This window comes from Xenopus laevis, chromosome 7L (genome assembly GCF_017654675.1).
Source record: "Xenopus laevis strain J_2021 chromosome 7L, Xenopus_laevis_v10.1, whole genome shotgun sequence".
Taxonomy (NCBI): domain Eukaryota; kingdom Metazoa; phylum Chordata; class Amphibia; order Anura; family Pipidae; genus Xenopus; species Xenopus laevis.
In genome coordinates this window covers 124,431,158-124,719,515 of record NC_054383.1, presented here as the reverse complement: position 1 = coordinate 124,719,515, position 288,358 = coordinate 124,431,158, and the positions used below count along the sequence as shown (strand labels likewise).

The 288,358-nt window shown below is 40.0% G+C and overlaps 6 protein-coding genes across 8 annotated transcripts; 1 reads left to right on the top strand and 5 right to left on the bottom strand.

Annotated features, from left to right (window-relative positions):
* Positions 1-50,944: 50,944 nt before the first annotated feature.
* On the bottom strand, positions 50,945-64,845 carry rps19.L (ribosomal protein S19 L homeolog). The gene is made up of 6 exons (XM_018226440.2): positions 64,734-64,845; positions 62,058-62,128; positions 61,701-61,801; positions 59,707-59,890; positions 57,660-57,714; positions 50,945-51,007 (listed from the first exon to the last, which is right to left on the bottom strand). The coding sequence occupies exons 2-6, from the start codon at positions 62,126-62,128 to the stop codon at positions 50,981-50,983; spliced, it is 438 nt and encodes a 145-aa protein (XP_018081929.1). The 5' UTR covers positions 64,734-64,845; the 3' UTR covers positions 50,945-50,980.
* A 5,014-nt stretch (positions 64,846-69,859) lies between these two features.
* LOC108695923 (guanylate-binding protein 1) lies at positions 69,860-80,801 on the bottom strand. The gene is made up of 7 exons (XM_041569082.1): positions 80,343-80,801; positions 78,652-78,949; positions 77,742-78,025; positions 77,429-77,641; positions 74,793-74,946; positions 71,526-71,719; positions 69,860-70,036 (listed from the first exon to the last, which is right to left on the bottom strand). The coding sequence occupies exons 1-7, from the start codon at positions 80,799-80,801 to the stop codon at positions 69,860-69,862; spliced, it is 1,779 nt and encodes a 592-aa protein (XP_041425016.1).
* A 29,709-nt stretch (positions 80,802-110,510) lies between these two features.
* On the bottom strand, positions 110,511-224,926 carry LOC108695919 (guanylate-binding protein 1-like). The gene is made up of 13 exons (XM_041569663.1): positions 224,756-224,926; positions 212,237-212,484; positions 196,969-197,159; positions 195,353-195,480; positions 194,813-194,922; positions 193,207-193,412; positions 191,560-191,805; positions 191,189-191,472; positions 190,737-190,949; positions 189,562-189,664; positions 187,612-187,805; positions 185,727-185,880; positions 110,511-110,985 (listed from the first exon to the last, which is right to left on the bottom strand). Exons 1-13 carry the CDS (start codon positions 224,909-224,911, stop codon positions 110,960-110,962), a joined length of 2,259 nt encoding a protein of 752 aa, XP_041425597.1. The 5' UTR covers positions 224,912-224,926; the 3' UTR covers positions 110,511-110,959.
* Positions 150,958-175,991, bottom strand: LOC108695921 (guanylate-binding protein 1-like). Its single transcript, XM_041569664.1, has 13 exons — positions 175,910-175,991; positions 173,706-173,896; positions 172,614-172,741; positions 169,700-169,809; positions 168,260-168,459; positions 166,586-166,831; positions 166,208-166,491; positions 165,725-165,937; positions 164,580-164,682; positions 163,678-163,871; positions 161,430-161,583; positions 158,617-158,673; positions 150,958-151,376 (listed from the first exon to the last, which is right to left on the bottom strand). The coding sequence occupies exons 2-13, from the start codon at positions 173,893-173,895 to the stop codon at positions 151,345-151,347; spliced, it is 1,911 nt and encodes a 636-aa protein (XP_041425598.1). The 5' UTR covers position 173,896; positions 175,910-175,991; the 3' UTR covers positions 150,958-151,344.
* On the bottom strand, positions 212,423-243,249 carry LOC108695918 (guanylate-binding protein 1-like). 3 transcript variants are annotated; one of them, XM_041569665.1, is made up of 12 exons: positions 243,143-243,249; positions 240,118-240,308; positions 239,052-239,179; positions 237,240-237,349; positions 235,698-235,903; positions 233,735-233,980; positions 233,357-233,640; positions 232,874-233,086; positions 231,565-231,667; positions 230,690-230,883; positions 228,877-229,030; positions 212,423-212,484 (listed from the first exon to the last, which is right to left on the bottom strand). In XM_041569665.1, the coding sequence occupies exons 2-12, from the start codon at positions 240,305-240,307 to the stop codon at positions 212,444-212,446; spliced, it is 1,869 nt and encodes a 622-aa protein (XP_041425599.1). In that variant the 5' UTR covers position 240,308; positions 243,143-243,249; the 3' UTR covers positions 212,423-212,443. The 3 variants fall into 3 exon arrangements, with proteins under 3 accessions (XP_041425599.1, XP_041425600.1, XP_041425601.1); XM_041569666.1 differs by lacking the exon at positions 212,423-212,484 and adding an exon at positions 218,804-219,215; XM_041569667.1 differs by lacking the exons at positions 212,423-212,484; positions 228,877-229,030 and adding an exon at positions 218,804-219,215.
* Positions 243,250-244,754: 1,505 nt separating this feature from the next.
* gbp1.L (guanylate binding protein 1, interferon-inducible L homeolog) lies at positions 244,755-264,797 on the top strand (the record flags this gene model as incomplete). Its single annotated transcript, NM_001097040.1, is given in 12 exon segments — positions 244,755-244,798; positions 245,374-245,583; positions 248,122-248,249; positions 251,024-251,133; positions 254,442-254,638; positions 254,935-255,177; positions 256,209-256,492; positions 257,858-258,070; positions 258,290-258,392; positions 258,642-258,835; positions 262,199-263,710; positions 264,249-264,797. Coding segments are annotated over 10 exon segments (1,785 nt in total).
* Positions 264,798-288,358: the final 23,561 nt, after the last annotated feature.

Genomic DNA, 288,358 nt, shown 5'->3' with positions numbered 1-288,358 from the left:
ACGTTGAGTCAACGTATGGCAAAAAATGACTATTTTCAGCATTTATATGGCATATTTTTTCTGGCCTCTGTGCTTCAGTGGCTGCGGCCAAAAAAACTGGGCAAACAATGCCTACAAGGTCAACGTCGTTGACCTTGTAGGCATTGTTTGCCCAGTTTTTTTGGCCGCAGCCACTGAAGCACAGAGGCCAGAAAAAATATGCCATATAAATGCTGAAAATAGTCATTTTTTTGGTCGCAGCCACTGAAGCACAGTTGCCAGAAAAATTATGCCATATAAATGCTGAAAATATAAATTTTTTTGGTTGCAGCCACTGAAGCACAGAGGCCAGAAAAATTATGCCATATAAATGCAGAAAATATGCATTTTTTTGGTTGCAGCCACTGAAGCACAGAGGCCAGAAAAATTATGCCATATAAATGCAGAAAATATGCATTTTTTTGGATGCAGCCACTGAAGCACAGTTGCCAGAAAAAATATGCCATATAAATGCTGAAAATAGTCATTTTTTGCCATACGTTGACCTTGTAGACATTGTTTGCCCAGTTTTTTTGGTTGCAGCCACTGAAGCACAGAGGCCAGAAAAAATTAAACCAGTAGGGTTTGCACCCTAGTTTGTAACGGTGGCGGAGGGAGGAGGAGGACGCTAAAGGACAGCTGTGTGTGGAGTCATGAGGCTTGAAGAGAAGGACAGCTGCATAGAAGTCAGAACAAGTCTTCCGGCGTGCAGTAACCCTCCGAGATCCACCCCTCATTCATTTTAATAAAGGTCAGGTAATCGACACTTTTGTGACCTAGGCGAGTTCTCTTCTCAGTTACAATCCCTCCTGCTGCACTGAAGGTCCTTTCTGAGAGCACACTTGAGGCTGGGCAAGACAAGAGGTTCATGGCAAATTGTGACAGCTCTGGCCACAGATCAAGCCTGCGCACCCAGTAGTCCAGGGGTTCATCGCTCCTCAGAGTGTCGATATCTGCAGTTAATGCCAGGTAGTCCGCTACCTGCCGGTCGAGGCGTTCTTTGAGGGTGGATCCAGAAGGGTTGTGGCGCTGCCTTGGACAGAAAAACATTTGCATGTCTGACGTTACAGACTGGCCAAAGGGCTTTGTCCTTGCAGGTGTGCTCGTGGCAGGATTACTGGCACCTCTGCCCCTGGAATGTTGATGAGTTCCTGAAGTGACATCACCCTTAAAAGCATTGTACAACATGTTTTGCAGGCTGGTTTGTAAATGCCGCATCTTTTCGGACTTGTGGTATGTTGGTAACATTTCTGACACTTTATGCTTGTACCGAGGGTCTAGTAGCGTTGCGACCCAGTACAGGTCCTTCTCCTTAAGCCTCTTGATACGGGGGTCCTTCAACAGGCATGACAGCATGAAAGACCCCATTCTCACAAGGTTGGATGCAGAGCTATCCATCTCCGCTTCCTCATTATCAAGGACTGCATCATCCACGGTCTCCTCCCCCCAGCCACGTACAAGACCAGGGGTCCCCAAAAGGTCACCACTAGCCCCCTGGGAAGCCTGCTCCTGTTGGTCCTCCTCCTCCTCCTCCACAAAGCCACCTTCCTCCTCTGACTCCACTTCTGGCACCTCTCCCTGCGTTGCAGCAGGTGCCTGGGTTCGTTCTGGTGATTCCGACCAGAAATCGTGCGCTTCCAGCTCCTCGTCACGCTGGTCTACAGCCTCATCTGTCACTCGTCGCACGGCACGCTCCAGGAAGAAAGCGAAGGGTATTAGGTCGCTGATGGTGCCTTCGGTGCGACTGACCATATTTGTCACCTCTTCAAAAGGTCGCATGAGCCTGCAGGCATCGCGCATAAGCACCCAGTAACGGGGGAAAAAAATCCCCAGCTGTGCAGATCCAGTCCTACCACCCAGTTCAAAAAGGTACTCGTTGACGGCCCTTTGTTGTTGCAGCAGACGTTCCAACATAAGGAGCGTTGAATTCCAGCGAGTCTGGCTGTCAGAAATCAAACGCCTGACTGGCATGTTGTAGCGCTGCTGAATGTCAGCAAGGCGTGCCATGGCTGTGTAGGAACGTCTGAAATGGGCCGACACCTTTCTGGACTGGGTGAGAACGTCCTGGAATCCTGGGTACTTGGAGACAAAACGTTGGACTATTAAATTTAACACATGTGCCATGCAGGGCACATGTGTTAAATTGCCTAGTCTCAACGCTGCCAACAGATTGCTTCCATTGTCACACACCACTTTTCCGATCTGCAGTTGGTGTGGGGTCAGCCACCGATCGGCCTGTGACTGCAGAGATGACAGGAGTACAGATCCGGTATGGTTTTTGCTTTCCAGGCACGTCATCCCCAAGACAGCGTGACAACGGCGTACCTGGCACGTCGAATAGCCTAGGGGGAGCTGGGGGTGCACAGGTGTGGAGGAGGAGAAGGAGGACCCAGCAGCAGAGTAAGAAGAAGAAGAAGACGAGGTAGAGAGCGATGGAGGAGTAGAGGTGGTGGCAGAACCGCGTGCAATCCGTGGCGGTGACACCAACTCCACTGTTGTTGTTGAGCTACCCATTCCCTGCTTCCCAGCCATTACCAAGTTCACCCAGTGGGCAGTGTAGGTGACATACCTGCCCTGACCATGCTTGGAGGACCATGCGTCAGTAGTCATATGGACCTTTGGCCCAACACTAAGTGACAGAGATGCGGTAACTTGGCTCTGCACATGTTGGTACAGGTGTGGTATTCCCTTTTTAGAAAACAAATTGCGGCTGGGTACCTTCCACTGCGGTGTCCCAATTGCTACAAATTTGCGGAAGGCCTCAGAGTCCACCAGCTGGTATGGTAAAAGCTGGCGGGCTAAGAGTGCAGACAAGCCAGCTGTCAGACGCCGGGCAAGGGGGTGACAGTCAGACATTGGCTTCTTACGCTCAAACATGGCCTTCACAGAAACTTGGCTGGTGGCAGATGACTGGGAATGGGAACAGGTGGTCAAGGTGGAAGGCGGAGTGGAGGGTGGTTCAGACGGGTCAAGGAGAGCAGAGGTAGAGCAGTAAGATGCTGGACCAGAAGGAGTGTGGCTTTTAGTTTGCCTGTTGCCTTTGAGGTGTTGCTCCCAAAGTGCTTTGTGCTTGCCGCTCATGTGCCTTCGCATAGAAGTTGTACCTATGTGGCTGTTGGGCTTACCAAGGCTCAGTTTCTGACTGCACTCATTGCAAATTACAATGCTTTTGTCAGAGGCACACACATTAAAAAAATCCCACACTGCTGACTTTTTGGAAGTGTGCGATCTGGCGGTAACAGTAGAAGTTGGCGGAGTTGGCGGTATTGGCGGCAATGGCGGGTGCGTTGGCCGGCTGAACACAGGTGCCGATACATGTTGTTGCCCTGCTGATCCCTGCGGGCTGTCCTCCCTGCTTCTTCTAAGTCTTATTCTCCTACTGCCTCTCTGACTCTCCGTCTCTCCATCTGAACTACCCTCCTCTTGCTCTCTTCTACTAGGCACCCACAAAACATCAATCTCCTCATCATCATTCTCCTCAGATGCATCAATTTCTTCTGACACATCACAGAAGGAAGCAGCAGCGGGGACCTCCTCCTCATCACTCATTATGTCCATCTCTATCGTGTTCTCTGCCAGAATTAAATCTGGTGTAAGGTCCTCATCTCCTTCATCTTCTTCTGGCAATAATGGTTGCGCATTACTCAGTTCAAGAAACTCATTGGAAAATAACTCCTCTGACCCCAGTGAAGAAGGGGCACCGGTGGTGGAGGAAGTGTTACGTGGGGTGGCCATAGCAGTGGAGGATGAGGAGGATGTTGTGGTAAAGTTAGAAACGGTAGAGGATGGGGTGTGCTGTGTAAGCCAGTCAACTACCTCTTCAGCATTTTGGGAGTTCAGGGTCATTGGCTTTTTAAAACTGGGCAATTTGCTAGGGCCACAGGATTGCATAGCAGCACGGCCCCTAGCACGGCCTCTGCGTGGCGGCCTGCCTTTGCCTGGCATTATTTTTAAAAAAACAACAACAACAACAAAAACTCAGTTGGTTTTTCTGGAAACGATAATACACACAGCTAGATGGCGGGTTGAAGAAAACACTGTGCAAATAATGCCTACAAAGTCAACGTATACACTACTACAGCGGTGGATACGGATTACGTAAAATATATGAATGCTGCTTGAAAAAAAGTAACTCAAGTGGTTTTTCTAGAGACGATAATATTATCAATATTTAGACAAAATGTGAACAAGGTCACACAGCTCGATGGCGGGTTGAAGAAAACAGTGTGCAAATAATGCCTACAAGGTCAACGTATACACTACTACAGCGGTGGATACGGATTACGTAAAATATATGAATGCTGCTTGAAAAAAAGTAACTCAAGTGGTTTTTCTAGAGACGATAATATTATCAATATTTAGACAAAATGTGAACAAGCTCACACAGCTCGATGGCGGGTTGAAGAAAACACTCTGCAAATAATGCCTACAAGGCCAACGTATACACTACTACAGCGGTGGATACGGATTACGTAAAATATATGAATGCTGCTTGAAAAAAGTGACTCCGGTGTTTTTTCTGGAGACGGTAATATTATGGATATTTAGACAGAATGGGAACAAGGTCACACAGCTCGATGGCGGGTTGAAGAAAACAGTGTGCAAATAATGCCTACAAGGTCAACGTATACACTACTACAGCGGTGGATACGGATTACGTAAAATATATGAATGCTGCTTGAAAAAAAGTAACTCAAGTGGTTTTTCTAGAGACGATAATATTATCAATATTTAGACAAAATGTGAACAAGCTCACACAGCTCGATGGCGGGTTGAAGAAAACACTGTGCAAATAATGCCTACAAGGCCAACGTATACACTACTACAGCGGTGGATACGGATTACGTAAAATATATGAATGCTGCTTGAAAAAAGTGACTCCGGTGTTTTTTCTGGAGACGGTAATATTATGGATATTTAGACAGAATGGGAACAAGGTCACACAGCTCGATGGCGGGTTGAAGAAAACAGTGTGCAAATAATGCCTACAAGGCCAACGTATACACTACTACAGCGGTGGATACGGATTACGTAAAATATATGAATGCTGCTTGAAAAAAGTGACTCCGGTGTTTTTTCTGGAGACGGTAATATTATGGATATTTAGACAGAATGGGAACAAGGTCACACAGCTCGATGGCGGGTTGAAGAAAACAGTGTGCAAATAATGCCTACAAGGTCAACGTATACACTACTACAGCGGTGGATACGGATTACGTAAAATATATGAATGCTGCTTGAAAAAAAGTAACTCAAGTGGTTTTTCTAGAGACGATAATATTATCAATATTTAGACAAAATGTGAACAAGCTCACACAGCTCGATGGCGGGTTGAAGAAAACACTGTGCAAATAATGCCTACAAGGCCAACGTATACACTACTACAGCGGTGGATACGGATTACGTAAAATATATGAATGCTGCTTGAAAAAAGTGACTCCGGTGTTTTTTCTGGAGACGGTAATATTATGGATATTTAGACAGAATGGGAACAAGGTCACACAGCTCGATGGCGGGTTGAAGAAAACAGTGTGCAAATAATGCCTACAAGGCCAACGTATACACTACTACAGCGGTGGATACGGATTACGTAAAATATATGAATGCTGCTTGAAAAAAGTGACTCCGGTGTTTTTTCTGGAGACGGTAATATTATGGATATTTAGACAGAATGGGAACAAGGTCACACAGCTCGATGGCGGGTTGAAGAAAACAGTGTGCAAATAATGCCTACAAGGCCAACGTATACACTACTACAGCGGTGGATACGGATTACGTAAAATATATGAATGCTGCTTGAAAAAAGTGACTCCGGTGTTTTTTCTGGAGACGGTAATATTATGGATATTTAGACAGAATGTGAACAAGGTCACACAGCTAGATGGCGGGTTGAAGAAAACACTGTGCAAATAATGCCTACAAGGTCAACGTATACACTACTACAGCGGTGGATACGGATTACGTAAAATATATTATGGCTGCTTGAAAAAAGTCACTCCGGTGTTTTTTCTGGAGACGGTAATATTATGGATATTTAGACAGAATGTGAACAAGGTCACACAGCTAGATGGCGGGTTGAAGAAAACACTGTGCAAATAATGCCTACAAGGTCAACGTATACACTACTACAGCGGTGGATACGGATTACGTAAAATATATTATGGCTGCTTGAAAAAAGTCACTCCGGTGTTTTTTCTGGAGACGGTAATATTATGGATATTTAGACAGAATGTGAACAAGGTCACACAGCTAGGTGGCGGGTTGAAGAAAACACTGTGCAAATAATGCCTACAAGGTCAACGTATACACTACTACAGCGGTGGATACGGATTACGTAAAATATATTATGGCTGCTTGAAAAAAGTCACTCCGGTGTTTTTTCTGGAGACGGTAATATTATGGATATTTAGACAGAATGTGAACAAGGTCACACAGCTAGATGGCGGGTTGAAGAAAACACTGTGCAAATAATGCCTACAGGGCAAATAATGCCTAAAAGGTCAACTTATACACTACTACAGCGGTAGTAAAATAAAAAAAGTAAAATAAAAAAAAAATGAATATTAAAAAAAAAAAATTAAAGTTGGTGCTGCTGAACTACTAGGAGCAGCAGATTAGCACACCAGTCCCACTCCCCAACACTGCTAGACTAATAGCACTGGGCTCTTATAGTAGTAGTAGTAGTAGTAGTAGTAAAACAACAAAAAAATAAATAAAAGCAGTCCTTACAAGGACTACTGTTATTGCAGCAGTCAGCAGATGAGATCAGAAGCAGGACAGCTGCCCACTGCAGCTACATACAGAGCACTGCAGTAGAAGGTAGATTACTAGCCAGCAAAGCTACCTAAGCTTAAATGTCCCTCAAACCCCTGCAGACTTCTGTCCCTCCAATAACAGAGCAGTATCAAAACGATTACTAGCCAGCAAACTTTCAACTGTCCCTGAAATCACTAACAGGCAGCAGCTCTCTCCCTACACTATCTCTTCAGCACACACAGGCAGAGTGAAAAAACGCTGCAGGGCTTCGGTTTTTATAGGGAAGGGGAGTGGTCCAGGGGAGAGCTTCCTGATTGGCTGCCATGTACCTGCTGGTCTGGGGTGAGAGGGCAAAAAAAAGCGCCAACAATGGCGAACCCAAAATGGCGAACGTCGCGCGACGTTCGCGAACTTCCGGCGAGCGCGAACACCCGATGTTCGCGCGAACAAGTTCGCCGGCGAACAGTTCGCGACATCTCTACTTAGGACAAACCAAACTTGAAAGCCACAACAGAGCCAGAAGAACAAATATATTCTGGCTGGAAAATGTTTGGTCTGATCATGAGCAGAATTGCATATTTGGCCTGGGGAGTATTCAGATCATAGAATGTTCCCCAAAAACCACTATTTCTTCCAGGGCCTCATACAGGTGTAACATGGGTGGGATACTGAACAGTAGTGATTGGCGAATTTATTCAGCAGGCATTGATTCGCAGCGAATTTCCAGATTTCGCAGACTGCGAATGTTTTCACGAAACTGCCGCAAAAATTTGCAGTGGAAAAATGTGCTTCGACAAAAAAAATGGTCACTACTCAAAATTGTCACGGGTCAAAATAATTTTGACTTCAATGCATTTTGCAAATTTTTCGATGTTTTGTGAATTTTCCTCCGTTTAGCAAATATTTTTGGAGTTTCGCAATTTTTTCCGTGAACTGAAATGGGACAAATTCGCCCATCACGAACAGTACTAAATATAGGCTTCCAGGGCTGCTTAAAGGGTGGTTCACCTTTTCATTAACTTTAAGTATGTTATAGAATTTATCCGCCATCGGCGTAACGTGGAAATTCGAGATGAATTCGCACCTGGCGAATTTATTTGCCCATCACTTCCAGTTTCACTTACCCTGTCTTAAAAAACAAATGCTCTGTAAAGGTGGCCATGCACGTAGAGATCCGTTTTTTTGGCGATTTCGACAAACAAGCGGATCTCTCCCTGATATGCCCACATTGAGGTGGGTGAAATCGGGCTGATCCGATCATGGGCCCTAGGGCCCAACAATCGGATCACAATGCAGCCAATGCAGCGACCGGATTGCAGGACTGCATCAAAGAACAGATGCGGACGTGATCCGATGGGATTTTTAAACCTGCCCTGCCCAATCGACACCTGCCCGACTTTCAGCCAGATATCGATCGGGGAAGCCTGTTGGAGGGCCCCACACACGCACCAATAAGCTGCCGTCACAGTCTGTTGGCAGATTTTATTGGCCCGTGTATGGCCACCTTAAGGCTACAAATGCATTATTGTTGCTACTTTTATTACTCATCTTTCTATTCAGGCCTCTTCTATTCATATCCAAGTCTTTTATTCAAATCAATGCATTGGTTGCTAGGGTAATTTGGGCCCTAGCAACCAAAAAGCTAGGGCCCAAAGAGCTGCTGAATAAAAAGCCAAATAACTCAAAAAACACAAATAAGAAAAAGTGAAAAACAATTGCATATTGTTTCAGAGTATCACTCTCTACATCATACTAAAAGTTATTTTAATGGTGAAAAACCCCTATAAACGATGCTTCCCCACTTCATTACCCCCCGTATGGCTCCCCAGCAACCAAGGCACCATGTCTACATATAGATTTCCTTAGGAGGACAGCAGATTTTAACTTATCTTATTTTATTTTGATTTTTGATTTTTCTTGATTAATATTAAGGATCAATCTTTTGTGTTTTGATGAGCAAAATGTCCTGCTGTTACTCTTCTTGTTTATTAAAAATGCCAATAAACATAACTGAAAAAGAAAAAGGAGGACAGCAGAGTGCAGTATTTAAGGAAAAAGGATAGGGATTGTGGGGTGCAAGTTGCTGTAGGAAAGGGTTAATGGGGTGAATAAGAATGGATGGGAAAGGAAAGGTACAATGAGATAGGAGACAACACAGGGATTGGAAAAAGGGCTTCATTTACCACCATAGGATTTATATGACCCAGTGCCTGAATAATCACCACTACAACCTGTGCCTTGTTGAACAGAACTAAACATAGATCAGTTTGGCCCTCCTGACAATTTTGTTTACATCCCCTAATCTGTTTATATATGGAACCCCCAAACGTCTGCCTCTATGGAGGTCCTCCTGTTTCTATGAGCTCCGTATCTTCTGCTAATGCTGCTGTTAGTGCTCTAGGTCATTAATAAACATATTAAATAAAAAGCTGCCTCAAGACAGAACCCACCGCTTATACTTTTAGCCCAATTACCGATTGAGTAATTTATATTCCTTACCCTGAACACGCTGCTTCCTCTAATGGCTCTGCACAATCCCCTCGACCAACAGATTTCAATTTATGTGGTGCAACACTGTGTTGGGCCACTCTGATTATTCCTTGTAGGACATGTTACACGGGGCCCTTTTTCTCAGATGGGCCCTTGCTGTTAACACAGAGTGGCTCTTGGATTTACTCAATGTATCTTTTAAAGGGGTGGTTCACCTTTAAGGTAAATTTTACTATGTCTTGCTCTTTCCAGCTTTCAAATGGGGGTCACTTACCCAATCTAAAAAACAATGCTCTGTAAGGCTACACATGTATTGTTATTGCTACTTTTTATTTCTATTCCAGCCTCTCCTATTCATATTGCAGTCTCTTATTCAAATAAATGCATGGTTGCTAGGGGAATTTGGACATTAGCAACCCGATTGCGGATATTGCAAACTGGAGAGCTGCTGAAGTAAAAACCAACAAATGAAAACCAATTGCAAATTGTCTCAGAATATCACTCTCTACATCGTACTAAAAGTTAATTTAAAGGTGAGCAACCCATCGAAAAAGCCTGATTTACCTGGAATACAAAAATGGGTGCAGAATTACATCCACTGAAGTGCCACCCACTAAAGGTGGCCATACCCATAGAGATCAGCTTGTTTTGCGAAATGGGTGGGCGATATTAGGCTGATCTGATCGTCAGCCCTAGGGCCCAACGATCGGATCATAATGCAGCCAATATGGGCAGTCGGATCGCGGGTTTGTGATCCGATGGGATTTTTAGCTCTGTCCGATCTGCCCGACTTTTGGCCAGATATTGATTGGGGTAGCCCGTCTGAGGGCCCCATACACGGGACAATAAGATGCCGACTCGGTCTGTCAGCAGCTTTTATCGGGCCGTGTATGGCCACCTTAAGTACTAGAACTGTGCACCAATTTGCTTGTTGGATCTGCTTTATGCATGTGGTTCCAGGCACAGCACACTCCTGCACAAGGGAGCCAAGTAGTGATGAGCGAATTTTTTCACCAGCCATGGATTTGCTGTGAAATTTCGCATTTCGCCAGTCCGCCCATTGACTTTAATGCACTTGGAGCTGAAAAATTGTCAAGCGCGTAAAAAATTGTCGTCCGTAAAAAAAAAATTTAACGCCCATTGACTTCAATGCGTTTCACAAATTTGCTCGAGCGACTCGATCCACGTTCCTACCACATTCCTTGAATAGGCCATAAGAACTGCCTGTGGTGCTTTTATACATTACTGATGTGCTCCAAGAGACTCTCCTCTCCCACACTTGAGGTTGGGAAACTCACCATTCTTCTCTCCTCAGTGTAGGCTGCCTACTAAATAACCCTATTGTATCTCTCACTCCTAAGGTCTAGCCTACCTGTAGCTTTTCATGCGTCGCCGGACTTCCACTTGGTCTCTCTTTTAGCCCAATTTTTCCTTACTCGGCCCTCCAGCTCCTAAATCCACTAACCCTAAAGTACTACTCCCCTATAGTAGTTAATATGTTGAACCATATTAAAGTAAAACTATACCCCCAAAATTAATACTTAAGCAACAGAGTTTATATCAGACAAAGTGGCATATTAAAGAATCTTACCAAACTGGAATATATATTTAAAAGGAAAGTAAAGTCTAAAATAGAATAAGGCTAGAAATGCTGTATTTTGTATACGAAACATAAACATGAACTTACTGCACCACAATCCTAATCAAACAAATGATTTATGCTTTTGAAGTTGGCCACAGGGGGCCACCATCTTGTAACTTTGTTATACATCTTTGCAAGACCAAGACTGTGCACATGCTCAGTGTGGCCTGGGCTGCTTAGGGATCGTCATAAATTATCAAAACAGCACAAGTCAAATAATATCTGCCAGAAGCCGATACAGCAAGACTGATTAATAATCAGAATATACAGACTGCACTGGGTGCTGTGTTGTCATGTAATCTAATGTGGATTTTATAGTTTTTGTATTGTTTAACACAAACTTTCAAACACAAACAGGGAACAAACAAAGCTGCTTGAGTTCTGCATGGCTGGGAAGTAAGGCGGGGGCTCCCCCTGCTGTTCATAAGTATGATTGTTTCCCTGCAGAGCAGTTAGGGACCGTCTGACAATTCCTATCCACAGCAGTAAATGAAGGGTTAATCTCACTGCATACAGTCAGGTTTCTTATAAAAATGATACACATTTTTTAATTAAACTATATTGGTTTATTTTTCATTAAAGAAAGTAAAAATGGGATTTTTTTTTTTTAATGTTTTTACATGCCCTTTAAGTAAATATTGTCCTTTTACATCTCTTGCCTTGAACCGCAATTTCATGATGGTCTGTGTGCTGCCTCAGAGATCACCTGACCAGAAATACTACAACTCTGTAACTGTAACAGGAAGAAGTGTGGAAGCAAAAGACACAACTCTGTCTGTTAATTGGCTCATGTGACCTAACAAGTATGGTTTGTTGATATGTTTGTGTGCACCATGAATTGTATGATCCCAAGGGGTGGCCCTTATTTTTTAAAATGGCAATTTTCTATTTATGATTACCCAATGGCACATACTACTAAAAAAGTATATTATTATGAAAATGGTTTATTTACATGAAGCACATGAGATGTTGTTCGGGGGGGTATAGTTTTCCTTTAACTTTCTGTATTTGTGTCATACAGCCATGCTAACTATGATATGTTTCCAAATTTGTTTCAAACCTACATGTCTCCAGAAGCCGGACTAAATGTGTCCTCTTGTTTTAATATCTACACCTGCATATCTGAAGCCAAAGGTAACTGCAATAGGTAGAAGTGTGCACCCAGATTGCCCCTTTTTCTGTAGCTATACATAATTGGGAGAAGTGGTCCATTCAGAATAGCTGCAGGACCCTAGTGACACATAGGGGCAGATTTATCAAGGGTCGAATTTCGAGGGTTAAAAAACCCTCAAATTCGACCCTTGAAGTAAAATCCTTTGAATTCGAATATCGAATACAAAGGATTTTAGTGCAAAAGGTACGATCGCTGATCGAATAAAAAATCATTCGATCGAACGATAAAATCGTTCGAATCGAACAATTCGAACGATTTTAAGCAATCAATCAAATGATTTCTATTCGATCATAAAAAGTGCCCAAAACCTATCTACAATGTCCCCATAGGCTAACATTCAATTCGGTAGCTTTTATTTGGCAAAGTATTGAGTCGAATGGTCGAACGATTTTTACTTTGAATCGTTCGAATCTTTCAATTCGATCGAATTTGACCAATTCGATGGTCGAAGTACCCAAAAGATTACTTCGAAATTCGAATATTTTTGGATTCGAATTATTCACTCGAGCTTAGTAAATCTGCCCCTAAGGCACGGCCATGTACTGAGTTTGCCTGATTGTAGGCAGAAAAGCATTATACCATTCTTAAAGGGGATCTAAACCAGAAAAATGAATTAATATAAACTTTTCCATTTGCATTAATGTTCTATATGTTATGGTTTCCAAGATTCCCATAGGGAGGAAGCACACCAAACATATGATTTTGCCTTTTAGGACATTTATTCAGCAGTGTTGGCACAAGCTTTCGTGGTCAACCCCTTCCTCAGGAAGGGGTTGACCCCGAAAGCTTGTGCCAACACTGCTGAATAAATGTCCTAAAAGGCAAAATCATATGTTTGGTGTGCTTCCTCCCTATGGGAATCGTTGTATGAAAACCAGGATTGGAAGTAGCTGGAGGAGTTGAATGCACCCTAAAGAAAAAAGGAAAAGTAAGTGGTGTGCCGAAGAATATGTATGCTGGTATATGGTTTCCAAGATAACAGCATTTTTAGACTGCTAATACGAGGCTTTTACACCGACACCCTGGACCTGGCTAAACAGCAGTCTGTCTAGAAGTATAAAACTGTCTAAAACTGTGAAAAAATTAGAAAACTGAAAATGAATGTGAATTGTAAAAGTGCTCAGAGGAACTGCAAGCTTTAAAAAAGGTGTTTGAAGGGTCTCAAAAAACTTAGTAAGGTTGTAGCAGGTGATAAATTAGTTAGTGAAATAGAAACCAGAGGTCCAATATGCAGTAATTAGCCCCAGTTTTATAACAGTAAAAAAAAAGATTTATAAGGAGCCTGATGCGTTTCATGCCTGATGGGGCACTTTTTCATCGAGCCTGTGGGTAAAGGTGGCACAAACCGATAATATCATATGAAACTAATTTTCATATGATATTCAGTGCGTGTGATGGGAGCCAACCGATATCGGCAGAAGACTTGGATATCGGTCGTCTCATTGATCGGGCTGGCCGGAAAATTTTGATCAGGCGCCTTTGAAGGCACCGAACATCGGCCATTGTTAGTGCTGAATCATCAGATACAGGTAGAATTCTATTGTTTCTTACCTGTATATCTGACGATTCAGCTCTACACGTGTGTATTGAAACTAACAATCTTTCTTGGAAAGATCTTTTCCAGGAACGATCGTAATTGTAACGTCTATGGCCACCTTTTGTTCTCCATCAGGCACAAAACGCATCAGGTTCTTTTTCTATATCCTAATCAACCTTTTTTTAAACCCATAATTATTTGTTTGGAACACTTTTTTTGAAGGTCACATATAAATAAATTCATTTTGGAATTTTAATCCCCTTTAAACAGGCCTATGTAATGCTTACATCGCAGGTAGCGTTAAGGAAGGGGCACAAAGAGCTGGAAATGGAAACCTATTCACTAGATTAGCAGAAGGTCAGAGTAGAATTCTCTCCCATAGAGATGAATACAGTAGACAGTTTTAAACCAGTCTGAAAATACAAAGTTACTGTTTTTTGTAGCGCTGCTGGTCCAGGGACAAGTAATATAGTTACTTCGGAGTCTTTTCTATTTTTTGGCGACTCTTTTTGACACATAAGTATCAGTAATAGGAAATAGAGAGGAGATACACCGGTGGCCTGAGCCTGCTCTCTAACAACTGCCATGTTGGGAAGCTTATGTTTTAGTCCATTTTACAGGTAAATAAAACTATATCTTACTTTATTCCAAGGGACCTCATCTATAAGTTTTATTAGTTGGATCCAAGAATAACAGTCATATCAGTAAGTGCACCTTCAGTGCTTTATAGTTACCCAAGGCAAGAGGAGCCGGCACATTTCTCTATTAAATCTTACCTTCCCCAGAGGGAAGATGTTTCCTCATGTCCTACAGGCAGCTTTGTGATAAATGCAAGGTATACTTACAGGGGAAAAAACCAAATAAGCTTCTTTTAAGAGATCCATTCGACAAAAGGGCATCAGAAACAACTGTGGATATTGTTTATTTGGCCATATAAAATGCAAACTCTCTAGAAAGGCCATTTCAATGTACGTTTTATTTTTATGGCTATTGCAATTTATTTCCCCCCTGTTAATTTGCAGCACGCCAAGTTCCACTCCTTCCAAAATGCAGTTTTTCCTCAAATGTTTATCTCTGAGGCAAAACATGTTGCTCTCCTTCAGCGCTGTAGTCATTAATTATTGATAGGGTTACTAAGCCTTGCTCCTTACACTGACCATACCCTGCACCTTAGCCCTAATAGCACCAATGTTTTGAAGGGGGGATGCTACTTGCGTACTGTGGACTGCAGAATAGCAGGTATAGTAGGGAGAGATGGTGTCTATAGTAACAGTGGATAATAGTCTCTGGGAAGGGAGTGTGACTGTGGGATAACAGGTATAGTAGGGAGAGATGGTGCCTATAGTAACAGTGGGATAATAGTCTCTGGGAAGGGAGTGTGACTGTGAGATAGCAGGTATAGTAGGGAGAGATGGTGCCTATAGTAACAGTGGATAATAGTCTCTGGGAAGGGAGTGTGACTGTGGGATAGCAGGTATAGTAGGGAGAGATGGTGTCTATAGTAACAGTGGATAATAGTCACTGGGAAGGGAGTGTGACTGTGGGATAGCAGGTATAGTAGGGAGAGATGGTGCCTATAGTAACAGTGGATAATAGTCTCTGGGAAGGGAGTGTGACTGTGGGATAGCAGGTATAGTAGGGAGAGATGGTGCCTATAGTAACAGTGGGATAATAGTCTCTGGGAAGGGAGTGTGACTGTGGGATAGCAGGTATAGTAGGAGAGATGGTGCCTATAGTAACAGTGGATAATAGTCTCTGGGAAGGGAGTGAGACTGTGGGATAGCAGGTATAGTAGGGAGAGATGGTGCATATAGTAACAGTGGATAATAATCTCTGGGAAGGGAGTGTGACTGTGGGATAGCAGGTATAGTAGGGAGAGATGGTGCCTATAGTAACAGTGCATAATAGTCTCTGGGAAGGGAGTGTGACTGTGGGATAGCAGGTATAGTAGGGAGAGATGGTGTCTATAGTAACAGTGGATAATAGTCTCTGGGAAGGGAGTGTGACTGTGGGATAGCAGGTATAGTAGGAGAGATGGTGCCTATAGTAACAGTGGATAATAGTCTCTGGGAAGGGAGTGAGACTGTGGGATAGGAGGTATAGTAGGGAGAGATGGTGCATATAGTAACAGTGGATAATAATCTCTGGGAAGGGAGTGTGACTGTGGGATAGCAGGTATAGTAGGGAGAGATGGTGCCTATAGTAACAGTGGGATAATAGTCTCTGGGAAGGGAGTGTGACTGTGGGATAGCAGGTATAGTAGGGAGAGATGATGCCTATAGTAACAGTGGATAATAGTCTCTGGGAAGGGAGTGTGACTGTGGGATAGCAGGTATAGTAGGGAGAGATGGTGTCTATAGTAACAGTGGATAATAGTCTCTGGGAAGGGAGTGTGACTGTGGGATAGCAGGTATAGTAGGAAGAGATGGTGTATATAGTAACAGTGGATAATAGTCTCTGGGAAGGGAGTGTGACTGTGGGATAGCAGGTATAGTAGGAGAGATGGTGCCTATATAGTAACAGTGGGATAATAGTCTCTGGGAAGGGAGTGTGACTGTGGGATAGCAGGTATAGTAGGAAGAGATGGTGTCTATAGTAACAGTGGATAATAGTCTCTGGGAAGGGAGTGTGACTGTGGGATAGCAAGGTATAGTAGGGAGAGATGATGCCTATAGTAACAGTGGATAATAGTCTCTGGGAAGGGAGTGTGACTGTGGGATAGCAGGTATAGTAGGGAGAGATGGTGTCTATAGTAACAGTGGATAATAGTCTCTGGAAGGGAGTGTGACTGTGGGATAGCAGGTATAGTAGGGAGAGATGGTGTATATAGTAACAGTGGATAATAGTCTCTGGGAAGGGAGTGTGACTGTGGGATAGCAGGTATAGTAGGGAGAGATGGTGCCTATATAGTAACAGTGGATAATAGTCTCTGGGAAGGGAGTGTGACTGTGGGATAGCAGGTAATAGTAGGAGAGATGGTGCCTATAGTAACAGTGGATAATAGTCTCTGGGAAGGGAGTGTGACTGTGGGATAGCAGGTATAGTAGGGAGAGATGGTGCCTATAGTAACAGTGGATAATAGTCTCTGGGAAGGGAGTGTGACTGTGGGATAGCAGGTATAGTAGGGAGAGATGGTGCCTATAGTAACAGTGGGATAATAGTCTCTGGGAAGGGAGTGTGACTGTGGGATAGACAGGCTATAGTAGGGAGAGATGGTGCCTATAGTAACAGTGGATAATAGTCTCTGGGAAGGGAGTGTGACTGTGGGATAGCAGGTAATCAGTAGGGAGAGATGGTGCCTATAGTAACAGTGGGATAATAGTCTCTGGGAAGGGAGTGTGACTGTGGGATAGCAGGTATAGTAGGGAGAGATGGTGCCTATAGTAACAGTGGGATAATAGTCTCTGGGAAGGGAGTGTGACTGTGGGATAGCAGGTATAGTAGGGAGAGATGGTGTCCTATAGTAACAGTGGATAATAGTCTCTGGGAAGGGAGTGTGACTGTGGGATAGCAGGTATAGTAGGGAGAGATGGTGCCTATAGTAACAGTGGGATAATAGTCTCTGGGAAGGGAGTGTGACTGTGGGATAACAGGTATAGTAGGGAGAGATGGTGCCTATAGTAACAGTGGATAATAGTCTCTGGGAAGGGAGTGTGACTGTGGGATAGCAGGTATAGTAGGGAGAGATGGTGCCTATAGTAACAGTGGGATAATAGTCTCTGGGAAGGGAGTGTGACTGTGGGATAGCAGGTATAGTAGGGAGAGATGGTGCCTATAGTAACAGTGGGATAATAGTCTCTGGGAAGGGAGTGTGACTGTGGGATAGCAGGTATAGTAGGGAGAGATGGTGAATATCGTAGCATTGGGCGTCAGGGCCCACCGTGATTTCTCCCAGTATGCTATTGGGCCAGTTGCTGATATTATGTAATGCAACATGAATGTTCTGCACTGGAACCCTTGATACCCCGAAGAAAGTTCAACTCCCACAAACCTCTGATCGCCGGATGCAACTTTGTTATGACAGTTTTACTCCTGTAATTCTGCAAGAAGCTGAGATTGTATCATCTGAAGCAATTACACTGGAGGCAGCTTTGGGAATGAATAATGCAATAAGTATTGTGGCATATTTAATTTAAAAATACACCGATAAGGTCAGTTTGTAAAAAAAAAAACAAATTGCACTCTATAAGCCGTAAAACAATAACAGCTTCAGCTCAGTGTAATGGATTGGCATAACTATTAGTTTAGTTAACTAAGGAAATACAAGATAAAAGTCCAATACTGAGAATAAAAGTTTTTTTTCTGATCCAGCATCAGCGGTGCCATAGGTTAATTAATTTGGACAATTGTGAGTTTGCCTCTGCGGCGGAGGGGGAAAAGGAATAAAAAGGAGAGGTTTCTTCCTGTGACCTGTTACTAATGTGAGCGTTGGTCTCCTCCAGCCATGCTACGGCAGCCAAGTTTTACATTTACATGTCAAACAGATGATACATTGTCCACATATCCCTCCGCGCTGCCAAAAAATTATAGAGTGATCCATTTCTCCTCCTTTCCTTGTATGGCGAGAGGCAGAGGGCCATGTTGGGTCATTACATGATCTTAGTGGAGTTGGCACATGGACTATGTGAGGATCAGGCACTTTCTAGGGGCACTTAGGGGCAAATTCACTAAGATTTGTAGTTGCGCCAGCGTCCGCTTCGCCGCACTTCGCCAGACGTATTTTCGCCAGCGCTATGCAAATTCACTAAAATCCGAAGTTGCGCTCAGGGGAAGCGTAAGGTTGCGAAGTTGCGGTAGCGTTATTTCGCCAAGCAAAGCGAAGTTACGCAATCGATGCTTAATTTGCATACGGCGCCAAATTGAAGTTACAATGGAGGAATACGTAGCAGCACTACACAAGCCTGGGAAACCTTCAAAACATCAAATAAAATTTTTATTTTGCCCTACACATGTGCCCACTGTATAGTTAAGTTTGCCATGAGTTAGGAAATGTAGGGGGGAAGGAGGGGAGCCCCAAAAATTTTTTTGATCTTTTTCAGCCCATCACCCATAAAAAAAGAAAAAACGGCAGCGTTTTTTGGGACTTAGAAATTTTTTTTACTTTGTTTGAAGCAATCCCTATCTACTCTATTGCACTTCGCCTGGTCTGAGGTGGCGAAGGAAAAGTCTGGCGTAAAAGGTAGCGTTCAGAAAAATGCGCGCGTTAGTGAATTTGCGTAGTTACGTCCGTTGCACAAATTCGCCAGGTGTAAGGCTGCGAAGTAACACTAGCGAATTTACGCCAGCGTCCGTTGGTGAATTGGCGAATTAACGAAAATGCTATACGCTGGCGAATAAGCGCTTCGTCCTTTAGTGAATTGGCCCCTAAGTATTTACTGCTCCTATTATGTACTTGTATATACTATACACTGTGGGGGTTATTTACTAAAATCCAAATTTTTCTGATTAATAAATAAAAAAAATCCGACCAAACTAGAATCCACAAAAAAATCGGATCGTCAAAAAAACTTGTCGCATGGAAACCTCCACTTTTTCTGATTGTCGCTTGGATTCAACACCCGAAAAGCTAAAATTTTTCATGAAATAGCTGGTAAAGCCCAAGATGTTCAGATTATCGTGCGAAACAATAATAATCAATAATATCTTCAAATTGCAAGTAGGACCTCTGCCATTGACTTCTACATGACCTCGACAGGTTGAAATGGAGTATTTTCAGATCGGACTTATTGCAGCCTTGGGGTATAATAAATCTCGAAAAAACCCTCCAATTTTTAGAGTTTTAGCATTTTCTAAATAACTCCCTTAATATAAGACACTTTCTACACCGATTCCAGGGCCATTTTTATGTATAATACCCCAGAACTCATGGAAGGATAAATACAGTAGCAATTTAAAGGAACAATAACAACAAAAAGTGTTTTAAAGTAATGAAAATATCATGGACTGTTGCCCTGCACTGGTAAAACTGATGTGTTTGCTTCAGAAACACTACTATAGTTCATATAAACAAGCTGCTGTGTAGCAATGGTGGAAATTGTAAAAAGTCTATATGGCACAGGTTAAATAGTGGATAACAGATAACACCATTATGTTCTACAGAGCTTATCTGCTGTGTAACCTGAGCCTTTTCTCCATTGAATGGCTGCCCCCATGGCTACACAGCAGCTTATTTATATAAACAATAGTAGTGTTTCTGAAGCAAACACACCAGTTTTATCAGTGCAGGGCAACACTACATTATATTTGTATTACTTTAAACTCTTTCATTTTTTGATATTACTGTTCCTTTAATGTATACTACCTGGCGGGATATGTTGCAGAATAAATGTATTTCATTTTCATGTAAGATACCCCAAAACACTTAACAGAATAAATACAGAACCAGTTTAATATATAATACATATCAGAACCCATAGTAGGATAAGTACAGGGCAAATTCTGTATATAATGCTCCAGACGGCTGAAATTGCAAACTGGAGAGCTGCTGAATAAAAAGCTAAATAACTCAAAAACCTTAAATAATAAAAAATGAAAACCAATTGCAAATTGTCTCCGAATATCACTCTCTATATCACACTACGGGGCAGATTTCTCAAGGGTCGAATTTCGAAGCGTAAAATACTTCGAAATTCGACCATCGAATTAAAATACTTCGAATTCGAATATCGAAGTCGAAATATTTTTTACTGAATTTGGGCACCGAACAATCAAAGTAAAATCATTCGATCGTACAATTAAATCGTTCGAATCAAAAGTTTCATCGATTTTACCGTACGATCAAACGATTTTACTTTGATGTGTGAAGACTTAGAAAATGGTTGTAGAAGGTCCCCATAGGCTAACATAGCACTTCAGCAGGTTTAATTTGTCGAAGTATTGAAGTCGAAGTTTTTTTTAAAAAGACAGTACTTCGATTATCGAATGGTCGAATATTCGAACGATTTTTACTTCGAATTGAAGTGAATTCGAAGTCGTAGTATCCTATTAGATGGTCGAAGTATCCAAAAAATTACTCCGGATTTCGAATTTTTTTACTTCGAAAATTCCCTAGAATTCACTTCGACCCTTGATAAATCTGCCCCTAAAAGGTTATTTAAAGGTGAACAATCCCTTTAACTTACCGTCCAGCCTGCAAAACCGGAAGTAACGTCACTATGGTCTGGATATGACGTCAATCTGGAGGGTAGAACAACTGGGTAAGGGATAAAACTAGAAGAATCATTAGGGGAGGGCGGCATCGATCACGCTTTAGCCATGTGCCTAGGCAGGTCACCCTCAGACTGCCCACACGGCCTAGAAATCAGGGACTTTCTGTTATATAGTGAATAAAGTACCCCCTCTTGTCTCTTGTAAAATATAAGGATATTATAAGTTACAGAGGAGTTTCATGACCATATAAAAACACAAGGCCGAAGGCCGAGTGTTTTTATACGGGTCATGGAACTCCGAGGTAACTTCTAATATCCTCATATTTTGCAACTGGGGGTACTTTATTTATTATAATACACATGTTTTAGGGAGTCATGTGACAGAAATGACATCAGAACTCACCGTTTATAACTGATGACATCAGAACTCACCGTTTATAAGGATATAGTTTACAAGATATTCATGGCTTTTGTATATTATACTGTTATATTTATAACCATGGGATTCCATTTACATTATATCTCATTGGCCTACATGTAGTCATTCCTGGGACCTGTAATATATAAAGATTATTAGATCTCAATTAAAAATCCCATGATTTGTATAAAAATGTCTTTATCTGGTCATGGTCCTCTTCGGTGACTTCTAATATCCTTATAGTTTACAACAGGGGGTACACAATTCCCTACACAACAAACACACACATATTTATAGATATTATTCTGTATGTATCTCTTTTCTTGTAAATGGAGAAACAACTGGAGCATAAGAAGATGATATAGATCTCCAGTGAAGAGAGAAGAAAGAAACATTAGATCAATACATGTATTGCTTGCTGCACACTATATACCATGTATATATATATATATCTTAGAGGCAATACAATGTAATTAAGGGGTCACTGTCTGTTGGCCATGTGGTTAGAAAACTAAGGGTGGGAGTGAAATTTTCCCCTCCGGGGGATGAAAAAGCAGATGAAAAGGAAATGTTCATTCATTTTTAAAATCGTGGAGGAAATTTGAAAGATTCTGTAAAATCAGGACAGATAAGACTGAACAAAAGAGGAAATCCTTTCACTGGGCTGAATATCTTTCTAAAAAAAAAAAAAGAACAATAAATACCACCTTACATTGCTTTGCCAAAGGAATTAAGACTGATTTGCATTGTACAGATAAAGGACAGGTTATCCACAATGCTCGGGACCTGGGTTTTCCGGATAAGGGATCTTTCTGTTAGGGATGCACCGAATCCACTATTTTTGGATTCGGCCAAACCCCTGAATCCTTCCCGAACGATTCGTCCGAATACCGAACCGAATCCAAATCCTAATTTGCATATGCAAATTAGGGGTGGGGAGGGGAAAACATTTTATACTTCCTTGTTTTGTGCCAAAAAGTCACGTGATTTCCCTCCCGCTCCTAATTTGCATATGCAAATTAGGATTCGGTTCAGCCGGGCGGAAGGATTCCGCTGAATCCGAATCCTGCTGAATCCTGAACTGAATCCTGGATTTGGTGCATCCATACTTTCTGTACTTTGGATGTCTTTACCTTAAAGGAGAACCAAACCCTTGCTAATAAACCCCCCTCCCCCCTACCCTACATAGACCCCCTCCCTTCTCCCTCCCCATCCTAGGTGGTACCTTTGGTAAATGCCCCTAACTCTTTACTTGCCCCTTGGTGCAGATTCAGGGCATCAGAGTTCACAGGCGCCATCTTCTTCTCTTCGGTAAGGTTTTAGATGGCGAATGGTCGAAGTCAAATCTTTAAAGAGACACTACATGATAAATTTCAAAATTCGAATCGAATTTGGACTAATCCCTAGTACACAAAACTGAGCGTGAAATTTGAATTTTTTTCATTCAAATTTTCACTTCGACCTTTGATAAATCTGCTCCTAAGTGATCATAATTATGAACAAAGTAGTATTGTTGTGAAGTACATCCGCAAGGTTGTAAGCAAAAGCATACAAATAGCAACAAAATGATTATTATGGAGTAGTGGTACAGTACATCTGTACTATGTGCTCTTCCTTGTACCCCCAGCAACCCAGTTCTGATGGCTTCAACCTATGAAGTCTGTACAAATTCTTAGCTGCGCATAAAACGTAACATTTAATATAGCTTTGACTAAAAGAAGATGAACACACACCTGAACACCACAAAACAACTTGACAAACTCATTGCGTGTCAATCACATTGCGCAGTGCTGGACAATGTCCATAAAAACATACAAAAAGCACAAAAGGTGGAACGTGGACCCGTTAGTGGGTAATGTTAAAGTATATAGTTTTCCGCTTAATGCACAAGTCAGCTAGATTCTCTAACAAGTGTACGCAACCCCCTCCCTTCCATTGTTCTCATAACAGCCAATTCCTGCCTGTTTACGATGGGAACAGTGGGAGTTGGTCTCGCCAACATCCAACTATGCTGCCCTACGTGTTTCGCTGTGCCAACGGCCTTATCAGGGGCATAAGTGTATATAAGCAGGGTAGGACTGGGGGGCCGGGGACCACCAGGGCTACTGCCCCAGGGCCCCCTCCTGCCCCCCTTGCCGCGCTGGCGATGTGCGTCATGCCAGTGTGCATGTGCGCTGCGTTAGTACGCATGCGTGCGGCACTGCGGTTTGCCGCATGCACACAAACAGTGCGCACAAATTTTCGACCTCCGACAAAGGGGGGTCACAGTATTAAGAAGATGTGGGTGTGGACCTGGGCCAGCCGGGCCCACAAGAGTCAGGGGCCCACCGGGTTTTTTCCCGGTGCCCCGCCGACCCAGTCCGACCCTGTATATAAGTATATATAACCTGCCTAACTGCCAGTTGATCCAGAGGAAGGCATAAATCCATTTGAAGCCTCTCCAATTTGCCTCAGAGGGGGAAAAAAATCCTTCCTGACTTCAAGATGGCCTAGTCCCTGGATCAACTTACTATGAGTTATCTCCCATAACCCTGTATTCCCTCACTTGCTAAACACCATCCAACCCCTTCTTAAAGCTATCTAATGTATCAGCCTGTACCACTGATTCAGGGAGACAATTCCACATCTTCACAGCTCTCACTGTAAAAAAAAAACCCATTCTGAATATTTAGGCGGAACCTCCTTTCTTCTAATCGGAATGGGTGAAAATAAAGGCAATACGTTTGCCCTGGGGCAGTAACACATAGCAACCAATCAGCAGGTAGAATTTACTGGGTACCTGTTTAAATGCAAACATCTTATAGGTTGCTATGTGTTACTGCTCCTGGGTAAATTTATTGCCTTTTCTTACATATGGGGGATGGTGTTTTAATAAGCGCAATTCTTTCATTCCAGGCATTGTGCATAGCAGTTGGAAATGTGCCCCTCATTTACTCCAGAATAAAAGAATCAAGGACTTTAAAGGAGATGCTGTTCAGAGCTCTACTGCAGAACTGTTTGTAGCTCCCAATGGGACATGGATTAAACAATATCCTGACACATACAGGAGAGGCCAGTCTCAATAATCCCTCTATCTTTAATTAAAGATGACCCACTGCCTGACCTGTTAAAGCCCCAAGAGCCCTAGATTTAAATACTCCTGCTTCTACTATACTTACTATACTATACGCAGGTGCCCCCCACTTTCCCCTATTGTTCCTCCACTGTTTCAGTGTATATATCAGGGACGTCCAACCCCAACTTATAGACCTGCAACTACAGACGAAGGCTTTCAAGTTGATAATGGGAGCAGGAGGGTTGCCGCTGCACGTTTGCAAGATGAATTATGTTATCCCTACACATTGAGATGATGGCTCCGGCCTCTCTGCATTGTCAGCCCCCCTCCCTGCAGCCAATGCATGCTTCTTTATTCATCTAATAATCAGTTCTATCGGTCTTTCCAGCTACTGGATGTGCACTGTCAATAACAGTTGGGTTAAAGAAAGGACGTATTGATCCTGATTCTTCCCTGACATCTGACAGTTCATTGTAAGTCATTTTAAATTGGTTTATAGAGGGAAAATTCAATGGAATCCACTTTATATGTATTTATGGGAAACAGCCTCCTTGTATTGCAATGGTGTAATGCTGGGATTCCTACCCAAAGACGTATTCTCATCCTATGTCTTCCAGTAAGGAAGGGAAGGCTACATGGGGCCAACTTCCCCTAGGTGAAGCCTCTACTTAGTGGGTAATACTAATGCACGCCGCATTGATGCACGCCGCTTTACAAGTCTATGGGCATCATTTCCACGGCAAAACAAGACGAAAAAATTCACCCATCCCTAGTCACAATGTTTGCCCCAGGCCTAGTAACCCATAGCAACTAAATAGACAATTGCTTACAAAAAGATAGCCAGTTAATGCCCCCGGCCACTTGGCTGCTCTACATACCTCCCACTGGTTCCTATTTTCATAAGGGTCAGGGCACACAGGCAGATTTGGGGCGATTAGTCGCCCGGCGACAAATCTCCTCTTCTTCGGGGTGACTAATCTCCCCAAACTGCCTCCCCTGCTTCCTGCTGGCGGATGGCACTCAGAGCGATTCGTTTTCCGAAGTCGCCAGAAGTTGCCTCAAGAGGAAACTTTGGGCAACTTCGGGAAACAAATAGCTCCGAGTGCCATCCTGCTGGCTATTTACATTCAAGCCGACCGGAAGGCAGGGGAGGCAGTTCGGGAAGATTAGTCACCCCGAAGAAGAGAAAATTGGCCGGGAGACCAATCTCCCCGAATATGCCTATGTGCCCTGACCCTACAACAATCCAAAACCACGAACCCTCAAGAGATAAGCTACACTGGAAAGTGGGCAAAGATTCAGGTGGATTGGAGGCACCTCAGGCCATTACTACTATAGCAGAGGGCAAGCCAACTTTTTTTTTTTTATAACTCAGATGTTGGCCATGTTGCTAGGGGTTACAGGTCCTACTTGCACCTACTTTTATTCCCGGCACATGCTTTACTGTTATTCACACCAACGAAAAATTGGGAATTTGGAGGGGATGATAGGGAAGGCCCACAACATGCTCACATGATGCCCATAATGATGCATACGGGTTCTTGTGTAAATATGGCCATCATTTGAGCATATCATGGACATCCCCATCATTTCCTTTATTTGCCCACTGTTCAATGTGCTACCCAGTATACAATGGCATGCTGTGGGCACAAGAGTTTACTGGGGACATTAACACAGACCAGACAATCTATGGAACATGTCAATGTAGCTAAAGGTTACAAGTCCAACTTACGCCTACTTTTATGCCCTGTCCATGCTCTATTTAAATTTATAACACTTAAAAAGTGGGAAATTGGAGGGGATGATAGGGTAAGCCCACAACATGCTCACATGATGACCATAATGATGCAAAATGTTCTTGTGTCAATATGGGCATCATGTGAGCATGTCATGGGCACTCCCTATCATTCCTATATTTGATAGAGTGTAACTGCTATAGACAATCTTGTTACAATGAAACACAAATAACATTTTACAGGCAGAAAACCTCTCATGTACAATGTGGGTGGGCAGCCTGATCACCCTGCCGGAGCCATTTGATTTAACAACACATGCACAATTCCATTAGATACATTGATTATGTAGTGCGTCCTTACAGTCTCGTAATCAGATTGGCGACTATCATTACAATAAAACTTAATGCAGAATTGTGAATTAAGGACTGGCAATAGTGAGGCAGAAATTGTATCTATGAAATAACAGTTACCAATATCAAAGGCTTAAAGTATTCAGAACATTTTCAGAAATATTACAGTACTCAGTTCAATAACATACTTAACACAGTATGACATACGCATATATATATATATATATATATATATATATATATATATATATATATATATATATATATATATATATATATATATATATATATATATATATATATATATATGGGAAGATTTGCCCAGTTCAGCAATGTAGAAACTTTGGCCCTAGGGCCAAACAATCAAATTATATGAAGGAAATAGGCGCCAGCGGGTGATAGGACCACATCAACTATCCAATGCGGTCCTGATCGCAGCAAAAATCAAATCTGCCCGGGGAGACCCGTCGGACACCCCCACACACAGGCAGATAAGCTGCCTAATTGGTCTAAAGGACCGATATCGGCAACTTTAATCTGCCTGTGTATGGCCACATTTACACACTTTTTATGAAAATACACTGTATACACATGCTACCCCCATAGTGCCTTAAAGGAGAACTAAAGCGTAACTAAAGAAGTAGTCTAGAAATGCTATGTTTTGTGCTTCTGTTCCAACCCAAGGCAACCACAGCCATTTAGCAGTAAAGATCTGTGTCTCCAAAGATGCCCCAGTAGCTCCCCATCTTGTTTTCTGCTGATTCACTGCACATGCTTTGTGCTGCTGTCACTTACTGAGCTTAGGGACCCACTCACAATATACAGTACACATAGAATAGAAATGTCACAATATAAGGCTGATTAGTAATTAATACAGATAATTACTACATGGCAGCACAGAAACCAGTGCAATTAGCATCAGAATTTAATAATCAGCAAACCTGTAGCATCATCTTATATTACAGACCAACCTCATTTTCTGCTGGATAATTAGTGACGAGCCCTAAGCTTAGCTTCTCAACAGCCAATCAGAGCCCACTGAGCATGTGAGTGTCACAGACTCTTTCCAAGATGGTGACCCCCTGTGACAAGTTTGAAGTCCTGGATCATTTGCTGCTATTGACAAGCTGAAACTTTAGGCTGGTGCAATAAGTGAAATATGTAATATATGGCATTTTTAACTATGTTGATTTTTATGGTTTAGTTCTCCTTTGGACAAAAAAAAAGTCTGCTCACGTAAACGGTTTTAAATAATAAAGGCCAATTGCTTAGAATTGGCCAGTCTATAACATACTAAGAGTTAACTTAAAGGTGAAGCAGCCCTATAAGGAATTACAGGCAGAGTCATGTACACTATACACCCAGAACTGCTGGATACAGTATAATAATTCAGAGCCATATATCCAAATTTGCCAGTGTTAATAGGGTCAGAGGGACAAAGAATTCTTCTGAAATCAGTAGGTATTCCCATGCTTCATTCTTCATAGCACTGCCTTAAACCAAAATTGAAAGGCCAAACCCATTGTTAGAAACTTGATTTAGGAAAAACAGACATCATATTTAAATAACCTCCTAATAACTATATTGTAATCTTTATTATTATATTTACTTCCCAAATTATCTCTCGTTTGTCTCTCGTTACCGCAATCGATATGTTTTATACAAACTTTTTCCTTTCGAGTGCTTTTCATTATGAAATGGAACATGTTTTTACATTCAGGGCCCTGCCTGTCACGAATCGGTAACAACGCTTACGTTCTCCCCTTAATTAAATGAGAGCAATTGAGGGAAGAGCTGCTAAAGTGGAGCCTGGTCTAAATAACAAAACATATCAGCGAAAGGCTCGACAAAGACTGGAAATGTGCGGCGCCGAGAGAGAGAAAGGGAGGTTGTGGCTTGAGGTTTTATGGATTTCAAGGGATATGATAGGGTTCAGGAGGGGACGTCTGCAGAAGAGCCGCTAGATCAAGAGCAGACAGTCTGAATCTGAAGCAGAAAATAGCCTGGTGCATAGGGAACTGATTCTATGTTCCCAGGGAATCTATTTGCAAGATGGTGATGAGTATGAACCCACAGTTCAATATGGTTTCTCTCCATAGAGACCTTTTGTGGTTTGTTCTCTGCAGTCGTTTCCTCATATAGTATTTTGGTTATCTGACTGCTTACAACTACAAGTGCAGTATGCTAACTTACAGTATGACGCAGAGAGTGATATTCTGAGACAATTTGCAATTGGTTTTCATTTTTTATTATTTGTGGTTTTTGAGTTATTTAGCTTTTTATTCAGCAGCTCTCCAGTTTGCAAATTCCCCTCGCAACCATGCACTGATTTGAATAAGAGACTGGAATATGAATAGGAGAGGACCTGAATAGAAAGATGAGTAATAAAAAGTAGCAATAACAATACATTTGTAGCCTTATGGAGCATTTGTTTTTGGATGGGGTCACTGACCCCCATTTGAAACCTGGAAAGAGTCAGAAGAAGAAAGCAAATAATACAAAAAATGAGTAAAATATATTTCAGGCCTTTCCTCAAGCCTGATGGGTACAAACTGGTGATCAAGGTTTAAAGACTACAATGAAAGGGGTGGTTCACCTTTAAACTTACTTTGAGTATATTATAGACTGGCTAATTCTAAGCAACATATTTTTTTTATATAGTTGAATTATTTTCCTTCTTCTTCTTCTGACTCTTTCAGAGTTGCCACCTGTCTGGTTTTCACCCAGACACCCCGGTTTTTGGAAAGCTGCCTGGGTGATTAGGAAATTAGGATTCCAAATTAGGAAATCCGGACAGGACATTTACGTGAATGACATGACAATCAGCCAACCGCTGAAGGCCACGTCATCAGTCCCGCCCATTAAGTCAACCGCCTCCGACATCACTGGCCTGCCCTCTGCCTGTGTTCTCCGAGAAAAAAAGGTGGCAACCCTAGACTCTTTCCAACTTTCAAGTGGGGGTCACTGACCCCATCTAAAAAATAAAATGCTCTGTAAGGCTACTATTGTTATTGCTACTTTTTATTACTCGTCTTTCTGTTCAGGCGTCTCCTATTCATATTCCAGTTGCTGAATAAAAAGCTAAATAACTCAAAAACCAAAAGGTGAAGAACCCCTTTAAGGAAGAGAAAAAGATTCAGATAATAGAATAAAGATAGAAAATGCGGCACAACTGGGCCTTTATCGTGTGTGGGGGGGGTATTTACCCAGATGTTGACTGGAGCTTTGAAACCTAAAAGAACCCCTGAGAGGTGCGGAGATGATATAATCTAATTAAATATCACTTATTAAAACTGAATGGACTAAGGAACGACAGGAAAGCTCATGTTTCTGTGCTACAAACCATCCGATGGGATCCGACCTTTCCGGCCACTCACATGATATGAACTAAGGGATGATTTCATTGTATGCATTGGGAAGCAATTTTGCAATAGAGGAATGTATTATTTTATTTTGAAAAAAATAAATCAAAGATGAGGAGGAACAAAAAATGAATAAAATGACGTTCAAGGCTTAAAGGGGCAGTTCACCCTCCAAACATGTTAGTTGCTTTCAGATAGTACCCCAAATATAACGTAATTTTTTTTTTTTAAAGGTTAAAGTTTGTGTTTCTCCAATAACCAAGGGTAATGCCACACAGGCCTTCTGTTGCCTTGGAAAAATCGGCGCGAGTCAGCACTATTCAGACGCTCATTGAGTTTAACGCTGGCGTCAAAATTGACGATAGTGACTTTTTCACCAATTTCGCAGCAAATTTTTCAGCGAAGAGAAACTGGGAGACATTCGCCCATCACTAGAGCTGAGTTCAACTGGTTTATACACAGTGATTCCCGGCATATATAAGGCAAAGGAACTTTCAGGCTGGGTTCCCACAGCGGCCTGCTTCAATCACCACAGTACAGTTGCATACCTCCTAACTGTCCCGTTTTCCGTGGGCCAGTCACGATTTTGACAGCTCAACCCACAGTCCCAGATTCTTACTGAAATATCCCGACTTTCTCTTTGATCTCCTGCACTGAATAACCAGAAAAGGATACAAAGTTTCTAACTTAATTGACTTTTGGTAGAGAGTCCAGGATAGATACTTAAAAACTTTTGTAACAATCTAAGATAAGCAGGTCTCTTGGGAGAACTTAGACTCACAGTTTAAAGGGCAATTCATTAGCAAACCTGTAATAACATATAAAAAAAAAACACAAAAAGGTGTTCAAACTTTCATAACCTGCAAAATTATGTAAAATGGACATGGTAATTAGGGGGTGTGGCCACAAAATGGTCAAAATGTTTTTCGCAAACTGGAGACCTGCTGAATAAAAAGCTAAATAATGCAAAAAACGTAAATAATAAAAAATGAAACCAATTGCAAATTGTCTCAGAATATTACTCTCTACATCAGGGGTGTCCAAACTGCAGCCCAGGATGACTATGAATGTGGCCCAGTTTGAAACGTTTGGTTCCCGAGGAAACGTATGTCGCAAAGAATATAGGAGGAGGGGGGGGACTCTGCCCATTGCCCAGTTAGTAATAATAATATAATAATACATCTATTTAATATCCAGGTGTCCCATATTCGAGTGTAAAGCTCCATCTGGTTATCCAACTGGCATTGTAGTTCTTTTCTGTGTATTTCCTTTACTTTTACAAATCAAACGCGTTTGTGTATTTCATGTGTGGCCCCAGACATTGTGGCCCGGCAAGCCAAAAGTTTGGACACCCCTGCTCTACATCATACTTCAAAGGTGAACAACAGACACCCGCCTACGTATACAATTTATTTTTGCCAGCTCCTTTGGGAAAATGGGACCTATATCTAACAACCCCGTCACCCAGGCACATTGTTCCTGATTTACAGCAAGATGTGAATGTGGCTCCGGCCATGATGCATTGCTTGCAAAGAGTGGGAGCAGTGGCGTAACCAGAGTTACAAAAAAATCTTAAGAGGGGCCCTGCATACTCCGATCCCCATTCTCCCACCCACTTCCTGCCTCCACCCACTTCCCACCCATTCCCCGCCCAGACTCCACCCATGCCGACGCGCTCTACTTTCCCGTTGCAGGTAATAGATGGGCTGGGGAAGGGAGGGGGTTCTTGTTGGCTATGGAGGAAGCTTCCTATAGTCTATAGTTACACCACTGAGTGGGAAACACAATATTTTGCCTACTAAATTGCAATGATTTTTGCACTTTGCTTACTTTTCAGTAAATAAGTCAATATGTCCTAAAATATCATGTTAGTCCAATACTTGTACTGTTTCATCTTGCTTTCAGTACCCACAGATGCTAAGGGGGGTCCCTCTGCTTCTTTTAGAAGGACATTCAAGCAGGTGCCTGATTCCTGGAAACCCCACTAACCCATATCTCTGCCTCATTAGTCCTCCAGTGCTTGACCCTTGTCTCGGTTTGGATTTCATTGTTTGATGCCTTCCCTTGTTTTGTGGATTACCAATCTCTTCGTTGGTGTTGCCGCAGAAAGCCTGGGGCCCAAAAGAGTTTTGGTGAACATCTGTCCCCTACGGTGCCTCACCGTACCAGCTGCATTGCAGTGTATGTCTATATAAAGTCACTGACAAGACGACGGAGCAAACATTGACTCCACATCTGTCAAATAATCCTAGATTTGGGCTCTTTGAGTGCGGTTCATGCATCAGTTTTACCAGCCTGTCTACAAAACACAGCAGAAAATATGCTGCACTAAATTGAAAGGCGGGCGGAAAACCCAAGTTCAAGGTAATTCTACAGGTTAGCGGCACCCCGGCAGACAAATGGGTTCAGATATCCAAGTGGTTCATGTACTTTTCCAAGTATTAAATTGCAGCAGAGAGAGCGTCCTAATAAAGCGAAGACAATACGACTCTTCTGTTTTGTAACACAGCTCAATAAAAAAGGTCTGCGAGTTCCATAAAATGCTTTTAAAAGCAGGAGCCGGAGCTTGAGAATAACCTCGGCACTGCCATGCTTCAACATAAATGTGCTCTGCTTTGTTTGTTTCATTGCACCCCAGAACTGCGTCTAACATCCCTGCACTTCCAGATGAATAGGCAGAGCCTGGATAATAAGCACAGATGTCTATATTTATCAGAATGGCTGATTCAGACCAGCGTGTCCCTTCCCCAAGATGTTTCTCCATAGATACAGCTAAAAGCACACAAAACACTGTTAATTAAGGCACACAAGCTAACGGCACAGCTGCACAGTCCCTGGTGCAGAGCATAAGCAGAGCCGGGTGTGATACATGCACTGCTGTATATAGTTGTGATTGTGAATCAATACCCCAATATGCATTTAAACAAGAAGATCTAATCTATGGCAGATTTTAATATGGTGTAGACAGCAATATTCTGAGACACTTTGTCACTAAAGGACTTAATAATAGCCAAAAATTGAAAGTTTTGACCTTTTTCTTTTGGTTACCGGGGTCAGTGACCCGCCCAGAACCAAACAGATTTTTTTAAGCTATACAAAAAATAAGTAATAAAGACTAGGGATGCACCGAATCCACTTTTTTGGATTCGGCCGAACCCCTGAATCCTTCGCAAAAGATTCTGCTGAATAATGAACCGAATCTTAATTTGCATGTGCAAATTAGGGGTGGGAAGGGGAAAACATTTTTTACTTCCTTGTTTTGTAACAAAAAGTCACATGATCTCCCTCCCTGCCCCTAATGTGCAAATTAGGATTTGGATTCGGTTCGATTTTGGATTTGGCCGAATCCTGCTGAAAAAGGCAGAATCCTGGCCAAACCCGAATCCTAGATTCGGTGCATCCCTTATAAAGACCAATTCCAAATAAATAGTTGCTTTGAATTGGTCCCTTATTGCTCATTCAAAAATCATGTGCGTTTTGGTTTAGGCTGTGCTCTGCGCTTATCATGGTCGGACCGGGAAAACAAATGGGCCCTATTGGCCCAGACCTGTTCCTTACTTAAAGCACCACATACCTACCTCCCTCTCTGGTTTTGGACACTGCCCAGAGCTCCCTCCTTGGCCCCGTTCGCTCCCGTGTGACCTATATTCCTATATTCTTGCGGTTTTCTCCAAATAATAACATTGGCATCAAGCATCATTTTTACCGGCCAGGTGGCAACCCTACTTCTGGCCCACTTTGCCAGGGGGCTAATCACTGTACTTCTGTATGATGCAAAAGTTAGGGGACAGGTATGGGGTGGGAGGAATGACACCTCACCCCACTTGCCCCTCATGAATACTAAGTTGCCAAACACAGGCAGGGCTGTATCCATGGTACACACACAGATCTTTGCTCTTTATTTCATGAGAAAAGTGGAGTTATGGAAAAAGCATGCCAGTCTGCGCCCATTTTTCGCACTGTGCACCCTGCAGGGCTCTTTGTAAATAGGGTTGCCAAGGCCGGGGGCTGGTATTACTAATTTACTGGCAATGTAGCTGCCGGTAAATTTGTAATACCCTTAACAAAAGCCTTTGACCCTCCGCTTGAAACGTACCTTTTCTCCGCCTTCTGGCCATAGTGTGACACAGCTCAACCCCCTTTTGCATCAAGGCCCGCCCCTTTTGTTCCCGCCCCCACAACCAGCCGGCAAAAATTTTCTGAAAAGATGTCAACCCTATCTGTAAATGACATGGTAACAACAGTATATCTAAAGTAGAACTTTAAAGAGATACTGTCACGGAAAACAGGTTTTTTTTTTTTTGCACCAGAGCAAACAGATATTTTTATGTTTAATTTTGAAATTTGGCATGGGGCTAGACATATTGTCAGTTTCCCAGCTGCCCCCAGTCATGTGATAAACTTTAGTCACTCTTTACTGCTACACTGCAAGTTGGAGTGATATCTCCCACCTCACTTGCCGCCCCAGCAGCTCATCAGCAGCCTATCAACAGAATAATGGGCAGATAACCAGATAGAAGCTGCCGGACACCTCTGCTGAAGGATTTGCTAATATTGCTAAAGGTGCTCCCTAGTGGTAGACATGAGAATAGCTCCAAAGCGGAAAAGCCCCTGCTTTTTTCCTGTTTGGATGCTATTCTCATGTCTGCCACTAGGTGTGGGGGGGGAACACAACCCAACTTGTGGTGTAATACAATGGGAAGGGGAGAAACAATTGGTGTCTCATAGCTCCAATCTGAAGTGCTGACTCCTTCTCAAAGCTCAGAATCAGGCCCAATGCACCAGGCACTGAACTGGCTGCCTCCACACCAATATTACAGCTAAAAAAAAATCATTATTTGTTGGTTCCCGAAGTCCTGAATGGGGAAGTGCCGAAAAGCTGAAGTCTCGAATGCAGAAGTGCCGAAAAGCCAAATAGCCAAAGTTCTGAAGCGGCGAAAAGACCCGAAGTCACGAAAACGTACGAAATTGAAGTCCTGAAGTGACGAAAAGACCCGAAGTCACGAAAGGAGGCGAAATTGAAGTCCTGAAGCCACGAGTTCAATTCTACTGAACACCAGTTTGTGTTTTTTTTTTTTTAATCCTCTGGCCACCAATATATTATTTTAATACTCTATAGGCCCCTGCCACCAATGTTTTTTAAAAAATATTCTTTGGGGCCCCAATTTTTTTTTAACTTGTAAGGGGGGCCCTGGCGCCAATGTTTTTTTTAAAAAATATTCTTTGGGGCCCCAATTTTTTTTAACTTGTAAGAGGGGCCCTGGCACCAATGTTTTTTTTTTTTATCTTAAGGGGGGCCTTGGTCATCAATTATTTTTATTTAACTTGTAGGGGTGCCCTAACAATCAATAGCTTTTCATAATTTGTGTGTGTGGGGGGGGGTTACCTTTTTTAGCTCTGATGTCTGTGTGGTCTTTTAACTGTTGTGTGGAGTGAGCGGGATCTGGGGTGGGGCTTGGTGGATGAAAATTTGGTTGTATGAGGCCCCGTGATTTCTAATGGTGGCCCTGACACTGACCTTTCCCTTTATACAATCCTGCGTTACTATCACAGGTATAATCTCTGTATCTTGCTTTACTACACACACATGATCTTACAGGCACCCGGGGTGGTCACACATGTTTGCACCCACGTCAGTAAATCAGGGATACACCATAGAAGAGAAGGCAGTCTAGAGATTACTCCGAGTTGCCCTCAGAGCCAATTAGGTTGAAAAGGAGAAAATTCTGCAGCCTCTTGGGTATGAAGGGTCTGATTTCATGAGAAGAATTGTCAGAACTCTGTGTGTGTAATTTGACTTTGCAATGTCACCCCTCAGCAACTGGGACAAACTTAATGGGCCGTCAATGTCTCCTTTCCTTGTCACCCGGCTGTGTTCTCTGTATGGGCCATTGGGCCCCCGTGTTTGGGCGCTCTCAGGCAGAGAGGGAGGAGAAGCAGCGGCAGGGAGAGACACATTCATTCTCCTGCTGTCAATGTGACAGAAATGAAGAGACTTGACAAACAGGTAAGACTGGAGGCAGCCAGGAGTTGTATGGAGGGGGGAACGTAGGGGAGAGTTCCCATGAGAGAATGTCACAGTCTCAGAACAAACCCTGGGCAGTCACTTTCATCCATAGGGACAATGGTTAGACTGGTGACAGCAACATTCTGCATGATGAGCTGGATAAAGGGCAAGTACTGCATATTGCTTAGTTCCAGTAATTTACTCTTGCTACTGTTGCTGACCTTTATATTTTATATTTCTTTATTTCACTTTCTTATACAAATTTATAAAATAAAAATTCAACAGTTCTGCCCTGAGCTGAACTCAATCGGCTTTATGTTATGCCATATTAAGCACAGACAGTTATATCATTGATGTTTATCTAAAAAGAGTTGGGGAGCAACACAAGCATGAAAAATATCGATAAAATAAGGGCTGTGATTGGCTATTTGGTAGCCCCTATGTGGACTGGTAGCCTACAGGAGTCTCTGTTTGGTTGTAAACCTTCTTTTTATACAACCAAAACTTGCCTCTAAATCAGGAATTCAAAAATAAGCACCTGATTTGAGGCCACTGGGTGCAACATCCAAGGGTTTGGTGAGTAACATGTTACTCATGAGCTACTGTTACTCACTGTAATCTGTATGCATTCAATCTAGAGGGGGCCGGAGTCATTTGGGCTCATTTATCATCACTGGGCAAATTTACACATGGGCAGTTACCTATAGCAACCATTCAATGATTAGCTTAGTAAAACAATGTATGCAGCAATTAGATGGTTTCCATGGGTTACTGCCCATGGACAAATGTGCCCAGTGTTGATAAATTACCCCCAAAATGTGTATGATGGATAAAGTCAGCTAAGGGTAATAACCCGCTTGATCAATGAGCCTGGGTTCATGAGTTGACTGGCAGCTGGGTCAGGGGTAGGCCCATTCCTGCATACTGGGAACATGAAGTCTAAAAAGCAGTTTAGTTACTAGCCAGTTCTATCACACATAGAAGAATGGGCCAGTTGATTGACATGCCCCAAATCAGGAGATAAAGGGGGAAAATGAATTTACACAATCGTTATTGACCCCTAATACCTGTGCCATGTATTCCTAAACAAGGGGCAACTTTTTATTTCATCGAACTCCCTCCTTCTGCTTGTCAATTACCTGTTGACATCAGTAGCTAAGGGCTGAACAGGCCATGAAGTAGCTACCGGTATATTATGGAATTAGAAGGAGACTGTAATCACGTACCTACTCAAGACCCTCTCACATCACTTTTGGTGACACATTTGAACTAAAACACTTTTTCATTGTCCAATCCTTGCCCAAGCTGGCTCTGTGCACTACAGTTCCAACCTAAGCTTTTGTTCCTGTTTGATGATCTCTCCCATTCCTGCTGCCTACCTCCTATCCTGCATTAACCACGACACTGCCTGACCCTCTTCTGTACCACGCTTTGGATCAAACTCTGCCGTGTGCAGGTTCCCATTTGGTCTGCACCAGAAAGCTCTGAGCCCCACAAGAGCGGTGGTGAAGACCGGTCTCAGAAGTGATTTCCTGCTCACAAAAGAGCACTACCTCCCAAGGTTGGGGTTTATCAACCCCAATTATTTGCTCACCAGACACCGAGCCCCCTTGACAATGGTTCCTGCCAAACAGTATAATTAATGCCAATGAAAAGGAGAAGGAAAGGCTTTGTACACTTGGAGGTGACAAACGTTAGGCATCCCCAAGTGATTGTATTGACTTACCTGAAACCCAGGGCCGGTGCTCCTATCAGCAGAAAACTGCACTGACCCGGGGTTATACCAGTGAGCACCACGGAGCGATCCTCTTCCGGCTTCTTCTTTCTTCAAATTTCCCAGGACAGACGCATTTGTAGTAGAATGAAATAGACAAATTTTTAGTTAAAGTTCGGCTTTTCGTTCTACTGCACATGCTCAGCCGCGCAAAGTGGATCGCTCCGTGGTGCTCACTGGTATAACCCCGGGCCGGTGCAGTTTTCTGCTGATAGGAGCACCAGCCCTAGGTAAGTAAATACAATCACTTGGGTTGCCTAACATTTGGCACCCCCAAGTGCACGAAGCCTTTCCTTCTGCTTTAAACAAACAGTCACACCTATTATCTGCCCTGTCTATTCCCCAACTGTGTCATGGTCTGGCCTTAACCCCATAGAATCTCCCACAAGCCCTGTCCATTCACCACCTGAAAATTGCTCCTTTGTATTTTTTTGGTTGCTCTTACCCCATGGGGACCAGTCGCATAACTATAGTAGGGACGGACTTCATGGGGTCCGAGGCAACAAGCGCTGTGGAGGCAGGTCCTGTCTGACCCACGATACAAGCAAAGTCCCATGTGACCCATTATTTTCTACAGGGGTCCAAATAATTTTTTAGTTATGGGGGCCATCATTGGAGTACCCACGTTGCCCCCAATCGTACCATTTCCTGTGGCAAGTGCCCAATCATGCGCCTCCTTCCACTCACTACTTGTTCACTAGCCAGCTTAACACAACTCTCAATCAATAGAACATTACAGAATCAACCCACAGCTTCCCATGAAACAAGTGAAAGAGATTATAAAGAGATTTTTATACTAACATCATACCTACCAACTGTCCTGTTTTCATTGGGACAGTCCCGCTTTCGACAGCTCAACCCGCAGTCCCGAGTTTGTACTGGAAAGTCCCGATTTTCTCTGCACTGAACAGCTAAAAAAAGATACAATGTTTCTAACTTAATTGGCTTTTGGCAGAGAGCCCAGAACAGCCACGAGGTACAGATAAGATACTTTGTAACAGTTTTGAGATAAGCAAATAAGTAATTGTAACAATATAAAACAACAGGTCCCTTGGGAGAAGTTAGAGTCACCTTCATTAGCAAAACTGTAAAAACTGGAAAAAAAAACACAGAAATATGTTCAAACTTTCATACCCTGACAAATTTTATAAAATGAACATGGTAATTAGGGGGTGTGGCCACAAAAATGTGCATGGTCATAACATTTTTCAAATATTTTGTCCCTCTTTTTCTTTCCAAAATGTTGGGAGGCAGGGCCACCATCAGGGGGAGAGTTGTAGGGGGCCTGAGGGTAAGGGGGGCCCGGCCACGCCACACTTACTTGATTAGCCGGCCCCCCATTTTGCTGATTTTGGGAGGGCCCTGGCCACAATTTTCTCATAATGTGGGGGAGGGGGCCCTAGCCACCAATTTTTTTTTCTCGTGTGGGGTCCTAGCCACCAATATTTTTTTAATGGGGGGGCACTAGCCACAAATGTTTTTTTATGGGGGGCCCTGACCACCAATATCTTTTTATTTTTTATTAACATATTTTTTTTGTTTTTTTTTTACTTTGTAGTGGGGGGCGAACCTGTGGGATGGGGGGGGCGGATCTGTAGGTGGGGCTTGTGGTGGGTGCAGCCCAGGGGGCCCAGGAAATTTTGTTGTATGGGGCCCTGCGATTTCTGAAGGCGGTACTAATTCCATCTTAAGGTGGATCACATAAGATGTTTCACCTTCTTCTTCTTTTTCTTTGGAGTCTCAGCTGCTGTGCTGGTTGAAGGTTCTTCCTCTTCTACTTCTACCTCTACATTTGGTGATGTCGCCAAACGAGCTTATCTCTCCCCAATATACCCACCTTGAGGTGGGCAATATCGGGCTGATCCGATCGTGGGCCCTAGGGCCCAACGATCGGATCCTAACGAATGGTAACGGGCGGTTGGATCGCGGGACCGCATCAACGAACAGATGATGTCGGCAGCTTTTATCGCCCCGTGTATGGCCACCTTTACTCAACTGATGGTGCTGCTCTGCTCATAATCTGATTTTAGCCACCAATTCTCACTATTTGGAATGGGACACAGCAAGCCCTGTAGTAGGAGAATATAAATACACGAGACTTGGGTATCTATTGAACTAGAATATGGAATCTTATTGTCCAGACAGTGATAGACTATGTCCTTGCTGGGTGGCACTATTTGAAATATCTTTACCATAAGAGGCTCATGCCAACTCTACTCAAAATCTTATATTAACCACAATTCCAGGGTTAGTGGTTTCCTTTCATTATGTAGGTCCAATATTTTGATCACTGCAGCTTATTTTTTACTGTTAAACCTCATGGAAAAGTTATTAGTCAGTTCAATCGCATGGAACTCATCCCCTTCTTCCTCGTCCCTTCTGTAACCCCAATCGTTTTTGAAAATATAAAGAATATATAGATATCACACGGATCCTTAACACAATTGGTGAAATGAAAGTGGTAACTGTGAGTTAGAAATGTTACTTTACATCATAGGTGATACCTTTAGGAACTAATAATGGGATGGGATTGGGTCGTTCCTGGGAAATCACAATATCTCTGTTTGGTTCTTCAGCAAATGAACAAATTGGATAACATTAGCTTTCTTCAGTTAATTTACAAAATTCATATTTTTCAATGATATTTTTTTCTGTAAAAGAAACAAATATCAGCTGGTGGGGTAGGATTCTGTACACAGTATAAACTCATCAACCAATCCTATAAGCCGGTGGTAACGGAGCAACGTTTGCTAGTCTCAATTAAAACTAAGAATTTGCAAATTGATGCAATTTATGTACAACGATAAAGAAAAAATCATGTATTATGAGGGATTATGTACCCCCTACTGTAAATAAGGATATTAGAAGTCACTGAGGGGTTCTGTGACCATATAAAGGCACAAGGCTGCAGGCTGAGTTATACAGGGAACTCTGAGTATCACTCATGTATTATAAGGGATAATGTACCCCCTACTGTAAATGATAAGGATATTAGAAGTCACTGAGTGGTTGTTCTGTGACCATATAAAGGCACAAGGCTGCAGGCTGAGTTATACAGGGAACTCTGAGTATCACTCATGTATTATAAGGGATAATGTACCCCCTACTGTAAATGATAAGGATATTAGAAGTCACTGAGGGGTTCTGTGACTATATAAAGGCACAAGGCTGCAGGCTGAGTTATACAGGGAACTCTGAGTATCACTCATGTATTATAAGGGATAATGTACCCCCTACTGTAAATGATAAGGATATTAGAAGTCACTGAGCGGTTGTTCTGGGACCATATAAAGGCACAAGGCTGCAGGCTGAGTTATACAGGGAACTCTGAGTATCACTCATGTATTATAAGGGATAATGTACCCCTACTGTAAATGATAAGGATATTAGAAGTCACTGAGGGGTTCTGTGACTATATAAAGGCACAAGGCTGCAGGCTGAGTTATACAGGGAACTCTGAGTATCACTCATGTATTATAAGGGATAATGTACCCCCTACTGTAAATGATAAGGATATTAGAAGTCACTGAGGGGTTCTGTGACTATATAAAGGCACAAGGCTGCAGGCTGAGTTATACAGGGAACTCTGAGTATCACTCATGTATTATAAGGGATAATGTACCCCCTACTGTAAATGATAAGGATATTAGAAGTCACTGAGGGGTTCTGTGACCATATAAAGGCACAAGGCTGCAGGCTGAGTTATACAGGGAACTCTGAGTATCACTCATGTATTATAAGGGATAATGTACCCCCTACTGTAAATGATAAGGATATTAGAAGTCACTGAGGGGTTGTTCTGTGACTATATAAAGGTACAAGGCTGCAGGCTGAGTTATACAGGTCATGGAAGTCAGAGGTAAATATGAAGTCATGGTTTCAAATGAATTTCACACCGAGTCTTTTCTTATTGCCATCCGCATATCAATAGAATTGCCCTCCTCATTTTTTATGTCCCCATACTTCTAGCTATATTTAGGTGTGAAATTCTGACCTTTGCTTCATTGTTTTGACAGTTAGGACAAGCTGTGAAGACAATGGAAACAGCCAGACGGATACAGCTGTTAATAATAATAATAATAATAATAATAAAAACTGCTAAATCATTTAACGTTTTTAGATCATGTATATAGGAAACTTACTTAGAATGATTCTTTAATTCTGCAAAAAAATTTTTTTTTTCTCCTTTATCTGAGTTCCCATTTCATATCCTTATATTTGAAGGCCGGGGGTAAATTATTCCTGGCATTATTCCCAGGTAAAAGTGATCACACCATTTGATTTGCAGTTGTTCGAGCAGGGCCCTGAAAGAGTTACTATAAGGAGAGAACAGTATTTCATGCCAATACACTGTATATACCCCCCCAGTCTCTGGGGTTATTGCTTTACCTGTCTAAAACACATTAACAGGTGTCACATCTGCTATGAGAGTGTTAGAAGCAGCTGAAATTTACATAAGGTGAGAGACATCAACTGGCAGGTTTTGTTTCTTCACTAAACCACGAGTCTCCTGTCTCCCTGAGCATCGGAGAAATGAAAAGCTCTCGGATAGGAACCAACAGTGACTTCATAGGCTTTTAATAGCAAGCACCCGCAGCACCCATTCACACTGAAATGCCCCTAAAAGCATGCTCAAACCTTGGTGCTGGCCTTCCTAAGGGGCTCCAGAGTAGTGTTTGGTGGGCTCTGTCTAATGGCCAGTAAGGATAATATTTGGGTAATGCCAATAATTAGTGATGATCTTATCTGTTCTGTTTCGCTTCAACGAAAAATTTCAGAAACTGCAAAAAAAAATTGTTAAACGCATTGAAGTCAACGGGCGTCAAGCATTTCTTATGAGTGGCAATTTTTTTTTGCTCGACCAAGTCAATGGGCGGTTTTGTCCTATGGCGACTTTTTTTTTTTTACTTATAGTTTATTAATAAATTTTTCCTTTTTTTCCAGATAAAAAAAAAAAGAATACAAACAAGAAAAACACATTAAAAGAAGGAAAATACAACGAAATACAAATACAGATACAAAACATCACAAAAACAACAACAAAACTAATTTGATGTCCATTGGAGGGCTACACATATATATTCATATCCGGCCTTATTCTCTTTTTCATTAACCTTAACCACTCCTCTCCCTCATCTATATATTCTGAAAATTGGCCATATTCTATCTCCATTTTTAGCAATATTTCTTTATAAGGAGCCTCTCTCTTTTAAAGCTTCTAAGTATATATGGGCCCTATATATTTCACCCCTCATTTAAAGCCCACATATTCTTCAAGTCATATTGGCAGCCCGTTTCAGTCGTCCTATCCCCAGTTTGTGACTCTTATGTGGAAGATGAAAACAGAAAAAAAAAAAAATAAAAAAAAAATAAAAAAAAAAAGTGTATGTCTCTAATTAAATAAATATCAATTGTTCTTGCATATGTGTGTATAATTGATAAGAAGTGAATTAATTACAAAAAAGAGTGAAAGAAATACGTGGTAGTAAAGTGCATAGTGTGCAGTGTATCTGGCTACTTTACCTAGTGGGTATGGCGACTTTTTTGTCCAAATGCATTAAAGTCAATAGGTGTTTTCCTTTTGTCGACTTTTTTGTCTCAGCGACAATATTGTCTCAGTGATTTTTTTTACTGCGGGGAATATTCCCGCAGTTTGCGAAAAAATTTGCAGATGGCGAAATGTGGAATTTTGCCACAAATCCATGGCTGGCGAATAAAATTCGCTCATCACTACCAATCATTTCTTGGATGCCAAGCTTGATGGCTAATTAGGCTTGAATCTTCAATGTATACATTTTCTGCCCTAAATATTCTTGGAACTAAGGTTGAATAAGTGGCTCACCAATGTTTTACATATCTGTAACCTTGTGCTGAGTCAAGAGGGGTCAGGAGCAAATGTTGGACCTTCTGGGGTGGGAATAGCGAATCCGGAACTGGAATAGTCCAAGAATTTCTGCCCTAGAAGTGCTCATTTAGGTTGCTCCCCCATCATGTGTGTTTGCCCCTAAACTAGATCCCAGAGTCATGGATGAATTAAATGTTTACCAAACATGGGCTGTTGCTTTGTTGTTTTTTTAAACTTAGTTAAGGCTTCAACTATAAAAATGGCTTAGATATTTCAGCAACTTTGGGCGACTTCAGAAAACTATAGATTTTGTTACTGCCCCACCTTCTATGGACGTTACATTTTCAGAAAGCCCTTGGTACCTATGTAGCAGACAAGAAGAGGCAAACTGATCCAAGCATGGCTCTAACTGACATTTTGGAGTCAGGCCTTGGTACTTCTCCCTCTGCATAAATGCCTTTGTAGATTTCCAAGTGTGTTTAGGGTCATTGTCTTGTTGGAATATCCAACCCCTGCGTAACTTCAACTTTGTGACTGATGCTTGAACATTATCCTGAAGAATTTGTTGATATTGGGTTGAATTCATCCGACCATCGACTTTAACAAGGGCCCCAGTCCCTGAACTAGCCACACAGCCCCACAGCATGATGGAACCTCCACCAAATGTGACAGTAGGTAGCAGGTGTTTTTCTTGGAATGCGGTGTTCTTCTTCCGCCATGCAAAGCGCTTTTTGTAATGACCAAATAACTCCATTTTTGTCTCATCAGTCCAAAGCACTTTGTTCCAAAATGACTGTGGCTTGTCTACATGAGCTTTTGCATACAACAAGCGACTCTGTTTGTGGCGTGAGTGCAGAAATTCTTCTTTCTCATCCCCCTGCGATACAGATGTTCTTTGTGCAAATTGCGCTGAATTGTAGAACGATGTACAGATACACCATCTGCAGCAAGATGTTCTTGCAGGTCTTTGGAGGTGATCTTTGGGTTGTCTGTAACCATTCTCACAATCTTCCACATATGCTTCTCCTGTATTTTTCTTGGCTGCCAGACCTGAGTTTTACAGCAACTGTGCCTGTGGCCTTCCATTTCCTGATTCCATTCCTTACAGTTGAAACTGACAGTTTAAACCTCTGAGAGCTTTTTGTAGCCTTCCCCTAAACCATGATACTGAACAATCTTTATTTTCAGATCTTTTGATAGTGGCTTTGAGAATCCCATGCTGTCACTCTTCAGAGGAGTCAAAAACAGAAGCACAACTTGCAATTGGCCACCTTAAATGCCTCTTCTCATGATTGGACACCCCTTCCTATGAAGTTCAAGGCTTATGAGTGAATCCAACCAATTTGGTGTTGCCAGTAATCAGTATTGAGCAGTTACATGGCAGTCAAAATAGTAAAATTACAAGGGTGCTCAAATTTTTGCACAGCCAGATTTTCACATTTGATTTAATTTCATACAACTGAATACTGCTTCACTAAAAATCTTTGTTCAGCAAACACCCCAGTACTCAGATGCTCCTGGGAAATGAAAGACATACCACTGTTGTCTTTTTTGTTGAAAGTGGAGTAAATTATTATGAATGCTGAGAGGGGTTCCCAATCTTTTTCATATGACTGTATATAAATTATATATATATATATATATATTTATTTATTTATTTTCTCTCCAGGTCCCATGCATTCCAGTTATAATCAAACATTGCATTCATTTATTTAGCAACAATGTTCAGTTTAAGGCCTGGAGATAAAGGCTGTAGGTTCTATTGTCTGTATCTCTAATGTATGTCTCCCCCATAGCATTCAGATGAGCCTCTGCCCGACCCCAGCAGAAAGCAAACAATATCCAGGCAGCTATAATACATACCATTCAGCATCTCCCCAGCCATTCATTACATTCCCGGGCATCACATCAATGCATTTTTCCCGACTATTCAGGGCCACAGAGCCGGAGATACTTAGAGGCAAACGCTGTCAGATCAGATCAGTTCCTATTAAGGGTAAATCTGACAGCGTGTGGATTGCTGCATCTGCAGGTTAAAGAAAATCTATTGGTTATAGTTCAACAAAAGGTAATGTATATTTATCTCTTATGGAGCAGGTGAACCTTTGGGTACTGCAAGTGCTGATAAGATTTAAATGGAATAGTTGCACATTTGGAGCCACAGACAATTACAGTAGCAGATCTTCTGAGTATATCTGTCTTTATCTGCGCTTGCTGGATTGACTTATTATTAATACTGGCTGTAGCTGCTTTTTCAGTCTATAAGGCTAAGGATACAGCAGATGTTTTCATCTCCTATGGATTCAGAATAGCCCTGCTCTTAAATTCCAGCGGATGACGCAGTTGTGCATACGTAACACCAAGAGAACATCTGTAGTTATAAAGCCACACTGAAGTCTCCTTACATAAGCCATCATTTAAAACTTGGACATTAGCACCCTCTAGTGGCCCAGGCTGCGATAGAGAAATGCACAGAAAAAAATAAAACTTCCAGTAGAAAAATATATTTTTTTCTGCATTGCAGCTAAAAGAGGCTTAAATACACACATTCAGGGACATAGGGTATATATTCAAGAGAACACACCGATAAGGTTTATAAAAATGTTTGTATATAGTGTTTTGGGGTGACAGAGTATGTAAATATAACCAGCACCCTTCTTCGTTACATTTATCTGCATTAATAGAGACAAATTTCCTGTATTAAAACCTGCGTTAGTGTTTTTATTCAGCATCATGACAATCCCTTGCAAAAATGCAATAGATTTTCTTGCACTATATATGTTTGGGCACCATTAACAGCAGCTGTGATTCTTAAAGGAATGTTCAGAGTAAAAATAAAAACTGGATAAACAGATAGTCTGTGCAAAATAAAAAATGTATCTAATATAGTTAGTTAGCCAAACATGTATAAAGGCTGGAGTGACTGGATGTCTAACATAATAGCCAGAACACTACTTCCTGCTTTTCAGTGATTGGTTACCAGACAGTAACCAATCAGTGACTTCAGAGGTAGGGCACATGGGTCATAGCTGTTGCTTTTGAATCTGAGCTGAATGCCGAGGATCAATTGCAAACTCACTGAACAGTTATGTCCCATTTGAGCCCCCTTAATAGTCACTAACTCAGAGTTAAAGAGCTGAGAAGCAGGAAGCAGTGTTCTGGCTATTATGTTACACATCTAGTCAGTCCAGCCTTTATACATTACATTTTTGGCTAATTAGAAACATTTATTTTGCACATACAATCTATTTACCTAGTTTTTATTTGTACACTGAACTGTTCCTTTAAAGAGCCGCTCCACCTTTAAGTTACTTTTTAGCAAGCTAAAGAACTCTTAGCCACAGAATTCTTTTAGAAAATAGACTTGTTTTCCCTCTTTCAGCTTAGAAAAAAAAAAAAGCGAGTTCATGACCCCAAGGAGCAAAACAAAAAACAAACAATTGCCCTTTGAGGCTGCAATTTTATTGTTCATTACTTTGCATTACTTATGTGTATTCAGACCCACTCCTACTCAACATTCCAGTTTTTGTTTTATTCAAACCACTGCCTGGTTGCTAGGGTAATTTTGACCCTAGCAACCCGATGTTAAAAGTCCAAACTGGAGAGCTGCTGAATAAAGACAAATTCAAAAAACCACAAATAAAAAATGAAGACTAATCGCAAATTGTTTCAGAACATCTACTATAGCATAAAAGTTAATACAAAGAGGAAAAAGCCTTTTTAAAATAATAACACAAGAGTAATATCAGCAGCCATGGGTCCAATCTTTACTCGAGGTGGCACATGAATAGTACAAGCTGATGTATGACAAATACACAACATCCATGTTTTCACAGTTTTAATGGCAGATTCAAGTCATTGCTATTCCTCCTATGTCTGCTCATTACCTTTAAATAAGACACAAATGAGAGGAGAGCCAATCGGATGAGCAGCCGCACAGAATCACCCAGTAAGAAGACTTTCATCAGCCAACACTGTATATCAGTCATGATATTCGAGTGCAGACCACATTGTTATTCGGGTTTTCCTTTCTTCCCGACACAGAGCAGGAGCCTCGTCGTGGTCAAAGGGGTTGTTCACCTTCCAAACACTTTTTCCGTTGATTTGTTTTCATCTTGTTCTCCAGAAATAGACTTTTTTTTCAATTGAACAACCCCTTAGGATAGGATAAATGAAAAAAACCCCTAATTTTGTAGGCAATTATGAGTAATATATAGGGGCAGATTTACTAAGCTCGAGTGAAGAATTCGAATGTAAAAAAAATGTCTAATTTCAAAGTATTTTTTTGGGTACTCCGTCCATTGAATTGGTCAAATTCGATCGAATCTAATGATTCGAAGTAAAAATCGTTCGACTATTCGACTGTCTCTTTAAAAAATACTTTGACTTCATACTTCGCCACTTTAAACCTACCGAGGTGTAATGTTAGCCTATGGGGACCTTCCCCAGCACTTTTCGAACCTTTTTTTTGATCGAATAAAAATCCTTAGATCGATCGCTTAAAATCGCTCGATTCGAAGGATTTTATCGTTCGATTGAAAGATTTGTATTTGATCGAAGCATTTGCGCTAAATCCTTCGAATTCGATATTCGAATGATTTAACTTCGAGGGTCGAATTTGAGGGTTTATTAACCCTCGAAACTCGACAATTGATAAATCTGCCCCATAGTGTTGCTTTTACATGGTGCTAAAAATTAATATTATCTTTAAAAATAGCCCCTTTATTGGAGCTTCCTATAGATGTTCTCTGTTTTAATTGAGAAGTGAGAGTGTCCTAACGGTCCCTACCAGAAGCACAGTAGGAGGGGGACAGCCAATCACAGCCCTGCAATCACACAAGCACAGACACGTTTCAGTTCCCCATCAGGTCCTGCTAGCTGCTGATTGGTTCCTGTCCTACAGTGCAGTGAGCTGAGAGCCGGCTCCCCTGCACAGCCTGGGAATTCAGGGAGCAGGAAGTGGAAGAGAAGGGAGGGATTATTAGGGTTTTTGCAGAAATATCCAATAAATCAGCCTGAAACACTACTTGAAGCACAATTCTTTTATATCTAAATGAGTATAACGTATTGGCACGTTCTTATTTTTTACACGTCTCCTTTAAAGGATTTAGCCTTTGCTATTCAATACAAAACAAATTAAGACGCAAACTAGATACATTTTAAAGCCCAGACTAAATGTCAGTTAGGGTGACATTGAGACAAAATTTGCTATCCTATATATTGATGGGACTATGGCATAAAGGGGTGGTTCATCTTTAAATTTAACTTTTAGTATATTACAGAATAGGAAATTCTAAGCATTTTTTCAATTGGTTTTCATTACTTCTTATTATATGCCGTCTAACTTTCGAGGCTTTCAGATGGGGATCACTGACCCCATCTGAAAAACAAATACTCTAAGCCTACACAATTAGTATTACTAGGGATGCACCGAATGCAGGATTCTGTTCAGGATTTGGCCTTTTTCAGCAGGATTCGGCCGAATCCTTCTGCATGGCCGAACTGAATCATAATTTGCACATGCAAATTAGGGACGGGGAAGGAAATTGGTGACTGTCACAAAGCATGGAAGTAAAAAATGTTTTCCCCTTCCCATCCCTAATTTGCATATGCAAATTACGATCCTGGTTTGGTATTCGGCCGAATCTTTTGCAAAGGATTCGGGGGTTCGACCTAATCTAAAATAGTGGATTTGGTCCATCCCTAATTGTTACTTTCTATTACTCATCTTTCTATTTGGCCCTCCCCTATTCATATTCCAGTGTCTTATTCAAATCAACGTATGGTTACTAGGGCAATTTGGACCCTAGCAATCAGATTTCTGAAATTGCAAATTTGAGAGCTGCTGAATAAAAGGGTAAAGAACTCAAAAACCACAAATAATAAAAAAAAATTAAAACCAATTGCAAATGGCCTCAGAATGTCACTCTCTGCATTTTACTCAAAGTTAGTTTAAAGGTGTACATCCCCTTTAATGACATACACAAATCTTTTCATGCACCGAATCCAGGATTTGGTTCGGGATTCGGCCTTTTCCAGCTGGATTCGCCGCAACCAAATCCATTAGGGGCAGGGGAGGAAATCACATAACTGTCACAAAACAAGGAAGTAGAAAATGTTTTCCCCTTCAAACCCCTAATTTGCATATGCAAATTAGGATTCGGACAAATCTTTTGTGAAAGATTCGGGGGGTTCGGCCGAATCCAAAATAGTGGATTCGGTGCATGCCTCATTTTCCTATACACAACACCAGGCTTGCAACAAAAAAATTTGGGTTTACATTAAATACAATCCCACATAAGTCTCAGCGTGGTTTATAAGCATAGAGTACATATGTAACCAAGAACTTCATATACTGTCCCATTACTCCAGATCCCCTTAAACAAGTGGGAGAGTCTAAGGCAAAAGGAAGGTACACAAACATATACCTACAAACGTCTTTAAAGAGGTGGTTCGCAACTAGTTGTTTTCAGATAGATCACCAGAAATAACTGTTTTTCCAATTACTTTCTATTTTCTATGTGTCACTGTTTTTCTAATATTGAAGTGTAAAGTGTCACCTTCTAAAGCAACTCTGGGAGGGGGGTCGCTGACCCTGTAAATTGTTCTAAATTGATACATTTAGTTGATACATTTCTTATCTCTGTCCCTGCTGAGCAGAATCTCTGGGTTTCATTACAGGCAGCTGTTAGAATTGATACAATAGTTGTTAATACTCCAGAGATGCTGCTGAGAAATGTATAAACTAATGGAACAAAATTGTAACAGTTCAGAGTCTGCACCTGAATTACTGAGCTGCCAGACTCAAACACCAGAGACACAAACATTCAACTTTCTTAGATTTTGGAAAAACAGCAAAAAAAATAAATGATGGAAAGTAATTGAAAAAAAGTCTTTATTTCTGGGGAACAAACTGAAAACAACTAAACTGAAAAAAGTGTTTGGAAGGTGAACATCCCCTTTAACTGCCATGAATTTCTCTTACAGGGCAAGAGGCAAAGAACTACATTGTAGGTATTAAGGCTAAGGCCACACTAGGCGATAGCGCGGCGATTTGACTCGCGGCGACTTTTCGCCGCGACTTTTAAGCCGCAATCGCTGTGGAAACTTTTGCGCTGGCGTCTATGGGGAATCGCGAAAAATCGCCAGCGTAAAAACACACGCGGCGATCTTTTTTCTATTGTCGCTCGAAATCGCCTAGCGAGGCAATTTCGAGCGACAGTAGAGAAAAGATCGCCGTGGCGATCTTTTTTCTATTGTCGCTCGAAATCGCCTAGCGAGGCAATTTCGAGCGACAGTAGAGAAAAGATCGCCGCGTGTGTTTTTACGCTGGCGATTTTTCGCGATTCCCCATAGACGTCAGCGCAAAAGTTTCCACAGCGATTGCGGCTTAAAAGTCGCGGCGAAAAGTCGCCGCGAGTCAAATTGCCGCGCTATCGCCTAGTGTGGCCTTAGCCTTAGAGCCTATTTTAGTCACAGCACAGATCCAGTATTAATAATAAATCTGTACAAGTGTGTTTATACAAACATCCCCCCTTAGCTGTGACAGAGCTACATTAACCAATCACGGGCTTCAGTTTGATAAAAAAACTGCATCACATTTATATTTAGGCACAATGAGAACAAAGGAAGTGTTTTTATAAACAGGTTTATTGACAATCAGAATTCTCAGTGTTTCTTGCTTGCTGCTGCAACCTGGAGGGGAGAAGAACATACAAAAGGTTAATTATGCACAGCAAAAGGAAGTTATAAATGCAAACGCATGCAATTACTACAACAGCGAGGCCAATTCCACTGCTGGAAGTTAGTCATTGGTTATGGAACCAAATAACTGCAATTGCCAATATCCACATAAAAAAACTCATAAAGTGGCAACATCCACAGTGTTTTAAAAGAACAGTTCAGTGTAAAAATAAAAACTGGGTAAATAGACAGGCTGTGCAAAATAAAAATGTTTCTAATATAGTTAGTTAGCCAAAAAATGTAATGTATAAAGGCTGGAGTGACTGGATGTGTAACATAATAGCCAGAACACTACTTCCTGCTTTTCAGCTCTCTTGGTTCCACTGATTGGTTACCAGACAGTAACCAATCAGTGAATTGAGGGGGGGCACATGGGTCATATCTGTTGCTTTTGAATCTGAGCTGAATGCTGAGGATCAATTACAAACTCACTGAACAGTTATGTCCCATGTGGCCCCCCTTCAAGTCGCTGACTAACTGAGACTTAGAGAGCTGAAAAGCAGGAAGTAGTGTTCTGGCTATTATGTTACACATCCAGTCACTCCAGCCTTTATAAATTACATTGTTGAAAAACGACTATATTCATAGGCGGATTTTCATTAAGGTTTGGGGAGGCTAAGCCTCCTCAAACCTATTTGCCTAAAAATTGTAAAGAAAAATTCAAACTCAACTTGAAAAAAGGCCACGCAGGCCTGAAACGTTCGTTTGAGATCCAAGCCAGAAATCCAATTAAGGCTTTTTAAGATTACACACAATTTGGATGGTGCTGTCATATCGTCTTGTATCGTTTATCCGGTTGGAGTGGACAACCTTGCATGTGCACCTGTCTGACAAGTTTGTGGTTTGGGTGAGTGCTGACCGATTGTTCCAAGAAAAAAATAAAAATCCTCTAAATGACCAATGTGTCTATTTGAGCTTGTGTGGGGGAGGGGCAAGGAGTACTGCTGACTAGTGTCTTTACCTGGTGACTCCAGTAATGTCATCATGAGCTTTTGCACTGAACATCACAGGAGATTTCAGATGGGAAAGTTTAAGAGCTGATCTGTGTGTGCCCCAGGATGAGCATTTGTGCTGGGGATCAGTGCCTAGAGACAAAGCATCTACTAATCCTCCACCTGCCTGTCTGGTATGTGGGGATTGTTTAATACTTACATTTCACAAAAAAATAATACCATCAATGGTAGTTCCATTGATCTATTCAGGTAGGTGTGAAATTAAAACAAAGTGTGAAGGTGTGATGCAGTCACATTCTCACTTTCACACCTGTTAGTTTCCACTAACACCTATATGAATAGTTCAATGGAACCATTCTGATTGGATATTTGTGACTACCGTTTCCTTAAGGGTTTGTTCACCTTCCAAACACTTATTTTCAGATTGTTCACCATAAACAAAGTCTTTTTTTTTTTTTCAATTCCTTTCCATCTTTTACTTTTTACTGTTTTCCCAAAATTGAATATCAAAGTTTAATGTTTGTGTCTCTGGGGTTTCAGTCTGGCAGCTCAATGATCCAGGAGCATCTGAACTGTTACAATTTGCTACAATTAGTTGATACAATTAGTTAAAACATTTCTTAGCAGTATACGAGGAATATTAGCAACTATTGTATCAATTCAATTAACTTTCCTCTGGATCAGCTAATAGATCAGTTAGGCTACTTTCACTTTCACACAAATGTTGTGTTGATGGCTGAATGTAAGTTTTTTCTCAACCTCATCTACTGTTAAATTGTGTGACTTTGAAACTGTAGTAAAGAGGCAGCTACTGTTTTTTGCAAGGGGACCAAAATATATCTACATTATACTTTATATGTATAAGATCTCCAATAAATGACAGCTAAATAGTGATAGGCGAATTTATTCGCCAGACATGGATTTGCAGTTGATTTCCACGTTTTGCCGCAACATAATTGTCAAGTGCATAAAAAAAAGTTTGCCGAAGCAAAACTGGACATCACTACAGTTAACATATCCCTTGTGTTTTAAGTGAAAGACCAATAAATATGCTTTAATGTTTCACAAATTTTTCTGATTTGCAAATTTTTTCACAGTTTCGTGAATTTTTTTGCAGTTTTCGCAAATTGTTTTTCCGTTTGGCATTTTTTTTGCTGAAACAGTACAGAACCACCCATCACTACAGTTAACATATACCTTGTGTTTTATTTGAAAGTAGACCAATAAACATGCTTTAATGTTAAACAAGCCAATCATTAGCCCTGATTTCCAATAATGTGGATGAACTGAATGTTTTCTATCATTTTGATAATAAAAGAGGGCTATGCATATTATTTTCAAAGTAGTCTGGGCTTTGTCCATGTCAAGTATGGTTGCCATCTGGCCGGTATTTTACCAGCCTGGCCGGTAAAAATGATGGCTGATCCCAATGTTATTAATAGGGAAAAAAAGATAAATAAAGAGGAAGGTCTGTATTTTTTTCCAAAAAGGTGGCAACCCTAATGTCAAGTGAAAAATGACTTTGTACTTAACCATGTGGGCCCATCCGTTAGTATTGCTTCAGTCAGCCCATGTATGGGACAGATTTCATATTGTGGTGCATTTTTAGACACAAATCCTCTCTGTGTTCAGACAGGTGAGTTACAACATTTGCCAGTGCTTATAATATGGGGCTGAATCAGCTGTTTCTCCTCCAGTGGAAAATCACAGGTGAAGAAACTGCTGATGTAACATTAGACTTAGCCTTCCCAAACAAAAAACACTCTCTGCCTATAACTATATTAAAAACATTTTTATTTTGCACAGCCTATTTACCCAGTTTTTATTTTTACACAGAACTGTTCCTTTAAGTCTGTAGAAAATCCACTGGTGTTTAAAGGACAAGGAAAGGCAAAAAAATAAAATCCAATTTCTTTAATGAAAAAAAAAACAACCCATCTCCAATATACTTTAATTAAAAAATGTGTACAGTTTTTATAAGAAACCTGACTGTTTGCAGTGAAATTCTCCCTTCATTTACTGCTGTGGATAGGAATTGTCAGATGGTCCCTAACTGCTGAGCAGGGAAACAATCATACTTATGAACAGCAGGGGGAGCCCCTGCCTTACTTACCAGCCATGCAGAACTCAAGCAGCTTTGTTTATGACAATCCCTAAGCAGCCCAGACCACACTGAGCATGTGCACAGTCTTGGTCTTGCAAAGATGTTTAAAATAGTTACAAGATGATCGCCCCTTGTGGCCAACGTTGAAAGCATAAATCATTTGTTTGATTAGGCTTGTGGTGCAGTAAGTTCATGTTTATATTTAGTATACAAAATACAGCATTTCTAGCCTTATTCTATTTAAGACTTTCCTTGTCCTTTAAGATTTAGTCAACATAATTCATTGGTGTTTAGATTTAGTCAAACACTGAACCAAACCCAGACCTTCGTTTGAATATGGAAATTCAACTCTGTATTTGCTCACAGCCTTCAATTGTCTGTTGATAACTCACACAAGCTTTTTACAAGATGTTCAAGTTATTTAAAAATGTCATCACATTTCAGAGAACTAAAAAGGCTCAACAGGAGACTGAGATTGGCAGGAAATTTAAAGCAAATTTGTAGTTGTCTTTTTTTTGAGAACACGGCACCTGGCAACAAACTCCCATCAGAAGTGACTGGTTCCATGGACTGTCATTACACAGCACCATAAGAAAACCACAGAACTTTCCCATGAATAAATAAATGTAACAGTCCTTCAAATAAACCTCTGCTTAAAATCCAATATAATGGGCAACCGTGACTCAACATGGTTTAAAAACAGAGCAAATGTGCTGCATAAGGCGGGAGGATTATATTGTTTGTATTGAATGAGGAGTTGCCCCTGTAACATGTCTGATAAAGCTGAAACTTCAATCTCAATACAGGTATGGGACTGGTTATCCAGAATGTTTGGGAACTGGGGGTTTCCAGATAAGGGATCTTTCAGTAATTTGGATCTTCATACCTTAAGTCTACGAGAAAATCATATAAACATTAAATAAACCCAATAGGCTGGTTTTGCTTCCAATAAGGATTAATTATATCTTAGTTGGGATCAAGTACAAGATACAGGTATGGGATCTGTTATCCAGAATGCTCAAGACCTGGGGTTTTCTGGATAACAGATCTTTCTGTAATTTAAGATTTTCATACCTTAAAGGGATACTGTCTTGGGAAAAATTTTTTTTCCAAAATGAATCAGTTAATAGTGCTGCTCCAGCAGAAATCTGCACTGAAATCCATTTCTCAAAAGAGCAAACAGATTTTTTTTTATATTCAATTTTGAAATCTGACATGGGGCTAGACATTGTCAATTTCCTAGCTGCCCCAAGTCATGTGACTTGTGCCTGCACTTTAGGAGAGAAATGCTTTCTGGTAGGCTGCTGTTTTTCCTTCTCAATGTAACTGAATGTGTCTCAGTGGGACATGGGTTTTTACTATTGAGTGTTGTTCTCAAATCTACCAGGCAGCTGTTATCTTGTGTTAGGGAGCTGCTATCTGGTTACCTTCCCATTGTTCTTTTGTTTGGCTGCTTGGGGGGGGACAAGGGAGGGGGTGATATCACTCCAACTTGCAGTACAGCAGTAAAGAGTGATTGTGGTTTATCAGAGCACAAGTCACATGACTTGGGGCAGCTGGGAAATTGACAAAATGTCTAGCCCCATGTCAGATTTCAAAATTGAATATAAAAAAATCTGTTTGCTCTTTTGAGAAATGGATTTCAGTTCAGAATTAACTGATTCATTTTGAAAAAAATGTTTTTCCCATGACAGTATCCCTTTAAGTCTACTAGAAAATCATGTAAACATTAAATAAAACCAATAGGCTAGTTTTGCTTCCATTAAGGATTAATTATTTCTTAGTTGGGATAAATACATTTGGATTACTTGGATATAATGGTGTCCAAGGGAGACTGCCTTTCCGTAATTCAGAGCCCTCTGGATAACAGGTTTTGGATAATGGATTCCATAACTGTACTGCTTTATAGGGATGCACTGAATTCACTATTTCGGATTTGGCTGAACCCCTGAACCTTAATTTGCATTTGCAAATTAGGGATGGGAAGGGGAAAACAGTTTTAACTTCCTTGTTTTGTGACAAAGTCACGCGATTTCCCTCCCCGCCCATAGTTTGGATTCTGATTCAGTTTGGCCAGAAAGATTCAACCGAATCCTGCTGAAAAAGGCCGAATCCTGAATTCGGTGCATTCCTACTGCTTTATTATTAGAGAAAATGGAAATCATTTTTGAAAATTTGGATATAATGGAGTCTATGGGAGACGGCCTTTCCGTAATTTGGAGCTTTTTGGATAACAGGTTTCGGATAATGCATCCCATAACTGTACTGCTTTATTATATGAGAAAATGGAAATCATTTTTTAAAAATTTGGCTAAAATGGAGTCTATGGCAGAGGGGCATTCTATAATTTGGAATTTTCTGGATAACAGGTTTCCAGATAATGGATCTGAAATATGTAACACTACAATGCATACACTTTTAGAGTAAGTACATTGGTCTGGTCTCAAACCTAGCTTATAACTGTATATATCTCCAAGATGCTTTAAGGAGTATTCTGTATGGAGTCCGTTTAGCTTCAGCTCGCTACTGTACTCTATATAGGCTACACACGTAGGACACTTGAAAAGGAATGCACTGAACTACCAGGAGAGACATACAGATGTGATACAGGTTATTAACTTTTTTTTGTTTAATTATGTGTATATTATTTTGGTTAACTCTATCGCTAACTATACCAATACCAATGGTCCCCAACCAGTAGCTCGCTCAGAGTGGCCTCAAAGCAGGTGCTTATTTTTAAATACCAGGCTTAGAGTAATGTTTTAGTTGCATAAAAACCAGGTGCCAAAAAAGCCTTCTATGGGTTTGCAGTCCATATAGAAGCTACCAAACGGCAAATCAAAGTCCTTATTTGACATCCCATGGACTTTTTCATGCCCGTGTTGCTCCCCAACTCTTTTTACATTTAAACTTGGACCACGAATAAAAACGGTTGGGGAACCCTGATCTAGACCATTATATACCAATATAATGATTGCATTGTTTAAATGTAATAAAAATTTATGATGCACCAAATCCAGGACTCGGCCAGGATTCTGCCTTTTTCAGCAGGATTCAATTTGCATATGCAGATTAGGGGTGGGGAGGGAAATCGCATGACTGTCACAAAACAAGGAAGTAAAAAATATATTTCCCTTCTCATCCCTAATTTGCATATGCAAATTAGGATTTGGATTCTGTTTGGTATTCGGCAGAATCTTTCGCAAAGGATTCAGCCGAATCCAAAATATCCCTAATAAAAATTGTCAGATAAAAAAAAAAAAAAGGAATGCAATGTGACAGTATTTAACACTGCTGTTTTGTAGTATTATAACCCTCAGTTCAGTTATACTGTGCACTATTTGCGCATGTGTGTGGACCTTATTGCTTCCAGCAGCATTTCAATGTGTAGCATGTAACTGCCCCAAGCCCAAGACTGACAGGGAAATTAGACCACAAGCCCCACTGGCAAAGGATCACATGTTAATGTCTGAATCACTAAAGAGATTTGATATGTCCGCTATATAAAATATGAACAAATATGTAAGAATACACAACAAGTCCATACCTGTCCAGCAATTCTGTCCAAGTCTCTCTGTCCCTGGGGAGTGAGTTTGCGACCACTGCAATATGAATAAGAAACTTATTACATTCTGTACCCAATACAGATTCACATTCATTATTATACTGATTCTAACAACTCTCTGCATATTTTATTAGTGCATCATTACGGGCAGATTTATCAAGGGTCGAATTGAAAATTTGAATTTTTTTGTTTTTAAAGGTCAAAACTGTCAAATTCAACTCATTTTTTTTTTTTTATAAAAAATTTGAATTTATCTTACACTGCCTCTTAAAGAACTTGAATTTTACTATGCCAGCTAAAACCTGCCGAATTGCTGTTTAAAGGAGAACTAAACCCTAAAAATGAATATGGGTAAAAATACCATATTTAATATAGAGAACTTATTGCACGAGGCTAAAGTTTCAGCTTGTCAATAGCAGCAATGATCCAGGACTTCAAACTTGTCACAGGGAGTCACCATCTTGGAAAGTGTCTGTGACACTCACATGCTCAGTGGGCTCTGATTGGCTGTTGAGAATCTAAGCTTAGGGCTCGTCGCTAATTATCCAGCAGAAAATGAGCTTCCCCTGTAATATAAGCTGATGCTACAGGTTTGCTGATTATTAAATTCTGATGCTAATTGCACTGGTTTCTGTGCTGCCATGTAGTAATTATCTGTTTTAATTACTAATCAGCCTTATATTGTGACATTTCTATTCTATGTGTACTGTATATTGTGAGTGGGTCCCTAAGCTCAGTAAGTGACAGCAGCACAGAGCATGTGCAGTGAATCAGCAGAAAAGATGATGGGGAGCTACTGGGGCATCTTTGGAGACACAGATCTTTAATGCTAAAGGGCTGTGGTTGCCTAGGGCGGGTACAGAAACCCAAAACATAATGTACAACATTTCTAGCTACTTCTTTAATTAAGCTTTAGTTCTCCTTTAAGTCAATGGGAGAGGTCCAGGGATCAATTTGGAGTGATTTGCAGCCTTCCTGACATTTGAGAAAAACTTGAATAAAATTGATCCAAGTTTGAAAAATTAGATTTTTTTAATAAGTTGCGATTTTTTTTAACTTAAATATATTCACAATTCAATTGGGAGGTTATTTAAGAAAATATATGAATGTCTTATTATTTGATCGAATGGTTCCGACCCGAAAATATGAATCGTATTCCATTTGTACGAATTGAATATTACTCCCGAAAAAAAAAACAAAATAAGACTTGAATTTCAAGAAGGCTATTAACATCCAAATGGCTCAACGGTCATTGACTTATACATTAACTCGGCAGGTTTTTGATGGCGAATATTAAAATTAGGACTGTCGAAGTGCGATTCTCACATTCAAATTTACATTCGAGTAGGGGGATTCAAATTTGAATGTGTGAATTTTGAAACTGGAAAATTAGAAATTACTATTTCGACCCTTGATAAATCTTCCCCTTATTATGATGTAGAGAGTGATATTTTGAGACAGTTTGCAATTGTTTTTCATTTATTATTATTATTTGCGGTTTTTGAGTTATTTAGCTTTTTATTCAACAGCTCTCCAGTTTGCAATTTCAGCAATCTGGCTGCTAAGGTCCACGTTATCATGGCAACCATGCATTGATTTAAATAAGAGACTGGAATATCAATAGCAGAGGCTCTGCATAGAAAGTTGAGTAATAAAAGTAATGTGAAAAAAATGTGTTGCCTTACAGAGCATTTGTTTCTTTAGATGGGGTCAGCGACCCCCATTTCAAAGCTGGAAAGAGTCAGAAGATGGTATATAATAAAACTATATATATATATATATATATATATATATATATATATATATATATATATATATATATATATAAAATTAAGACCAATTGAAAAGTTGCTTAGAATTAGCCTTTCTATAACTTAAAGGTGAAGAACCCCTTTAAAGGATACAATAGTTGCTGCACAGAGTGTGAAGAGGGAGATGTCCATAGATGTTATATTTCTTATCTCTACACTAAAAGAAAACAGACAACAGCCAACAGAAATTTTTGCATCACTTTGTTTTTCCTGCTCACCCACTGGGGTCTTTCTCCACCATTTTAAGGTTCTCCAGAGCCTGTAGCACCCTCCTGGCCACACTCTTTGAGCCTCGGCTGAAGTGACTGGGCATAACTCCATTCCGCTGTCTCCCTCCATAGATCTTTGTCATGGACCCAACACCAGCGCCACCACGGAGGTACAGATGACGGACAGTAGAAGCTGCAAACAATCATTTTGTTACTCGAGTGTAACTCTACATGTGCATCACTTATTCACAAGTTACAGTAACATTAAGAACACAAGTTCATGCTCATTTCTACTTTGGTCCAGCTTAAAACTACAATAAAGGTCACAGTTACAAAACTTTATAATTAAACAACAGTTCATTGTAAAAATAAAAACTGGGTAAATAGATAGGCTGTGCAAAATAAAAAATGTTTCTAATATAGTTAGTTAGCCAAACATGTAATGTATAAAGGCTGGAGTTACTGGATGTGTAACATAATAGCCAGAACACTACTTCCTGCTTTTCAGCTCTCTTGGTTTCCACTGATTGGTTACAAGTTAGTAACCAATCAGTGACTGAAGGGGGGCCCACATGGGACATAACTGTTCAGTGAGTTTGCAATTGATCCTCAGCATTCAGCTCAGATTCAAAAGCAACAGTTATGACCCATGTGCCCCCCCCCAGTCACTGATTTGTTACTGCCTGGTAACCAATCAGTGGAAACCAAGAAAGCTGAAAAGCAGCAAGTAATGTTCTGGCTATTACGTTAGACATCCAGTCACTCCAGCCTGTTACAACATACATTTTTGCCTAACTATATTAGAAACATTTTAATTTGCACAGCCTATTAACAGTTTTTATTTTTACACTGAACTGCTCATTTAAGCATATTTACACAAGGGGAATCCTTCACGTTTACTAGATTAAGACTGCAAGTAGAGGCCAGTATAGACAGAGGGGGATATTTTTCCCCAGAAAAAAAGATCAAAGAACCAGAGACAACTGCCCCTTTTAGAATATTGAAGCAGTGAAAGTGGTTCTAATAGAGAGATTTTGCCAAGAAGCAGACGGGTGCAGTTTAGCGGATGAAAAAGCCAAAGAGGCAATGTCAAACACATGCCATGGATCTAAAGCCCCCAGCAATGGCATACAGACGGGCCAGACAAGTAATAGGCCAAAAAATCTTTGCTACTGGTCTCTGTACATTTCCCAACAGGCTCATTGCCTCCTCTGTGAACCAGGCATAGCTTTTGCTTACCTTGGGCTTAATCCATGGGAAAACAACCAAAATAAAACAAGTCTGTCAGGGACACTGCAATTTAGAAACCAATTTAATTTGAGGTTGAAGTAATAAAAGTGCAAATAATTTAAATCAATTGTAAAGCCAAAACATTAAAAGTCTAAGGAGAACTGAGCACTAAAAATTAATAGGACAAAATACCATATATTATATACTGAACTTAATGCACCAGCCTAAAGTTTCAGCTTGTCAATAGCAGCAATGATCCAGGACTTCAGACTTGTCACAGGGGGTCACCATCTTGGAAAGTGTCTGTGACACTCACATGTTCAGTGGGCTCTGAGCAGCTGTTGAGAAGCTAAGCTTAGGGCTCGTCACTAATTATCCAGCAGAAAATGAGCTTCCCCTGTAATATAAGCTGATGCTACAGGTTTGCTGATTATTAAATTCTGATGCTAATTGCACTGGTTTCTGTGCTGCCACGTAGTAATTATCTGTATTAATTACTAATCAGCCTTATATTGTGACATTTCTATTCTATTAGTACTGTATATTGTGAGTGGGTCCCTAAGCTCAGTAAGTGACAGCAGCACAGAGCATGTGCAGTGAATCAGCAGAAAAGAAGATGGGGAGCTACTGGGGCATCTTTGGAGACACAGATCTTTACAGTTTAATGGGCTGGTACAGAAGCACAAAACAATGTACAACATCTAGCTACGTCTTTAGTTAAGCTTTAGTTCTCCTTTAAACAAAAGACCCTTCCTTGTGACAAGGTCTCTTACCGGCGCGGGTGTAGAACCAGTTTTCATCATATGGTGCCAGTTCTTTGTGTTTTGCCAACTTGACAGTATCGACCCATTCCGGAACCTTTAGCTTTCCAGACCTGCAAACCAATGTGTATATCTTTAATGCAAATGTTATAGACAATGATTAAATATTAAATGTGCGGGGAGATCCATTTAATGTATATTTCCTTTCTTCTCATGCATACTCAATTGTAATTCTGATAGACTGAATCAGCCTCTCCTGTATAAGCCGGACTGACGGTGTCAAACGAGTTCCGCAGTAGCTGAAGCGCAACAGATAAAGAAAACTAGTGCCTGTCCCGGCCCAATAGTCCAGCGCTTTGGTGAACTTACTTTTTTAGGAAGGCAGCCAGGGCCCTGACAAACTCTTGCTGGTTAACGTCTTTTACTGTGACACCAGGCATCTGTAAACAAGAGAAATTCTGTATGATTACAGAATCATGTATGCTGGATATCTAGCATACAATAAACGTTAATGTGTATAATATTGAATACAAGACCCCCTTACCATCTAGCCAATCATTTACAATTAAATCTTCATAATCTGGAGGGCCAAAGACACCATCAGACTGCTTTGATCTTCAGTGACCCCTCCCACTGACAAACTGATTAGCCAATAACCAGCCATCACGGTGCTCTTTGCTTTCCCCTTATGTTAATTCCCCAAATTCCTTTCCCTGTGGCCTTTTGTGCTCCCCCAGCAGCTTGTTTAAATTTAAATTCTAAATATAAATTTGTAGACAAGGTTTTCTCATTGGCTGATCCAATACAGTCATATAAAGGAGATTTCACAGAGCAGGTAATCCAAGATCTGTCAAGTTAACCTGCTCCCGGCATGGCTCTCCTATGTAACGGTTTAATAATGGAGTTATAGGAGTGTTCCATAACCCCAACAGTAGCCCAATCCTAGTGGCCAGAGTTATGGGTTGTTACTAACAACAGGCAGCCCACAGTCACTGCACAGTAAACTTTCCCATACAACGATGCCAAGGAGGGGGATAGGGATTCTGTGCTAATAGTGTGGCACATCGATTTGGGCTCTGGAAGCTCAGTAAATAAGGGGTATAGTTAAAAGCCTAGAATCTAAAGTAATTCAATCATGCAGAGTATCCACTTTCATACTTGTATGCTGTTTATTGCTGGGTGGGATGTACAGCATCTTTATGACCCTGATGATCATGGTCAATGTGTGCCGACTATATATATTGGAATGTTTGTTGCATATAAATCCTTGATAAAGAATGTTTAAAGGGCAAGTAAAGGCTTTTTTTCAAAGTCACATTATATTCAAAAGAGGTCGCTTCTGTGTACCTAATCACTAAGTAGGACTGCTTATTTCTCCCGTAGTGTCTTCTCTAAGTTAACTCGTTCTCCTCTTCGACGCAGCCTCCACTTTATTTTAGATGACGAAACTAAATGCGCCAACACCTTTCTTCCCTCTGGACACAAGTATGATTAAAAAGCTTTCGGAACTGAGAGACGGTGAGCGCAGCAGAGGAGAAATGTATAGGTAGCACTGGCAGGACACAGCAAAATCGCTGAAGGAGGCAGGAGAAATAAACCGTGTTCTTCCTTAGCTTCACGCGTTGCCATGGATACCACAGAAAACAGTTTTTATTGATGCGCACTTCAAGAGGGCAGAACTTTTCAGGGGTAAGCGTTCATTATTAGAACTAGAAGGCGTGTTTCCCAAAGATTCAAAATGTGCATGTGCCAGCTAGTACTGTACTGCGCATGACCAAAAGTCTTGGTCTTGCTGCAGTATAGATGGGGAGTTAAATGTTATATCTACCGCTCTCCTGCCTCTTCACTTTCCTGCACTGGTGGTGCTGGCTCTCCATCGACCCGGCAAGGTCCCTTAGCAACAGTAGAAGACTCACGGATCCGCACACACTCTATCTGCAGTCTGGGACGTGCCCCTCTTTTTATGGATTAAATAAATCCATAAAAAGAGGGGCACGTCCCCGACTGCAGATACAGAGTGTGTGCAGATCCGTGAGCCTTCTACTGTTGCAGTATAGATGCACCATGGGACTTTTTGTTAATGTAGGTTGCGGTTTTGCCTAGATTGCAGCAATTAAACTGCAAATGAGCCAATTACAGAGGCGGAAGAGCAAGCCTTTTAATCGAACTTAACTCTTTTAAAGCCTTTCCTTGTCCTTTTATTGCAGTATCACTTGCCTTTTTGTGCTTAGATTATAGAGCACAAGATCGTTCTGTGTGCATTTGTATAGTTAAAACCCAGTCATACACTTTGTAAGCAAGAAAAAGCAGTCAGATTGGGCGCAACCAACCGCTTCTCACAGATCTTTAATCTCCAAGTAAGAAATGATCAAGTAAGTGATGAGTGTATGTGGGAAGCTCATTTAGAGGAAGACAACCTGCAGCACACAATCAGATTGGGGGAGTCACCGGGGCTCATCTATAAACACTGCGCAAATTTGCCCATGGGCAGTAACCCATAGCAACCAATCAGCAATTAGCTTTGTTCAGTCAGCTGCAGGTTGAACACTGATATCAAGCATCTGATTGGTTGCTATGGGTTACTGCCCATAGGTAAATCTGCCCAGTGTTTATAGATGAGCCCCACTGTCACTAAGGAAAGGCTGCTCCCCTGTCTCAAGAAAGTGGTTAAATAAATCATGTCCCATAAAGGGATCAGTTAGTTTGTGTACAACTCCCAGCAGCATCCAGGGGAAATGCTGGGAGTTGCAGAGCAATAAGGCTGTATGTGCCTCACATAATTACTACAGTCACTCCCTACAGAAAGTACAGGCCCTTGTCCTTCCCTAGACCCTGACCTCCTTCCCTACAGGTTTCCCAGTAAGGAGCCGGCAGCATCACAGCGCTCTACACTCAGTGACAACGAGTCTCCCAGTACTGCTTCACATCCGGTGTGCGCCTTCAATAAGACACGTCCCAGCGCCCTATGGCTCATAAGAACGACCCCACTAATTCAGCGCCAACCTCAGAAACCCACAGTCCTTTCCGTAGCCAAGACGGCCATACCTTTGCGCTAGTTCGCAGTCAAGAGGAAAAGGAGAAAAAGGGTTTCCCGCACGGTGAAAAAGGGGCAGCGGGCTTGCGTCACTCCGCACGGACGACGAGCATACTGATTGGTCAAGGGACAGCTTCCGTTTCGGATTTACTTCCTCCTTGCGTTCCGAGCCTCGTTTTGATAGCGGTCTGTATGAATGCGATTTCGAACGTTCTTGACTTTAGGGCTCATTTATTGTTGTTTTTGTTTGTGGGATTATAACTTGACAATAACGTCTGACAGCCCTCCAAAGAAGGTTAATGAAAAATAACGTCTGCCATTCCTTCCTCACAGCTTGAACTGTTTAAAGGGAAACTGTCATTGGAAAAAATGTTTTATTAACAAAACACATTGGGCCTATGATTAAGGGAATGCTTCCCAAAACGCGTGAGGCAAAGATGTTAAACCTATAGTTGAAATAGGTATTTTTATATTTAATCTTTAATTCTGACATGGGGCTAGCTAGACATATTGACAGTGTCCCAGCTGCACCCATTCATATGACTTGATAAACTTAAGTCACTCTTTACTGCTGTACTGCAAGTTGGAGTGATATCACCCTAGGGATGCTATCTGCTCGGTTCTGACCCAAACAGTTCGCTTTTTCCAAGGCCTGTTTGGGTCTCAAGCAGGCCTGGACTGGGAGTCAAAATAGGCCCTGCCATTCCAAGTACACAGAGGCCCAAACAGCCCCCTACCAGCCCACTAGGGTTGCCACCTGTCCGGTTTTGACCCGGACAGCCTGGTATTTTGAGGGGCTGCCCAGGTCTATACTTCCTGGCCGGTTTTCCAAATAAGGAAAACCGGGCGGAATTCCCTTGATTGACACAGCGATCGGCCAATCGATGATCGTGCGTCATAGCCCCACCCACTGACATCATGGGTCCGCCCACTGACGTCACGGACCCCCCCCCCGCGCCCGGTCTCAGCCAGACATAAAGGTGGCAACCCTACAGCCCACTATATTGTAACTTTCTATGGAACCATACAGCAGTCCCTCTGGCATTTGCCTGAACCCACAGATTGCCAGTCCGGGCCTGGTCTCAAGTTTCTGTTCAGTTTTCAGCCTTGTGAAAACTGAACGATAATCTGGTCAATAAATGAATTATAATGTGAGGTTAATTTATTATTACAGAAACCAAAGAAAAGCAAATCAATCACAAATAAGAAATTGGTTTTCTAAATTAGCATTTCTGTATTTCAGAGCATTCTGGATAACTGATTTCTGTATAATAGATCCCATACCTGTAATTCAAGGATTGGGCGTACTCATCAGGCATAATTTAGATAAGAGATAGGTTTGCCACCAGTGTGGTTTCCAACTGGACGTCTAAACTTTCGGTCCAGTTTATGTCAATACTGCTCCACCCCCAACACTCAATAGTAAAATCTAGGTCCCACTGCGACGCATTCAGTTACATTGAGTAGGAGAAAAAACAGCCTGCCAGAAAGCAGTTCCATCCTAAAGTGCTGGCTCTTTTTGAAAGCACATGACAAGGCAAAATGACCTTTGATGCACCTACACACCAATATTACAACTAAAAAAATACACTTGTTGGTTCAGGAATTAAAATTGATATGGTAGAGTGAATTATTTGCAGTGTAAACAGTGTAATTTCGGAATACAAATTACACCATGAAAATCATGACAGAATCCCTTTAAGCAACTCCCTATTGCTACTTTTACAGATTGCCTTGTTCCCAAAGTATTTCAGTGCCATTGCTTACCCACATACTACAGTACACACACAATTAGCTACTCACAAAGCAATGCACCCGAAGTGCACCTGAAGAAACAAAGTGCAAGTTTAATGGGGCAGTGGTTGGGTTGTGTAGGGCTGGTGTGCAATTAGAAGCAAAATAGCAAGTGTTAAACTTCCTCTAACAGTTAAATCTTACAAACTGTCTAAAGAAAGTGCATTACTGTAATACTGAAAGCAATATATCACTTTGTGCACAGTCTCCTGTTAGTTCAGCAAGAAGGACTAGTAACTGATTTTTTACCGTATTCCAAGTCATTGAATGGAGAGAATGAGTTTGAGGGAAATTGTAACTTTCAGGTTTGCAATTCTTTATAGAGTTTACAGCGATCAAGATCATGCATTATTGGCAGAAATTAAAATTCAAGTGTGTTTGTTAGTGAGCTAATATAACGTAATATAAACATATATGTTGCTGTTTGTTCCAGCAGTGTATATGTATATGATAGTATATTTATTTCAGGGAATAATTTTCTTGGCCTTTCCACAAATGCTCACTAGATGGCAGATGGATGCCGTGCTCCACTAATCTGTGCAATGGGAAATAGATGCTGGAAAATTGTTGTGGCGGAATGATTTTCATACAATTGCATATTTTAAAGGAGAACTAAAGTTTAAAGGAAAACTATACCCCCAAAATGAATACTTGGGCAACAGATAGTTGATATCAAATTAAGAGACCTATTAAAGAATCTTATGAAACTGGTATATATATTTAAGTAAATATTGCCATTTTACATCTCTTGCCTTGAACCACCTTTTCGTGATGGTCTGTGTGCTGCCTCAGAGATCACCTGACCAGAAATACTACAGCTCTTACTGTAACAGGAAGAAGTGTGGAAGCAAAAGACACAACTCTGTCTGTTAATTGGCTCATGTGACCTAACATGTATGGTTTGTTTGTGTGCACCGTGAGTCATACGATCGCAGGGGGCAGCCCTTATTTTTTTAAATGGCAGTTTTCTATTTATGATTACCCAATGGAACATACTACTAAAAAAGGATATTATTATGAAAATGGTTTAGTTACATGAAGCAGGGTTTTACATATGAGCTGTTTTATGCAATATCTTTTATAGAGACCTACATTGTTTGAGGGGGTATAGTTTTCCTTTAACTAAACAAGTAGTCTAGAAATAGCATGAGTTTAATGAGTAGGGTTTGGCATGAACATACATTTTGCCTTTTGTTTTAATTACAAAATAATATGATTTCTTTTATATGTATAAAGAAGCAGGGTAAAAATTATACATTTAAGCATTTCTAACATGGTGGTTCTTGCAATGTAGATAATTTCATTACTAGGGCACATACATTCCCTGCCTAAAGGACTATTGCTTATTTCTAAGCCAAAACAGTTACACCAAGGGGAGGTGGGTTGTTTACACAGAGCTCAGTATCTCTTGTTAAACAAAGACAGCTTATTACAGGAAAGATAGTAAGTGTGAAACAAGAACAATGCTTCATTACTGCTTTATAATAAAAAAAACCCCCAGAAAATATGCATTTTTTTAAATGAAAAGTATTGGCAAAATGTATTTTCAGCAAAAGTTCTATTTATTTGCTTGTGTTAAGAAACTTAATTATAACTGTATGCTGCCTCTGGCAGCAGTTATGGTGGGATTCAATAAAAAAATGTTGAATTGTGAGTAGAAATGTTGTATTTTTGTATTACTTTAGTAATTATGTGCTCAAGGAATAGAAAGGCGGCACTCTGGTTAAATAAGAAAGGTGGTTTATTCCAACAGGTCACTGACTAACATCACCTGACGCGTTTCGGGAGTAACTCCCTTAAGCACTATGATTAAGGGAGTTACTCCCGAAACGCGTCAGGTGATGTTGGTCAGTGACCTGTTGGAATAAACCACCTTTCTTATTTAACCAGAGTGCCGCCTTTCTATTCCTTGAGCAAATTATCATTTCAGTGGGGACGCTAATGGCAGAGCACCCAGATCACAATTAAAGAAATGGAACACGCAGGGGGTGAGTTTGGAGCGGCCTAAATCTTTTTTGTTTAGTAATTATGCCTTGACAGGGGGTGGCATGGGAGGTGCCTCTGTGCCTCAGCCTGCCCTTCTGAATAAAGCTCACTGGTGGAGCACAGGTCTGGAGTGCAAAGACCTGCACTTATGGTGCAAAGTGTGGGGCAGGGTGCAATCATGCAAATGTACATGGTATTTTTTGCCTGTTTTCCTGCACTTTGCACCCTGAGGCCCTGCCATTTGTCCATTTAAAACACATGCACATATGGTATCTCAAAAAGCAGAATTCTCAGATAAGGATAAGGTTACCAGAGATCCTATATTCATCAACAAACATGTGGCACTTGGTACATTTAATTTAAATGCAATCAGTTTGTAAATGATACAGCTCAGCAATTTGCATTTCTTAGAAGTATCTCTAATTTTATATATGATCCAGTGACTTTAAAGGAGAAGGAAAGGTTAAAACTAAGTAAGCTTCATCAGAAAGGTCCATCTAAATATACCAGTAAACCCCCAAAGTAATGTTGCTCTGAGTCCCCTGTCAAAAGAAACACTGCATTTCTTTCCTTCTATTGTGTACACATGGGCTTCTGTATCAGACTTCCTGCCTTCAGCTTAAACCTCATTGCCCTGGGCAAGAGCATGCTCAGTTTGCTCCTCTCCCCCCACCCCTCCCTTCTCTACTGTAATCTGAGCCCAGAGCAGGGAGAGACTCAGGCAGGAAGTGATGTCACACCATGTTAATACTGCAGCTCCTATTCTAAACAAACAGAGAGTTTCTAGAGCTTTTTACTCAGGTATGGTAAAATATTCTACAGAATAAATATAGCATTCTAGCTTGCACTATTGCAGCTAATCTATTGGCAATAAAATACCTCCATAGCTTTCCTTCTCCTTTAAACAGAGGCAGGTGACAATACAGATGCAATCCATGCACCAGCATCCATACTTTGAATAATTCTGAACTGTATGATATTAATTACAACACAGTGGGGGGAAACTTTGGCTAGATTCATTGATGAGAGATTGGGGAGATTGATGAATATCTATCATCTATCTATCTATCTATCTATCTATCTATCTATCTATCTATCTATCTATCTATCATCTATCTATCTATCTATCTATCTATCTATCTATCTATCTATCATCATCATCATCATCTGTCTTCCTCTGTCTGTCTATCTGTTTATCCATCCATCCATCTATCTAGCACTCTATCTGTCTGTGTCTATAAAACACACAAGGAGTGAGAGCTTTACTCTTCCTGTTTGCGTTCTTTTTTTAGTTTTCATTTATTATTTTCATTTTACGGATTAAATTTTATTTAAACAGAGTATTTGCGGAGTATCTTCAGTTATGCAAAGAAAACCTACCTAACAAAGTGATGGGCAGAAAAATAACATCAAGAATGTCGCCAATCAGAGACCCGCTGAAAGCAGCAGCATTTTGCTGCTTCAGATCTGTGATTTGATCTTTCAGCGTTTCATATTCTGCTTTAAATCCCTTTCTCAGCATCTCCTCTTGTTCCTAAGGTAACATAAAAAAAAATGATTATATAATTGTCTTCTGACTTGGTCCTGCAGAATGACTTTCTTCATCATTATTCTTATTACTGATAATAGTACAACGTGCATTTGTAAAGGTAGTATGAAGCCACCATTAGTAATGGATTTGGAGGTGCCAGGGCCGGATCTATACACAGGGCACCCCCAGAACAGGACCACTCGCCACCCCATTTCCCCATCCTGCCACCCCCTTCATATACGCTCCCACACATGCACAAGTCTTATCTCATTGTGTCTGGAGCACGAGATTAGTTCACAGAAGATTTAAAGAGTCTTTCCACAAATTTGGGCCTGGAAGGTGCAATAACAACATGGATGATTGTACCAGTATACTCCATTATTTAACTGAGTATTGATAACCCTGACAACTACCTATCTGTCCCAAGATACAGTAAACATGGAAAGAGCAACCTTTAATCTTGCATAAATAAAACTACTAAAGGAAATCAGAAGGGGTGGTGGGAGCAATGCAAGTATATTGTATGTAAAATGAAAGTATAGTGTAAGTGCTAGCTATCTGACCAAAAACGTCTGCAAGCACATATAAAGAAAATGTAAAAAAAGCATAGATTATTGCACATTCACTGGCCATAGGTTTTACCAGTAATTCATTATTTGCAACAGTGAGTTATCTGCTCTGTATCAAACACAATGAAGTTCCATTTCCATTAACACTGCCATCTAGTGGCAGATTTTTAGACAGGCTCTCAATATTTAATACTCAGTTTCAGATGACACTGCCACTCGGTGGTACCACTCAGCACATTGTACCCTATTAAAGGGATCCTGTAATCGGAAAACATGTTTTTTTTTCAAAACACATCAGTTAATAGTGCTACTCCAGTAGAATTCTGCACTGAAATCCATTTCTAAAAAGAGCAAACAGATGTTTTTATATTCAATTTTGAAATTTGATATAGGGCTAGACATTTTGTCAATTTCCCAGCTGCCCCTGGTCATGTGACTTGTACCTGCACATTAGTAGAGAAATGCTTTCTGGCAGGCTGCTGTTTTTCCTTCTCAATGTAACTGAATGTGTCTCAGTGGGACATGGGTTTTTACTATTGAGTGCTGTTCTTAGATCTACCAGGCAGCTGTTATCTTGTGTTAGGGAGCTGCTATCTGGTTACCTTCCCATTGTTCTTTTGTTTGGCTGCTGGGGGGGAAAAGGGAGGGGGTGATATCAGTCCAACTTGCAGTACAGCAGTAAAGAGTGATTGAAGTTTATCAGAGCACAAGTCACATGACTTGGGGCAGCTGGGAAATTGACAATCTTAGTAATGTCCAACCTGCTACTATACTGCTTTTGTTGCACTCCTTATACCTGTACACTTTTTTTTTGACAGCCTTAATTTTCACCCCATCATGGTTGAACGTGTACTGTTGTTAATAGCTGATACTGGACTTTAGCATGTTCTGCTTGCCCCTGATTTGCTGCTTGGATAATGTACCTTCAGCTTCTCCTTTATCATCCATTCATTTTGTGCCATGATCTTTTTCTTCTCCTTTTTCATTTTTTTCTCCAGGCTTTTCTTCTGTTCTTCCAGTCTTTGCTTCTGATTTTCCATGTCTTTCTCTAAACGTCTGTTGTTTTCCCCCACTATTTCTTTTGCCCTCTCAGCTGCTTCTTTCTGGGCTCTATGTTCTGAATGAAAGTTATTATGTTAAGTAATTCCAGGAAAGGATGTAGAGTTTACAGTTAGAGTACGGAGTGTGAGTCTCGGCAGGCATTGGCTATATTAGACTTTTATACAGGGGGATAAGCTTTTTTGTTCTGTAGGCTTAAGGTGGAGTTATAACAATACGAAGGTTGAAAGGAATTCATTGAACCTAGGATTAATGTTGAATAGAAAAGGGGATACTGTATGCTGCAGAACCTTAACTTCCCAACAAAATAAGCTGCACTAGGGAGTATATTTATTAAAAAGAGAAAAGGAGCTTGCTACAGTTTGCTAGAGGCACAGTTCTCTATTCACTTGTTTGGGATTTTCGGGGGATGTTTTTTATTTTTTTTCAGGGCATGATTTTTGGTGAAGTTGAGTGTTCACCCTTGAAAAAAGAGGCACCTAGAAAGCCCTGTAGCAAGCTTGATTTTACCAAAGGCTCTACGTCTGACTACAAGGGTCAACTTAGTTGGTTACAATGAGCTCTGTTCTAGTTTATCCTCCTATCCATCCCCTGAGGGTGCAGCTGTGGGTGGGGGTGGTATTTAGAGCAGGTGGGGGGCCCTTCACTGGGGGGGCCCGAGGTGGCAGCCCCAGGGGCCCCAGATACCCCAGTCGGACAAAACCTTTAAGTTAAATTAGGGGGAAAATTCCACTTTAACTGGAATCGAGCTTGTCTTTCTTTCAAACCAGTTGATCTGCTGTTCACCACTAATTTCACGGCACCTACAGGATTTACCGTACTTTCACCATGCCTGCTGATATCCAAGGGACAACTGAGCAATCTTATCAGTCTTGTAGATATAAGCAGACATCCGATGCTGCGTGTACAAACAGCTAGCTAAATATACATATATAAAGGTCCTACAAGTAGCAGGTATTGCGGTCTTGTAGAACCTGTAATCACATATTTTGAAGGTTTAACTTGTAAAACAACAGGTCAAGAGCAATTTGATCAGCATAAACAAATAGACAGAAGAGAAGCAAAAATACATAGCGGAGAACGACACTTATTATTCTTGTGCTTTAAGACATAGTGAATTAAGTTAGCTACCAGAAAACAAATATGTTTATTTGTTAACCAATACATCTAACACAAGTATGGGACCTGTTATCCAGAATGCTCGGGACCTGGGGTTTTCCGAATAACAGATCTTTCCATAATTTGGATCTTCATACCTTAAGTCTACTAGAGAATCATGTAAACATTAAATAAACCCAATAGGCTGGTTTTGCTTCCAATAAGGATTAATTATATCTTGGGATCAAGTACAATGCTCTGTTTTATTATTACAGAGAAAAAAGGAACTACTTTTTACAAATTTGGATTATTTGGATAAAATGGAGTCTATGAGAGATGGCCTTTCCATAACTTGGAGCTTTCTGGATAAGTGGTTTCCAGATAACTGATCCCATACCTATATTTGCTATATTATAGTTTCAGATTCCTTACAGAAGCAAGAATAGGTTCCTTGGTAGACTTGAACGCAAATTAGGGACTAATAACTTAGATAATGCTACATTTAAAAGGGGCAGATTTATCAAAATGTGAGTTTAGAGCTTAATAAATAAAAACTCACCCATTTTCTGTTCATTGCTATGGGATTTTCAGAACCCTATTTATCAAATGCTAAATTTCACCCATTAAATAATACAATTCTAAAAATCCGATGGATCGTGTGAGTTGATATTTATTTGGCTCTAACCTCACATTTTGATAAATCTGCCCCTTAGAGGGGATGTAAAGTCAAAAAATAAAATCCCATTTTTACTTTCTTTAATGAAAAATAAATCTGTCTCTAATATATTTTAATTAAAAAATGTCTACCATTTTTATAATGAACCTGACTATATGCAGTGAAATTCCCCCTTTGATTTACTTACTCTGACTGCCGCAGATAAGAAACTTAAGACTGTCCCTAACAGCTCTGCACGAAAACAATCATACTTTCAAACGGCAGGGAGAGGCCCCCACATTACTTCCCAGAACTCAAGCAGCTTTGTTTGTTTCCCTATAAAGCAGCCGGAGACTGCTTAGAGATTTGTATCCACAGACCCAGTGCAGTCTGTATATTCTGATTATTAATCAGTCTGTATCGGCTTCTATGGCAGATATTATTTGACTTGTGCTGTTTTGATAATTTATGACGATCCCTAAGCTTAAAGGGATACTGTCATGGGAAACATCATCAGTTAACAGTACTGCTCCAGCAGAATTTTGCACTGAAACCAATTTTTCAAAAGATCAAACAGATTTTTTTACTGTATATTCATTTTTGAAATATGACATCGGGCTAGACATATTGTCAGTTTCCCAGTTGCCCCTGGTCATGTGACTTGATAAACTTCAGTCATTCTTTACTGCTGTACTGCAATTTGGAGTGATATCACACTCCTCCCTTCCCCTCCCCAGCAACCTTACAAAAGAACAATGGGAAGATAACCAGATAGCAGCTCCCTAACACAAGATAAAAAAAAAAGATCTAAAAACAACACTCAATAGTAAAAGCCAAGTCCCACTGAGACTGATTCAGTTATGACAGCCTGCCAGAAAGTAGTTCCATCCTAATGTGCAGGCACAAGTTACATGCCTGGGGTAGCTGGGAAACTGACCATATGTCTAGCCCCTTTTCAGATTTCAAAAATTAATATAAAAAAATCTGTTTGCTCTTTTGAGAATTGGATTTCAGTGCAGAATTCTCCTGGAGCAGCACTATTAACTGATGCGTTTTCCCTTACAAGATCCCTTTAACTTCCCAACTGAAGCCCAGACCACATTGAGCATGTGCGTAGTCTTGGTCTTACAAAGATGTTTAACAAAGTTACAAGATGATAGCCCCCTGCGGCCAACTTTGAAAGCATGAATCATTTGTTTAATTAGGTTTCTGGTGCAGTAAGTTCATGTTTAGTATACAAAATACAGCATTTCTATCATTATTCTATTTTAGACTTTACTTCCCCTTTAATATAGATAGATGGATATAATGTTTTAGCAAGTATGGATGGATAAATAAATAGAAGAATGAGGTGCACAGCTAAACTCCTCCAGCTCACCTGCTATTTCCTTTTCCTTATCTGTAAGGGACTGATCTGCCTGTAAAATTGCCGCTTCTACCTTTTCCTGTTCAGTGAGAAATTCCTGTAGTATTTCTAGAGCCTGTTGTATATAAATAAGGAAAAGAGCAGAAAAAGAAAAGATTACAAAGAAAATAAAAGCAACAAGATTTCAACTGCAGTCACATGTGTTACCAGTATCTGTTTGGAAATGCTACTAACTTTACGCCAGAGACTAGCAAAGATTTTCTCAAGTATCTAGTAGAGATAAGTCTAAAGCAACTGGACTTGCTGAGTAACCTTTAAAATGTTTCCTAGTGGTTGGCGAATTTCTTTCACACATGGGGGCAAATTCACTAAGAATCGTAATTGCGCCAGGCATAACTTTGCCGCACTTCGCCACACTTCGCCAGGCGTAGTTTCGCCAGCGCTCCGCAAATTCACTAAAATCCGAAGTTGCGCACAGGGGTAGCGTAAGGTTGCGAAGTTGTGCTAGCGTTGATTCGCTAAGCGAAGCGAAGTTACGCTAACGATGGTTGATTTGCATACGGCGCCAAATTCAAATTTCAATGGAGGAATACTTACAATCACTACAAATGCCTGGGAAACCTTCAAAACATCAAATAAAAATTTCTTTTTGCCCTACACATGTGCCCACTGTATAGTTAAGTTGCCATGAGTTAGGAAATGTAGGGGGGAAGGAGGGGAGCCCAAAAAATTTTTTTGATCTTTTTCAGCCTATCACCCATAATATAGAAAAAACGCCAGTGTGTTTTGGGACTTAGAAAAAATGTGACCTTTTTTTGAAGCAATCCCTATCTACTCTATTGCGCTTCGCCTGGTCTGAGGTGGCGAAGGAAGTCTAGTGTAAAAGGTAGCGTTCAGTACACTGCGCGCGTTAGTGAGTTTGCATAGTTATGTCCGTAGCGAAAATTCGCCAGGCGTAAGGGTGCGAAGTAACACTAGCGAATTTACGCCAGCGTTCGTTAGTGAATTTGTAAAGTAACGAAAATGCCCAACGCTAGCGAATTGACGCAAGCGTTAGGCGCTTCGGCGCTTAGTGAATTTGGGTCATAGAGACTCCAATCTGTTTAGCACTGAAAAATGTTTAGAAAAAAGTCCATTAACTGCAATGCGACATGTGAATTTTCGCCTTTTTGCAAATTTTTTGGCAAAGCAAAATGGGACAGATTCACTGATCTCCACCTTTCACTGCTCGTTGGAAAGGCTACTTCAGTTCCACTAAGCAGTGGGGCATTCCCAACTGAAGGTCTTAGCAAGTTCCTGGGTGCTCTGTGTTTTGCTACAATAGTTGATTTTCTGACCTTTTTCCTGACCCTCCTCCTGATTCCAACTGTTATTAACCCCGAACTTTGCCTTTTATTTGACTAAGGGACTGTTTAACACTTTGAAAACATTCTTTAATTTTGGCCTGTCCTACATTATTAAACGCCCTCCTTAATGTTTGGTGTGGCCCTGGTAATTATACTTTCTACAGCTAGCACCCAACAAAATTTTCATGCCTAGCAGTACATTTTTGGTACAGAAGGTTGGATTCTCTAGTACAGACAATTCTGTGCTTATTTTAAGTCGGTTTGAACTGCCAGTTCTATAAACCATATCTATCTTGGTTTCATACTTTCCTCTTCCAGTGAGAAGTAAACAGTGTTAGAGCCGTGCCAAAGCAAAGGATGTGGGGAGCCAGAAAACTTGCGGATAACACATTATCTTCAATAATAGTGTAGGTAATTTATACAGACTTTAGTGCTGGAGAATATGATACGAATGATCTTATTTGACACCCCCCCTGTAGAAACAGTCAGCCCTGATGATGTTGATGTCCATGATTTGGTCTGCACTTAAAAACATGACCTGTCCTAGGACATCGTTTACACAAGGTCCAGTTTTTCCACTATAAACTTATCCTATCAAACCTTGATTCTGTTGCCCAGGCCAAGTAAGACTACTAAATATAATTTATTGTAACCAAGGCTGTCTACCTCGATGCTGACAATAAGGCAATCAAAAGGCTCGAATATGAAGGCTCATCTGACATGTCCATCATGAGGAAAGAACTAAAATGTAGGTTCTACATCCTATATTTTATATGGAGTACTAATATTCTGGGCAGTGACTATGCAAGGATTCATGTTCTATTCCATTAAATATACTTTATGAGATTAATGAGTGCTTCACACTTTGGCTATGTCAGCTTCTAAGGCACTTAATATAATGCAAATTTCAGCCAGCAAAGAAATGTCTGATACCTCTCCATCATCCATATGAAAGCAAACAATCTCACTATACATGGCAAGTATTTTATTTCTGTACTTGCTATAAAAAAAACACATTTTTGCTGTTTTTATGAGTTTCATTCTTGCTCCTATATTCTAGCCCAATGATTCCAGACCATAACCTCTTGTTGTTTATTATTAGAGAATTATAATAAAATCGGAGGGCTAAGGAAGGTGATAAAGTCAAAGTAGGCTTAGGTAGATAAAATTAAACAACTATGGCCGTATAATGGCATTAGACATTAAAAAGTTACCTCCCATGTTTGTTTTTTAATTTTGATCATCTTCTGTTATGGTACAGTATATAGGGAGTGTATGTTATTAAATGTTAGGACATTGTACCTTTACACCTCTGCCTTTGCTTCTCTTATATTCATCCACCAGTGAATTCTTCTTTGCAAGGAACTGTTTATATCCACCTGGTTTGGAGAATTTTCCCTCTGATATATCTCTCTCCAGATTCCCACTCAGTTTCTGCAGGATGGCTTTGCACTTCTTGGTGGATTCCTCTTCATTGTATAGACAATATTTGGTATTTTTCTCTGTCAGTTCATGCTGTAAATATATTACAAATCATGAACCTTTTCCTTGCATATTACAATTATTATTATCATCATTTCTGTTTTATGTCGATTAAGTAATTACAGAAACTCACAATGAGCTGTGTCTGGTATTCCAGGTTCTCATCCTTGAAGGACAGGCCCATAAAAACCTTTGTTGCTTCTATTTCACATTCCTGGTGAATATTGAGAAACTCTTCCTGTGTCTCTGTAGGGAATTTGCCAATGTTCTTGCTCATCTCTTCCTCATACTTGGCCAGAGCTTCCTCCACGGCTCTAGAATTCTCAATCTGTGCCAGGGCAATTACTGAGTTCTCCATACAGGGGATAGAACCGCTCCGTATAGCCTCTGTATATGACACGGCCAGATTGCCCAGCACTGGTATGAAATAGAAAAGAGAATTGTTGGTTACTTGACCACAAATGCAATGTTCAAGTTGTCTTCCTTTTTAAATTGTATTTTTCAAAATATCTTCCTGCTAAGGAAGATAGCAGGTAAATATAAGGACAGGAATATAAGGATAACAATAAAACTGAACCCTCATAGTTGCCCTAAATTTTGTTGGGCAGCGTCAGTGACCCCACAACCAAATGGCAGTTTCAGTTGCAGGCTGGAAATAAGTAGAATGACAAACGCTTACATCACAAAATAAAGACCAATTAAATACTATGACCGGATTTTAGTTAGGGATCACCATATGGGGTTTACCTTGATGTTGTACGGTGGCTTACCAATTTTATGATCAGAACTTTGTAACTAAAACTTTTTGTAAATACATGCACTTGCCTAGATACTAGATCACTTGAGACAGGGGACCAGGAAATGTGTACTGATCAATCCCCCTTCTTTTTTGTATGTTTGTAGTTAATTTGGCCATATCAGTAGCACTTCCACTGTATTTATATATTTTTACTTAGCCTTGGAGTCCTCCCACAACCCTCCTTTGTTGCAATTAAAAAGTTGCTTAAAAATTATCACAAGGAAAAAGAGAACATTAAACTCACATCTCCCTGTCACTGTGTATCCGCCCACTAGAGTTTTAGCATTACAATTCTCATAGATGTAAGAACAAAACTCTGCCATTTTCTTTTTAAATTCAGGATCTAATTGTGATTCCTGGAGTTCTTCCAGTCTCTGGAGAGAATCCGATGTAGATACTGGCCGGTCAAACACAAAACATTTGTGGGAATGAAAGTAATGACGGATGCACTGACGAGGCAGGTTGTAGTCTTGCACCTTTCTGCCAACTCCTGAAAAACAACATTTTGGAAGTGTATTTGGGTTAATGAATGAATTCTTTGTTGACAGGTAAGTTTAATGCTATGTCTTGTCCTCCTGCAGCACTACAACAAGCTGTTGTCACATATCTAAATTTAAGGAATATGTTTTATTACCCATATGCATTGTTTTCCCCACAATGCCCTTTAATTGCAGCCTCGAGGGGATATTTTGACGGAGCCAATTGCAATAAAGCAGATGCAATTGCTCTTTCACATTTTGACAAACACAGTGATACTGTTTGGAGTTAGAACTGCATCATTTCATCCACCGCAAAGCACAGAAAGGTCCTGGATGAAAGTGAATTAACAATGAACTCTTGGGGCAAATTCACTAAAGGGTGAATTCCGCTAACGTTAATTCGTCACCGAGAGCATTTCATATAAAAATTTCGCTATTGTTCATTTCTGCCTAGAGAAACTTTGTTAGTACTCTTACACTTAGGTCAATTTGAATAGGGCGGGTACATATAGGTCGTATACACGTCTTGATTAGAGATGGTGCAAATGCTTGAAGTGGCCACTTATTATTACTCATGGCCAAGAAAGCAAAATAAAGACAAAAGAGATCCTCTAATGCCCTAGACATGATTCCACCCTAAAACAAAGGTGGCATGCCCAGGGGTGCTTCGCCAATGAGACGAGTTGAGGCTGTTGCCCCACTAGGTACCAGGGGCGTCAAAAATGCTGCTCCTGGTACTTTAAGAGCGAATTTCCAGGGGAGGGGGGTGCAGCTGCAACTGCCCCTGGGCATGCCCCTCAAATTGGAATAGTTAGAACTTTTGAAGGCAATACCGCTTTAAAATATGAAAAAACGCCAGTGTTTTTTTAGAACTTTTATGACTTTCTGGCATACAGGATATGATGTCACTGACATAAGATTGAGGAGGATGTAGCTTCATCGTTCACCAGGTATAAGTTTGCTGAAGAAACTCTGGGGAAAGAGGTAACATTCTGTAAAATTTGCACTTTAGTGAATTTGCGGATTTGTTCATCTGTGTGAAAATTCACCTGGCGATCGGGAGTGAAACTACACTAGCGACGTTCACTAACCGATTGTCCTCTATGCCTTTTAGTAAATTGGCGATGTGCCTGTGGATGGGATTTCTGGTGAATTTTCACTAGCGATGGCCACTTCGTCCTTTAGTAAATCTGCCCCTTGGTCTTGAAACTGTACTCTAGCATTTGCATCCAGGGCCTTTGTAAATAACCCCCAATGTCCAGGGATCAGGTGCAGGGCCAGATTTTTTGGTGCAGTGCCCTGAGGCCAACATTATCCCCCACCCCGGCCCCTTGAATGTGCGCACCTTTGATTTTACGTTGGACATACACACAGGAGATCTCCTAAACCTCAGTTCCCTGTATAAACCTACGTGTGGCTGGGCAGCATGCCGTACCTAAATCTGTGCTGCCCTAGCCCTGGGCCTTTGTGGCCTTGTCACAAATTTAGGGCTGTCCATATGGCCATTTAAAGTCCCTCTTGTAGGAGGCAATAAATTCATGCATTTACCTTTCCTTAGTTCCAGTGCATCTAGTAAATATTGATCCTCGGTAATTGGCAGGCCATTCTTCTCTAACTTGAGTGTGAAGTCCCTCACGCACCAAATGAATGATGGGAAGAACCTTTTAAATTCTCCAGATTCATCCACTTCCTCTTCCTTTGCTTGTCCTTCAGGTGATTTCACTTTGATGCGCTCTGTTAGTTCTGTCACATAACTGTGTGATGTTAAAGGATGTAACAAGTTATGTAAACTTGGGGCCTGGGGGGTTGGGGTGGGGGCCCAGGGAGGTTGCGGCTGGGGCGATGAACCCCGGGGGGATGGCTCAGTCCAATGCTGGGCTTTGCTGATTTCATGAACAAGCATAATGTATCCCATTTTTGGCCACCCCCCTGGTGCCAAGGTGGTACATCACATAATTCTTACCGATGCAGGTCCTGAGTCCCCTTTGCTAAGTGAAAGGTACTGGGAAACTTCCCTCTGGCAGTGCCTCCACCTAATGGGGTCTGGGAATACACCTGCGGATAGTCCCATTAGGAAAACATTCACACACACTTTGTTATATAAAAATATAAACTTTATACAAAGAAGTGTCATTTTACAGGGGAAGTGAACTGTAACCTTATACACATAAATGCATTCAAAGCATGACCCACTACCCTAGGAACCTGTAGCAGTCCAGTCCTGGTAATTCCCTGCTAGGAAAAGTCCCGCAACTCCATTTTGGCAGCCCAAGAGTCTCCATCCCTTGTCCCCAAAAGAGTATCGGTCCTAAGTAGCGCTACCTGCCCAAATACCTTTCTCGATGGCAAGTATTTGCTCCCACGTGGCAGGCACACAAACAGCCTGTTTCTCCAAAACAGGAGATCGCTGGATCCTCATCCTTTCCTACCCCTTCCCTCAGGTAACACTCACCCCAAAGGAGTCACACAGACGGGTAGTCTCACACAGAGCTGACAGGCATCCACAGCGATGATCTCTTTATAGGCTCCAGACTCTCCCAGTCGAGCACATAACAAGGCTTGAATCCTTCGGGTATTTGCTCCCAACACTATAGCGTGCACTGGGTTCATTTGATGGGGTTGAACTTGAAGGACTTTTTTCAACCCAACTTAACTATGTATAAATATCACAGACACATCAGAGCACAATTATCATGCTGTGCAGAATATTTAAATACTTTCATAAACAAATTTTGAAAGTTTTTTTTGCATTGAAAAGTATAATCATATATGTGTTTCCTTTCTCTCAGCAGTTATGGGATGCTTTAAGGCTGGGTTTCTATTTATAAAAAAACATTCAGACCTCAGGGGTCAGAACCAAGAGGGATTGGGATAAGAAGGTCAATGGGGAAAAGGAAACATTGCAACATTCGGTGGCATGACTTGACTTCCATTGGCCCCACAGACACCTTGCTTATATCCCCACGTTTACATCTTCTTCAGCCCCAGGCGGGGAGATCAAAAGTCTTTACTAGGTTACATCTCACCATAGTCCTTCCCACAGCTGGGGTCTTCTCATTGCAGTTTTAAATATGTAATTCTATGAATTACAACAATGAATTAGAACAATGTAACTAAATGCTTAATGCTAAATATTCACCTATATTCACCTATGTGGGAGACACCATAGTGATACATCAGATATGCCATCACACTGGAGGATGCCCTCTCTGCCTCCACCTTTGTTTTGACTCATGGTCAGCCAACCTGTTACTTTCCTTGCAGGGGAAGATATAGTGCCTACACCCAGTGCCTTAGAATTTCTAATCCAGTGCCTACACCCAGTGCCTTGGAATTTCTAATCCAGTTCCTACACCTAGTGCCTTGGAACTTCTAATCCAGTGCCTACACCCAGTGCCTTGGAATTTCTAATCAAGTGCCTACACCCAGTGCCTTGGAATTTCTAATCCAGTTCCTACACCTAGTGCCTTGGAACTTCTAATCCAGTGCCTACACCCAGTGCCTTGGAATTTCTAATCCAGTGCCTACACCCAGTGCCTTGGAATTTCTAATCCAGTTCCTACACCTAGTGCCTTGGAATTTCTAATCCAGTGCCTACACCCAGTGCCTTGGAATTTCTAATCCAGCGCCTACACCTAGTGCCTTGGAACTTCTAATCCAGTGCCTACACCCAGTGCTTTGGAATTTCTAATCCAGTGCCTACACCCAGTGCCTTGGAATTTCTAATCCAGTTCCTACACCTAGTGCCTTGGAATTTCTAATCCAGTGCCTACACCCAGTGCCTTGGAATTTCTAATCCAGTGCCTACACCCAGTGCCTTGGAATTTCTAATCCAGTGCCTACACCCAGTGCCTTGGAATTTTTAATCCAGTTCCAACACCCAGTGCCTTGGAATTTTTAATCCAGCGCCTACACCCAGTGCCTTGGAACTTGAATCCAGTGCCGACACCCAGTGACTTGGAACTTCTAATGGCATACTTTGCTTTCCAGTGGGAAAAGGGCCAGGTGGTTCAAGTAATTTCTGTTTAGACATTTGCAAGTACCCTATAGGTATGCTCCCTTCAAAGTTCTTTGTAAAAGCAGAGCAATGTTTTCTTCATGTAGCAAAACCAATAATTTACTCAGTCATTCTTTGGGCCTGCTTTAAAGGTAAACTAGGGGAAGGACTCAAACTCATTCATATGTCCTGCATTCTACAGAGTACTGGGTTTCTCAACATGAAGGGAAAATTATGAAAAGCACCATAAAGTAGAGCGACTACCAACTGATCAGTCTCACAGTCTTTTAATTTTGATTTGGATATTTAGGTCATGCCTTGGATATTGCAGGGTATGTTTGAGAAATGTAAAGAAGGCTTCAGTGCTCATTAGTAAGATAAATTGAGAGCATTTCTTCTAGAATGCCTGGAAAGGATACTGTAGATGATCCATGGCTTGTTGGTCAATTGTCCCCATGCTGTTGTACACCAGAGTGCTGCTGAGTAAGATGGCCAGGGAGAAGATCCATGCATCATTCTTGCTGTCTCCCTGAGAGAAGAAATGAGAAGATAAACATGTCTATAAATATCTGGCTGTACATGCCTAGTTTTGTTCAGAGAAATAGAATGATTTTGGCCTGACTTTCTTGGCAGATCATAATATGATGACCATAGAAGAGGTACGCATTCTTAAGTGTGTATGCCTTTATCTTAGTTTATGGTATTGATATACTTACAGTGATATTATAATTTTCTGTTTTAAAATACAGTATTGGGGGAATTTGTTTTTACATGCAGGGACTATTAGAATCAAATTGGGAGCAGGATCAGTAAACATTATTGGTATGCATGCCGGAGACCTCTAGTGACCAAACAGAGGTAAAACCATAAACTCAATAATTTCTCCAAGGCATGCTAGTAAGTAAAAAAATATACTTTATTTACATCAGTAGTTAAAAAACATGAAAAATATCCCCTCTAACGCCTGACGCGTTTCATGCTTACCCAGCACTTATGCCTATGACTAAGTGCTGGGTAAGCATGAAACGCGTCAGGCGTTAGAGGGGATATTTTTCATGTTTTTTAACTATTGATGTAAATAAAGTATATTTTTTTACTTACTAGCATGAAATTATTGAGTTTACATGCAGGGGCCTTCACCAATGGGGCAAGTTAAAAAACTCACTTCTCACGGCAGCACTCCTTGAGTTACCTGGGGCAGCACAGGGGTAACGTTAAGAGCTAAATTTCTGTTTTTTAAACCAGAAAGTTCGCTGTTCTAGTGCAAAATAGTACAATTACACTCACTGGCATCGTGCAGGTTCGGCCTGGGGGGGTGAAGACACTTCAAGCCCCCCCCTGCGCTGGAACACCCCTCCGGCAACTGGGGGCAACAAGGGAGTTCAGGGAGAACCACTAATAGCGGGTCTAGGTCAGTGGGGCCCATCGGGTATTTTCCCGGTGTCCCACTGGCCCAGTCCGACCCTGGCATCGTGGACCCCTTTCTAGTGCAAAAGAGTGCAGGGACGGCAGAGTGGTGGGAATCGCCCCTATTTAAATGCCATTTTAAAGCAACATCTTGTAGGTTTTCAAAAGTATGGTACTATGGTACAGTATGAAATACAACTTTAAAAATATATTTTTGCTCACCTTCTCCACATCCCCCAGTCCCTCTGTGTCCAACAGAACTAGGGTGTGCCCTTGTTTCATAGGGTGAGGCACACACCACATCCAGATCCCTTTAGTCTTTGACTGGACCGTTGCTCCCAGTGCAAACCCCGATGCTATAAGACAATATAGATTAATGGGTAATTTAAGCAAGAGACTGTAAGTGGTTGTCAATCCAAAAATACGTTTTTGGATAATGAAAGAAAAATTAATTATCACTGCCATCTCCTGTATCTTCTTGTGTTCTCTTCAGGTGTCGAAGACACCACAATAACCAAAAATAACAGAAACAGAGGGAGTATGGTGGCTGGGTGCCTAATAGATTGGAGACAAAAAGAGTTTTTTTCTTAAAGGGATACTGTCATGGGGAAAAAAAATTTTTCAAAATGAATCAGTTAATAGTGCTACTCCAGCAGAATTCTGCACTAAAATCCATTTCTCAAAAGAGCAAACAGATTTTTTTTATATTGAATTTTGACATCTGACATGGGGCTAGACATATTGTCAATTTCACAGCTGCCCCAAGTCATGTGACTTGTGCTCTGATAAACTTCAATCACTCTTTACTGCTGTACTGCAAGTTAGAGTGATACCACCCCCTCTCTTTTTTCCCCCAGTAGCCAAACAAAAGAACAATGGGAAAGTAACCAAATAGCAGCTCCCTAACACAAGATAACAGCTGCCTGGTAGATCTAAGAACAACACACAATAGTAAAAACCCATGTCCCACTGAGACACATTCAGTTACATTGAGAAGGAAAAACAGCAGCCTGCCAGAAAGCATTTCTCTCCTAAAGTGCAGGCACAAGTCACATGACTTGGGGCAGCTGGGGAATTGACAATATGTCAAGCCCCATGTCAGATTTCGAAATTGAATATAAAAAAATCTGTTTGCTCTTTTGAGAAATGGATTTCAGTGCAGAATTCTGCTGGAGCAGCACTATTAACTGATATGTTTTGAAAAAAACATGTTTTCCGATGACAGGATCCCTTTAATATCAGTTATACTGTAGGTACATTCATTGTCAGTTGAGAATTTACTCACCATTCTTGCCTCCTGCCAGTTTGTTCATAAGATAGGATTTCCCAGTTCGATATTTCCCAACAATCGCCACAACCACCACAGGCTGAGTGATTTTCAACAAGATTTGTAAGGCCTCCTGGTTAACTGTTAGTTCTTTGCCTTCCTTGTTTTCTATCAGATACATGGGTTCTTCCATTGGGAATGTTGCCATCCTTCATTCAAAGAGTTGAGCATAAAAATGAAAGGGGAAAAATCATTTTCTTCAGTGGAACTTGTAGCACATATTCATGACTTGACGTCAGGGAAGCCTGTAAAACAAAGCTATTTTATTTTCAACATATCACGCTCTCCAGAATTGAAAGTACTCACGTGATTTCTTTCTCCTCTGGGTACAGGAACCTCACAAGGAGTTTTCATTGCCGGTCATGTTTAGTGCCATAGTAAAGTTTTATTGAAGCACCAAGTATTTTGTTTGCATTTTTGACCCATAGCTGAGACGTTATCAGTCATAGCTAATGTTTTTTGTGCTGAATTTTGTCAATAAAAAAAGGCAGAGCACGTAAGCTTATCTGGGCAATAGCACTGCAGAAAAAAGTATAGAACAGGGACGATTTAGTATAGTTGGGAATTCTAAATTCTTTGACTTTGCTTCAAACTTTACATGATTGAAAATGAAGCCATGACAGATATTATAAGACTGCTGTACATTTGCTTAGGAACATTAGGCCCATTGCAGAACAATAATGAAACCCACTTGTCAGCCCTTGTGGGTTGGGTCTTCATTAGAGTCTTCCTGTATGTTCTATGTGGGCAGAACCACCAGGAGATTAAAATTGAGATTAGCAGAACATATAAAGAACATCACAAAGGGAAAAAAAAACACACAGTGTCTCAGAGCATTTTCTCCAGTGCCATAATAGTGATCCAAGTGGATTAAAAGTAATTGGAATTTCTAATTTCTAAGACAAAGAACTGGAGGGGAGGTAATAATGTTCAGATAATATCTCAGGAAGAAACCCGTTGGCTTATTACATTGAAAACATTACAGCCTTGTGGTCTAAATACAGATCTGGACATTCATCATTTGATTTAGTATTTACCATTATAAATGTATAAATGTATAACTTTTAGCGCTGATCCTAATTATGTTTTAAGTATGGATATTTATGAATTGATATATACTGGATTTTAACTAATTTATATACAATGGGATAAACTGACTAACATCATCTGCATTAACAGACAATTTAGAATTAATTAATTTATTGTACTTGAGCACTATGAACTTCATGTGGGTTGCCCATTGAAAGTGATGATTTAACTATGTTAATTACAAAAGGAGTAAACCCAATGAGGCAGACTACCACCTCTGATGAAGTAAATGAGTCACGAAACGCGTTAGGCCGAGGATTCTAAATTTTATGTAAGTTTGTACTATTATATTGTAATAAATCAAAACCTATCATCTGAGTTCCCCTTTGTTGCTCGAACGATTTTCCCAGCCCACGGCGTCGGTTCGACATTATCCACTCCCAGGGAGTATCCATAGAGAACTGGGAGATCGCAGAAGTGAAAGAAAAGAAGCAGGAACAGTGGAACACGAGGAAGCAGACGGGATCGCAGACAGGACTCCATCATGACCAAACATCAGCACATTTAGACAGGACTACCAGGAACACCAAAACCAGGACAAACAACATCACATGACCATACACGGGGATCCTGTAAGCATTAACTAAGTAGGAATCTGATGCTTAGGGGCAGATTTATCAAGGGTCAAATTTCGAAGTGATAAATACTTCGAAATCCGACCCTCGAATTGAAATACTTCGAATATCGAAGTCAAGTATTTTTCACCGAATTTGGCCATCGAACGATCAAAGTAAAATCGATTTCTCGAACGATTTTAGCGTACGATCGAACAATTTTACTTCGATGTGTGAAGACTTAAAAAAATGGTCTAGAAGGTCCCCATAGGCTAACATCGCACTTCGGCAGGTTTCATTTGGCAAAGTATTGAAGTCTAAGTTTTTGTAAAGAGACAGTACTTCGATTATCGAATGGTCGAATATTCGAACGATTTTTATCGAATCAAAGTCGAAGTAAATTCGAAGTCGTAGTATCCTATTCGATGGTCGAAGTATCCAAAAAATTACTTTGAATTTCGAATTTTTTTACTTTGAAAATTCCCTCGAATTCACTTCGACCCTTGATAAAGCTGCCCCTAAGTGTATGGTAGCGCACATTGGTTCTCCATCTTTTGTTTTTCTGAGGCTGAGTGCAGGCTGGAGAGAAGGATCGCTAACAGCTTGGGAGTTCAGCGTTACATTCTCAGAAACTTTACGGGACTGCAAAGGCACAAGAAAAAAGCCGGTTTGGGGGAGTGAGTAAGATCGATGTTGGGAATAGAATTTGTTACAGGAAACGCATACATATTTTAAATAATTTACTTCCTGTCTGTTAGTTGTTGTTTAAAGGAATCTCCACCCAAAAACACATAATGTACATAATGAAATAAAATCTAATTATAAGTAACTTTTGTACATACATTAAAAATCACACTAGAGTGTACAGTTATAACTGTACCTATGGACAATATTATATACGCTGTGTCCATTTACTTTGTGGTGATCTCGCCAATGATCCAATTAAAAGAAGCAGCCTTTCCACAGCATTCCTCGTCTCTTCAGTCAGTTTAGGCTCTGCTTTCAATAAGAGGTTATTTATTCAGTAGAATATTAACCTCCTTCACATCTTGCGTTTGGTTTTGAAATACCTTAGGTTCCAAAATGATGGTGTAGCGTGTGACACTAGATGCATCTCAGACAGAGCAGTTGCCCTACAGCAATTTATAGGAATTCCTTTATGGTCTGAAGAGCTGCCCATCCTTTCAAGGACACAGGCACCCCACGGCACAGCTGGGAACAAGGAAATGCAATTCAATTATTGCAATTTCAATAACATTTTAGTCTAATCTCCAGCAAAAATTTTAATACAAACTGTGTGACATTTTATAAATACCATAGGGACTTCCTACAATTAAATTGCATTGAATTAAAAAATTGCTTCATCAACGGTTGACAAATTATACATAACCCTAAATAACCATTGTTATGAAAAGATACTATCAATCTATAACGATCTTTGCAATTCAGAGTTGTTGTCTGAGAGAGAAAGGGCCAGTGTTTGTCAATACTATATAGGAGAATTGACAGATTTAGAATGTACAACCATTAATCATCATGGTGGGGACTGAGGGTTTGGCCTTGAGCATGCTAGATTTGTAAGGGTGCATGGGAATTAGCAAAGGACAGTGCAGGCCTAGTAAAGGGTACACCCAAGGCAAGTTTCCAATCTGTATATGACCAATAAAGGAGAATAAATCCCACGGCAGTCGGCACACAGGGTCAAAGCACACAAGGTAGCTTGCATGCATTGACCCTGGGTGCCTTGGGATTTTTTCCTGCTATACTGCTTGTGAGACGGCCGATCCTCTACCTTTGTGCACCAGGTATCATTTGTTATCTACCAGAGGGTGTGCGGGAGCCAATACTGTGACCAATAAAGGGACATCAAGCCTATATGGAGATCCTCCAGGGCCTTGAATTAGAGGAAGGCAGGCAGAAGAGGTACATACCTAAGCACCTGAGCACTGGGGTAAGTTGCACTTTCTTTATTCCAGCATGAGCAGGCCCGGGTTAGTGGAAAGGCCACAAGGCCCGGGCCTAGGACAGCAGGATTTCAGAACGCGACATGCTGCCCAACATTGGTTAAAAAACACTGAGGATGCAAAGGAGATACAATAATTTTTTAAATTTCCCATGCACCAATTCTCATTGCTCTGGTCCCGATTATGAACATTTTAGGGTTGCCACCTGCCTGGTTTTGACCCGGACAGCCCAGGATTGGGCAGGATTTTCTATAATTGATGCGACGACCGGCCGATCGCTGCATCATAGCCCCGCCCCTTATGTCACAGCCCCACCCCCTGCTCGGATTCCACGGGGCATAAATGTGGCAATCCTAGACTATTTGCATGAATAAAGGGGAGGGGACAGGGGTGACGAATGGCAGTGGGCCTAGGGGTGCCCGCTATGTAAATCTGAGCATGAGGAGAAGACCGCAATGACAGGAGGCACAGCAGAGGCCTGTCTTAACCATCTGCCATAGGATCTGCACTCAGTGCTGTATTCATAGGGAAAGACCATGGGGCAGATTTACTGAAGGACAGCAAAAATTCGGCACAAATCCCATCCACAGGGATATTGACAATTTACTTACAGACCTAGAGGACAATTCGCTAACGAAAGAGACAGTCTCTAGTGTAGTTTCACCCCCTAGCCCCAGGCGAATTTTCACTCAGGGGAACGATGGTTAATCTGCAAATTCAATCTGCAAATTCACTTAAGTGCAAATAGAACATTATCTCTGCGGGTATATATTTTTTTTTTTTATAACTTAAAATTTTTATTGGATAAAGGTGCATACATATCATAGTTATACAAACAATATGCATTGAAAATGAACACTGTATAACAGTTTAGTATATTTCAAGGAGATAAATTACATTCAGAAACAAAAGGAGAAGTTATCCATTTTTCTTTTAGAGCAGAGAATCATACATTAAGTAGTGGAAGGTGTAGAATATAGGCAATTCCTACATATCCTCAAGTTAACCAACAATCCACTGAAGATTGCATGACCAGTTGTGTAATGATGGGAAGAAGCATGGGAAGAAGCCAAAGAACAATCAAATCTGGGTGTGTCTATATAAGCAGGACAAAGTCTACTGTTTAGGTTTAGGCCCTTTTTTCAGAATGCCCGACAGTGTACACATCCCATTTTGACCACACTTTCTCCCATTTATATCTGTTACCCCTAATGTTGGCCGTCATATATTCCATCTCTCTCATATCCTTCACCCTATAGATAACATCCTCTATTTTTGGTGGGGAGGCCGATCTCCAAAGGGCTGTAATAGCCAATCTGGTAGCAGTTAGAATAAAATTTGTAAGTCTTTGTTCTGCAAAAGTGATATCTGGGAATGGCCTGCCCACCAAAGTAGTATAGATGTCAAGATGGACGTTTTTAGAAAGAACATTCGTTAGTAGCGTTCCTCTAAGACCACAACCTCTCCAACACAACGGGGAAGTGCCTGGAAAAATACGGCTAAGTTTAGCTGGAGTGTCGTACCAAAAGAACAATGATTTATAGATGCTTTCTTTCTGTCTGACACATGTTGCACTTCTGTTTGCATTTTCCCAAATTTCGGACCAAACTTCCATAGGGAGAGGATCGGAAGTGATTTCCTCCCATTTTAACATATAAGGATGCTTGGGGAAAGGGCTGGCTGAAATAGTCATAATATTATTGTATAAAGTAGAGATCAAGGCTTTCCTAGGTAGACCTTTTAAGCATATCCTCTCAAATTGAGTTAGGGAGGGGGATGATGTGCCTCGGGGAAGGCCTTGACCGATGAAATAAAGTATTTGTACCAATTCATACATCCTATTTGGTGGGATAGAGAACTTAATCTTAAGTTCCTCAAGAGTTCGTTGCTTGAGAGTTAGGGGATTTAAAAAATCATAAGTTCTGGATAGATCTTGTGCACCCCAGTAGTTTCTAAAGTGGCATCGAAAGACCAGGAGGGAAGGCAGCATTTCCTAAGAAAGGAGTGACCAGTGAGTGGGGATTGGCTAGACGATATTTTGCCTTGCATAACTTCCATATCCTCAGAGTAAATGACATTGGAGAGAGGAGTGGACCAAGTTTTCTATCCTTTGGGACCCAGAGAAGAGAGCCAGGATGTATTGGAGAAATCCATAGCGTCTCTATATAAGCCCATTTACTCGTGTGATTATATGTGGTCCACCCAGGTATATGTCTTAAGTGAGATGCCTCATAGTAGGCCCTCAAGGATGGGACCGAGAGACCCCCTTGTGATTTACTAGTGGTCATAAGAGTGCCAGCTAATCTATGTCTGCGTTTGCCCCATATAAACTTAAAGATAGACGTCTGAAGATCTCTAAGAACTAAACGGGGAACCGCTACCGGGAGGGTCTCAAACAGGTACAAGAGCTTGGGAAGAATCGACATCTTGATCACTGTTATGCGACCCAACCATGATATAGTATAAGAATTCCACTTAAGGAGGATGCCTTGATCGTTTGTATCAATGGGGGAAAGTTGACCTGATACAATTGACTATATGTTTTAGTTAGGTGAACGCCTAAACATTTTAAGGAGTGAATTTTCCATTTGTACGGGAACGAAGCTTCTAAAGCCTCTTTGATCGGTCTGGGTATATTCAATGGGAGCGCTTCTGTTTTATCTATGTTTAATTTATATCCTGAAAGTTGGCCGTATTGTACCAGAAGTTTATGTAGGTTTGGCAAGGAGATAACTGGGTTTGTCAGGGTAAGGAGGATGTCATCTGCGAATAGGGAGATAACAAATTCCTGTTGTTGGATGACAGGCCCAGTTATATCTGTATGGTTTCTAATGGCCGAGGCTAGAGGTTCAATGCTCAAGGCATATAACAATGGCGACAAGGGGCACCCCTGCCTAGTCCCATTGCGGATAGGTATCTGTTTATGAGAGGCTTCCGGTAATTTAAGTGAGGCCGCAGGAAACGAATATAAACACTGAAGAGCTTTAAGAAAGGGGCCCCCCATGCCCATGTGCTCTAGTAGGTCAAACATAAAATCCCAATTGAGGCGATCAAAAGCCTTTTCGGCATCTAGGCTAAGCAATAATGTTGGTGTTTTGGTTTTGTTCACAACATCAATTAAATCAATTGCTCTACGAGTATTATCACCTGCTTGCCTACCATATATAAAACCAACTTGATCTGTATTTATGAGTCTGGGCATGAGGGGTCCCAACCTGTTAGCCAAGAGTTTAGTAAAGATCTTAAGGTCTGAATTCAAAAGGGCTATAGGTCTGTAGCTACCACAGAGGCCAGGATCCTTACCCTCCTTGTGTAGTAGGGTGATGTAAGAAGACAGCATGGATTGGGGGATGGGTTGGTCTGACATAAAAGAGTTAAAAAGCTTAGTCAGGTGTGGGATCAATAGTTCGCAAAATTTTTTATAATAGGCATATGAGTAGCCATCTGGGCCAGGCGCCTTTGAAGAAGGAAGAGACTTAATTGTGCTCTTGACTTCCTCCTCAGTGATTGGTTTGTTAAGAGTTTCAAGCTCTATTGGCGTGAGAACTGAGTGTATATATCTCTGCGGGTATATTATTGCACCCCAAAAAAAAAAAGGCACAAAAGTAATTCTGTTATAACACTGAGACATCACAAGCCATTAAGTTGCATTGAAATAGGTCTAATTAAAACTATAACTGATTTTGTGTTCCAAATAAAGCACTATAGGGATTTGTAAAACGTTTATCTCATTTAAGAGCTGCCGTGAATAAGGACTCATTTATAATGATAAAAACATTTACATTTGTGTAAATGAACCATAATTAACTTGTTCTTGCCCAGATTTGTATTCTACTTTCTCTTTCGTTCCTTTTTGTAGAGTTATATACATCATAAAAAAAATTCAGAAGTAAATTGCACAATTTGCAAGAGAATTCCAGTTAGAACCCAACTTTTACAAGATACAGTAAATTCAGAAAAGGGATTAAACTTTAGCCTTTCCTTATAGGATAAGTAAACCTTTTGCAATTTACATTAATTATTTATATTTGTTTCATTTCCAGAGCTATTTACATTCTTATTATTTGCCAATATAATGAATTTTGTTGCCATGTGCTGGTCAGCTCCTGTAACTGTACAGTCAAAGACAAATAGAAATAACTTCAGAAGGAAAACAGACAAGTGTTCTGATGTTGCTCTAATCAGGAAAGAGATCAGAAGGCTCACATGCCCTTTCCCATCTCCTTCCTGAGCAGAGCAATGTCAGAACCACTTCAATGTTTATCTTCTGAAAGTATATCTCTGATTCAACCTTCCTTTCTATATTTTTGCTATGACAATCTGTTTTGTTCAACGTCATTTTAGCTTTGTACCCCAACTAAAAATGAAAACCCTGCCCCTCCTAGAACACCAGTTCCATTCTTTCTCATTTCACTGCCCAGGGTAGTGCCACACAAAGTAGATTGTATGTTCTGCAGTACTTCTGCTCAGGGGAGAGGAGGGGCTCGTCTTTATTCTGCAGTCTTTACCCCACCACTAAGCAATGATCAGAGGTGGGGAAAAAGTGACCCCTAGGGAATTATTATCTGGGGGCCACAGGCAACAGAAGACACTGGGGGTGTATTAATTAACATTGGAGACAAACATCACCGGTGATATTGCCTATAGCAATTAATCAGCAATTCGATTCAAACAGTCACCTACAAGTTAGAAAACAAAATCAGAGATCTGACTGTTGATGTTTGTCTCCAACATTAATAAATACGTCTCTTAAAGACCAAATATCTGCTGTTGTCTTCACTTTTCGGCCATCCAAGCACCAATCCCCCCCAGAGATATAATTAAAAATGGAGGCCCTCCTGCCTTTCCTGATGGTCTGCCCATACCCAGGTTAGTGACACTCACACTTAATCATCTAATCATATTTTATTTGTGCTTGTTATACTTGCCATTAATATGCACTATAGTACCAGTGTTGGACTGGCCCACCGGGATACCAGGAAAACTACCGGTGGGCCTCTTGTTTCTAACCATTTAGCCTATATCATGGTCATTCCCTATTTCTTTAAGGGAACAAAGAGGCTTAATAATGGAATACTAGAGTATAGTATGTAGAGAAAAGAGACGAGGAGAATAAAGAGGTTGCGTGAGGAGAGGGTGTATAATAGTTTGGAAAGTGGGCCTTCAGCCTAAGGTCCTCTGGTGGGCCCCTGGAATCCCAGTCCGGCACTGTATAGAACTTTTCATTAATATATATAATAAAGTGGGGTCTTATAGTAATGTAGCAAACAAGAGTTACAAAATAAAATTGCAACCAGAGGGCTCTGCTTAATGGTTAAGGTTACATTTACACTAAGATACACATACTGTACATACCTTTGTGGGGTACACACTCACAACACACACATTCACAGCACACACACAGGCACATACGTTTTTTTTCATATTGTGTGATTTTGCCAACTTTTTTTCATTTTCTGTTCCATTGTCATTGTTTTTTTCTCTCTGTAAAACTTTTATAGCAGGGCGAAACTATTGAACCTGGAACTTTTCAGAAAAGTCAAGGCTAGGTAAGGTAGGTACAAATACTGGTAACAGGCAAAGTCCAACAAATGGTTTAAGTAGAGAGCATTTTCAAGTCCAGGCACATGGCAGCGCCAGGAATTCAGTAGATAAGTTCTGGAAATAGGCAATAGTTAAATAACAGCAATGTAACAGTATAAGAACATACTATCAGGTAAAGACCTGCACACGTCTGTTTTTTGAAACACGCATCCAACCTGTACCTGCTTACCCGCCTTCTAAACCCCATGGATTTTTACCCCACTCCCCACAGTGATTGCAGCACCGACTGGAAATGACATCACATTAACTGGAAATGACATCATGCCAATCGTTGTTTTTGCATTAGGAATCTTGGAATGGTCTCCTGTAGCCCACCCCACTGCAATGGATGAGACACCTGCTGGCCACCCACACGGTGGGCACATGAATTTTAATCTGGCCAGGACCCAATCACATTGTGGACACTCCGCGGTTATCTGACCTGCAGGACTCTACTACCAGGGTACATGGACCTACACTCAGGCAAAGACATTGGTGATATTGGTTGGATTTAAATAAAAAAATCTTGGTGCCAAATGGGGTGTCCTTGCAGCCCCAACATCCCACTGTGCCCGAGAGTGGGTGTGATGTGCAAATAGGCCGACTTCCACACAAGATTGCCTTTTCGGATTTGGGTTGAGCTCATCCTTCTGCTATCCCTGCAGCGACCTTACTCTGCCTGCGTCAGCCTCTATTTATAGGCTAGCACCATTAAACATGAATTAGTGAAAATCTGTCTGGTGACTGACTGTAGGGCATTTCTTTACTGCATACGAAAATTTGGCAAAAACTGGTTGCTTAACAGAAAAAGCTTGAGAAGTAGCAAAATATAGTGATACAATCTTAATTTGCAAATTAAACTGGACTCTGAGTATGTAAACTGGTGTTGTCTCATGCTGGCTTGCTACAAGCTTTATAATCACCATCTATAGCATTCCTGCTGTGTTATAATCCTCTTTCAAGATGCTTGCACAGAAATTTAGTTTCTGGCCCATAATATAATGACACTAGGGAATGGTGATCCAGCTGGTTTTCCTCTAACCTGAACAGAGAGATTCTGTAAAGCCTCCACTATAGTTTTAAGATTGCTAAGCACAATATTTATAATTTAAGGGATACTTCTGCGGGAAAACATATTTTTTTTCAAAACGCACCAGTTAATAGTGCTGCTCCAGCAGAACTCTCCACTGAAATCAGGCCGGATTTGTGGCAAGGCCACAAAGGCCCGGGCCTAGGGCGGCAAAATTTTAGTGGCGGCATGCTGCCCAGCCGTATCCTAAGGAGCACTGGGTGCTCTGGTAATGAGATCGTGCTGGCGCGCGCATGAGGGGTTTTGTGTGTAACCGCCGGCGCTAGGACCATGCGGCCTCAGGGCACCTCTTCCTCAAATCATGCCCTGACTGAAATCAGTTTTTAAAAGAGCAAACTGATTTTTTTTATATTTAATTTTGAAATTAAATATATATGGGGCTAGACATATTGTCAGTTTCCCAAGGACTCCCAGTCATGTGCTCTGATAAACCTCAGTAACTCTTTACTGCTGTACTGCAAGTTGGAGTGATATCTCCCCCTTCCCTTCCCAGCAGCCTATCAAATGAAAAATGGGCAGCTAACCAGATGGCAGTTACCTGACACCTTTGTTGAAGGATTTGTCTGCATTGTTAAAATTGCTCCCTAATGGTAGACATGAGAATAGCACCAAAGCAGGAAAACCCTTGCTTTTTTCCTCCTTGGTTGCTATTCTCATGTCTACCACAAGGTGGAGCTAGGGAGCACAACCCATGTCGTGGTATAATACAATGGGAAGGGGAGAAACAATAGCTGTCTCAAAGCAGTTCTGAAGCTCAGAATCAGGCACAATGCACTGAGATGGCTGCCTAAACACCAATATTACAGCTAAAACATAAGATTTGTTGGTTCAAGAATACAATTTTGAATAGTAGAGTGAATTATTTGCAGTTTAAACACTGTAATGTAGAAATAAAAAGAAAAGCATAAAAATCATCCCCTTTCATTTGTTATTTTATAATCTAAAACGTTTTTTTTTATTCCATCCCTTAGTTCTCTCACTGCAGGACATTCTTTTAAAGGGTGAACTTAAAACTACTCTGACAATAACTCATAAATCATGTTAGGAAGGAGTCAGTGGAGTAACTAAATATTTGACCCACAGCAAATTAACCTTAGGGCCCCCCCCCCCACAATTTCTATCTGATCATTTTTGCCAGTATATATTGAATAGGCTCCTCTACACTCCTGGGCCCCTGTGCAACATGCAGGGCATGTTTTATTTAGTTATCCCCTCCTTATAACCCTCTTCTGGTGACCTGTGGTCAACTGCACCACCTTCTCTCTTGCAAACGTCTCTTTCACTTTCATTTGGAACATGTGAATGCAATAAAATAATCTGAATGTACAGGTACAAACTGGCTTCCAACGCTTCATACTGAAAGAAAGAAGGCAAGGAAGACTGTGACTATCACTAGGTAACTTGATTTCTCTATTTTATTTACTTTTCGAGTATTAAGGCAAAACCATCAAACAATCAATGACTGTCAATATTATAATATGTGTATCTCAAAGTCAAAGTCAATGTAAACTGTATTGTCATCTCAGCAGTATATGAATACACAGCGTTCATCTTAATGTAGCAATGGGAAATGTTAGTATAGAGAGTAACAAGAGGGGGGAAAACAGTAAGTACAATCACATTTTTTCCCAAATGTTCCTTTATTTATTCTTTTTGTAATTCAACTGGTGGATGGAAAAGTTTATACAACTTCGAACGTAAATAAGTCTAACTGAGAGGAACAGCTTGTTATACTTACACAGACATGTTTTTTACTCATTTGAATGCTGAAGTCTAGAATGTACATTTAAAAGCAAGTTCTTCATAGCTGAAAATGTAACTATTGTATATTGTTAAAGAGTTTATTTTGTTAAAAAGTTTTTCCACCCAAATGAATAATGCATAATGGAAGGAAAATAGTTATAGTTTGGGGTAAAATGGGTCTGGGTGTTTTATACATGAGTGTATGTAATAAAATTTCACAATGGCAAACCGTTTTTTGCAACAAAATATTTAACGGAACTCCAGAGCAGGTGTTAAAGGTTCCCAATGTGCAATTATGATTCACAATGCAATAAAAGCCTAATGAAGAATATTACATTGCTGCATACAAATTTTTTATTTGCAAAGTTTTGTGCTTTGCGAATTATGTTACATTTCCCCCTAGGTCTACTAAAAATAATTTAAATATTAAGGGGCAGATTTATCAAATATCGAGGTGAATTTTCTAATGAAAAAAATGATAATTCCAAGCTATTTTTTGTACTTGACTAGGGAATAGTCCAAATTCGATTTGAATTGGAAAAAAAAATGTAAAATTCGAAAATCGAAATGTTTCATGTATTGTCTCTTTAAAAATTCGACTTCGACCATTCGCCATCTAAAACCTGCCGACTTGCTGTTTTAGCCTATGGGGGGGACCTCCTAGAACCTATTTGGAGTCAATTGGTGGACTTTGAAAAATCAAATTTAATCGAATGCAGTATTTCTCTGATTCGTACGATTTGAATTTGGCCGAATATGGACCTATTCGATCGAAAGCGGACCTATTCGACCAAAAAACTTTGACTTAATTTTGGTTGGTCTTTTTGCATTCGAATTTCGACGTTTTTTCAATTCGAAATTTGATCCTTGATAAATATGCCCCTAAATAATAATAATAATAATAATTCAATAGGATTGTTTTGCCTCAAATAAGGATTAATTATATATTAAGTACGAGGTATTGTTTTATTATTACAGAGGACAAGAGAATCATTTTTTTGAAATTTGAATTATTTGATTACAATGTAGTCTATGGGAGGTAAGTAGCTGAGATACGGAGATCTGATCACGAGGTAACTCAGGAAATATGTGGGGTAAGGTTATAGGTGGGGTGACCTAGGCTGACACAGTCCTGACTTTAAATATAAACTGTGTGGCAATAACATACAAATCCTTCCGGAAACATGGGCCCAGGCAAAAGATAAATCTGGATTTATCTGCAAATTGATGTCAGGATTCAGTACAGATACAAATAAACCCTTATGACAGCACAGTAAACAAAACTGGATGAAAACTGTTAAAGCATTGGGTCTTAACCTAATGTTTATTAAAGGGGTTGTTCACCTTTAAATCAACTTTTAGTATCATGTAGAGAGGGATATTCTAGACAATTTGCATTTGTTTTAAATTTTTTAATTGTTTTTGAGTTATTTAGTATTACTATTTATTTGCGGGTAGATTTATCAAGGGTCGAATTTCGAGGGTTAAAAAACCCTCAAATTCGACCCTCAAAGTAAAATCCTTCGAATTCGAATACCGAATTCGAAGGATTTTAGCGCAAAAGGTTTGAATAAAAATCGTTCGATAGAACGATAAAATCGGTCGATTTTAAGCGATCGATCAAATGATTTTTATTGGATCATAAAAAGTGCCCAAAACCTCTCTACAATGTCCCCATAGGCTAATATTCAATTCGGTAGCTTTTATTTGGCAAAGTATTGAGTTGAAGGATTTTTTAAAAAATAAGTACTTTGAATCGTTCGAATCATTTGATTCTATCGAATTTGACCAATTCGATGGTCGAAGTACCAAAAAAATTACTTCGAAATTCGAATATTTTTGGATTCGAACTATTCACTCGAGCTTAGTAAATCTGCCCCTTAGTATTAGTATTATTTATTCAGCAGCTCTCCGCTTTGCAATTTCAGCAATTTGGTTGCTAGGGTCTAAATGACCTTAGCAACCCTGCATTGATTTGAATAAGAGATTGGTATATGAATATGAATTTGGAGAAGTCTAAATAGAAAGATGAATCTTAAAATGTAGCAATAACAATACATTTGTAGTCTCACATTGGTTTTTTGATGGGGTCAGTGACCCCCATTTAAAAGCAAGACAAAGTCATAATAATAATAATTGTTCAAAAACATAGTAACATAGTAAGTAGGGTTGAAAAAAGACACATGTCCATCGAGTTCAACCTTTTTTTTATTTTTTTATTATTATTAACTACCTATCTGCCAGTTGATCCAGAGGAAGGCAAAAACCATCTGAAGCCTCTCCAATTTGCCTTAGAGGGGGAAAAATTCCTTCCATAAACCATAAAAAAGAAAATATTAAGACCAATTGAAAAGTTAGAAGAACGTTCTATAACATACTAAAAGTTAAGTTTAAGGTCAAACACCCCTTTAAAATTAGTTTTTATGTATGAGCAATATTCCACTATGACGAGTTCTGAACCATACCATGAGTAACGCTGATGGGTTTTTTAGGAGCAGATCAGAACCCTTCACAGGGGATCATAGTGCAAGTGTGAAAACTTGGGTATAAATGATTTTAGATGCATGGGTTTCTGAAATTATTGTAAATAAAATGCAGTTGAAGGAAAGTTAAAGGTTTTCCTGGATGGAATATCAAGTTGCCCATTTAGCAAAAATTAGCTGTAGAAATTATAATTTAATCCTACTCAAAGTCAGATCTGCTACTGACTCCCTAAGGAATAAAATGTTTGCTGACTGTGCATAAACAAGGCATGATTCCATCATGTGGCTTTGCTTTATTGACTGTAATATTTTATTAGGCAAATGTTGTCCTCATTGCTGGGTCTGTTTTTAAAAAAGTCATATTATGTATCGCTAACCATGATATAGTCAGTAGAGTTTGTGCATGACCCTGACATGTATCTATGCCGGCTTATGAGAATATGTAAATTGCAAATCAGGTATCTAGCCCATAGGAATATTTTCAGCACATATTTTTCTGTGTAAAATGCATTAAAGTCAATGCGCATTTTATGCAGTGGTTTTTTTTTCCTCATAAATTACAATGGAGTCAGCAGGCTTTTTTTTCATGGCCACCTTTTTCTCTCAAACTACATTAGAGTCAGTTTTTCCATGGTCACTGTTTGAGCAAAATACATTGAATTCAATGGACACTGCAAAAGTTTTGCTGCAGTTTTCATGAAAAAAACGGAACCAATGGTGGAATTTCACCACATATTCAGGCCTGGTGAAAAATGTTCCTCATCGCTATTGATCAATATTTTCACAGAATGCATTCACTTTGAAATCCACTGATTTAGAATTTTGGAAAACGAGCAGATTTGTGCCACTGATAATGCTTGGCCAAATTATGTTAATATGATCATTGGGCACCCAAGCAGTCCTCATCTTACAGGATTTTCAGACCTGCAATTTTTAGTCAGATATTGGTTGGACAGGCCTCCCTCAAGGGAACCATACATGGGCCAATGCTGGAGGAGTTAAGTTGGAAAAGCTTATCGGATAAATTAAGGATGATTGTACAATCATGGGACATTAGCCCTAATAATTGCCAAAGGTACTCAAAAAAGTATTTTTGGGGGGAATTCTTGGGGGCGAACCCAAGAGATGGCTGCATTTTACTGAGGCTCCCACTAAATGATTTTTATTGTTTTTCCAAGTTAAACAAGCAGAAACTTTGACAAAAGATGAAGGCAGAACAGTGAAGCTCATTCAGTTATAAAACAGTAGATGGAGCCATCTTGATTGTTCACAAGATTAATACACATGAGTTACACCAATCATACAACCAAACTACTAAACTACCTATCCTTAAAGTAACACTCAGTGAATATTACTAAATTCTAAAATAGTACACATGTAATAAATGAATAAAAGTAAGGAATACAAAGACTAATAAATTCAAAATTGAGGAGAGCACTAGTGATGGGCGAATTTTTCGCCGTTTCGCGAATTTCGCGAAATTCTGACGATTGTATCCTTATTGCTTCTTGCCAACAAAGTTGGTTTAGAAGAGATAGGATGTCAGTCATTGAAGGAGTGGACTCGGACACCAAATTTAAGAACAATCGTTTTTTTTGTAGCAGCTGTAAACAGCAAAATTAGGTTTGACAATAAATCCTTCTGGGAATTAGGCTGCCTCTTCAGACCTGGTCTTAGAGAGTCCAGATGTAATAGTGCAGATTTTGGGCATAGTTTAATTTTAAGCTTTAGTTTTAGAGACAAAAACTTTTCCAAGGATTACCATACTTGTACACTTTTGGACAGTTCCATAAGTAGTGAAACAATTTTCGGACACCAAATACTTGTTATATTTACTAATAGAATATGAGAGTTGGGAAGGAGTAATTGTAGTATGTAAGTAGCCAGACCATTTTCCAGCCATTTTCTTGAGAGGATGATTTTTCAGATTTCCTGCAGACCAAAGTTTTTGGGAAATAATGTTGATTAAATCGGAATTCTCAAGAAAATCTAGTATTGACCTAGTAAGCCAGTGTTTCTGAAGAGCAAAATATTCTTTATTTTTGACTCCAACCCATCCACTTTTGATAAACATGTAATTAGAGTGGTCTCCTGGCTTCAGGTTGTTCTATCTTCTAAACTCGGCCATTTTAGTAGTTTGCCATTGTCAGGATCTACCACATCTTTCATCAGTAAACATAAATTATTTCTCCTAAGAGAGAGGGGGGAAGGATAGCCCATTTTGGTATTTCTCCACAGGAATTGTAGAGACATAAAGGGAGTCTGCATGTGGTTAAGATCGTGGCTTGAGAACTGGAATTTCCAGGTGAACACCGAGTCTCTGAATAAGGGATTCGTTTTGAAAATAGTGGGCACCTCTTTCCACTTTTTGTGAACAACCTACAAAATGTTTAGATTATTATCATGAAAAATTTCAAGTTCCGTATTAGTAAATCTATTACCACCATATCCACTCAATAGGATATCTAGCGATTGAAGCTAGGTTAAAAGCCCTAAAATCAGGAACCTTCAACCCCCCCCCCCCCCGCAATTCACCAGGACACTGTAACTTTGAGAGAGCGATTTTAGGTTTCTTATTCTCCCAAATAAGGTTGTTCAAAGATGAATCCAGATTTTTTATATCAGAATGTTTTACTAGACGTGGCAAATTTATCAGTGGGTAAATTAGTTTAGGGAAAATTTGCATTTTAAAAAAAGCTATCTTCCCTTTTAAATTCAAGGGTGCATTTTCCATTTATTACAAAGAGAGAGAACCTTATTAATAGCAGGAGTGAAATTCAAAGCATTCAGCTTTCCCAAATCTGATGGAATTTTGAGCCCTAGGTAAATTAGATGATTCTTGGGGTTCTTAAGATTATATTTTTGTAGAAGGGATCCTGAAATAGTTACATTAATATTCATAATTTCTGATTTAGTGGCATTTATTTTGTATCCCGAAAAAGACCCAAACTCTTGGAGTAAATTGAAAATTTCCTCCAGTGAGTTATTGGCATTTTGAATAATCAATAACAAGTCATCTGCGAAAGCAAGTGATTTCATGTAAACTTTGCTAATTTTGATACCATGGAAAGATTTCATGTAATTTAGCACTCTAATCAAAGGTTCAAGAGAGATGTTAAAAAGTAAAGGGGATAAGGGGCAACCTTGTCTTGTTCCTTTGTGAATTTTAAAGGAAGGGGATTTCACACCAGCTATTAGAACCTGGGATTCAAGGGATGTGTATAGGTATCTGATGAAGTTGGAAAAGGGGCCCATCATCCAAAAAAGCTCTAGGCAATTTAAGAGATGGTCCCAAATCATATTATCAAATGCCTTTTCCGCATCGAGACTGATTATAGTGCATGGGAGTTTGTGATTTTTGGCAAAAGAAAATTACAGAGAGTACTGCTCTAATATTTTATATATCAGACCTCTTTCTTAGGAAACCATTCTGGGATTCAGAAATTACCCATGGAAGGATTAAAGAAAGTCTGTCTGCTAAAATCTTGGATAACAGTTTGATGTCTTGGTTTAGTAGCGATATAGGCCTATAAGATGTGGGCAACGAAAGGTCTTTTCCCTCTTTAGGATGATTATTATGTTGGACAATGTGCTGGTTGGGAGCTTTGTACCAGATAACAAAATATCATTGAAGAGATCTGTCAAAAAGGGGGAGATTTTAGTGTTTAATAATTTGTAAAAGACTGGAGGGGACTTTTTCTTTAGGTTTTTAATAGCAACTGAGACCTCTTCAATTAGTATAGGTTTATTTAAATTGGATAGTTGTTGGTGAGAAATCAGTCAATGTACTCATCTACTCTTTTCCTGCTGTGGGTTCTGGTCTTGGGGGGTATTTATACATGCAATTGCCCCTTGCCATCCTGCTGTGAGTTCTGGGGGGTATTTATACATGGAATTGCACTGTGCCTTCCTACTATGAATTATGGGTTTGTTTATGCATGGAATTGTCCCTTTGCCATCCTGCATTTGATTCTGGGGGTGTATTATACATGGAATTGCCTCTGTGCCATTCTACTATAAATTCTGTGGGTATTTATACATAGAATTGCTACTGTGTTCATCCTTCATAGTTTCTGCAGTGACTATACTGGCACAGCTAGGGTTAAAATGCTAATTATCCATTTTTATTTAGTATACGGTCAGATCTGCGTTTAATATTCAGATTATTCATTTAATAGTGGCATGACTGAATTATGTTTTGTTAAAACATTTGGGGGCAAATTCACTAAGATTCGTAGTTGCACCAGGCGTAACTTTGCCGCAATTCGCCACACTTCGCCAGGCGTAGTTCCGCCAGCGCTCCGCAAATTCACTAAAATCCGAAGTTGCGCTCAGGGGTAGCGTAAGGTTGCGAAGTTGCGCTAGCGTTGATTCGCTAAGCGAATCGAAGTTACGCTAGCGATGGTTAATTTGCATACGGCGCCAAATTCAAATTTCAATGGAGGAGTACGTACAATCGCTACAAATGCCTGGGAAACCTTCAAAACATCAAATAAATTTTTTTTTTGCCCTACACATGTGCCCACTGTATAGTTAAGTTGCCATGAGTTGGGAAATGTAGGGGGGAAGGAGGGGAGCCCCAAAAAATGTTTCGATCTTTTTCGGCCTATCACCCATAATATAGAAAAAACGCCAGCGTTTTTTGGGACTTAGAAAAAATTTGAACTTTTTTTGAAGCAATCCCTATCTACTCTATTGCGCTTCACCTGGTCTGAGGTGGCGAAGGAAGTCTGGCGTAAAAGGTAGCATTCAGAACAATGCGCGCGTTAGTGAATTTGCGTAGTTACGTCCGTTGTGCAAATTCGCCAGGCGTAAGGGTGCGAAGTTACACTAGCGAAGTTACGCCAGCGTCTGTTAGTGAATTTGCGAAGTAACGAAAATGGCCAATGCTAGCCAATTGACGCTAGCGTTAGGCGATTCGGCGCATAGTGAATTTGCCCCCTAGAGAGATGATTATAAGTCTGCCCTACTATAGTTAAACCTCATTCACTGGGTTTCCTGGTCCCCGACTTCTCTCAAGATGACTTGCTTCTCTGGGCCTTGCTGTACCCAGGCTCCCCATTCCCCGTGTTTGGGGTGCTGTTATACTAGTCTAACTTGTGTGCAAGGTGGGTGAGAGACTGAGTTAGTGACCCCTGATAGCCACACCTAAAGTCACGTGCGGCAGATTCTCCTAAAGAAATAACTTCCAGGTAGTGATGAGCAAATTTATTTGCCAGACATGGATTCATGAAATTCCGAATTTTGCCATGTGTGAATTTTTTCGCAAAACTTTGGCAAAAATTCACTATGGGAAAATTTGCGGAGACTAGTGCCCATAAGAAAAAAAGCTCATTGACTTTAATGTATCAGGACAAAAAAAGTGTCCATAAGGAAAAATGTTTATTGACTTTAACGCATTGAGACAAAAAAAAAAGTTGCATAAGAAAAAACGTCCATTGACATTAATGCATTCGGAGCAAGAAAATATTGTTGCGCTTAAAAACGACCACTGACTTCAATGCGTTTCACAAAAATTTTGAGGTTTCGCAATTTTTTGCAGTTTTGTGAGTTTTTGGCAACAGATTTGCTCATCACTACTTCTAGGAAAGTGAAACCTCTGAATCTGGGATATAAATAACTACAGCCTTCCCAAAACAGGTTTCAATGAAAATCTAAAAGTCCAAGCACAGGGAGATATGTTATTTTCATTGAAAAACAAGTGAGTACAGGATACAAATACGTACAGCTGCTATGCTTGGCTCCAAGCAAAGAAATACGTGTTTCCATAAAGCACAAAATACATCTTATGTGAATGCAAAATTATATTTGTGCTTGCAGAATGAATTTCTAGTTTAAAGGAAAACTATACCCCCCAAACAATGTAGGTCTCTATAAAGGTCTCTTGTCTAGTACTATGTGCTATTGGGTAATCATAAATAGAAAATTGCAATTTTAAAAAAATAAGGGCCGCCCCCTGGGATCCTACGATTCACTGTGCTCACATACAAACCATACTTGTTAGGTCACATGAGCCAATTAACAGACAGAGTTGTGTCTTTTGCTTCAACACTTCTTCCTGTTACAGTTAGAGCTGCAGTATTTCTGGTCAGGTGATCTCTGAGGCAGCACACAGACCATCGCTAAATGGGGGTTCAAGGCAAGAGATGTAAACGGTCAAGATTTACTTAATTATAGACCAGTTTGGTAAGATTCTTTAATATGATGTAAAATATCTGTTGCTTAAGTGTTAATTTTATGGGTATAGTTTTCCTTTAACAAAAAACATAGAGTCCATGCCATGATCTCAATATGAAATTTGTTAGCACAAAATTTTGTAGTCAGAAAATGTGTCAACTGCACAAAATTAATTCTGCCAGCACAAAAATATTACAAAAGTTAATTTTATCACACATTTAGTAGTAGCAAACTTATTGAGGGAAATTCTTATTTTGTAATCATAAAAATAATCCTGTGCACAAAATATAGTTGCAGTTATATAATCAATTTGAATCTTGTACACAGCATATTTGTTGTGTATTTTACATTTTCAAATATCTTTAGCCAACATCATTTTTTTGCATATATGATTTATGATCAAAAATCGTTTTTAAAAAAACAAGCTGCAAAATGGGAAAGCTCCAGTGTTTTCTGAAACGGAGACATTTATTGAATAAAAAAAATGCATAATGTAACCAGAAAACTAACTCGGCAAGTAAAGCTGAAAGGTTCTATAGAAGACTATAGGAATTGTCTCTACAACTTTATTTACCCAAAAGATTTTAAGCCCCAGTGAAAATGAACGGAACAATATGATTCTTGTTTGTGTGCAAGTTTTTTTTTCCATAAAAGAATATGATCACAGATACTCTATTGTGTTTTTTTCATTAATGAGATCCTGTCATTGGAAAATGTTTTTTTCAAAAGCACAGTTAATATTGAATTTTGAAATCTGACATGGGGCTAGACATTTTGTCAATTTCCCAGCTGCCCCTGGTCATGTGACTTGTGCCTGCACTTTAGGAGAGAAATGCTTTCTGTCAGGCTGCTGTTTTTCCTTCTCAATGTAACTGAAGGAGTCTCAGTGGGACATGGGTTTTTACTATTGTTCTTAGATCTACCAGGCAGCTGCTATCTTGTGTTGGGGAGCTGCTTTCTGGTTACCTTCCCATTGTTCTTTTGTTTGGCCAGTGGCGTAACTATTGGGGGAGCAGAGGGTGCAATTGGGCCAGGGCCGCACCCCCTCAGGGCCCCCTGGCAACTCACGCGCCACTGGATTGCGGTCAAAAAAATCTTACGGGGGGGCGGGGGGGGCCCGGCCAGGGCCCGCCCCCCTCTAGTTATGTTACTGTGTTTGGCTGCTGGGAGGGGGAAGAGAGGGGGTGATATCACTCCAACTTGCAGTACAGCAGTAAAGAGTGATTGAAGTTTATCAGAGCACAAGTCATATGACTGGGGGCAGCTGGCAAACTGACAATATGTCTAGTCCCATGTCAGATTTCAAAACGGAGTATAAAAAAATCTGTTTGCTCTTTTGAAAAATGGATTTCAGTGCAGAATTCTCCTGGAGCAGCACTATTAACTGATTCATTTTGAATTTTTTTTTTTTCCCATGACAGTATCCCTTTAAATATGCTACGCCTCAAGAACACAAAAAAGCAATTGTGGGAAAAAAAGTCATGTGTGTGTTTTGATGGGGGTTTCCCCCTGCACTCGTATTTTTTTCCCCATGTCCTGAAAGATTAGCAAATTGGCCTCCCTGACTTCAACATTTATACCACAAAATGATTATTGTGTTAACTGCATTCATTTTGTACAGCATATACAAAACTAATCTTGTGACTATAGAATTCATTTTGTGGTGAACAATTAATTTTGTAGCTGCAAAATGCTTTGTGTTCACAAAGTGCCATTTCCACGAATAAAATACAGTTTTGGATTTGGAAATATGTTTTGTGGACACAAAATAAATGTTGTAGACAAAAATATAATGCCTTAATTTTAAATTTAAAAAAAGGGCCACTGGACATGCATGTTTGTAAGAAGGTGATGGTTAATTGAGTAAGGTATATAAAGGGAAAACACATTCATGGGTGTTTGATGGATGCAGCTGGAAGTAGATAGTGGTAGGGCTACAAGTGTAAGTACCAGGTACTTCAGATAGTGAGTTGAACACTGGAATGGGTAGCCAAGACCCCGACCAGGAGATATCGGCTTAGGAGCCAAGGCTTTGCCAGTGAGGGCAGCAGTGTTAGGGGGACACGGGCATCCTGAAGGAGGGGCGAAGAAATTCCTATCTGGAGTAGGCCAGGGGGGCATAGGACGTATGTTGGACTGGTAGGACCAGAAGGTGGAAGGAAAATCCTCCCCGGAGTAGGGCAGGGGGACGTAGCGTACACGTCGGGCTGCTAGGACCGGGAGGTGAGTGACCCTGGAAAGGGATGTTCCTGTGTCTCCTGTGACTCTGTGTGAGGGATTCACTATTGAAGAAGTAACTGCTCTGCAAGAAAGGGAGTGATTGACATTGTGAATGTGTTTGGATTGTACAAAAGTTGAATGGATGTTGCTGAAGTGTTCCAATAAATATTCTACGTTTTTATAACCATCAGTGTGGATTCCCATCCATGGATTAAAGAGTGGTTTCCATGGTGACAGCAGAGCATTAACCCTTAACCCCCCTTACATGTTGATTCAATATTAATATATATATATAGGGAAATGTTTTTTGGACAGAATTTTTAATAATGGGAGCTTGTCTCCATGCAACAGAAAACCAGGCACCAACGTGTTGTTCAAGAGTTTTATCAGAAGCCAGTGAATATGCCAATGTTGGTTAAGAATACATTTCCATGAGTTGATTGATTACAGGAACTAGTTACAAACTGTATTGTTTAGGAAGTAAAGATTGTTCACATTCAATTAATTGGCTCTCTTTCAGCTCCAATAGATTATTGTAACCTCTTTTTCTCAGTTGGTTACTTAATTCCTTCGTTTGTAACTACTTCGATTTTAAAAGTCTCTTGATTTGAGCCCTTCCTTAATATTCTGGTGAATTTCCCAATATGGATATTAGTTGTGATTTGTTTCCTAAACAGGCATGTTTGTAATCTGTTGTTTTATTTATAGTAAATATCTAGGAATTCCAGAGTATTAAGATTTGAAGTAAGAGTCAACCTGATATCAAGTTATTATTATTGAAAGTTGTCGGGAAGTCGTTTAGTTTCATTAGCGTGCCATCCCAAATCTGTAGCAGATCGTCAATATATCATATCACAATATGTTTGGTCCAGATCTCACTACTGTCAGAAAAGAACTCTCAACACCCCATAAAAATGTTGTTGTATGTGGGCATAAAGTAGGCGCAGAGACCTGTATCTTTCCCCACGAATAGATCACCGACTGTGTTAGTAAGTAGTGGTGGTGAGGGGCGGGAGATATGTAGGGACCCCCTTTAGCTCCTACCCGACCCCTATTTCGTATCAATTACAGAGAGGAGGCTGCAACAGGCTCTGTCCTTTCTGCCTGTCCTATGATCAGATAATAAATATATAGACTATAAATCCAATATACTGTAGGCTAGTTCATTTTCTTTTAGTTCTGTGTTTTTAGTTCACATGAAAAATCTCAATTATGTTCTACTATTCTGCCATTTCCTATGGCTCTACATTCTGCCAAATTATTATTAGCTGCTAGTGCCTATAGTTAGATATATATAGTGAATAAAGTACCCCCTCTGGGAAAATATAAGGATATTATAAGTTACCGAGGAGTTTCATGACCATATAAAAACATGAGGCCGAAGGCCGAGTGTTTTTATACAGGTCGTGGAACTCCGAGGTAACTTCTAATATCCTCATATTTTGCAACTGGGGGTACTTTATTTATTATAATACACAAGTTTTGGTGAGTCATGTGACATCAAAACTCACTGTTTATAACTGATGACATCAGAACTCACCGTTTAACTGATGACATCAGAACTCACCGTTTATAACTGATGACATCAGAACTCACCGTTTATAAGGATATAATTTACAAGATATTCATGGCTTTTGTGTATTATATTACGGTTACCAGTATTCTTGAAAATTCAGTGACACGTCTTGAAACCCCAGCTACACTGATTGCAATTTAATTTACCGCAACATGTATTTATTAGACTTGCCCCTGAATATTTGCATTATTTGGGAATATACAGGAGACTGACCCAAAATCAGGAACCTTCCACCCTATCCAGCACCATTGGCATTTCTGCATATACAGCCTTGGAATGTCAGTTAGATGTTTCTTTAAATTAGGCGACAAAATGACACATAAAATAAGTAAACTGATGAACCAGATATGTCCATTGCAACATATTGCAATTTTGCAATGTTACTTTTTTTAAAAAAAAAAAAATGACAATATATGAGCACAGCACAAAATATATTTAAATGCAAGACAATAACAAACAAATTGGCAACATTACGTACACAATGGGGAAAAGCATAAAGCCACAATTATAGAGCTCACACTGCAGCTGCTGTAAGCCTTTGCCTTTATCACTCAGAATGTTTCCAGTATACTGTATGGGCCGTATGTTTGAGATGATGTGCTGGAATTCTGGAGAAAATGTTCATTTTGGAAAATATGGCAGGTGGTGTCAACATTCATATAGTAAACACTGTGTGTTCTGTGGAAGCTAGGGAGAGCAGCAGCAGCAGAGACACAATGTGCATAGTCTGTCTGTTATATCCACATAGAACACAATTTCAGCCCTAATGAGCATCACGAGCAGAAGCAGTTTTTTGCGCTTAGCGAATGGTCCTCTCTCAATTCCATCTCTTCTCATCTGTGATGGACTGTTCAACGCCTTCATTATGGTTTTTTTACTCTTGCATTAACTAAGAATACACAGGGGAAATGGGTAAATATATAAATATCAAACAAACGAATTAGTCAACTTTATTTCCTCGGTAGTTACACAGACAGCTGAGCTTGTTTTCTGTATACAGGTATAGTTTACAGAATGGCAGTCTCCCATTGACTCAATTTTATCCAAATAATCCAAGTTTTTTAAAAAAATTGTTAATTTTTCTCTGCAATAATAAAACTGAACCTTGTACTTGATCCCAACCAAGATATAATAAATCATTTTGGAAGCAACACCAGCCTATTGGTTATTTAATATTTACATGATTTTCTAGTAGACTTAAGGTATGAAGATCCAAATTACAGAAAGATCCATTATCTAGAACCCCCAGGTCCTGAGCATTCTGTATAACAGGTCCCATACCTGTACTGACTTCAGCATCTTAGTGCCACAACCTTCTTGCTTGTCTCTCCTTTCTCACCATCCTGATTACTATCTATCCTGCTATTATTGAGCTCAGCCCTTCTCTGAGTGTCCTTATGCTCCTCTACCTTTTCCTAGTTAAAGAGACTTAAACTTAAGCTTTATCTAGAAAGATATACACAAAGGAATGCAGGACTTTGAAGGACACTTACAATTGCTAAAACATATTGTACACATGCACATTGTTGTCAACTCTTTAGGGTAGAACTACATGGATGACTTCTATGCGTTTTCGGCGGATCCGATTCGCTGCTCTACAACATAGGTGTCAAATCGGATGCGACCAGAAAATAAGGTAAGAAATAATATGTTGGATCTTGTCGGGGCGTTCATTGTCTGCATCAGACAGTCATGCAGTGTCAGATGCGACACCATCCGACATTGCTATTGTTTACCTTATTCTTCGTCGCATCCGATTTGACGCCTGCGTTTTGGCGCAGCACGTCGGATCCGGCGAAGCTGCGTAGAAGTCGTCCATGTAGTTCTACACTTAGGGGCCAATTCATTAACTTCGAGTGAAGGATTCAAAGTAAAAAAACTTCGAATTTCGAAATGTTTTTTGGGCTACTTTGACCATCGAATGGGCTACTTCGACCTTCGAATACGACTTCGAATTGAAGGATTCGAACTAAAAATCGTTCGACTTTTCGACCATTCGATAGTCGAAGTACTGTCTCTTTAAGAAAAAACTTCGACCCCCTAGTTCGCCACCTAAAAGCTACCGAAGGTCCCCATAGGCTTGGCTATCTTTTTTCGGTCGAAGGATAATCCTTCGATCGTTGGATCAAAATCCTTCGAATCGTTCGTTTTGAAGGATTTAATCGAACGATTATTCCTTCGATCGTTCGATCGCAGTTTTTGCGCAAAATCCTTCGACTTCGATATTCGAAGTCAAAGGATTTTCATTCCCAGTCGAATATCGAGGGTTAATTAACCCTCGATATTCGACCCTTGATGCATCTGCCCCTTAGTCTTCCACATTTTTTTATTGATTAGCAGTCTATTTTAATTCTATGGATTCATTTAGCATGAAACAGTGAATTATTGTGATGCAAACTTGCATAGAACAACCTACGTGCATATGCGAAGGGCCGAGCAATTGCTTCGAGAATTTCCCCAAACAGAGACCTATTGGCAGCCTCATCATTTTGTTTCTTCAGATCTTTGATTTGATCTTTCAGCATTTCAGATTCTTGATGGAATCCTTTCTTCAGCACCTCTTCTTGCTCCTAATCTCACATAAGGAGTAAACAAAGATTGCTTAGTGACATCATCTTGTTATTTCCTTACAAAATACAAGTTAATGCACAGGCACACACTGTCAAATGTATTAAAACTGAAAAAGGCATAATCAGGGTTTTAGCTGCCCCAGCTATTTGTGGCCTGAAAGGTTCCAAATATCTCTTATAAGCAGTTGTTAAAGGGCATGTAAAGTCTAAAATAGAATAAGGCTAGAAATGCTGTATTTTGTATACTAAATATAAACATGAACTTACTGCACCACAAGCCTAATCAAACAAATAATTTATGCTTTCAAAGTTGGCTACAGGGGGTCACCATCTTGTAACTTTGTTATACATGCTCTGTGTGGTCTGGGCTGCTTAGGGATCGTCATAAACAAAGCTGCTTGAGTTCTGCATGGCTGGGAAGTAAGTCAGGGGCTCCCCCTGCTGTTCATAAGTAGGATTGTTTCCCTGCAGAGCAGTTAGGGACCCTCTGACAATTCCTATCCACAGCAGTAAATGAAGGGAGAATTTCACTGCATACAGTCAGGTTTCTACATTTTTTAAATTAAAGTATATTGGAGATAGGTTTCTTTTTCATTAAAATAAGTAAAAATGGGATTTTATTTTTTTGCCTTTACATGCCCTTTAAAGGGGTGGTTCACCTTTAAGTTAACCTTTAATATGTTATAGAATGGCCAATTCAAAGCAATTGGCCTTCATTGTTTATTTTTTATTGTTTTTAAATCATTTGCTTTCTTTTTCCGACTTTCAAATGGAGGTCACTGACCCCATATAAAAACAAATGCTCTATAAGTCTACAAATGTATTGTTATTGCTACTTTTTATTACTCATCTGTCTATTCAGACCCTCTCTTTCATATTCCAGTCTCTTATTCAAATCAATGCATGGTTACTCTGGGAACTTGGACATTAAAAACCTGATTGCTGCAATAGCAAACTGGAGAGCCGCTGAATAAAAAGCTAAATAACTCAAAAACCACAAATAATAAAAAATGAAAACCAATTACAAATTGTCTCAGAATATCACTCTCTACAAAATACTAAAATAGTTAATTTAAAGGTGAACAATCCCTTTAATATTGGATCTCCGTAAATAATACTGTAGTGCAGGTTTGACATCTAAGAGAAGAACCCACAACATATCTGTTAATCTAATATACAGGCTAATAGGCAGTGATGTTATTAAAGGGGAAGGAAACCTAGTCAGCGCAAACCCCTCACCCCCCCTCCCGTTTGTTGCCCACCCTCCCTCCTCCCCCCTGGCCTACCCATCCTGCTGGGCAAATGCCCCTAACTTGTTACTTACCCTTCTGCGCAGGTCCAGTCCAGGGAGTTCACAGACGACATCTTCTTCCACGCGATCTTCTTCCTGCTGTGAATGCCGCTTTGGCGCATGCGCAGGAGGATCATTTCGCCAGTACGATCTACTGCGCATGCGCGTGACTTTTGGCGCATGCGCAGTAGATCATACTGGCTAAATGATCCTACTAAGAAGATGTCGTCTGTGAACTCCCTGGACTGGACCTGCGCAGAAGGGTAAGTAACAAGTTAGGGGCATTTGCCCAGCGGGACGGGTAGGCCAGGGGGGAGGAGGGAGGGTGGGCAACAAACGGGAGGTGGGGTGGGTGGTTTGCGCCGACTAGGTTTCCTTCCCCTTTAATGATGTTATTTTAGGATGGCCTAGTTCCACCCAATCTGCTGCTTGGATCTTGTACCTTTAGCTTCTCTTTTATCATCCATTCATTTTGCTCTATGATCTTCTTTCTCTCCTCTATCATCTTCTCCTCCATCAATCTCTTATGATCTTCCAGGCTTTTCTTCTGATTCTCCATGTCTACCTCTAAACGTCTGTTATGTTCCTCCAATATTTGCTTTTCCCTCTCAGCAGCTTCAGTCCGGACTCGCTGGTCTGAATAAGATAATTGATAATTGTAAGAAAAGGTTGTAGTATTTGTCTTGGATTTAGAGTGAGCAGTTTGGGGGCATTTTCTTTCTATAGTGTCAGTCTAGACTGGTATTGGCTGTGTTAGACTTTTATACAGGGAAAGTGCCTTAATACACAGGAGGCATGATATGGCACTTTGGCAATAGGAAGTTTGAAAGGAGTTCATTGCACTTAGGAGAAGGACTTAGTTTAAAGCAGAACAGAAGAAAATATTACTTGACAGCAGAACCTAGATTTATCTGAGTTACTGGATATTTTGGAGCATCATAAAAAGGATTAACAAAGTCTGACTGTTAGCATCAGCTATTGTCATATATTCTCCTGTTTAATCTACACTCTACAGCTCAGTTAGCCACACTGAGTCCTGTTCATGCTCCATATCCATCCCTAGTATTCATGGTAAACCAATATTGCACCTGCTCTCTGCTTCTACAGCATACGTCTCATATATATATATATATATGGTAAATCGGCACTCACCATTCCTGCAATTAGTGGCCGGGTGCTAACCAAATTCATCGATAGCAGTCCAATGAAAGCACTCACGGCATTGACCCTTCAGATATATATCAAAATATTTTTATTAGTGCATGGTGCATCATGCACTAATAAAAATGTTTTCATATATATCTGAAGGGTCAAGGCCATGAGAGCTTTCATTGGACTAATATATATATATATATATATATATATATATATATATATATATATATATATATATATAAATCCAGTGAGGGTGAGTGCCGGTGAATCATATGACTATATATATATATATATATATATATATATATATATATATATATGGTTTTTTTTTTGATTGATCATAAATTTGGGGGGGCTATACCCAATCAATGTCAAAATTGAATGCTATGCTACAATATTTTACACAAAGTTTATTTTATCCGGTAGGTTCTATGCCTATACTGCTTAGGGCTAAACATTAAGGGGCAGATTTATCAAGGGTCGAATTAAAAATTCAAATTCGAAATTCGAATTTTCTAATTTTTTTTATGGTCAAAACTGTCAAATTCGACTAGGGAGTTATTAAAATTCGATTTGAGTTTTTTAAAAAAAATTCTAATTTTATTTTGGAGATTTATGATATTCTGAGCCTTTAAGAACTCGAATTTGACTATTCACCAACTAAAACCTGCTGAATTGCTGTTTAAGTCAATGGGAGAGGCCCAGGGATCAATTTGGAGCGGTTTGCAGCCTTCCTGGCATTCAACTTTCATTTTGGGTTGATTACATTCCTCAGAGATAATAAAATTCGATTTTGTTAACAAATTTCGATTTTAGGGGCGTTTTTAAAAACTCACATGAATTCAAAATTCGACCTTTGATAAAAGTAAGAACAATCATGCATGTAACACATTACTCAAATATATCCTATAATAAAAATCCTCTTGAACTTAAAGGGCACCTGTCACCCAGATATAAAAATGTGTATTACAAAACCCCTTTTCAAATTAAACATGAAATCCAAATTATTTTTTTAATCAAAACATCAGTTGTATACGCATTTAAAAATCTCAGCTGTCAATCAAATATTGCCTGCCCCTCCTCTATGCCTTAGGCATAGAGGCCATTACTTTCTATTTTCATTCAGCACTTACTAGATGTCACTGCTCTCCCCACATTTACCCCTCTGTATTTACCATTTAATTGTGTAGCCAGTGCATGGGAATGGACATCAGGTTCCCCATTCTGGTGCACAAACAAGATTCTGAGATGATACAAGACTTGTCTTAATAACAGTGTCCACAAAATGGCTCCTGCCTGCTTGTTATAATTATGAATTCCCAGACTGAAGGAAACAAGATTCAAATAATTTATATTGTGTAATTAAAAGTCAGTTTTGCTTGACTAATGTGATAGGATTTGGAATAATGTTTTCCAGTGATGGGTCCCCTTTAAATATAAAACACAGTTTTTTATTAAAACATCTATAGAAATACATATCAGCTGTCAATCATATATTACTTGCCCCTCCTCTGTGCCTCAGATGGGACAGGGAATTATTTTTACTTTCTGTTATGCACTTGCTAAATGTCACTGCACTAAATGTCACATTTTCTCACCATCTTTAATTATGTAGCCAGTGCTCAAGTACCAGGTCCCCCATTCTGTACATATAACAGATTTTGGTATGATAATAAACTTGCCTTAATTAATAATACTGTTCACACAATGGCAGATGCCTGCTTGCTGTGACTGTAAATTCCTATACTGAAGGACACAATATTTAAATCATTTATATAGTGTAAGTAAAGTTTTTTTTGCTTGACAACCACAACAGAAAATAATTTGGATTTGTTTTCTCGAGGTGACAGGTCTCCTTTAAAAACATGGAAATTTGCATCCAGAATTTTCATTGGATAAATGGACGACACAGATACACATCTAAACCCCTCCAGCTCACCTTCTATTTCCTTTTCTTTAATCGTAAGGGACTGATCTGCCTGCAAAATTGCTGCTTCTACTGTTTCTTTTTCAGTGAGAAATTCCTGTAGTATCTCTAGAGCCTGTTATATATGTAAAAAAGGAAAATAAAGATATGGATTATGTGGTTACAAATAAAACAAAAGCAATAGAATGGCGTTAAAGTCAATGGGCATCCGAATAGTGTTGACACAGGCGACTTTTCAGACGCGCCTCCAAAAAATGTTGAAATTTCGCGAATTTATTCGCCGGCAGCGAAATGCAGAAATTCACCGTGAATTCGTGCCAGAAGGATTTATTTGCCCATCACTACTGATTAATCATTGCTTCTACCCTAAATGAACCAAATAAAGCTGGCAGCTGCAAGGCTTACTTTAAGACCCCAGCTGCAGTTCAGCACAACTGTTTGATCTACTTTCTTTAACCAAAACAGGCAAGTGTTATTGTGTTATATATAGTGTAACACTATTCACACAAACGTGAGGAAGTAAGGGGGTTATTTATTAAAATCCGAATTTTAAAATCTCAAAAATTTTAGATTTTCACTGGAAAACTCAAATATTTAGATGGGGAAAAAACCTAAAACCAAATCCAAAAATCCTCCATCTCAGACCTGTATAAGTCAATGGGAGAGGCACCTATCTCAAATTGAAGTGTTTCGTGGTCTGAGCTTGGGTTTAGCCAGAAAATCCTACTTTTTTAAGGTTTTCAGCCAAAAATTCTAAAAATGTGTGCAATTCGGGGAATATTCGAGCGATTTGGGTCTTTGCTCCATTTTATTGAGTTTTTTTATTAATAAATAAGCTACCATTGAGCATGGGAGTTTGGTTGTGTTTTTTATTAATAAAATATGAAATAAATTAGGATTTTCGTAAATAAACCCCTAAATGTCTGTTCTTTCAAAACCGCAATACCCTTGAATTGTCCTGATAAATGTGCTTAGTACAGGGGAATATCTATGTTGCCATAATTGGTTTCCCTCCGTCTGTTTAAATGACTTGGTCCTATATGAAAACCTATCAAAGTTACCCATCTGTGATGCCATGACATGATCCATTGGCATCTAGACCATGCACAGCTAATTAGTGAGTGCATTATAATCCAATTATCATATTCCAAAATGAAGGCAAAGCAGAACACTAAGACCCTGTACCTTAACTCCTTTGCCTTTGCTGCTCTTGTATTTGTCCACCAGTGAATTCTTCTCTGCCAGAAACTGTTTATATCCACCAGGTTTGGAGAATTTCCCATCTGATATATCGCTCTCCAGACTCTCACTCAGTTTCCGTAGAATGGCTTTGCACTTTTTGGCAGATTCCTCTTCATTGTATAGAGAATATTTGGACTTTTTCACTGCCAGATCATGCTGTAAATATATTGCAAAAAAGCCTTAAATGGTCAGAACCAAGGCTTGACAATTTTATCAGTCATGTATTATCTGTTTCCGGTCTCTCATTTTCCTCCAGTACTTCTACTTTTAATTTACTATTTTAAATATATCTACTATACCATTTACTATAAAATATATCATTTAATTTATATATAAGTTTTATAGATAATTTATTTATAAATTATAAATGTATCTAATAGATTAGAGAAACTCACAATGAGTTGTGTCAGATATTCCCCGTTCTCATCCTTGAAGGAAAGGCCCATAAAGACCTTTGTTGCTTCTTTTTCACATTCCTGGTGAATATTGAGAAACTCTTCCTGTGTCTCTGTAGGGAATTTGCCAATGTTCTTGCTCATCTCTTCCTGATACTTGGCCAGAGCTTTCTGCACGGCTCTAGAATTCTCAATCTGTGCCAGGGCAATTACTGCGTTCTCCATACAGGGGATAGAACCGCTCCGTATTGCCTCTGTATATGACACGGCCAGATTGCCCAGCACTGGTATGGAACAGAAAAGAGAATTGTGTTAGAGCACTTGACCACAGTTGGTGACCACAGATGAAGACTTTTTAACGTTAAACTCACATCTCCCTGTGACTGTGTATCCGCCCACTAGAGTTTTAGCATTACAATTCTCATAGATGTGACGGCAAAACTTTGTGGTTTTCTTTACAAATTCAGGCTCTAATTGGGATTCCTGGAGTTCTTCCAGTCTCTGGAGAGCATTTGATGTTGATACTGGCCGGTCAAACACAAAACATTTGTGGGAATGAAAGTAATGACGGATGCACTGACGAGGCAGGTTGTAGTCTTGAACCTTTCTGCCTAAACCTAAAAAAAAAATGGAAATGAATTTGGATGAATTAATGTTTTAAAATTTGGATGACCTACACATACAATGCTACAAATTGAGGGCTGCACCACAGAAACTGCAGATGTTCCATTCTGTGCCTTCCTCTTCTCTCTTTCATGTTCCTTTTCATGTTATTCTATCCACTGATCTCATTGTGTTTCTGTAATCTCTCTGATTGCCATTGTCTTTTGCCCTCTCTTTCATTTCCTTATTAGCTCTACTTTCTCTATTAGTCTTTTCTAACCCATATTACTTTAACCCCCATTTTGGTTAAATATGTCCCTGTCTTGACTTTTTTTCCCCTTTATTTAGAATCCCTGTTGTTTCTTATACATATTTAAAAACATTTTCAATTGACTTTAAATTCCTCTTTCTGCGTTTGTGTTTTGGCCCCTCTCAAGGATCAAAATCAAAATAGTTTGGGTAACAAAATCACCCAGTCTGTCATTTTCCTTAAAGAGATACTCACATCAAAAAAATACAATTACTTACAAAAGCAGAACGATCAGCGAAAAATGATAAACATGACGTATAGGCAACTTTTAATGTAGATTAATATTTTGAAAAGAGCAATTTTAGGGGCAGATTTTTCAAGGGTTGAAATTTCAAAGTAATGGGAGTTTTTTTTTTTTGAACTCCCATAAATTCAAAATTTGAATAAAAAAAAAAAGACCAACCGAAATTTATTAAAAAAAAAAGTCGAAGTTTTTTTTTCTTTGGGTGAATAGTCCATATTCAATTGAATTCGAATCTAACAAACAACGCATTTGCTCGAATTCGAATCAAAGTTTTTTTTTCCAAAGTCCACCAATTGACTCCAAATAGGTTCCAGGAGGTTCCCCATAGGCTAAAACCGCAATTCGGCAGGTTTTAGATGGTGAATGGTCGAAGTTGAATTTTTAAAGAGACAGTATGTGATAAATTTCCATATTCTAATTTTCTTCAAATTCATATTGAATTTGGACTAGTCCCTAGTACAAAAAAATTAATTTGTGAATTTTCACTTCGACCTTTGATAAATCTGCCCCTTAGTGTCAGTATGACTTTAAGGCTTTCCTATAAAGTTCCTCTCTGTGAGAGGGGGACAAACTTCAATAAATGCAACTCCATTCACAGTTATTGGAAATCACCATGAAGTACTGGGTCCTTATAAGCTCACAAGCTAAACAAGAATTTACTTACCTTTCTTTAATTCCAGCGCATCTAGTAAATATTGATCCTCAGTGATTGGCAGGTCATTCTTCTCTAACTTGAGTGTGAAGTCCCTCACGCACCAAATGAATGATGGGAAGAACCTTTTAAATTCTCCAGATTCATCCACTTCCTCTTCCTTTGCTTGTCCTTCAGATGATTTCACTTTTATGCGCTCGGTTAGTTCTGTCACGTAACTGTGTAATGTTATGGGATGTAACATAAATATCACAGACACATCACACAACTATCATTTCAACTGGAGCAAGATAAATGTATTTAAAAATAAAATCATAAATGAATAAAGAAAGCTCAGTAAAGTGACACAAACAGGCCCACAGCCAAGGGTACTTGACACCCTAGATCCCCTCAGGACTTAAAAGGATTAGACTGTCTCTGCTAATTCACATATGTATCAAAAAGTTACATTAAATACATTAAAAGGCGCAATCACATTGGTGGAAGACATCACTGCCTAATTGAATAAACCATTATCTTGACTTATCTTCAGTGTCGGACTTGCCCGGCCCGAGATACCGGGAAAAAACCCGGTGGGCCCCGACCCTCGTGGGCCCCCGCCGGGCCAGAACCCTTATAGATATTTCCAATCGTCAAAAATAAATTTTTTTTCGGGCGATGCGCGCCGAGTGGCTGGTGCGCATGCGCGCCGAGCGGCGCTGTTGCTGGCCCGACGCGTTTTAGTAGGGGGGCGGGGGGTCGAAGGGGGGCCCCTGGACAGCAGTCCCGGTGGGCCCCGGGCCCCCCAGTCCGACCCTGCTTATCTTATTCCAAGATATTAAAGGATTCATGTACTGTTAACGTGGATTAATTTTGTTACAACATCGCCACCTGCTGGTCATTTTCTGATCAGTCTGACCACCAAGTAGTCAAGGAAGTTGTCAGGAGAAAGAAAAAGACTGCTCTGATGATCTTCTGCTTAGGAAAGATTTTGAAAGGTTTCTAATTGTTTTTCCTAAGCAAAAGAACATCAGAGCAGCCTCTTTCTTTCTCCTGACAACTTCCTTGACTACTTGGTTGTCAGACTGGTCGGAAAATGACCGGCAGGTGGCGCTGTTGTAACAAAATGTATCCATGTTAAAGGGATACTGTCATGGGAAAAACATTTTTTTGCAAAACGCATCAGTTAATAGTGCTGGTCCAGCAGAATCCTGCACTGAAATCCATTTCTCAAAAGAGCAAACTGATTTTTTTATATTCAATTTTGAAATCTGACATGGGGCTAGACATATTGTCCATTTCCCAGCTGCCCCAAGTCATGTGACTTGTGCTCTGATAAACTTCAATCACTCTTTACTGCTGTACTGGAGTGATATCACCCCCCCCAGCAGCCAAACAAAAGAACAACGGGAAGGTAACCAGATAACCGCTCCCTAACACAAGATAACAGCTGCCTGGTAGATCTAAGAACAACACTCAATAGTAAAAACCCATGTCCCACTGAGACACATTCAGTTACATTGAGAAGGAAAAACAGCAGCCTGCCAGAAAGCATTTCTCTCCTAAAGTGCAGGCACAAGTCACATGACATGGGGCAGCTGGGAAATTGACAATATGCCTAGCCCCATGTCAGATTTTAAAATTGAATATAAAAAAATCTGTTTGCTCTTTTGAGAAATGGATTTCAGTGCAGAATTCTGCTGGAGTAGTACTATTAACTGATGTGTTTTGAAAAAAACATGTTTTCCATGACAGTATCCCTTTAACAGTACATGTATTTTAGTATTTAGGCCATGCCCTGTATATGGTAGTGAATGTTTTAGAAATCTGAAGTCCTACAGTCTCCATTATAAAAGAAAAATGCAGAGTATCTCTCCAATAATTCATGAAAAGGATACTGAAGATTATCCATGGCTTGTTGGTCAATTGTCCCCATGCTGTTGTACACCAGAGAGCTGCTGAGTAAGATAGCCAGGGAGAAGATCCATGCATCATTCTTGCTGTCTCCCTTAAAGAAGAAAAGAGGAAATAAATATGTCTAGAAACATGAAACGCTGACCATAAATACCTGATTTTGTCTAAATTTGACCTAAGTTCCTGGCTGTCTTGGCTGGTGTGGAACCTCAGAGAAGTGGTTTGCTGTTGACAAGTCATTGCTTGTAATTATGTCAGCTGTCTTGGGTGGACAGGCCACCCTGGAATAAACAAATACCAACCCAGTGTGGAATTCTGGCCCCGTAGCAAACCAGGAAACAAATCCAGTAGCAGGGCTTCAGAAAAACAATCTGTACTAGCCAAATGCATGTACAAAGTGATTAGGTTATTAAGTATTTTGGGGTGTGCATGCCTATTTTAATTTGGTGGCTAGGGATGTCGCGGACTGTTCGCGCGAACATCGACTGTTCGCGCTCGCCGAATGTTCGCGAACGTCGCGCGACGTTCGCCATTTTGGGTTCGCCTTACCTGGCGCTTTTTTTTGACCTCTCACCCCAGACCAGCAGATACATGGCAGCCAATCAGGAAGCTCTCCCTCCTGGACCACCCCCACACCCCCTGGACCACTCCCCTTCCATATATAAACTGAAGCCCTGCAGCGTTTTTTCATTCTGCCTGTGTGTGCTTGGAAGAGCTAGTGTAGGGAGAGAGCTGTTAGTGATTTCACTGATTTGAGGGACAGTTGATAGTAAGTTTGCTGGCTAGTAATCTACTTGATACTGCTCTGTATTGGAGGGACAGAAGTCTGCAAGGATTTGAGGGACATTTTAGGTTAGGTAGCTTTGCTGGCTAGTAATCTACCTTCTACTGCAGTGCTCTGTATGAAGCTGCCTGCTGTGGGCACTGATCTCTTCTGATCTCATCTGCTGACTGCTGTAATAACCCAATAGTCCTTGTAAGGACTGCTTTTATTTTCTTTTTTGTTTTTTTACTTTGCTAGTTGCTACTATAAGAGCCCAGTGCTATTAGTCTAGCAGTGTTGGGGAGTGGGACTGGTGTGCTACTGTGCTGCTCCTAGTAGTTCAGCAGCAATTATAATATACATATAATTTTTATTTTATTTTACTTATCTTACTGTTCTTTAACGTGTACAGTGCTGTTTGCTGTTCTTCATAGTAGTGCACCAATAGTAGTGCACTTGCAGGCATTATTTGCCCAGTGTGTTCTTCAAACAACGGCCATCTAGCTGTGTGAGCTTTTTCACATTCTGTCTAAATATCAATAATAATACCGTCTCCAGAAACACCACCTGAGTGACGTTTTTCAAGCAGCAATAATATATTCCGTATCCACTGCTGTAGTAGTGTATACGTTGACCTTGTAGGCATTGTTTGCCCAGTGTGTTCTTCGTTTTCAAACAACGGCCATCTAGCTGTGTGAGCTTTTTCACATTCTGTCTAAATATCAATAATAATACCGTCTCCAGAAACACCACCTGAGTGACGTTTTTCAAGCAGCAATAATATATTCCGTATCCACTGCTGTAGTAGTGTATACGTTGACCTTGTAGGCATTTTTTGCCCAGTGTGTTCTTCATTTTCAAACAACGGCCATATAGCTGTGTGAGCTTTTTCACATTCTGTCTAAATATCAATAATAATAATATCGTCTCCAGAAACACCGCCTGAGTGACGTTTTTCAAGCAGCAATAATATATTCCGTATCCACTGCTGTAGTAGTGTATACGTTGACCTTGTAGGCATTGTTTGCCCAGTGTGTTCTTCATTTTCAAACAACGGCCATCTAGCTGTGTGAGCTTGTTCACATTCTGTCTAAATATCAATAATAATACCGTCTCCAGAAACACCGCCTGAGTGACGTTTTTCAAGCAGCAATAATATATTCCGTATCCACTGCTGTAGTAGTGTATACGTTGACCTTGTAGGCATTGTTTGCCCAGTGTGTTCTTCATTTTCAAACAACGGCCATCTAGCTGTGTGAGCTTGTTCACATTCTGTCTAAATATCAATAATAATACCGTCTCCAGAAACACCGCCTGAGTGACGTTTTTCAAGCAGCAATAATATATTCCGTATCCACTGCTGTAGTCGTGTATACGTTGACCTTGTAGGCATTGTTTGCCCAGTGTGTTCTTCATTTTCAAACAACGGCCATCTAGCTGTGTGAGCTTTTTCACATTCTGTCTAAATATCAATAATAATACCGTCTCCAGAAACACCGCCTGAGTGACGTTTTTCAAGCAGCAATAATATATTCCGTATCCACTGCTGTAGTAGTGTATACGTTGACCTTGTAGGCATTGTTTGCCCAGTGTGTTCTTCATTTTCAAACAACGGCCATCAAGCTGTGTGAGCTTTTTCACATTCTGTCTAAATATCAATAATAATACCGTCTCCAGAAACACCGCCTGAGTGACGTTTTTCAAGCAGCAATAATATATTCCGTATCCACTGCTGTAGTAGTGTATACGTTGACCTTGTAGGCATTGTTTGCCCAGTGTGTTCTTCATTTTCAAACAACGGCCATCTAGCTGTGTGAGCTTGTTCACATTCTGTCTAAATATCAATAATAATACCGTCTCCAGAAACACCGCCTGAGTGACGTTTTTCAAGCAGCAATAATATATTCCGTATCCACTGCTGTAGTCGTGTATACGTTGACCTTGTAGGCATTGTTTGCCCAGTGTGTTCTTCATTTTCAAACAACGGCCATCTAGCTGTGTGAGCTTTTTCACATTCTGTCTAAATATCAATAATAATACCGTCTCCAGAAACACCGCCTGAGTGACGTTTTTCAAGCAGCAATAATATATTCCGTATCCACTGCTGTAGTAGTGTATACGTTGACCTTGTAGGCATTGTTTGCCCAGTGTGTTCTTCATTTTCAAACAACGGCCATCAAGCTGTGTGAGCTTTTTCACATTCTGTCTAAATATCAATAATAATACCGTCTCCAGAAACACCGCCTGAGTGACGTTTTTCAAGCAGCAATAATATATTCCGTATCCACTGCTGTAGTAGTGTATACGTTGACCTTGTAGGCATTGTTTGCCCAGTGTGTTCTTCATTTTCAAACAACGGCCATCTAGCTGTGTGAGCTTGTTCACATTCTGTCTAAATATCAATAATAATACCGTCTCCAGAAACACCGCCTGAGTGACGTTTTTCAAGCAGCAATAATATATTCCGTATCCACTGCTGTAGTAGTGTATACGTTGACCTTGTAGGCATTGTTTGCCCAGTGTGTTCTTCATTTTCAAACAACGGCCATCTAGCTGTGTGAGCTTTTTCACAATCTGTCTAAATATCAATAATAATACCGTCTCCAGAAACACCACCTGAGTTGTTGTTGTTGTTTTAAAAATAATGCCAGGCAAAGGCAGGCCGCCACGCAGAGGCACTAGGGGCCGTGCTGCTATGCTATCCTGTGGCCCTAGGAAATTGCCCAGTTTTAAAAAGGCAATGACCCTGAACTCCCAAAATGCTGAAGAGGTAGTTGACTGGCTTACACAGCACACCCCATCCTCTACCGTTTCTAACTTTACCACAACATCCTCATCCTCCACTGCTATGGCCACCCCACGTAACACTTCCTCCACCACCGGCGCCCCTTCTTCACTGGAGTCAGAGGAGTTATTTTCACATGAGTTTCTTGAACTGAGTGATGCGCAACCATTATTGGCAGAAGAAGATGAAGGAGATGAGGACGTTACACCAGATTTAATTCTGGCAGAGAACACAACAGAGATGGACATAATGAGTGATGAGGAGGTCCCCGCTGCTGCTTCCTTCTGTGAGCTGTCAGAAGAAATTGATGCATCTGAGGAGAATGATGATGAGGAGATTGATGTTTTGTGGGTGCCCAGTAGAATAGAGCAAGAGGAGGATAGTTCAGATGGAGAGACGGAGAGTCAGAGAGGCAGGAGGAGAATAAGACTTGGAAGAAGCAGGGAGGACAGCTCGCAGGGAACAGTAGGGCAACAACATGTATCGGCACCTGTGGTCAGCCGGCCAACGCACCCGCCATTGCCGCCAACTTCTACTGTTACCGCCAGATTGCCAGCTTCAAAAAGGTCAGCAGTGTGGGATTTTTTTAATGTGTGTGCCTCTGACAAAAGCGTTGTAATTTGCAATGAGTGCAGTCAGAAACGGAGTCTTGGGAAGCCCAACAGCCACATAGGTACAACTTCTATGCGAAGGCACATGAACGGCAAGCACAAAGCACTTTGGGAGCAACACCTCAAAGGCAACAGGCAAACTAAAAGCCACCCTCCTTCTGGTCCAGCATCTTACTGCTCTACCTCTGCTGTCCTTGACCCGTCTGAACCACCCTCCACTCCGCCTTCCACCTTGACCACCAGTTCCCATTCCCAGTCATCTGCCTCCAGCCAAGTTTCTGTGAGGGCCATGTTTGAGCGTAAGAAGCCAATGTCTGCGAGTCACCCCCTTGCCCGGCGTCTGACAGCTGGCTTGTCTGCACTCTTAGCCCGCCAGCTTTTACCATACCAGCTGGTGGACTCTGAGGCCTTCCGCAAATTTGTAGCAATTGGGACACCGCAGTGGAAGGTACCCAGCCGCAATTTTTTTTCAAAAAAGGGAATACCACACCTGTACCACCATGTGCAGAGCCAAGTCACCGCATCTCTGTCACTTAGTGTTGGGCCAAAGGTCCATATGACTACTGACGCATGGTCCTCCAAGCATGGTCAGGGCAGGTATGTCACCTACACTGCCCACTGGGTGAACTTGGTAATGGCTGGGAAGCAGGGAATGTGTGGCTCAACAACGACAGTGGAGTTGGTGTCACCGCCACGGATTGCACGCGGTTCTGCCACCACCTCTACTCCTCCTTCGCTCTCTACCTCGTCTTCTTCCTCTTCTTCCTCCTCTGCTGATGGGTCCTCCTCCTCCACACCTGTGCACCCCCAGCTCCCCCTAGGCTATTCGACGTGCCAGGTACGCCGTTGTCATGCTGTCTTGGGGATGATGTGCCTGGAAAGCAGAAACCATACCGGATCTGTACTCCTGTCATCTCTGCAGTCACAGGCCGATCAGTGGCTGACCCCACACCAACTGAAGATCGGAAAAGTGGTGTGTGACAATGGAAGCAATCTGTTGGCAGCACTGAGACTGGGCAATTTAACACATGTGCCCTGCATGGCACATGTTCTGAATTTAATAGTCCAACGTTTTGTCTCAAAGTACCCAGGATTCCAGGACGTTCTCAGGCAGTCCAGGAAGGTGTCGGCCCATTTCAGACGTTCCTATACAGCCATGGCACGCCTTGCTGACATTCAGCAGCGGTACAACATGCCAGTCAGGCGTTTGATTTGCGACAGCCAGACTCGCTGGAATTCAACGCTCCTCATGTTGGAACGTCTGCTGCAACAACAAAGAGCCGTCAACGAATACCTGTTTGAACTGGGTGGTAGGACTGGATCTGCAGAGCTGGGGATTTTTTTCCCCGTTACTGGGTGCTTATGCGCGATGCCTGCAGGCTCATGCGCCCTTTTGAAGAGGTTACAAACATGGTCAGTTGCACCGAAGGCACCATCAGCGACCTAATACCCTTTGCTTTCTTCCTGGAGCGTGCCGTGCGACGAGTGACAGATGAGGCTGTAGACCAGCGTGACGAGGAGCAGGAAGCGCACGATTTCTGGTCGGAATCACCAGAACGAACCCAGGCACCTGCTGCAACGCAGGGAGAGGTGTCAGAAGTGGAGTCAGAGGAGGAAGGTGGCTTTGTGGAGGAGGAGGACCAACAGGAGCAGGCTTCACAGGGGGCTAGTGGTGACCTTTTGGGGACCCCTGGTCTTGTACGTGGCTGGGGGGAGGAGACCGTGGATGATGCAGTCCTTGATAACGAGGAAGCGGAGATGGATACCTCTGCATCCAACCTTGTGAGAATGGGGTCTTTCATGCTGTCATGCCTGTTGAAGGACCCCCGTATCAAGAGGCTTAAGGAGAAGGACCTGTACTGGGTCGCGACTCTACTAGACCCTCGGTACAAGCATAAAGTGGCAGAAATGTTACCAACATACCACAAGTCTGAAAGGATGCTGCATTTACAAACCATCCTGCAAAACATGTTGTACAATGCTTTTAAGGGTGATGTCACTTCAGGAACTCATCAACATTCCAGGGGCAGAGGTGCCAGTAATCCTGCCACGAGCGCACCTGCAAGGACAAAGCACTTTGGCCAGTCTGTAACGTCAGACATGCAAATGTTTTTTTGTCCAAGGCAGCGCCAGAACCCTTCTGGATCCACCCTCAAAGAACGCCTCGACCGGCAGGTAGCGGACTACCTGGCATTAACTGCAGATATCGACACTCTGAGGAGCGATGAACCCCTGGACTACTGGGTGCGCAGGCTTGATCTGTGGCCAGAGCTGTCACAATTTGCCATGAACCTCTTGTCTTGCCCCGCCTCAAGTGTCCTCTCAGAAAGGACCTTCAGTGCAGCAGGAGGGATTGTAACTGAGAAGAGAACTCGCCTAGGTCACAAAAGTGTGGATTACCTGACCTTTATTAAAATGAATGAGGGGTGGATCTCGGAGGGTTACTGCACGCCGGAAGACTTGTTCTGAGTTTCTGACTCCCCATGCAGCTGTCCTTCTCTGCACGCCTCATGACTCCACACACAGCTGTCCTTTAGCGTCCTCCTCCCTCCACCACCGTTACAAACTAGGGTGCAAATCCAGGTAAATCCTGAGTTTTTCTGGCCTCTGTGCTTCAGTGGCTGCGACAAAAATAAATGAATATTTTCAGCATTTATATGGCATATTTTTTCTGGCCTCTGTGCTTCAGTGGCTGTGACAAAAAAAATGAATATTTTCAGCATTTATATGGCATATTGTTTCTGGCCTCTGTGCTTCAGTGGCTGCGACAAAAATAAATGACTATTTTCAGCATTTATATGGCATATTTTTTCTGGCCTCTGTGCTTCAGTAGCTGTGACAAAAAAAATGAATATTTTCAGCATTTATATGGCATATTTTTCCTGGCCTCTGTGCTGCAGTGGCTGCGACAAAAATAAATGAATATTTTCAGCATTTATATGGCATATTGTTTCTGGCCTCTGTGCTTCAGTGGCTGCGACAAAAATAAATGACTATTTTCAGCATTTATATGGCATATTTTTTCTGGCCTCTGTGCTTCAGTGGCTGTGACAAAAAAAAAATGAATATTTTCAGCATTTATATGGCATATTTTTTCTGGCCTCTGTGCTGCAGTGGGTGCGACAAAAAAAATGAATATTTTCAGCATTTATATGGCATATTTTTCCTGGCCTCTGTGCTGCAGTGGCTGCGACAAAAAAAAATTTATATTTTCAGCATTTATATGGCATATTTTTCCTGGCCTCTGTGCTGCAGTGGCTGCGACAAAAAAAAATTAATATTGTTTGCATTTATATGGCATATTTTTTCTGGCCTCTGTGCTGCAGTGGCTGCGACAAAAAAAAATTAATATTTTCAGCATTTATATGGCATATTGTTTCTGGCCTTCTGGTTCAGTGGCTGCGACAACATTTTTTTTATATTTTCAGCATTTATATGGCATATTGTTTCTGGCCTTCTGGTTCAGTGGCTGCGACAAAAAAAACATAATTTTTCAGGAAAGTACACATGCCTAATTTTTCAGGGTTCTGCAACAGTGGCAAAATCGCATCTTTTATGGTCACCGCAGGTGATCAATAAAGTAGACCAAAACTGGGCCCACACTGCAGAATCAGTGTTTTTTGGTTCACTTCACTGTACATTGAATTACCTCTGCCTGACCGTGCACGTGCGCACAAGCACGGTGACTGCTAAACACACCACTACAGAAATATTGCCACCAACAGGACGAACATCCTGGAGGTGACAAGCTCAACTAGTAATTAACAACTATTATTTGCTCACTTGACGGTATCATTCATTAAAGCTCTTTGCGTTTTTTTGCGTTGCAGTAAGCGCCGCTTTTCGTCTTTGCGTGTGAACAGGCTGTAACCTTTACACGACTTGATTGGCATGTAGACGCCGGACGTTTTAAAGCATTTTATTACACAGGTTTAGAAATGTAGTGTGATTTCTGCCCTTTAGCACAAAACGCAGCGCTGTGTCAACAATGTATTTTTCCCGATACATTTTTGCCCTTGATCCCCCTCTGGCATGCCACTGTCCAGGTCGTTGCACCCTTTAAACAACTTTAAAATCATTTTTCTGGCCAGAAATGTCTTTTCTAGCTTTTATAAAATTCGCCTTCCCATTGAAGTCTATGGGGTTTGCGACGTTCGCGAACCGTTCGCATTTTTGACGCAAGTTCGCGAATATGTTCGCAAACTTTTTTTCCGACGTTCGCTACATCCCTATTGGTGGCATATTTACAGCATTAATATATATTCCCTATTGTATCATATTTAAGATGGATGGTGAATATGCCTTAACATTTTATCTTAGGCAACATCTCTAAAAGTAAATACTATGCTGCAGTAGAAAACACCTTAAACAGCTTGAAAAATGTTCACTCACCTTCTCCACATCCCCCAGTCCCTCTGTGTCCAACAGAACTAGGGTGTGCCCTTGTTTCATAGGGTGAGGCACACACCACATCCAAATTCCTTTAGTCTTTGACTGAATGGTTGATCCAAGTGCAAACCCTGAAGCAACAATATAAAATAATAGTTTGATTTTATTTATTTATTTTTATTTATTTAAACTGGCAGAGCACCCACAGCAGCACAGAAATCTCCTGCCTTACTGGTTAAAGGGGATGTAAACCCCAACGTAACGCTGTCCCACAAAACCCCCTAGTTTTCTATAGAAGTTGACAGAAACTGTAATTATTGAGGCAAGAAATTTCACCAATGAGAATTCTACTGATCAAAAACTTCATTATAAATGAAAACGAAGTGACCAATAAGAATTCTGATTCCCAGCACCATGTCAGACATCTTGCTGTTATCTTATCATATATTTTATTCTTGATGGTATGACACTGGAATCAAACACGGGGATAAAGGACAGACTTGTTCAGTGCTGGGAAACTGAGAAGGAAAGGTTAAAACTAAGTAAGCCTTATCAGAAAGGTCCATCTAAATATACCAGTAAACCCCCCAAGTAATGTTGCTCTGAGTCCCCTGTCAAAAGAAATACTGCATTTCTTTCCTTCTATTGTGTACTCATGAGCTTCTGTATCAGACTTCCTGTTTTCAGCATAAACCTCATTGCCCTGGGCAAGAGCATGCTCAGTTTGTTCCTCTCCCCCCACCCCTCCCTTCTCTACTGTAATCTGAGCCCAGAGCAGGGAGAGACTCAGGCAGGAAGTGATGTCACACCACATTAATACTGCAGCTCCTATCCTAAACAAGCAGAGAGTTTCTAGAGCTTTTTACTCAGGTATGGTAAAACATTCTACAGAATAAATATAGCATTCTAGCTTGCACAATTGCAGCTAATCTATTGGCAATAAAATGCCTCCGTAGCTTTCCTTCTCCTTTAAAGCTTCCAATTACAAGAACAAAGAATAGGGAGTCAGATTTATACAGATGAGCTGGGATTCTCATTGGAGGATTTGTTGAATTTTAAAGAATCCGCTGGCTGTGGAGATTTGGGGGAAGTTTTTGGAAAATTTTTATTGTGCAATATTGCTTTAAGAATTCAACCCTGATGTTGTTGGACTACAGCTCCCAGCATGCCTTAACCTTCATTATATGTTACATTATTCTGGTATTTGTAGTCCAGCAACAACTGCACAAAGTTACCTAGTCGGCAGCTTATAGGGCATATGGGGGCATCCGAAGGGCTCCCCAATTGATATCTGTCCGAAAGTCTGCCAGATCTCGATCGAGGAGGTTCAAAAATCCCGTTGGATCGTGGCCACATCTGTGCGTGTATGCGGCCCCGGGATCCAACCGCCGTTTCGGATGCATTGCAATGCAATCATTGGGCCCTAGAGCCCACGATCTGATTAGCCCGATATTGCCCAACTCAATGTGGGCATATCGGGGAGAGATCCGCTTGTTTGGCGTACTTGAGGCAAGGCTAAGGGACAGGATCGCAAATAATCACCAGGGGCGATCCTGCCTATTTTGCCGCCCCCCACGGCACTCACCTTTTCAGCGCTGGAGGGGGTCGACATCGCTAATGCACAGAAGAGCCCAATTTCTGGGTTGAAAAACTGAAGTTCGGCTCTTGAAGTTACCAGGAGCGGCATTTTTCTCAACTCGCCTCATTAACTGAGCACCCCTGATAACCACTAAGTATATGTTTCTGTTCAGCATTTATACTTTATTGTTTCATAGAAGTACTATATGCTTATAAATGCTGGTTGTACTGTTACCTGTCTGGTGTTTATTATCTGCCCATAAACCTTGTGCTCTGGGACTCAACAACATTCATTGCCTGAGTGTCCACTCACCATTCTTGCCTCCTGCCAGTTTGTTCATAAGATAGGATTTCCCAGTCCGATATTTCCCAACAATCGCCACAACCACCACAGGCTGAGTGATGTTCAATAAGATCTGTAAGGCCTCCTGGTTAACTATTATTTCTTCATTTTCCTTGTTTCCTATCAGGCACATGGGTTCTTCCATCAGGAATGTTGCCATCCTGCATTTAAACAGATAGACATTAGATGGTCATAGTCATGATTTGGGTCAGAAAGTCCTACAAAGCAAAACCATTTCTGTTTGAATGTGCAGCAATTGTATTTTGGACAATCTGTTTTCTACTGTTAGTTGGAAACTGAAAAAGCTTCCAGGCTGATCAAGTTTTCCGCTGTTTGGTGCCATAATTAATATTTATATAAACACCAGGTACTTGGCTTGCACAGTTGACTTGCAGCTAACATTTTATTTATTAGGCATCGTTAACACTATATCAAACTGAATTTTATTACTCAAAGTACTCAAATAATGTAATTTAGTACATTCAAAGAGAAATGGGAAACAGTGGTAGTTGTCTATAGAACAGTAAAAGGCTTTAGGGTCAGGACACACGGGCAGATTTGAGGAGATTGGTAGCCTGGCGACAAATCTCCTCTTCTTCGGGCAACTAATCTCCTTTTCTTCGGGGCGACTAATCTCCCTGAACTGCCTCCCCTGCTGGTGGGATGGCACTCGGAGTGATTCATTTTCCAAAGTCACCCGCAGTTGCCTCACGAGGAAACTTCAGGCGACTTCGGAAAACGAAAAGCTCCGAGTGCCATCCCGCCGGCAGGGAGCCAGTTTGGGGGGTAATAAGCCGTCCCGAAGAAGAGGAGATTTGTCGACCGGGCGACTAATCTCCCCGAATCTGCCGGTGTGCCCTGAACCTTAAAGGAGAATGAAACCCTAAGTAATAACCAGGCCCCTCTTGAGAGCCCTCCTTCTCCCCTCCCAAACCACACCACTCAGGACCCATTAAACGTGCTCATTTCTTCTACTTTGTTCTGTGACAAGTGCAACAGGGTTGGCTGGCAGGATCCTCATTAGTTTTAACTGCACACTCTCTTATTAGAAGATGGAACTACGTGTAAGTGGTCCTAAGTTGTGTGGTTTGGGAGGGCTCTGGAGGTGGGGCAACTTATTAGAGGATTTTCTTCTCCTTTAAATAATAGAGAACACATTAGAGTCTATCTTAATAAACACAAAAGAACAGGACTATCCGGCACTCAGAAGGATCCACGAGGCCAAAAATATTAGTTAAAAACGTTATTTTCTTTAGTCAAAATCTCCATCTGCCTTACGCGTTTTGTATCCTCCGGGTACTTAATTATGATAGCCATGATTAAGTACCTCAGAGGGTACGAAACACACATGGCCGATGTAGATGGATATACATTTTAAATTTTGACTAATAATTACATTTTTAACTATTATTTTTGGCCCTGTTGAGTGCCAGATAGCCCTGTTCTTTTGTGTTTATCCTGGTTTGCCGCTCCCTAAAGCTGGGGTTCTGGGGTTGGAGCACCTGGACCACATCTACTTTTCGGTGAGATATTTACATTTCATTCTGGAGCACCACGTTCCTCCTATTATTGTTACCTAGTATCTTAATGACAGATACTGGCAGGTTGGGAGCAGCGCGACACAGGGAGGCACTTGGGTGGGGCTAGAGGCCTCTCCCTGTCAATCAATGACACACCCAGTTCTCATTTCAGTCTGGACACCTCTTAAAGAAGATTTGCAGTTCTGATCTCATCATGTTTTACATTTTTTTTTTTTTTTTTTTTTTTTAGCTCTTCACAATTTAAAGAAAGGAATATATTATACTAGACGTATTTGTGTGCTGCCCCAGCAGTTAAAAGTTTGTGATGTTTAAAATATGTATATGTTTTATTGCCTATGCCAGGGGTACCCAGCCATTTTTTACCCACGAGCCACACTGAAATGTAAAAAGAGTTGGGGAGCAACACAAGCATGCAAATTAGGGGTGGGGAGGGAAATCACATGACTGTCACAAAACAAGGAATTAAAAAATGTTTCCCCTTCCAACCCCTAATTTGCATATGCAAATTAGGATTCGGTTCGGTATTTGGGCCGAATCTTTTGCGAAGGATTCCTGGGTTTCAGCCGAATCCATAATAGTGGATTCAGTGCATCCCTAGTGAAAACTCATGGACAAGATTCAATTTGAAATGCAATTCCATTCCTCTCTCAATGGGCCACATTCAATTCAGTGAGAAAAAGTTACCTTGTGGTTTATCACGTAAAACTCACGTAAAAGACGAGATTTAATTTGAGGAGAAAAAAAAAAAATTCAGTTCCATTTTTCCCCCATTAAATAGAGTTTTCAAGTTTTTCTGAATTGAATTGCATCTCAAATTGACTTTTCATGTCATAAACCTTTTTGTCACTGAATTGAATCTGGCCCTATTTGTCTATAGGAAAAAAGTCTTTGGAACTGATTTTGGAGACGTTTTTTCACCTCGAATTGAATCTCATCCATGATTTTTTTACGTGATAAACAGTGAGATAACTTTTTCTCACTGGATTGAATCTGGTCCAATAAGCCTTATTTTAACCACACCCCTTACATAACTCCTCCCTGTCCATTATGCCTGCCCTAAAACATACAACTTATTGTGCTCTATATGTGTGCCTTAATGAGGCATGTGTGTGTGCACTTTGTTCTGCTGTCTGTTCACTTTTGTGTGTGTGCCTATATTTTCCACCCAGTTGTGTCCGAGTGATGTATTAACCCCACCCCTGATCCCATAGCCCCTCCCCTAACTTAATCAACCTTCCCTTTGCTTTGGTTTAAGCACCAGTAAAGGTGGCAGCCATAGTGTGACTTGTTGTGCTGTGTAGCAGAGCAAGCAATAGGGTTGCCACCTTTTTTAAAATTCTTTACCGGCTGGTGGGGGGGGCGGGGACACAAAGGGGCGGGTCGTGACGTCAAAATGGGCGGACCGTGACGTCAAAAGGGGCGGGGCCGCACCACGGACGCTAAAAGAACCAAAAGAAAAGCTAAGTTCAAGGGGATTGGGGGCAGGCCGAGTGCTCTTTTTAATTGTATTACAAATTTACCGGCTAGGCCGGTAAAATAGCGGCCGGGTGGCAACCCTAGCAAGCAGAGAAGTGAAGCGAAACCCTACCTATAAAAACAGAAGACGGAGATTAAAGCGGACTTGTCACCTACACGTGAAAAAGTATAATGAAATTCCTTTGCAAATTAACCATGGGACCTAAATTATTGTTTTAATTAAACTGTGAGGCCTGAGGCAGAGGTGCGACAGTCAATTACTTTCACTTTCCATTGAGCAATTCTTAGATGTCACTGCTCTCCTTACATTCCCCCTCCCTCACTCAATAATTGTGTAGGGCACTGGGCATGGGCATTAGGTCCCCCATTCGGGCACATACACAAGATTTTGGGTTGCTACGCAACTGAAGGAAACAAAATTCAAATCATAAATGTAGTGTAAATAAAGTTTATGTTGCTCAACTAACATGATAGAAAAGAATCTGGAATTATTTCTTAGGGTGACAGGTCCCCTTTAAGATAAGTGTTCTATAAGGAAACAGGAAAGTATTTATGACAAATGGGAATGAGGAAGAGAACATTTGCTGAAACAAAATTCAAAGGAAAAAACTATTCACAAGTTATTTACTGTACAACATATTTAGAATTGTTATTTCTACAGCAAATTCCAGGTTTCAAGCTTTAACTTTCACTTACAAAGAACCTCCACTGCATACCTTACAACTGTCCCTTTTTCGGAGGGACAGTCCCTCTTTTGACAGCTCAACCCGCAGTCCCTCATTTGTACTGGAAAGTCCCTCTTTTCTCTGCACTGAACAGCCAGAAAAGGAAACAAAGTTTCTAACTTAATTGGCTTTTAGCAGAGAGCCCAGAACAGTAGTGATGGACGAATTTATTCGCCAGGCGCGAATTCACGGCGAATTTGCGCGATTCGCATCCAGCGAATAAATTCGAAAAATGGACGCCGGCGTCGAAAAACGGGCGCCGGCGTCAAAAACGAGACGCCGGCGCCGTTTCGCGAATTTCGCGAATTTTTCGGCGAAGCGAAACGGCGCAAATTCGCCCATCACTACAGAACAGCTAACAGGTGCAAATAAGATACTTTGTAACAATTTTGAGACACAAAAACACAGTTTAGATAAGGAGAAATATTTTCAAACTTTTATAATCTGCCAAATTTTGTCAAACAAACATGGTAATTAGGGGGTGTGGCCACAGCAAGGGGTGTGGTCAAAAAATTACTGCGCTACGTGCGGGAAAAAAATTTTGTCCCTCTTTTTACTTCCAAAATGTTGGGAGGTATGCCACTGAAATGTCAGCTGCACTGTGACTTCTGAACAAACAGCAGAGACTTCTATTCGGCTCATGAACAATTGTAATAAATTGTAGGGATGCACCGAATCCACTATTTTAGATCCGGCCGAATCCTCAAATCCATCTTGGAAGATTCGGCCGAATACCGAACCGAATCCTAATTTGCATATGCAAAGTGGAAAAATTGGTTTGCTTCCTTGTTTTGCAACAAAAAGTCTTGTGAAATCCCGCCCTCCCCACAATTTGCATATGCAAATTTGGATTCGCTTCGGCCAGGCACAAGGATTCGGCCGAATCTGAATCCTGCTCAAAAAGGCTGAATCTTGCCCGAATCCCGAACCGAATCCTGGATTCGGTGCATCCCTACTAAATTGTAATAGAGAGGCTGCTGCCATTTGGGGGAAATGTGCCGATTCATTCATAGCAGTATTAGAGACTTTAAACAAGGCTTAAAGGACAACTAAACCCTAAAAATGAATATGGCTAAAAATGCCATATTTTGTATAATGAACTTATTGCACCAGCCTAAAGTGTCAGCTTGTCAATAGCAGCAATGATCCAGGACTTCAAACTTGTCACAGGGGACCGCCATCTTGGAAAATGGGCTCTGAGCAGCTGTTGAGAAGCTAAGCTAAGGGGTTTCCGCTAATTATCGTTGCCTTGGGCTGGTACAACAACCCAAAACATAATGTAGAACATTTCTAGCTACTTCTTTAGTTATGTTTTAGTTCTCCTTTAAAGGGCGTGTTCTGTAAGGAAACAGGAAAGTATGTATGACTAATAGGACTGGGGAAGAGAACATCTGCCCATAATGTATATATACATATCGGAAACAAAATCCTCTGGAGAGGAAAAACTTAAATCCACAAGTTATATACTGTACAACCTCTTAGACATTTACAATTGTTATTCCTACAGCAAATTCCAGGTTTCAAGCTTAAACGTTCACTTACAAAGAACCTCTGAAATGTCTGCTGCACTGTGACTTCTGAACAAACAGCAGAGACTTCTATTCGGCTCATGATCAATTGTAATACATTGTAATAGAGAGGCTGCTGCTATCTTGGTGCAATGTGCTGATTCATTCATAGCAGTATAAGAGACTTTAAACAAGGCTTAACACAGGCATGAGTTGCTGCAATCGGTGATACAACTGATTTGTAAATATATAAAATAAAAATATAATGTTTATCTATGTTAACATAAAAATCTCTAATATATATATAAACATGGTAATTAGGGGGTGTGGCCACAGCAAGGGGTGTGGTCAAAAAATTACTGCGCTACGTGCGGGAAAAAAATTTTGTCCCTCTTTTTACTTCCAAAATGTTGGGAGGTATGCCACTGAAATGTCAGCTGCACTGTGACTTCTGAACAAACAGCAGAGACTTCTATTCGGCTCATGAACAATTGTAATAAATTGTAGGGATGCACCGAATCCACTATTTTAGATCCGGCCGAATCCTCAAATCCATCTTGGAAGATTCGGCCGAATACCGAACCGAATCCTAATTTGCATATGCAAAGTGGAAAAATTGGTTTGCTTCCTTGTTTTGCAACAAAAAGTCTTGTGAAATCCCGCCCTCCCCACAATTTGCATATGCAAATTTGGATTCGCTTCGGCCAGGCACAAGGATTCGGCCGAATCTGAATCCTGCTCAAAAAGGCTGAATCTTGCCCGAATCCCGAACCGAATCCTGGATTCGGTGCATCCCTACTAAATTGTAATAGAGAGGCTGCTGCCATTTGGGGGAAATGTGCCGATTCATTCATAGCAGTATTAGAGACTTTAAACAAGGCTTAAAGGACAACTAAACCCTAAAAATGAATATGGCTAAAAATGCCATATTTTGTATAATGAACTTATTGCACCAGCCTAAAGTGTCAGCTTGTCAATAGCAGCAATGATCCAGGACTTCAAACTTGTCACAGGGGACCGCCATCTTGGAAAATGGGCTCTGAGCAGCTGTTGAGAAGCTAAGCTAAGGGGTTTCCGCTAATTATCGTTGCCTTGGGCTGGTACAACAACCCAAAACATAATGTAGAACATTTCTAGCTACTTCTTTAGTTATGTTTTAGTTCTCCTTTAAAGGGCGTGTTCTGTAAGGAAACAGGAAAGTATGTATGACTAATAGGACTGGGGAAGAGAACATCTGCCCATAATGTATATATACATATCGGAAACAAAATCCTCTGGAGAGGAAAAACTTAAATCCACAAGTTATATACTGTACAACCTCTTAGACATTTACAATTGTTATTCCTACAGCAAATTCCAGGTTTCAAGCTTAAACGTTCACTTACAAAGAACCTCTGAAATGTCTGCTGCACTGTGACTTCTGAACAAACAGCAGAGACTTCTATTCGGCTCATGATCAATTGTAATACATTGTAATAGAGAGGCTGCTGCTATCTTGGTGCAATGTGCTGATTCATTCATAGCAGTATAAGAGACTTTAAACAAGGCTTAACACAGGCATGAGTTGCTGCAATCGGTGATACAACTGATTTGTAAATATATAAAATAAAAATATAATGTTTATCTATGTTAACATAAAAATCTCTAATATATATATATATATATATATATATATATATATATATATATATATATATATATATATATATATATATATATATAAAATAAAGGATAATATTAATAAAGGTCAGCAAGTATTTACGGTTACTGACCGTTATCCTGTTATGTAGTGATCATAAAATGTAATTCTGACAAAAAAAAATCTATTTACCTTGCTGAAGTCTTATGCGAGTCGTCTGTGCTTGGTGTATGTGTCTCGTTTTCTTCCCTTTTTATAGCTTTACAGTCTAGTTTCACTTCCAAGCACTGAAAGTGAAAGAAATTTCTTCCTGCTGCATAGGAATTTTTCTCTATTAACTCTTTCTGGTTATAGTATACTTCCAAACCGGTTTCAGCAGGACAGTCCCGCTTTGACAGCTCAACCTGTGTTTGTTCTGAAAAGTCCCCACTTTCTCTGCACTAAACAGCCAGAAAAAGAAACAAGGTTTTTAACTTAAATTTGCTTTTGGCAGAGAGCCCAGAACAGCCACCAGGTGCAAATAAGATACTTTGTAACAATTTTGAGATAAGAAAATAAGTAACTGTAACAATTTAGATAAGGTGATCCCTTGGGAAAAGTTAGTCTCACAGCTTAAAGGGCAATTCACCTTCATTAGCAAAACTGCATACCTCCCAACATTTTGGAAGTAAAAAGAGGGACAAAAAATATTTTTTCCGCACGTAGCGCAGCAATTTTTTTGACCACACCCCTTTCTGTGGCCACTAATTACCATGTTTGTTTTACAAAATTTGGCAGGTTATGAAAGTTTGAAAATATTTCTCCTTATCTAAACTGTGTTTTTGTGTCTCAAAATTGTTACAAAGCATCTTATTTGCACCTGTTAGCTGTTCTGGGCTCTCTGCTAAAAGCCAATTAAGTGAGAAACTTTGTTTCTTTTTCTGGCTGTTCAGTGCAGAGAAAAGAGGGACTTTCCAGTAAAATGAGGGACTGCAGGTTGAGCTGTCAAAAGAGGGACTGTCCCTCCGAAAAAGGGACAGTTGGGAGGTATGAAACTGTAATAACTGGAAAAAAAACACAAATATGTTCAAACTTTTATAACCTAACACATTTTGTAAAGTGAACATGGTAATTAGGGGGTGTGGCCACAAAAATCGGCGTGGTCAATAAAAATGTGCCGCGCTTCGTGCAGCAAATGTTTTTGTCCCTCTTTTTATTTCCAAAATGTTGGGAGGTATGTATAGCAGTAAAGATATGTAATGTAAGCTGTCATAAGGAGATGATATGAGATGACACATACATATAAAGGGGGTGCTACATCCAAAACATTATTTATTTGTTACGCATGATACATATATTTCTAAGCAGCTGTGCAACATACATAAATAAAAATTATATATAATGTAGTGTAATTGAAGGCAAAAGCTTTGTTTGTTTATCCCTTTCTGTTCTCTGGTTCTGAAAAGTCCACAATCTCTGCAAACCAGCAACATGGAGGAGATCAGCACATGATGTAACAAACTGATGTCATTTGACTAAAACAAACAATCCATAAAGCAAAAAAACAAAGTGCTTCATTTAAGAATATGGCTCGTGTTCTGTCCTTTTTTATAGCCTTACAGTCTAGTTCCAAGTTCTGCTGCCAAGAAATTTCTCTGTTAACTCTTTCTGGTTATAGCAGTAAAGATATGCTACCCAAAAGAGAAAATGTAAGCTGTCATAAGGAGATTACATGACATGACGCATGCAAATACAATTGGCCTCAGAGGGGGAAAAATTCCTTCCTGATTACAAAATGCCAATTGGATTAGTCCCTGGATCAACTTGTACTATGAGCTATTTCCCATAACCCTGTATTCCCTCACTTGCTAAACACCATCCAACCCCTTCTTAAAGCTACATGGAGGAGACCAGCACATATAACAAACTGATATTATTTGACAAAAACAAATGATCCATACAGCAAAAAACAGGATCCAGTTTGTCTCGTGATGTAGTCCATACAAGATATACAGAAACATAATGAATTTATTCATATTTAGGGGCAGATTTATCAAAGGGGCCAAAGGAATTTTCGAAATAAAAAAAATTAGAAATTCAAAGTAATTTTTTTAGATACTTCGACCATCGAATAGGATACTACGACTTTAAATATACTTCGATTCGAAGTAAAATAGTTTGAATATTCGATAATCGAAGTACTGTCTCTTTAAAAAAACTTCGACTTCAATAGTTCGCCAAATTAAACCTGCCGAAGTGCTATGTTAGCCTATGGGGACCTTCTACAAACTTTTTCCAAGTCTTTACACATCAAATTAAAATCCTTTGATCGATCGATGAAATCCTTCGAACCGTTCGATTCAAAGGATTTAATCGCTCGATCGAACAATTTTAATTTGATCGATCGATTGCCAAATTTGTTGAAAAAACTTATTTAAATTTGATGGTCGAATTTCGAAGTATTTTCAACTTCGAAATTCGACCCTTGATAAATCTGCCCCTACGTGTCGACAACATCCAGGTAGCCCTATGTGAAAGAACAGTGTCAGGAGGTGTAACTGTCCCTGTCCTTGTCACCTGCCTTTAGGCACCCTACGTGATTCCCCCGCCCACCCCTTTTGGATCAAGCGATGCCGGTGTCCAAGGGGCAGGGCACATATTTAAGGGGCGTGCCCCTGTTTCAAAAAGTAGAGTGGTATAGTAGGGAAGCTGCATTCAGGGTTGGACTGGGCCAGAGAGTGACACTGGGAAAAGGTCCAGTTGGCCCCTGGCCATCAGGGCCCCCCCTGAATCAGACCTACTCCCTCCAAGAATCCATTGCTTCTGTCCCCTACCTCCCATTCTGGCCTAGGTATCAGGCGTGAATATGAGACAAAAAAAGAAACACACAGGAGGGGAGTTTTGGCTGGGGCGGAGGGCCAGAGGGGGCTTTGCAGTTGGGGTAGGGGGCCTGGCTGTATTGGAGGTTCCATTATTCAGAAAATACTTTATGATTCAGACATTTAAGGGCACTGAGGTGGGTTATGAAAAAACACTGGGGCTACTTTAATTAACGTTAACTGTTTTCTTTGTGGTCTACTTGACAAAAAACTAAAACAACATCCTTGGAGCCCCCACCAGACAGCCATCGACTGCTGTCAACAAACCAATTGATATCAACATTATCCTATTAATGGATTTCAATTTCCGTAACTTTCCTGAACAAGCTTTTGTAACGAAGAGAAACTTTAGCAACTTGTTCACAGGATAATATCATTGCAACCCAAGCTACTCTCCCTGTTGTTGGACTTTCGGATCTTCTGTTTTTCTAACGAGGCCTAGATCTTCAGCTCCCTCCATGTAGTTCTGCTTAACAACGGTACGTATTATTTATTCTGGATGCAGAATATTAAGATTATCTCACAATGCTAGTATCATTGGTGATTCTCCCTGTATTTGGATTTTCAGATCTTCACAAAGTTGTACTTTGGAAGGAGGCCTAGACCTTCAGCTCTCTCCAACCCATCAAGCTAATAAACAGCTGTAGGTTATTTTTATCCAGCATTCAGATGTTTCACTTTCATGTCTTATTCCTGGTATCCTGGAAATGGTTTGTTTAGGAGAATCAACTTGTTTGCTACTCTTTGACAGTGTAAGAGCTAAAAGTTAGAAAATGAGACCATACTCCTTGGCATGACCATATCGAATCCTTGCCCAGAAACATTCTTATTTTCCAATCATCAATCCAAGCAAGTCACACAAATCAGGACCATTGGTTGATACGTGTTAATAATTCGATTTTTTGGTAAATGATGAAGACCAAATTAGAACACTTAAGGAGTTTAACCCTTGATACCCAGTTACAGAGAGCTTTATAAAATCTTTGGCCTTTGTATAAATACAGCTGTTCTCATATAGAATCCTTGCTTTCTGCCTCCTCCCACTGGTAACTAATTGATTCTCCTAAACCAAATCAGGATTCCAGGAAATAGTAATGAAAGTGAAACCTCTGAATCTGGGATATAAATATCTACAGCTGCTAAGCAAAGCTACACGTAAATGAGTTGGAGTGGCCTGAGATTCTAGGCCTCCTTCTAAAAACAATTCTAATGATATTATTGTTGTGAAACCTCTGAATACAGGATACAAATACCTACAGCTGCTATGTATGACTCCAAGGAAAAATAATGTAAGCTACAGAAGTCTTTTTTTTTTAACAGAAACATACAGTCATTACAAAATGACATTTGTCAAAATGTTGTAGTTATATGTGTGTTAACAGCACAATACTGAACCAAAAGACAGGCACAAAAATAATGTAAAATTCAGCATATACATTTTGCCGGAACAAAGCTGATTTTGTACCCCCAAACTTAGTAGTACAAAATGAGTGCAATAATTTTGTGCTAATCCTGTGAACCCAAATATACTTGCAGTTACTCAATCTGTTTGTATTTTAAACACTGCAAATTTGTCGTGTGTATAAAATGTTAATTTTGTGCTGAGGATTTTATATTAGCACTATAGGTCTCATTTATGATCACTAGACACAATGCTGGATGGAACACAAAATAGCATGCCAGTGCTTGTATATGCTTTGCTTCTAACGTACATGGAGCGCTTTGTCAGTTCCACCTGCTTTGAGGCATATTGCACACTGTGCAAGCTTTAGAGGGGTTATTTACTAAACTCCAAATTCAGGAATCAGAAAAAGTTTGTGTTTTTTTTAAATAAAATTGGACTTTTAAAAAAAAAATCACAAATTTTTCAGAATTTATTAAACCCAGAGGATGGAAAAGTCTGAATCAGAAAATCCGGTATCTCAGACCTGTTGAGGTTGCACATAAGTCAATGGGAGAAGTCCCAATGATTTTTGATGTGCGCTGGGCAAAAATCTGAGTTTTCGGGTGAAAAAGCCAAAAAAATCGTGAAAATCTGATGAAAAACGCGAAAAAAAAATCATGATTATCGGATTTTTTCCCGAAAAGGAAAATGTAATAAATAAGCGTTAAAAACCCGACTGCACAATTACGTTCCTCCATTAGGGCCTATTTGCAGCTAAGTCCTCCCCATTTCAATTTTTAAATTTTTTTTCCCAGATACCACACTCCAAACTTTGATGTAGAGTGGGTCTGCACCTTGTGAAACCTTATGACGCTGTGATATTTCATTGTATTTAGTCAATCATATCCACAATCTTTAGTGATGGGCGAATTTGCGCATTTTCGCAGAAAAATTCGCGAAACGACACCGGCGCCCGTTTTTTTGATGCCGGTGCCCGTTTTTGGCGCCGGCACCCGTTTTTGACGAATTTTTGCCGCGAATTTTCACGGGGGTTTCGTGAATTTATTCGCTGGCGGCGAATCGCCCGCGAAAATTCGGCGCGAATAAATTCGCCCATCACTAACAATCTTGCATACTTTAGTTTCGCAACTGTATAATTTTTTCTTTTTCCTATGTGTTTTTTTCTGTTTTCATATGTTTCCTATTATGTCTTACTTATTATGTGTAAAAATCATAAAACAACTTAAATAAAGAGTTATAAAAAAAAAAAACCCGAGTGGATTTGATCAGAGTTTGTAGCAGAAAATATTGAGATAAATTCGGACTTTGATAACCCCCTTGGACTATACAGGCACAAGTGGAGCTAGGAATTGTTATAAGCATTGATGTAGTGGTGTTCCCGAGCTCCTTTTTTAGATTAAATATATATCCACTATTATGAGGTAAATTACATGCAAAAAGCAATATTTATACTGCATATGCGGGTCTCTTCTTGTCGAAGATGTCACAGCTCAAAAATGAATTCTTGGAAACAAACTAAGTTTATCCAGACAAAGAGTTTTTTTTTTTAGTTTGCAAAAACTATTTTGTGCCGACAAAATTTACTTTGTAACCACATTATCTTTGTATTCATAAAATAGATTTCTGTTGACATTATGGGGCATTTTGCGTTTTTTCTTGAATCAGCAAAATTAGTCTTTTCGAAGATTTCAAATAGTCCAAATATATAAATTTTTTAAAAAATCTGTGGAAATTCTTGGAAAATAAAAGCTGGCTAGTTTCTATAGAAGGAGATGGAAATGACAACTTTATGGGGCAGATTTATTAAGGGTCGAATAGTAAATTTGATTTTTTGAAAAAAAATGTTGGTGTCAAAATGCACACATTCGAATTTGAATCTCACAATTTGAACGTAAATTCACATGTGAGATTTATTACTCCTCGACCATGGAAACCGTTATAATTTGAATATTCACCATCTAAAATTTGCCGAGTTCATTTGCAAGTCAATGGCAGAGTTCTGTTGAACCATTTGAATATGTTAATTGCCTTCCTGACATTCAATTTTTTTTAAATTTTTGGGTCAAGACTATTTAATTGAATATTAGACGTTTGAATTTTTTCTTAAATAACCTCCCAATTCGAATTGTGAGTATAATCAAAATTTATTCGAGTAAAAAAAAAAAATTCACATAAATTCAAAATTGGACCTTTGATAAATCTGCCCATTTATATTTATTGCAACATTCAAGTCCCATTAAAATAATAATGGAACATTGTGATTCTAAAATCTGTGCAAGTTCTTTCCATGAATATATTCTGTTATGGGTTTTCCTTAACTAAGGCAAGTCAAATGGAAAGAAAATGCAGGAAAAAAGTTGTGCTTTTCTTCCCCTTTAACTCGAAAATGAGTAAATCAGCTCTCTCTTCAACACTATTTTGTGTGCACAGTATTTTTGTTTTTAATAACAAAATGGATTTTGAGGCTACAGAGTGATTATTGTAATAACATAATTCATTTTGTGTGTATAAAAGTAATATTGTTACCATAAAAAAATTCATTTTGTGGGGAACTACTAATGGCTGCAAAATGCCATTTTCAGGGATAAAATATATTTTTTAAGATATTATTTGTGGCCATAAAAGTATTGCTCTCAACAAAAATATGATGCTCAAATTTTACGTTTACAAAATGTATTTAGTGTTGCAAAACACACTGACACATCATATTGCGGACCACTGGCACATCTAAGGGGCAGATTTATCAAGGGTCGAATTTCGAATAAAAAAACCGTCGAAATTCCAAACAAAATTAAAAAAAAAAAAAAAAAAGTTATTTTTTCAGGTGAATACGCCGTTTTCGTTCAAATTGTACGAATCGAAGTAACATCGTATTGGATGAAATTAGAATCAAAGGATTTTCCAAAAAAACTTAGATTTTTCAAAGTCCACCAACTGACTCCAGATTCTAGGAGGTAAAACAGCAATTCGGCAGGTTTTAGATGGCGAATTTTTAAAGAGACAGTACTTGATAAATTTTGATATTGAAACTTTCTATTTTTTTTTTTTTAAATTCTAATCGAATTTGGACTATTCCCTAGATGAAGTTCATAAAAAATAATTTGTCCTTCTCCTGCTTATGGATGTAGCGAACTGCCGATTTGGTGTTCGCGAACACCGGCAAAAAATGCGAACGTTCGCTTACAGTTCGCGAACTTCGAACACCCGCTAAAATCGTTCGATTCGAACGATCGAAGGATTTTAATCATTCGATCGAAGGATTTTCATTCAAATCGAACGATCGAAGCCATTCGATCGAATGCTTTTCATTCGATCGAATGCTTACAATCGTTCGAACGAATGGAAATCGTTCGATTTTTAGCGGTCGAAGGAATTCGAATGGTCGAACGACTTGTATTCGAATCGAACGCGAACTCAAAATGCGAACGTTCCCAAACGTTCGCGAACATTCGGCGGACGCGAACGGTCGAAGTTCGCGCGAACTAGTTCGCAGCAGAACAGTTCGCTACATCCCTACTCCTGCTGAACAGGTAGGTGCTGTTGGGGAACCTGGTAAAGGGAGTGCCTTAAAAGAACCAACCATTTAAAGAAAGTAAAAAAAGGGGGAACCCATAAGACAGGCAAAGACAGGTGACAGTTTGTGTTGCAAGGTTGGATGTGCAAAATGAATGAATAGGGTTCAATTTATTCGCCAGGCGCGAATTCGCGGCGAATTTGCGCGATTCGCCGCCAGCAACTAAATTCGCGAAAATTTGCCCGAAAAAGACGCCGGTGCCGTTTTTTTTGCCGCAAATTCGCCCATCACTAGCTAAATGATCTATGTGCTATTGTTCAATAAATACAGTTCTATGTTCAACCGTTAAAGAACTACTGGCGCCCATCATTGTGCTATTTGATCTGGTTACAGTTAAACTACACCCCTGCCTCCACCGCGTTGCGAGGGCTTGCCCCTGAGAAAGAAAGCTCATCTGTGGTCTCAGCCCACAAAGGAAAGTAGCTAGAACTGCCCTTGCACAAAGCAGTTTATTATAGCGCTATACTAGTATCATTGTCCATTGGCGATTCTCCCTGTACATCTTCACAAAGTTGTACTTTGGAAGGAGGCCTAGACCGTCAGCTCTCTCCAACCCATCAAGCTAATAAACAGCTGTAGGTTATTTTTATCCAGCATTCAGATGTTTCACTTTCATGTCTTATTCCTGGTATCCTGGAAATGGTTTGTTTAGGAGAATCAATTTGTTTAATCTCTTTAATTTAAAGAGCAGAACATTTATACTGTAAAAATACATTCAACAAAATGTGACAACCATACAAAGAGAACAATAATTCTTTCAATAAAACTTAAAAATAAATCATTTAGAGCTGTTCATAGGCAGGGGTCGCTTGAAGGTTACTCTCTGATCTAAGTGTATTTTGTGAATGTTTTTGCTACTCTTTGACAGTGTAAGAGCTAAAAGTTAGAAAATGAGACCATACTCCTTGGCATGCTTAGTTATGCCCAGAAACATTCTTATTTTCCATCCTCAATCCAAGCAAGTCACACAAATCAGGACCATTGGTTGATACGTGTTAATAATTCGATTTTTTGGTAAATGATGAAGACCAAATTAGAGCACTTAAGGAGTTTAACCCTTGATACCCAGTTACAGAGAGCATTATAAAATCTTTGGCCTTTGTATAAATACAGCTGTTCTCATATCGAATCCTTGCTTTCTGCCTCCTCCCACTGGTAACTAATTGATTCTCCTAAACCAAATCAGAATTCCAGGAAATAGTAATGAAAGTGAAACCTCTGAATCTGGGATATAAATATCTACAGTTGCTAAGCAAAGCTACACGTAGATGAGTTGGAGTGGCCTGAGATTCTAGGCCTCCTTCTAAAAACAAGTCTAATGATATTATCGTTGTGAAACCTCTGAATACAGGATACAAATACCTACAGCTGCTATGTATGACTCCAAGGAAAAATAATGTAAGCTACAGAAGTCTTTTTTTTTTTTAACAGAAACATACAGTCATTACAAAATGACATTTGTCAAAATGTTGTAGTTATATGTGTGTTAACAACACAATACTGAACCAAAAGTCAGGCACAAAAATAATGTAAAATTCAGCATATACATTTTGCCGGAACAAAGCTGATTTTGTACCCCCAAACTTAGTAGTACAAAATGAGTGCAATAATTTTGTGCTAATCCTGTGAACCCAAATATACTTGCAGTTACACAATCCGTTTGTATTTTAAACACTGCAAATTTGTTGTGTGTATAAAATGTTAATTTTGTGCGGAGGATTTTATATTAGCACTAAAGGTCTCATTTATGATCACTAGACACAATGCTGGATGGAACACAAAATAGCATGCCAGTGCTTGCAGGGCCGCTTCTGCCATGAGGCGAGGTGAAACCCTTGCCTCAGGCGGCAGCGAGCGGCCAGTTACAAGGGGCGGCAAAAAGCCGCCTCTTGTAACTTTAAAAGCCGAACTTCCAGGTTTTAACCTGGAAATTCGGCTCCGCTAGTGCAAAGAGCGCTATTGCGCTCAATGCACTAGCGATACTGCCCCCTGAAACCCGCCCCGACGATAATTTTTAAGCGCGGAGCGGGAGAGGAAGGGGGCGGCATCTGGGCTGCTGCCTCAGACGGCAGCAGCCCCAGAATCGGCGCTGAGTGCTTGTATATGCTTTCTTTCTAACGGACATGGAGCTCTTTGTCAGTTCCACCTGCTTCTAGGCATATTGCACACTGTGCAAGCTTTAGGGGGGTTATTTACTAAACTCCAAATTCAGAAATCACAAAAAGTTTGTGTTTTTTAAATAAAATTGGACTTTTAAAAATAAATCACAAATTTTTCAGAATTTATTAAACCCAGAGGATGGAAAAGCTTTAGGGGGGTTATTTAATAAACTCCAAATTCAGAAATCACAAAAAGTTTGTGTGTGTTTTTTTTAAATAAAATTGGACTTTTAAAAAAAAATCACAAATTTTTCAGAATTTATTATACCCCGAGGATGGAAAAGTCTGAATCAGAAAATCCGGCATCTCAGACCTGTTGAGGTTGTACATAAGTCAATGGGAGAAGTCCCAATGATTTTTGATGTGCGCTGGGCAAAAATCTGAGTTTTCGGGTGAAGAAGCAAAAAAAATCGTGAAGATCTGATGAAAAACGCAAAAAAATCACGATTATCGGATTTTTTCCCGAAAAGGAAAATGTAATAAGCGTTAAAAACCCGAGTTCCTCCATTAGGGCCTATTTGCAGCTAAGTCCTCCCCATTTCAATTTTTCTGCGATACTTTAGGTCTACACCTCCTAAATCAATATCACTCTTTTACTGGTTCACCCAGATACCACACTCCAAACTTTGATGTAGAGTGGGTCTGCACCTTGTGAAACCTTATGACGCTGTGATATTTCATTGTATTTAGTCAATCATATCCACAATCTTTAGTGATGGGCTAATTTGCGCAGTTTCGCGTCGCCGAAAAATTAGCGAATTTCGTGCGAAATTCGCGAAACGGCGAAAAAATTTGCGAAACGTCGCCAGCGCATTTTTGGAATGATTTTCCAAAAAAACTTAGAGTCCACCAACTGACTCCAGATTCTAGGAGGTAAAACAGCAATTAGGCAGGTTTTAGATGGCGAATGGTCAAAGTCGAATTTTTAAAGAGACAGTACATGATAAATTTTGATATTGAAATTTTCTATATTTTTTTTTTTTTTTTTTTTTAAATTCTAATCGAATTTGGACTATTCCCTAGACGAAGTACATAAAAATATAAATATTTGTCCTTCTCCTGCTGAACAGGTAGTTGCTGTTGGGGAACCTGGTAAAGGGAGTGCCTTAAAAGAACCAACCATTTAAAGAAAGTCAAAAAAGGGGGGAACCCATAAGACAGGCAAAGACAGGTGACAGTTTGTGTTGCAAGGTTGGATGTGCAAAATGAATGAATAGGGTTCAAATTACTTTGTACTGTATGATATTTAATAACAAAGCCGAGGGGTAGACACTTGTGGGAGATTTACATTTGTAATTCATGCAGAGAAAGGATTAAAATAGTCTAAAGAGTACGCCAAGCTCTGAATCACCTGCATCACTTGCATTTCCGGTGCACACAGAGACCACTGAGCTCCAAAGTGATACTTTCCAGCAGAGGGGTTTTTCCCACACTGGGGTCTTTCTCTAAGTTTTGCGAAGCAGCTATAGGGACAGGGTTCATAATCTTTGTTACGCACAAAACAATCATCACTTGAGCGGTGACAATTCAACAACAACAAAAAATACAGAAGCAGAAGCTCTTCAAATAGGGGAACTTGTATCTCCTATTTCATCTCGTCTGATCTGATTGTTCAGCATCTTTTATTGCAGCCTCTTCCTCTACCTAAGAATACACAGGGAAGGCAGGTCAATTTAAAACATTCACAATGACTAATTATTGACATTTATCAAATCTGATTGTATTGCCTCTGATTAGCAAACTCTATTTCTTTACTTTAATAGTTACACAGAGAGCTGAGGTTGTTTCCTGAATGTTAACATCTTACTTGGATTTTGCCTATTTCGGACTATACCATCTTGGTGCCTACACCTGACTCTCTTGCTCTCCTGCCTGTAGTCAGCCTCAACCTTATTACTATCTTGTCTATTATTTTTACTCATTAACTACAGGCTTTTTCTGTTCTGAACGCCTCCTTTCGCAAAACGGAGAAAAATTTGCAAAGTCGACAATTTTGATGCCGGTGACGCGTGCCTATTTTGTCCAACTGCATTAAAGTCAATGGGCGCATGTAAATTGCCGCTGGCTTTAAAATAGGCGTCAGCGTTTTTTTTGCTGCTGAGAATTTTCAAGGGTGACTGTTTGCAGCAGTTTTGCAAATTAATTCATCAGTGGCAAAACACGGAAATTCACAGCGAATTCGCACCTGCCGAATAAATTCACCCCATCACTACCTGTGAACTCCATTGCAGTGGAAACATGGACTGCACTAAAAAAAAAAAAAAAGAGAAAAGTAAAGCCCACAAAGGCAAAGCCCACAAGAAAGTTATGAGACTGAGTGTGAAACCAGAAGACACTCCCCCTGGAGTGAGAGCATTATCTCCAAAGAGATGAGGATAGTAATGAGTATCACTTTCTAACTTCCACTTCAACCGTTTGCCCACCACAAGAGCACTATTGGAACTAGCTTGAGAAGTAGGGCACCTGCAAATGATGGCTTAGTAGAAGAAACATACCATCACTTACTTTCTGAATGCATAAGATCTGTATGAGATACTGTAGAAACATACAGTATGCATCACCTAGTGTAGATCAAGGTCTTTATAGACTGAAATGTAGCACTTAAGAATTCTGTACTTGTTATTGGTCCACAAACCCACTCCCTATGCAATAAATCATGTGGCGTAAACCACTAGCTGAGAAAGAGGATGCTAGTCTAGACGAGAATATCACATGGCAATACTAGAGAAAACACAAGGAGAAACCCCTGTTGCACAGTGAATAACCTACTTTGGAATCAGAATGGCTGGGCCTGCCTGGTATAACATGGTATATAAAACTGGATAAACTGGACAAAGAAACTACAATATCCCAGCTGGCTTTACCTCCAATGATTCCTCAGACTTATACTGAATTGGAAATGGTACCCTGCACTCAAATCCTACCGGGAAAGCAGTTGGATGCACAACATACCCAATCAATGAAAGGGTTTGCAGAGATTGACTCACAAAGGCTGCCTACTGCCACTGTGATCATACATTACCTGCCCCATGAGATACCCAGGAGTCTCTAGCAGCCTAGGCCAAATTTCCTATAAGTGCTGGAACAGTTATATGATCATCCTAGCCACATCTACTTTGGATAGAACTAAAGTATTTGCATGCCATCTGGAATGGGCATCCTAACAGAAATACATAGCATTTGCCCAAATACCATCCTCTTGAAACAAGTCTTCCTACCCTGTAGATTGGGCCTAAAAGCAAATATTTAATTAGTATGAGAAAATATGAGTTTACCAAATAGGAAATGGAAAGACGGACACTGAGAAGTCTAATCCATGTAAGTATGCTAGAGACAAACTCTTATTTGCTTATAGAGTAGTGGAAAACTATTTCATTATCCTAGTGCTCCAGGCAAAAACATTTACAGATTCACTGGGACTAATCATTAACAAGCATCCAAGTAAAGGAATTAATCTAGGCATGGGGGAAAAGTTATCCACCTGCTGTTCTGAAAGGGAACCACCCCTACTACCTATACCATAATGTTGTAGCCTATAGGCCAGGCATGTCCAAACTCCGGCCCGTGGGCAAATTGCGGCCCATTTTCAATTTTAGACTGGCGCACAGCCTTAAACAAGGATTTGGCCATTCAAGGGCTGACCCGGATAAAAATTGGCATGCAACTGGCCAGTCTGAGTCAGGATTTGGGTGATGAGCAGTGCTGTCTATCTTCTTGCAGCGCTGGCTGTGTGCAGTGATGTAATCGTATGTTAGTGTGTGCGCGGATGATGTCATGGCGTCACTGGATTAGTCGCTAGTTCTTGCCGGAGGCTGCAATTCCACCCATGTGCAGTCTAATTTTTCTTGCGAATGCACATCAGCATGGTCACCGACTCATCCCCCCCAGGTAAAATGTTTATAGAATATGCTTCAACATATCAATTAGAAAATATAATCAAATTAATTGGAGGGCTTCCTTCTGAATGGACCGTCAGACCTGGTCTCACCGAGTATCATTCTAAGGTCAGAAAAATAGAATATAGAAATGAAAGGAATAAGAAAAGGAAATATAGCCTAAATGAGAAAACAATAAATGTTTTAAACCATTAAATAGAATAAAAAAAAAAAACAGGAGGAAAAACAAAAGGGAAAAAAGAAAAAAAAATGGGAATAAAAGAGGAGGGACAAGGAAATTATTTATAGTGTGGCAAGTTCACTTCATTTGACAACTTATATGTGCAATCGACGTGCTTTTTTTTTTTTTTTTTACAAAAAAGTGCTACAGTGCACTCAGAATACAGGTATGGGACCTGCTATAAAGGATGCTCTGTAACAGGGGGTTTCCAGATAAGGGATCTTTCTGTAAATTGGATTTTCATACCTAATGGTTCAAAGAATGTCAGGCTGAATGGTCGGCCCCCACACATTTTCACCTCACCAAATCTGGCCCTCGTTGCAAAAAGTTTGGACACCTCTGCCATAAGCAGTCCTGCCATGACCAGGGCCCTACCCAAAGGCCAATATTGACACCTTGGTCCAAAAAGAATATTCTCCATAGGACAATTTTCTGTAAAGCACACTGAGGGTCATTTATTAAAACTGGGCAAATTTGCCTATGGGCAGTAACCCATGGCAACCAATCAAATTGCTGCATTCATTGTTCTTCTTATAGTTGGTTTTAAAAAGCTAATCACTGATTGGTTGCTATAGGTAACTGCCCATGGGCAAATTTGCCCAGTGTTGATAAATGAGCCCAACTGTGCTAAATGTAACCAATACATTTCCAAACACCAGCTAGCAAGGCAGGTCTATGACAGTCTGAAAGAAACTCCAACGCATCCAGATTACATACTGTAGACCCTAAAATCTTGCAGCATGCTCCTGACTAACACCATTGACAACCATAAGGGTTACCACCGCAGACATAACCCATTATTGTTGTAATGAGAAAACTGATCATTAACCTGTTTTTTTTTTTTTTGCATGGATAGTCAGTCTCTAAATGGATCTGTTACTGCAGCAGCAATGATGGTGTGTGCTTCCTTCACAGACCACTATGTACTACGCTATGTCAGAGTAAAAAAAATAAAAACCTTTCTCAAATCTTTCCTAAGCAGAAGAACATCAGAGCAGCCTCTTTCTTTCTCCTGACAACTTTCTTGACTACTTGGTGGTCAGAAACTGACCAGCAGGTGGCACTGTTGTAACAAAATTCATTCAAGTCGACAGTACATGTATCCCTTAATATCTTGGAATAAAAATATAAAAAAATTAATGAATGTACATTGCAAAAGTTCTTACACTAGCACTCTCAATTTTATATTCACTTATTTTTAAGGTATACTTATCCTTTAAGCAAGTCTAGGCTGCAGTATTAAAGAGATACTGACACAAGAAATTAAACATTTTTTTTTACATCTATCATAATATTGCCTTTGAAAGCTACTTATAACTTTGCCATAAAGTATTTGCACAATGCTTTTACATTACCTGTCTGATGTCCCATGTTCCTGTATGAGGGGGCTGCCATATTTGTGCAGCAGAGGTCTGTTAGCATTAGAAACTCTAACTGACAGCTGAGATGGGACAGTCAGGTTTAGGAACTTCAACTAACAATTCCTTACAAAAACCAACCGCTCAGCATCATGACCTATAGGTAACTTTTAATGTACATTCATATTTAAAAAAAAAAGTTTTTAGTGTCATTATCACTTTAAGCAGGTGTATGCTACACAAACAGCATGTTCTCACAAGTAATCCATGATTTTAATTTGATTTGAATGTTGCAGAACATCAACAGCATCAAACATGACACAAGAGCACTGGGATATTTGTTACACATGATTAACATCCAACTTGGAAGCTGTATAAGCAAATATAACCTGACCAGAATAACCATAAACCCTGTTCAGCTATTGCTTTAAGCCTCCAACTCACGGAGCTGCCAGCACCAAGACTAGAGAACTATATGACCTATACACTCATATTTGGTAATTACATTAGCCAGCCCCAGAACCACTGAAATGCTTTAAATGGGTTGTTCACCTTCCAAACACTTTTTTCAGTTCAATTGTTTTTAGAATGTTCCCCAGAAATAAAGACTTTTTTCAGTTAATTTCCATTTTTATTTTTTTTACTGTTTTTTTATTTTATTTTTTTTAAAACTAAGTTTAACGTTTAATGTTCCTCCTGCCTCTGATGTTGGGAATCTGACAGCTCAGTAATTCAAGTGCAGAATCTGAACTGTTACATTTAGTTGATCCATTTCCCAGCAGCATCTCTGGAGTATTAGCAACTTAGAACAGTTTTCCCTCCCCTCCCAAAGCTGGTTTAGGGCTCTTACACACGGGCGGTTTTTCCTGCGCTCCCCTGCGTTGCGCTTACTTCCGTTCAGCCGCAGGGGAGCGCAGGAGTAGACACACTCAATTATTGTGAAGGGAGCTGTACTCATACAGACGCATTTAAGCGCCAAACGCAGGTAGGACGCAGCATGTTGCATTTCACCTGCATTCGGCGCATACATGCGTCTGTGTGTAAGAGCCCTACAAAAAGTTAAAAATTAAACTTCAAATTAGAAAACCGGTCATACATAGAAAATAATTGGAAAAAGTCTTTATTTCCGGTGCACTATCTGAAAGCAACATACACATTCAGTTTGGTTGTTATATTATGCAAACCTATTAATCCAGCCTCTGCTCTGAGATCCCTCTGCTAAAGAGTCCAGAACACCATCTCTCCAACTGCAACTCCCTACTAACCACTATCCCAATACACACACTGGCTGAACAGTTTTAGTGACACCTGTTAAGACTACTTTTTCCTGGCTTGTAAACTAGCTGATTAAAAGAAGTAGATGTCATATTTAAACTAACAAACCTGTACAGTAACTAACAGGATAGAATAGGAACACAGAAAATCATACCTGATGCTTCTGAGCTTCACTGTGAGTTACTAAGGGAGGGAGTGGGAGGGTAACTATCTACTCATTACCTGCACTTGAACACTGAGCTCCATTACCTGATTTCCTACAGCTGCTTTCTGCACCAACTGCCATAGAATACACAGACAAGCATTGCATTTGCACTACATAGCCAAACTGAATAACCCAGTCTTAACGTTAAGAAACTCTAGAAGTCAGGCTGGCACTCTACGTTCTGTGGATAAAAATACCTAAGTACCAGAGAACGTATAGTCTAAAATCTGCAGAAATTCCAGGTTAGGGAAGTCTCTACTTGTTCCTGCGCCCCTAAGCAACAAGGAGGAATAAGTGGCCCCTGGGTTGTGATCACACAGGGGCCCCAAGACAGCAGTAGGGACGTGGAATCTACATCTTCTGTTGGGTCACAGACTGCTTCCACCTCTTCTTGGGATCCCCTTCAGATGGATTTTTCTCTACCCAAGGTCAGTGTTACACACAAACACAAACTTATTACACGCTTACATTCATACACATACATTATTGGGGATCAGGGACACACACATTCACAGCAGTCCCACACACTTGCACACGCGCATAACATGTAACTTGCCAAGTGTACTGTTGCAGAATTTATTGGCTTTGGAATCTAAAGTATGTCATATTCTACTGTACTGTTTGAAATCTGGTAATTTACTGCTGGGAGATTTACATCTGTATAAGTCAAATCTTTATAAAACCATACATATCTGGTATACGTTAGAGACATTTAAGAGGTTTTCCAAATCAGCTGAAAATTGTGCATAAAAGAAAATATTTTTCTGGCAAAAATCCCTATGGCAAATTACATTTTTTCAATTTTCCTAGGTAAACTAAAAATCCCCACCCCCAGGAAATTCCCCTAAAATGAAGAGAGCACAAAACTTTAAAAAAAAAATGTCTGGCACATGAAATGGAAATTCTGCTGGTACTTAACCGTTTAATATAACTTCTAACCACTAGCAGCATAAAGTCATGTTTTGTTTCTTTGAAATTGTAAATTACCTCTTGGGAAAGACTTGTGAGGGAGGCAGGCCCGGATATGCGGCGAGGCCGAATAGGCCCGGGCCTAGGGCGGCATCAATTAAGGGGCAGCATGCTGTCCAAGTGATTTCCTTGCCGGAGCACTAGCGCCGAATGTCTAGTGCTCCAGAATCAAGGTGACAGGAGCCGCATGCGCTATCTTCAAGCTTGACACGATGTGCATGCGCACAATCTTCTGCCCCCTTAGGGCAAATCCAGCCCTGGAGGGAGGCAGCTGGTCCTGAAACCTAAATTCCTCCCTTTAAAGAAAAAACTGATACCTTAGTATAGGGGAAAAGAGAGAAGGAAGCCATAAGGGCAGAGCAGGGCCAAGCCGGCTAACAGGCACATGCATAGTGCCACGCATGGACGCTGGTGCGCATGCGCGAATAGGAGAGGAAGTGCATGTGCCAATAGGATAGGAAGCGCAAACCGATGCGCAGAGAGAAGACCAGAGATGAGACCAGACCAGGGGTAGGTGCAGAGAAGGTACGTGCCTGGCACCCCTCCAGCTTTGCGCCCTAGGCACCTGCCTACTCTGCCTACCCCTAGTTCCCCTGCATAAGGCTCAGGCCACTACTAAACATAATCCTGGACTCCAATAGGAGTGAGTCCTCATTACCCCAATGGGATGGGTCAGCTAAAAACCTCTGATATTAACAGATACCTAGCTAACTGCCACCTCCCTCTCCTATCCACAAACATCATAAGGGGTGTAGGGCCATATAAACCACTGCTGCCAGATGCTTTTTCAGACAAACCCGTGAGTATGACGTGGAGTGTCCAGGGAAACCTATTATCCTTCGTAATTAGGGACAGAGCATGTTAAAATGTAAGGGAACCCTGTACATCCATGTACTATTTTTTTTTTTTTTTTTGCACCTAAATAATCACTCACAGTTGTATAATAGCACCCACGACCCACCTGCATAACAGTTTGAAGGGCAGAATTCCTCAGTTTCTGATGTTTTAGTGCTTTGTCCTTTCATAAAATAGACACACGATTAGAGTAAAAAATACGAAAAATAGGCAATATGTACTAATATGGCGTAGTACTAATTTTAATGTTTTAAGCCCTATCATATATAAATAACTTAAGTCTTGTCATACTTGATGATTGAGTCCAAAAGAAATTAATTGTCCATGATGAGCAAAAATCATATGGATCATGAACATAAATTAGTTAAATCCATGAGATGTTGGTGTTTTTACAAGGAGTCTGTACAATGAGTCAGGCCAGAAATAAAAATAGCCAGAAGAAACAGGTACCTATAGGCACCATCTCTCCCTACTATACCTGTTATCCCACAGTCACACTCCCTTCCCAGAGACTATTATCCACTGTTACTATAGGCACCATCTCTCCCTTCTATACCTGTTATTCCACAGTCACACTCCCTTCCCAGAGACTATTATCCACTGTTACTATAGGCACCATCTCTCCCTACTATACCTGCTATCCCACAGTCACACTCCCTTCCCAGAGACTATTATCCACCGTTACTATAGGCACCATCTCTCCCTACTATACCTGTTATCCCACAGTCACACTCCCTTCCCAGAGACTATTATCCACCGTTACTATAGGCACCATCTCTCCCTACTATACCTGTTATTCCACAGTCACACTCCCTCCCAAGAGACTATTATCCCACTGTTACTATAGGCACCATCTCTCCCTACTATACCTGCTATCCCACAGTCACACTCCCTTCCCAGAGACTATTATCCACTGTTACTATAGGCACCATCTCTCCCTACTATACCTGCTATCCCACAGTCACACTCCCTTCCCAGAGACTATTATCCACTGTTACTATAGGCACCATCTCTCCCTACTATACCTGCTATCCAGTCACACTCCCTTCCCAGAGACTATTATCCATTGTTACTATAGGTACCATCTCTCCCTACTATACCTGCTATCCCACAGTCACACTCCCTTCCCAGAGACTATTATCCACTGTTACTATAGGCACCATCTCTCCCTACTATACCTGTTATTCCACAGTCACACTCCCTTCCCAGAGACTATTATCCATTGTTACTATAGGTACCATCTCTCCCTACTATCCCACAGTCACACTCCCTTCCCAGAGACTATTATCCCACTGTTACTATAGGCACCATCTCTCCCTACTATATCTGCTATCCCACAGTCACACTCCCTTCCCAGAGACTATTATCCCACTGTTACTATAGGCACCATCTCTCTTGCTCTGAAACGGCAGCATGCAAAAAATAATGTAATGGGTTGAATACATGTGTCAGTCAAAAGAGATTTAATTTTCTTATAGCCAAAAGGCTACACATTTATTGTTTCTGCTACTTTTTATTCCTCATCTTTCTATTCAGGCCTCTCCTATTCATATTCCAGTCTCTTATTCAAATCAATGCATGGTTGCTAGGGGAATTTGGACCATAGCAATTAGATCGCTGAAATTGCAAACTGGAAAGCTGCTAAATTAAAAGCTAAATAACTCAAAAACCACAAATAAAATAAAATGAAAACCAATGCAAATAGTCTCAGAATATCCCGCTCTAGATCATACTAAAAGCTAACTCATAGGTGAACAATCCCTTTAGGGAGGGCCCAGTTGTAAATTTCTGTACCAGGGCCCTTAGGGGTCTAGTAACGCCACTGCTAGGGTGTCAGGATTTTAGGGGGTGGCATGCTGTCCAACTACACCCAAATTGGTTCAAAAACACTGGGGATGCACAGGAGATACACTAGTATTAAATTTCCCGTTGCTCCGGTCCCTATGATGAAAATTTGAACAAATAAAATGGAGGGGACCGTGGGCCTAGTGGTGCTCCCTATGTAAATCCAGGCCTGACTGCAAGGAGTTAATCTTATATTAATGAATCTATCTATCATCAATTATGTATCAATCTATCAATCAATCGTGTATCTATCTATCATGTATATATCCAGTGCTGGGCCAAGTTAACTCAGCGCACCCAGGCAACTGGCCGACGAGCATTAGGTGGAAGACTCAGAGAGCTCAAACTGCCCTTAAAACTACTGCCATTTGCAATCCTGCAAGGCCTGAACTATTGGATCACAGGCAGAAGAGGTACGTGCCCAGCACCCCACAATATTGCACCCTGGGCACGTGCCTCTTCTACCTACCTCTAGTTCTATCTATCTATTATCTATCTACCTCTGTCTGTCTATTTACTGTATCTATCTAGTCTATATCATCTATCATCTATCTATCTATCTATCTATCTATCTATCTATCTATCTATCTATCTATCTATCATCTATCTATCTATCTATCCTAATTATCTAATATCTATCTATCTATCTATCTATCTATCTATCTATCTATCTATCTATCTATCTATCTATCTATCTATCTATCTATCTATCTATCTATCTAATTATCTATCTAATTATCTATCTAATTATCTATCTATCTATCTATCTATCTATCTATCTATCTATCTATCTATCTATCTATCTATCTATCTATCTATCTATCTATCTATCTATCTATCTATCTATCTATCTATCTATCTATCTATCTATCTATCTATCTACATCTACTGTATCTATCATCTATCCATCCATCCATCCATCCATCTATCCATCTAATCTATCTGTCCATCATCATCTAACTTTTTAAAACATATCAAATATACACATTAGTCAACACTATTCTTCCTATATAACTAGTTTGATTGATTAGCAGTCTATTAGAAAATGATTGCGATATGCAAAGGAAAACGTACCTGCCAATGCGATGGGCAGTAGAACAGCGGCAAGAATGTCCCCAACCAGAGACCTACCACCAGCCGCAGTATTTTGTTTCTTCAGATCTTTGATTTGCTCTTTCAGCATTTCGGATTCTTCATGAAATCTTTTACTCATCATGTCTTCTTGTTCCTAAGCTCACGAAAGAAAAGGTGAAAAACAAAATTTTTAGTGAAACATCCTTAGAAATAATTTAGCTGCAAAACTGATATCTTTTCAGGGTCAGCCAAAGCCAGCAATACAGAAAATCTAACCAATCCTTAAAACATTGCTTTTAGTAACAATTACACTTCTAAATAAACCATGTAAAATTTTAATTAATAGTGAAAATATGCTTAAATTGAGACATGTGGAGAACTTGAATTGCCCTTTAAAAGAGGAAATTTAAAGGTCTTATTTATCAATAATTCGAATTTGTGTAATTTAAGAGGTTTTTTTCAACCTCAAACACACAGTTTTAAAAAGCTTCAATGTTTCCTAAATTATTAAAAAATCAGAATATAAAAAGCAGGAACGTATGAAAACACAGAACGAATACAAATATGACACCATAACCTCAAAATCTTCATTGTCATAAGAATTTTTTTGGATTACATCTAAAATCTCGAAGTAAAGAAAGATTTTACAGCTCCCATGATGTGTGGGCCGGCCCGATACGGGACCCTCTCACCCCGCCCTTTTTGTGACATCATCGGCGGGGCAGGATCTTAAACACATATTTTTTTTAAAATATCAGTATTAGTGATGGGCGAATTTATTCGGCAGGCGCGAAAAATTCGCCGGCGTCAAAATTTTTTTTTCCGAAAAAACGGACGCTGGCGCCAAAAACGGACGCCGGCGCCAAAAACGGGTGTTTCACGAATTTTTTGCCGTTTCGCGAAATTCGCGCAAATTCGCCCATCACTAATCAGTATTGTGCAGTCTGCTCCACCCTTGCTTTTCTTGTACTGCACCTCACAGCCTTCATCTAACTAATTGTGGAACTCCAGCTGTTAGACTACATATACAGGTATAGGATCCGTTATCCAAAAACCCATTATTCAGAAAGCTCAGAATTACAGAAAGGCCATTTCACATACACTTAATTTTATCCAAATTTTTCTCTGTTATAATAAAACAGTAGCTTGTACTTGATCCAAACTACAATATAATTAATCCTTATTGGATTTATTTAATGTTTATATTCTGGATAACAGGTCCTATACCTTTCCCAGCATTCCACACAATTATTATTGAACTAGATGTTGTTAAAGATTAGTTGTTCTTATTGGCTCTTTCAAAGTGATACTGTGGTGCAGGTTTCAATTTTATGGGAGAGACACGTGGAGGCCCATTTATTGAAGGCCGAATTTTAATTTAGTTTTTTGGAAACCATGATTGAGTTCTATTTCTCTAAAAACCACAAATGCCATGAAAGTTTTTAAAATATCCAAATATAAAAAGTGCCAATGGAAAAGAAAATGCTGAACAATCTGAAATACGAATGACTCTAAAACCTTTTAAAAATCTGAGTTTTTCGGACAATGAGTGTCACAGACACTTTCCAAAATGGTTACCCCCTGTGACAAGTTTGGAAAAAAATCCAAAAACCTCCTAAAAGTCTGGCTAAAAAAATGTCCGATAGGATCAGCGCAGCTCCCATTGACTTATATGGGACCTTGACTGCTTTTACTTGGAGAAGTTTCGTATTAGATCTTTTTGTGGTTTTTACACTTAATAAATCTCAAACGTTTAGAGTTTCAGAGAAGTTGAAAAACACAAACTTTTTAGAAAAAAAATAAGGTTCATAATAAAAAAGGATATCCAAATTTTAGTAAATTGCCCCACCAGTATACTTGCCAAAATGATGTACATCCTTGAAAAACAGTGGTCATAAATAGTGATGGACAAATTTCTCCCGTTTCGCTTAGCCGGAAAATTTGCAAAACGGTGGAAAGTTCATGACATATTTGTGAAACTCGGAAATTGACGCCCGCATCAATTTTGGACGCTCGTCTGAAAAGTCACTCGTGTCAATTTTGATGCTGGCGTTAAAATCAATGGGTGTCCAAATAGTGTTGACGCGTGGCGATTTTGACGCGATCGACTTTTCAGACGTGTGTCCAAAATTTTTTTCGCGAGTTTCGCAAATTTATTCACGCAGACGAATTTATTCGCCCATCATTAGTCATAAAATGGAAAATAGACACTTTTGGTGAAACTAAATCTGCTGCTTGGCTCATGTACCTTTAGCTTCTCCTTTATCATCCATTCGTTTTGCTCTATGATCTTTTTCTTCTCCTCTTCCATCTTCTCCTCTAGCATTTTCTGATGATCTTCCAGGCATTTCTTCTGATTCTCCATTTCTTCCTCTAAACGTCTGTTCTTTTCCTCCACTATTTGTTTTTCCCTCTCAGCTGCTTCTGTCTGGGCTCTCTGTTCTGAATGTAAGATAATTGCATTGACCAGTTTTAGCAAAGTATGGAAGATGTTAGCTCTAGAATGTCAGTCTAGGCAGGCATTGAGTATATTTGACTTAAATAAGAAGAAGTCAATAGACTGGGTCATGAAGTAGATGAATTTACCAGTCTCTCCCTTTCATAAGCTTTGACAAAGAATAGCCCTAACCGCAACATATGGATCTTAAAAAACTAAAATTGTGAATCACATGTAAAATTGTTATTCTTTCCTCATATGATGAACAGATAGCTGCTCTGCATATATATATGCTTCTAAAAATGAAATTTTATGGAGCTTCCGAGTGGCAGGCTAAAGGCCCCCATACACGGGCTGATAAAAGCTGCCAACAGACCAAGTCTGCAGCTTATTGGCTCGTGTGTGGGGCCATCCGATGGGTCTCCCTGATCGATATCTGGCCAAAAGTCGGCCAGATCTCGATTGGGCAGGTTAAAAAATCCTGTTCACGGCCGCATCTGTGCGTGTGTGCGTGTATGCGGTCCTGCGATCCGACCGCACATATCGGATCCATTATGATCCGACCATTGGGCCCTAGGGCCCACGATCGGATCAGCCAGATATCGCCCACCTCAATGTGGACATATCGGGGAGAGATCGGATCTCTACGTCTATGGTCACCTTTATACAATGCCTAAAAAATCTTTTTTAAGATCAAAACCCCTTCAGCTCACCTTCTATTTCCTTTTCCTTATCTGTAAGGGACTGGTCTGCCTGTAAAATCGCCGCTTCTACATTTTCCTTTTCAGTGAGAAATTCCTGTAGTATTTCTAGAGCCTGTGTTATATAATAAAGTAAAAAGAGGAGAATAAGGATTATGCGATTACATAGAAAGCAAAAGAAATCTGATGTTGAATTCAGTCTCATTTGTTTCCATTAATCATTTTGTTGGGGTCATACCCTTGTGGAGTACTTCTTCCTACGGACATGGTTCCAAAGACCCACAAATATTCACACTGATAATACTGCGGAAGTGTTGCTTCTACACTGAATGAATGAAATGCAGCTGCAGGGCTTAATATCAGATCCCAGATGCAGGTCAGCATAAGTGCTCAGTGCATTGTGTTTTCTCTTTAAGCGAAACAGTCACGCTATTGTGTTATATATAGTGTAACAAACAAGGGAAAGTTGTGCTAGTGGTGAGCACAACTTTCCCTTGTTTGTTATAGTTATACAGGAGCAGTGACCAGCTCCATGTTGTAGCTCCCACCCTTCCCAGCTATAGTCAGGTGATCCCACTGGTGTCTAATAAAAGGGCAACCAAGTTTGGGAGTTTTACTTTGAAAGCAGCAAGTAAGTTGCAGGTAAAACTTGGTCCCTTTGTAAAATGTATAATGAAGCAATAGAATTCTTAATGAATCAGATGAAAATTGAGCATAGGACTGGCCAGATATGGGATGGCTGTGACGTAGTTGGCCAGCTTAAATATATTCTCTGTCTTAAATATATTGATAATGGGTTGAGTGCAGAGGACCTGTTATATATAGTGTGACACTTTCAACAATAATGCCACAGCAGCTTTGGATTGTTCTCATAGATGTGTTTAAGTACAGGGGAATATCTTTTTTTGGTATCTGTCTGTACAAGATATAAGTAAGCCTAGGAAGTTTCCATGGATGGTCCTATTTTGCTGACATATGTTCAGAGTCCAATTAAGGTTTGGCTGGCACCTAATTAATGTCATAACATGATCCCTTGTCTACTTGGCTGACCTTTTGGCCTCTCATTCGTGGATATTTCATAATATTTCAAGTACATAAGGAAACCATGAACATGAAGTCAGTGGAGCTTAGGGTGTACATATAATAGAATACTCTACTTTAAGCCCCTTGTCATTGGTTTTATTGTATTCCTCAACCAGCGAGTTCTTCTCTGCAAGGAACTGTTTATATCCACCAGGTTTGGAGAATTTCCCCTCTGATATATCTCTCTCCAGACTCTCACTCAGTTTCTGTAGAATGGCTTTGCACTTTTTGGCAGATTCCTCTTCGTTGTATAGAGAATATTTGGACTTTTTCTCTGCCAGTTCATGCTGTAATATATAAAAACAAGCCTTTGGTCTTTGGCAAAACATTAAAACAGCTAAATATTTTTCATTTTGTATTTTCCTCCTGTATTCTTGCATTTGATTTGCTATTTGGTGATGGATACAGGAGCAAATATAACTATATAATATTGTAATGTTGCAAAGACGGCTCTCAAAGGCTCCCAATGTGCTGTTTATTATAGGAGACAATATTGAGTGCTCCTTTGCACACCTTTACTACCTGCATATGTGGGTTAATAGATTGGAGAAACTCACAATGAGCTGTTTCTGATATTCCAGGTTCTCATCCTTGAAGGAAAGGCCCATAAAGACCTTTGTTGCTTCTTTTTCACATTCCTGGTGACTATTGAGAAACTCTTCCTGTGTCTCTGTAGGGAATTTGCCAATGTTCTTGCTCATCTCTTCCTCATACTTGGCCAGAGCTTTCTGCACGGCTCTAGAATTCTCAATCTGTGCCAGGGCAATTACTGCGTTCTCCATACAGGGGATAGAACCACTCCGTATTGCCTCTGTATATGACACGGCCAGATTGCCCAGCACTGGTATAGAAAAAACAAAAAGGAGAATAATGTTCGGTTACTTGATCACAGTTGGTGACCACAGATGGAGACATTTTTTTAAAGTTAAACTCACATCTCCCTGTCACTGTGTATCCGCCCACAAGAACCTTAGCATTACATTTCTCATAAATGTAAGAACAAAACGTTGTGGTTTTCTTTACAAATTCAGGCTCTAATTCTGATTCCTGGAGTTCTTCCAGTCTTTGGAGAGAATCCGATGTTGAAGCTGGCCGGTCAAACACAAAACATTTGTGGGAATGAAAGTAATGTTGGATGCACCGTCGCGGGAGGTTGTAGTCTTGCACCCTTTTGCTAACACCTAAAAAAAACAACATTTTGGAGATGTATTCACTTAACATTTGGATGATCTAATTCTATGAATGAAAGAACCACAGAGACTGCATATATTTTGTTTTTGCTCCTCATCTCTTCTGATCTTCTCTTTTATAGGTTCATCTTCTTCCTACTCTATCCACTCCTATTTTATTTCAGTATTGTGTGTCTGTGGTGCCATTCTCATCCATACACCCTTAACTATTTAATTCCCCTTTGTCTTCCTATGTCCTCTCAATTCTTTCTCTATGTTCTCCCATTCTTTTTTAAACCCTTCCTTTCATTTTAATTTCTCCTTTTAACATTTGTGTTTAGCCCCATCTCACAGAGCGTGAAAACAAAATCACCCAATTTGCAATCTCTCTTAGGGCTCTCCTATACCCTCTCCATGATATGGGGAACAAATGACTGCTAGAAGTCAAACTTCATTCAGAGTTCAATAAGTGTTGGATCCTGTCCAACAAGGCACCTCAGAAATGGAGCATCATGCATTTTTTTGAGCAGTATGAGCTCATAATCTAGCAATAAAAATAAGTAAATTTAAAGGGGACCCGTCACCTAAACAAATCATTACAAATCCTATTTTATCACATTTGTCAAGCAAAATAAACTTTAATTACACTATTTAAATTATTTGAATCTTGTTTCCCTTGGTCTGGGAATTCATAATTATAGCAAGCAGGCAGGAGCCATTTTGTGAAAACTGTTATTAGTTAGTATCATCTCAAAATCTTGTTTTTGCACCAGAATAGGGGATCTGATGTCCATCCCCATGCCCTGGTTACACAATAAAATGGTAAAGAGAGAGGGGGAATGTGGGAAGTGCAGTGACATCTAGGAAGTGCTGAATGGAAAGTGAAAGTAATTGCCTGCCCCGCCTCTATGCCCAAGGCATAGAGGAGGGGCAGGCAATATTTGATTGACAGCTGTGATTTTTAAATGAGTTTGCAACAACTGTGAATGCTTTAATAAAAAAAAAGAATTTGGATTTCACATTTAATTTGAAAAGGACTTTTATTATACAGCTTTATATATCTGAGTGACAGGTCCGTTTTAAATTCTCACTGTTTTGGCAGGTTAAGGCTGAACAGCAGATATTTTGGTGCTGGCTGGCTAGATTTTCCTCTTCATACTGACAAATTTCGTGTTATTGCTAAAGATGCACTGAATCCATTATTTTTGGATTTGAATCATCTACAAACGATTTGGTTGAATACCAAACTGAATGCAAACCCCATCTGGAATAAAATCCTCTAATATGTTTCAGCCCTGGAGGCTACTAACACATTAAGAAAAGGGGGTTGGATACCACATACCCTGATACTCTCTAACTTTGTGTCTTTAATACTGATAGACAGGGGTTGGATGGAGCTTTATACGCCTCTTGCAAGAAGCTACACATTAATTGACTTGCCATTCTTTAATTCCAGTGCATCTAGTAAATATTGATCCTCGGTGATTGGCACATCTTTCTTCTCTAACTTTAGCGTAAAGTCCCTCACGCACCAAATGAATGATGGGAAGAACCTTTTAAATTCTCCAGATTCATCCTCTTCCGTTGCTTGTCCTTCAGGTGATTTCACTTTTATGCGCTCGGTTAGTTCTGTCACGTAACTGCGTAATGTTATGGGATGGAACATAAATATCACAGACACATCAAAGCACATGTTTTCAACTGGAGCAAGAGAAATATTTGTTTAAAATTAAAATGCATAAAAAAATCCTGACTGAAGATCCAGTGCATGAACTCAGTGTTCTGAATTTACTTTTCAGAGGAAAAAAAAGGGTGGTTTGTATCAGATGATTTATTAAACTAATCTCTGACATTTGCAAGTGCTCTGAATGAGCCCAGAATTCATGTTTCATCTTGTGATTCCAATCAATATTTGCTTGGCTCCATTTAAAGGGATCCTGTCATGGGAAAACATGTTTTTTTCAAAATGAATCGGTTAATAGTGCTACTCCAGTAGAATTCTGTACTGAAATCCATTTCTCAAAAGAGCAAACAGATTTTTTATATTCAATTTTGAAATCTGACATGGGGCTAGACATTTTGTCAATTTCCCAGCTGCCCCTGGTCATGTGACTTGTGCCTGCACTTTAGGAGAGAAATGCTTTCTGGCAGGCTGCTGTTTTTCCTTCTCAATGTAACTGAATGTGTCTCAGTGGGACATGGGTTTTTACTATTGAGTGTTGTTCTTAGATCTACCAGGCAGCTGTTATCTTGTGTTAGGGAGCTGTTATCTGATTACCTTCCCATTGTTCTTTTGTTAGCCTGCTGGGGGGAAAGGAGGGGGTGATATCACTCCAACTTGCAGTACCGCAGTAAAGAGTGATTGGCATTTATCAGAGCACATGACTTGGGGCAGCTGGGAAATTGACAATATGTCTAGCCCCATGTCAGATTTCAAAATTGAATATAAAAAAATCTTTTTACTCTTTTGAGCAATGGATTTCAGCGCAAAATTCTGCTGGAGCAGCACTATTAACTGATTCATTTTGAAAAAATGTTTTTTCCCATGACAGTATCCCTTTAAAGTTTCTCTATTAAACCAGAGTGACTTGCCAGAGAAACGCCTTCTCCATGTAGGGAAGTTGATAATTTGCTCAGTAATTCTTTATCTTTGAATGCTGAAGAGACAATGAAGTGCTCATTATGAGGGGATAAGGCGCAATAGCCATAAAACAAGAATTATAGCATATATTCATTGTGTCAGTTTTGGTGTTTCTATTTGGGTATTTAGCTCATGCCCACTATATGGCAGTGAATGTTCTGGAAAACTGAAGAAGGCCTATATTTTCCATTATAAAGAAAAATGCACAATATCACTTCAATAATTCATGGAAAGGATACTGTAGATTATCCATGGCTTGTTGATCAATTGTCCCCAAGCTGTTGTACACCAGAGAGCTGCTGAGTAAGATGGCCAGGGAGAAGATCCATGCATCATTCTTGCTGTCTCCCTGAAAGAATAGAAAACCCAACCTGGTTAGGGTGAGACGGGCCCTAAAGAACTCCCTGAAAGAATGAAATCAACATGTCTATAGATCTGAAACATTGATATGACATGTCCAATTTTGACCTCAGTTCCAGAATGTCTTGGTCAGTAAGGCCTCTCAGGGATCTTGCAATACTGTCAGATCATAGCCAATCTGGCCAAAATTAAGATATTAACTGCCTAAGCTCCTTCTCATTAAATGGTCATGATACAATGAAGGCAGGAAGTGAAAGGTGCTGCAGTAATAGTCATAACTACTTGTTTGGAATTGTGGTCTACATAAACTGTACAGTGTTATTTGTACATACCCATAGATGTCCAAATAACACAATTGGCTATCTAGACAGTCTTCAGGTCAACCAGATGGATAAATCTGAGGTTGAGTTTATGGCCATTTACATTGGTCAAGACTATGACTTTACAGCAAAGGGTCCAAACTCTTGCAAAATAACTAAATGTGTATTTTAGAACTAGGCTGTAGCTTGCATGCAGTATTATCAACAATAGTTATACTTTTGTAACTCATGCAATAATATCTCACAATGTGATGGTCTATTATGTAGTAAAACAGGTTGACTCCAAAGAGTATCAAGAATCCAAAGTGCCCTCAACCAATTCCAAGATGGAACTATTTTGTACTTTTTACAGCATTTATTTTATTATTTGATAAGAGCTAATGAGACTTGTCATTATGCTACATTCAAGATCTTTGGCGTGTCCTTGCATCTTCTAATCTAAATGTTTCAGCCTTGGGCCCAGACAGGTCACCCTGAAATAAACATACCATGTGAACCCTATACCTCTGATAACTAACTTTTCCATTGTTTTGTGACCTCCTAGCAAACCAGGAATTGAAGATAACTGAAATGAAACCTTCCTTCCAATCCAGTGGAAGGACTTCAAAAACACAATCTATAATCCCATAGACAGTGTAGCGAGATCACGTGCACACTCAGGTCCTTCTATTGATTACCGCTGGTGCACAAGGCCTAAAGGAGAGGGCACTCCCAACAGCCCAATGTAAAGAAAGAACAAGCTGGCACATGAAGCAAATTAAAGGAAAATGAATACTTAAGCAACAGTTTATATCAAATTGAATGACATATTAAAGAATCTTACCAAACTGGAATATATATTTACATAAATATTGCCCTTTTATATCTCTTGCCTTGAACCACCATTTTGTGACTCTATCTGTGCTGCCTCAGAGATCACCTGACCAGAAATACTACAACACTAACTGTAACAGGAAGAAGTGAGGAAGCAAAAGGCAGAACTCTGTCTGTTAATTGGCTCATGTGACCTTACATGTGGTTTGTATGTGTGCACAGTGAATCTTACGATCTCAGGGGGCGGCCCTTATTTTTTAAAATGGCAATTTTCTATTTATGATTACCCAATGGCACCTACTACTAGAAAAGTATATTATTATGATAATGGTTCATTTACATGAAGCAGGGTTTTACACATGAGCTGTTTTACTCAGTATCTTTTAATAGAGACCTACATTGTTTGGGGGGTATAGTTTTCCTTTAAACTGGGGTCCTACCCCTGGTGTGTTTATTGCGTCACACAACGTTTCGGAGGGCGTTCCCCCTTCGTTCCCCCTTCGTCACCTGACGAAGGGGGAACGCCCTCCGAAATGTTGTGTGACGCAATAAACACACCAGGGGTAGGACCCCAGTTTAATTTCATTCAATTCAATTAAATTCATGTGCCAGCCTGTTCTTTCTTTACATATCTCCCATAGACTCCATTTTATCCAAATAATCCACATTTTTTAAAATAATTTCCCTTTTGGAAGCAAAACCAGCCTATTGGTGTTATTTCATGTTTACATGAATTTCTAGTAGACTTAAAGGGGAACTAAAATAGAATCATGCTAGATATGCTGTATTTTGTATATTAAACAGAAACACGAACTTACTGCACCAGAAGCCTAATTAAACAAACAATTTATGCTTTCAAAGTTGGCCACAGGGGATCACCATCTTTTAGTTTTTGTATTGTTTAATACAAACTTTCTGCAACTCTGCAGAACCAGTGGCTGCAGCAAAAAATCCTCCAAATAGAATCCCAGTTTATCTGTTTAAATCTGGCTCCATGATTTTTGTCCTTGCAGCTGGGATGTAAAGGCAAAAATAAAATCCCATTTTTTTTTCAGTAACTGAAAAATAAATCTATCTCCAATATACTTCAATTAAAAAATATGTAAATTTTTTATAAGAAACCCGACTGTATGCAGTGAAATTCGCCCTTCATTTACTTGCCCTGACTGCTGCAGATATAAATCTCTACATGGTCACTGGTCGTTCTACAGGGAAACAAACAAAGCTGCTTGAGTTGTGGGAAGTCCCCCCTGCCATTTCAAGGTATGATCCTTTCCCTGCAGAGCAGTTAGGGACGTCTGTAGTTTCCTATCTGCAGCAGTCACAGCAAGTAAATGAAGGGATAATTTCACTTAATACGATCAGGCCGGTACACATTTTTTAATTAAAGTATATTGGTGATTTCTTTTTCATTAAAGAAAGTAAAAATGGGATTTTATTTTTTTGCCTTTACATCCCCTTTAAGGTATAAAGATCTAAATTATGGAAAGATCATTTATCCGGAAAACCCCAGGTCCCGAGCATTCTGGATAACAGGTACATAAATATTTTATAACGTGCATGCCTCATTAAATTATGCGGTGGCATTGGCAACATCTCTTTGCTAAAGTAAATACTATGGTGCAGTTGGGAACACAGCTTGAAACATATGTTCACTCACCTTCTCCACATCCCCCAACCCCTCTGTGTCCAATAAAACTAGGGCATGTCCTTGTTTGGTAGGGTGAGGAACACACCACATCCAAATCCCTTTAGTCTTTGACTGGATAGTCGATCCGAGTTCAAAGCCTGAAGCAGTAAGAAAATCTAAAATAATTATTTCAGAAGCATCAACATTTATATATGTAAACAGCCAGACCACCCACAGCAGCACTGCAAGCCAGTGTTGGCTCCTGACCTACTGGTTAAAGGGGAACTTAGGCTTCCAAACCAAAATTTGATAAAGAGGCCCACATAGCACAGAAACACCTAATATATCCACTACAGTTACCTTTTTCTTCAAAAAGTATGAATAAATTCCATTTTCTATGCTGAAATCCAGCTGTGTAACAGTTCTTCTCTTTCTGCATCATTTGAAATCCTGGCAGGGAAGGAGGGACTAAACACTGATGTTACAAATTGTAACAACTTCTCCACAGCTTACAGACAGCATGCAGGAACTACATAACCCACAATGCATTGCACTGTGATGTTCCATTCCTCATTGAAATCACATGTGCAGGGAATGGTGGGGTTTGGAGGATGCAGGCTGAGGACAGATGGCTGTTGATACAAAGTAACAGTAGTCAGCCAGCTCAGCAAAGTAGTCAGACAGATCAGCAGGAGAGCAGGGGGCTAGGCTTAGGAAACTGTCAGAAATCATTAGAAATCATGAAAAGTCTGCATATTTTTTAAATGATGTATATTGCAAAATTTCTTGAATTTATGTTTTCTTTTCAAAAAGCTTAAGTTTGTTCCCCTTTAAGGAAAGAAAATACCATCCCAGCGGGGCCGGAATGGTACAAGGTCCCAGGAGAAGTTTTCTAAGAGTGGTCAGGGGAAGTGGGTTTGATTCACATAGTGACTGTCATTCTAATGCGAGACTGATACCTGAGGCAAGGCGCTAAGTGACTAGGCCACAAATTACCACTTAAGTTTAGCGCCTGTCTATGCTGTTGTGTATTTTGTAATCCTGTTGTACTGTTACCTGCCTGGGTGCTTATTATCTGAGCTCTGGGACTCCACAACATTCATTGCCCGAGTGTCCACTCACCATTCTTGCCTCCTGCCAGTTTGTTCATAAGATAGGATTTCCCAGTTCGATATTTCCCAACAATCGCCACAACCACCACAGGCTGAGTGATTCCCAATAAGATCTGTAAGGCCTCCTGGTTAACTGTTAGTCCTTTACTTTCCTGGTTTTCTATCAGGCACATGGGTTCTTCCATTGGGAATGTTGCCATCCTGCATTTAAATGGATGAGCATTAAAACACACACTGATGACTTGGGTCAGAAGGTAATAGAAAACATATGTTCAAAATGTCAATACTTGTGAATGTGCGGTTTACTTGCAATTGTATTTTGGACTTTCCCATTTTCTAGTGTTAGTTCCCCCGGAAGAGATTACAGCAGGATCCAGTTTGCCACTGTTTGGTGCCATAATTAATATTTCTTTAAACGCCAAGTACTTTGCAGCCATTATTGACATGCAGTTAAGATATTATTATTATCAGTCATAATTAACATTTTATTAAACAGAATTGTATCACTAAATCGCACAGCAGAGGCCAATTAACCTGCACATAAAAGAATAAAACATCACAATAATATGAATATGAATATAATACCCTCTATGAACTTCTGTTGCTGCACATGGGACATTGATAGATTTTTACAGTTTTAAATACTTCTGCTTATTGAATGGAGCTAACAAAAAATTCTTCTACATTTTTTGCTGGGAAAGTTGAGTGGGGTAAAGAAAGAAAAGAGAACGAAAAAAAAAAAAACAATTTAGCACATCCAACGAGAGAGAAATTTCAATTGTTTAGACCAGTATAAAATTTGAAAGCAGAATGAAACTCTAAGTAATAACTGCCATCCCCATCCCAAACCACAACGTTCAGGATCCCTAAACGTGGCCTACTCCGTGTCGCACTGGCCCACAGGGATACCAGGAAAACTCCCGGAGGGCCCAGGTCTCAGTGGTCCCTCAAGCTACTAAACATTTGGCCTATTTCATGGCTATTCCCTATTTCTAGGAGAGCAAAGAGGCTAAATAGGCAGAATAATAGATTATAGTATGTAAAGAAAAAAGACTAGGAGAATGGAGGTTGAGTGAGGCCCCTGGTTTAAGGTTTTTGGGTGGGCCCCTGGTGTCCCAGTCCGACACTGGGGCAAATTCACTAAGGTTCGTAGTTGCGCCAGGCGCAACTTCGCCCGCACTTCGCCAGGCGTTGTAGTTTCGCCAGCGCTCCGCAAATTCACTAAAATCCGAAGTTGCGCACAGGGGTAGCGTAAGGTTGCGAAGTTGCGCTAGCGTTGATTCGCTAAGTGAAGCGAAGTTACGTTAGCGAAGGTTAATTTGCATACGGCGCCAAATTCAAATTTCAATGGAGGAATACGTATCAGCACTACAAATGGCTAGAAAACCTTCAAAACATCAAATAAAAATTTTATTTTGCCCTACACATGTGCCCACTGTATAGGTAAGTTATTATAATATTATATATTATATACAACCTTGACAGGTCTGAGATGCTGGATTTTCTGAATCTGACTTTTTCCATAAATAAATTTGTCGAAAACATTTTGACGCCGGCGACGATTTCGATGCTGGCAGCGAATTTTCGCTAGGTGTCAAAATCGCAAATTTCGCGGCAAAGTGAAATGGGACTAATTTGCCCATTACTAATTAAGAATTCTATTGCTTCAATACACATTTTACACAGGGACTAAGTTTTACCTGCAACTTACTTGCTGCGATCAAGGTTAAAACCATGTTTGGGAGTTTTAACCTTGAAAGCAGCAAGTAAGTTGCAGGTAAAACTTAGTCCCTGTATAAAATGTATAATGAAACAATAGAATTCTTAATGAATCAGATGAAAATTGAGCGTAGGACTGGCCAGATATGGGATGACTTTGACGTAGTTGGCCAGCTTAAATATATTGCAATATATGGACAAACAATCCCTGTTTTGTTTAAAGGGTAAGACATTTTTTAATAGCTAAATGCACAAAATGTCTCAATGTCTTAAATATATAAAAATGGGCTGAGTGCAGAGGACTCTTGTATTTGTCTATAGTTTTAATAATGACCGCAGCACTGACTGCACTTGTGTTGTATTCGTCAAAACGGATTGGGTGCTCCCTGCTTCCTTCCCCTTGTAACTAATGATATATTTAACTTTTAGTTTCCATCTTCCCTAATAATCTGGTGGGGGACCTCCCAACTGAGACAAATACAATTACAATTGTACCTTCCAAAAATGACAGGCAGACGTTCAGTCTTTGAGTGTTCCCTGTTTCTTCAGTCTAATTCACCGCAGGGAAATGTCTGTATTTAGGAGGAAGTTCTTTATTCAGTAAAAGATTAACCTCCTCCTCCTCCTGATTTCGAAATCTGTTTTTGGCTCATAGTTGAGACATAAAGAACAGGGAAATAAATTTTTATATTCTGATGAAGGGCATGGCATTTTTTATACATTGTATATTCCCAAAAATTGTAGCTGGAAGAGCCCTACAGTTATTTGGATAAACCCCTTATTGCACTGAAGTCATTTTTTGCCTGAAATAGCCCCTCCATGAAACCAATTGTGAACAAAAGATCCTGGCCCCTGGCAGTTCAAGTAATTCTAAAAGGGTATTTGACTTTTAGTATATTGTAGGCATTGTTATTCCGAGATTTCAGTACAGGTATGGGACCTGTTATCCAGAATGCTCTGGACCTGGGATCTTCCAGAAAAAGGATCTTTCTGTAATTCTAGTCTACTAGAAAATTATGTAAACATTTAATAAAACCAATAGGCTTGTTTTGCCTCCAATAATGATTAAAGGAGAACTAAACCCTAAAAAAAAATATGGCTATAATTGCTGAATGTATTGCACGAGGCTAAAGTTTCAGCTTGTCAATAGCAGCAATGATCCAGGACTTCAAACTTGTCACAGGGGGTCACCATCTTGGAAAGTGTCTGTGACACTCACATGCTCAGTGGGCTCTGATTGGCTGTTGAGAAGCTAAGCTTAGGGCTCGTCACTAATTATCCAGCAGAAAATGAGCTTCCCCTGTAATATAAGCTGATGCTACAGGTTTGCTGATTATTAAATTCTGATGCTAATTGCACTGGTTTCTGTGCTGCCATGTAGTAATTATCTGTATTAATTACTAATCAGCCTTATATTGTGACATTTCTATTCTATGTGTACTGTATATTGTGAGTGGGCCCCTAAGCTCAGTAAGTGACAGCAGCACAGAGCATGTGCAGTGAATCAGCAGAAAAGAAGATGGGGAGCTACTGGGGCATCTTTGGAGACACCGATCTTCCCTGATAAAAGGCTGTGGGTGACTTGGGCTGGTATAGAAGCCTAAAACATAAGGTACAGCATTTCTAGTCTACTTCTCTAGTTAGGCTTTAGTTCTCCTTTAATTATATCTCAGTTGGGATCAAGTACAAGCTACTGTTTTATCATTACAGAGAAAAAGGAAATCATTTTTAAACATTTGGATGATTTGATTATAATAGAGTCTATGAGAGACGGCCTTTCCGTAATTCTGAGCTTTCTGGATAATGGGTTTCAGGATAACAGATCCCATACCAATATATGCTTGCCTGCCAAACTTTTTTTGGGACGGGAGCAGGCTGACAAAGACTGTACATTTTGCAATCTGCACGAATATGAGAATAACAATGTAAAAGTGAAACAAGAAAAATAAAATAGAAGCTGTTGCTTCGGAGTCAGGTTGCTAGCGTCCGTGACCCATTTAGTTGGTTATGTTACATATAGGCTTCTTAATTATTATTCCTAGGTGTTATTATTTAACTTTCCTTTTTTTATAGGCAGGACGGTTTCAAGATTAAAGAAGCATGTATGAGCACAAGAACCTTTCAGAATAATGCTGAATCATTTGTCCAAACCAGCCCTTTGTCTATAAATCAGTCTTCTGTCTGGTTCAGTCGGGCTGTTTACCCTTTAATACATTCCTCTGTTTAGCTCTCGCTCTCTCTCTCTCTCTCTGGCTTTGCCAGTCTCTTTCTAAATTCAGTTTCACTTTCGTTTGAAACCTACGAATGCAATAACATTATCAGGAGGTTACAGACCAACACCCGAGACATACAGAGAGAGGAAAAGAACTGAGACAGATCCTGTAGAATCAAGGATACAAAGTAGGTAACTCTCCTCTATCTCTTTCTTTATTCATTTGGGGAGGGAGAATGTTTAAGCGAGACAAAACAATGTTGACTAAGAGGAGGATTCTTATTCTTCTGTTTTATTGAGTAATAAAAAGATACAGAGAAGTGTTTTTCAGCTACTGTAGAAATCCACACTATTTAATATCCAGCCTATTTAATGACGGCTGTTATCAGTGAAGAATTAGGTTAGTTCACACAAGGAGATTCAGGGAGATTTTGTCGCCTGCCTCCGTGAGACAACTTCGGGCGACTATGGAAAACGCATCGCCGCATGTGCATTAGCGCAGGCAACTTTTCATTATAGCCTATGGGAAAACACGCTGAGGCAGTTCGGAAGACGAGGCGATTAGTCGCCAGGCGACAAAATCTACCCGAATCTCCTCGTGTGAACTAACCCTAAGGGTAGAATCAGTTCTTCGTTTTTGTATGGCATTTCTACACAATATATTTTATAGCTCCAAGTTACTTTTTATAAATGTTCCACTTTTGGAATAAAAGACGCATTATATATATATATGTGATGTTTTTTGACCGTTCCTTTTTACATGTTTAAGGTTGCTCAGATATAAACATGAGCGCCAAAATCCATATGAAGGATCCGATCATAGGCGGATTTTCAATAAGGCTAGGGGAGGCTAAGCCTCCCCAAACCTGCCTGGCACCTAACTAAAACGAACTCTCTCCGTTTCTGACTGCTGGTTTACACCTTTAACATTGTGGAAACCGGTTCTCTGAGCTGCACACTGATTGGATCTTATTCCTCATGGTTTCCCCAATCAGAATGCACCTCTCTTGACTGACAGTAGAACTAGCCAATCAGGTCACAGATAAAGGAGGGGGTGGGGGTGAGATTCGGATCGTCGGAAGGCACTGAAGAAAGGACTAGAAGGAACCTCACCAGAGGTGTAACTAATTGCTGCAGATTTCAACTTACTGCTCCCACAGGTACAGTATTATACTGGAAAAGCTCTAACGGCTTAAACACTATCTGGAATAAAATAGTTTCTTTTGTCAAAGTTTTTTCTCTCAACTGGCACCTATAATATCCCTATCTCCCTTGCTCCAATCTTGAATGAACTCTTTCCCCATGAAAAGCAAATTGTGCTTTTTATGCTTTTGCACTTGTTTTTTTTCTCTTACTTTGTTTATTTTAGTCAAAGGGGTGTTCACCTTGACATTAACTGTTAGTATGTTATACAATGGCCAATTCTAAGCAATTTTTCAATTGGCCTTTATTATTTATTTTTATAGGTTTTGAAATATTTGCCTTCTTCTTCTTCTGACTCTTTCCAGCTTTTTAATGGTCACACCATCTAAAAACAAATACTCTGTAAGGCTACAAATGTGTTGTTATTGCTACTTTTTATTACTCATCTTTCTATTCAGGCCTCTCTTATTCATATTCCAGTGTCTTATTCAAATAAGTGCATGGTTGCTAGGGAATTTGGACCCTAGCAACCAGATTGTTCAAACTGCAAACTGGAGAGCTGCTGAATAAAAAGCTAAATAACTCAAAAACAACAGATAATAAAAAATGAAAACAAATTGCAAATTGGTTTAAGAATATTACTCTCTGCATCATAATAAAAGTTAACTCAAAGGTGAACAAAACCTTTTAAGTCTGTAAGTTAGTCAGATATTCTGAGACAATTTTTAATTGTCTTTAATTTTTTTTATTATTTGTGGAGCTTTTTATTCGGCAGCTCTCCAATGTGCAATGTCAGCAATCTGGTTGCTAGGGTCCAGATCACCCTAGCAACCATGCATAGATTTGAATAAGGAACTGGAAAGGGGTCTGAACAGAAAGATGAGCAATAAAAAAAAGCAATAACAATAGAATTGTGGCCTTACAGAGCATTTGTTTTTTAGAAGAGGTCATCCCCTTTTGAAAGAAAGAAAGATTCAAAAGGAGAAGGTAAATAATTAAAAACTATAAAAAAAGAAAAAATGAAGGCCAATTGAAAAGTTGCTTAGAATTAGCCCTGCTATACACATAAAGTGTACTTAAAAGTGAAGCACCCCTTTAAGGTGGCTTGGAAACAAACCAATGTTGTATTTCAGTGGCAATGTTACAGTGTGGGGGCATAAATATATCTGAATCTCTGCCACCAGTACCCACTGCATATCACTGCATATATGTGCTTGTTTTGTAAATATAGACTAAATCTCACATCTAAGCTTAACACTGTTTAACACTTCACAAATATATCACCCCTTTGTTAAAATTAAAGGGACATCTGTGAACACAAATGGATTGAGAATCCATTTAATATGAGTTGTGGAACCCACAGAACCGCTTGAGGTAGTTGGGGTGGGGGTTTATTTTCATTCCAGTGGTGCATCCACTAAGCCTCACAGTAGCTTTAGGTCAGTCTATGAATGGCCCATCTTTAGCCTCCCCAAACAAAAAATTCACCCTCCGCCTATGCTGACAAAATACACAAAGCATTCCCCAACTCTCCCGACACTTGTTGGAGGTGTCGACGGGAAGCAGGGACTTTCATTCATATTTGGTGGGCCTGCCCCATAGCTCTGGAATACTGGCAGAGAGTTAATAGTCTTCTAAGGGACATTACCGGTGACCTAACTATCATCAGCCCAGCGCTGGCCTTACTAGGCTATGATACAGTGGTAAGAGCCGCCACGACACAGAAGGATATCACAAGGCTTCTTCTAGTCAGCAGAAGTTTATTGGCGAGACATTGGAAAAAATCTAGTCTCCCGCAGCGTGCACACATCCAAGCTGAACTCAACAGAGTGGATCTGTACGAACGGACCTTTTTCTCCTGAACCTACTTAAGCGAATAATAACTCTCATTGCTTAGTAGTTGTGACATGTCTGTGCAGTCTCCAGTACCTTTCCCCCCCCCCCTCTATTTCTCCTTTCTTCCTAATAATTGTAAACTGCAAAAATTGTTAATAAAAAAAAAAAAAAAAACACGCTGCAAAATGTGAAAGCTCCAGTGTTTTCTGAAACTGAGACATTTATTGAATAAAAAAAATGCATAATGTAACCAGAAAACTAACTCGGCAAGTAAAGCTGAAAGGTTCTATAGAAGACTATAGGAATTGTCTCTACAACTTTATTAACCCAAAAGATTTTAGGCCCCAGTGAAAATGAACGGAACAATGTGATTCTTGTTTGTGTGCAAGTTTTTTTTTTCCATAGAAAAATATGATCACAGATATTCTATTGTGTTTTTTTCATTAAAGGGATCCTGTCATCTGAAAATATGTTTTTTTTTTCAAAAGCACAGTTAATAGTGCTACTCCAGCAGACTTCTGCACTGAAATCCATTTCTCAAAAGAACAGATTTTTTTATATTCAATTTTGAAATCTGACATGGGGCTAGACATTTTGTCAATTTCCCAGCTGCCCCTGGTCATCATCATCATTTCATCATTTATTTATATAGCGCTGTCAAGATACGCAGTGCTTTCATGTGACTTGTGCCTGCACTTTAGGAGAGAAATGCTTTCTGGCAGGCTGCTGTTTTTCCTTCTCAATGTAACTGAATGTGTCTCAGTGAGACATGGGTTTTTACTATTGAGTGTTGTTCTTAGATCTACCAGGCAGCTGCTCTCTTGTGTTAGGGAGCTGTTATCTGGTTACCTTCCAATTGTTCTTTTGTTTGGCCAGTGGCGTAACTATTGGGGGAGCAGAGGGTGCAATTGGGCCAGGGCCCGCACCCCCTCAGGGCCCCCTTGCAACTCACGCGCCACTGGATTGCGGTCAAAAATATCTTACGGAGGGGGGCGGGTGGGCCCGGCGCCAGGGCCCGCCCCCCTCTAGTTACGTTACTGTGTTTGGCTGCTGGGAGGGGGAAGAGAGGGGGGGTGATATCACTCCAATTTGCAGTACAGCAGTAAAGAATGATTGAAGTTTATCAGAGCACAAGTCAAGGGGAAACTGACAATATGTCTAGTCCCATGTCAGATTTCAACACTGAGTATAAAAAAATCTGTTTGCTCTTTTGAAAAATGGATTTCAGTGCAGAATTCTCCTGGAGCAGCACTATTTACTTATTCATTTTGAATTTTTTTTTTCCCATGACAGTATCCCTTTAAATATGCTACACCTCAAGAACACAAAAAAGCAATTGTGGGAAAAAAAGTCGTGTATGTGTTTTGATGGGGGTTTCCCCCTGCACTCGTATTTTTTTCCCCATGTCCTGAAAAATTAGCAAATTGGCCTTCCTGACTTCAACATTTATACCACAAAATAATTTTTGTGTTAACTGCATTCATTTTGTACAGCATATACAAAACTAATATTGTGACTATAGAATTCATTTTGTGGTGAACAATTCATTTTGTAGCTGCAAAATGTTTTGTGTTCACAAAGTGCCATTTCCAGGAATAAAATACAGTTTTGGATTTGGAAATATGTTTTGTGGACACAAAAAAAATGTTGTCGACAAAAATATAATGCCTTCATTTTAAATTTAAAAAGGGCCACTGGACATGTATGTTTGTAAGAAGGTGATGGTTAATTGAGTAAGATATATAAAGGGAAAACACATTCATGGGTGGTTGATGGAATTCCAGAGTATTAAGATTTGAAGTAAGAGTCAACCTGATATCAAGTTATTATTATTGAAAGTAGTCGGGAAGTCGTTTAGTTTCATTAGCGTGCCATCCCAAATCTGTAGCAGATCGTCAATATATCATATCACAATATGTTTGGTCCAGATCTCACTACTGTCAGAAAAGAACTCTCAACACCCCATAAAAATGTTGTTGTATGTTGGCATAAAGTAGGCGCAGAGATCTGCATCTTTCCCCACGAATAGATCACCGACTGTGTTGGTAAGTAGTGGTGGTGAGGGGCGGGAGATATGTAGGGACCCCCTTTAGTTCCTACCCGACCCCTATTTTGTATCAATTACAGAGAGGAGGCTGCAACAGGCTCTGTCCTTTCTGCCTGTCCTATGATCAGATAATAAAGATATAGACTATAAATCCAATATACTTTAGGTTAGTTAATTTTCTTTTAGTTCTGTGTTTGCATGCTCTGTTCTCTGAAATTCAACACATGAAAAATCTCTACTAATTTCTACTATTCTACCATTTCCTATGGCTCTACATTCTGACCAATTATCAGAGTTCTAAAAAATTCAGGGACACGTCTTGAAACCCCAGCTAGATGGGCTGCACTGATTGCAATTTTATTTATCGTAACATGTATTTATTAGACTTGCCCCGGAATATTTGCATTATTTGGGAATATACAGGAGACTGACCCAAAATCAGGAACCTTCCACCCTATCCAGCACCATTGGCATTTCTGCATATACAGCCTTGGAATGTCAGTTAGATGTTTCTTTAAATTAGGCGACAAAATGACACATAAAATAAGTAAACTGATGAACCAGATATGTCCAATTGCAACATATTGCAATTTTGCAATATTACTTTTTTTAAAGGAAAAAAAAATGACAATATATGAGCACAGCACAAAATATATTTAAATGCAAGACAATAAACAAATTGGCAACATTACGTACACAATGGGGAAATGCATAAAGCCACAATTATAGAGCTCACACTGCAGCTGCTGTAAGCCTTTGCCTTTATCACTCAGAATGTTTCCAGTATATTGTATGGGCCGTATGTTTGAGATGCTGTGCTGGAATTCTAGAGAAAATGTTCATTCTGGAGAATATGGCAGATGGTGTCAATATTCATATAGTAAACACTGTGTGTTCTGTGGAAGCTAGGGAAAGCAGTAACAGAGACACAATGTGCATAGTCTGTCTGTTATATCCACATAGAACACCATTTCAGCCCTAATGAGCATCACGAGCAGAAGCAGTTTTTTGCGCTTAGCAAATGGTCATCTCTCAATTCCATCTCTTCTCATCTGTGATGGACTGTTCAACGCCTTCATTATGGTTTTTTTCTTGCAGTAACTAAGAATACACAGGGGAAACGGGTAAATACATAAATATCAAACAAACGAATTAGTCAACTTTATTTCCTCAGTAGTTACACAGACAGCTGAGCTTGTTTTCTGTATACAGGTATAGATCCGTTATCCAGAAAGCCCAGAATTACAGAATGGCAGTCTCCCATTGACTCCATTTTATCCAAATAATCTAAATTTTTAAATATTGTTAATTTTTCTCTGTAATAATAAAACTGTAACTTGTACTTGATCCCAACTAAGATATAATTAATCATTTTGGAAGCAACACCAGCCTATTGGTTATTTAATATTTACATGATTTTCTAGTAGACTTAAGGTATGAAGATCCAAATTACAGAAAGATCCATTATCCAGAACCCCCAGGTCCTGAGCATTCTGGATAACAGGTCCCATACCTGTACTGACTTCTGCATCTTAACGCCACAACCTTCTTGCTTGTCTCTCCTTTCTCACCATCCTGATTATTGAGCTCAGCCCTTCTCTGAGTGTCCTTATGCTCCTCTACCTTTTCCTGGTTAAAGAGACTTGAACTTAAGCTTTATGAGGAAACTGATACTGTGTGCCACTGTTTAGGTTTATTGACTGAAGAGTAGAAGATAAGTTATAGGTGAAGGATATGGAGAGTGAGTTACATAGTGGGCAATCTGGTCAGCGTTTGGTTGGGATTAATTAAATATGTTGGCTCTCTTGAACAGCTGCCTAACCACAAGTGAATCCATATAATTCCATAATGGAAAAGGACCTTGGAGTCCTTGTAGATGATAAACTTGTCTGTAGCAAGCAATGCCAGTCAGCAGCATCAAGGGCAAATAAGGTCTTGAGCTGTATTAAAAGGGACATAGAGTCACGGGAGGAGGGGGTCATTGTTCCACTGTATAGAGCACTGGTAAGGCCCCATCTAGAATATGCCGTACAGTTTTGGTCTCCATCACTCAAACAGGACATTATTGTATTAGAGAGGGTACAGAGAAGGGCAACTAAGCTGGTAAAAGGTATGGAAAATCTTAGCTATGAGGAAAGACTGGCCAAATTGGGGATGTTCACACTGGAGAAGAGACGCTTAAGGGGAGATATGATAACTATGTATAAATATATAAGGGGATCATATAATAATCTCTCTAATGCTTTATTTACCAGTAGGTCTTTCCATCTGACACAAGGTCACCCATTCCGATTAGAAGAAAAGAGGTTCCGCCTAAATATTCTGAAGGGTTTTGTTACAGTGAGAGCTGTGAAGATGTGGAATTGTCTCCCTGAATCAGTGGTACAGGCTGATACATTAGATAGATTTAAGAAGGGGTTGGATGGTGTTTAACAAGTGAGGGAATACAGGGTTATGGGAGATAGCTCATAGTACAAGTTGGTCCGTTGTACACATTTTAAAAATGGGGGCAAGTGTTACACCTGTATTCTAGAATAGCTTATGCCACAAGGGAGTGTATGAGGAAATGAGGGAGATATACACAAAGGAATGCAGGACTTTGACGGACACTTACAATTGCTAAAACATATTGGACACATGCACATTGTTGTCAACTCTTTAGGGTAGAACTACATGGATGACTTCTATGCATTTTTGGCAGATCCGATGCGCTGCTCTAAAACACAGGCGTCAAATCGGATGCGACCAGAAAATAAGGTAAGAAATACAAATGTTGGATCTTGTCGGAGCGTTCATTGTCTGCATCAGACAGTCATGCAGTGTCAGATTAACGCTGCAACACCACCCGACATTGCTATTGTTCACCTTATTCTTCGTCGCATCCGATTTGACGCCTGCGTTTTGGCGCAGCACGTCGGATCCGCCGAAGCTGCATAGAAGTCGTCCATGTAGTTCTACACTTAGTCTTCCTCATCCACATTCTTTTATTGATTAGCAGTCTATTTTAATTGTATGGATTCATTTAGCATGAAACAGGGAATTATTGTGATGCAAACTTGCATAGAACAACCTACGTGCATATCCAAAGGGCCGAAACAATGCATCGAGAATTTTCCCAAAAAAAGACCTATTGGCAGCCTCATCATTTTGTTTCTTCAGATCTTTGATTTGATCTTTCAGCATTTCAGATTCTTGACGGAATCCTTTCTTCAGCATCTCTTCTTGCTCCTAATCTCACATAAGGAATAATCAGTAAACAAAGATTGCTTAGTGACATCATCTAGTTATTTCCTTACAAAATACAAGTTAATGCATAGGCACACACTGTCAAATGTATTAAAACTGGAAAAGGCATAATCAGGGTTTTAGCTGCCCCAGCTATTTGTGGCCTGAAAGGTTCCAAAATCTCTTATAAACAGTTGTAAAGTCTAAAATAGAATAAGGCTAGAAATGCTGTATTTTGTATACTAAATATAAACATGAACTTACTGCACCACAAGCCTAATCAAACAAATGATTTCTGCTTTCAAAGTTGGCTACAGGGGATCACCATCTTGTAACTTTGTTATACATCTTTGCAAGACCAAGACTAAGTGCACATGCTCAGTGTGGTCTGGGCTGCTTAGGGATCGTCATAAACAAAGCTGCATGGCTGGAAAGTAAGTCAGGGGCTCCCCCTGCTGTTCATAAGTATGATTGCTTCCCTGCAGAGCAGTTAGGGACCATCTGACGATTCCTATCCACAGCAGTAAATGAAGGGAGAATTTCACTGCATACAGTCAGGTTTCTACATTTTTTAAATTAAAGTATATTGGAGATAGGTTTCTTTTTCATTAAAGAAAGTAAAAATGGGATTTTATTTCTTTACATGCCCTTTAAAGGGGTGGTTCACCTTTAAGTTAACCTTTAATATGTTATAGAATGGCCAATTCTAATCAATTGGCCTTCATTGTTTATTTTTTATCGTTTTTAAATTATTTGCTTTCTTTTTCCGACTTTCAAATGGGGGTCACTGACCCCATATAAAAACAAATGCTCTATAAGCATGTATTGTATTGTAAATGTATTGTTATTGCTATTTTTTATTAATAATTAATCTGCATGTTTACACACTCAAAACCAAAACAGAAACAATTTAACGAGAGGGTGGGGATCCCCTTGACAAAGGCCTTGGTGCCGAAACGTTGGGGCCATTCTCATTTTTCTGGTAGGTGTATCCGCTCACTTGCTGATTTCTTGCTTGCTACATATAACTAATGGGTGGTTGATATTCTATGCTACTTTTTTAACATTGTATAAATTATGCCATGTGTTGTATGGCGTTGTCCATGTAAAATGTTTTTCTTTGAACAAAAGTAAAAATTATTTTTTCAAACCACCCTCTCGTTAAATTGTTTCTGTTTTGGTTTTGAGTGTGCAAACATGCAGATTAATTATTGATATTGGTTACCTTTAGTAGGGGTAACATTTTTTTCTGCACCTCTCGCTAACCTTTGAAAGTTTTGGTGTGCCCTCCATTCATTATTAATTGCTATTTTTTATTACTCATCTGTCTATTCAGACTCTTTCCTCTTCATATTCCAGTCTCTTATTCAAATCAAAGCATGGTTACTCTGGGAATTTGGACCTTAAAACCTGATTGCTGAAATAGCAAACTGAAGAGCTGCTGAATAAAAAGCTAAATAACTCAAAAACCACAAATAATAAAAAATGAAAACCAATTGCAAATTGTCTCAGAATATCACTCTCTACATCATACTAAAATAGCTAATTTAAAGGTGAACAATCCCTTTAATATTGCATCTCCGTAAGTAATTCTGTAGTGCAGGTTTGACATCTAAGAGAAGAACCCACAACATATCTGTTAATCTAATATACAGGCTAATAGGCAGTGATGTTATTAATGATGTTATTTTAGGATGGCCTAGTTCCACCCAATCTGCTGCTTGGATCATGTACCTTTAGCTTCTCTTCTATCATCCATTCATTTTGCTCTATGATCTTCTCTCTCTCCTCTACCATCTTCTCCTCCATCAATCTCTTATGCTCTTCCAGGCTTTTCTTCTGATTCTCCATGTCTACCTCTAAACATCTGTTATGTTCCTCCAATATTTGCTTTTCCCTCTCAGCAGCTTCAGTCCGGACTCGCTGGTCTGAATAAGATAATTGATAATTGTAAGAAAAGGTTGTAGTATTTGTCTTGGATTTAGGGGGCATTTTCTTTCTATAGTGTCAGTCTAGACCGGTATTGGCTGTGTTAGACTTTTATACAGGGAAAATGCCTTAATACACAGGAGGCATGATATGGCACTTTGGCAATAGGAAGTTTGAAAGGAGTTCATTGCACTTAGGAGAAGGACTTTGTTTAAAGCAGAACAGAAGAAAATATTACTTGACAGCAGAACCTAGATTTATCTGAGTTACTGGATATTTTGGAGCATCATAAAAAGGATTAACAAAGTCTGACTGTTAGCATCAGCTATTGTCATTCTCCTATTTAATCTACACTCTACAGCTCAGTTAGCCACACTGAGTCCTGTTCATGCTCCATATCCATCCCTAGTATTCATGGTAAACCAATATTGCACCTGCTCTCTGCTTCTACAGCATACGTCTCATATATATATATATATATATATATATATATATATATATATATATATTTTAAAATTTTATTTTGGAGATTTATGATATTCTGAGACTTTAAGAACTCCAATTCGACTATTCGCCATCTAAAACCTGCTGAATTGCTGTTTAAGTCAATGGGAGAGGTCCAGGGATCAATTTGGTGCGGTTTGCAGCCTTCCTCACATTCAAGTTTCATTTTGGGTCGATTACATTCCTCAGAGTTAATAAAATTCGATTTTGTTAACAAATTTCGATTGGTCGAATTTATGGGAGTTTAGGGGCGTTTTTAAAAACTCACATGAATTCAAAATTCGACCTTTGATAAAAGTAAGAACAATCATGCATGTAACACATTACTCAAATATATCCTATAATAAAAGTCCTCTTGAACTTAAAGGGGACCTGTCACCCAGATATAAAAATGTGTATTACAAAACCCCTTTTCAAATTAAACATGAAATCCAAATTATTTTTTAATCAAAACATCAGTTGTATACTCATTTAGAGGCCATTACTTTCTATTTTCATTCAGCACTTACTAGATGTCACTGCTCTCCCCACATTCACCCCCTCTGTATTTACCATTTAATTGTGTAACCAGGACATGGGGATGGACATCAGGTCCCCCATTCTGGTGCACAAACAAGATTCTGAGATGATACAAGGCTTGTCTTAATAACAGTGTCCACAAAATTGCTCCTGACTGCTTGACTAATGTGATAAAATAGGATTTGGAATAATGTTTTCCAGTGATGGGTCCCCTTTAAATATAAAACAGTTTTTTTTTTATTAAAACATCTATACCTGTTATAAATACATATCAGCTGTTAAAAAATCTCAGCTGTCAATCATGTATTACTTGCCCCTCCTCTGTGCCTTAGATGGGACAGAAAATAATTTTTACTTTCTATTATGCACTTGCTAAATGTCACGGCACTCCTCACATTTTCTCTCCCTCCTCACCATCTTTAATTATGTAGCCAGTGCACAAGTATCAGGTCCCCCATTTTGGTATGATAATAAACTTGCCTTAATTAATAATAATGTTCACACAATGGCAGATGCCTGCTTGCTGTGACTATAAATTCCTATACTGAAGGACACAATATTTAAATCATTTATATAGTGAAAGTTATTTTTACTTGACAACCACAACAGAAAATAATTTGGATTTTTTTTGTCAAGGTGACAGGTCTCCTTTAAAAACATGGAAATTTGCATCCAGAATTTTCATTGGATAAATGGACGACACAGATACACATCTAAACCCCTCCAGCTCACCTTCTATTTCCTTTTCTTTAATCGTAAGGGACTGATCAGCCTGTAAAATTGCTGCTTCTACGGTTTCTTTTTCAGTGAGAAATTCCTGTAGTATCTCTAGAGCCTGTTATATATATAAAAAAGGAAAATAAAGATATGGATTATGTGGTTACAAATAAAACAAAAGCAATAGAATGGCGTTAAAGTCAATGGGCGTCCGAATAGTGTTGACACAGGCGACTTTTCAGACGCGCCTCCAAAAAATGTTGAATTTTCGCGAATTTATTCGCCGGCAGCGAAATGCAGAAATTCACCGTGAATTCGTGCCAGAAGAATTTATTTGCCCATCACTACTGATTAATCATTGCGTCTACCCTAAATGAACCAGATAAAGCTGGCAGCTGCAAGGCTTACTTTAAGACCCCAGCTACAGTTCAGCACAACTGTTTGATCTACTTTCTTTAACCAAAACAGGCAAGTGTTATTGTGTTATATATAGTGTAACACTATTCACACAAACGTGAGGAAGTAAGCGGGTTATTTATTAAAATCCGAATGTTAAAATCTCAAAAAATTCGAGATTTTCATCGGAAAACTCAAATATTTAGATGGGAAAAAAACCTAAAACCAAATCCAAAAATCCTCCATCTCAGACCTGTATAAGTCAATGGGAGAGGCACCTATCTCAAATTGAAGCGTTTCGTGGTCTGAGCTTGGGTTTAGCCAGAAAATCCTACTTTTTTAAGGTTTTCAGCCAAAAATTCTAAAAATGTGTGCAATTCGGGGAATATTCGAGCGATTTGGGTCTTTGCTCCATTTTATTGAGTTTTTTTTATTAATAAATAAGCTACCATTGAGCTTGGGAGTTTGGTTGTGTTTTTTATTAATAAAATATGAAATAAATTAGGATTTTCGTAAATAAACCCCTAAAGGTCTGTTCTTTCAAAACCGCAATACCCTTGAATTGTCCTGATAAATGTGCTTAGTACAGGGGAATATCTATGTTGCCATAATTGGTTTCCCTCCGTCTGTTTAAATGACTTGGTCCTATATGAAAACCTATCAAAGTTACCCATCTGTGATGCCATGACATGATCCATTGGCATCTAGACCAGGCACAGCTAATTAGTGAGTGCATTATAATCCAATTATCATATTCCAAAATGAAGGCAAAGCAGAACACTAAGACCCTGTACCTTAACTCCTTTGCCTTTGCTGCTCTTGTATTCGTCCACCAGCGAGTTCTTCTCTGCCAGAAACTGTTTATATCCACCAGGTTTGGAGAATTTCCCATCTGATATATCGCTCTCCAGACTCCCACTCAGATTCTGTAGAATGGCTTTGCACTTTTTGGCAGATTCCTCTTCATTGTATAGAGAATATTTGGACTTTTTCGCTGCCAGATCATGCTGTAAATATATTGCAAAAAAGCCTTAAATGGTCAGAACCAAGGCTTGACAATTTTATCAGTCATGTATTATCTGTTTCCGGTCTCTCATTTTCATCCAGTACTTCTACTTTTAATTTACTATTTTAAATATATCTACTATACCATTTACTATAAAATATATCATTTAATTTATATATAAGTTTTATAGATAATTTATTTATAAATTATAAATGTATCTAATAGATTAGAGAAACTCACAATGAGTTGTGTCAGATATTCCCCGTTCTCATCCTTGAAGGAAAGGCCCATAAAGACCTTTGTTGCTTCTTTTTCACATTCCTGGTGAATATTGAGAAACTCTTCCTGTGTCTCTGTAGGGAATTTGCCAATGTTCTTGCTCATCTCTTCCTCATACTGGGCCAGAGCTTTCTGCACGGCTCTAGAATTCTCAATCTGTGCCAGGGCAATTACTGCGTTCTCCATACAGGGGATAGAACCGCTCCTTTTTGCCTCTGTATATGACACGGCCAGATTGCCCAGCACTGGTATGGAACAGAAAAGAGAATTGTGTTAGAGCACTTGACCACAGTTGGTGACCACAGATGAAGACTTTTTAATGTTAAACTCACGTCTCCCTGTGACTGTGTATCCGCCCACTAGAGTTTTAGCATTACAATTCTCATAGATGTGACGGCAAAACTTTGTGGTTTTCTTTACAAATTCAGGCTCTAATTGTGATTCCTGGAGTTTTTCCAGTCTCTGGAGAGCATTTGATGTAGATACTGGCCGGTCAAACACAAAACATTTGTGGGAATGAAAGTAATGACGGATGCACTGACGAGGCAGGTTGTAGTCTTGAACCTTTCTGCCTAAACCTAAAAAAAAAATGGAAATGAATTTGGATGAATTAATGTTTTAAAATTTGGATGACCTACACATACAATGCCAGGAATTGAGGGCTGCACCACAGAAACTGCAGATGTTCCATTCTGTGCCTTCCTCTTCTCTCTTTCATGTTCCTTTTCATGTTATTCTATCCACTGATCTTAATGTGTTTCTGTAATCTCTGTGATTGCCATTGTCTTTTGCCCTCTCTTTCATTTCCTTATTAGCTCTCCTTTCTCTATTAGTCTCTTCTAACCCATATTATTTTAACCCCCATTTTGGTTAAATATGTCCCTGTCTTGCCTTTTTTTTCTCTATTTAGAATCCCTTTTGTTTCTTATACATATTTAAAAACATTTTCAATTGGCTTTAAATTCCTCTTTCTGAGTTTGTGTTTTGGCCCCTCTCAAGGATCAAAATCAAAATTGTTTGGGTAACAAAATCACCCAGTCTGTCATTTCCCTTAAAGAGATACTGACATCAGAAAATAACCTTTTCATAACATTGTCTTTGAATGCTATTTATAATTTTGCCATAAAAGTACTTGCCTGATGCTTTTACATTACTTTTCTTACTACTGTTCCTCTAGGAGGGGGCTGCCATATTTGTGCAGCACGAGTCCGTTAGCATTAGAAACTCTAACCGACTGGGTTAAGAAGGGACAGTCAGGTTGGCAAAACAGTCAGGTTTAGGAACTTCAACTAACAATTACTTACAAAAGCAGAACGATCAGCGAAAAATGATAAACATGACGTATTGGCAACTTTTAATGTAGATTAATATTTTGAAAAGAGCAATTTTAGGGGCAGATTTATCAAGGGTCGAATTTCAAAGTAATGGGAGTTTTTTTTTTGAACTCCCATAAATTCAAAATTTGAATAAAAAAAAAAGACCAACCTAAATTTATTAAAAAAGTCAGTTTTTTTCTTTGGGTGAATAGTCCGTATTCAATTGAATTCGAATCTAACAAACAACCCATTTGATCGAATTCGAATCAAAGTTTTTTTTCAAAGTCCACCAATTGACTCCAAATAGGTTCCAGGAGGTTCCCCATAGGCTAAAACCGCAATTCGGCAGGTTTTAGATGGTGAATGGTCGAAGTTTAATTTTTAAAGGGACAGTATGTGATAAATTTCCATATTCTAATTTTCTTCAAATTCATATCGAATTTGGACTAGTCCCTAGTACAAAAAATTAATTTGTGAAATTTCACTTCGACCTTTGATAAATCTGCCCCTTAGTGTCAGTATCACTTTAAGGCTTTCCTATAAAGTTCCTCTCTGTGAGAGGGGGACAAACTTCAATAAATGCAACTCCATTCACAGTTATTGGAAATCACCATGAAGTATTGGGTCCTTATAAGCTCACAAGCTAAACAAGAATTTACTTACCTTTCTTTAATTCCAGCGCATCTAGTAAATATTGATCCTCAGTGATTGGCAGGTCATTCTTCTCTAACTTGAGTGTGAAGTCCCTCACGCACCAAATGAATGATGGGAAGAACCTTTTAAATTCTCCAGATTCATCCACTTCCTCTTCCTTTGCTTGTGCTTCAGGTGATTTCACTTTTATGCGCTCGGTTAGTTCGGTCACGTAACTGTGTAATGTTATGGGATGTAACATAAATATCACAGACACATCACACAACTATCATTTCAACTGGAGCAAGATAAATGTATTTAAAAATAAAATCATAAATGAATAAAGAAAGCTCAGTAAAGTGACACAAACAGGCCCACAGCCAAGGGTACTTGACACCCTAGATCCCCTCAGCACTTAAAAGGATTAGACTGTCCCTGCTAATTCACATATGTATCAAAAAGTTACATTAAATACATTTAAAGGCGCAATCACATTGGTGGAAGACCTCACTGCCTAATTGAATAAACCATTATCTTGACTTATTTTATTTTTTTAATTCCAAGATATTAAAGGATACATGTACTGTTAACATTTATTAATTTTGTTACAACAGCGCCACCTGCTGGTCATTTTCTGATCAGTCTGACCACCAAGTAGTCAAGGAAGTTGTCAGGAGAAAGAAAGAGGCTTCTCTGATGTTCTTCTGCTTAGGAAAGATTTTGAAAGGTTTCTAATTGTTTTTCCTAAGCAAAAGAACATCAGAGCAGCCTCTTTCTTTCTCCTGACAATTTCCTTGACTACTTGGTGGTCAGACTGGTCGGAAAATGACCAGCAGGTGGCGCTGTTGTAACAAAATGTATCAATGTTAAAGGGATACTGTCATGGGAAAAAAATTTTTTTGCAAAACGCATCAGTTAATAGTGCTGCTCTAGCAGAATCCTGCACTGAAATAAATTTCTCAAAAGAGCAAACTGATTTTTTTATATTCAATTTTGAAATCTGACATGGGGCTAGACATATTGTCCATTTCCCAGCTGCCCCAAGTCATGTGACTTGTGCTCTGATAAACTTCAATCACTCTTTACTGCTGTACTGCAAGTTGGAGTGATATCACCCCCCCCAGCAGCCGAACAAAAGAACAACGGGAAGGTAACCAGATAACTGCTCCCTAACACAAGATAACAGCTGCCTGGTAGATCTAAGAACAACACTCAATAGTAAAAACCCATGTCCCACTGAGACACATTCAGTTACATTGAGAAGGAAAAACAGCAGCCTGCCAGAAAGCATTTCTCTCCTAAAGTGCAGGCACTAGTCACATGACCAGGGGCAGCAGGGAAATTGACAAAATGTCTAGCCCCATGTCAGATTTCAAAATTGAATATAAAAAAATCTGTTTGCTCTTTTGAGAAATGGATTTCAATGCAGAATTCTGCTGGAGTAGCACTATTATCTGATGCGTTTTGAAAAAAAAACATGTTTTCCATGACAGTATCCCTTTAACAGTACATGTATTTTAGTATTTAGGCCATGCCCTGTATATGGTAGTGAATGTTTAAGAAATCTGAAGGCCTACAGTCTCCATTATAAAAGAAAAATGCAGAGTATCTCTCCAATAATTCATGAAAAGGATACTGTAGATGATCCATGGCTTGTTGGTCAATTGTCCCCAAGCTGTTGTACACCAGAGAGCTGCTGAGTAAGATGGCCAGGGAGAAGATCCATGCATCATTCTTGCTGTCTCCCTTAAAGAAGAAAAGAGGAAATAAATATGTCTAGAAACATGAAACGCTGACCATAAATACCCGATTTTGTCTAAATTTAACCTTAGTTCCTGGCTGTCTTGGCTGGTGTGGAACCTCAGAGAAGTGGTTTGCTGTTGACAAGTCATAGCTTGTAATTGTGTCAGCTGTCTTGGGTGGACAGGCCACCCTGGAATAAACAAATACCAACCCAGTGTGGAATTCTGGCCCCATAGCAAACCAGGAAACAAATCCAGTAGCAGGGCTTCAGAAAAACAATCTGTACTAGCCAAATGCATGTACAAAGTGATTAGGTTATTAAGTATTTTATCATATTTAAGGTGAATATGGCTTTACATTTTATCTTAGGCAATATCTCTTAAAGTAAATACTATGCTGCAGTAGAAAACAAGCTTGAAAAATGTTCACTCACCTTCTCCACATCCCCCAGTCCCTCTGTGTCCAACAGAACTAGGGTGTGCCCTTGTTTCATAGGGTGAGGCACACACCACATCCAAATTCCTTTAGTCTTTGACTGAATGGTTGATCCAAGTGCAAACCCTGAAGCAATAATATAAAATAATAGTTTATTGATTTTATTTATTTATTTTTATTTATTTAAACTGGCAGAGCACCCACAGCAGCACAGAAATCTCCTGCCTTACTGGTTAAAGGGGATGTAAACCCAAACGTAACGCTGTCCCACAAAACCACCTCGTTTTCTATAGAAGTTGACAGAAACTGTAATTATTGAGGCAAGAAATTTCACCAATGAGAATTCTACTGATCAAAAACTTCATTATAAATGAAAACGAAGTGACCAATAAGAATTCTGATTCCCAGCACCATGTCAGACATTTTGCCGTTATCTTATCATATATTTTTTTTCTTGATGATATGACACTGGAATCAAACATGGGGATAAAGGACAGACTTGTTCAGTGCTGGGAAACTGGGCTTAAAGCTTCCAACTCCAATTACAGGAACAAATAACAGGGAGTCAGATTTATACAGATCAGCTGGGATTCTCATTGGAGAATTTGTTGCATTTTAAAGAAGCCGCTGGCTGTGGAGATTTGGGGGAAGTTTTTGGAAAAATTTTTTTGTGCAATATTGCTTTAAGAATTCAACCCTGATGTTGTTGGACTACAGCTCCCAGCATGCCTTAACCTTCATTATATGTAACATTATTCTGGTATTTGTAGTCCAGCAACAACTGCACAAAGTTTGGTTGAGCAGTGCAGCAGGTTTTACTACCCCTTTAAAGGAGAAACAAATCCTTAATAAAAAAAACCCTACCCCCTACCCTACATAGACCCCTCCCCCCCAGCCTAGCTGCCACCCCCAGGCAAATGCCCCTAAAGGCTCCCATACACGGGCCGATAAAAGCTGCCGACATACCTAGTTGGCAGTTTATAGGTCGTACGGGGACATCCGAAGGGCTCCCCAATTTATATCTGGCCAAAAGTCGGCCAGATCTCGATCGGGCAGGTTAAAAAATCCCGTCGGATCATGGCCACATCTGTGCGTGTATGCTGTCCCGCGATCCAACCGCCCGTTTCAGATGCATTGCAACGCAATCATTGGGCCCTAGAGCCCACGATCTGATTAGCCCGACATCGCCCAACTCAATGTGGGCATATCGGGGCTTGTTTGGCGTACTTGAGGCAAGGCTAAGGGACTGGACCGCAAATAATCACCAGGGGCGATCCTGCCTATTTTGCCGCCCCCCACGGCACTCACCTTTTCAGCGCTGGAGGGGGTCGACGTCGCTAGTGTAGGGAAGAGCCGAATTTCTGGGTTGAAAAACGGAAGTTCGGTTCTTGAAGTTACCAGGAGCGGCATTTTTCTCAATTCGCCTCATTAACGGAGCACCCCTGATAACCACTAAGTATATGTTTCTGTTCAGCTTTTATACTTCATTGTTTCATAGAAGTACTATATGCTTATAAATGCTGGTTGTACTGTTACCTGTCTGGTGTTTATTATCTGTCCATAAACCTTGTGCTCTGGGACTCAACAACATTCATTGCCCGAGTGTCCACTCACCATTCTTGCCTCCTGCCAGTTTGTTCATAAGATAGGATTTCCCAGTTCGATATTTCCCAACAATCGCCACAACCACCACAGGCTGAGCGATGTCCAATAAGATCTGTAAGGCCTCCTGGTTAACTATTATTTCTTCATTTTCCTTGTTTCCTATCAGGCACATGGGTTCATCCATCAGGAATGTTGCCATCCTGCATTTAAACAGATGGACATTAGATGGTCATAGTCATGATTTGGGTCAGAAAGTCCTACAAAGCAAAACCATTTCTGTTTGAAACTTTTGAATGTGCAGCAACTGCATTTTGGACAATCTGTTTTCTACTGTTAGTTGGAAACTGGAAAAGCTTCCAGGCTGATCAAGTTTTCCGCTGTTTGGTGCCATAATTAATATTTATATTAACACCAGGTACTTGGCTTGCACAATTGACTTGCAGCTATCATTTTATTTATTAGGCATAGTTAACACTATATCAAACAGAATTTTAGATTTACAATTTCCAGCCTAATAGCAAATGATAGATGGGGGGAATGTAATAAAAGTCGGTAATGGAAAAGCAATTTGCAAATTATGGCTATGCGCGAACAAATTTTACTTTGCACAAATCTAATATTGCTTTTGCCAACCCGGAAACTGTTTAGCAGCCACTTCCGACAGTGGAAGAAAGTTTGCGAATTTTTATAGTTTGCGCCAATGCGTAGTGAATGTAATAATACATCTTACTGAATTTTGCTCCAAAACACTGGCGTAACTATAGACCCCTCTGAAAAAAGGGGCCCAGGGAAAAGGGGCCATCAAGCACTTCTTAAAAGTGCGCAGTTAAAATTCGTAACGCAATAACAGTTTACGGCGGAATATTACATTGCCCAATGTGAATTCTTATTGCTATTGGTGTGAACTGTTTTTTCTCTTTGAGACTTTTAGTACATTTCCTCCATTATTCTCTGAACTTCTTTTGCTGTACATGGGACAGGTAGATGTTTATATTTTTAAATAAATACCTCGGTTTATGGTATAAATAAAATTTGCCACATTTCACACTGGGAAAGTTGAGGTGAGTAGGGTAAAGAAAGAAAAATAATGTAATTTAGTACATTCAAAGAGAAATGGGAAACAGTGGTAGTTGTCGCCTGGCGACAAATCTCCTCTTATTCGGACAACTAATCTCCTTTTCTTCTGGGCGACTAATCTCCCCGAACTGCCTCCCTGCTGGTGGGATGGCACTCTGAGTGATTCATTTTCCAAAGTCGCCCGAAGTTGCCTCATGAGGAAACTTCAGGCGACTTCGGAAAACAAAAACGCTCCCAGTGCCATCCCGCCGGCAGGGAGCCAGTTTGGGGGGGATTAGCCGTCCCGAAGAAGAGGAGATTTGTCGCCGGGCGACTAATCTCCCCGAATCTGCCTGTGTGCCCTGACCCTAAACTGTGAGTCTAATTTGTCCCAAGGGACCTTTTTATCTAAATTGTTACAATTACTTTGCTTATTATTATTTGCTTATCTCAAAATTGTTACAAAGTATCTTATTTGCACCTGGTGGCTGTTCTGGGCTCTCTGCCAAAAGCCAATTAAGTTAGAAACGTTGTTTCTTTTTCTGGCTGTTCAGTGCAGAGAAAGTCGGGACTTTCCAGTACAAACGCAGGACTGCGGGTTGAGCTGTCAAAAGCAGCAGGACAGTTGAGAGGTGTGCAGCACTTGTACATCCACTCCTATATTTGTCCATCCAGCTCAAATAAAGCAGCTTTGTGGATTCCAAGTGAATGGTGAGTAGTGATGGGTGAATTTATTCGCCAGGCGTGAATTCACAGCGAATTCCCGCGATTCGCTGCCGTCGAATAAATTCGCAAAGCCGCCGCGAATTTGCGCCAGCGTCAAAAAAACTAATGCCGGCGTAAAAAACAAGATGCAGCCGAGACGCCTTTTTCAGCAGGATTCAGCTGAATCATTCTGCCAGGCTGAACCGAATTGCATCCTAATTTGCATATGCAAATTAGGGGTGGGGAGGGAAATCACGTGACTGTCACAAAACAAGGGATTAAAAAATGTTTTCCCCTTCCCATCCCTAATTTGCATATGCAAATAAGGATTCGGTTCGGTATTTGGGCCGAATCTTTTTGAAGGATTCCTGGGTTTCAGCCGAATCCATAATAGTGGATTCGGGGCATCCCTAGTGAAAACTCATGGGCAAGCTTCAATTTGAAATGCAATTCCATTCCTCTCTCAATGGGCCACATTCAATTCAGTGAGAAAAAGTTACCTTGTGGTTTATCACGTAAAACTCATGGACGAGATTTAATTTGAGGAGGAAAAAATAAATAAATAAATAACTTTTCTCCAAATTCAGTTCCATTTTTCCCCCATTCACTTCAATAGAGTTTTTACGTTTTTCTGAATTGAATTGCATCTCAAATTGACTTTTCATGTCATAAACCTTTTTCTCTTCACTGGATGGAATCTGGCCCTATTTGTCTATAGGAAAAAGTCTATGGAACTGATTTTGGAGAAGTTTTTTCGCCTCAAATTGAATCTCATCCATGATTTTTTACGTGATAAACAATGAGAACTTTTTCTCACTGGATTGAATCTGGTCCAATAAGCCTTTTTTTAACCACACCCCTTACATAACTCCTCCCTGTCCATTATGCTTGCCCTAAAACATATGACTTGTTGTGCTCTATATGTGTGCCTTAATGAGCTGTGTCCAATATACTTTAATTAAAAAATGTGTACCGTTTTTATAAGAAACCTGACTATATGCAGTGAAATTCTCCCTTCATTTAATGCTGTGGATAGGAATTGTCAGACGGTCCCTAACTGATCAGCAGGGAAACAATCATACTTATGAACAGCAGGGGGAGCCCCTGCCTTACTTCCCAGCCATGCAGAACTCAAGCAGCTTTGTTTATGACGATCCCTAAGCAGCCCAGACCACACTGAGCATGTGCACAGTCTTAGTCTTGCAAAGATGTTTAATAAAGTTACAAGATGGTGACCCCCTGTAGCCAACTTTAAAAGTATAAATTATTTGTTTGATTAGGCTTGTGGTGCAGTAAGTTCATGTTTATATGGCTAAAATATAGACTACAAAGAGTGGTGCTAAATGGAACATTTTCTAATTGGACCAGTGTTGTTAGTGGAGTACCGCAGGGCTCTGTACTAGGTCCCTTGCTTTTCAACTTGTTTATTAATGACCTGGAGGTGGGCATTGAAAGTACTGTTTCTATTTTTGCAGATGATACTAAATAGTGCAGAACTATAGGTTCCATGCAGGATGCTGCCACTTTGCAAAGTGATTTGTCTAAGTTGGGAAACTGGGCAGCAAACTGGAAAATGAGGTTCAATGTTGATAAATGCAAGTTATATACTAAATGGCAGTGTGTTGGGAGTTTCCTTAAATGAGAAGGATCTAGGGGTCTTTGTAGATAACACGTTGTTTAATTCTGGGCAGTGTCATTCTGTGGCTACTAAAGCAAATAAAGTTCTGTTTTGCATAAAAAGGGCATTAACTCAAGAGATGAAAACATAATTCTGCCTCTTTATAGGTCCCTGGTAAGGCCTCATCTGGAGTATGGGGCAGTTTTGGACTCCAGTCCTTAACCCTTTGCCTGCCAAGCACGTACGGCGTACGTGCTGGCAGGCAAATGCTCAGGCTGCCAAGAACGTACATTGTACGTTCTTTGGCAGCTGAGCGCTCTCTCTGCTTCGGCGGCTTTGGCCGCCTCCGCAGAGAGTGGGGAGAGAAGACAGCCCCCTAGGCAACGAGGCTGGGGGGCTGTCAAGTCGGATCTGCGACTCGATTGTCGCAGATCCGACTTCAAAGTAGCAGACGCATCGCATGGAGCGTCTGCTACTACACTCACCTTCTTCCTGCCTGCAGAGCCGCCCACGCACTTCCTGCTGCGCAGCAACTCTGCAGACACGCTGCCAGGACTCCTCCAAAGAAGACAGCGATTCTCCTGCTCCAAAAACGGTAAGTGCACGTTTTTTTACACACTTACCTGCACCTACACATACTTACAGTACATTTATGCATTTTAGTAAAGATTGGAATTTTTTTAAATTTTTTTTTTTAATTTTAGCACACTTGGTCCCTTTTGTACAGTTATTTACACTTATTTACACTTATTTACATGTATTTGCACACTCAGATAACTTTTATTAGTGCACAAATATGTATACACAAACAGGTGTTTTTTTTTTTTTTTACGAATTCATTATACTGTTATCTTTTGTTTTTTTTGCCTAAAAACGTGTTATTTTGGCAGCGTGACTATTGGATAATCGATTTCGGCCACTAATTACGCTGTCAGAACAATTATTTTGTTATTACATTGATTTACGCTATTTTTGTGGTTTTATTGCAATTTTATCCCTGCATTATTGTTCCCTATGTATCTTTAGTATCGTTTTGCTGTTTGGTGCTTTGGTATAGAAAGATAGATTTTACTTAGTTTGATCCGCCAAAATATGTGCTTTCCAAAAATATATGGGTTTCTGGGGGTCTTTTTACAGTTTGGGGGTCTTACGGCACATAACGTACAGTTAGGGTTCTCTTTTCTGCAGCTTAGTTGGCTAGCGTGAAAATTCATAGGCACGTTTTTCATTTGGGGTCCATACACAACACATACTTTGGTAAATCTATACATATTGGGCATCAAACTATTTATTAGACCTCTGACGTCCATATTTAGAGAGATTTTTCTTTGTACGTAAAACATTGTGTCCGATAAATGCGGCAAACTGCAACATTTTTAGGCGATTTTCAGAAATGTTGTAAAAACCTATATGTTTAGAAAAGCTTTGCAGTTTGGTAGTTTCGTGTAGAAAGAAGTCGTTATCTTTGTTGGAATCGGCAGAATGTGTACTTTCCAAAAATGTATGGTTTTGGGGGGTCATTGCTGTTAGGAGGGTCTTGAGGCAAATAATATGAAGTCAAGGGTCTATGTTCACAGAAGGCGAATCGGCAGCGGAGAAAACTCATATTCACTATTTTTATTTGGGGTCCGCACATGCCAGCTGCCTTGGTATATCTATGCATATTGGGCATCAAACTGTTCAGTAGACCCTTGGCATCAATATTTATGGTGTTTTACAATTGTATGTAAGAAATTGGGTGAGATAAATGCGGCCAATTGCAATATTTTTAGGCGATTTTCAGAAATGTAAAAACAGTTGCTTTTATCGCCAAATTTAGGAAAGGCTTGCGACTTGGTACTTTGGAGTACAAAGACATGCATACCCAATTTGGATTCGCAGGAATGTGTACTTTCCAAAAATATATGGTTTTATGGGGTGAACGCACTTTTTTCTACCTTTGCCCCCCCCAAAACAATGTAAATGTGTTGATTTTGCAGTACCTGAAATGACAGACCATATGGGGGTCTTTGTTTTGGGGCCCCTATACGCCACGTGCTTGGGTACACCTATACATATTGGGCATCAAACTGTTCAGAGGACCCCAGGCTTTCATATTTGGGGTGATTTATCTTGATACCTAAAAGTATGCGGGTAATACAATGCTGCAGGGTCGAAATTTTGAAGTCATTTTTGGAAATGTCCCCAAAATCACCAAATTTAGGAATGGTTTGCGGCTTGGTACTTTGGAGTACAAAGACATGCATACCCAATTTAGATCCGTGGGAATGTGTACTTTCCGAAAATATATGGTTTTCTGGGGTGAACTTACTTTTTTCTACATTTGCCCCCCTCAAAACAATGTAAATGTGTTGATTTTGCAGTACCTGAAATGACAGACCATATGGGGGTCTTCGTTTTGGGGCCCCTATACGCCACGTGCTTGGGTACACCTATACATATTGGGCATCAAACTGTTCAGAGGACCCCAGGCTTTCATATTTGGGGTGATTTGTCTTGATACCTAAAAGTATGTGGGTAATACGATGCTGCAGGGTCGAAATTTTGAAGTCATTTTTGGAAATGTCCCCAAAATCACCAAATTTAGGAATGGTTTGCGGCTTGGTACTTTGGAGTACAAAGACATGCATACCCAATTTAGATCCGTGGGAATGTGTACTTTCCGAAAATATATGGTTTTCTGGGGTGAACTTACTTTTTTCTACATTTGCCCCCCTCAAAACAATGTAAATGTGTTGATTTTGCAGTACCTGAAATGACAGACCATATGGGGGTCTTCGTTTTGGGGCCCCTATACGCCACGTGCTTGGGTACACCTATACATATTGGGCATCAAACTGTTCAGAGGACCCCAGGCTTTCATATTTGGGGTGATTTGTCTTGATACCTAAAAGTATGTGGGTAATACGATGCTGCAGGGTCGAAATTTTGAAGTCATTTTTGGAAATGTCCCCAAAATCACCAAATTTAGGAATGGTTTGCGGCTTGGTACTTTGTAGTAGAAAGACATGCATACCCAATTTAGATTCGTGGGAATGTGTACTTTCCGAAAATATATGGTTTTCTGGGGTGAACTTACTTTTTGCTACCTTTGCCCCCTCCAAAACGATGTAAATGTGTTGATTTTGCAGTACCTGAAATGACAGAACATACAAGGGGGGGTCTTCCTTTTAGGGCCCCTATATGCCACGTGCTTGGGTACACCTATACATATTGGGCATCAAACTGTTCAGAGGACCCTAGGCTTTCATATTTGGGATGATTTCTCTTGATACCTAAAAGTATGTGGGTAATACGATGCTGCAGAGTAGATATTTTGAGGTGATTTTTGGAAATGTCACCTAAATCACCAAATTTAGGAATGATTTGCGGCTTGGTACTTTGGCGTAGAAAGACATGCATACCCAATTTGGATTCGTTGGAATGTGTACTTTCCGAAAATATATGGTTTTCTGGGGTGAACTTACTGTTTTCTACTTTTGCCCCCCCCAAATCGATGTAAATGTGTTGATTTTGCAGTACCTGAAATGACAGACTATATGGGGGTCTTCCTTTTGGGGCCCCTGTATGCCACGTGCTTGGGTACACCTATACATATCGGGCATCAAACTGTTCAGAGGACCCTAGGCTTTCATATTTGGGGTGATTTGTCTTGATACCTAAAAGTATGTGGGTAATACGATGCTGCAGGGTAGATATTTTGAGGTGATTTTTGGAAATGTCACCTAAAGCACCAAATTTAGGAATGGTTTGCGGCTTGGTACTTTGGCGTAGAAAGACATGCATACCCAATTTGGATTCGTTGGAATGTGTACTTTCCGAAAATATATGGTTTTCTGGGGTGAACTTACTGTTTTCTACTTTTGCCCCCCCCCCCAAATCGATGTAAATGTGTTGATTTTGCAGTACCTGAAATGACAGACTATATGGGGGTCTTCATTTTAGGGCCCCTATATGCCACATGCTTGGGTACACCTATACATATTGGGCATCAAACTGTTCAGAGGACCCTAGGCTTTCATATTTGGGGTGATTTGTCTTGATACCTAAAAGTATGTGTGTAATACGATGCTGCAGGTTAGATATTTTGAGGTGATTTTTGGAAATGTCACCTAAATCACCAAATTTAGGAATGATTTGCGGCTTGGTACTTTGGCGTAGAAAGACATGCATACCCAATTTGGATTCGTTGGAATGTGTACTTTCCGAAAATATATGGTTTTCTGGGGTGAACTTACTGTTTTCTACTTTTGCCCCCCCCAAATCGATGTAAATGTGTTGATTTTGCAGTACCTGAAATGACAGACTATATGGGGGTCTTCCTTTTGGGGCCCCTGTATGCCACGTGCTTGGGTACACCTATACATATCGGGCATCAAACTGTTCAGAGGACCCTAGGCTTTCATATTTGGGGTGATTTGTCTTGATACCTAAAAGTATGTGGGTAATACGATGCTGCAGGGTAGATATTTTGAGGTGATTTTTGGAAATGTCACCTAAAGCACCAAATTTAGACATGGTTTGCGGCTTGGTACTTTGGCGTAGAAAGACATGCATACCCAATTTGGATTCGTTGGAATGTGTACTTTCCGAAAATATATGGTTTTCTGGGGTGAACTTACTGTTTTCTACTTTTGCCCCCCCCCTAACGATGTAAATGTGTTGATTTTGCAGTACCTGAAATGACAGACTATATGGGGGTCTTCCTTTTGGGGCCCCTGTATGCCACGTGCTTGGGTACACCTATACATATTGGGCATCAAACTGTTCAGAGGACCCTAGGCTTTCATATTTGGGGTGATTTCTCTTGATACCTAAAAGTATGTGGGTAATACGATGCTGCAGGGTAGATATTTTGAGGTGATTTTTGGAAATGTCACCAAAATCACCAAATTTAGGAATGATTTGCGGCTTGGTACTTTGGCGTAGAAAGACATGCATACCCAATTTGAATTCGTGGGAATGTGTACTTTCCGAAAATATATGGTTTTCTGGGGTGAACTTACTGTTTTCTACTTTTGCCCCCCCAAAACAATGTAAATGTGTTGATTTTGCAGTACCTGAAATGTCAGACTATATGGGGGTCTTCCTTTTAGGGCCCCTATATGCCACATGCTTGGGTACACCTATACATATTGGGCATCAAACTGTTCAGAGGACCCTAGGCTTTCATATTTGGGGTGATTTGTCTTGATACCTAAAAGTATGTGGGTAATACGATGCTGCAGAGTAGATATTTTGAGGTGATTTTTGGAAATGTCACCTAAATCACCAAATTTAGGAATGATTTGCGGCTTGGTACTTTGGAGTACAAAGACATGCATACCCAATTTAGATTCAGGGGAATGTGTACTTTCCGAAAATATATGGTTTTCTGGGGTGAACGTACTGTTTTCTACCTTTGCCGCCCCCCAAAACGATGTAAATGTGTTGATTTTGCAGTATCTGAAATTACAGAACAAACGGGGGGTCTTCCTTTTGGGGCCTCCTATGCCACGTGCTTGGGTACATCTATTCATATTGGGCATCAAACTGTTCAGTGGACCCAGGATTTTATATTTGGGGTGTTTTACATTGATACCTAATGATGTGTTGGAGATATGTTGCTGTAGAATGGAAGCTTTGAGGTCATTTTTCAAAAAATTCACCAATTTCTATAAAACACTATAACTTTAGGAAACAATTGCAACTTGGTGGTTTGGAGTACAAAGATATTTCTACCCATTTTTGATTCACCAGAATCTGTTCTTTCTAGTAATGGGTAGTTTTCTTGGGTAAACCTACTGTTAGTGGAATGTTTGGCCTTGAAATCAAAAGTATGCCGTTTGGGGAGTGTTGCTTTGGAAATTTGGTTGTGTACTGCTTGTAGATTTTGAGCTATACAAGTGAGAAATCTCCATAAAACTATATATATTTGGTATTGTCGCGTTCAGGAGACATAGACCTTTCTAAATCAGCTGTGTTCTCGTACGTAAAATGAATGATGTTTCTGATATATGTGATTGTTCTTCGTGCAACATGATTTTTTTCATTTTATTTGACACTTAGAATCCAATATTTTTTTAGAGAAGTAGAATTACACCAAAATTCTTGCATATTGTGAAAGTTCAGGTTGTCCTGAAAAAAACAATATATTGTTTTCCTGGGTTAACTAAAAGACCACCCCAGGAAAGGCCCTTAAAGTGAAAGAGTGCAAAATATCTAAAAACTGCTTGGCAGTAGATGTTCGCATCTAGGACAAAACGGCTGGCAGGGAAAGGGTTAAGAGGGATATAAATGAGCTGGAGAGAGTGCAGAGACTAAGTGCAACTAAACTGGTTAGAGGGAGGGAAGACTTAAATTATGAGGGGAGACTGTCAAGGTTGGGGTTGTTTTCTCTGGAAAAAAGGTGCTTGTGAGGGGACATGATTACACTTTACAAGTACATTAGAGGACATTATAGACAAATAGCAGGGGACCTTTTTACCCATAAAGTGGATCACCGTACCAGAGGCCTCCCCTTTAGACTAGAAGAAAAGAACTTTCATTTGAAGCAACGTAGGTGGTTCTTCACAGTCAGGACAGTGAGGTTGGGGAATGCACTGCCGGGTGATGTTGTGATGCTGATTCAGTTAATGACTATAAGAGGGACTTGGATGATTTCTTGGACAGACATAATATCAAAGGCTTTTGTGATACTAAGCTCTATAGTTAGTATAGATATGGGTATATAGAATTTATGTGAAAATAGGGAGGGGTGTGTGTATGGATGCTGGGTTTTCATTTGGAGGGGTTGAACTTGATGGACTTTGTCTTTTTCAACTCAATTTAACTATGTAACTATGTAACTATGTAACTATATTTAGTATACAAAATACAGCATTTCTAGCCTTATTCTATTTCAGACTTTACATGCCCTTTAATCAACCTTCCCTTTGCTTTGGTTTAAGCACCACTAAAGGTGGCAGCCATAGTGTGCCTTGTTGTGTCGTGTAGCAGAGCAAGCAGAGAAGTGAAGCCAAACCCCACCTATAAAAACACGTGAAAAGCTGTGTAATGAAATTCCTTTGCAAATTAACCATGGGACCTAAATTATTGTTTTAATTAAACTGTGAGGCCTGAGGCAGAGGTGCGACAGACAATTACTTTCACTTTCCATTGAGCAATTCTTAGATGTCACTGCTCTCCTTACATTCCCCCTCCCTCACTCAATAATTGTGTAGGGCACTGGGCATGGGCATTAGGTCCCCCATTCTGGTTCATACACAAGATTTTGGGTTGTTACGCAACTTAATAACAGTGTCCACAAAATGGCTCCTGCCTTCTTGCTGTGATTGTGTAATTCCGAGACTGAAGGAAACAAAATTCAAATCATAAATGTAGTGTAAATAAAGTTTATGTTGCTCAACTAACATGATAGAAAAGAATCGAATTATTTCTTAGGGTGACAGGTCCCCTTTAAGGTAAGTGTTCTATAAGGAAACAGGTATGTATTTATGACAAATGGGAATGAGGAAGAGAACATTTGCTGAAAGAAAATTCAAAGGAAAAAACAAATACAAGTTATTTACTGTACAACATATTTAGAATTGTTATTTCTACAGCAAATTCCAGGTTTCAAGCTTTAACTTTCACTTACAAAGAACCTCCACTGCATACCTCCCAACTGTCCCTTTTTCGGAGGGACAGTCCCTCTTTTGACAGCTCAACCCGCAGTCCCTCATTTGTACTGGAAAGTCCCTCTTTTCTCTGCACTGAACAGCCGGAAAAAGAAACAAAGTTTCTCACTCAATTGGCTTTTAGCAGAGAGCCCAGAACAGCTAACAGGTGCAAATAAGATACTTTGTAACAATTTTGAAACACAAAATACAGTTTAGATAAGGAGAAATATTTTCAAACTTTCATAACCTGCCAAATTTTGTAAAACAAACATGGTAATTAGGGGGTGTGGCCACAGCAAGGGGTGTGGTCAAAAAATTACTGCGCTACGTGCGGAAAAAATTTTTTGTCCCTCTTTTTGCTTCCAAAATGTTGGGAGGTATGCCACTGAAATGTCAGCTGCACTGTGACTTCTGAACAAACAGCAGAGACTTCTATTCGGCTCATGAACAATTGTAATAAATTGTAGGGATGCACCGAATCCACTATTTTAGATTCGGCCGAATCCCCGAATCCATCTTGGAAGATCCGGCGGAATACCGAACCGAATCCTAATTTGCATATGCAAAGTGGAAAAAAAAATTGGTTTGCTTCCTTGTTTTGCAACAAAAAGTCACGTGAAATCCCGCCCTCCCCACAATTTGCATATGCAAATTTGGATTCGCTTCGGCCAGTCACAAGGATTCGGCCGAATCCGAATCCTGCTCAAAAAGGCTGAATCTTGCCCGAATCCCGAACCGAATCCTGGATTTGGTGCATCCCTACTAAATTGTAATAGAGAGGCTGCTGCCATTTGGGGGAAATGTGCCGATTCATTCATAGCAGTATTAGAGACTTTAAACAAGGCTTAAAGGACAACTAAAGCCTAAAAATGAATATGGCTAAAAATGCCATATTTTGTATAATGAACTTATTGCACCAGCCTAAAGTGTCAGCTTGTCAATAGCAGCAATGAACCAGGACTTCAAACTTGTCACAGGGGGTCACCATCTTGGAAAATGGGCTCTGAGCAGCTGTTGAGAAGCTAAGCTAAGGGGTTTCCGCTAATTATCGTTGCCTTGGGTTGTACAACAACCCAAAACATAATGTAGAACATTTCTAGCTACTTCTTTAGTTATGTTTTAGTTCTCCTTTAAAGGGTGTGTTCTGTAAGGAAACAGGAAATTATGTATGACTAATAGGACTGGGGAAGAGAACATCTGCCCATAATGTATACACATATCGGAAACAAAATCCTCTGGAGAGGAAAAACAAATCCACAAGTTATATACTGTACAACCTCTTAGACATTTACAATTGTTATTCCTACAGCAAATTCCAGGTTTCAAGCTTAAACGTTCACTTACAAAGAACCTCCACTGAAATGTCTGCTGCACTGTGACTTCTGAACAAACAGCAGAGACTTCTATTTGGCTCATGATCAATTGTAATACATTGTAATAGAGAGGCTGCTGCTATCTTGGTGCAATGCAGTGGCGTAACTAGACCTCTAAGGGCCCTGGTACGTAAATTTACAACTGGGCCCCCCTACGCGACACTGACTCCCCCCGTGCATTGGACTGGAACACAGTATCCCATAGACTCCATTATAATCAAATAATTCAACTTTTTAAAAATGATTTCCTTCTTCTGTGTAATAATAAAACAAAGCAAAACCAGCCTATTGGGTTTATTTAATGATTCATGATTTTCTAGTAGACTTAAGGAAATGAAGATCCAAATTACGGAAAGATCCATTATCTGGAAACCCCCAGGTCCTGTGCATTCTGGATAACAGGTCCCATACCTGTACTCAAAGGATATAAGCACAAGAGTCTGAAATACATTTTTTACTGTGCTAATGACAAGGCCTAATCAGTGCAGCATTAAAGGGGTTGTTCACCTTTACATTAACTTTAATATGGAGCACAGAGGGATTTTCTTAGAAACTTTGCAATTTTTTTTAAAAAAATTTTATTTGCAGTTTGCGTCCCATACTCAAAGGATAGGCACAGGAGTCTGAAATAAATTTTTTACTGTGCTAATGACAAGGCTTGATCAGTGCAGCATTAAAGGGGTTGTTCACCTTTACATTAACTTTAATATGGAGCACAGAGGGATTTTATTAGAAACTTTGCAATTTTTTTAAATTTTTATTTGCAGTTTGCAGCTCTCCAGTTTTCAATTTTAGCAGTCTGGTTGCTAGTGACCAAATTACCCTGGCAACTATGAATTGATTTGAATGAAAGATTAGAATATGAATTGCAGAGAGCCTGATAAAAAAAAGTACCAATAACAATACATGTATAGCCAAGTCATTGTTGTTTAGATGGGGTCAGTGACCCCCATTTGAAACTTGGAAAGACTCAGAAGGAGAGAAATAAATAAATATTAAAAGAAAAAATGAAGACTAATTGAAAAGTTGGTTAAAATTTACCATACTATAACATAATAAAAGTTAACCTGAAGGTGAACCACCCCTTTAATGTTACACTATGGGGGGCATGTGCAAGGCTTCTGCCAGTTACATTACATGCACAACCTAGAGCAATAGGTGAATTGGTGCATAAGTTTAGGCACAGACTAATTGGAATGAAATATTTACAGACATAACAATGGCAAATATCTTAGACCTCTTAAGTTCACCAACAACATTTACAGTGAACTGCCAGCCACTTTGGGGGAACGCCATAACAATAATAATAAATAAATGTTGGTGTAAAATTAGGGAAAACGGATATAAAAGCAAGGAAAAGCAATGCATTTTTTCAGACTGAGGGGACTGTTCCTGCTGAATTGTGCTTAGTACAGAGGAATACCTATGCTGTAGGGATGGGCGAATTTTTTTGCCTTGTTTGCTGGGAAAATGATGCCCATAGACTGGTATGGCGTTGTGCATCAAAAAAAAAAAAAAAAGACGCGCGTATTTTTGGCGAAACGAAATTGGTTAAAGTCGCCCATCCCTACTATGCTGCCATAGTTTTATGGGATCTCTCTGTACAGACTATGAGCAAACGTAGGGGCTGTTCCTGCTGAATTGACTGACTAATGACAGCAAGGAAAGAGTTAATTTTGTTACTATGGAAAACAGAGTGGAACTAGCCAGATCCCTACAACATAAGTCTTGATAAGGGTAGTGACAATGCTATCTAAATAAATAGTTCAAGCTAGTAAAAAACAAAACAAAATTCTTACCAGGCAGTAAGCTCTCTGTGCTGAGACAGTGGGGGGGGGGGGGGGGAATCTGAAAAGTAACCACTAGCCAGCCACTGAGCAAGTCCAGAGCCTATCGTCAAAAAGAATTATTTCCCTCCCAAGGAGTCTGTGAGGGCAGGAAATTAAGATCACTTAGGGGCAGCAAGTCTGTCATTTTGATCCATGCGGTACACGGCTCTTCTGCTTTTCCTGCTCTCCCCCCTACAGCCTGGACACCGGAAGAGCAGATACTGGAGTGATCGGAGCCAGACCAGCATCAATTGCTGTGTGCGCTCAAAAAAACTTTACGCGTGTGAGGTAACATTAGCGTTCGGGGAACGATTACAAGCTAGAAAAAGCTTGTCCTGGCTGCTGCTGGCTTTTTTCATGGTGCGGGGCCCCTGTAGACACAGGGCCCAATTGGGAGCAATTGGTCCAGTCGGCCTAAGACCGGCACTGTGTCCTAGCAAACTTGCTCTTTTCCTTCTCCTAACATCAATGCGCCACCGGTGACGTCATGCACAGCCAGAGGAGCACGCACGCCAGAGAAGCATGCCGTGGATAACCCGGTGATCTGTATACAACTTTACTTGTAAACTTCTCTGCTGGGTTGCAGGCCCCATCGGGGGTGCAGGGGCAAGGACCCTGGTGCAAGTACTGCACCTGCTGCGACCCTGGTAGTTCCGCCACTGGGCGGGGCCCTATCGGGGATGCAGCAGGGCTCAGCGGGGCCCCATTGGGGGTGCAGGGGCTCGGCGGGCCCTGGCGCCGTTGCACCCTTCGCACCCCTGGTAGTTCCGCCACTGGTGCAATGTGCTGATTCATTCATAGCAGTATAAGAGACTTTAAACAAGGCTTAACACAGGCATGAGTTGCTGCGATCGGTGATACAACTGCTTTGTAAATATATAAAATAAAAATATAATGTTTATCTATGTTAACAAAAAAATCTCTAATATATACAGTATATATATATAAAAAATAAAGGATAATATTAATAAAGGTCAGCAAGTATTTATGGTTACTGACCGTTATCCTGTTATGTAGTGATCATAAAATGTAATTCGGACAAAAAAATCTATTTACCTTGCTGAAGTCTTATGCGAGTCGTCTGTGCTTGGTGTATGTGTCTCGTTTTCTGCCCTTTTTAAAGCTTTACAGTCTAGTTTCACTTCCAAGCACTGAAAGTGAAAGAAATTTCTTCCTGCTGCATAGAAATTTTTCTCTATTACCTCTTTCTGGTTATAGTATACTTCCAAACCGGTTTCAGCAGGACAGTCCCGCTTTGACAGCTCAACCTGTGTTTGTTCTGAAAAGTCCCCACTTTCTCTGCACTAAACAGCCAGAAAAAGAAAAAAGGTTTTTAACTTAAATTTGCTTTTGGTAGAGAACCCAGAACAGCCACCAGGTGCAAATAAGATACTTTGTAACAATTTTGAGATAAGAAAATAAGTAACTGTAACAGTATCCACTAGAAGTGCTGCCACCTGCTAACTTCCAGCAGGTGGCAGCACTACTGTACAGCAGCTAACACACAGGTTTGGCTGATTTGAAAATAGCTTAGAAGGGTTGATAAGCAAACAAGGAATTTGAACTGAGCATGTGCGAGATTTCAGAGCTGCAGTTGGCTGGGAAGATATAGGTAGGAGGAGCCAGTGAAATCCAAGATGGCTGCCTCAGCTAGAACTGCAGGGGAGATAGGGGAGATCTTGCAGAAGGAATAGTGAGCTGATCATTTACATTATACAAACAATTCTAACTGTTTTAAAAATCGGATTTCTTGAACTTTCACATAGTGTATTTACTTAGTAAATGATTTTGGTCATGATTGGTGCCCTTTAAAGCTACATGGAGGAGATCAGCACATATAACAAACTGATATTATTTGACAAAAACAAATGATCCATACAGCAAAAAACAGGATCCAGTTTGTCTCGTGATGTAGTCCATACAAGATATACAGAAACATAATGGATTTATTCATATTTAGGGGCAGATTTATCAAGGGTCGAAGGAATTTTCGAAATAAAAAAAATTAGAAATTCAAAGTAATTTTTTAGATACTTCGACCATCGAATAGGATACGACTTTGAATATACTTCGAGTTCGATTCAAAGTAAAATAGTTTGAATATTCGATAATCGAAGTACTGTCTCTTTAAAAAAACTTCGACTTCAATAGTTCGCCAAATTAAACCTGCCGAAGTGCTATTTTAGCCTATGGGGACCTTCTACAAACTTTTTCCAAGTCTTTACACATCAAATTAAAATCCTTTGATCGATCGCGGATATCCTTCGAATCGTTCGATTCAAAGGATTTAATCGTTCTCAAATTTTAATTTTATCGATCGATTGCCAAATTTGTTGAAAAAACTTCGAATTCGATATTCGAAGTATTTAAATTCGATGGTCGAATTTCGAAGTATTTTCAACTTCGAAATTCGACCCTTGATAAATCTGCTCCTACGTGTCGACAACATCCAGGTAGCCCTATGTGAGAAAACAGTGTCAGGAGGTGTAGCTATCCCTGTCCTTGTCACCTGCCTTTTGGATCAAAGCGATGCCGGTGTCCAAGGGGCAGGGCACATATTTAAGGGGTGTGCCACAAGTGTATGTGTTTCAAAAAGTAGAGTGTTATAGTAGAGAAGCTGCATTCAGGGTTGGACTGGGCCAGAGAGTGACACTGGGAAAAGGCCCAGTTGGCCCCTGGCCATCAGGGCCCCCCCTGAATCAGACCTACTCCCTCCAAGAATCCATTGCTTCTGTCCCCTACCTCCCATTCTGGCCTAGGTATCAGCCGTGAATATGAGACAAAAAAAGAAACACACAGGAGGGGAGTTTTGGCTGGGGCGGAGGGCCAGAGGGGGCTGTACAGTTGGGGTAGGGGGCCTGGCTGTATTGGAGGTTCCATTATTCAGAAAATACTTTATGATTCAGACATTTAAGGGCACTGAGGTGGGTTATGAAAAAACACTGGGGCTACTTTAATTAACGTTAACTGTTTTCTTTGTGGTCTACTTGACAAACAACCAAAACAACATCCTTGGAGCCACCACCAGACAGCCATCGACTGCTGCCAACAAACCAATCGATTCCAACATTATCCTATTAATGGATATAAATTTCCGTAACTTTCCTGAACAAGCTTTTGTAACGAAGAAAAACTTTAGCAACTTGTTCACAGGATAATATCATTGCCCCCAAGCTACTCTCCCTGTTGTTGGACTTTCGGATCTTCTGTTTTTCTAACGAGGCCTAGATCTTCAGCTCCCTCCATGTAGTTCTGCTTAACAACGGTACGTATTATTTATTCTGGATGCAGAATATTAAGATTATCTCACAATGCTAGTATCATTGGCCATTGGCGATTCTCCCTGTATTTGGATTTTCAGATCTTCACAAAGTTGTACTTTGGAAGGAGGCCCAGACCTTCAGCTCTCTCCAACCCATCAAGCTAATAAACAGCTGTAGGTTATTTTTACCCAGCATTCAGATGTTTCACTTTCATGTCTTATTCCTGGTATCCTGGAAATGGTTTGTTTAGGAGAATCAACTTGTTTGCTACTCTTTGACAGTGTAAGAGCTAAAAGTTAGAAAATTAGACCATACTCCTTGGCATGCTTAGTTATGCCCAGAAACATTCTTATTTTCCAATCATCAATCCAAGCAAGTCACACAAATCAGGACCATTGGTTGATACGTGTTAATAATTCGATTTTTTGGTAAATGGTGAAGACCAAATTAGAGCACTAAAGTTGTAAGGAGTTTAACCCTTAATACCCAGTTACAGAGAGCTTTATAAAATCTTTGGCCTTTGTATAAATACAGCTGTTGTCATATCGAATTCTTGCCTTCTGCCTCCTCCCACTGGTAACTAATTGATTCTCCTAAACCAAATCTGGATTCCAGGAAATAGTAATGAAAGTGAAACCTCTGAATCTGGGATATTAATATCTACAGCTGCTAAGCAAATCTACACGTAGATGAGTTGGAGTGGCCTGAGATTCTAGGCCTCCTTCTAAAAACAAGTCTACTGATATTATCGTTGTGAAACCTCTGAATACAGGATACAAATACCTACAGCTGCTATGTATGACTCCAACGAAAATAATGTAAGCTACAGAATTCGTTTTTTTATTTTTCAACAGAAACATACAGTCAAGTACAGGCCGTGATTACAAAATGACATTTGTCAAAATGTTGTAGTTATATGTGTGTTAACAACACAATACTGAACCAAAAGACAGGCACAAAAATAATGTAAAATTCAGCATATACATTTTGCCAGAACAAAGCTGGTTTTGTACCCACAAACTTAGTAGAACAAAATGAGTGCAATAATTTTGTGCTAATCCTGTGAACCCAAATATATTGCAGTTACACAATCCGTTTGTATCTTAAACACTGCAAATTTGTTGTGTGTATATTTTTGTGCTGAGGATTTTATATTAGCACTAAAGGTCTCATTTATGATCACTAGACACAATGCTGGATGGAACACAAAATAGCATGCCAGTGCTTGTATATGCTTTGCTTCTAACGTACATGGAGCGCTTTGTCAGTTCCACCTGCTTTGAGGCATATTGAACACTGTGCAAGCTTCAGGGGGGTTATTTACTAAACTCCAAATTCAGAAATCACAAAAAGTTTGTGTTTTTTTTTTTTTTAAATAAAATTGGACTTTTAAAAATAAATCACAAATTTTTCAGAATTTATTAAACCCAAAGGATGGAAAAGCTTTAGGGGGGTTATTTACTAAACTCCAAATTCAGAAATCACAAAAAGTTTGTGGTTTTTTTTTTAAATAAAATTTAATCAAAATTTAATTTAAAAAAAAAAAATCTAAAATTTTTCAGAATTTATTAAACCCAGAGGATGGAAAAGTCTGAATCAGAAAATCCGGCATCTCAGACCTGTTGAGGTTGTACATAAGTCAATGGGAGAAGTCCCAATGATTTTTGATGTGCGCTGGGCAAAAATCTTGAGTTTTCGGGCGCAGAAGCAAAAAAATTCGTGAAAATCTGATGAAAAACGCAAAAAAATCATGATTATCGGATTTTTTCCCCGAAAAGGAAAATGTAATAAATAAGCGTTAAAAACCCAAGTGCACAATTACGTTCCTCCATTAGGGCCTATTTGCAGCTAAGTCCTCCCCATTTCAATTTTTCAATTTTTCTGCGATACTTTAGGCCTATACCTCCTAAATCAATATCACTCGTTGACTGGTTCACCCAGATACCACACTCCAAACTTTGATGTAGAGTGGGTCTGCACCTTGTGAAACCTTATGATGCTGTGATATTTCATTGTATTTAGTCAATCAAATCCACAATCTTTAGTGATGGGCGAATTTGCGCTGGCGACAAATTTTTGCTGCGAATTTTCGCGGGCGTTTTGCGAATTTATTCGCTGGCGGCGAATCACAGAAATTCGGCGCGAATTCACGCCTGGCGAATAAATTCGCCCATCACTAACAATCTTGCATACTTTAGTTTCTCAACTGTATAATATTTTCTTTTTCCTATGTGTTTTTTTCTGTTTTCTTCTGTTTCCTATTTTGTCTTACTTATTATGTGTAAAAATCATAAAACAACTTAAATAAAGAGTTATAAAAAAAAAAAACCCCAAAGTGGATTTGATCAGAGTTTGTAGCAGAAAATATTGAGATAAATTCGGACTTTGATAACCCCCTTGGACTATACAGGCACAAGTGGAGCTGGGAATTGTTGTAAGCATTGAAATAGTGGTGTTCCCGAGCTCCTTTTTTAGATTAAATATACATCCACTATTATGAGCTAAATTACATGCAAAAAGCAATATTTATACTGCATATGCGGGTCTCTTCTTGTCGAAGATGTCACAGCTCAAAAATGAATTCTTGGAAACAAACTAAGTTTACCCAGACAAAGTTTTTTTTTTTGAGTTTGCAAAAACTATTTTGTGCTGACAAAATTTACTTTGTAACCACATCATCTTTGCATTCATAAAATAGATTTCTGTTGACATTATGGGGCATTTTGCGTTTTGTCTTGAATCAGCAAAATTAGTCTTTTCGAAGATTTCAAATAGTCCAAATATATATATTTTTTTAAAAATCTGTGGAAATTCTTGGAAAATAAAAGCTGGCTAGTTTCTATAGAAGGAGATGGAAATGACAACTTTACGGGGCAGATTTATTAAGGGTCGAATAGTAAATTAGATTTTTTGAAAAAAAAATTTGGTGTCAAAATGCACACATTCGAATTTGAATCTCGCAATTCGAAAGTAAATTCACATGGGAGATTTATCACTCCTCGACCATGGAAACCGTTCTAATTTGAATATTCACCATCTGCCGAGTTCATTTGCAAGTCAATGGCAGAGTTCTGTTGAACCATTTGAATATGTTAATTGCCTTCCTGATATTCAATTTTTTTTTAATTTTTGGGTCAGGACTATTTAATTGAATATTAGACGTTTGAATTTTTTCTTAAATAACCTCCCAATTCGAATTGTGAGTAAATTCAAAATTTATTCGAGTAAAAAAAAAATTTACATAAATTCAAAATTGGACCTTTGATAAATCTGCCCATTTATATTTATTGCAACATTCAAGTCCCATTAAAAAAAGAATGGAACATTGTGATTCTAGTATATGTGCAAGTTCTTTCCATGAATATATTCTGTTACGGGTTTTCCTTAACTAAGCCAACTCAAATGGAGGAAAAAAAGTTGTGCTTTTCTTCCCCGTTAACTCGATAATGAGTAAATCAGCTCCCTCTTCAACACTATTTTGTGTGCACAGTATTTTTGTTTTTAATAACAAAATGGATTTTGAGGCTACAGAGTGATTATTGTAATAACATAAGTCATTTTGTGTGTATAAAAGTAATATTGTTACCATAAAAAAATTCATTTTGTGGGGAACTACTAATAGCTGCAAAATGCCATTTTCAGGGATAAAATATATTTTTTAAGATATTATTTGTGGCCATAAAAGTATTGCTCTCAACAAAAATATGATGCTCAAATTTTACGTTTACAAAATGTATTTAGTGTTGCAAAACACACTGACACACCATATTGCGGACCACTGGCACGTCTAAGGGGCAGATTTATCAAGGGTCGAATTTCGAATAAAAAAACCATCGAAATTCCAATTAAAAAAGACCAAACGAAATTTATTAAAAAAAAAAAAAGTTTTTTTTTCAGGTGAATACGCCGTTTTCTTTCAAATTGTACGAATCGAAGTAACATCGTATTCGATCTAATTAGAATCAAAGGATTTTCCAAAAAAAACTTAGATTTTTCAAAGTCCACCAACTGACTCCAGATTCTAGGAGGTAAAACAGCAATTAGGCAGGTTTTAGATGGCGAATAGTCAAAGTCGAATTTTTAAAGAGACAGTACATGATACATTTTGATATTGAAACTTTCTATTTTTTTTAAATTCTAATCGAATTTGGACTATTCCCTAGACGAAGTACATAAAAAATAATTTGTCCTTCTCCTGCTGAACAAGTAGGTGCTGTTGGGGAACCTGGTAAAGGGAGTGACTTAAAAGAACCAACCATTTAAAGAAAGTCAAAAAAGGGGGAACCCATAAGACAGGCAAAGACAGGTGACAGTTTGTGTTGCAAGGTTGGATGTGCAAAATGAATGAATAGGGTTCAAATTACTTGGTACTGTATGATATTTAATAAACAAAGCAGAGGGGTAGACACTTTGTGGGAGATTTACATTTGTAATTCATGCAGAGAAAGGATTAAAATAGTCTAAAGAGTACGCCAAGCTCTGAATCACTTGCATTTCCGGTGCACACAGAGACCACTGAGCTCCAAAGTGATACTTTCCAGCAGAGGGGTTTTTCCCACACTGGGGTTTTTCTCTAAGTTTTGCGAAGCAGCTATAGGGACAGGGTTGATAATCTTTGTTACACACAAAACAATCATCACTTGAGCGGTGACAATTCAACAACAACAAAAAATACAGAAGCAGAAGCTCTTCAAATAGGGGAACTTGTATCTCCTATTTCATCTCGTCTGATCTGATCGTTCAGCATCTTTTATTGCAGCCTCTTCCTCTACCTAAGAATACACAGGGAAGGCAGGTCAATTTAAAACATTCATAATGACTAATTATTGACATTTTTACAAATCTGATTAAATTGCCTCTGATTAGCAAACTTTATTTCTTTACTTTAATTTTACACAGACAGCTGAGGTTGTTTCCTGAATGTTAACATCTTACTTGGATTTTGCCTATTTCGGACTATACCATCTTGGTGCCTACACCTGACTCTCTTGCTCTCCTGCCTGTAGTCAGCCTCAACCTTATTACTATCTTGTCTATTATTTTTACTCATTAATTACAGGCTTTTTCTGTTCTGAACGCCTCCTTTCGCAAAACGGAGAAAAATTTGCAAAGTCGACAATTTTGATGCCGGTGACAATTTGACGCGTGCCCATTTTGTCCAACTGCATTAAAGTCAATGGGCGCATGTAAATTGCCACTGGCTTTAAAATAGGCGTCAGCCTTTTTTTTTTGCTGCTGCGAATTTTCAAGGGTGACTGTTTGCAGCAGTTTTGCAAATTTATTCATCAGTGGCAAAACACGGAAATTCACAGCGAATTCGCACCTGCCGAATAAATTCACCCCATCACTACCTGTGAACTCCATTGCAGTGGAAACATGGACTGCACTAAAAAAAAAAAAAAAGAGAAAAGTAAAGCCCACAAAGGCAAAGCCCACAAGAAAGTTATGAGACCGAGTGTGAAACCAGAAGACACTCCCCCTGGAGTGAGAGCATTATCTCCAAAGAGATGAGTATAGTAATGAGTATCACTTTCTAACTTCCACTTCAACCGTTTGCCCACCACAAGAGCACTATTGGAACTAGCTTGAGAAGTAGGGCAACTGCAAATGATGGCTTAGTAGAAGAAACATACCATCACTTACTTTCTGAATGCATAAGATCTGTATGAGATACTGTAGAAACATACAGTATGCATCACCTAGTGTAGATCAAGGTCTTTATAGACTGAAATGTAGCACTTAAGAATTCTGTACTTGTTATTGGTCCACAAACCCACTCCCTATGCAATAAATCATGTGGCGTAAACCACTAGCTGAGAGAGGATTCTAGTCTAGACGAGAATATCACATGGCAATACTAGAGAAAACACAAGGAGAAACCCCTGTTGCACAGTGAATAACCTACTTTGGAATCAGAATGGCTGGGCCTGCCTGGTATAACATGGTATATAAAACTGGATAAACTGGACAAAGAAACTACAATATCCCAGCTGGCTTTACCTCCAATGATTCCTCAGACTTATACTGAATTGGAAATGGTACCCTGCACTCAAATCCTACCGGGAAAGCAGTTGGATGCACAACATACCCAATCAATGAAAGGGTTTGCAGAGATTGACTCACAAAGGCTGCCTACTGCCACTGTGATCATACATTACCTGCCCCATGAGATACCCAGGAGTCTCTAGCAGCCTAGGCCAAATTTCCTATAAGTGCTGGAACAGTTATATGATCATCCTAGCCACATCTACTTTGGATAGAACTAAAGTATTTGCATGCCATCTGGAATGGGCATCCTAACAGAAATACATAGCATTTGCCCAAATACCATCCTCTTGAAACAAGTCTTCCTACCCTGTAGATTGGGCCTAAAAGCAAATATTTAATTAGTATGAGAAAATATGAGTTTACCAAATAGGAAATGGAAAGACGGACACTGAGAAGTCTAATCCATGTAAGTATGCTAGAGACAAACTCTTATTTGCTTATAGAGTAGTGGAAAACTATTTCATTATCCTAGTGCTCCAGGCAAAAACATTTACAGATTCACTGGGACTAATCTTTAACAAGCATCCAAGTAAAGAAATTAATCTAGGCATGGGGGAAAAGTTATCCACCTGCTGTTCTGAAAGGGAACCACCCCTACTACCTATACCATAATGTTGTAGCCTATAGGCCAGGCATGTCCAAACTCCGGCCCGTGGGCAAATTGCGGCCCATTTTCAATTTTAGACTGGCCCACAGCCTTAAACAAGGATTTGGCCATTCAAGGGCTGACCCGGATAAAAATTGGCATGCAACTGGCCAGTCTGAGTCAGGATTTGGGTGATGAGCAGTGCTGTCTATCTTCTTGCAGCGCCGGCTGTGTGCAGTGATGTAATCGTATGTTAGTGTGTGCGCGGATGATGTCATGGTGTCACTGGATTAGTCGCTAGTTCTTCCCGGAGGCTGCAATTCCACCCATGTGCAGTCTAATTTTTCTTGCGAATGCACATCAGCATGGTCACCGACTCATCCCCCCCAGGTAAAATGTTTATAGAATTATGCTTCAACATATCAATTAGAAAATATAATTAAATTAATTGGAGGGCTTCCTTCTGAATGGACCGTCAGACCTGGTCTCACCGAGTATCATTCTAAGGTCAGAAAAATAGAATATAGAAATGAAAGGAATAAGAAAAGGAAATATAGCCTAAATGAGAAAACAATAAATGTTTTAAACCATTAAATAGAATAAAAAAAAAAACAGGAGGAAAAACAAAAGGGAAAAAAGAAAAAAAAATGGAAATAAAAGAGGAGGGACAAGGAAATGATTTTATAGTGTGGCAAGTTCACTTTGACAACATATATGTGCAATCAACGTGCTTCATTCAGAATACAGGTATGGGACCTGCTATAAAGGATTCTCGGTAACAGCGGGTTTCCAGATAAAGGATCTTTCTGTAAATTGGATCTTCATACCTAATGGTTCAAAGAATGTCAGGCCCCACACATTTTCACCTCACCAAATCTGGCCCTCGTTGCAAAAAGTTTGGACACCCCTGCAGTCCTGCCATGACCAGGGCGCTACCCAAAGGCCAATATTGACACCTTGGTCCAAAAAGAATATTCTCCATAGGACAATTTTCTGTAAAGCACAGGGTCATTTATTAAAACTGGGCAAATTTGCCTATGGGCAGTAACCCATGGCAACCAATCAAATTGCTGCATTCATTGTTCTTATAGTTGGTTTTAAAAAGCTAATCACTGATTGGTTGCTATAGGTAACTGCCCATGGGCAAATTTGCCCAGTGTTGATAAATGAGCCCAACTGTGCTAAATGTAACCAATACATTTCCAAACACCGGCTAGCAAGGCAGGTCTAGGACAGTCTGAAAGAAACTCCAACACATCCAAATTACATAGACCCTAAAATCTTGCAGCATGCGCCTGACTAACACCATTGTCAACCATAAGGGTTACCACCGCAGACATAACCCATTATTTTTGTAATGAGAAAACTGAACATTAACCTGTTTTTTTTTTTGCATGGATAGTCAGTCTCTAAATGGATCTGTTACTGCAGCAATGATGGTGTGTGCTTCCTTCACAGACCGCTATGTACAACGCTATGTCAGGGTAAAAAAATAAAAACCTTTCTCAAATCTTTCCTAAGCAGAAAAACATCAGAGCAGCCTCTTTCTTTCTCCTGACAACTTCCTTGACTACTTGGTGGTCAGAAACTGACCAGCAGGTGGCACTGTTGTAACAAAATTCATTCAAGTCGACAGTACATGTATTAGAGGGAAAATTGTGGAAGCACTCAAGGCTAAATCAAAATATATTTAAATATAATGGAAGTGCTACTTACAATGCACTTCCCTGGGCCCCGGTCTCATAAATAATTCAGTATAAATGCAAGTGCATGTTTACAAAACAGGGGTTTTTTAGTTACCAAAGTTATGATCATAAAATTGAAAAGCCACCATACCACGTCAAGGTAAACCCCATATGGCGGTCCCTAACTTATTTTAAAAAGAAACATTTCTCTGCATAATAGCAGTTACAGTACATGTATCCCTTAATATCTTGGAATAAAAATATAAAAAAATTAATGAATGTACATTGCAAAAGTTCTTACACTAGCACTCTCAATTTTATATTCACTTATTTTTAAGGTATACTTATCCTTTATGCAAGTCTAGGCTGCAGTATTAAAGCGATACTGACACAAGAAATTAAACTCTTTTTTACATCTATCATAACATTGCCTTTGAAAGCTACTTATAACTTTGCCATAAAGTATTTGCACAATGCTTTTACATTACCTGTCTGATGCCCCATGTTCCTGTATGAGGGGGCTGCCATATTTGTGCAGCAGGAGTCCGTTAGCATTAGAAACTCTAACTGACAGCTGAATTAGGACAGTCAAGTTTAGGAACTTCAACAAACAATTACTTACAAAAACAAACCGCTCAGCAACATGACCTATAGGTAACTTTTAATGTACATTCATATTTTAAAAAATAGTTTTTAGTGTCATTATCACTTTAAGCAGGTGTATGCTACACAAACAGCATGTTCTCACAAATAATCCATGATTTTAATTTGATTTGAATGTTGCAGAACATCAACAGCATCAAACATGACACAAGAGCACTGGGATATTTGTTACACATGATTAACATCAAACTTGGAAGCTGTTTAAGCAAATATAACCTGACCAGAATAACCATAAACCCTGTTCAGCTATTGCTTTAAGCCTCCAACTCACGGAGCTGCCAGCACCAAGACTAGAGAACTATATGACCCTTACACTCATAATTGGTAATTACATTAGCCAGCCCCAGAACCACTGAAATGCTTTAAATGGGTTGTTAACCTTTTTTCAGTTCAATTGTTTTTAGAATGTTCCCCAGAAATAAAGACTTTTTTCAGTTAATTTCCATTTTTATTTTATTCACCTTTTTTTTTTTTTAAATCTAAGTTTAAAGTTCCTCCTGTCTCTGGTGTTGGAGTCTGACAGCTCAGTAATTCAGGTGCAGATTCTGAACTTTTACAATTTTGCAACATTTAGTTGATCCATTTCTCAGCAGTATCTCTAGAGTATTAGCAACTATTGTATCAATTCTAACAGCCGTCTGTACTGAAACTCAGGTAAATGTATCACCTAAATGTATCAATTTAGAACAGTTTCTAGGGTCAGTGTCCCTCCCCTCCCAGAGCTGGTTTAGGGCTCTTACACACGGGCGGTTTTTCATGCGCTCCCCTGTGTTGCGCTTACTTCCGTTCAGCCGCAGGGGAGCGCAGGAGTAGACACACTCAATTATTGTGAAGGAAGCTGTACTCATACAGACGCATTTAAGGGCCAAACGCAGGTAGGACGCAGCATGTTGCATTTCACCTGCGTTCGGCGCATACATGCGTCTTTGTGTAAGAGCCCTACAAAACGTTAAAAATTAAACTTCAAATTAGAAAACCGGTCATACATAGAAAATAATTGGAAAATGTCTTTATTTCTGGTGAACTATCTGAAAGCAACATACACATTCAGTTTGGTTGTTATATTATGCAAACCTGTTAATCCAGCCTCTGCTCTGAGATCCCTCTGCTAAAGAGTCCAGAACACCATCTCTCCGGCTGCAACTCCCTACTAACCACTATCCCAATATACACACTGGCTGAACAGTTTTACTGACACCTGTTAAGACTACTTTTTCCTGGCTTGTAAACTAGCTGGACTCTGGATGAGTAAAAGAAGTAGATGTCATATTTAAACTAACAAACCTGTACAGTAACTAACAGGATCGAATAGGAACACAGAAAATCATACCTGATGCTTCTGAGCTTCACTGTGAGTTACTAAGGGAGGGAGTGGGAGGGTAACTACATACTCATTACCTGCACTTGAACACTGACCTCCATTACCTGATTTCCTACAGCTGCTTTCTGCACCAACTGGCATAGAATACACAGACAAGCAGTACATTTGCACTACATAGCCAAACTGAATAACTCAGTCTAAACATTAAGAAACTCTAGAAGTCAGGCTCGCACTCTACGTTCTGTGGATAAAAATACCTAAGTACCAGAGAACGTATAGTCTAAAATCTGCAGCAATTCCAGGTTAGGGAAGTCTCTACTTGTTCCTGTGGCCCTAGGCAACAAGGAGGAATGAGTGGCCCCTGGGGTGTGATCACCCAGGGGCCCCAAGACAGCAGCAGGCACGTGGAATCTACATCTTCTGCTGCTGCATGATCTTCCAGCGCTGCCCCCTGACCAGATCCTGGGCGACGACTGCTTCCGCCTCTTCTTGGGATCCCCTTCAGCTGGATTTTTCTCTACCCAAGGTCAGTGTTACACACAAACACAAACTTATTACACGCTCACATTCATACACATACATTATTGGGGATCAGGGGGACACACACATTCACTCCCACACACTTGCACACGGGCATAACATGTAACTTGCCAAGTGTACTGTTCCAGGATTTATTGGCTTTGGAATCTAAAGTATGTCATATTCTACTGTAGTGTTTGAAATCGGGTTATTTACTGCTGGGAGATTTTAATCTGTAGAAGTCAAATCTTTATAAAACCATACATATCTGGTATACGTTAGAGACATTTAAGAGGTTTTCCAAATCAGCTGAAAATTGTGCATAAAAGAAAATATTTTTTCTGGCAAAAATCCCTATGGCAAATTACATTTTTTACATTTTTTTTATATTTAGAGCTCTAAATCTTGTTCCAGAAATGGAAATAAAGGCTTAAAAAGCTCAGGTTTCCCCTGAAAAAATAAATAAAAGTGTATATAGTTTTCCTAGGTAAACTAACCCCCCCCCCCAAGGAAATGCCAGTAAAATGAGAGAGCACAAAACTTGAAATGGAAATTCTGCTGGTACTTAACCGGTTAATATAACTTCTAACCACTAGCAGCATAAAGTCATGTTTTGTTTTGTTTCTTTAAAATTTTAAATTACCTCTTGGGAAAGACTTGTGAGGGAGGCAGGCCCGGATATGCGGCGAGGCCTCATAGGCCCGGGCCTAGGGCGGCATCAATTAAGGGGCAGCATGCTGTCCAAGTGATTTCCTTGCCGGAGCACAAGCGCCGAATGTCTAGTGCTCCAGAATCAAGGTGACAGGAGCCGCATGCGATATCTTCAAGCTTGACACCATGTGCATGCGCACAATCTTCTGCCCCCTTAGGGCAAATCCAGCCCTGGAGGGAGGCAGCTGTTCCTGAAACCTAAATTCCTCCCTTTAAAGAAAAAACTGATACCTTAGTATAGGGGAAAAGAGAGAAGGAATCCATAAGGGCAGAGCAGGGCCAAGCCGGCCAGGCGCCCTAGGCAACCTGCCCGGCCACAGCGCCAAATGGGAGCACGCAAGTGCTAACAGGCACATGCATAGTGCCACGCATGGACGCTGGTGCGCATGCGCGAATAGGAGAGGAAGTGCATGCGCCAATAGGATAGGAAGCGCAAACCGATGCGCAGAGAGAAGACCAGAGAGGAGACCAGACCAGGGGTAGGTGCAGAGAAGGTACGTGCCTGGCACCCCTCCAGCTTTGCGCCCTAGGCACCTGCCTACTCTGCCTACCCCTAGTTCCCCTGCATAAGGCTCAGGCCACTACTAAACATAATCCTGGACTCCAATAGGAGTGAGTCCTCATTACCCCAATGGGATGGGTCAGCTAAAACCTCTGATATTAACAGATACCTAGCTAACTGCCACCTCCCTCTCCCATCCACAAACATCATAAGGGGTGTAGGGCCATATAAACCACTGCTGCCAGATGCTTTTTCAGACAAGCCCGTGAGTATGACGTGGAGTGTCCAGGGAAACCTATTATCCTTCGTAATTAGGGACAGAGCATGTTAAAATGTAAGGGAACCCTGTACATCCATGTACTATTTTTTTTTTTTTTTTTTTGCACCTAAATAATCACTCACAGTTGTATAATAGCACCCACGACCCACCTGCATAACAGTTTGAAGGGCAGAATTCCTCAGTTTCTGATATTTTAGTGCTTTGTCCTTTCATAAAATAGACACACGATTAGAGTAAAAAATACGAAAAATAGGCAATATGTACTAATATGGCGTAGTACTAATTTTAATGTTTTAAGCCCTATCATATAGAAATAACTTAAGTCTTGTCATACTTGATGATTGAGTCCAAAAGAAATTAATTGTCCATGATGAGCAAAAATCATATGGATCATGAACATAAATTAGTTAAATCCATGAGATGTTGGTGTTTTTACAAGGAGTCTGTACAATGAGTCAGGCCAGAAATAAAAATAGCCAGAAGAAACAGGTACCTATAGGCACCATCTCTCCCTACTATACCTGCTATCCCACAGTCACAGTCACTTCCCAGAGACTATTATCCACTGTTACTATAGGCACCATCTCTCCCTACTATACCTGCTATCCCACAGTCACACTCCCTTCCCAGAGACTATTATCCACTGTTACTATAGGCACCATCTCTCCCTACTATACCTGTTATCCCACAGTCACACTCCCTTCCCAGAGACTATTATCCACTGTTACTATAGACACCATCTCTCCCTACTATACCTGTTATTCCACAGTCACACTCCCTCCCAAGAGACTATTATCCCACTGTTACTATAGGCACCATCTCTCCCTACTATACCTGCTATCCCACAGTCACACTCCCTTCCCAGAGACTATTATCCACTGTTACTATAGGCACCATCTCTCCCTACTATACCTGCTATCCCACAGTCACACTCCCTTCCCAGAGACTATTATTCACTGTTACTATAGGCACCATCTCTCCCTACTATCCCACAGTCACACTCCCTTCCCAGAGACTATTATCCCACTGTTACTATAGACACCATCTCTCCCTACTATACCTGCTATCCCACAGTCACACTCCCTTCCCAGAGACTATTATCCCACTGTTACTATAGGCACCATCTCTCTTGCTCTGAAACGGCAGCATGCAAAAAATAATGTAATGGGTTGAATACATGTGTCAGTCAAAAGAGATTTAATTTTCTTATAGCCAAAAGGCTACACATTTATTGTTTCTGCTACTTTTTATTCCTCATCTTTCTATTCAGGCCTCTCCTATTCATATTCCAGTCTCTTATTCAAATCAATGCATAGTTGCTAGGGAAATTTGGACCATAGCAACCAGATTGCTGAAATTGCAAACTGGAAAGCTACTAAATTAAAAGATAAATAACTCAAAAACCACAAATAAAATGAAAACCAATTGCAAATAGTCTCAGAATATCCCTCTCTAGATCATACTAAAAGCTAACTCATAGGTGAACAATCCCTTTAGGGAGGGCCCAGTTGTAAATTTCTGTACCAGGGCCCTTAGGGGGTCTAGTTACGCCACTGCTAGGGTGTCAGGATTTTAGGGGGTGGCATGCTGCCCAACTACACCAAAATTGGTTCAAAAACACTGGGGATGCACAGGAGATACACTAGTATTAAATTTCCCGTGTGCCAATCCCCATTGCTCCGGTCCCTATAAAATTTTGAACAAATAAAATGGAGGGGACCGTGGGCCTAGTGGTGCTCACTATGTAAATCCAGGCCTGACTGCAAGGAGTTAATCTTATATTAATGAATCTATCATCAATTATGTATCAATCTATCAATCAATCTATTATCTATCTACCTCTGTCTGTCTATTTACTGTATCTATTTACTGTATCTATCTACTGTATCTATCTAGTCTATATCATCTATCTATCTATCTATCTATCTATCTATCTATCTATCTATCTATCTATCTATCTATCTATCTATCTATCTATCTATCTATCTGTCCATCATCATCTAACTTTTTAAAACATATCAAATATACACATTAGTCAACACTATTCTTCCTATATAACTAGTTTGATTGATTAGCAGTCTATTAGATTATTATTGCGATATGCGAAGGAAAACGTACCTGCCAATGCGATGGGCAGTAGAACAGCGGCAAGAATGTCCCCAACCAGAGACCTACCACCAGCCGCAGTATTTTGTTTCTTCAGATCTTTGATTTGCTCTTTCAGCATTTCGGATTCTTCATGAAATCTTTTACTCATCATGTCTTCTTGTTCCTAAGCTCACGAAAGAAAAGGTGAAAAACAAAATTTTTAGTGAAACATCCTTAGAAATAATTTAGCCGCAAAACTGATATCTTTTCAGGGTCAGCCAAAGTCAGCAGTACAGAAAATCTAACCAATCCTTAAAACATTGCTTTTAGTAACAATTACACTTCTAAATAAACCATGTAAAATTTTAATTAATAGTGAAAATATGCTTAAATTGAGTCATGTGGAGAACTTGAATTGCCCTTTAAAGGAGAAAATTTAAAGGTCTTATTTATCAAATTTTTTTATTTTTTTTTATTAATTTGCGTAATTTTAAGAGTTTTTTTTTCAACCTCCTACTCACCGTTTTAAAAAGCTTCAATGTTTCCTAAATTATTAAAAAATCAGAATATAAAAAGCAGGAACGTATGAAAACACAGAACGAAAATAAATATGACACCATAACCTCAAAATCCTCATTGTCATAAGAATTTTCTTGGATTACATTCCAAAAAAAATCCTGACAACATCTAAAACCTCAAAGTAATGAAAGATTTTACAGCTCCCATTGACTTCTACATGACCTCGCCAGCTTTTAATGATTTCCTTTTTCTCTGTAATAATAAAACAGTAGTTTGTACTTGATCCCAACTAAGATATAGTTAATCCTTATTGGAAGCAAAACCAGCCTATTGGGTTTATTTAATGTTTACATGATTTTCTAGTTGACTTAAGGTATGAAGATCCAAATTAGCAGTCTGGATAACAGGTCCCATACCTTTACCAGCATTCCACACAATTATTATTGAACTAGATGTTGTTAAAGATTAGTTGTTCTTATTGGCTCTTTCAAAGTGATACTGTGGTGCAGGTTTCAATTTTATGGGAGAGACACGTGGAGGCCCATTTATTGAAGGCCGAATTTTTATGGTATTAACAGTTTTTTGGAAACAATGATTGAATTCTATTTCTCTAAAAACCACAAATGCCATGAAAGTTTTTAAAATATCCAAATATAAAATGTGCGAATGGAAAAGAAAATGCTGAACAATCTGAAAAAAATACGAATGACTTTAAAACCTTTTAAAAATCTGAGTTTTTCGGACAATGAGTGTCACATTTCAAAATGGCGACCCCCTGTGACAAGCACGGATTTTTTTTTAAAAACCTCTAAAAGTCTGGCTAAAAAACTGTCCGATAGGATCAGCGCAGCTCCCATTGACTTCTATGGGACCTTGACTGCTTTTACTTGGAGAAGTTTTGTATTAGATCTTTTTGTGTTTTTTAGACTTAATAAATCTCAAACTTTTAGAGAAATTAAAAAACACAAACTTTTTAGAAAAAAAATAAGGTTCAGAATAAAAAAGGATATCCAAATTTTAGTAAATCGCCCCAAAAGTATATTTGCTAAAATGATTTACATCCTCGAAAAACAAAGGTTTAGCTGGAAAATTTGCAAAACGGTGGAAAGTTCATGACGTATTTGTGAAACTCGAAAATTGCCGCATCAATTTTGGACACTCGTCTGAAAAGTCGCTCGGGTCAAATTTGATGCTGGCTTAAAAGTCAATGGGCGTCCAAATAGTGTTGACGCGTGACGATTTTGACCTGCTCGACTTTTCAGACGTGTGTCCAAATTTAATAGACACTTTTGGTAAAACAAAATCTTCTGCCTGGATCATGTACCTTTAGCTTCTCCTTTATCATCCATTCATTTTGCTCTATGATCTTTTTCTTCTCCTCTTCCATCTTCTCCTCCAGCATTTTCTGATGATCTTCCAGGCATTTCTTCTGATTCTCCATTTCTTCCTCTAAACGTCTGTTATTTTCCTCCACTATTTGTTTTTCCCTCTCAGCTGCTTCTGTCTGGGCTCTCTGTTCTGAATGTAAGATAATTGCATTGACCAGTTATAGCAAAGTATGGAAGATGTTAGCTCTAGAGTGTCAGTCTAGGCAGGCATTGAGTATATTCAACTTAAATAAGAAGTCAATAGACTGGGCCATGAAGTAGATTAATTAATCGGTCTCTCCCTTTCATAAGCTTTGACAAAGAATAGCCCTAACCGCAACATATGGATCTTAAAAAACTAAAATTGTGAATCACATGTAAAATTATTATTCTTTCCTCATATGATGAACAGATAGCTGCTCTGCATATATAGGCTTCTAAAAATGAAATTTTATGGAGCTTCCGAGTGGCAGGCTAAAGGCCCCCATACACGGGCTGATAAAAGCTGCCAACAGACCAAGTCGGCAGCTTATTGGCTCGTGTGTGGGGCCATCCGATGGGTCTCCCTGATCGATATCTGGCCAAAAGTCGGCCAGATCTCGATCGGGCAGGTTAAAAAATCCTGTATGCGTGTATGCGGTCCTGCGATCCGACCGCGCATATTGGATCCATTATGATCTGACCGTTGGGCCCTAGGGCCCACGATTGGATCAGCCAGATATCGCCCACCTCAATGTGGGCATATCGGGGAGAGATCAGATCTCTACGTCTACGATCATCTTTATACAATGGCTAAAAAATCCTTTTTAAGATCAAAACCCCTTCAGCTCACCTTCTATTTCCTTTTCCTTATCTGTAAGGGACTGGTCTGCCTGTAAAATTGCTGCTTCTACATTTTCCTTTTCAGTGAGAAATTCCTGTAGTATTTCTAGAGCCTGTGTTATATAATAAAGGAAAAAGAGGAGAATAAGGATTATGCGATTACATAGAAAGCAAAAGAAATCTGATGTTGAATGCAGTCTCATTTGTTTCCATTAATCATTTTGTTGGGGTCATACCCTTGTGGAGTACTTCTTCCTACGGACATGGTTCCAAAGACCCACAAATATTCACACTGATAATACTGCGGAAGTGTTGCTTCTACACTGAATGAATTTAATGAGCTGCAGGGCTTAATATCAGATCCCAGATGCAGGTCAGCATAAGTGCTCAGTGCATTTTTTTTTCTCTTTAAGCAAAACAGTCACGCTATACGCACAAAATACATATAGACAAATACAAGAGGTCCTCTGCATGTATTTTGTGGTCACAGCCTCATTGCACCCCCGCCAAATGTTTTTAAAACTTAGTGGCGAGCACAACTTTCCCTTGTTTGTTATAGTTTATACAGGAGCAGTGACCAGCTCCATGTTGTAGCTCCCACCCCTCCCAGCTATAGTCAGGTGATCCCACTGGTGTCTAATAAAAGGGCAGCCAAGTTTGGGAGTTTTACTTTGAAAGCAGCTAGTAAGTTGCAGGTAAAACTTAGTCCCTTTGTAAAATGTATAATGAAGCAATAGAATTCTTAATGAATCAGATAAAATTGAGCATAGGACTGGCCAGATATGGGATGACTTTGACGTAGTTGGCCATCTTAAATATATTGCAATATATGGACAAACAATCCCTGTTTTGTTTAAAGGGTAAGGCATTTTTCAGTAGCAGTATGCACAAAATGTCTCTGTCTTAAATATATTGATAATGGGTTGAGTGCAGAGGACCTGTTATATATATATTGTGACACTTTCAACAATAATTTGAAAAAGCAAAAGCCTGTTCATTCAAAGCCACAGCCGCTGTGGATTGTTCTCATAGATGTGTTCAAGTACAGGGGAATATCTTTTTTTGGTATCTGTCTGTACAAGATATAAATAAGCCTAGGAAGTTTCCATGGATGGTCCTATTTTGCTGACATATGTTCAGAGTCCAATTAAGGTTTGGCTGGCTGCCCCCCTAATTAATGTCATAACATGATCCCTTGTCTACTTGGCTGGCCTTTTGGCCTCTCATTAGTGGATATTTCATAATATTTCTAGTACATAAGGAAACCATTAACATGAAGTCAGTGGAGCTTAGGGTGTGCATATAATGGAATACTCTACTTTAAGCCCCTTGTCATTGGTTTTATTGTATTCCTCAACCAGCGAGTTCTTCTCTGCAAGAAACTGTTTATATCCACCAGGTTTGGAGAATTTCCCCTCTGATATATCTCTCTCCAGACTCTCACTCAGTTTCTGTAGAATGGCTTTGCACTTCTTGGCAGATTCCTCTTCGTTGTATAGAGAATATTTGGACTTTTTCTCTGCCAGTTCATGCTGTAATATATAAAAACAAGCCTTTGGTCTTTGGCAAAACATTAAAACAGCTAAATATTTTTCATTTTGTATTTTCCTCCTGTATTCTTGCATTTGATTTGCTATTTGGTGATGGATACAGGAGCAAATATAACTATATAATGTTGTAACGTTGCACAGACGGCCCTCAAAGGCTCCCAATGTGCTGTTTATTATAGGAGACAATATTGAGTGCTCCTTTGCACACCTTTACTACCTGCATATGTGGGTTAATAGATTGGAGAAACTTACAATGAGTTGTTTCTGATATTCCAGGTTCTCATCCTTGAAGGAAAGGCCCATAAAGACCTTTGTTGCTTCTATTTCACATTCCTGGTGAATATTGAGAAACTCTTCCTGTGTCTCTGTAGGGAATTTGCCAATGTTCTTGCTCATCTCTTCCTCATACTTGGCCAGAGCTTCCTGCACGGCTCTAGAATTCTCAATCTGTGCCAGGGCAATTACTGCGTTCTCCATACAGGGGATAGAACCACTCCGTATTGCCTCTGTATATGACACGGCCAGATTGCCCAGCACTGGTATGGAAAAAACAAAAAGGAGAATAATGTTCCGTTACTTGATCACAGTTGGTGACCACAGATGGAGACATTTTTTTAAAGTTAAACTCACATCTCCCTGTCACTGTGTATCCGCCCACAAGAACCTTAGCATTACATTTCTCATAAATGTAAGAACAAAACGTTGTGGTTTTCTTTACAAATTCAGGCTCTAATTCTGATTCCTGGAGTTCTTCCAGTCTTTGGAGAGAATCCGATGTTGAAGCTGGCCGGTCAAACACAAAACATTTGTGGGAATGAAAGTAATGTCGGATGCACCGTCGCGGGAGGTTGTAGTCTTGAACCCTTTTGCTAACACCTAAAAAAAACAACATTTTGGAAATGTATTCACTTAACATTTGGATGATCTAATTCTATGAATGAAAGGACCACAGAGACTGCATATATTTTGTTTTTGCTCCTCATCTCTTCTGATCTTCTCTTTTATAGGTTCATCTTCTTCCTACTCTATCCACTCCTATTTTATTTTCGTATTGTGTGTCTGTGGTGCCATTCTCACCCATACACCCTTAACTATTTAATTCCCCTTTGTCTTCCTATGTCCTCTCAATTCTTTCTCTATGTTCTCCCATTGTTTTTTAAACCCTTTCTTTCATTTTAATTTCATCTTTTAACATTTGTGTTTAGCCCCATCTCACAGAGCGCAAAAACAAAATCACCCAATTTGCAATCTCTCTTAGGGCTCTCCTATACCCTCTCCATGATAGGGGAACAAATGACTGCTAGAAGTCAAACTTCATTCAGAGTTCAAAAAGTGTGGGATCCTGTCCAACAAGGCACCTCAGAAATGGAGCATCATGCATTTTTTTGAGCAGTATAGGCCTGTTACTAGAGCTCATAATCTAGCAATAAAAATAAGTAAATTTAAAGGGGACCAGTCACCCAAACAAATCATTCCAAATTCTATTTTATCACATTTGTCAAGCAAAATAAACTTTAATTACACTATTTAAATTATTTGAATCTTGTTTCCCTTGGTCTTGGAATTCATAATTATAGCAAGCAGGCAGGAGCCATTTTGTGAAAACTGTTATTAGTTAGTATCATCTCAAAATCTTGTTTTTGCACCAGAATAGGGGATCTGATGTCCATCCCCAAGCACTGGTTACACCAGTGATCCCCAACCAGTAGCTCACGAGCAACATGTTGCTCTCCAACCCCTTGGACGTTGCTCCCAGTGGTATAAAAGCAGGTGCTTATTTTTGAATTCCAGGCTTGGAGGCAAGTTTTAGTTGCATAAAAACCAGTTGTACTGCCATACAGGGCCTCAATGTAGGTTGACAATCCACATAGGGGCTACTAAATGGCCAATCACAGCCCCTATTTGGCACCCCAGGAACAGTTTTCATGCTAGTGTTGCTCCCCAACTCCTTTTACTTCTGAATGTTGCTCACGGGATCTAAAGGTTGGGGATCCCTGGGTTACACAATAAAATGGTAAAAAGAGAGGGGGGAAGTGCAGAAACATCTAGGAAGTGCTGAATGGAAAGTGAAAGTAATTGCCTGCCCCGCCTCTATGCCCAAGGCATAGAGGAGTGGCAGGCAATATTTGATTGACAGCTGAGATTTTTTTACAACAACTATGAATACTTTAATAAAAAAAGAATTTGGATTTCACGTTTAACTTCAAAAGGACTTTATTATACAGCTTTATATATCTGAGTGACAGGTCCGTTTTAAATTCTCACTGTTTTGGCAGGTTAAGGCTGAACAGCAGATATTTTGGTGCTGGCTGGTACAAGAAGACTTTCCTCTTCATACTGACAAATTTCATGTTATAGCTAAAGATGCACTATTTTTTTTGGATTTGGTTGAATACCAAACTGAATGCAAACCCCATCTGGCATAAAATCCTCTAATATGTTTCAGCCCTGGAGGCTACTAACACATTAAGAAAAGGGGGTTGGATACCACATACCCTGATACTCTCTAACTTTGTGTCTTTAATACTGATAGACAGGGGTTGGATGGAGCTTTATACGCCTCTTGCAAGAAGCTACACATTAATTGACTTGCCATTCTTTAATTCCAGTGCATCTAGTAAATATTGATCCTCGGTGATTGGCACATCTTTCTTCTCTAACTTTAGCGTAAAGTCCCTCACGCACCAAATGAATGATGGGAAGAACCTTTTAAATTCTCCAGATTCATCCACTTCCTCTTCCTTAGCTTGTCCTTCAGGTGATTTCACTTTTATGCGCTCGGTTAGTTCTGTCACGTAACTGTGTAATGTTATAGGATGTAACATATATATCACAGACACATCAAAGCACACTTGTCATGTTTTCAACTGGAGCAAGAGAAATATATGTTTAAAATTAAAATGCATAAAAAAAATCCTGACTGAAGATCCAGTGCATGAACTCAGTGTTCTGAATTTACTTTTCAGAGGGAAAAAAGGGTGGTTTGTATCAGATGATTTATTAAACTAATCTCCGACATTTGCAAGTGCTCTGACCGAGCCCAGAATTCATGTTTCATCTTGTGATTCCAATCAATATTTGCTTGGCTCCATTTAAAGTTTCTCTATTAAACCAGAGTGACTTGCCAGAGAAATGCCTTCTCCATGTAGCGAAGTTCATAATTTGCTCAGTAATTCTTTATCTCTGAATGCTGAAGAGACAATGGGGCAAATTTACTAAGATTCGTAGTTGCGCCAGGCGCAACTTCGCCGCGCTTCGCCGCACTTCGCCAGGCGTAGTTTCGCCAGCGCTCCGCAAATTCAATAAAATCCAAAGTTGCGCACAGGGGTAGCGTAAGGTTGCGAAGTTGCACTAGCGTTGATTCGCTAAGTGAACCGAAGTTACGCTAGCGAAGGTTAATTTGCATACGGCGCCAAATTCAAATTTCAATGGAGGAATACGTATCAGCACTACAAATGCCTAGAAAACCTTCAAAACATCAAATAAAAATTTTATTTTGCCCTACACATGTGCCCACTGTATAGGTAAGTTGCCATGAGTCAGGAAATGTAGGGGGGAAGGAGGGGAGCCCTAAAAAAAATTTCGATCTTTTTCAGCCTATCACCCATAATGTAGAAAACACGCCAGCGTTTTTTGGGACTTAGAAAAAATTTTGACTTTTTTTGAAGCAATCCCTATCTACTCTATTGCGCTTCGCCTGGTCTGAGGTGGCGAAGGAAGTCTAGCGTAAAAGGTAGCGTTCAGTACACTGCGCGCGTTAGTGAATTTGCGTAGTTACGTCCGTAGCGAAAATTTGCCAGGCGTAAGGGTGCGAAGTAACACTAGCGAATCTACGCCAGCGTTCGTTAGTGAATTTGCGAAGTAACGAAAATGCCCAACACTAGCGAATTGACGATAGCGTTCGGCGCTTAGTGAATTTGCCCCAATGACGTGCTCATTATGAGGGGATAAGGCGCAATAGCCAAAAAGCAAGAATTATAGCATATATTTATTGTCAGTTTTGGTGTTTCTATTTGGGTATTTAGCTCATGCCCACTGTATGGCAGTGAATGTTCTGGAAAACTGAAGAAGGCCAATATTTTCCATTATAAAGAAAAATGCACAATATCACTTCAATAATTCATGGAAAGGATACTGTAGATTATCCATGGCTTGTTGATCAATTGTTCCCATGCTGTTGTACACCAGAGTGCTGCTGAGTAAGATGGCCAAGGAGAAGATCCATGCATCATTCTTGCTGTCTCCCTGAAAGAATAGAAAACCCAACCTGGTTAGGGTGAGACGGGCGCTAAAGAACTCCCTGAAAGAATGAAATCAACATGTCTATAGATCTGAAACATTGATATGACATGTCCAATTTTGACCTTAGTTCCAGAATGTCTTGGTCAGTAAGGCCTCTCAGGGATCTTGCAATACTGTCAGATCATAGCCAATCTGGACAAAATTAAGATATTAACTGCCTAAGTTCCTTCTCATTAAATGTTCATGATACAATGAAGGCAGGAAGTGAAAGGTGCTGCAGTAATAGTCATAACTACTTGTTTGGAATAAATCTGAGGTTGAGTTTATGGCCATTTACATTGGTCAAGACTATGACTTTACAGCAAAGGGTCCAAACTCTTGCAAAATAACTAAATGTGTCTTTTAGAACGAGGCTGTAGCTTGCATGCATTATTATTAACAATAGTTATACATTTGTAACTCATGCAATAATATCTCACAATGTGATGGTCTATTATGTAGTAAAACAGGTTGCCTCCAAAGAGTATCAAGAATCCAAAGTGCCCTCAACCAGTTCCAAGATGAACTATCCTGTACTTTGGGATCCATAATCTGGAAACCTGTTATCCAGAAAGCTTCGAATTACAGAATACCTGTCTCCCATAGACTCAATTTTATCCAAATGATCCACATTTTTTAAAATAATTTCCCTTTTCTCTGTAATAATAAAACAGTACCTTGTTGGAAGCAAAACCAACCTATTGGTGTTATTTCAAGTTTACATGAATTTCTAGTAGACTTAAAGGGGAACTAAAATAGAATAAGGCTAGATATGCTGTATTTTGTATATTAAACAGAAACACGAACTTACTGCACCAGAAGCCTAATTAAACAAACAATTTATGCTTTCAAAGTTGGCCACAGGGGATCACCATCTTTTAGTTTTTGTATTGTTTAATACAAACTTTCTGCAACTCTGCAGAACCAGTGGCTGCAGCAAAAAATCCTCCAAATAGAATCCCAGTTTATCTGTTTAAATCTGGCTCCATGATTTTTGTCCCTGCAGCTGGATTTGGAAACATTCAAGAGGATGTAAAGGCAAAAATAAAATCCCATTTTTTTTTCCATTAACTGAAAAAGAAATCTATCTCCAATATACTTCAATTAAAAAATATGTAAATTTTTTATAAGAAACCGGACTGTATGCAGTGAAATTCGCCCTTCATTCACTTTCTCTGACTGCTGCAGATATAAATCTCTACATGGTCATTGGTTGTTCTACAGGGAAACAAACAAAGCTGCTCGAGTCCCACCTGCCATTTCAAAGTATGATCCTTTCCCTGCAGAGCAGTTAGGGACATCTGTAGTTTCCTATCTGCAGCAGTCACAGCAAGTAAATGAAGGGATAATTTCACTTAATACGATCAGGCCGGTACACATTTTTTTAATCAAAGTATATAAGAGATAGGTTTCTTTTTCATTAAAGAAAGTAAAAATGGGATTTTATTTTTTTGCCTTTACATCCCCTTTAAGGTATGAAGATCTAAATTATGGAAAGATCATTTATCCAGAAAACCCCAGGTCCCGAGCATTCTGGATAACAGGTACATAAATATTTTATAACGTGCATGCCTCATTAAATTATGCGGTGGCATTGGCAATATCTCTTTGCTAAAGTAAATACTATGGTGCAGCTGGGAACACAGCTTGAAACATGTTCACTCACCTTCTCCACATCCCCCAACCCCTCTGTGTCCAATAAAACTAGGGCATGTCCTTGTTTGGTAGGGTGAGGAACACACCACATCCAAATCCCTTTAGTCTTTGACTGGATAGTCGATCCGAGTTCAAAGCCTGAAGCAGAAAGAAAATATAAAATAATAAATAATTATTTCAGTAGCATCAACATTTATATATGTAAACAGCCAGACCACCCACAGCAGCACTGCAAGTCATTGTTGGCTCCTGACCTACTGGTTAAAGGGGAACTCAGGCTTCCAAACCAAAATTTGATAAAGAGGCCCACATAGCACAGAAACCCCTTATATATCCACTACAGTTACCTTTTTATTCAAAAAGTATGAATAAATGCCATTTTCTATGCTGAAATCCAACAGTTCTTCTCTTTCTGCCTCATTTGAAATCCTGGCAGGGAAGGAGGGACTAAACACTGATGTTACAAATTGTAACAACTTCTCCACAGCTTACAGACAGCATGCAGGAACTACATAACCCACAATGCATTGCACTGTGATGTTCCGTTCCTTATTGAAATCACGTGTGCAGGGAATTGTGGGGTTTGGAGGATGCAGGCTGAGGACAGATGGCTGTTGATACAAAGTAACAGTAGTCAGCCAGCTCAGCAAAGTAGTCAGACAGATCAGCAGGAGAGCAGTGGCCTAGGCTTCATTAGAAATCATGAAAAGTCTGCATATTTTTTAAATGATGTATATTGCAAAATTTCTTGAATTTATGTTTTCTTTTCAAAAAGCTCAAGTTTGTTCCCCTTTAAGGAAAGAAAATACCATCCCAGCGGGGCCGGAATGGTACAAGGTCCCAGGAGCAGTTTTCTAAGAGTGGTCAGGGGAAGTGGGTTTGATTCACATAGTGACTGTCATAGTGACTGCTACCTGAGGCAAGGCGCTAAGTGACTAGGCCACAAATTACCACTTACATTTTGCGCCTGTCTATGCTGTTGGAATTTTGTAATCCTGTTGTACTGTTACCTGCCTGGGTGCTTATTATCTGGGCTCTGGGACTCCACAACATTCATTGCCCGAGTGTCCACTCACCATTCTTGCCTCCTGCCAGTTTGTTCATAAGATAGGATTTCCCAGTTCGATATTTCCCAACAATCGCCACCACCACCACAGGCTGAGTGATTCCCAATAAGATCTGTAAGGCCTCCTGGTTAACTATTAGTCCTTTACTTTCCTGGTTTTCTATCAGGCACATTGGTTCTTCCATTGGGAATGTTGCCATCCTGCATTTAAATGGATGAGCATTAAAACACACACTGATGACTTGGGTCAGAAGGTAATAGAAAACATATGTTCAAAATGTCAATACTTGTGAATGTGCGGTTTACTTGCAATTGTATTTTGGACTTTCCCATTTTCTAGTGTTAGTTCCCCCGTGGAAGAGATTACAGCAGGATCCAGTTTTCCACTGTTTGGTGCCATAATTAATATTTCTTTAAACGCCAAGTACTTTGCAGCCATTATTGACATGCAGTTAAGATATTATTATTATCAGTCATAATTAACATTTTATTAAACAGAATTGTATCACTAAATCGCACAGCAGAGGCCAATTAACCTGCACATAAAAGAATAAAACATCACAATAATATGAATATGAATATAATACCCTCTATGAACTTCTGTTGCTGCACATGGGACATTGATAGATTTTTACAGTTTTAAATACTTCTGCTTATTGAATGGAGCTTACAAAAAATTCTTCTACATTTTTTGCTGGGAAAGTTGAGTGGGGTAAAGAAAGAAAAGAGAACGAAAAAAAACAAAACAATTTAGCACATCCAACGAGAGAGAAATTTCAATTGTTTAGACCAGTATAAAATTTGAAAGCAGAATGAAACTCTAAGTAATAACTGCCATCCCCATCCCAAACCACAACGCTCAGGATCCCTAAACGTGGCCTACTCCGTGTCGCACTGGCCCACAGGGATACCAGGAAAACACCCGGTGGGCCCAGGTCTCAGTGGTCCCTCAAGCTACTAAACATTTGGCCTATTTTATGGCTATTCCCTATTTCTAGGAGAGCAAAGAGGCTAAATAGGCAGAATAATAGATTATAGTATGTAAAGAAAAAAGACTAGGAGAATGGAGGTTGAGTTAGGCCCCTGGTTTAAGGTTTTTGGGTGGGCCCCTGGTGTCCCAGTCCGACACTGGGGCAAATTCACTAAGACTCTTAGTTGCGCCAGGCGCAACTTCGCCGCACTTCGCCGCGCTTCGCCGCACTTCGCCGCGCTTCGCCGCACTTCGCCAGGCGTAGTTTCGCCAGCGCACGGCAAATTCACTAAAATCCAAAGTTGCACACAGGGGTAGCGTAAGGTTGCGAAGTTGCCCTAGTGTTGATTCGCTAAGTGAAGCGAAGTTACATTAGCGAAGGTTAATTTGCATACGGCGCCAAATTCAAATTTCAGGTATACGTATCAGCACTACAAATGGCTAGAAAACCTTCAAAACATCAAATAAAAATTTGATTTTGCCCTACACATGTGCCCACTGTATAGGTAAGTTGCCATGAGTCAGGAAATGTATGGGGGAAGGAGGGGAGCCCCAAAAATGTTTTCGATCTTTTTCAGCCTATCACCCATAATGTAGAAAACACGCCAGCGTTTTTTGGGACTTAGTAAAAATTTTGACTTTTTTTGAAGCAATCCCTATCTACTCTATTGCGCTTCGCCTGATCTGAGGTGGAGAAGGAAGTGTAGCGTAAAAGGTAGCGTTCAGTACACTGCGCGCGTTAGTGAATTTGCGTAGTTACGTCCGTAGCAAAAATTCGCCAGGCGTAAGGGTGCGAAGTAACACTAGCGAATCTACGCCAGCGTTCGTTAGTGAATTTGCAAAGTAACGAAAATGCCCAACGCTAGCGAATTGACGCTAGCGTTTGGCGCTTCGGCGCTTAGTGAATTTGCCCCACTGTGCCTACTAACACAACAAGTTTGTCAGACACAATCACATGCCACTTCAGGTCCTCTTCTCATAGATTGCCAACATGGAGCATAAGCAGTTGAAGCCCGGTCAGCATCTACTTTTAGGAGCATATTTATAAAAATCGGAATTTATTGGAGTATTTTATAAAAAAAAGTCTGTCCAAACTAGAATTCACGATTGGACCTTATTTATTATTAAAAAAGCATGATTTAACCAGCTCAGGTACAACTTTTCCCGAAAAGCCCACATTTTTTGGATCTTTGCTCTAAAACTCAGAAATAGTCAGATTTTCGGGCTAATTCCAGCGCAGACCACAGGAAATTCTAAATAGGATACAGACCTCTCTCATTGATATTATATTATATATTATATATACAACCTTGACAGGTCTGAGATGCTGCATTTTCAGAATCTGACTTTTCCATAAATAAATTTGTCGAAAACATTTTGACGCCGGCGACGATTTCGATGCTGGCAGCGATTTTTGCCGCTGGCGACGAATTGTCGCTGGTGTCAAGATCGCAGTTTCCAAAAATTTTCGCAAATTTCGTGGCAAAGTGAAATGGGACTAATTTGCCCATTACTAATTAAGAATTCTATTGCTTCAATACACATTTTACACAGGGACTAAGTTTTACCTGCAACTTATTTGCTTGCTATCAAGGTTAAAACCATGTTTGGGAGTTTTAACCTTGAAATTAGCAAGTAAGTTGCAGGTAAAACTTAGTCCCTGTATAAAATGTATAATGAAACAATAGAATTCTTAATGAATCAGATGAAAATTGAGCATAGGACTGGCCAGATATGGGATGACTGTAGTTGGCCAGCTTAAATATATTGCAATATATGGACAAACAATCCCTGTTTTGTTTAAAGGGTAAGGCATTTTTTAGTAGCTGTATGCACAAAATAAATATATAAAAATGGGCCGAGTGCAGAGGACTCTTGTATTTGTCTATAGTTTTAATAATGACAGCAGCACTGACTGCACTTGTGTTGTATTCGTCAAAACGGATTGGGTGCTCCCTGCTTCCTTCCCCTTGTAGCTAATGATATATTTAACTTTTAGTTTCCATCTTCCCTAATAATCTGGTGGGGGACCTCCCAACTGAGACAAATACAATTACAATTCTACCTTCCAAAAATGACAGGCAGACGTTCAGTCTTTGGTTGTTCCCTGTTTCTTCAGTCTGATTCACCGCAGGGAAATGTCTGTATTTAAGAGGTTACGTTACATATAATCAGTTCCTGAGAATTTATGAGGAAGTTCTTTATTCAGTAAAAGATTAACCTCCTCCTCCTGATTTCGAAATCTGTTTTTGGCTCATAGTTGAGACATAAAGAACAGGGAAATTAATTTTTATATTCTGATGAAGGGCATGGCATTTTTTATACATTGTATATTCCCAAAAATTGTAGCTGGAAGAGCCCTACAGTTATTTGGAAAAACCCCTTATTGCACTGAAGTCATTTTTTGCCTGAAATAGCCCCTCAATGAAACCAATTGTGAACAAATTCAAGTAATTCTAAAAGGGTATTTCACTTTTAGTATATTGTAGGCATTGTTATTCCGAGATTTCAGTACAGGTATGGGACCTGTTATCCAGAATGCTCTGGACCTGGGATCTTCCAGAAAATGGATCTTTTAGTAATGAGCTTCCCCTGTAATATAAGCTGATGCTACAGGTTTGCTGATTATTAAATTCTGATGCTAATTGCACTGGTTTCTGTGCTGCCATGTAGTAATTATCTGTATTAATTACTAATCAGCCTTATATTGTGACATTTCTATTCTATGTGTACTGTATATTGTGAGTGGGTCCCTAAGCTCAGTAAGTGACAGCAGCACAGAGCATGTGCAGTGAATCAACAGAAAAGAAGATGGGGAGCTACTGGGGCATCTTTGGAGACACAGATCTTTACTGCTAAAGGGCTGTGGTTGCCTTGGGCTGGTACAGAAGCACAAAACATAATGTACAACATTTCTAGCTACATCTTTAGTTCTCCTTTAATTATATCTCAGTTGGGATCAAGTACAAGCTACTGTTTTATCATTACAGAGAAAAAGGAAATCATTTTTAAACATTTCGATTATTTGATTATAATAGTCTATGAGAGACGGCCTTTCCGTAATTCTGAGCTTTCTGGATAATGGGTTTCAGGATGACAGATCCCATACCAATATATGCTTGCCTGCCAAACTTTTTTTGGGACGGGAGGGAGCAGGCTGACAAAGACTGTACATTTTGCAATCTGCACGAATATGAGAATAACAATGTAAAAGTGAAACAAGAAAAATAAAATAGAAGCTGTTGCTTCGGAGTCAGGTTGCTAGCGTCCGTGACCCATTTAGTTGGTTACGTTACATATAGGCAGTTGCTGAGAATTGAAATTGAATTACACATTGATTCACTTATTAATTATTATTCCTAGGTGTTATTATTTAACTTTCCTTTTTTTATAGGCAGGACGGTTTCAAGATTAAAGAAGCATGTATGAGCTCAGGAACCTTTCAGAATAATGCTGAATCATTTGTCCAAACCAGCCCTTTGTCTATAAATCAGTCTTCTGTCTGGTTCAGTCGGGCTGTTTACCCTTTAATACATTCCTCTGTATAGCTCTCTCTCTCTCTCTCTCTCTCTGGCTTTGCCACTCTCTCTCTAAATTCAGTTTCACTTTCGTTTGAAACATAGGAATGCAATAACATTATCAGGAGGTTACAGACCAACACCCGAGACATACAGAGAGAGGAAAAGAACTGAGACAGATCCTGTAGAATCAAGGATACATAGTAGGTAACTCTCCTCTATCTCTTTCTTTATTAATTTGGGGAGGGAGAATGTTTAAGCGAGACAAAACAATGTTGACTAAGAGGAGGATTCTTATTCTTCTGTTTTATTGAGTAATAAAAAGATACAGAGAAGTGTTTTTCAGCTACTGTAGAAATCCACTCTATTTAATATCCAGCCTATTTAATGACGGCTGTTATCAGTGAAGAATTAGGTTAGTTCACACAAGGAGATTCGGGGAGATTTTGTCGCCTGCCTCCGTGAGACAACTTCGGACAACGATGGAAAACGCATCGCCGCATGTGCATTAGCGCAGGCAACTTTTCATTATAGCCTATGGGAAAACACGCTGAGGCAGTTCGGAAGACGAGGCGATTAGTCGCCAGGTGACAAAATCTACCCGAATCTCCTTGTGTGAACTAACCCTAAGGGTAGAATCAGTTCTTCAATTTTGTACGGCATTTCTACACAATATATATTATAGCTCCAAGTTACTTTTTATAAATGTTCCACTTTTGGAATAAAAGACGCATTATATATGTGATGTTTTTTGACCGTTCCTTTTTTCATGTTTAAGGTTGCTCAGATATAAACATGAGCTCCAAAATCCATATGAAGGATCCGATGTGCCTGATCGAGAACAGGAATGGCAATGAGTTTGTGATTAATGCAGAAGCAGAAGAGATTCTGTCTCAGATCACGGATCCAGTGGTTGTTGTGGTGATTGTTGGGAAATATCGGACGGGGAAATCTTATTTGATGAACAAACTAGCAGGAAGCAAAACGGGTAAGTTCTTGAAATCTTAAAGCTTTGTATATATTTGTACTTTGTTCCTTATTCTTACACCTTGGCCACTAGTGCTGATGTACAGGGGCACAGTGTTGCTGTTAAAAGGCTGCCAGAATACTCTATCAGTATTGGCTGTGAACAATGTCTACAGTATATTGCTTATATGTACAGTATATTACTCTTAAAGTGGACCGGTCACCCAGACACAAAAATCTGTATAATAAAAGTCCTTTTCAAATTAAACATGAAATCCAATTTCTATTTTTTATTAAAGTATTCATAGCTGTTGTAAGCTCATTTAAAAATCTCAGCTGTCAATCAAATATTGTCTGTCCCTCCTCTATGCCCTGAGAAGGACATCAGGTCCCCCATTCTGGTGCACAAACAAGATTCTGAGGCTTGTCTTAATAACAGTGTCCACAAAAATGGCTCCTGCCTGTTTGTTATAATTTTGAAATCCAAGACTCATGGAAACAAGATTCAAATAATTTATATAGTGTAATTAAAGTTCATTTTGGTTGACTTATGTGATAAAATAGGATTTTGAATAATTTTTTTGGGTGACGGGTCCCCTTTAATGTGATACTGACATTAAAAAAATTATTTTCAAAATATTAATCTACATTAAAAATGACCTAAAGCTCATGTTGATCGTTTTTCGCTGATAGTTCTGTAAGTGATTGTCACTTGAAGTTCCGAAACCTGACTGTTTTGTCAATCTGACTGTCCCTGTCGGTTAGAGCAGCGGCCCCCAACCTTTTTTGGCTCAGGGACCGCTGTAAAGGAAAATTTTTTTGCAGGGGATCGGGAGAGGGTCAGCAGGGGTCGGGGATTGGGGGAGAGGTGGGGAGGAGGTTGGGGGGCCCAGCGGCAACTAGGTGTCCAATTCGGCACACCGGCGTTAATTGCAGGCTAGGCTCGGCGGCCCAGTTCAGGACTGTCCGTGGCCCGACTCTGGGCCCGGTGGTTGGGGACCCCAGAGTTAGAGTTTCGAATGCTAACGGACTCCTGCTGCACAAATATGGCAGCCTACTTATAGAGGAACAGGGTAGTAATAGAGGTAGGGTAGTAGGCAAATACTGTTATGGCAAAATTGTAAACAGCATTCAAAGACAATGTTATGATAGATAATAAAAAAGGTTATTTTCTGATGTTCGTATTAGTGATGGGCAAATTAATTCGCTAGGCATGAATTTGCGTCGACTTTCCGCGTTTCACCGCCAGCAAATACATTTGTGAAATTTACGTGAAAATTCACAGGCGTCAAAACATTTTGGAAAAGTCGCTCGCGTCAAAACCGGCGTGCGTCAACATTATTAGGACACCCATTGACTTTAACACCAGTGTCAAAATTGACGCGCGTGTCAGAAGTGATGCACGTATCAAAATTTACGCTGGCGCCAAAATTCAAGTTTTGCCAATTTTTCGCCATTTTGCAGATTTTGCCGGAAATTCGTGAATTTTTCTGTGAAACAGGACAAATTCTCCCATCACTAGTCAGTATTGGTGATGCACCGAATCCACTTTTTTGGATTCGCCCGAACCCCCGAATCCTTTGTGAAAGATTCGGCCGCATACCGAACCGAATCTGAACCCTAATTTGCATATGCAAATTAGGGGTGGGAAGGGGAAAACATTTTTTACTTCCTTGTTTTCTGACAAAAAGTCACGTGATTTCTCTCCCACCCCTAATTTGTATATGCAAATTGGGTTTGGTTCGGCCGGGCAGAAGGATTTGGCCGAATCCTGCTGAAAGAGTCCGATTCCTGGCCGAATCCCGAACCGAATCATGGATTCAGTGCATCCCTAATCAGTATCTCTTTAAAGAGCAGATGCCCTTAGTATATCCTAAAACAGCAATTTGATTCTGCACCCCTTTATATCCTAGGGCATTAATTTAACTCATACAGCTTCATTCCCCTATCTCTGTGTATGTAGTTTCCATCATATTTATATTCACCTTTTAATGCCCCATCTTATATCCCTGCATTAAAGGGGTTGTTCACTGTTAGTATGATGTAGAGAGGGATATTCTTAGACAATTTGCAATTGGTTTTCATTTTTTATTATTTGTGGTTTTTAAGTTATTCACCTTTTTATTCCGCAGTTTTCCAGCTTGCACTTTCAGCAATCTGGTTGCTAGAGTCCAAACTACCATAACAACTATGAAATGATTTGAAAAAGAGGCTGGAATATAAATAGGAGAGGGCCTGAATAGAAAGTTGAGTAATAAAAAGTAGCAATTAAAATAAAATAGTAGACTTACAGAGTATTTGTTTTAGATGAGGTCAGTGACCCCCATTTGAAAGCTGGAAAGACTATGAAGAAGAATACAAATAATTGAAAAACTATCAAAAATAAATAATGAAGACAAACTAAAAAGTTGCTTAGATCTGGCCATTCTATAACATACTAAAAGTTAACTTAAAGGTGAACCACCCCTTTAATGCAATAACATTATATCTTTCTCCTTATGCTGAGTTGTTTTTTTTTGCCTAAAACAATAGGTTTATTCAATGTATTCTCCCTTTCTAGGTTTCCCGCTAGGATCCACCATTCAATCAAAGACTAAAGGGATTTGGATGTGGTGTGTTCCTCATCCTCACCAACCCTCACAAACCCTTGTGTTGTTGGACACAGAAGGACTGGGGGATGTGGAAAAGGTGAGTTAATGTTCCGCCTATTTGCCTGTTAGGGAAATTCCTCTATCTAGCTAAAGCTTTATTTAAAGCATACCAATAACATTTATAGAGAATTTTGCTATAGGCAAACAAAATACAGGTATGGGATCCGTTATCTGGAAACCCGTTATCTAGTTGTCTGCTACAGAAACACAATCTTCAAACAATATCAGAAGCAAGGCAGCTTCTTACCTCCATGAAACATGGAGTGCAGCAAGCACTAAGTCACAAAGTTGCTGGCAGGTGCACAAGCAGCTATACCTTTGCCTTGGGTACAGTAATCTGGAGATACTAAAATTCTGCAGTGTTGCTTATTGCCTTGTTTGTTTTTAGATGGGGTCAGTGACCCCCATTTAAAAGCTGGAAAGAGTCAGAAGAAGGCAAATCAATAAAAAATAAATAAGGAAGTGTTATGTTTTGGGTAGCCGAGGATGAGTAGAGTATAACAGTGCTTTATTAGCAGAGTCATGCAGGCATTACACAATAGTAATTTCACTTTCAAGCTGTCCAGGAAGTATGCACAGTATGTCTGAACACAGTGATATCTACAGGCCATTTGTATAAACACCACATATCCCCCTATAGTAGGAAAGCATTTGGGCAAATGTAATAAACAACAACAATGCATCTTAAAGCAATAATATACATTATTCACATCACATAGTCCTGGGTCAATGCAGGTAGATTTCTGATTCTCTCAGTACGCCTTATAGGTTCACTTTCTTCAGGCCTATTGCAGTTGACATCAGGAGTAGGAAAATGTCCTTCATCAAATGGAGCTTCTCCAAAGTCATATCTAACAGGAGCAAGATGACTTTCATTCCATATGCGTCCATCAAATACTTCAAGTGGTGTAGTAAATTTAGATTGTCCTTGTTTCAGTATTCCTGGTTTCTTAATTCTGACTAAAGATCCAGGCTGAAAGTGTACTTCTCTGGCACCAAATTTTGGTGTATAAGCCAAGTCAGTATAAGCCTTGCATTTGGCTTGTTGATGTTTCACAATGTCAGCAGTAGATGATTTTGTAGGCACAGTATTTTGTGGAAGTTTGATGTCTGCAACATGTTACGTAGTGCGCATCTGTCTGCCATGTAATAATTCAGCAGGATCTTTTGCAAAGTATTTCAAGAAAATATCTTTGGTAGTATAGAAACAGCTGAATCAAGCTGTATCAAGCTTGCATCAGGTTAATAGAGTGTCCCTTGTCAGCAGAAGCAGTACTGACACTGACAGTGCATATAAACTTGTCTGGAATAAATGTACCAGCTATATCCTCACTTAATACTGTAACATTTGTAGTAGTGACTTCATGAACATCTTTAGCAGAACTACAGCAGATCTTGGCAAAATGTCCTATTTTTGTGCATTTGCGGCACCATTTAGCCTTTGCAGGACATGTATCATGATTTGCAGTGTGTTGTGTTGAACCACAGCGAAAGCAGTATTTTCTATTTGTATTTGCTGCACGGTTTTGCAGTGTAGGTAAATCCCTTTCCTTAGCACTGTATTTTGCCTGTGACTTTGCATTATTAGGCCACAGTGCTGAATTCACAGTCTGTACATTCCCAGCAGTTCCCTGACTGAGAGTTTTAGCCTCTGCCACTGCTGTTTCAATTTGGCTAGCAACTGTAATAGCCTTTGCAAGGGTTAAATCCTGCTCTAGGAGCAGTCTCTCTCTAATGCGAGGTGAGTTTGTTTTTTCCACTATTTCATCTGTTAGATTCCCAAACTCACGGGTAACAACCAGCTCTCTCAAAGCTGCTACAAATTGTGGATTCACCATTACACTGTCCACGTTGGCGGAATTTATATCTTTCAGCAACCACATTTACTCTTGTCACGAAAAAGTTCTTTATAGCAGTAAGAGCAGTTTCATAAGTATCATCAGGTAATGGTAATGTATAGAATATACGCTGTCCCTCTGTTCCCAGGCAGTGAATATGTAAAGCACCCTTTCTAGCAGCAGAAATCTCCCCTTGGTCAGCAGCAATAATGTAATTTTCAAACATACGGATCCAAGCAGTAAAAAGTATGGTAGGCTCACCAGGGTTTGGAAGAAAAGGTGCAGGCTGCTGCAGAGGTAGAATAGCCATCCTTGTCGCCATTTGTTATGATTTGGGTAGCCGAGGAGGAGTAGAGTATAACAGTGCTTTATTAGCAGAGTCATGCAGGCATTACAGTAACTTTCACTTTCAAGCTGTCCAGGAAGTATGCACAGTATGTCTGAACACAGTTACATCTACAGGCCATTTGTATAAACACCACAAGAAGACCATTTGAAAAGTTGCGTATACTGACCGTTATAAAAACATACTAAAAGGTAACGATGAACCACCTCTTTAAGAGACTTTTCTCTTCTTTAAAGGAACAATAACCACAAAATTTAAAGTGTTATAAAGTAATTCAAATATAATGCACTGTTGCCCTGCATTGGTAAAACTGATCTGTTTGCTTCAGAAATACTTCTATTGTGTGTATAAACAAGATGCTGTTGCAGGCAATTTATATAGGACTAAATGGCCCAGGTTAAATAGCGAATACCAGATGAGCTCTGTAGACCACCATTATATTCTGCAGAGCTTAGCTGCTATTTGCTATGTAACTTGAGCCTTTTCTCTTTTGAATTGCTGCCTCATAGTAACATTTGTAATTGACTCCTAATGATTCTAATTTTTATCTTTACTGGAAACCATAAGCTTGTATATTGGGGAGCTTGGGTCTTACTCTTGTTTAACGATGTATTTCACTTATTTCAGGGAGATAGCAAAAATGATGCCTGGATCTTCTCTCTGGCAGTTCTGTTAAGCAGCAACTTGGTATATAACAGCATGGGAACCATCGACAACCACGCAATGGAGCAACTACAGTATCCTTTATAGAAACACCTCTCAGTTAATCACCCTAATATTTCATTTGCCATTAACACTGTGTTGTATGTATATTTTTATTTGTATAGCACTCCTTGAGGACAAAGCACTGTACAGCAAAACAATAAATTAGTAGTAACAAACAAGGGGTCACTGCATGAATAAGTAACAATAAGTGAATTATTAGAAATACAAATCACATAAATATAAATTTATATAATACACAAAAGCCATGAATATCCTGTAAATTATATCCTTATAAACGGTGAGTTCTGATGTCATCAGTTATAAACGGTGAGTTCTGATGTCATTTCTGTCACATGACTCACTCAAACTTGTTTATTATAATAAATAAAGTACCCCCAGTTGCAAAATATGAGGATATTAGAAGTTACCTCGGAGTTCCATGACCTCTATAAAAACACTCGGCCGTTTTATATGGTCATGAAACTCCTCTGTAACTTATAATATCCTTATATTTTACAAGAGGGGGTACTTTATTCACTATATAATTACAATACAGGGTGCACAGGATTGATGACCCTAACCCATAGGGCTTACAGTCTAAATGGGAGGGTAACTTACAGACACAATTCAGAGGGGGTATTAAAGTGGCTCCGTAGGCTACAATGCGTGACACGGTCATATAAGTGCCGGTTGCCAGTTCAAGTGTTATCCAGATGCTCCCAGAGGTAGTCTTTGAATTTAGTTCTAAAGACACTGAAGGAGGATTCTCTCTGGAGAGATTCAGGAATGGCACTACAACTATAAGGAGCAGCAAGACAGAAGGGTTTGATGTGGGAAACAGCAGTAGTAGTGGGGGATTGCTCTCTCTAGTGACCAGGAACATATAGAGAAACAAGAGATGAGATGTAGTTAGGTGCAGATGAATGAAGGGCTTTGAGGGTTATGAGGAAGAGTTTGTAAGTTATTCTTTGTTTTATGGGAAGCCATGATAAGGACTTCAGCAGCGGAGGGGCCTGTACCCTTTTGGATGAGAGGAGGATAATTCTGGCAGCAGTGTTTAATACAGACTGTAGAGGGGAGAGCTGGGAGTTAGGGAAGCCAGTTAGTAGAAGGTTACAGTAATCTAGTAGAGATAGGATGGGATATGCATGAGCATCTTGGCTATAGCAGATGAAAGAAAAGGGATGGATTTTGGTAATATTGTGTAAGAAAAAGTGACAGGTTTTGACAGTGGTGTTAATGTGATCAGAGGAGAGAGAGCAGTCAAAGATTACCCCCAGAAGTTGACAGCGTTAATGAGCATGCCATCAATAGAGATATTAATAGAGATAGTAAGACCAGGCTAGTTTGTAGTAGTTGTAGGTTGAGTTTGAGGTGGCGCTGGTTCATTCAGTTGGAGATTGCTAGGAGGCAGTTAAAGATTTAAGTCTCTGTTTCAGCTGTTAATGAAGGAGTGGATAAATATATTTGGGCATCATCAGCATAGAGATAATTAAAGTCAAATAAGTGGATGAGATCTCTCAAAGATAGAGTGAACAGGGAGAACAACAATGGTCCAAGTAGAGAGCCTTATGGCACCCCGACATTAAGGGGAACTGGAGATGAGGTGGTGTTAGCATAGGAGACAGTGGATGATCACTTAGAAAGGTTAGAAGAAAACCAAGAAGTAGCCTGGTTACAGATGCCAAGCAAATACAGAAGCTGCATCAGGAGAGAGAGTGGTCAACCGGTAAAATGCAGATGATAGGTCTAGGAGGATAAGGATGGAGAAGTGACTTTTGGCTTTGGCAACCTGAAGATGATTTGTAACTCTGCACAAAGCACTCTCTGTAGAGTGACCAGGTCAGAAACCAGATTGCAGAGGGTCCAACATATCAAGGGTGTGTAGAGAGTTAGTAAGATGGGAGGACACAATATGTTCTAGGAGTTAAGATGCAAGCTGTAGAAGTGAGACAGAAGGGTAATTTGACAGACAGGATGGGTTAATTGTGGCCTTTTTAAGAATAGGCTTTACACAGGCCTGTTTGAAAGGACAAGGGAAGGTTAAATAAGCCAGAGAAGAATTGAAGATGTGAGCAAGTGGTGGTGTAAGCTCTGCAACACAGTGTTTGAGCAGAGAAGAAGGCATAGGGTCAAGAGGGCAAGTTGTGAGTGGGGAGGACAAGAAGAACTTGGAGACTTCAAACATTGTTACCAGAGGAAAGTATTTAAGACATGCAGAAAGGGTCTTAGGAAGGAGGAGCTGGTTTGCATTGGTAGAGGTAGGGATCTGATAGTGGATGGACTCTACTTTGTCTTTAAAGAAATGAGCAAAGTCCTGAGGAGAGTGTGGAGTGTGTCAGGTTGAGTGTTACTGTTGATGAGGGATGGAGAAGAGTATTGAATAAAGAAAACAGGCATCGAGGGTTGGATTTGTGATTGTTTACAAGGATACTGTAGTACTCTTGCTTGGACTTCGACAAGGCAGAATTGAGGCAGGACAGTAGAAATTTATAGAGAATAAAGTCTGCTTGCGTACAGGATTTTTTTCCACATACATTCAGCAGATCTTGTACAGGAGAGTAAGAATCTGGTTTGTGAATTCAGCCCGGGTCGTGGGTTTTGGCAAATGAGCCAATGGTTGAGGATAGTATGTGATTATACTCGCTTACCAGGGTATCAGGAGCAGACATCTCCTTAAAGGAAGTGAGACTGGACCTGAAAGACTGAGCTAAGGCTGGGAGGGGAGCAGGTGGGCAAGGTAGAGTGAGAGATGGAAAATTTAACCAAATGGTGGTCGGACACGGGAAAGGAATTGCTGTGGCCATCCTTATGAGTAGGGTGTTTGTCCACTGCTGGAGCTTAAAGGAGGAGGTTAGGCTGAGAAAACAGGAGGGCCAGAGTTGTTAAGCATCATCGATGTGGAAGTTAAAATGCCCAAGGTTGATTGCAGGGCTGTCAGTGCAGAGGAAGAAAAAAAGCCAGATGTCAAAATCAAAAAGCAACGCAGCAGTGGAGGAGGCTGATGGGGGTCTGTAAATGGCAGCTACCTGTAGAGATGATCTGAAGGGCATGCACCTCAAAACAGTTGAATGAGAAGGCTGGAGGAATAGGAATAGGTTTGAAGGGACAGCAAGAGGAGAATTCCAACTCCCCCACCAATGGCTTCGGGGGAGAGGTGTGAGAGAAAGAGATACCACTATGAGAAAGTGCAGCCTCAACGGTGGTATCATTCTGTGAAAACCAGGTTTCTGTGAATTAGAGCAAAACAGATCATGGATAAAAGTAGATTTGTTAGTTAAAGAGTGGGTGCTAACATCATCTTTTGCTCTTCTTTAATTTTATCCTTAATATGTCTCAGCTATGTGACGGAACTGTCAAAACTGATAAAGGTAAAATCAAACCCAGTAGAAGAAGAAAAGAATGAATCTGGCGAATTCAAGCGCATATTCCCATCATTCACGTGGTGCGTGCGTGATTTCAGCCTGATATTAGAGCTGAATGGAAGGACAGTAACTGAAGATGAATATTTAATGAATTCCCTCAAACTCAAGAAAGGTATTAATGAATCACCAATACATGAATTGCACCTAATAAATCACACTCTTATAAATCAGTCTTTTCCCTTTAAGTGTAACCTTAAATCCCAACGGCATTCCAACCTGCCTCCATACACCTACAACCATAAAGAACAACATTAAAAAATAAACCCCAGTTATTTAAATTGACCTATTTTCTATGCACATGGCTTTATGGCTGCCACTCTTGCAGTCCAATGTATTAAAGTAATTATTCACTTGAGCAATTTATACCAATATTTCTAGAAAACAAACATGTGACTTTACTTTTACTAGGTACGGATAAGAAAAGTCAAGATCACAACCTGCCAAGGGAGTGCATCCTCCACTACTTTCACTCACATAAATGTTTTGTGTTTGACCGACCTTCCTCCACAAAAAACCTTCAACGTCTGGAGGACCTAGAAGAGCGGGACCTGGAAAGAGCATTTGTGGAACAAACTCAGAAGTTCTGTGATTATATACACAGACAAGGAATAGTCAAAACTCTTCCTGGTGGTCTCTTAGTCACTGGTAGAAGTAAGTAGTCTTCACAATAAGGCCAGTGGGTCTATGTAAGCTCCTGCCTGGTGATTACCTTAGTCTTAAGAGGGCCTTAGATGACCTCTTGGACAAGCAAAATATCCAGGGCTGCAGTAATGTCAAAGCTCAATGGGTATTGTTAGTTTGTATGTATTGGCTTGTTCTTCAGTGTCAAACTCCTAATTCCTGACTACAAGTCCTAAAGAAGCGTGGCCCTGACAGAAGTTGTCGTATAAGATTTTGGAATCCCTCTAGTTCAGTTTGTATATGTGCATATGCATAATGCTAGTTATAAATTACATTTTTATACTAATTACAGCCTGAAAGAAAGTGTGCACCCACAGTGTACTAATATTGGTGTCTTAATGGCCTCTTTTAGTGCAGATTGCTGGCATAATAACTAAACCTCATAGTATGTTAGGCTTTGAATTCACCCTTAATGGGGCACCTGATTTAATGGTAATGGAGTTGCTCTATTATTTTGGAAGGCGCCATTCCTGATATTCAATAATAGAGATCCAGATAAGGCTTAGACCCATTCTATTCTGATAGCCCAAACAATCTTGGCAAAATGTCTCCTTATCTTTTAATAAATATGTCTTTCCGTCTCCATATAAATATATAAGCATAACATATACAAAGAAATACATGTCTACATGCCATCCGCCCAATGATTTTTTTTCTAATTCAGTTATTAAAATCAAATACTTTTACAGCTATGGGGCCATCTAATTGTTTCCTTTAACACATCATTATAATTGCAACCCCAAGTGGCCCTAGACGGTTACTTGGACTTGGACAGTTACTTGGACAACTTAAAGCAGACTAAAAAAATAAAGAGTCAAGTTGAAGAACGTCTATCTCTGTTTTCAACTACCTGCTATTTGGAAAGGCTGCCAGAAGAATAGCATTGCTAAAAATTAGAGACAAGAGTAAAGTAGATATTAGAGCCTTTTTATGTCAGACACTGAACATTTTTGATATATAAAAAACAAATATTCCTTTTTTTATCTTCTGTCTGTCTCTAGTGCTGGCACATCTTGCTAACCTTTATATAGAGACAATTAAAAGTGGATCAGTCCCCTGTATGGAGAATGCTGTCCTTGCGCTGTCAGTCATAGAGAACACTGGGGCTATTCAGGATGCCTTGACCAAGTATGAAACTTGCATGAATAATCAAGTGCCCAGGTTCCCAACAGAGACACTGGAGGAGTTCCTGCACATGCACCAAGAGAGTGAGAAGGAGGCTCTGAAGGTCTTTTTGAAACGTTCCTTCAATGATGAGAATCAAAATTTCCAAAGAGAATTCAAGGTCAGTTATCTGAAGTTACACTCCAATGCGAAAAAAAGCAGTTGTGGCCATCTCAGCGCAACTGCAATTGCAGTTGTAAATGACGAATGTGGAGAATATTGAGGGTATTGTACTAGAGTGATGGAGAGTGTGGAACAGAGATCTCAAGAGTACCAAACACTGGTACACCAGGAACTATCAGGGCATTTAAAACGTGTCCTTTATTAAAGATAAAAAAAAACGCTGCATGAAAAGTTTAAAACAAATGGTTGATCCTACCTGAGGGTAATATGCTGTCCAAAATCAGTATAGGGCACCAATTAATAACTGGAAGCCTGAGCACAATTTACTGGAGGGTACAACAGTCAAATAGTGAATATGATAGTTTACATACAGTATGTACAGTTTGAGGTACTGTATATCAGCCTCCCCCTTAGTTCCCTAGAATACTACAGGTATGGGATCCATTATGCAGAAACCTGTTATCCAGACAGCTCTGAATTATGGAAAGGCCAAATAATCTCTGTAATAATAAAACAGTTCCTTGTGCTTGATCCAAACTAAGATATAATTAATCCTTATTGGAGGCAAAACCAGTCTATTGTGGGTCTATGTAATGTTTACATGATTTTCTAGTAGACTTAAGGTATGAAGATCCAAATTACGGAAAGATTCAATTTCCGGAATACCCTAGGTCACGAGCATTCTGCATAACAGGTCCCATACCTGTAGTTCTTTACTCTCTTTCCAGTGCCTACTACCACATAGTACCTTGGCACTTGGAACACACTCCCCAAGAATGTTGTGCCAACATGCTTTTCCCCTGTTAATATTATAGACTTTATCTTTGATTTATCCTAGAAACTGTGCTCCAAGTCCAGAAGGAATATGTGTTAGTAGGAAATGGAGACCAATTGTGAAGAATTCTTGACTTCAACCAGCCCACTACTCCTTGCCTTCATATGATTACAGTTTTCCTAAGAGTAAATCCCCTCTGTGTGGTGCAAGACTGATCTTTACCTTCTACCTTTTCTTTATGTTTGGTATTTGGATAGGGAATAGGTTGCCCAATTGGACTTTCTAGAGTTGCATGCACGCTTCAGAAGCAAGGCTGAATTTGAGAATAGAAGTAACATTGACCTAGGCATTTACCAAACATTATAAGATGAAAAGAGAACTTTTAAAAGATACAAATGTCTTTAGGAGTGACACTCTATTATTTTTTCTCTTTTTTCTTAATAGTAGATTCAAAACAAACACCTATGACTTTGAGTAAAAATATATTACTGAGCTGTAAACTTTTCTAGCAATGCAACAAATGCACAAAGAGTTCAGACACTAGTGTAATCCCCTCCTGATTTCAAATAATAGTTTTTTTTTCAACAGCATCTATTAGATGGAAAAATGAAGGAATTTTCAGAACGCAATGAGAGGGAATCTATGGAGCGATGTCAGATCATAATTGAGGAATTAAGTGATCCTCTGGACCAAAGAATATCCCAAGGAGAGTTTTTAAAACCTGGAGGGCACATGCTGTTCTTGGAAGAGAAGATGATAATTATGACAGTGTATAACACCACCCCATACAAAGGCCTAAAGGTACAAACTATAGGAATATTAAAATGAACCATATAGATAGAATAGATTCATTTAACACTTGCAGTCACATTTTTTTCTGTTGAAATGAACAGCGTGTTGTTTGCACAAAATGCATAATCCGCTGCACCTGTGTCTGAAATTAAATAAAAGGGAACATTCTTATGCTTTCCTTATCCCTTGCCTAGAAATTATAACTTCTTTTTTTTCCCTGGAAAATAGAGCCTTGAAGTACTACAGGAATTTATGGATAACAAGAAGGCAATTGAAGCTACCATTCTCCAAGCAGATGAGAGTCTGACAGCAAAGGAGAAAGAGATTGCAGGTACATGGAATGGGGGTGGGAATATCCAGATTCCAGAGCAGTTAGTAGGTCAGGGAACTCAGTCTTTATTTGTATCTTGTCTTGCCATGCTGGGGCTTCCTGAATTTTATATCAGCTCAAGGTTATACTTTTCTGTGAGGATATGCTACTGTATTCTTAGAGGAAGCAATAGGCAACTCATGCAATAGCTGAGAAAGTGATGCAGTTTCTCTATAAATTGATATTTATAACCATTTGTTTCCCCTTCAGAGAGTCAGGCTCAGGCAGAGGAAGCAGAAAGGCAAAGATTGGTTCTTGAAGAGAAAGAGAGGTCTCTACAAAAAAGTATGGAAGACCAGAGGAAGAGTCATGAGCAGCACGAGAAGATGCTAATAGAGAAGATGGAAAGGGATAGGGTCAACTTAATAGCAGAGAATGAGCGGGTGATTAACCAAAAGCTACAGGTACAGTGAACCCAGTTACAGTCTGTTTGGAGTGCTTACAATACAGTTCCATTTGTTGTTCCTTATTTCACTTCAAATCATTGTTTTTGTAATCGTTAGTTTGCTAAAATAATTATTTGGTAGCTCAAAACATGCAGTGTCATTTTCCAATGCACTGCTACCATGGAACCGAAAGTGCCTTTAAAGGCAATCTATGGGCCCTCCAGCTGGGTTTGTTGGTTACATTTCCTGCTCGTCTCTCTCGCCTTCCTGTCTTGTCTTAGTGGTTTGACTCTTTGCCTGGATTTTATGTCTACTGTTATTGGTGTGGTGTATTGAGTACACCTATAGATGCCAAAAAATCACATGGCTAATGTTACATAAAACCCAGGAGAGTAAACTGATGGGTGCCACCAGATAGAGTCCTGAACCAAGTTGGGTACCTGTGGAATACCCTTAAAGAGGTTGGGTTGTGGGTAGAAAATCCATGATTCCCTGACCGTGTGGGTAGTCTGCAGTTAACTCGCCTGGGTACACAGCAAATGTCCTTCCCACCCTCCCTGGTGTTGCAAGGAATTTTTTTTACCTTTTCGGATGATGGTGCAGTGGAGTAATGTCACTTCCGGTTTCACATGTCGGGTGGTTTGACTTAAATCGTCCGGGTCGGGTAGTGGCTCTGGGTAGGGGGGGTGTTGTGTGGTGGGGTCAGGTTAGGGGTCAGCTGGTTTGGGTCAGCACAGGTCCTTCCAATTGGACCCGTGCAGGACTCTACCACCAGGTCTTACTGCATGAGAATCCAGTGATTCCCACTAAGGCAAGTGAGGGAACCAAATGTAAAAGTGAAGGAGCTGAAAAGGAAAGAACTAGGCATAGTCAGACAGACTGGGTCACATTTATAAAACTTCTAACCAGGAACAGACCAGATCAATGCCAGGAGATCAATACAAAAGACAGGACCAAGGTAGAGTAGGAATAAGGAACATAACTCCCCAAACTTCAATCCAATGGATACCATTGACAGTGCAAAAAACCCACTAAAGCTGTGACAACATTTTCTTCCAAACATGAGCATAATATTTGGTAATAAAAAATGTTAACGTTTCTTCAGGGAGGGATGGAGGCTACCTTACTTTGGCTCACCAGTGACGAAGTGACGTCAGAGGCTAGGGTGCAGGAATTGCTACTCTCACCACCACAGAGCAGCCAATGGGGTTTCACTCACAGACCAAGGGTTGCCCCTGACAGCCATGGCTAACTCATCTTCCACTGGGGGGGGGGTGTTGGTCATGCTGGGATACAGCAGTTGGCTTGAGAGTACCAAATAATAACCTGACTTAGTTTACAATGGACAGTGAATGAGCTTACAGCCTCGAATTGCTTGATAAACAATAATTCAAGCTCTCTTCTGGGTGAACTGAAAAATACTTTCCTTTAAAGTTGACATTTTTTTGTTGTTGCAGAATTATGGCATTTTCAGTTAGGCTTATGAGTGGGGAAAAAGTGTTTTCTGTAGAGTGACTGCTGTAAGATGACATTGAATGTTTCTGTTGGGCCTTGCTGTACTTGAAATGCCAGGGTCTATTTCGAATCTCAGTCCTGACCTGATTGGCACTATTTTCATGAAAAATATACAGTTAGGTCCATAAATCTTTGGACAGAGACAACTTTTTTCTAATTTTGGTTCTATACGTTACCATAATGAATTTTAAATGCAACAACTCAGATGCAGTTGAACTGCAGACTTTCAGCTTTAATTCAGTGGGTTGAACAAAAAGATTGCATAAAAATGTGAGGAACTAAAGCCTTTTTTTAACACAATCGCTTCATTTCAGGGGCTCAAAAGCAATTGGACATATAAAAAAACTGAAAATAAAATGTTCATTTCTAATACTTGGATGAAAACCCTTTGCTGGCAATGACAGCCTGAAGTCTTGAACTCATGGACATCACCAGATTCTGAGTTTCCTCCTTTTTAATGCTCTGCCAGGCCTTTACTGCAGCGGCTTTCAGTTGCTGTTTATTTGTGGCCTTTCTGTCCCAAGTTTAGTCTTCAACAAGTGAAATGCAGCTCAATTGGGTTCAGATCAGGTGACTGACTTGGCCATTCAAGAATTTTCCACTTCTTTACTTTAATAAACTCCTGGGTTGCTTTGGCTGTATGTTTTGGGTCATTATGAAACACCTCTCAATTAATTTGACTGCATTTAGCTGGATTTGAGCAGACAGTGTCTCTGAACAGCTCAGAATTCATTCTTGTGCTTCTGTCCTGTGTCACATGATGGATAAACACTAGTGTCCCAGTGCCACTGGCAGCCACACCCAAGCCATCACACTGCCTCCCAAATCTTTTATACAGAACTGTGCTATGCTTTGGATCATGAGCTGTTCCACGTCTTCTCCATACTTTTTTCTTGCCATCATTCTGGTAGAGGTTGATCTTGGTTTCATCTGTCCAAAGAATGTTTTCCCAGAACTGTGCTGGCTTTTATAGATGTTTTTTTTAGCAAAGTCCAATCCATCCTTTCTATTCTTGATGCTTATGAGTGGCTTGTACCTTGCAGTGCACCCTCTGTATTTACTTTCATGTAGTCTTCTCTTTATGTTAGACTTGGATACTCTACCTCCTGGAGAGTGGTGTTCACTTGTTTGGCTGTTGTGAAGGGTTTTCTCTTCACCATGGAAATGATTCTGAGATCATCCATCACTGTTGTCTTCCGTGGACGTCCAGGTCTTTTTGCGTTGCTGAGTTCACCAGTGATTTCTTTCTTTCTCAGGATGTACCAAACTGTAGATTTTGCCACTTCTAATATTGTAGCAATTTCTCGGATTGTTTTTTTCTGTTTTTGCAGCTTAAGGATGGCTTGTTTCACCTGCATGGAGAGCTCCTTTGACTGCATGTTGTCTGTTAACAGCAAAATCTTCCCCTCAAATCAACTCCAGGGCTTTTATCTGCTTCATTGATAATGACATAACGAGGGAATTGCCCCCACCTGCCCATGAAATAACCTTTGACTCAATTGTCCAATTACTTTTGAGCCCCTGAAATGAAGTGATTGTGTTAAAAAAAGGCTTTAGTTCCTCACATTTTTATGCAATCTTTTTGTTCAACCCACTGAATTAAAGCTTAAAGTCTGCAGTTCAACTGCATCTGAGTTGTTTCATTTAAAATTCATTGTGGTCATGTACAGAACCAAAATTAGAAAAAGTTGTCTCTGCCCAAATATCTATAGACCTAACTGTATCTATCGCTGATAATTCCAGTCATGACTAATGTTTTTATAAATAAAAATTGGGCTGGAAATTACAAATTTTTTACATTTTATAATAATAATATATATCTTACCTTGTTCTTATGGTTGTGTCTGTTGTAACGTCTGTTTCCAGGAACAAAATGCCATGCTGACTGCTGGATTTCAAGGCAAAGTGAATGCTCTACAGAGAGAGATCGATGATCTAAAGGGGAGGAACAGGGCAGCAAAATCCGGACCCTGCGTTTTACTTTAAGAAAAATTTGTTCTGTGACAGATATTATTTAAAGCTCGGAACATTTTCAGTAGGGGCCGAAGCTTCTGAGAAATGTTATGTATTTACAATAAAACTGTACTGTCAACAGCAACAATGATCCAGGACTTCAAACTTGTCACAGGGGGTCACCATCTTGGAAAGTGTCTGTGACACTCACATGCTCAGTGGGCTCTGATTGGCTATTGAGAAGCTAAGCTTAGGGCTCGTCACTAATTATCCAGCAAAAAATGAGCTTCCCCTGTAATATAAGCTGATGCTACAGGGCTGATTATTATATTGTGATGCTAATTGCACTGGTTTCTGTGCCACCATGTAGTAATTATCTGTATTAATTACTAATCAGCCTTATATTGTGACATTTCTATTCTATGTGTACTGTATAGTGTGAGTGGGTCCCTAAGCTCAGTAAGTGACAGTAGCACAGAGCATGTGCAGTGAATCAGCAGAATAGAAGATGGGGAGCTACTGGGGCATCTTTGGAGACACAGATCTTTACTGCTAAAGGGCTGTGGTTGCCTTGGGCTGGTACAGAAGCACAAAACATAATGTACAACATTTCTAGCTACTTCTTTAGTTCGCCTTTAGTTCTCCTTTAACTTACTGAAGTAAGAAATGAAGTATGGAATTCTACTCTATACACTGATTTATATATATATTGTATGGGGTCCTAAACAACCCAACATTGCAACAGGGTCTCTTCATTTTATGAAACTGTTATTGCCTCTGCCCATATAACCACTCTTAGGGGCAAAAGACTATTTTCAATCAATGGCATCTAAATATTGGATCAGATTGAATCTGAAGCAGTCGATGGGGTATAACTATTACCCAAGAAAGCAGAAAGGATTTGATCAATTTGTTAAAGATGAAATCCACTGGAAAAAACATGTTACAATGTTACACTGTCCATAGTGTTCTATTATCTCAGATAACTGTTCTTTTGGGAAAACTTGTAGGATATATGATTTATATGATCTTTGATAAATCTGTTATTACATATGTCTATAATATGTAACCCATTGATATTTTTTGTACAGACCCACATTCAAGGATTTCATTCAAATCAAATGTATAAGTATAGAGCTTCTCACTAGCTTGTTTATCCCATGACAGTGAACCAACCAATAAAAAGAGGAAATTTGAAGAGTCAGCTCTTGTTAGTAAAGATCAACTGAAGGGTGCAGTTCTGCTCAATTATTGTCTGTTAATGACACTTCCCTTCATTAAGGAATGTTCTGTGCTGGTTGCACAAGAATTGGTATAGTAATAGCATTTTTTACTTGTTTTTATCGTGTATAGATATAGATATATATATATATAAAGCAAGAAATGACCAGCAACACCGAGTTCTTTGATGAAAAAATCAAAATGTATTCAAGTTACATGTAAAGGCTTTACATGTAACTTGAATACATTTTGATTTTTTCATCAAAGAACTCGGTGTTGCTGGTCATTTCTTGCTTTATTATCTATCTAATTTACCTTGCACCCGAGGTAAGCTGTAAAGGCGGTGTGCTGCCCATTTGGAATCATTACACATATATATATATATATATATATATATATATATATATATATATATATATATATATATATATCTCTATATCTATATCTATATCTATATCTATATCTATATCTATCTATCTATCTATCTATCTATCTATCTATATCTATATATCTATATATCTATCTATATATCTATCTATATATCTATCTATATATCTATCTATATATATATCTATCTATATATCTATATATCTATCTATATATATATATATATATATATATCTATATATATATATATATCTATATATATATCTATATATATATATCTATATATAGTGTAAACTTATTGCTGCTGTGTCCCAGGCAGAGGGAATGCAGTTTTACCTCTTTACCTGCCCTGAACCCTGCAGAACAAAGACACACGTGACTCTTGATCTCAGAGGGGGTCCTCACAGAATTAGTGGAGGAAGGGTGTTGTTTTGTGTGTCGGTGGTTCTTAATACAAATGATAAATCTATATTTACAGGGATGTAGAACAATCTCTTAGAGGACAGTCACATATGATACAGTACAGTGATTTAGTAATTACTCAAGATCAAGCTTCCAGCAATGTTTGCCCAAATCAGGTACTGGAAGTATTCAGTGCTGAAAACAGGCCTTGCAAGTGGAACCTCTATGGGAATAACTGTAGCCTAAGGTCTGTACACTTGAGTCTGTACAGGCGACACCCAGAATACTAATCTTACTTTCCTTGTTGGAGCATCAGACTGCTCAATAGCTACCCAGATCCTAACTCTTACTTTTACAACAAGCTATTATAGAACTATCCTCACACTAGCTTCACCTAGTTGGCCTACCACCACCCAGGATCTGGGTTCCATCTACCTCCTCCAACAGTTGGGATCCAAAGAAGCTGTTGGCTTTCCCTTTTAAAGAATAAGCAACCCCAAAAGTTAAAAAAAAACCCTACCCCCCTACACTACATAGACCCTCCTCCCTGTACTAAGATACTGTGTGGACCACGTTGGAGGTGGTGGTAGCTCCAGGGTTCCCTTGTGCCAAGTGTCACACTACCCTCAATTTAGAGTCTGGACAGACGGAGGGACTCCAAGCGTAAGTACATTGAGGGGCCCATTTATTAAACCTCAATTTTTTTTCTGGTCAAGGTTTTTATGTGGAAAACATGATATTTTTTATGGAAAAATAAAAACTAACATTTTTAGAGATTTAATATACCCCAAAGCAGCTTAAAATCTGAATCCGAAAATACTCCATCTCAAACCTGTCGAGGTCATGTAAAAGTCAATGGCAGACTTCCCTGAAGACGTTTCTTAAAGTGATCTGAGCTGGATAATCCGATAAAGTCTGGGTTTTCGACAAATAATCACGTTCAGTTTTTGCATCAACCATTCAATAAAATTGTGTTTTCAGAGCAACAATGCGACTCTAGATTTTTTTCACTCTGAATTTTTCGAGAAAAATTGATAAATGAGTTCAATTTGGGAAGGGAGTTTGGTCAACTTTGTTTTAATAATAAAAGTGAATGTTACATTCAGTCATTATGTGCTAATGATACAGTGCACTTCTCTAGCTCATGCAGTCCCTTTATCTTATTGTGATTCTATTATTATATTCATATCTCTTTGAGTGTTGTTGTCACACCAATAGGCACAAGAGTACAGTAGCACATTGAGCATGTAAGCTTCTGAAAAAGGTGTTTCTTTACCCATCTGCCCATATATTTTGGGCCCCTTAGGGCCTTCCCTGAAGCCTGGTGTGTACAAATTGGTGATCAACTCTTAAAGACTAAAATTAAAGGAGTTGTTTACCTTTAAGTTAACTTTTAGTATGTTATAGAATGGCTAATTCTAAGCAACTTTTCAATTAGTTTTTGTTATTTTTTAATATAATTTTTAAATTATTTGCCTCCTTCTTCTTACTGACCCTATTGATGAGACAAATGCTCTGTAAGTCTACACATTTAGGGGCATATTTATCAAGGATCGAATTTTGAAGTAAAAAAACGTCGAAATTCGACCATCGAATTTGAGTACTTCGATAGTCGAAGTATTTTTTCCAGCGAAAACAGGCTTATTCGATCAAAGTACGATCTAAATAAAATCTTACGATTGAACGATTTAACCCTTCAAATCTAACGATTCGAAGGATTTTTCAAAAAAATTTAGACTTCTCAAAACTTGCCCAAAAGGCTCTGATAGGTTCTAGGAGGTCCCCCATAGGCTAAACAGCAATTCGGCAGGTTTAAGGTGGCGAAGTGTTGAAGTTTTTTAAAGAGACAGTACTTCGATTTTCGAGTGGTTGAATTTTCAAAGGTTTTTCAATTCGAATCGAAGTCGAATTTGGCCTATTCGATGGTCGAAGTACCCAAAAATTACTTTCAAATTTGAAGTTTTTTTAATTCAAAAATTCACTTCAACCTTTGATAAATCTGCCCCTTATTGTTACTGCTACTTTTTCTTACTCATCTTTCCATTCAGGCCTCTCCTATTCATATTCCAGTTGTTGAATAAAAAGCTAAATAGCTCAAAAACCACAAATAATAAAAAATTAAGACCAATTGCAAATTGTCTCTGAATATCTCTACATCATACTCAAAGTTAACTTAAAGGTGAACAATCCCTTTTTTTGTAATCTTTTTTTATTGCTTTTTCAAAACAAAAAATAAAAATAAAATAAAAGTACAAATCAGCACTTTGTGGGTATTCTTATGACAACACTTTTGCTTGGCAGTCTTAAGATTTTATATAGGGATGCACCGAATCCACTATTTTGGATTCGGCCGAACCCCCGAATCCTTTGTGAAAGATTCGGCCGAATACCGAACCGAATCCGAACCCTAGTTTGCATATGCAAATTAGGGATGGGAAGGGGAAAATATTTTTTACTTCCTTGTTTTTTGACAAAAAGTCTCGTGATTTCCCTCCCCGCCCCTAATTTGCATATGCAAATTAAGGTTCGGATTTGGTTCGGCTGGGCAGAAGGATTCGGCCGAATCCGAATCCTGCTGAAAAAGGCCGAATCCTTGCCGAATCCCGAACCGAATCCTGGATTTGGTGCATCCCTAATTTTATATAGTCCTTAGTGAGATTACACCATTCAAATGTACAACAGAGCAGGTTCAGTGCATAACAGCAAAGTTCAAGGTTACAGTCCGGTGATCCGGTGAGTCCAACCAGGATTGCCATATAAGATATATATTTAGCTTTTTATTCAGTGAGGCAACTTCAGGCGACTATAGAAAACACATTGCCGCGTGTGCATTAGCGCAGGCGACTTTTCATTGTAACCTTTGGGGCAAAACGCTGAGTCAGTTCGGGGAGAAAGTCACTAAAAAAAGATGAGGCGATTAGTCGTCAGGCGACAAAATCTCCCCGAATCTCCTCGTGTGGCCTTACCCTTATACATATGGGAGAGTATATAGTACAGCTTTTTGACACCCTTATATAAAACACGTAGAAGGCATGGATGCTACTACACCCCAAAAACAAATACGCCTTGACTTGGTCACTTCTGAATATTAAAGGGACACTAAACCCTACATAAAGTTGTGCCACTGCGCCTCCTAGTAAACAATAGATATTGAAAATGGATTTACATATGGAAAACAATTCACTTTCTGACCATTATAGATGCAAGATAAGAATGCCAACTTACTGCACTGTGTCAGCCATATTGTCATTACCTTACATTAGAGTAGGCGTCTCTTTTGCTTCATTATATTACACTGGAATCAGACAACGGGATAAAGGACAGACTTGTTCAGTGCTGGGAAACTGGGCTTAAATCTTCCAAATCCAGTTGTAGGAAAAAGAAAAAGGGAGCCAGATTTATGCAGATCAGCTGAGATTCTCATTGGAGGATTATTTTGCATCTGAATTCAGCCATGGGCTCTTGAAAGGAAAAATTGTATTGTGCAGTATTGCTTTCAGATGTTGCTGGACTACAGCTTCCAGCATGTCTCAACCTTTATTATATGTTACATTATTGTGGGATTTGCAGTTCAGCAACAACTGAGCAATGTGTGAGCAGTGCTATGCAGCAGGGTTTACTTTAAGTACATAGGGCCTAGATGGCATCATTGCAAGTGTCAGTTCTGACCCCTAGCCAGAGGGCTGAAGAACATAAAATACAAATATTTCAGAAACCACAAAAAATAAAATTCTGAGGTGTATTTATTCAGAGCTTTCACTTTCATATCTAATTCCCGATTTCCTGTAAATGAATGTGGTTAGGAGAACTGGTAGGGGTGGGGGAGACAATTGCAGGGAAGGGATACAGCAATGATTATTTAAAAGTATGAGAAATATAGAATTGTGCGGATGACAAACAACCACAACATTAAAGGGACAGTGTTAACTCATTTTTCAAAATTGGTGCAATGAATAGGACTGAGAAGCCTCTGTATAATGAGCTGTTCTTTGTCTAGAGAGATAAAAGGCTGCAGCTAGATGGAGGGGTTTGTTTATACAGATGCTTCTCAGTGAACTGCTGATTTGTTTGCCTTCGCTATTTGGGATCAGAAAACAGATTGTGGCTTTAGTTTCATTATCAACTTGTGCCCTGTTTAGTACAAGAAATGACAAAAACCATAAATATTTCCTAATTAAAAATAATAGACATGAAGTATGTCCGGCACAAGCTCAATTCATTGCACCAATGTTGTTAAAGGGGTACACTGTCTCTTTAGGATGAGGACATTTTGGCATATTATTAAAGGAGAAGGAAAGTCGTCTTGCACTTGGGTGCCAAATGTTAGGCACCCCCAAGTGATTGTTTTGACTTACCGGAAACCCCGGGCCGGTGCTCCTTTCAGCAGAAAACTGCACCGGCCCGGGGTTATACCAGCAAGCACCACGGAGCGATCCTCTTCCGGCTTCTTCTTTCTTCAGATTTCCCGGGGCAAACGCATGCGCAGTTGATTGAAAAAGCCGACTTTTTCGTTAAAGTTCAGCTTTTCACTCTAATGCAAATGCGCTGCCACGAGAAGCAAGAGGAACAGGAAGAGGATCGCTCCGTGGTACTCATTGGTATGCTGCCCAGTTGGTTCACGTGATTAAAGAAGAACTAGCCCCCCCAATAAGAAATCCCCTACCTACTACCTACTAGATAGATCCCTCATCCTATTCCCCCCGCATAGTTCATTACTAGGGATGTCGCGGACTGTTCGCCCGCGAACTAATTCGCGCGAACATCGACCGTTCGCGTCCGCCGAATGTTCGCGAACGTCGTGCGACGTTCGCCAATTTGGGTTCGCCTTAGCTGGCGCTTATTTTTGCCCTCTCACCCCAGACCAGCAGATACATGGCAGCCAATCAGGAAGCTCTCCCTCCTGGACCACCCCCACACCCCCTGGACCACTCCCCTTCCATATATAAACTGAAGCCCTGCAGCGTTTTTTCATTCTGCCTGTGTGTGCTTGGAAGAGCTAGTGTAGGGAGAGAGCTGTTAGTGATTTGAGGGATAGTTGATAGTAACTTTGCTGGCTAGTAATCTACTTGATACTGCTCTGTATTGTAGGGACAGAACTCTGCAGGGATTTGAGGGACAGTGAGTTTAGGTTAGGTAGCTTTGCTGACTAGTAATCTACCTTCTACTGCAGTGCTCTGTATGTAGCTGCTGTGGGCACTGCTTCTGATCTCTCATCTGCTGACTGCTGCCTGTAACCCAATAGTCCTTGTAAGGACTGCTTTTATTTTCTTTTTTGTTTTTTTTACTTTGCTACTGTAAGAGCCCAGTGCTATTAGTCTAGCTGTGTTGGGGAGTGGGACTGGTGTGCTGCTCCTCCTAGTAGTTCACCACCACCAGCACCAACCAGAGTCAAAATTGTTACAAAGTATCTTATTTGCACCTGTTAGCTGTTCTGAGCTCTCTGCCAAAAGCTAATTAAGTTAGAAACTGTTTTTTTTCTGGCTGTTCAGTTCAGAGAAAAGAGGGACTGGTGTGCTGCTCCTCCTAGTAGTTCACCACTACCAGCACCAACCAGAGTCAAAATTGTTACAAAGTATCTTATTTGCACCTGTTAGCTGTTCTGAGCTCTCTGCCAAAAGCCAATTAAGTTAGAAACTGTTTTTTTTCTGGCTGTTCAGTGCAGAGAAAAGAGGGACTTTCCAGTACAAAAGAGGGACAGGGGGTTGAGTGGTCAAAAGAGGGACAGTTGGGAGGTATGCAAGTGCCACCTAGCTGTGTGAGCTTTTTCACATTCTGTCTAAATAACAATAATAATTCTGTGTCCGTAAACATCACCTGAGTGATGTTTTTACAGCAGCAATAATATATTCCGTATCCACTACTGTATACGTTGCCCTTGCAGGCATTGTTTGCCCAGTCTTTAACCAAGTGCCACCTAGCTGTGTGAGCTTTTTCACATTCCGTGTCCAGAAACATCACCTGAGTGACGTAGTGTGATTTCTGCCCTTTACAGCACAAAACGCAGCGCTGTGTCAACAATGTATTTTTCAGATACATTTTTGCCCTTGATCCCCCTCTGGCATGCCACTGTCCAGGTCGTTGCACCCTTTAAACAACTTTAAAATCATTTTTCTGGCCAGAAATGTCTTTTCTAGCTTTTAAAATTTGCCTTCCCATTGAATCTATGGGGTTCGCGACGTTCGCGAACCGTTCGCATTTTTGACGCAAGTTCGCGAATATGTTCGCGAACATTTTTTCCGACGTTCGCTACATCCCTATTCATTACCCCTGAAAGTGTCCCTAATACATTGCTCACGTATCGGTGCAGAGTAAGAGCAGCGGAGCTCATGGGCGCCATCTTTCGGATCTTTGGTCTTCATCTGTGAGGGAGCTCATATTGGCACATGCGCAGTTGGAGCAGTCTTTTGGTTCATAGCAACTGCGCATGCGCCAAAAGTGCTGTGAGTTGCTGAAGGGAAGAGGACCCGACGAAGAATGAAGATCCAGACAGGCCCAGATTTGTGGCAAGGCCACAAAGGCCCAGGCCTAGGGCGGTAATATTTTAAGGGCGGCATGCCGCCTACCTGCCACATTAATAGAGATGCAACGGGGACTCCGCAGCTCCATTCCCAGCGCCGGATTTCAATGTGGGGCGCCCCTAGGCCGCGAGGTCAGACCAGGCGGCCGCGCGGTCCTAGGGCCCACCTCACCTCCCCTTCCAAGCGCGCCGGCGAAAAAACGCCGGCGCAGCTGCTGTAATTGAATGGGGACGCACGCGTCCCCATAGTGCGGCTGGGCGGCATGCGGCCCCTATCTTTTTTGCCGCCCTAGGCCCGGGCCTATGCGGCCTTGCCGCAAATCCGGGCCTGTCCATTCCGGCTCCTCTGTATTAGGGATACTTTCAGGCAGGCCCGGACTGGAAATTTGTGGGTTGCCAGAGGGGCTGCTGTAAGTTGCCATAGACAGTCACTATGTAGTGGGCTGGTCAGGGTTTGTTTGGGCCTCTTTGAACTTCAAATGCCAGGGCCTATTTTGACTCCCAGTCCAGACCTGCTTTCAGGTGTAATTAACTATGCTGGGGGGACTATCTAGGTTAGTAAGTAGGAGCTTTTCTTATTGGGGGGTTTAGTTCTCCTCTAATGAGCAAATTCATGGTATGGTTGTTATATAGACAACCTCTAATTTATATGGGGAGGCCCAGAGGAATTGATAAAGGATTTTCACACCAATTTAAACACTAATTGACTATCCACGTTTGACCCCCAGAATTTAACCATGGATAATTTCATATACAGGTATGGGACCTGTTAACCAGAATGCTCGGGACCTGGGGTTTTCCGGATAATGGATCTTTCTGTAATTTGGGTCTTCATGCCTTAAGTCTACTAGAAATTCATTTAAACATTAAATAAACCCAATAGGCTGGTTTTGCTTCCAACAAGCATTGATGATATCTTATTTTGGATCAAGTACAAGCTACTGTTTTATTATTACGGAGAAAAAGGAAATCATTTTTAAAAATTTGGATTCTATGTCTATGGGAGACAGCCATTCCGTAATTTGGAGCTTTCTGATTATAGGGTTTCCAGATAAGGGATCCTATACCTGTACCAGGAAAAAGAAACACACGGACACAGGAATAGTTCTCGGTAACAGCATGTTTTTCATATACAAACGAGGTTTTTACCTCCAGGATATGTGTTTTTTAACTGCTTTACATGCAGAAATGTAGAGGAGTAAAGGGCTCTTACTGACGAGCGGTTGTAGCTGCGCTCCCCTGCGTTCCGTTTTTCTGCGTTCAGCCGCAGGGGAGTGCAGGAATAGACGCATTACGTTTTTTCCAATGGGGCTGTACTCATACAGGCGCGTGTAGGCACCGAAAGCAGGAAAAATGCAGCATGTTGCATCTCAACCTGCGTTCGGCACCTACACGCGCCTGTGTGAGTACAGCCCCATTGGAAAAAACGTAATGCGTCTATTTCTGCACTCCCCTGCGGCTGAACGCAGAAAAACGGAACGCAGGGGAGCGCAGCTTCAACTGCTCATCAGTAAGAGCCCTAAAAGAAAGCTTTGGTCGTTATTACAGTAAAAAAGTTCTGGGATTAAACACTCTTGGGTCTCCCCATGAGGGGATGCTATGTCATAGAAATAAAGAAGTGGGATGTCAACCCTGTGCATTTTACCCAATTCCAGCAATGGCTAAATCCTGAACTTCAGGGAAGATTTATTAAATAAACTTGGAAGGCGACTTTCGTTTATAAAGAGATTGCTGCAATTAGGCATGTAAAGACCCTGAGAAATAGCTGCATTTTTACTCAGGCAATTTCCCCTTTAGTTTGGATACAGTTGGACAAGGTAGTGTTTAGCATGTTACCTTCAGGGAGGAGTGTGTTCTCAAATGTGAATGTAAATCTAAGTGCTTTCTTATGATCCAGAAGTTGTTCTCTGTTATGCTTCCTTTGCCATTTAAAGGACATCAGAGCAGCCTCTTTCTTTCTCCTGACATCTTTCTTGACTACTTGGTGGACAGACTGGTCAGAAAATAACCAGCAGGTGGCGCTGTTGCAACAAAATTCATTCAGGTTAACAGTACAAGTATCCCTTAATATCTTGGAATAAAAAAATAAATAAAAGCAAAAGTGCTTAGAATAGCATTCTCATCAATTTTACATTCACTTGGTTTTAATATTTCTTATCCTTTAAGTGAATTACTACTGAAATCATTAGATGATTAACTGCCTGGGAATTAATAAAGATGTTTGTTTGCAAGATACATCCATTCCCCTGGTCATTGCTAAATCTGTCAGTTGACAACTATTCGACGTGTAAAGTAACAAGAGATGCAAGGTAATACATTGCAGGGAGTTGCTGGGAGTTGTCCCCTAAACACTGGGTCTCAGAACACAGCGAGCAGCATACACCTGTATCACACTATAACCAGACTTTTACAACACCTACGGGTGGGCTACAGGCATAATTAGGCAAAATTAGCACAAAAAAAAACTTTAACTACAGAGGTGAATTTTTATTCATATTCAAAATACTAGTATTTAGTAAATGATACCTTGCATTGTTATTGATTTGATAATTGCTCTATAATAATGCTAGACTGCATTTAAGAATGAATCAACAATTTAAAATTTATAAAAAATATGCTTTGAAGTTTCAGATCATATCAATTTTTATCCTGTGAATTCAAATTTCTGTTTAGTCTTGGCTGAGCTTCTGATACTGTTTAATGCAGCCCCGAGCGTTTGTTAGAAATGAAAGAAGTCGCTCAGCTATCGGCAATCCATGATTAATGAGCCAATCAATAAACTTGAAAGCTAATTTAACCAGCCATGTCAGCCAATCCACCAAACCCCTAAACACATTCACTAAAGTTGATTTGACACTCAGTGATGAATTGTGGCTCTCAGCTTTTTCTATGTAATCATCGATTTTTGGGACAAGCTCAAGAGGTGTTTCTAATTCATTAGAAAGTTGAGTTTGAGCAAGTTCTGATTCTTCCTTAGTGGTTGGAAATGGCTTGTTTTCATTTTCAAACTTTGCCTTAATTTCGTTCTGATGTTTCAGGTATTCAGTAAGGATTTCGAGATTTTCAGGGTTCAAATTTTTCTATTGGAAAAAAAAAAAGGAAAAGGATTAGAATTGTGTATTGGTTGGCTTAGCAGGACATGGAAATAATTTACATGTGTTACTGCACCAGGGCAAATACTGTATAGTGCCTTTTATTACCCCATGAGTATTTTATCATCAGAATGTAATGGTGGCCAAGATAGGGCCAGGATATTAACCCTTTGTTACCTGGATGAACCACCGTCCGTTGGGTGGGGAAAATTAGCGATTGGACAGATGCTGGAAAAAAAGGTGAGTTTTCATCAGATTGGGGGCAGGCCAAGGGCTTTTGATAGGGGTATTACAGATTTACCGGCAGCTACATTGCCGATAAATTTGTAATACTGGCCCCGGCCTTGGCAGGTGTTTTACCGGCTATGCCGAGTGGCAACCCTACCGGTGAGTAAGGGGTTAGTGGGGGAGGCTGAAGTATAGACTGCACTGGCCAGTAATGGTGCAGTAATGGTGGGACTGTGATACAAACTGCATTGCAAGGTTCTGGTGATACTGGTGCAGAGACTGTAATGGCCAATAAAGGCAAAGCTTGAGCAGAGACTGTCATAGAATATGAGAGGATCATCAAAGCTGTAATGAGACTTAAAATGTTTGCAGGTCTTCTCTGACTAAAGGTATTGCCTCTCTAATTAAGCAGCTGAAACTGCTAACTGGGGAAATCTGAGCCACGGCTATCAGGGAGTTGGCTAACAAGGAGTTGGAGGAGACTGACCTGCAAATGAAAGACATTTTGTACAATATAAACTCTATGATAATAAAAAGCGCTTTAAGGAGATGGCGAATGTTGCATCTGTGAGAATGATTAAAGTTACAGAGTTGCTAAAGGAAAATGTATCCATGCAAAGTTCTCATGCAAATGGTTCTGTTTCTGTGGGTCAGGGTACTGGCTCAGGTGTGCTGAATAATTCACTAAATGGCAGGGGGAGGGCAGCTGGGAGTGAGTGGCTGCAGGCAGGGGAGTGAGCAGCAAGGTGTTTCTCTGCCTGGGGGTCTCAGTGCAACTGCTCCAGGTATGTCTGCAGGGGGGAAAGGGGGCAAAGGGGGCAAATGTTGCACCGGAGAGATCCCAAATGTTACACATAAGGAAAATGTCCCTATGCCGAGTTCTGATTTGAATGCTGCTGTTGCTTTGGATCATGGTACTGGCTTAGGTGGGCTGCATGATGGAGTGAATGGGGTGCATGGTGGGGGGGAGGCGCAGCTGGGAGTGAGTGCAGTGTCTAGATGCCTGGGGCTCACCAGAAAACCTTTGAGTGTTGGCCCAGTTTCCAAATAATTTTCCTTTTTTCTTTATTCACTTTTCTTTCTTTTTTTTTCTTCTTTCTTTATTATTTTAATCACTTTTCCTTACATATTATCATCCATACTTCCCTCCATTTCCTCTTTTCTCTCTTAGAAATGGGGGAATGGCTGTGGTATAGACATACAAGGCAAATAATTGGGTGAGTAGAAGGGCCACTGATACCTGGGCCGGGAGTTCCTGGTATCCCGGTGATCCAGTCCGACACTGAGTGAGTGACTGCAGCAGGTGAGTGCAAGTAGGAGTGAGCAGCAATGTTTCTTTCTGCCTGGGGGTCTTTGTGCAACTGCTTCAGGTATGTCTGTGAGGAGACAGGGGGCAAATGTATGGGGGCAAAAGCATCTGTTTGATGTGAATGCAGATGAGGGGCTGGAGGAAGATTTTGACAAAAGAAGGAATGTGGTTAAAAACAAATGGGTGAAAGAGAGGGAGTATTTTCCAGGCTATGTGGCAAGAAACTTGATTAAGGAATTTATGGGATTTACCCCTGCTGATCTGTATGCCTTGCTAAGTATCACTGACACTGAGCTTGATCTAAAGGTGGCCATAGACGCACAGATAATATCGTACGAAACAAATTTTCGTCCGATATTCGTTGCATGTATGGTGGAAAAAGACCCAACCGATAACGGCAGAAGACTTGGATATCGGTTGGCTCGTCGATCGGGCTGGATGGAAAATTTTAATCGGGTGCCTTTGAAGGGACCCAAACATCGGCCATTGTTAGTGCTGAATCGTCAGATACAGGTAGAATTCTATTGATTCTTCCCGTATATCTACCTGTATATCTGAGGATTCAGCTCTACACGTGTGTATTGAAACGAACGATCTTTCTTGGAAAGATCTTTTCCAAGAAAGATCATAATTGTTACGTCTATGGCCACCTTAAGTTACAAACTGCCACAGGGTTTGGAGGAAATCTGGAGAAGGGGGCAAATTAGTGGGAGGGTTTCAGTGTGACACCTGTCTCTAAGCCTCAAACTCAGACTGTCACCATAATCATGAAAAGTGAGTCTGTGCACCCAGAAGACACTGTCATGTGGCTGAAGTGGCAGGGCACTGTGTTGTCTCCCTAGTCAAGATATGTACCGTACAGAAGTGTGCTTTCTGTGGGGAGATTGGACACCCCAGCAAGGAGTGTGTGAATAAGATCAGATGCAATTTGTGCTTGAGGGAAGGCCATGCTAATAGGGACTGCCCAAAGGCCTGGCGCAACATAAAGAAGTCCTGCCTAAACATAGAGCAACAAATAAGCAAAGAACTTTCTGAAGCTGTTTCCTCTGTATTGAGTGCTGAGTGTGTGCTGGGTGCTGGGGAGAAAGAAGCCGCTGTGTCCATTCAGAAGGGATTGGGGGGAGGGGGAACAAAGAAGGTGCAAAGAGACACACGTGCCCCTGCAAAGAGTAGTCGGGTGGATGAGTGGAAAAAAAAGATGGTTTGTGGTGTTGGAAGGGGGTTCTTGGGGTGAGATGGTGGAGGAAGAATTGGGTTAGCTGGCAAGGAAGACTGAGGAGTAGGAGAGGGAGAAAAGGAAAAATGCTTGCCAGAAAGACAGTGTCAGTAGGAAAAAGAAAGAGATTTTCTGGGGAGTCTCAGGAGTTAAAGTGGGAGTCTCTGGAGGAAGGGGAGGTGATGGAAGAAGGGGAAGAGGTGCCTTTGGGGCCAAGAGTTCAGTTGAAGAGAGAAGCCAGTAACAGATCAGTTATCAATAAAAACAAAAAACATAATGATTGATCTGTTGCTTGATTTCCTCCCCATAAATGCCTGTAGCGTTAAGAACAGGAGGACCCACTTTGTTGCCTTTGAATATCTAAGAAATACAGAGGCAGACATTATTTTCCTACAGGAGACCAGACTTTCATCCCTACAGGAGATCAGGGAAGCAAAGAGAGACTGGAAGGAGGGTCTTTCCTTTTGGTCCATAGCCTTTGAGTCAGCGGGGGGATTGGTCATTCTGTTCAAGGGCAGTAAGCACTTTGTGGTGAAGAAGATGTTGGGCAGATTTATGATGCTTGATATTCAGTATGAAGGGAAACTCTTAAGGCTAATTAACATCTATGGGCCCCAGTCTATTTCTGAGAGGAGGACTTTATTGACTGATGCCAAGCAGTTTCTATACAATTCTGTCCCAATCATTTTTGCTGGTAATTTTAACCAGGTCTTAAGTGCTGAGGACAGAACTGGGAGGTTGAATAAATATAAGAGCTTGTTCTTTAAGGCTCTGATAGAAGATGCTGAGCTGCAGGACTTGGCCACTATAAATAGGAGAAAAGGAAAGCCCCCCTATAGGTGCGGGGAGCGCAGCAGCAGAATTGATATGATGTTTATCAAAAAGATTGGTGGGAATCAGCTAAGGATACTTTCCAGACTTCTTTCCGAACTGCCTCTTTTAAAAACGGGAGGGCTAAAGAGAAAGAGAGCTGGTCTCTAAGAAGGAAACTTGAGATCTGTACACACCCTTACCAGAACTGTAAGAGGAAGCGGGTTGAGGGTCTTTACAAACTTCAGGGGAGGGTATTCTGGAGGTTATGATGTCCTACTACACTGACCTTTACAAAGAAAGGGCTTTGGATAAGGGTAAGATTTAAGCTTTTCTGAGGAACCCCAGTTTCAAACACAGGACTTTTGCTCTTTGGTGTCAGAGATAACAGAGGAGGAAGTACTGCAGGCAATTGAGAAACAGCAGAAAAGGAAGGCCCCTGGGCCAAATGGTTTCACTGCTGAGTTTTATAGCACGTTTTTAAAGAGGAATTAGTTCCAGTTCTTACTAAAGTATTTAATGACTGCCTGACCAGGGGATGCCTTCCTCCATCTATGCAGTCCTCCTCTCTAGTTATTATATCAAAGTGGAAGGATTCGAGGCACATTGAGAATTGGAGGCTGATTGCCCTTCTCAATTGTGATAGGAAGATTCTGGCTAGGATTCTCTCACAAAGCTTGGGTGCGGTGGCTGGGTCTCTTCTTTCTGATTCTCAGTTCTGTTCACTGGAGGGATGGAATATTTTTGGTGCTGTTCTTTCTCTCAGGGAAGCACTGGAGAGTTGCAAGGCTTGGCAATGGAGCAAATACTTTCTCTCTTTAGACCAACTGAAAGCCTTTGATAAAGTCAATCATAAGTATCCATGGGCTGCTTTGCAAAGATACTGCATTCCGGATGAATTCAATAGATGGCTTAGGGTTTTGTACAGCGGATCAAAGACCTTCCCATTGATTAATGGTTGGAAAGGTGAGGACTTTTTGGTGAGAGCTGGCATGAGACAGGGATGTCCTCTGAGTCCACTTCTGTATGTTTTCTCGTTAGATCCATTCTTGAGGAGGCTGCAGGATTGTGGGCTTGGAGGGGTTCCATTTCTATTGGATCGATCTAAGTCCATAGCCTACATGGTGATGTCACTCTAATAATATCAAAATCTGAAGAGGAGGGAAAGGTTTTGGAGTGCATCAAAAGTTACTTTGAGGCCTCAAGGTCTCGGATCAACCAGGAAGATTTTGAATTGCTTTGGACTCTAGAGGGGGAACCAAGCTTCAGGCTTGAAAAATTCCCAGTGGCCCCAGGTTTAGTTGGAATTCTGGGGATAATTTGGGAAGGGAAATCTTGCTAAGGCAAATTGGGAAGACAAACTGAATGCAGGTCTGGCAAAGGTTCGGCTGTGGAAATTATGAGAAAGGATTGACATTATTAAGACTTTCCTGGTTCCCTTTTTCTCTTTGTTTCTTACGTCTTCTTGTTGCCAGAATCTCTCAATGCCCGGATCCAGAGCCTGTTCTTCCAAATGTTTTGGGGGAGTAAGCTCAACCCAGTAAAAAAGAGGGATCACTTTCCTGCAGAAGAAAAGGGGAGGGTTGGCCATACCGTATCCCGTGGTTTTCTTCTGCACCACCTTTCTGAAGTTTAACTTTGGAGGGGTGGTGCAGGGGAAATAGTCTCTGGGAAATCAGTGTTAGAGACTGGGCATTGCCTTTTATTAGAGATTAGCTACTCGGTGGCAGAGTGAAAGAGGCCCGGATAAGAAGTGGCTTTTTACCCACCTATCTGCGGCAGACTGTAAAGATCCTGAAGAAATGGAGCATTAGTGCAGAGGATTTAAGATCGGTGCATAGAAAAGTAATTTATTGGAGAGTTTAAGATCTGTATTACAGATTACACTGTAATGTCCAGTTTCCTCCTCTCTAAGAGACATTGTGGCAAGAGCTTTAGCTCTAAATATGTTCAGAGATCTGGACTTTTGGAACTTTCATATGGAGTCGTTAAGAACCATAAAGCCGGAAACATAAACAGACTCACACTGTATATAATTCTGGCAGTTATGAGGTTTCACTTGTGGCACATGAGGAGCAGAATGACCCTGAGTCGGTTGCAATTGACAATTGAAAGTGTCACCAATGCTATTTGTCGGGTTATTGTTACTATTTAAACAAATTTTTGATGTTTGATTTGTAAGTAATGTAATATTTTTCTTTGTTTTATTCTGATTTGTTTTTGTAATTTTGATTTAAAAATATATATAAAATTCCCTAACCCAACATAACAGATCCCTGGTAGATCTAAAAACAGCACTCAATAGTAAAAATCAAGGTCCCACTGCGACACCCTCAGTTACACTGAGTAGGAGAATCAACAGCTTGCCAGAAAGCAGTTCCATCCTAAAGTGCTGTCTCTTTCTGAAAGCACATGACCAGGCAAAATGACGTGAGATGCACCTACACACCAATATTACAACTAAAAAATACACTTGTTGGTTCAGGAATTAATTTTTATATGGTAGAGTGAATTATTTACAGTTTAAACTGTGTAATTTAGAATTAAAAATGACATCATAAAAATCATGACAGAATCCCTTTAATCACTTAACAATTCTTTCCTACTACAAGAATAGAGCGTTGTAATGAAAATCAAATACATACCAATTCATCGAAGCTTTGCATCATACTAAAAATCATTGTTACGTGTTACTGGCAAGGGACGTATTGTCTACAAATGAAGAAAAATAAATGAAATTTTCAAAGTGTCTGAACCCAAATATATGAAAGAAAACTAATACAATAACAATGAATCTATGGATCAAATCCCTGCTGTATTATTGAACCTTTGTTTCTCCTTATCTTGTATGCCATCTTTTCATCTGATATGTGAAACTAGTACAAATTGGGGGGGGGGGTTTTATAAAATATTCCATATCACAAAACAATGAGTTTCACTCACCAGATCAGCTACATTCACAGAAACCTGGAAATTATAATGAGCAGTTTTTAGGCTGGTGATTACCAACAGGCATTGTACACTAATAACAGGGGAAATCTGAGATCAATTATACATCTGGCCTATGGAATCTTCCCAAAGTACTGACAAAGTTGGGTTTATTGGTACACAGGACACTAGTGTAAATATTTATTTTGTCATTGTTATTTTGGTGCCAAAATTTAATAAAGATAATGTAGGGGTCCTAAGGGTTAATTTCTCCTATGTTGTGGAAACCCCCCAATGCTGGAAACCCCTGGTTTGGTCATCTAATATTTGGGCCTAATATAGAGATGGGAGGGGGAATGTTTCCTTTTTTAGGTTGAAGTGTGCCCCAGGCAGTTCCAGATGTGGCCAAGTGGTGTAACTGTTACGTACTATAAGTCTTCATAAAGGAGAGGCACCATGTGCTCTCTCTCTTTTGCCTTCCACTTCAGGAGGGACTGGATGTTGCTGGGAGCCTAGGACTTAGGTCCCAGTAAAGGAAGGCCCTAAGGGTGGTTAGGCCTTTGGTGAACTTGGGGATACAGGGACCCTCAGGATCATGTGGAGCTCAGCCAGGGTGAGGCCTGGAGCCCAGAGGCAGCAGAGCAAGTAAAGGAGTTGCCTGGTGACTGGGCTTTGTGTGCTCAGCTTGGAGCTCGGCCATATAAAAAGAGATTTCTGCCTAGATGCTGTGAATGCCTATACCAACTGGTGTGTCTGGTCTCCTATATGAGGGCAGGTGTTGATCTTGTGTCTGCTATGTGGGAGCAACTGCCTTGTCCAAACAAAAGGTACTTTTGGTTCAGGTAGCGCTACCTGGGGTATAAGAAGAACTCTTGGGGAAGGGACTGAATTGTAATAAGGTAGCAGCAGAGGAGTCGCCTCAGAGCAGCTTAGGGGCCCAAATCGCCCCTGGTGGGACTGTGTCCTGGGAGAGACTGTGCCAGGAACATCACGTGGTTACCCCCAGTGCCGGGCCATATTGTTTATCATTGTATTTTTTGCCTTTCTGCAAGTTTATCTTTGTTACTGCAAACTTGTGTGTTTTATTTCCTGGTGGAATTCCCCTAAGGTGTAAGTCCTCAGTGCCCACTGGGTGGAGGCACAGCATTGTAAATCCCAGTTCTGAGTATCTTTTCATATATGCAAAGAGTTAATTGTTAAGTCCTATTCTACAGATAGTTCAAGAAAAAGGTTAGGTAAGGGCGAGACGATTTTAAGTAATGTGGATTCTCCACAGGTGGAGAATCTGCTGCCATGTTGCCTTTCAACTGCAGGTGGATTTTGGTGTCAAATTCAAAATGTTGCGTTTCTGCTGCAAAATCCACTGCATCTACCTTCAACTGAGCGGAAACAATGCTTTCAGGTGCAGGCAGACCAGGAGCGGAAGCAGCAGATTCTCAGCCTACATCCGCCATCGCTGGCCCTAGCCTTACAGTAACAAGATCACACGCACTTATATCTTAAGTTTTCCTCCTGTTGACTTTATCAGTATAGGAGGGTAAAGTATAATAGTTGTGTGTAATTCACACTTTGGTACCTATGGTTGGCTATGGCTACAGACAGAAATGTCTTGGGAAGTTTCTAGAGAGTGCAAGTTCATAGGACATAGCTTTTTATACATGGTATGGGATAGAGTTTTTGGCCTGATTCAAGGAAATATAGACTTTCAAACTGCCCTTTCTCAGACTTTTAAGTAAACCCAAAAAATATGTTTTTGCCTAATAAAAGAAAACACAATTCTAAGCAACTTTCCCTTATACTGTACATTCATTACAAATGTTCTATGGTTTTTAAATTATTTGTATATGTATTGCTATTGAAAGCAGTGTTTGTCCCTTTCTATTCTCTACCCTGGTTTAGACTATTAATACAATGTTGCAACAGTCACAGTTCCCCAGCAACTACAGGTCCCAACAGCTGCATTGTCTTACATACCTGCTATTCCACAGTCACACTCCCTTCCCAGAGACTATTATCCCACTGTTACTATAGACACCATCTCTCCCTACTATACCTGCTATCCCACAGTCACACTCCCTTCCCAGAGACTATTATCCACTGTTACTATAGGCACCATCTCTCCCTACTATACCTGCTATCCCACAGTCACACTCCCTTCCCAGAGACTATTATCCACTGTTACTATAGACAACATCTCTCCCTACTATACCTGCTATCCCACAGTCACACTCCCTTCCCAGAGACTATTATCCACTGTTACTATAGACACCATCTCTCCCTACTATACCTGCTATCCCACAGTCACACTCCCTTCCCAGAGACTATTATCCACTGTTACTATAGGCACCATCTCTCCCTACTATACCTGCTATCCCACAGTCACACTCCCTTCCCAGAGACTATTATCCCACTGTTACTATAGGCACCATCTCTCCCTACTATACCTGCTATCCCACAGTCACACTCCCTTCCCAGAGACTATTATCCACTGTTACTATAGGCACCATCTCTCCCTACTATACCTGCTATCCCACAGTCACACTCCCTTCCCAGAGACTATTATCCCACTGTTACTATAGGCACCATCTCTCCCTACTATACCTGCTATCCCACAGTCACACTCCCTTCCCAGAGACTATTATCCACTGTTACTATAGACAACATCTCTCCCTACTATACCTGCTATCCCACAGTCACACTCCCTTCCCAGAGACTATTATCCACTGTTACTATAGACACCATCTCTCCCTACTATACCTGCTATCCCACAGTCACACTCCCTTCCCAGAGACTATTATCCACTGTTACTATAGGCACCATCTCTCCCTACTATACCTGCTATCCCACAGTCACACTCCCTTCCCAGAGACTATTATCCCACTGTTACTATAGGCACCATCTCTCCCTACTATACCTGCTATCCCACAGTCACACTCCCTTCCCAGAGACTATTATCCACTGTTACTATAGGCACCATTTCTCCCTACTATACCTGCTATCCCACAGTCACACTCCCTTCCCAGAGACTATTATCCACTGTTACTATAGGCACCATCTCTCCCTACTATACCTGCTATCCCACAGTCACACTCCCTTCCCAGAGACTATTATCCCACTGTTACTATAGGCACCATCTCTCCCTACTATACCTGCTATCCCACAGTCACAGTCACTGTTGTTTTGAGCAGTTATAAATTATAATTGGTATAAAAGATAGATAGAAACAGTTTAAAAGTGTACCTGTATCAGATCCTAGCACTTCTGGTCCTGGATTTGTAGCACTGAGTTTTTTCAGACCAAAGGTCATAAATCATGCAATGCTAGTCTCCTCCCTGTGATTAGAGTTTCAATGCAAAACATATTAAGGAAAGGTAAACATATTTCTAATCTTTATTCCAGTAGTGCAACTTTATCATTCTGGTTATGGGATATATTTAGCATAAAATGATACAACATGCATTCCATGGGTCCAACTTTTGTACTTTGTCCTGTTTCAGGGCAGGGACAAGGTGTATTCAGGTTCCTAGGGCACAAAACTGATGCTGAAATATTAACCATAGAGCGTCCAGGCTTCCATAGTCATTAGGTTTTTAAGTTTCTCCTCTTTTTCTGATTTGTACTGTCATCGCATACTCTCAACTTGCAGTTATTTTGCTTAAAGGGATACTGTCATGGGAAAAAACATTTTTTTCAAAATGAATCAGTTAATAGTGCTGCTCCAGCAGAATTCTGCACTGAAATCCATTTCTCAAAAGAGCAAACAGATTTTTTTATATTAAATTTTGAAATCTGACATGGTGCTAGACATATTGTCAATTTCCCAGCTGCCCCAAGTCATGTGACTTGTGCTCTGATAAACTTCAGTCACTCTTTACTGCTGTACTGCAAGTTGGAGTGATATCAGCCCCCCTCCCTTTCCCCCCCCCCCAGCAGCCAAACAAAAGAACAATGGGAAGGTAACCAGATAACAGCTCCCTAACACAAGATAACAGCTGCCTGGTAGATCTAAGAACAACACTCAATAGTAAAATCCCATGTCCCACTGAGACTCCTTCAGTTACATTGAGAAGGAAAAACAGCAGCCTGCCAGAAAGCATTTCTCTCCTAAAGTGAAGGCACAAGTCACATGACCAGGGGCAGCTGGGAAATTGACAAAATGTCTAGCCCCATGTCAGATTTCAAAATTGAATATAAAAAAAACTGTTTGCTCTTTTGAGAAATGGATTTCAGTGCAGAATTCTGCTGGAGTAGCACTATTAACTGATGCGTTTTGAAAAAAGCATGTTTTCCGATGACAGGATCCCTTTAAAGCAAGCTCACATTCATGCATCTCTCAAACCTTTTCACTGACAAAGGATGCTGGGAGTTGTAGTTTACCGTGATGATAACAAAAAGCTAGATATTCCTGCTTTGTTCCCAGTGCCCATTATGCCAGATTTATGTCTCATGACTCTAAGGAGATTCAGAACCCTAAGGTCAATTATTTCACTCTTCACCTTCTTTAAAAAAGAATCTATAATATAAATCACCTGTTAATATATCACAATGAGTGCAATTGTATATGTGCCATTTGATTGATTAAAAAGTAAAATTGGTTCGTTAGAGTTGCCTGTAGGGAACACAAATACTTGTTGTCTAGCTCAGGTAATAACATGTATACCCCCATAATCTTGATGCTATTTGATTACTCTGCTTTCCATCTTGATGTAGCTTTTTTTTTTTTTAATTTGTTTTCTTTGTATTTAGAGGGGTATGCATGTTGGGTATGTTTCAATATTAAAACTCAAAAGATTAAAACTAAAACAGCAATAGTTAATGGAGAGTTGTTTTTATTAGCAGCAGAGGTCCAAGGTCTGCAAAACAACGATTAAACATCAATATATATGGGTACAGTGAGTCATAGATATAATCTGTGATAGTTTAAGGTATTTCAAAAACCTTAACCCCAACAGATGATTGGCACAAGAAACTAAAAGTACAATCGCAATTTACACCTGCCTCAAATATTTGTCCTAATGTAGGAATTTTTCTCAATCTTGTGTTAGAGGAATATCATAAAACTATACGCATGTAAGGGCCCGAAGGCACAGTTGGAGTGCGGACCAAGGAGGAGGCAGGTAGTGACCAAAGTTTGTGGTATCAGAAGGATGAGGCAAGAGAATAGTCAAAGTCCAGGCAAAAGTTCAATCCAGGCAGCGAAGGGTCAATCCGAAATAACAGGCAAGGTTGGTACACAGGAATCAATCAATAATAACACACCCAGGAATTCACGAAGATAAACCTATACTTGGGCAATGTCTGCAGTGTCCAGAAGGCTTTAAATAGGGCAGAATTGGCGCCAAAGTTTGGGCGCAATGGCGTCATGACGCTGACGCTGGTGTCCAGACGCTGGCGTATAGACGCCGGCGCACGTTCTGACGTTGGCGTTTATGCGCCGGCGCACGTTCTGACGCCCGCGACCATTCCGGCGACCAATCGGCAGGCGGGAAGACGCTGGCGTCATATCGCTGCGACCCACGGGATCCACATGGAGAGGCAAGGGGTCGCCATTTTGGACGCCGTCGCCATCTTGGATGTGAGTAACTTCCATTTCCATTACAGCCATCAAAGAAATGAAAAACTGGACCGATGTCCAAATTAAACAATCAGACAAGGGAGGGAATATTGTAATCTGGCCAAATACCCGATACCTTGAAGAGGCAGCTAAACAACGAATGTCAGGCAGCTATAAAGAAATTCTTGGGGATCCAACTGACAATGTTAAAGAAAATTATGAGAAATGAATTAATGATGCCTAGAAAGATAATCTTATTACTCTGAAAGAGAAACAATTTCTAAAAGTGGAGCACCCCAAAACTGCTACCTTCTATTTGTTGCCAAAAATTCATAAGAATATTGAAAAACCTCCTGGTAGACCTATTGTGTCGGGAAATGGAACTTTAACAGAATGGGCTAGTCAATATTTAGATCTGAGAATCAAGCCCCTAGTGGAAGGCTTACAGTCCTATGCTAGAGATACTATGGATGTACTGGCACAATTAGAGAATATAACAACTACGGAGGAAACCATCCTAATAACTTTAGATGTTGAGTCATTGTACACCTCCATCAAGCACGCATTAGGATTGGCAGCTCTTCATTATTTTTTGGACAAACACATGGATGAAACAGAGGACACAATACACTTTTTATGCAAATTGATGACATTTGTATTGTGTTCAAACTTTTTCACCTTCAATGGCAAATTTTATTTACAAACTCAGGGTACAGCCATGGGAACCTCCTGTGCCCCTTCATACGCCAACTTATTTTTAGGACATTGGGAGGAAACTATAATAAAGGGAGATAGTCTCCAACCCTTTCAACATAAAATCATTAAATGGCTAAGATACATCGATGACATCTTGATAATATGGATGGGCACAGTCCAAGAAGCCACTGAATTCGTGGAAAAGTTAAATGACAACAACTTCAAAATGAAATTAACCATGGAGATGACAAGAGAATCACTTTTTTTCTTGGATTTACTCATAATGAATAATAATCAGGGTAAATTGATCATTGATTTACTATACTAATAGTTTCCACCCGCAGGCGGTAAAGAGATCCCTACCTACAGGAGAATTTTTGAGACGTAGAAGGAATTGCTCCTCAATTGAGATCTTTAAACTACAATCCAAAGACCTAAAAGATAGCTTGAAATCCAGGGGTTACTCAGGAAAATATATCAAGAAAGCATATAACAGAGCACTACATTACGAAAGATCGCAACTATTAGAACAAAAGATCAAGGAGCCTGATAACACTGTTAGATTTGTTACTCCATACAGTAATAATAGTATACAATTACAAAACATTATGAATAAACACTGGCCGGTCTTATTGGAAGACACAATTTAAAAAACAGTTCTCCAAAATAAAGTTTCCACCTGCTATAGGAGAAGCCCGAACCTTAAGGACATGTTGTCCAATAGTCATTTTCAAAATCATAGTCAGCCAAAAACCCAGGTTGCTTTCAATGTGGAGAATGTAATATCTGCGACAAAATCGAAAATCGAAATCGAAAAAAATCTGTTTGCTTCAGAAACACTACTATAGTTCATATAAACAAGCTACTTAGTAGCAATGGCGGAAATTGAAAAACGGCTATATGGCACAGGATTATTAGTGGATAACAGATAACATTATGTTCTACAGAGCTTATCTGCTGTGTAACTTGAGCCTTTCTCCTTTGAATGGCTGCCTCTATGGCTACACAGTAAGCTTATTTATATAAAAAATAGTAGTGTTTCTGAAGCAAACAGAGCAGTTTTACTAGTGCAGGGCAACACTGCACTGTATTTTTATTACTTTAAAATAATTTCATTTTTTGATGTTACTGGTCCTTTAAGAACATACAAGCTGCTAAATTCTACCAGTGCAGTTGTCAATTCTGAGTCCTCCAGCCTGTGAGCTGAAGAATATAAAATGCAAATATTTTAGAAACCAAAACAAAAATGGATCAAATGGAATTAAAAACAATTCTGATTACATTTCTGGTTGAGGAGAGGTGAACTGTGCCTTTAACATGTGCAGTTATTTCCCCTGGAGTCAGAGCTTTCACTTTCATATCCAAGTTCTGGTTTCCTGTAAATGATGATGGTTAAGAGAACTGCCAGGGGTGGGGTAGGGAGATGACTGCACAAAATCATTCAATTTATTTAATGTCTGACAAATGTTGATTTTATTATGAATGGCTTGTTCATAGAAATACATAAAATAAAAGGGGAATGTGTTCTTTTTAACCCTTCGGCATGAATGATTTGCTTTCAACACAAGTACGTTTTTTTTTATAATATAAAGGTTAAACCATCGTCATTCTGAAAATAAAGATGATAAAAATAATATATAAAAGTAAATATTGCAGTTACATGTTACAATGCCATCGCTGCAAAGTTTACTTAAGGAAAAACCAGACAACCTC

What these genes read in the sequence shown, in the direction of transcription:
- rps19.L (XM_018226440.2), bottom strand. Translation starts at nt 62,128, where the DNA reads ATGCCTGGTGTCACAGTAAAAGACGTTAACCAGCAAGAGTTTGTCAGG. An exon ending in CTGGCTGCCTTCCTAAAAAA is followed by an intron (nt 61,802 to 62,057) that starts GTAAGTTCACCA and finishes ATTGGTTTGCAG; the next exon opens with GTCTGGAAAGCTAAAGGTTC. An exon ending in TGGACAGAATTGCTGGACAG is followed by an intron (nt 51,008 to 57,659) that starts GTATGGACTTGT and finishes TCTCCCCTCCAG; the next exon opens with GTTGCAGCAGCAAGCAAGAA.
- LOC108695923 (XM_041569082.1), bottom strand. Translation starts at nt 80,801, where the DNA reads ATGGGATACATTATGCTTGTTCATGAAATCAGCAAAGCCCAGCATTGG. An exon ending in TAAGGAAAAGGAAATAGCAG is followed by an intron (nt 71,720 to 74,792) that starts GTGAGCTGGAGG and finishes ACTTTCATTCAG; the next exon opens with AACATAGAGCCCAGAAAGAA. An exon ending in TGATAAAGGAGAAGCTGAAG is followed by an intron (nt 70,037 to 71,525) that starts GTACATTATCCA and finishes ATGTTACCTTAG; the next exon opens with GAACAAGAGGAGATGCTGAG.
- LOC108695918 (XM_041569665.1), bottom strand. Translation starts at nt 240,307, where the DNA reads ATGGCAACATTCCCAATGGAAGAACCAATGTGCCTGATAGAAAACCAG. An exon ending in CAAGCCATGGATAATCTACA is followed by an intron (nt 235,904 to 237,239) that starts GTATCCTTTCCA and finishes AACATTACACAG; the next exon opens with TTACGTGACAGAACTAACCG. An exon ending in AATATCAGAAACAACTCATT is followed by an intron (nt 233,087 to 233,356) that starts GTAAGTTTCTCC and finishes TATATATTACAG; the next exon opens with CATGAACTGGCAGAGAAAAA.
- LOC108695919 (XM_041569663.1), bottom strand. Translation starts at nt 224,911, where the DNA reads ATGTACTGCTTGTCTGTGTATTCTATGCCAGTTGGTGCAGAAAGCAGC. An exon ending in ACTGGCAGGAGGCAAGAATG is followed by an intron (nt 195,481 to 196,968) that starts GTGAGTGGACAC and finishes TTATTGCTTCAG; the next exon opens with GGTTTGCACTTGGATCAACC. An exon ending in TGATAGAAGAGAAGCTAAAG is followed by an intron (nt 185,881 to 187,611) that starts GTACATGATCCA and finishes ATGTGAGATTAG; the next exon opens with GAGCAAGAAGAGATGCTGAA.
- LOC108695921 (XM_041569664.1), bottom strand. Translation starts at nt 173,895, where the DNA reads ATGGCAACATTCCCAATGGAAGAACCCATGTGCCTGATAGAAAACCAG. An exon ending in ACTGGCAGGAGGCAAGAATG is followed by an intron (nt 172,742 to 173,705) that starts GTGAGTGGACAC and finishes TTACTGCTTCAG; the next exon opens with GCTTTGAACTCGGATCGACT. An exon ending in GGTTGGGGGATGTGGAGAAG is followed by an intron (nt 169,810 to 172,613) that starts GTGAGTGAACAT and finishes CTATTCTTTCAG; the next exon opens with GGAGACAGCAAGAATGATGC.